At 43.6% G+C, this 288,358-nt stretch overlaps 5 protein-coding genes across 6 annotated transcripts; 4 read left to right on the top strand and 1 right to left on the bottom strand.

Moving 5' to 3' along the window:
- The first annotated feature begins 15,394 nt into the window (after positions 1 to 15,394).
- On the top strand, positions 15,395 to 42,694 carry tlcd3a (TLC domain containing 3A). Its single transcript, XM_061740339.1, has 5 exons — positions 15,395 to 15,716; positions 24,624 to 24,710; positions 30,688 to 30,907; positions 37,326 to 37,421; positions 40,641 to 42,694. Exons 1-5 carry the CDS (start codon positions 15,595 to 15,597, stop codon positions 40,956 to 40,958), a joined length of 843 nt encoding a protein of 280 aa, XP_061596323.1. The 5' UTR covers positions 15,395 to 15,594; the 3' UTR covers positions 40,959 to 42,694.
- An 8,642-nt stretch (positions 42,695 to 51,336) lies between these two features.
- On the top strand, positions 51,337 to 63,440 carry smtnl (smoothelin, like). The gene is made up of 14 exons (XM_061740344.1): positions 51,337 to 51,489; positions 51,627 to 52,380; positions 58,976 to 59,048; positions 59,466 to 59,591; positions 59,724 to 59,873; positions 59,987 to 60,121; positions 60,866 to 61,066; positions 61,139 to 61,282; positions 61,383 to 61,445; positions 61,541 to 61,598; positions 62,331 to 62,456; positions 62,549 to 62,663; positions 62,750 to 62,901; positions 62,983 to 63,440. The coding sequence occupies exons 2-14, from the start codon at positions 51,871 to 51,873 to the stop codon at positions 63,107 to 63,109; spliced, it is 1,980 nt and encodes a 659-aa protein (XP_061596328.1). The 5' UTR covers positions 51,337 to 51,489; positions 51,627 to 51,870; the 3' UTR covers positions 63,110 to 63,440.
- A 4,024-nt stretch (positions 63,441 to 67,464) lies between these two features.
- LOC133459933 (adapter molecule crk-like) lies at positions 67,465 to 78,357 on the top strand. Its single transcript, XM_061740337.1, has 3 exons — positions 67,465 to 68,013; positions 71,480 to 72,084; positions 76,063 to 78,357. Exons 1-3 carry the CDS (start codon positions 67,794 to 67,796, stop codon positions 76,195 to 76,197), a joined length of 960 nt encoding a protein of 319 aa, XP_061596321.1. The 5' UTR covers positions 67,465 to 67,793; the 3' UTR covers positions 76,198 to 78,357.
- Positions 78,358 to 88,896: 10,539 nt separating this feature from the next.
- On the top strand, positions 88,897 to 104,187 carry LOC133459932 (14-3-3 protein epsilon). 2 transcript variants are annotated; one of them, XM_061740336.1, is made up of 7 exons: positions 88,897 to 89,109; positions 94,515 to 94,714; positions 94,929 to 95,035; positions 96,230 to 96,436; positions 97,916 to 98,052; positions 99,410 to 99,463; positions 103,090 to 104,187. In XM_061740336.1, exons 1-6 carry the CDS (start codon positions 89,046 to 89,048, stop codon positions 99,415 to 99,417), a joined length of 723 nt encoding a protein of 240 aa, XP_061596320.1. In that variant the 5' UTR covers positions 88,897 to 89,045; the 3' UTR covers positions 99,418 to 99,463; positions 103,090 to 104,187. The 2 variants fall into 2 exon arrangements, with proteins under 2 accessions (XP_061596320.1, XP_061596319.1); XM_061740335.1 differs by lacking the exon at positions 99,410 to 99,463 and having other exon boundaries at positions 88,899 to 89,109.
- Positions 104,188 to 131,655: 27,468 nt separating this feature from the next.
- On the bottom strand, positions 131,656 to 287,862 carry gria4b (glutamate receptor, ionotropic, AMPA 4b). The gene is made up of 16 exons (XM_061740334.1): positions 287,375 to 287,862; positions 280,273 to 280,431; positions 213,255 to 213,494; positions 197,616 to 197,800; positions 191,858 to 191,911; positions 190,062 to 190,220; positions 182,283 to 182,450; positions 181,775 to 181,879; positions 177,063 to 177,173; positions 164,166 to 164,372; positions 160,599 to 160,972; positions 145,876 to 146,074; positions 143,404 to 143,651; positions 140,399 to 140,513; positions 137,014 to 137,151; positions 131,656 to 133,443 (listed from the first exon to the last, which is right to left on the bottom strand). Exons 1-16 carry the CDS (start codon positions 287,463 to 287,465, stop codon positions 133,279 to 133,281), a joined length of 2,718 nt encoding a protein of 905 aa, XP_061596318.1. The 5' UTR covers positions 287,466 to 287,862; the 3' UTR covers positions 131,656 to 133,278.
- Between the last annotated feature and the right edge of the window lie 496 nt (positions 287,863 to 288,358).

The following is a 288,358-nucleotide window of genomic DNA, read 5'->3' as shown; positions in this document are numbered from 1 at the left end:
GTAACCCTACGCCGTAGGCTCTGCGTCGGTGTAACGCGGAACCATAAATCAGCCTTTATGGTGCACTGGAGAGGAGAGGAGGCAGGGAGCTGGGTGGAGGGGGCGGTGATTTAGCGGGCCGTTACGTAACGGCCCGCCAGCAAACCTGATGAGCCATTTTTGCATAGTTATGCGGAAAATCCCAGAAAGCACACAATACACTGAATGTTAAAAGTTCGTTGTTTTTTGGGTGTAATTGATGTCAAGACACCCAACAAAACACAAAAAATCAAGAAAAATGTGTTTTTCATGTCACAATCCCTTTAAAAACAAGCTTTTGATTGTTTTTTTCTAAATAAATTAGAAATTCAGTCTCTAAGCCATGTCTTTATCTTCCCCGTTTCTAACCTCCATCTCTATGTGGGATTCTGAGTGGGCGGGCGGCTATGATAATGAGGCACTGTGCTGATTGGCTGTCTGACGCGATGACGCGAATGACGCAATACACCGCTTTGAAAAAATGGCGGAAGCTCCGGCCGGCGGATTTAGTTGTGGCCGTGGTTTCACGCATCGCTCCTGTCGTTACGTCACGGCAGGAGCAGAATCTGAACGGCTCGTAGAAGTCACATCAGACTGGACGGCTCATCCGGGCGCCTGTACAGACACTGTACAATTTGGTTGCTTTCCTCCTTCTCTGAGTTGGCAGGCTGAGGGGAGACCACTTTATATATGTTAAAGCAAGAAAAAACTTGTTTTTCATAATAGGTCCCCTTTAAGGAGCTGTGCACATCGATAAAAGTTCCTGTTCTGCAGCTTCTCCCACTTGTGGGGTATCGCAGGGCCTCATTTCGGGCCCTGTTTTGTTTGTTTTTTGTTTGGTGTCTTTGGGACCTGTTTTCAGAGAAAATAAGAAGTCCACTTAAATCTTTATTAAATTAAATTGTAGTGGGGGCCATTGGAGACATTAAATGAGTCCATATTTGCTTTCTGTGAATTGCTGACATAATGGAAACTTTTTAAATTATTATTGTACTGCTCAAAGAGATAGATACATAAATAGATGCAGGAAGTACATTCCTTCAATGCCATAAAATAATGTATTAACTGATTTGACAGTTTGACGTTTTGACAGTGCAGAGCGGTATTAAACCATCATTGGCCCTTCTTCATTGGTGTATTTATTTAGGTTTTTTAATATTTAGGCTTTTTGGTGTCAGGACCAAGAAGGGGAGAAGCTCTAAACACCATTCTGTTTGGTTTTATATCGACGTTTTCAGCTGTTCGCTCTTTCACCAAATGAAGAGTTAGATCCAGTTAAAAGTTGATAAATTACATTTACGTCATGGGATAGATGAACTAATGTGTTTCCATAGTGCGGCAACTTCAGTCTACTTATGTGATACCTACAACTCCATGTTTGTCCTCTTCTGTTCATCATGCTTTACTCTCGGCTTTCCTCACTTCACCCAGGTGTATGAATGTGTACCTAGCTTTGCTAGGGGAAGTATCCAGCCATAGACTAGCGTCCTATCCTGGAGGTGGTTACCACCTGTTCGTTTGCGCTACAGAAACCGGAGATAAACACCGGCTCTATGGGCCACAAGGCTCGAAAAGGACATACTATCTATTCTCACTTTTGTGCAGTCATGTGAAATGTCTGGAAGCCCATTGGACTACTGGAAGCTCTTTAACTGAGGTGGCGGGAAAACTACGCCCGGTGATTTTCTGAGCATAATTTACCTTGCATGCATCGAAAGATGTACATTCATGTGGTGAATTTTGGAATGAACACACTGTACGTGCGATGTGATGAAGTCCAGTGTCTAAAGAGGGTGTGTTCTCAGGCCTTCTGGTTATGCCCATTTGGCGTTAATGGATGAAGATGGAGTGGCATCAATGCCTACAACCAGGAAGGAAGGATCATCAAAGCATAAAAGCAACTACAATAAATGTAAACTACAACAATATCATGAAAGTGTGTCTCTGTCGCAGAATTGAATCCATGCAACTTAAACAGAGTAAGTTGGTGGACTTGAGACAGCACTGGATATCAGCTAAAGTTGCTGCTGCATCTTTGTAACAGGTGTTTGTTGGGACCCAAACACCCTCACAAATACATCTGTGGTTGACACCCATGAGCAGCATCTGATCACACTGTTTGGATGTTGGCATGGTGATTCATAATCAATAACTGCCATAGTGTCATTGCCTGAACCAAGTACGCTTGAGTCTCTTTTGAGAATATTTACCAAACCTCGAACACCCCTCCTCTCCAGAGCGTGGAGCTTAATTCACAGATTTGTAGAGAACTGTACTCACCAAAAGGATGCTTATAAATATGCCATACACTAGATCTGGTCATCGGGCATTCGGCAGCTCAGGGTCAGACTCTCACGACCGAAACGGCTCCGGCTGATAAAACATGGTTACTGCGGTCTGTTTGCTCAGCTTGCCGGGTTGACCAGCGGACTGAAAACAGACGGTCACCAAAGCACGGTAACAGTTTTACGGTTACACAAAAGCTGCCAAGGTTTCACCTCGGAACAGCTCAGAAAGTAACTCCTCTGTTTTCTACCATCTTCATGTATAAATGATCCAATTTGCTTTGCCCAGAAAAAAGTATTTTGTCTATTTGTAATTATTCTAGCTCGTATGTGGTTAATGGTGCAGAATCCAGCCATGTTCTCTGCTGTAAGTGGAAGAAAGTTGACGAGGGACCAGCTCCAGGTTTCCCTGGATCTTCTACACTGTTGTTTGTCAAAATGTTTAATCTGGTCAACTTCTTTACCTCTATAGCGTCATAGCCCATAGAGTTCCCTCACAAATCTCAACCTGGTCAGCAACACTCATTCACTTTATTGTGCAGGTCTGGTAGCCAAATCAGTCGCAGCAGGGCAAGGGTGGGGTTTATAACTCGTAGGGGAGTCATTATGATTACGATTAAATCGGTAATGTTAAAAGCATTGTTGCTTTGAGTTACCTCAGAAAGAACACAGACATCCTCGTTGATCATCTGGATGTTTACTTGGCAGCTTGATCCAGTCTTCTCAGAATACTTCGAATCGCTTTCACAAGTACCCCAGATGCATCGTTTTCATTTTTTTCAACAAACTCAGTAAAGCAGATAAAAGTCCAGAATCCTCCAGTGCTTTACTATGGACTGAAAGCTACAGATGTCCAAGCTATGCTCCCTGTGGAGTTAATACTCAACAAGCCACTGGCTCATCTGCGCTTGATCGGCAGGTCGTTTGAATAGATCAATTGCTAATAATATCTTGGATCAACAGATTTTACTGCAAAACCAACAACAGTCATGCATTGGCGTTCATGATCTACTGCACACCATTTTAGACTTTTTTTGTTGCTGGTTGTCTATGTTACATGCTACAGTTCTCTGATTGGTTGTATGCCTATCAAGTACTTCCAGAAGATGTTTCTTTTAACCTCCTTTGGTGCTATCACCAGGAAATCGATGTGAAATTCAGAGGATCCAAATAAAGTATCTTTATCTTGATTATTATGTCTTGCACATCAGGGTGTGTTTCAGTAACCTCTTGACCAAGCTGTTTCCTCGAACTGTAGACCAATAAAGTGACTATTTTTAACTAAAATCCTGGCGCATACTCAACTTCAGATCTGGTCTTTGATGATCTAATTTTAATTGGTGGCTCAAAGAACTTTGTAGTTTTAGCGCAGCACTTGATATAGTGGATAATAAAAATGCTGACGTCAAACCATAATCAATTTGTTTATATCCAAGGTACAGTAAAAATAGTTTGAGATAAAGGGGACCTATTATGCCATCTAATACCTATTTTTAAACAGGCCTTGAATGTCTTAAAAAAAAAGCTTTTGATTTTTTTTTCTAAATAAATTAGAAATTCAGTCTCTAAGCCATGTCTTTATCTTCCCCGTTTCTAACCTCCATCTCTATGTGGGATTCTGAGTGGGCGGGCGGCTATGATAATGAGGCACTGTGCTGATTGGCTGTCTGACGCGATGACGCCAATGACGCGATACACCGCTACGAAAAAATGTTGGAAGCTCCGGCCGGCGGACTTAGTTCTGGGCGTGGTTTCACGCATCGCTCCTGTCGTTACGTCACGAAAGGGAGCAGAATCTGAACGGCTCGTAGAAGTCACATGACACTGGACGGCTCATCCGGGCGGCTGTACAAACACTGCAGAATTTGGTTGCTTTCCTCCTTCTCTGAGTTGGCAGGCTGAGGGGAGACCACTTTATATATGTTAAAGCAAGAAAAAACTTGTTTTTCATAATAGGTCCCCTTTAAGGAGCTGTACACATTGATGAAAGTTCCTGTTCTGCAGCTTCTCCCACTTGTGGGGTATCGCAGGGCCTCATTTCGGGCCCTGTTTTGTTTATTTTTTGTTTGGTGTCTTTGGGACCTGTTTTCAGGGAAAATAAGAAGTCCACTTAAATCTTTATTAAATTAAATTGTAGTGGGGCCATTGGAGACATTAAATGAGTCCATATTTGCTTTCTGTGAATTGCTGACATAATGGAAACTTTTTAAATTATTATTGTGCTGCTCAAAGAGATAGATACATAAATAGATGCAGGAAGTACATTCCTTCAATGCCATAAAATAATGTATTAACTGCTTTGACAGTTTGACGTTTGAACAGTGTAGAGTGGTATTAAACCATCATTGGCCCTTCTTCATTGGTGTATTTATTTAGGTTTTTTAATATTTAGGCTTTTTGGTGTCAGGACCAAGAAGGGGAGAAGCTCTAAACACCATTCTGTTTGGTTTTATATCGACGTTTTCAGCTGTTCGCTCTTTCATCAAATGAAGAGTTAGATCCAGTTAAAAGTTCATAAATGACATTTACGTCATGGGATAGATGAACTAATGTGTTTCCATAGTGCGGCATCTTCAGTCTACTTATGCGATACCTACAACTCCATGTTTGTCCTCTTCTGTTCATCATGTGTGGCAGGGTGGAGGAGCTGCAGCCACTCAGGCTGATTAGGGCACAGGTGGGCCCAATCAGCCTCTCCACCCTGCCAGCCTTCATAAGGCATAGCTGCACAGCAGCAAGGGCTGGTCTCCCTTGGAAGCTGTTGAAGCTGGAAGCACGTGTGTGTTGGTGAAGCTTAAATAAAAGAGGGTCTGCACTGAACTCCGTGTCTCTCCATCCTGTCGGTCGGGCCCCCGTGGCACTCACACTGCTACGCTGGCGCCCAACATGGGGCCCGATGGGAGGAGAGGCATGGAGCGGGCCCTGGACGCGCTCGCCCAGGCCATTGCGGACCTGGCCGCCCTGCGCCGGGACCAGGGCGGGCATCAGCTTGCTGTGTTGGCGGCGCTGATGCCCGCGGATCGACCCACCCCTGCGCCACGCCGGAGGTTCGCCGCAGCAGCGCGGGAGGAGCTGGCGGCGCCGCAGCTGAGAGGCCGTGAGGCAGAAGCTGCGGGCCGCCAGGCGACGGCTCCCGAGGCGGCGTGGCCAACGGAGCGACCCACCCCTGCACCCCGTCTGAGGTTCGCAGCGGCAGCGCTGGCGGTGCCGCAGCTTAGAGGCCAGGAGGCAGAAGCTGCGGGCCGCCAGGCGACGGCTCCTGGGACGGAGTCGGCGACGGAGACGGAGGGGGAGACGGAGGCGGAGTTGGCTGGGGAGGCGGCTGCGGAGGCGCAGCCGCCAGCGGCGGCGGGTCCTGCAGAGACGGGGCCGGACCAGCGGCCAGAGCAGTGTGTCAAGGAGGAGGAGGCGGTCCTGGACGCACCAGCTCGAGAACGGGGCTGCGCCGTGAAGGAAGCGGTCCCGGAGGCGCACCGGCAGCTGGCGCGGTGCCGCGTCACGGAGGTGGTCCTGGACGCACCGTGTGGCCCGAGGCCACCATGGGCCCGGCCCCGAGAGCGGCTTCCACGGCGGGCGGGCCGACGCCGGGGACGACCCCCCCGACCAGGAAGGCCCGGGGGTTCCGGGCTTCCTCTCCCACTCCGAGAGGGCGGGGGGGGAGTAGGCTCGGCCGGACAGACCCCGGCGCGAGTTTGGCGTTGGTGTGTGGCAGGGTGGAGGAGCTGCAGCCACTCAGGCTGATTAGGGCACAGGTGGGCTCAATCAGCCTCTCCACCCTGCCAGCCTTCATCAGGCATAGCTGCACAGCAGCAAGGGCTGGTCTCCCTTGGAAGCTGTTGAAGCTGGAAGCACGTGTGTGTTGGTGAAGCTTAAATAAAAGAGGGTCTGCACTGAACTCCGTGTCTCTCCATCCTGTCGGTCGGGCCCCCGTGGCACTCACACTGCTACATCATGCTTTACTCTCGGCTTTCCTCACTTCACCCAGGTGTATGAATGTGTACCTAGCTTTGCTAGGGGAAGTATCCAGCCATAGACTAGCGTCCTATCCTGGGGATGGTTACCACCTGTTCGTTTGCGCTACAGAAACCGGAGATAAACACCGGCTCTATGGGCCACAAGGCTTGAAAAGGACATACTATCTATTCTCGCTTTTGTGCAGTCATGTGAAATGTCTGGAAGCCCATTGGACTATTGGAAGCTCTTTAACTGAGGTGGCAGGAAAACTACGCCCAGTGATTTTCTGAGCATAATTTACCTCGCATGCATCGAAAGATGTACATTCATGTGGTGAATTTTGGAAGGAACATACGCGCGATGTGATGAAGTCCAGTGTCTAAAGAGGGTGTGTTCTCAGGCTTTCTGGTTCTGCCCATTTGGCGTTAATGGATCAAGATGGGGTGGCATCAATGCCTACAACCATGGCACCAACATATGCCGATCCAAGAGATTGGGGTGCGGGTGGGGGGTCAACTGGCCTCCTAAGGCATAACACATCTAACCTAGATGTCTTATAGATAGAGGTTTTTAGATATTTGTAGATCAGTTGTACCCATGTCCATGAGTTTCAAAACTGACTAATCTTGAAGCAAATAATAAATGGCCAAAATTTGGGAATATTTTGGGATGAAATGAGTAACTTATGAATAACTTGCACATATCATCTAATGTCATGTTTAACTGAATGATTCTGGTGTCTAATTTGGCTTAGCATATACAGCAAAAGTTATATAACAGTCCTTTGGGAGTGTTTATGATAGGAGCAGGTTTTATATGACACTGGTTGTTCGTAGGTTTATTTATAGTTGCAGACTGCTGTTATACGGTGCCACAATTTGGTTGGCAGTACAGTCGTAGACCCTAGGGTTGACATAAAATAAACCTTTTCAGCGCAATACGTCTCATCTCAATTTGTCATATCTTTTTGTATGAAACCTATTTGTTTATGGGTATTTTAAAGTTATTGTAAGAGGTTGTTGAATCAACACACCAATGAAACCAATAAAACTACCAGTACAGCAGTAAAAGCATAAAACGATCCGGATATAAAACAAAACTAAACTCTGGTTCCTGTTTACCAGGAAACTGGGACACGTACAGCTCTATGTGATTCCATGTTTCTTTACTCTTCTTAAGTGTCTTTTTGCCTTGATAGTGTCCTTATATATTTAGAAATTAATTAAGCTAAAAAAAAAAAAAAGATAAACTTGAGTGAGCAGTACTAAGTACCTCCAGAGTGCTTCCATAAATTTAAGAGGGTAAACTTCAGTAAATGCTGCTGGTCGTCAGCCCTTGATGAATTCTATAAAAGCAGAAATATTAGCTGTCTGCTGGTCTGGAACATTCAGATGTTTCATAACACAATGCAGAGAAGGAAAGAAATAAGCAATGGTCCAAGAAAAGAGATTGTTGTTGCACATCAGTCTGGAAAGGTTTTAAAACCATTTCCAAACTATTTGGAGTTCAACATTCAACACTGACAAAAATTATTAAATAAGTTCCAAAAACCTCACCCTGGGGTCAGGCCATGCTTTGTTGACAAACACTAAAAACCCAAAGGCCTCACTAAGCATGTTAAATGTTAACGTCTATGAAAGCACAGGTAGAGAAAGACTGAGTAAATATGTTATTTTCAGCGGGGATTGCCAGGAAAACAACCCTTTTGTCCCAGAACACTTCATTCCCGCTGTCAAGCGCTGTGGTGGGAGGGTCATGATTTTAGCTTGTTTTCTTGTTTGTCTGAACCTGGTCACCAACCTGGACACCAACCTGGAAACCTGTCTGAACCTGGACACCAACCTGGACACCAACCTGGACACCTGTCTGAACCTGGACACCAACCTGGACACCAACCTGGACCCCTGTCTGAACCTGGACACCTGTCTGAACCTGGACACCAACCTGGACACCAACCTGGAAACCTGTCTGTACCTGGACACCTGCCTGAACCTGGACACCAACCTGGACACCAATAAAGAATGTTTTTAAAGAAGAGTAAATCAGAATTTGAGAGACCTACTCACAGAAAACCACGAGGCTGGACCATGAACCTGTGATGTCGGGGACATTGATGAGGAAACAAAACCAGTCTGACGTTATTTTCACAACAGCAACGATACATCAGATGTAACAATCAAGTAGTAAATTTCTCTGCACTGCTGATAACTTGTCAAGTTCATGGTATCTTATCTACCATAACAGATATGCTACTTCTTGTAGCGACTGTTATCACAGTTTCAAAGAAAATGCCACTGCTTTCATGCAGGTAGACCTCAGCTCTGGTTGGCCAGAGATTACATCTTTCTACAACTTTTTTTCTTGTAAATTTGCGTTCAGACATTTTGAGTTTTGTCCCATTTTTTTTATTTAATTTAATTGTAATTAAACTTACCCCCACCCCCACATCTCCCACCTTAGTTAGCCCCAATAAGGCGTTGTACATGATGAGATAGCCTCAGTAAAATTTATGTTTCCAGTTTATGTTTATTTTAGCCTCAGTTCGGCGTGGTCGGTCCATGGACACAGAGATACAGTCAGAGGTGTTAGTTCAGCTCTGGAGGTTGTTTTTCATTCTTTTCGTTTCCTTCCTTGTTTCCGTTTATTAAACATGTATGGTCTTGCTGTTGAGTTCACGTCCACATTCGCTTGGCCTCCAGTGGGAGAGAGACGTTACTGATCAGCTAATCACCACATAGACGCGTTAAGGTGTTCAACAGGAAGATAGTTGTCTTTAAATAAGTGTTTATTTCACAGCATAAACCTCAACTTGAGTTGACTCAATGTTTGCATTTTTGTTTTGTCTTTTTTTCATCTGCAGAGGCTGTGACCCCCCCTCCCCACACACACACACACACACGCGCACACGAACATAGAGACTTACGATGCAAAAACACAAGACTGAACTCTGTTATGACACTTGCACTGCCCCCAGGTGGCCAAAGGGGGAATTACATTATATTTGGGTAAAAGAGGAAGAAAGAAAATCAACCAAAGTACTTTTAAATCTTCTTATAAACTCTGTACAGAATACGGACTTCGGTTCCTGGTACATGGAATTATATTATCTAAGGTAAGTAATCTGAATTTGCTGAAAGCTACAATTTTTTTTTCAATAATGCATTTTAAACATACAGCATTGACTGATGATCAGATAAAATTATTCTTCACAAAGCAACAAACTACATACATCATCCAGCATGCTTTCCTTTATGTTCATTAGCATTGTAAGTTTTTTATGTTCAAATGTCAGCTTAACCTTTTTTTTTCTCTTTTTTTAAGAAAATGTGATTAATTTTGGATGATTTCATCGTTCCCCACTGTCTGGTCCCGGTCGTGTTGACATGAACAACAATGAAAGTAGCTCACAGAGCCCCAACAGCAAAGGAAAGGTGACTCAAGAAAGTAATGACGGAAGAAAAAAGACCAGAGAACACGCACAAGTGAGACTTAGATGGTGTTTAAAAGGAATTTAACCTCCACGCCCATAGGGGGCGCCACTGAACTCAAATTATAAACGTTTGCTTGTGTTGCTTTAATAATTTGTTTTTATTTTTTATTTTCCCTATGTTTACTGTTTCACCTCTAATTAATGTATTTATTTGGACATTCTGTATTTCTAGACAAACACCACCTTTAAAAGCTTTATAAAAGCCTGTTTTCCATCAATTAAAAAATCAAACTGTGGGGGAATTAGAGGAAAGAGAGGTTTTTATGTTTTTCTATTTTGTATTTTTGACAAACTGTAGAACATATAGAACATTCACAAATGTTCACATCTAATTATGTTTACAAAAGGATCAGTTGTCAGGGTAATCCTTCATAGATGTAATCAAAATATAATTCAGAGACATTGTACCAATAAACTAATCATACATGTTCCACATTTAGTCAGTTCTAATTTGATTTACTCACTTGTGTAATCTGATTACATAATCCCAAATGCTCATCTGTAACTGTCCTATTCAGTCCAGTGTTTAACAATCAGACTTACAATTAAATGCAAGGTTGTCTATTTAAGTGTGCAAAAACATCCACCTTCAAAATAAAAGCATTAAAGCAGTAGTTTTAATAACACCTGCCACACTCTATTCCACACTGACTTCACGCATCCAGATAGCAGAGAATGTTCGGCCCAAACTGGGCCCATACCTGCTGTTTTCTTTGGCCCACATTTGCTATTTAAAGTAAACGTATCTGAATAAATTCAATTTTGGTCATTTTCTTTTAACATTGGGACCACACCTTGCCCCTCATAATACTTGCCTTTATCTCCCTGGTCAAATCTGGGCCCCATCTGGCACATACAACACATGCCAAAACCCAAATTTGGCCAAATTCATTAACTGTAAGCCACCTCTGGCAGAGAGGGAACCTTTTCTATATATTAAACTGTGGTTCCCCGCTGCCATAATTTTTGCACCAAAAGCTACAAGTTACTGTTAAATCTATAGTTGCCGTTTCCTCAGGCCACCTATGTGTTTTAAAACCAGTCGGTGGGCTCAGCAACCGGCCGGAGCCAAATTGGTGAGCAGTCCGTGTGCTGTGTGAGAGAGTCAAAGATGCTCATTGACGTACCGCAAAGTCATTGTCACCAGACTAAGGGAATTTTGCATGCCAATTATCTGGAACCAACTGCTCGTTTGAGCAACAGCCAATCAGAGAGCAAGACACTGTTGAGGTGGAAAAGAGAGGAGAAACTTGCATGCCAAAAAGGAGGCACTGCAATTATTCAACAACAAGCCAAACAAAAATACAAGCAGACATCCACGTTCTGATGATAAAGGTTTTTTTTACTTCCCTTAACTCTGTAGTACAGACAGTCCTTGCTGCCTTTGTGTATATTATCTATTATTTTATCAATGTTCTTTGACGTTTCTGTCTTCAGAACAAGTATGTTATGCAGAACACTCCTTGCATATAAGTGGCGGATTCCCATGCCCCCCTTCCCCCCCATCACCTATGGGTTTTCAAACACCAAAACGTGCTCAAGCTTTCTAGAAACTGGTGTTAAAAATCAGAGTAATCAAATGTTCTTCTACACTGCAAGGACAGTGTATAGACTTTAGACCGTTCCCAAGAAAGTCCAAGTATCAGCTTATGATTGAGCACCTTGAAGGTGCTAGGTAGCACACTGGGTAGTTTACATTAACCACATAGAACGGAAGTGCTTAGAAACTGAGAGACGGGCAGTCGTCAGGATCAGTACCTCAGTGAATCTCTGGGTAAGGTAATGATTATTTAGGTCGGGTCATGAAACGCATGGGGGAAGCAGATCTGTGTGATGCAGTTAATTATTGATCAATAATAACATTGTGTAATTGTTTACCTCGCAGGTTATATACCTCAGCAACCCAATGGCTGCAAAGCAATACTGTGGTATTATTTATAAATTTATATGGTAAAAAATGTCTTGATAACTTTATTTATAACACGGCTGTAATGCGAAACCATGTAATAGCTGGTGCCGGTGACTTTTATTTTGCTGCTGTTTCCAAATGGATGGCAAAAGAGACGCAGCAGATTCATGAGCAAATTGAAAAAGTCTGAGAGTATATTTATTTATACAATACACGCACGACCAAGATATTCAGATGGCCCTCAAGTCAACTCTTCGTTGCTGTAATTTCTTTAATGCTAAAACACCCTTCAATAAAATTAAAATAGATCTAAGTTGCAGGAGATCTGATGGCTCACACGTACGCGCTCAAATGCGCTTCGAATGGATCAAACATTGCCAGACTGAATCGTGGGCCTCATCTGTCACGGCATGTCAAGTTGAACTGTCACACTTCACCACGAGCATCAGCCAATCATGTTGCACCTAGGCAACTAGTAGTAGTCTACAATATGGAACACAAAGATAGCACAATTTCAGTGCATGTGGCTTATTTGTGTCGTGGAGAGGAAGAAATGTGATTATTTATGGTATAAAGGCCCTTCCTGGTCCAGCTCCTCTACTATTGGTCAATAAACAGGAAGAAGCAGGATGACGCCACAATTAAGACCTCCTCATTTGCATAATGAGGCAGAAATGCATCAGGTAAATAAAAAAGAGGAAACGAGGAAATGTAAAAACATCAAATGCATGTACAAGGAAAAGGAAAAGCAATATATACTGTATATATATTAATAGATCTTTTATTTATAGATCAGTGACTTTGTGGAATAACCTGCCTCAAAACCTCTGCTACATACACGACAAATTAACTTTTAAAAAGAATCTTAAAGTCTACTTAGCGTTGTAAAGTTTGTTTGTTCTTTTTGCATTCTTTATTATTTAATAGTTTTCTTTAATGTCAATTTATCTAGTATCTAACTTGTCATCACACATTGGGTTAAATCATGTAATCACTTTGTTTTTGTAATTGTATAATTCTGTATGTTTCTTTTTTTCTTTGTGGACCCCAGGAAGACTAGCTGGTTGCTATGGCACCAGCTAATGGGGATCCTTAATAAAATAAAATAAAATAAAATAAAATATATATATGTTATTAGGGAGCCCCTCTGGTGACATTTCAAAAAAATAAAATAATGCGTGGCCACGCATTAATAACTCGTGCCCACGCATTATTTTACTCGTGGATGGCATTATAACCTACTGTCTGGGCTTCGTGGATGCAACTTCCTTGGTGGGATGGTTATTCATCATTAATAACAGTAATTATAGTCTATTTATATTAAAGAGCAAGAGTATTGTCATGGCGAGTGTAGTAATAACATGTGACATTTGAAAAAAATAAAATAAATTCGTGGCCACGCATTAATAACTCGTGGCCACGCATTAATTATCTCCTGGCCACGCATTAATTATCTCGTGGACACGAGATATTAACTCGTGGCCACGAGTTATTAATGCGTGGCCACGCATTATTTTATTTTTTTCAAATGTCACCAGAGGGGCTCCGTATGTTATATATATATATATTATATGTATTTTTGTCGTGGAGAGGAAGAAATTTGATTATTTATGGTATAAAGGCCCTAATTATGGCAGTTTTTGTCTACCGCCTGGCTTTAGGGTTCATGCATTTTTTTTTCATTATTATTTTATTTAACATTTGCAAACAGAACAATGATAACAAAACTTCAAATTATGCAATTTCACGTTGAACTATAACATATAAAGAGTATAACTCAAATAAAAAACAAAAGAAAAAGCACAACACATTATAACCAGCCAGGGGGGATGAAATTATAACAGAAAGCTAAAACATTTGCATACATTTATGGTTTTGATTGCTTTTGAATTAGTAGAAAACTTAATAGAGTCCAGATACTGTTTTAATTCACAATGAAAAGTAAAAAAAGAGGGTTTTTTGCGTAAGAATTTGGATTTGTGGATGTGGAATTTTGCTAGGATAATCAACAAATTAATAATAAATGTTTCTTTTGGCTTTGTTCTACATGATCAAAAACACCAAACAACACATCTTTCCAAAATAAATTAAAATCAATATCAATTCTTTCAGACACAAAATTACACATATCACTCCAAAAAGTTTGAACAATGGGGCACAGCCAGAAGGGTTCATGCATTTGTGTGTACAACAGATCTGGGTGATGCTCATTTTTTTCCCCTCAACTTTATTGAAGCAAAAGACATAAGTATACACAGAATTGAGAGCAACATCAGACATATGTGTATACAACATAAACTACACAATTATACAGTCACAAATACGCCAGGGGAATTAGTCATTGACAAAGAAAAAAAAAATTAAACAAATATCTTATATAGCTTACAAAGGTCATAAGTTTTAACAGCTTTTTTATTTACAGAATCAGATATGGAGAATATGTATTGTTTGATATATGCGGACAGCTCCGGAAAATTCGGCTTTTTATTTAAAAATTTGGATCTGTGGATATAGAATTTAGTTAAAATAACGAGCAAATTGATCAAATAAAATTTACAGTTGAGATTCCTGTCAAATTCAATATATCCATTTTTCCAGCGCAAATTACATTGGGGGTAGATGTGATCTACAATAAAGCGGGACAATTTACTCCACAGTTTTTTTGTGTACAGGCAAGACCAAAATAAATGAATCAGTGTTTCATTGGGAAAACCACAAAAAGTACAACTCACATCAATGTCTTTCTTAAGTCTCTGTAAATAATGATTGGTAGGATATAGTCAAGGGGCAACTTTATAAAAGAGCCTCCGTTAAGACTTTTGCTCACATGTCTGGGTAAAGTTTGACAACCTATTTTTTTTTGTTAGAACAAATCTACAGAAGGAATTTTAGGGGTGTTGTCATCTTGAATTGTTTTGCTGGTGACCACTAGAGACGCTAGAATATTCAAGTTCTCAATTCAGGCATATGGTCAGTTTTGGTCAACCTGTACAATTTATATGCATAATTGTCAAGATTAAAACATTGTATATCTAAGGAAATAGATAAAACAATACTAAAAAGAGCCTTTATGAATCATATTGTAATATTTTAGCCAATATTGGATACTAAATATCACTTTTTTATAAACGTTTTTGACACAGGATTTCATAGAAAATGTGTTTCACTGTTAAAAAAAATGTGCTTATTATGTGTGTGTTAAAAACACCTATAAAAAGGTCATATTTTTAAGCATAAGCATAAATGTGCTTATTATGTGTGTGTTAAAAACACCTATAAAAAAGTCATATTTTTTAACCAATATTGGACAAAATATAGCAATACAATTAAAAAAAAATTTTTTTCAATTGATGTTTTATCCATTTCCCTAAATATAAAATCTTGAACATTGAAGATTTTGCATATAAACTGTACATTTTGACCATTATTGTGACCATATGCATGAATTGAGTATTTGAATGTTACAGCGCCTCCAGTGGTCACCAGCAAAAAAATCCAAGATGACAACACCCCTATTATTCCTCCTAGGGGTTCCTTCTAACAAAAAAATAAGGTTGTCAAACTTTACCCAGAAGCGTGAGCATAGTTATCAATCTTAGGGTTTGCCCCCTGACTAATAGAATCTGTGTAGCATTTTAAAGGAAATCTGGGTGATGCTCATCCCGACTTCCGGCCAAATGCTCCGTCGTCATCACACACAGAGCTCCATTCCCAAACCTTTATTCTGAAAGTCCCCACCGGAAGCTCCGCGTCCCTTCGCCAGTAAGCGCATCCGTCCCCGCTCCCGCTGCACCGAGCTCCACAGCGCCGATGTCTGCCTGCATATGAGCGGATGGTGGACCGTTCCCCGGTGAACAGCGCAGACTCCCCCGCGCCGTGAACATGCCCCGTTGCCGCCGCCTGTAGCGACCCAGATCCAGGGAAAACAGCCAAGCAGGATGTGGCAGGTTCTAGCCTGCGGCGCCGTAGTGTTCCCCGGGCTCTTCCTCGCCTTCAGGAGGGTCCTGCCGGCCGTGTTCCGCCACTGGAGCGATGCCGACGTGGTGCTGGTCAGCGAGAGGTGAACGAGGCTCATTCATTTCCCTAGTCCGTTAGAAAGCAAGCGGGGCCGCCGCGGGTCGCAGCCCGGCTAGCCGGTACCGCGGTGTTTTAAGCCTGAATTACGGTCCTGCGTTACACCAACGCAGAGCCTACGTACGGCATAGTGCTGCGTTCCATTTACCTCGGAAGTCGGAACTGGGAACTGGGAATGACGTCACAGCCGAGTTATCAGCGTTCCAGTTACAAGATTGTAGTTCGCATATACCACATGAAACATTTTAATTACACTATAGCAGCATATATATGCCGAACAATACTTGTATACGACTGATTTAGTGTGACCAAAACTAGAATGAAGTGCTACGGATTTTTACAGGGCTCTGTTCTACTGTTTACAACCGGGGCAGCCATCTTGGAATCTGAACTCGGGGGTGGTGAAGACTCTCCCACTTTCCCAGTGGGAAATCCCACTTCGAAGGGCGTTCCAGTTGAAAAATACAACTGGGAACTGGGAAATCCCCACTTCCGAGGACAAATGGAACGCGGCATAGGCTCTGCGTTGGTATGACGCGGAACCATAAATCAGCCTTACGGCGTAGGGTACGCGGTGACGCGCACCGTACGCGAACCTTACGCCGTAGGCTCTGCGTTGGTGTGACGCGGAACCATAAATCAGCCTTTTATTCCGTAGCCGGTGTCGGGTCACCGGGACCTTCATTCGTTTGGACGCTGTCAGGCGGGTTTAATCCGCTGCTGGGTTGAACATCCGCTGCAAAACACCGAACCTCACGTCCCAACAGCGATGTTGGGTCCTTAACAAGACGTGGCTACGAGGTGCAAGGTGTTTACCAAAGCGGCCCCCCACTCCACTAGAGCTCCAGCCCCCCAGGACCAGGTCCAGGACCAGGACCTGGACCTGGACCTGGTGTGGGGTTTGCAGCGGTTTTGCAGCGGTGGAGCTCTTAGAGGTTTATGCTGAGGCGGTGGTTTTGGGTTGGGCCTGTTTTGTGTTTTAAGATGAAGTGTGTTTTCATGAGATGAAATCACCACTTACATTTTTTTTTCGGTTTCTTCAGCATCTTTTCACTTTCTGTTTTCAGAGCTATTATTATTATTATTATTATTATTATTATTATTATTATTATTATATTATTATATTATTACAACAGTTATTACAGTTAGGGTTGTCCCGATCACGATTTTTTTAGCTCCCGATCCAATCCCAATCACTTGAGTTTGAGTATCTGCCGATCCCGATTTTTCCCAATCCGATCACTTTTTTTGGCTCCCGAGACAATTCCGATACTTTTTCCCGATCAGATACATTTTGGCAATGAATTGAGAACAAAAAAAAAATAGGACTAAAACTCAAATTATCCCAAGTTTCTTTTATTGTCCATTGGAGAATATTTCAACAATAGTGCAATAACAAAAATGAATAAATTTAACTTCAAAAGAGGTAGTTGAATGATATCCAGTCAAATTAAAAAACACAAGAAAATTTAAATACGTTTTGGCTTAACCTTAGTGCAACATTCTGAATGGCATGAAATGAATAGCAGCAGCTTAATGCAACAGGAACATATATACAATTTCACAATTCAAACATGTAAACCATGTTAGTTTCGCCGGCCGGAAGTGACGTTAAATGCAACGATATATAAAACGATTCAATATATATTAAAAACATTAATAACTAGGTATGTCCCGATACTTTTTTGGCCGATACCGATGTTTTGAAAATGCCGTGATCAGGCCCGATCGATCGGGTGGCCAAAAAATTTTTTTGTGTAGCCTCATGATGCTTCATTTGTTCTTTATGCATATTCTATTATGTTAAAAGGTGGGCAAGATAAGCGTTATGCTTCAAGCCCATACCTTTTCAGTCAAAATAATCACCATGTTGACCAAAGAAAAACCTGTAAATGTTTATTATTTTGCTTAGTGATTTTCATGCTTAAAATTGACCAAAGTAAAGATTAACTAACTAACTAAGATACTACAAGGCAGGTAGCTGTCATGATTTAATTATATATATATATATATATATATATATATATATATATATATATATATATATCGGTGCTAAAAATTTTGGGGGGATGCAATTTACTTTGGCATACAACGGGGTGTAACGGTACACAGAAGTCACGGTTAGGTACAAGCTTGGTACAATGGGGGAAAAAGAATAGTAGAAAATCATATTTTGGTCCTTTTAATTTTGAAAAATGTAACCATCCAACAATGGCTTATTGGTCATAAGTTTTAGTGAAGCAGTTCAGTTATGCTACAGTGGAAAACTGAACATAAAGTAGGGGTTTATTATTTCAACAAGTCCACTGTTATTTTGTATTGTTTTTTTTCTTCCTGGTTTGGGTTCAGTTTATTTTACACATTAGAGAGAAGAAAAACATTAACATTTACATTGTTCTGTCTGGAATTTATATTATTTGAAAAGATAACGTTCCTTTCTTTCACATATTTGATCAACAAATATTATTTCAAAAGCAAGTGTCATTTAACCTATTTAAAACAAACATAAAAATCTGGTTTGTGTAGTTCAGTTTGATTTTCTAAAAAAGACGGGAAATGAATTGTCCAATCACATTATATAAAAAAGACAACAACATACAAATATGTCACAATACTAATCGCGGATTCGTTGCTGATAACTGAGTTTCTGGGACGCACACAACCCTTTACAAATCTGATTCAAACCAATTTAAAGAGATCCTCAGGTCACCTGTTTATCAAATGTTCGAGAGCTTACACTGGATTCTGCTTGACCGGTGCCCCTTACTTCTGGAAGTAAATAAAATAAAAAACTTATTGGAACCAAATAAATATTTAAACAACATTTAATTACTATTAACAGTCACCCATAGACTAAAAAAACATATATACATATATATATATATATATATATATACACACACGTGTATATAAACGTATAGCATGAACATTCACGCCCACATTACTAGCATCTCAGCACTCTGATTTCCAGGTAAAGGTGAAAATGCTGCAGCCTACCATCTGTGATTGTTTGTTTTTTTCATTTTCCTCTGCTTTTGTTATGGTGAATAGGTCCCCGATTCCCTTTTATCACATTGAGCCTTTAAGAAATCATGTTGTGTATGAACCAGCTGAATGTCTTCAACCACTAAGGGTTGCAAGATGAATGAAATGTTAAAATCGGGTAACCTAAACTTTAATTTTAATGCACTAATATTTCCAGCCCACTCTCTCCACGACCGTCGCTCCGAGTCCCTCCTTCACAGGCGTTTTGCAACTGTATCGTACTTTGATTAATTAAGTGGGAACTTTTTGATCTTTGTAACTGCCCCTAACAACGGACCTATTGGTAGGTCCCACTCTGCTTAGTTGCTGTTGCTAACTTGGAAATTGTATCTGTGTTTTACAATGTTGGCTGCATGTGTGACCTTGTCCCAAGATGTTTTGGACATTTTTGTCAAGGAGCATTTAGATGAGACTGAAATATGCCATGGAGGCATATGTACAAAATCTATAAATAGATACAGTTGGTAGGAAGGATATATAGATGGCGAGGGTTTACAGATCACAGTTTAAGAAGCCTCATATTAAAGTTGTCATAATCACAGATGACAACATCCAGGATCTACACTGCTCATGCCCCACTGGCTAAGATTAAATTAATTTATATGTGTAATTGGGAACGACATAACTTCAGATCCACTCCACGACAAAACATCACCACAAGCAGTAGATTTGAGTAATGGTACTAGAAGTGCATTCTGGATTGTCGAGGGAGCACGTGGCAAAAGAAAGAAACCCTGTCTGTCACTTCCGGACGCGCTTCATCAACATGCTGTATAGTTTCCTCGATGGGCACAAAATAGAAAAAACGGACAACTCTGGTTTAAAAAAAAAAGAAAAAAAAGGTGGTAGTAGGTGCGTTGCCGTATTTTGCAGTTCTTTGCTTTAGGCTGGTCGTCATGGAAACATGATGCTCTGCCAAGACCGGTGATGGCAATGGCCGTCTGTGGTGCTGAGTTTGGGCTCAAGAAGGTATAGCTTGTGAGCGTGAACCAAAATGTATACCGACTGTGTACTCTGGTTTGAGCCGAGGCCGCATCCACATATGTGGCGGTCACCACCCCTACTCCTGTGGATTATCAGCTTTGTTGCATTATGGGAAAACAAGAGAAGTCACGGGAGACAAAGAATTTTTAATAGTTGCTGTTGTTCCTTTTAACTTGAGGTATGTTGTTCTTTATTGTGTTTGGCACTTTGGTCCTTTTTGTAATGAAATAAGTTTTGTTGGCCTACCTACCGGCTCCAGCTAACTTTTGATATAATGGCATTTGACCTACACATACCATCACCTCTAAGAGTGCAGGAGACCTTTGGAGGACTGCACACAAGGCTGTCTGTGTTGGTTGATAACCCTCAATCCTCCACCCTCGGTGAGAGGAGTCTGATGCACTTTAGTGCAACCATAAATTAGCTTTAAATCACACTGATGTCTGTGGCTTTGACATTGCAAACGGACAGTTTCATTTCGCGTCCGTCCATTAAGGTATGCTTCTGCGGGTTGAGGTCACGGGGGCAGCAGCCAAGCAGAGAGACCCAGACCTCCCTCTACCTGGCCACCTCCTCCAGCTCCTCTCAGGGAATACGGAGGCGTTGACAACCCAACCAAGAGATATCATCTCCCCAACATGTCTGTGGTCTGCCCGGGGCCTCCACCTGGTTGGTCCCAAGGGGAGTGTCCTAATCAGAGGCCCAAAACACCACGACTGGCTCTTCTTGATGTGGAGGAGCAGCAACTCCCGCCCAAATGGTCTCCCTGTCTCTTAAGGGAAAGTCCAGACACCCTATATTGAAAACTTATTTGGTCTCCTTGTATCTGTGATGTCATTCTTCTCGTCTCTGCCCAAAGGTCATGACCATCGGTGATGGTAAGACCAAAGATTCAATTAGGAGCCTTTGAGAGCCTTGCCTTTTGGCTCAAGTCTCTCTTCACCAATACAGACTGGTAAAAAGTCCACATTACTGACCCCCCCCTACAGTCGTCGGTCGTTGGTGAACAAGAGCCTGCGTTAGTTAAACTCCTCCACTTGAAGCACCTCATCCAAGACCTGGAGATGGCATTCCACCCTTTTCCTGTTTGAGACCACGGTCTTGGATGTGGAGGTGCTGGTTCTCATCCCTGCGAGCTGAAGATGGCGCGTTGAAGCTCACAGGTCCACATCACCATCATTACATTTGTTTGTGTCTGTTGAGTCTGATGGCGGCACCGATTGTCACCTACCAGCCGGAAACCCATACCAGGCTGGCACTTGTTCCCCACTTGATTATCTAATTGATGAACTGGTACCATTCCTGAATAGCACCATTCTCCCAAGCAGTCAGCGATGTGTGCTGCATCCATTTATGCGATTGTGTGGTCCTGATAGGAAGAGAGACCTCCTTCTTGGCATGAAATGCACTTAAGCCTGTTTTCTTTTTTTGCCTCTGCTGTCACTTTCTTTTTGCTCTACTGCAGTGCCCATGGCCTCGCAGATTACGTAGTCCATTTACTGGAGGAGCAAAAAAAAGGGAAAAAAAGCCACCTCTCCTCACTGTCAGGCGCTACGTGACGGGGCAAGTAGTCCGTGAAAAACAAAACGGTCAGTAGGAGGACTTGGTCGAAGTGAAAGAAAAGATGAAGTTGTTCACTGGGCTGACACAGCAGGAAAGAAAAGACAGCATTGCCGAACAAGGCAGCAAGGCAGTTCTTCCTTTCCCCCCCTCTCCTCACTCGCCTCTCACCATCAAGCTCAGCATTTTATCAGTCGGGAGAGTGGGGGTTTATTTGCGGACACAATGAATAAGCTATGTAAGATCTGGGTCTTGTGACATGTGTGTGATCACACCATAAGGCAGTAAGAAGTAGGGGGTAAATTCATTTGTGTTCCAGTGTTACATTTATGTGGGTGAAGAGATTTTACTTAGTCTTTCCCAACTTACAGTGGTGAGCTTGTAATTGCTGGTCACGTTGCCTGCGTTGCCTTGCTGATGCCAGCGTCATGGCAACCTACCCTGAATAGGGATCGTTAATAGGAGACATGAAGTTCAAATGGGGGAAACTTTCTTCCTTTGTCACCTCTGATAGTTACAGAACAGCGTTAAAATATATATATCTTTAAAATCAGTAAAATAGTTTTGCAACAATGTGGTACTCCAATAGATCCATCAATGCAAGGTTTTTATTTATTTATTTTTGAGGCATGAATTGTGAGCCGTTGACTGGAAAAAATCGTATCAATCTTGTAATTTAATTAGTTTCTTATTCTGGTGCATTGCATGTCAAATCAGCCTTCTGGTCCAGTACACAGAGTTTTAAAACGGAACTATATCCATGAACAACAAGCATTCATGTCAAGAGGTGGGCCGGTTTATTATTATTATTATTATTATTATTATTATTATTATAGGCTGACATCTTGGACAGCTTTTGCTTTTAAATCTGCATACAATAATATGCAATATAAACGTTGAGAATATGACTTAAATAAGCATTTTACATTAAAATTCAGTGGATGTAAAATCGAGCTATGGAGACTAAAACCAGAGTATGTTTAGCTCTGCTGTAAACCGGGACCTTCGACGTGGAGGTCAGCGGACACTGACTGACTTTTGCAGCCAGCTCCTGGTGGTCGGTCGAGGAACTGCAGCTCTGCTTAGCTCCTCAAAGGCTTCAACCCCCAAAAGTTGGGGAGTGCATACACACATACATATGTCCATCCGTCAGTCAGCTGGACGTCCTGAGGTTTTGGTTGGTGCTAGTTATCAGAGCAGACTTTTCCATGTTCTTTGAACTTATTGGACTTATTGAAGGAAGGAAATGTCCTGTACTTCTCGTTATCTTCTGTCCCTTTCATCAGCAGAAACCATCTTGGGTAACTTTGGACTGTAGACCTGGTCGTCTTTTGGGACAACTTAGTTGCATATTGATTTCAGATAACTGTACTTGCAGAGTCGGCACATTTCTGGGACGTTCAGATTACACGACTCGCTGTTTTTTTGCCATGGGTGTAAAAGTTTGCAACTCAAATGCTCGTAAACAGGAGACTACCTGTAGTTTTAATCTTAAATATTTCCACCAAATCTCAAGAATTGCACTAATTACAGATGTGATTTCTCTGTAGATCACCAAATCACCTCATTCATTACAAACAGCATGATTATATAAAAGTAACCTCTTTGATTTCACAGTCAGCAGTGATGAGGAGGTGCTGATGTAAAGCAGACTCGCAGGGGAAAATCGCTCCTAAACAAAGTGTTTTGTCAACGGGGTGACTGTCTACTATTCCTACAGCTGGTGCAGCAGGAATAAATTACATGATTTCTGATTTCTAAGCAGCTTACTGTCAGTGCTGCCAAGTTGGAGAGCAGCCAGAGAGAGAGCTCGTTTGAGCCAAAGCAGTCATTCATAGTTTGCACAAATTGGTGATATAACCAAGCATCCTGCTTAAATCGAACGAAATATAACCCTGTGATTGAGAACTGAACATTTGTCCAGTGTTATTTATATATTTTTTAAAGTTACTTAACATCAGAGTCGGTGTGAGTTTTTCATCACTCAGAATGTCATTCTCAGGGGTTCACCGTAGGTAGGTGTGAGGCCTGCAAGCGTTACGCCTCAACAGTGACACCTCAAATAGAGATGCACCAGCTTCTCCTATGTCACGGGTCTGTTTATAGATGAGGAAAGTTGAGGCCGAGCACTGCTAATCCCGTAATGGTACACTGAACTAGTAGGACTCGCCGCTTAAGTAGCTCACCTGAAGGAGCGCCTGTTAGGAGCATGACCCACATTTCTGTGTTTTGCTTGTGGACTCATGAATCAACTACGAGTTATTATATAGGTCCATGTGATGTAGACCAACATCAGCGGCTCTTATCTTTATATTTTTATTCATCCAACACTTTTTTCTTTCCCATCCAGAGTTCACGGTCGAGGTTAAGTATGATCAGTTGCCAAAGATGCATACCTGTCAAGTCTCCTGTTTTGGACGGGAAACTACCGTATTTTACCCCTCTTTCCCGCCATCCTCCCGTATTAGTATTTTCCCGTAAATTTCCCGTTTTTATAATATAATAATTTTGAAACAGTAAACTGAATTGTCACTAGCCTAGCAAAAAAACGTATTATATTGAGAACGTGTTCTATTTGCACTAAAATGTGGAAATTTACAGTATGAAAGAAAAAAACAAATGTTTTGTAGTACGCACTGAGCACTCTACCGTATCCCATAATTCAGTGGGCCACTTCCGCAAAAGCTGGCTGTTTCTCACTTCCAAGAACGTCAATTTCTGATCTACTTGGTAGTTCACACCTGGCAAGTATGCAGGTCTCCACTGGATGCATCCTTGATAACATGGGCGCTGCCAGAACACATCCGGGATCTGAGCGTCCTCGTCGACATGCAGACTCTGAAATGGATCAAAACTTCAGCTGCGACTGACGTTTCACAAGAGTACCGACGGGAAACAGATCCTGGCTCAGCGGTCATGTGACCGGCTGATGTAGCAGTTGAATAAATGGTCCCAGGGTTTGGTTCTAGCTCCAAACTAGAAGTGGTGATTAAACCTAAGAGAAAACTGATGGTTTTCTTGGACGGATACAGTCTTATTTGTTTGTTGATTCCTACAGTAGGTACTAAGTACTTATGGATCAAATACAGCACGTTTAAGAGTTTAGTTTCTGCAGTGTAGTGTGTTGTTCTGTTGCGGTTTGGGTTTACCGCTTCACAGTACCACAATCCTGATTGTAAGATAATCTGTGACTTCATTTTCTTCACCTGTCAGTCGCATTAACTCTGGTCGAGTTTTGTTTCTTTAACCTTTTTTTTTTTTTTTCTTTGTTTTTACTAAATCTTGTTGCGCATCTCTTTTGCAGACTGGTGTCCTCCATCCACGCCATCATGGCAACCACAGCAGGGGTCATTGTCGTGTTGTCATGTCGGGGTAACGTCATCTATGACAGGTAAGACTTGGTGTTATTGATCCTGTTGCGACATGGTCCTGAGGGGCAACACACAAACCTCTGCACCCACTGATTTCATACTAAATACTATTTGTTTACCAGCCGCTGAGTGGGGATTTATTGACTTGGTTGTCCCTTTAAACTTATCAACTAGAACCTTTTTTTTTTTTTTTTTTTTTGCAGTGACGGCCTGATTGACACCACGTCTTGAGGGGTGTTGATTAGTTTTTGTATTTCTGGTTTCAGCCAGCGTAGATATCCTGGAACTAAAAACAGTCGCATGCCACTGCAGTAAAACCGTGCCGCTGCAGAGATTTCAGCATTGAAGTACCTTGTCGACTGTTACATTTGCTAAAATCCAGGATTCTTTAGGAAGGAGATTCATGAGATCATTACTAGAGGATCTTCACGTTTTTCTCTGGACAGAGATCTTCTCAGTATCGCGAGCAAAGCAGCCGCTGTAATCCAGCCCTCGCCTCCCCCTCCAGGTTAAGCAAGTGCGTGCTAGTGTAGCGTTAGCCTCCATGTGCCGTTCAGGAAAGTGTGATGCTAGGCTAACGCTAGCCCTTTAATCCTACTGAGTCAGCAGCCGGACCGGGGCAAGTCCCAGTTCCAGGCCGCTAATCCCAGCCACCCCTCCCCTCCCCTCCACCCGGAGAGCTTAATTCCTCCACAATGATGCTCAGTTCTGCCGTCCTGTGACGTGTTTGCAGCCTGAAGCTTATCAGATACGTGCACCGCAGTCAGACCCTTGAGCTCTGCAGCGCTCTGCCATTATCTGTTTGTTTAAGCCTCATTTGTGTTGTTTTCAACCATTTCCCTTAAAAACATCCTTCTAAAAACATGTTTGACAGGAATACGTGACCCCCTTATACTTTAATAATCCCTTAAAGGAAATTAATTACTTTGAATTGAATTAAACTGAATTATTTGTAACTTTATGATATTGTGCATTAAAAGAAACAAGACCAAGGCATTTATAAACCACAATTACCCTTAAAATGGTGAGAAGTCGGCAAGTCCACTGTACCAGTGTTGGTACGGCCGTATGCAGTAGTTTCAGAATCATCTCATCATATTAGGGCCAATCCCAATACACCCTCTACTTTCTACCACTACCCCTAAAAAAAGAAGCCACAGATTTTAGGGCACTTGTAATCTTCCCAGGGCCCTGTCCCAATACACCCACTTCCCCTACTTTTCAGCACCACCCCTAAATTTTGCTTGCTACATCACTGCGTGGTTTACGTTCGGGTATGTAAGCGACTGCGTAGTTACGTTTGCACATACGTCACACCATATCAGGAAGCTGAGAGCCAAAAGCTGTTTTAATTTCCGCTGTAGCGCTGTTAATATGCCACTTTATTAAGTTTTAATATTTTTTCAGGCGTAAAAGTAACTGTTAAGATCCCCAACCTGGGCTCAGTTTATCCAAATAACGCCTGTTAAGAAATTTGGTACGATGTTTTCGGAGAAGAGCCGCCGGCTCGGAGCAGCAGCTCACGGCCGGGTCAACCTGCGCCGTCGTCCCGGGGAGAAACCTGCAGCTCTGTGGAGAATTACCGCTGGCGGAAATAAATCATTTAGGAAAATAAATGCTGGTTTAATAGATGAAATCTAACAGTTGTAGCTACGCCTGTTAAGAAATTTGCTCAGAAAATTTCGGGATGAGAACTGCCTGCCCGCTCGGGAACTGATTTATGGTTCCGCGTTAAATCGACGCAGAGCCTACGGCGTAGGGTACGTCGCACGTCGCCGCGTAACCTACGCCGTAGGCTCTGCGTTGGTGTTACGCGGAACCATAAATCAGCCTTTATTCTGGCGAGGTTTGAAAAAGACTTCCCAACAACGGGTAAACGAGTGATTATGTACATTCACTGAGTGAATATTATGAAAGTAAAATATATATTTCTTGCTAGAAATGTAATCAAAATGCATTTTTATGCAGAAACTAACTCAAAATATTGATTTTATTCACTAAAAAATAAGAAATGTCCCATGTTTTTTTTTTTTTTTTGATTCAGTCCGCAAATGACGATGAAAAGCATTCTGGGAAATTTTTCTAGCCCTCGGGTATCTAGGGTGCATCGGAAAACCCTCGCTCCGTAGGGCTAGATTCATACACACTACCCTTGTTTTCCGCACTCCCCCTAGATGAAAAGAGGAATTGGGACACCACTACCCTCACGGGAACGCTCAAAATTTAGGGGTAGGGATGGGAAGTGGGGGTATTGGGTATATTGGGACAGGGTCTTCCCTCAGCATAATAGACTAGCAACAACATATTATGTTATATTAGTGTGCCACATTTATTCAATATAATTGAAGCTAAAAAGAAAGAAATTATGTGGTAAATAAATACTAGGTACCATCTTATTGCGTCTATAGAATTTGAGAGGGTGAGTTGCAGTCAGGGACTGATAATCACAGGTTCTGATGAATTGAGCATTCAGCATCTGATGAGCGTTGGTAAAAATACAATGTACGTTAACAATCACAACGGACATGGTCAACCTCAGATGAACAACAACTTATAACCATTTTCACTGTGATGTCGCTTATTTAATAACATGTTAGCCACAAAGCAGAAGCAGTTGATGGGCAATACCAATACTGTTCCAATTTTTTCTGCACATTAATCATTAAAGGGTTATAAAACTATTTCCAAGCAATTTGGAGTTCAATGTTCAACAGAGAGAAAGTTTATTCACAAATGGAAAACATTTCAACAGTTGTCAGGACTGGACGTCAACGGAGGTCGACTGTAAAGCCTTGAAATCTTCCTAAAAATAAAGACATTTCCTCAATGAGCGGCTAAACTGTCTCCCCACTTTCGACTTGAGAAGCAAAATATATTGCTGCTAAAGGTGAACCTGCAAGCGGTTGAATCATGGGGGTACTTAGGATTGCCCAAATCATCAATATTTTTATTTCTTTTTGTCTTCTTTTGAAAATAATAATAATAATAATGGCACTGTGGAGGAAAAAAAAGGTTAAATTGTTGTTTGTCTTGGGTTGTATTTGCTAAATACTACAATAAGATTGTTTTTATTATGTTTTTACACATACAGAAATGTCGGATTAACCTTTCACTCATTATCTCACTTACAAAACCAAAACGTGTTTTTCAAGCAGCAACACTGCAGAGCGATGATGTACGGCTGCCGCTCTCCTTCCTCTCTGAGCGGTTTGCTGTGCCGCTCTGCTCCTAATCTTCGTCTTCTGACTTTAAGAGCTAAAGAACCCAGTGAGGGGTCAGAGGTCTTGGCTGTGCCCTGCAGCTTTACTCCATCCTGTCCACATAATTAACCATCACTGTAATTGGTGCTCGTTACAGCGCTGCAGCCGTCCAAGCTGTTTATTGGACTGTACTTACGTAAACCTGCCCGGAAGCTTTTGGGAGGTTTGCTTGTACGTAAGTTAAATGAGTGTCTTCGTGCATTTCTTCAGTCAGGATCAGGATTTTCAACGCAGAAAGCTGTGATGGCACTAACTCAGCATTTAACGTGAAATAAATCCCTTATTTGCTTTATGTTAAAAAAAAAAAAAAAAAAAAAAAAGGATTTAGACTGAGATTATGGCATTTCATTTACTTTATCCTGTGATGTTTGAAGACGGTATCTCAAGAATTGTCATCTTTGTTGTTTCCCTGCAGTGAACAGTTTCTTACTTGCAAAGGGGTCTATGTTTTCATTAAGTTTACTGTCTTGGTTAACTTTTGCAACTGAGATTAAAGCCACACTAAAGAACGATCTAACATGAAGCTAACATGTAACTCCAACATATTCATTTATAACTTGTGCTGCAAACAAGAAGTCTGTGTTTTACTATAAATTGCAGATGTGAAGGCTTTGAGTTGTGTTAAACAATTACCATTTAAATTCAGGTCCCCAGGAAATACTACTCCCGTGTGAATAGGGCATTAAATTAAAGCTCAGGCTTTAGTCATATTGATGATGATGATGATGGTGATGATGATGGTGAGGAGGGGGAGACAAGCTGCAGCAAAGATGGAGGATCTGGGTGCATGAGAGTTAGAAGAGCTGAAGCTCGTCCAATAAATCCAGCTGAGCTCTTTCAGGTGTCCTATCCAGTGTCTTTGATTCAGCTGTTATGCCCAAGTTGGAATTATTATTTTTTTAGTTTCCTCTTTAAGTGCTTGTCTTTGTATAAACTCATGTTGTAAATACACAGTTTGGGAAAGTGGGTCTTTGGTCCTGCTTAGACCTGGTATTAACATCTGGCCACAAGCGGGCAGCCTAAAATGCATGTGTTAATTCACCCAGAATGCATTTAAGGACACATTGAGATCCATCCACATTAGGAGGCAGGGTGGACAGTATGCAGACATATTTTTGTTTTTAATGGTGTAAACGCATTGCATCTTGGGCTCCATAACATTTGTATTACAATGACATCAATAAAGTGATAACCTTGAGACGGATATTTATCCCAGGTGTCAACGGACGTTGTTTGTGCTGGTCACTTGTGATGGGATCACTCGTGGGAGATGTTAATAACGGGTCCAAACGGAGCCCAGCTCAGCGCCAATATGTTTTCAAACTCGTAGAAATTGGCGAGTGGCATAAAAGGATGTGGTGGGCTGCTGTAGAAGTTGATGGGGTTGAACAAGCTGTGAAGTGGCTGGAGCACCAGGACTTGTGTATTATATAATACATCATCTAGAATGACGTTCTTTTAGCACAATGAGTCCGTCTGACCGAGGTTCAGGAATCCTCGCAGCGCTTCCTGCCAGGCTCACTTGTGTTTTGCTGTCCACAGTGAAAAGGATGTGATGGTGGCGCTCGTATTCTCCACACGCGTCCATCTCGGTTGTAGCGTCTCTGCAGCTGAAGCCCTCTGGTTAGACAGGATGTTAATACAAGTCTACAGTTCAGATGTGAACGTGGAGCTTGAAGATAACTGCTGTCTCCAGTGGTGCTAGTAGAGCACCGCTGGACCAGGAAATGTAGTCATTTCCAGAGCCGTTTCCATCCCTCTCATGGTCCAGAGTCCTTCCTCTCTGGTGTTTGCCCATTTGTCAGTGTTTTACATCTGACTTTTCCTTCACCTTTGTCATCTTTCTAGAGTTTTTCCATGTTTTTATGTTCACCCAAATAAAAGAGAAGATTTTTTACTGTCATTTCACCATCATTTTTTGAAGGCTAGTTGGTTAGTACTCAGTGCATCTATCCCCACATACCCGCCCTCCAATCAAACACATATTTTGTTTGTTTGACTTTTTTGAACAATTTAATTAATAAAAGTAAACTGCAATAAATTACAGGTTGCAATAAAACAAACTAAAACCTCCTTTTAAATAACAAAACAACAAACCAAAGTAATTATTTCCAGCTTTTATTGATTTATTGTGTAACAATATTATTTGCTGTCAGTGTAACAAGTTTTTTTTTTTTTTACTCTGTAACAATATAACAATATTAATAGCTTTATTTATCATTGCTATCAATACATTTTTTTTTTTCAAAAAAGGCCTCTCTGTGCAAAAGGTGTTTAAACTCACCGTCAAAAACCTGTCCATTGTTCTCAGAGGCGGTTCAGTCTCCTGGGGCCCTGGGCAATAATTTACACAAGCCCCCAACTAACTAATCGACCTTGTATAGTAAATAATTTGACACTGACAGAAAATGTGGAGAAAAAAAAAAACAACGAAATAGTGCAAATTTGTGTTGTTTCAAAATAAAGACACCACTGGTACACAAGTATCTCCATCCCTGCACCTTAGTAGCACATTTTCTAAATATCCTGCGTATGAATTCTATAAAGTTCAACTGAGAATGGCTTTGATTTGACAGCTGAAGAATGAGTTTGGTCCGAGATAGTTATTTTATTTTCAGCTGTTAGCTGGCTTCCTTCTGATCCCTTCTGGCTCCAATCATTTGCCTTAGATGGTGCTTTAAAGTATTAATAAATTAAACTGAAATGACTTAAGTCGCTTTTTATTTTTTCCACTCAGGCACTGGCTGACCACCTATTTCGTCATCTGGTATGGCGTCCCCTACATGACGTATGACATCTTCGCCATGTACCTCAGCCACTACCACCGCTACCGCGTCAAAGGGCACGAGGACTACAAGCAGCACTCGCTGAGGACCGTAAACTCCTTCATCCGGAAGGAGTTCCTGCTGGTGCTGCACCACATCGCCCTGCTTACCATCCTGCTGCCCGTCACACTGGTGAGGAGGAGGGGGAGGAGGAGGAGGAAGAGGAGGGGGGGTTGAGGAAGATGAGGGAGGCACTGAGGAGCATAGACGAGGCCAGTAGTCCAAACCAGTGATTTAGAAGACTGGATGAACTGTTGACAGTGTTTCTAGTGATAAACTCAAATGCACAGAGAGTCCGGACGGTTGCATGCAGCTCTACAATGACCTATTTTAGTATTTTAATAGCCAAAACGTTAACATAAATGCGTTGCTAAATATAGCAACACAAATGTGTTTGTGGGAAACACTGGAGCCGACGTGACGAGTAATGAGTCAAGTGATGTTTTGGTGAAACATCCTGCCAGTAATGCATTATTGCTGCGTGCTCTAATGTTGCGCAGTAGTTTCAGATCAATTCTTCCATAAAGATGCATTATCTCGCAGTGGTTGCTTAAGTAGCTGCAGAAAATAGACCGGTGGCGCTCCGTCATGGATTACCTTGTGCATCGCTTCACTAAAGCATTCCCCCTCGGTCATTTTAAAGAAAGGAAGAAAGAAAAAGGTCTCAGGTCTCTAAAAGACTGAAATCCAAGTGATTATTAATGTGATTATTGATCATCTTCATCCTTAGATCTTTTGTAGTGTAAATGTTGTAAAGGGGACGGATTTGTTAAGAGTGGGCAGGACTCGGGGTGGTTTTCCTCTGAAGTTCTGGCCAAAAACAGTGAAATACAGATTAAATGAAAGTATCCACGTTCAGAGACGACTGAAATAAATGTGTGCACCTCAATTAAGTCTTTAGCAGAAGCAAGAAAATAAAGGCTTTTTTGAAGGTATGACTGAACAATATCTGAAGATGTTGACATTTTAAACCGGGGTTCCTGAGCTAATATTTGCCCAGAACCTTTCTGTCCCCTCTGAATGCCCAAATATTTTACCAAACTCGCCTAGGAGCTCCCGCTTCTCCGTCCATGAACCCTAATCACCGGTGGAGTTTACAGAGTGCTCCTTTCCCAGCAGCATCCAGGTTAGCGGGCCAGGTGCGCTGGTAACGCCGGCCTTTGTTTGCAGCGGCGGTCGGCGGCTTTAGGAGATCACGTTACCCTACATTATTTAGCTCCAGCTGCTGTCATCCTGGCTTTTTTTTTTTCTTTCTAAACACAACTCCCCTTCCTTTGTTTCGCCTCTTGTTCCCTTACTCATCAGCTTTACGCCAGTTTAGCTTGGCTGCGTAATACATGAGCTGGCAGGCCAGTCTGCTGTTCTGTTGAAGGACGGAAACACGGAGAAAGAAAGAGAAACTCAAAGACTTGACCATTTTTAAGTGTTCGGTCATGTTGCACATAAAATACAGGTGTGGTTGATGACATTAGGTGATAGCTGTCTGAAGATCCAATAATTTGTACTCTGCGGTCAGGCCGCGCCGCGCCAGAGCGAGGTTAGTTCCACGTGGGATGTTTTTGTTACATAAAAGTCAACATTTATGCTCTGAAAGGCCTGAGTCCACGAAAAACAAGTCAGGTTGATAAGATTGAGGCCAGAAAGTTGAACCTTTGTCCTTCAGATAAACCGACTCAGTCAGACTCTAATCAATACCTGAGTAGCGTAACCGACCAGGTGAGACTCACATACAGGTGTGTTCTTGATATAAACTTTCAGGTTAGTTTCTCTGTGTCACATGAGGTTAATATCAGACAAAAGAAATTGTGTTTTGTTAGTTTGTGGTTAGGACACGGGTAGGTCTCCACCTCAGCTCGGTTACCAAAACCTATTGATCTGTTCAGTGACCCTCATATCAGGCGTCGGTGCCAAAACAAGTGCTGCTGGAGCTAAAACAAGGACCAGCGGCAAAAGCTAGCAGAAGATGAGCTAAAGGGAGTCCATCGGGTCATCCAGGTGGCTGGTTTGATCCAGAACCAGTCCAGTCAAAACCAGAAATGGTCACAGCAGCCTCTGTTTTATTCACATCACGACAACTTTATTATCTTTGACACAAGAAAGATAATGCTCTGTCAGAGACAGCTCCTAGTGGTCATTCGATGAACTGCACTACCTCATTTGCTTTGAGCAGGAAACGCCGATGCTTCCTCGTGGTGAACAGTCTCGTTGAACGTGTCGGCTGCTCAGCGGTCCACCATCGCCGTCTTCTTAGTTTTCTCCATCGTCTCTGTGGGACCATGTCCCTCCAGAGCGCCACACTCGGGCCGGACGCTCCTTCTGACTTTAATTTACATCTTTAGTCTTCAAATCACAAGTCACCATTTTACAGGCGTGTGTAAGTTCCCATTCTCTGTCTTTTGTTAAAAGACTCGACAATCTTTGTCATCCAGTTCATTTGCACGAACGACATTAAGCCCTTTAGGGGGATTACGTAACGTCAGAACAGATGTCCATGTTTCCCAAATCAAACCGAACACATGTCCACTGTCCTGTCCATCTGACATCCGCTCATCCTCACAGACACTGGCGGTTCATTATAATTATCACCTGACTGGTTCCATAGGATTTAACACACAATGCCAAGAGGGAAAGACATAACCAATGACTCAGAGCAGCGATTGCTGCTTCCCATTAAATGGACATAAAAATTCAAGGCATCTCCAAACAATTTGGAGTTTAACGTTATACAAGCCGTCCCAGGAGTAGGGCTGCAACTAACGACTATTTTAATAGTCGACTAGTCACCGACTATTGAAACGATTAGTCGACTAATCGGATAATTAGTAATTTTTTTTAAATTTATTATGAGGTTGCTTTAATTATGTGGCAAATGATAATAAACACAAGAAAGATTGCACTAGAGCCCTGCTATAGCGGGACTGTTTTCTTCATCCTGCTCCCGCTGAATTTCTGACCATTACCGCCTGCAATGTTTGTTACACTCCGGCCCCTCCCGCAAAACTCATGAATTCATGCCCGCACGGCGCACAATAATAGAGATGCATTGTCTTAGTGTCTTCTCCTGTCCCGCAAGAGAAATGTACAGACAAATCTATCTGATCTAATGTTAACATAACCATTGTGGAGTTTGATGGATAATTGATAGTTCATAGGCTGAAAGTTAGATGCAAATCCATCCTTGTCATCAGCGCACAAGCCTTTTTTCGCTTTTCGCGCTGCATCAATTATGATTGAGGTTATATAAACGAGTAGGCTGTGAGTGGCTCAAATAATACTAATAAATGACATAAAATAAACAAAGTTAAGAATTAAACGAATTAATTTAATAAATGAATCGCTTGGCCATTACATTGCTGTGGAGGGAGAGGATGCTGCTGACCGACTGCGTCCCAAATCCCGCGTCTCTCATCTCAAGATGCTCCACAGACACTAAACGCAGTTTCTCCAGATATCTGACTTAATTTAATTTAAAATACTTTTGTCATGCACAGTCAGGCATAACGTTAAAGCTCTCTTTTAAAGCCAAAATACGCTTAATATCTTACCAAGGCGGGTCCGTTTTGTTCAACACTCCGACGTGCATTTTCAAATGCATTACTGGCGTGCTCCGTGATGAGGATGGTCGGCTTTGCAAACCTCGCAAGTCATCTTTTTATTCGGGGTATCCAGGCTAAAATGCTCCCAAACTTTTTAAGTTTTATTACCCGCAGTTGCACTGAGACGCTATCGTGCATGCGCAATTCTCGGCAGAGATTGTATTGAAGTGAGACGCCTCACTCCATTGGAAAAACACGTCTGGCGACAATTGTCGACAATGGAATTCATTGTCGACAATTTTGATTATCGGTTTTTGTCGACAACGTCGACGAATCGTCGACGAATCGGCTGAAATCGCGACAACACATTTGGAAGACGACCGAACGAGTACGTGAACACGGAAGAGGTTCAGCGACGCTGCATCTGAATGTTTGGTGAAGAGCTCAGACAGCATCTCAACAATAAGACCAGGCACGGCGGTGGGGGGGTGATGGTCCGGGGTTGTTTTCCTGCTCTGTGTTGTAGTTGGTTGAGCTGACGCGCAGACAACAGTAATGGAGGGGATTCTAACCTTTGCAAATGACTTTAACGGCGTCTCGGGGATTGAGAGGACCGAGTCGTTCAGTCAAATAGACATGCGGTCCACGTCTGCGCTCTCCGTCGTCGTTTTTCTGGCAGATGGCAGAGCCACGTCATACTTTATTCATCAACAGCGAGCATGGCTCTTTTGTCTTGAGCCTCTTTATCCATCCTGGCCGCCTCCCCGTTCTAGGGTGGCATCAACCAACACTCAGCGCTGTGCTGCTGGTCAATATTTGAAAGCTTCATTCATTAGTGATGTACGTGACATCACTCCACCGCCCCACCGCCTCCACCTGGCTCCCTTTCTAGTTATCTTTATATTGTGCAGGACGGAGACGTCAGCTGTCTGTAGTTTAAAGAAACGTATGCATCTGCCTCTGGGTGTCTCGCTTCAATTTAATCCACCTCAATCTAATTTGATACTGCGTGTGTGCATTTGTGTGTGAAACTACCAAAATAAGACAGAGTACCTGTCTGGTTCCAGTCTGGACCCCGGCCAGCTTCCTGAGTAGGGACGGTCCACACCGTTCCTGAAGATTTGTCGCTGTGTGGCGACATATTACTTCCTGTATTGTCGGCTGTAACAATGCCGCTTTGTTCTGGCCGTGTTTGGAGGACGCAGACCTGAGGCATGTTCGCTCTTTCAAAGCTGAGGAGAAAGGGGGGAAAAAAACGGGCCTCAGCGGTAGTGCTGGGCGGTATACCGGTTCATACCGAATACCGGTGTTTATTTTTCTTATGATATGAATTTTTCATATACCGTAATACCGGTGAGTATGTACAGTAACGTACACAACGTTGGGAACGCCGCGCCGTGGAACGTAGCGCCGCTGGACACTGTTTGTGAGGGGACTGTTTAGCAGTAGTGATGCACCGATTGTTCGATAACCGAAATTGTTCGGCCGAAAATGGCAAAAAAACACTTTCGGTGTTCGGTGGAATAAGTGGGAAAAAAAACGAACAATTAATAACGGCGTTGTAAAATAAGGAAATAGACTGGCCGCTCCCGTAACAGTTGCGCACCACAAACATAAATCGTTGGCCAACCAAGAAGTAACCACAAAGAATTTGACCTAACATTCACCAGGAGGTGGAACCAAAACAACATAATGCTGGGAAATTAAAACATGTTCAGTTTTTTACGTTCAATAAATATTTTCTACCTTGTAATTTTGTAAAAGATCAGTCAGACAACACTTAAAGTCTTTAAGTGTTGTCTGACTGATTCTCTCACTTCATTAGAATCATAAGTGCTGCCACCTCATTGTAAACGGCATCATTTATGAGGCCATGCAAACCTGTATTTATACTAGTGTGGACATTAATGTTTTTCTACAATATTTCCTCCTCATGACAGTAAAATAGGCCATTCTAAGCCAATTTACTGCAGCAATTCCTTTCCAAATCATTAGAAAATGTGGGTAACACCCAGTTGTGCATGAAAAAAAAAAATACCGTGATATACCGTGAAACTGATATAATTTTTAAAAATACTGTGATATAAATTTTTGGTCATACCGCCCAGCACTACTCAGCGGGTCATATCGCTCGGGTATTTACCTGTATGTCTTAGTGACTTGTGACGGGGAACTGCGAGGAGTCAGCGAAAGGATCCTCGAGAAATCCCTGGCTCCTGGGAAGAGGTCTCTAGCGCCACCATTAAACTCACGGGTCACATTTATTCTCTATAACCTGCCTCCCACATTTAGATCTTTGTCTTGCAACAGCAGACGGCGGAGGAAGCTCCCGCCGAGAATCAGGAACCCTCGCCAGTTTCACCAGGGGGCGGGGCTCTGGTGACCCGTCAGAACTTGGTGCTCAGGGCTGCATAATGTCACAAAATTGTGCAACAACGATGTTCAAAGTTGCAGTGAGGATATGACTCGCAGCGTATAAACAAATACTTGAGTTTCAATCAGAAATCCAAAATCTGGGAACCAGAACATCCCACGTTAGGTTTTCCAGATCCGTCAACCGCTTAGACTCTTCCGTGGTTCCGTCTGCCTTTCGCTTTCAGCTCTTAACACATCCACGCGTCAGAGAATAAAACTTGCTCTTTAAACATGTCATATTTGGGCAGTTTTTCATGTTCATGTAGTTTTTCATGTTACTCTCTGTTCTAACCCCAGCTTTTATTTTGATACCAGTTTTGCTCAAACACACCTCGTGGTTGCTAAGATTGCTCATTTTAAATTAGATTTGTCATTTTCTTGCGGGAATCAGAGTTGGCTAGAAAAGTTTAGTGAGAGCGGTGTATTGAAAACACCGTTATTGTTTGTAGAGATGATGAAATCTTCAGATATTTTGGCCCCTGTGTCGTCTTCTCCAGAGAAGCCGCTCCAAACGTTGTTCTTGATTGCCAGCTGTGTTTTATTTTTCAAGCCCGTGTTTGTTTGCTCAGTCTGTGTGTGTTCTGTTTGTCTGTTCTCAGTTCTTCAGAAAGGACCAGGGGGATTTTTTCATCGGCTGCTTGTTCCTGACCGAGCTCAGCACACCCTTCGTCTCCCTGGGGAAGATACTTATTCAGGTGAGGCGGCCCGTACAGGTGGCAGGGACAAACCAGCCGGGACGCCATTTAAACGTCCTCGGGCCTCGGCTACTCTGATAGATTAAAGAGGTTAAGTTGGGAAATCATTGGTTGAACACTTTAGTCCAGGCAGGAGTTGTCTAATCACAGCTTAGCAACTGTAACTAGGAACAACGGGCCTGTTGAGCTTTGTTGCTCGTTCTGGCTTTTGTGCATTTCTCTCTAATTAGAGCAGCACAGAACATATAACAAGGAGACTGTTGTCTTTTTTTTTTTCTTTTTTTTTTGTTACCCTTTGCAAAAGCCAGAGCGCAAGAACGACTGAAAAGATTTAGCCGTGTGTTGTTCTGCCGACTTTAATGTGTTTTCTCCCAAACACACTGAAGTGTGTCATTAAACTGCAGTTTGTGAGGAAGCCGCATTAACAACCAGTTCACGGCCGGCTCGTCCGCTGAGCTTTGTTTAGCTTTACTGCGTCCGTGTAGCGACTAAAGACCTACTCCGACAAATCCCAACATGCTCTCCTCGGAGTAAAAAGTATAAAAATTAACACACAAATCCCCACTTTTGACTTAATGGCGCTTAATCTGTGAGACGAGCAGTTGGCCTGGTGAGGAGGCCGTCTGAACGTGTCGAGTCTGAAACAAACCGAAACAAAGGATTCAGTTCAGGTGGACTGGAGTCTTCGGACCGCTCTACAGTCCTCATGTTCCCAGGATGTTCCCAGGATGTTCCCATCTTCCACTGTCACATCAGGATACCTGGACTACCGCCATCAGGCAGAACGGAGTAACCATCCAATACTAGCCTCGAATAAAACATTCAAGTCAAATTGTCACTAAATAAGATATATCAAAACCATAATTTCTTTTTTTTTTTTTCTCTCTCTCGATATAAATTATATTGTCTCGCACCATATCGCGAAAATATATCCATATATATTAAAATCTTGATATATCGCCCAGCCCTAATGTCCACTGTAACTGAATCATGGCAGATAAATAAGGTCTGTACACGAGTATTTACGTATGGAAGCGCTTCCTTTCATCTAACTTTCACTTTTGTGACAAATGATTCTAGACGTCAAACATCCGAAAGACTGAGTCAGGTTTGGGATGATGCTGTCGTTAAAAAAACCAACGTTGAAATATTTTATTTTGTAAGTACAACAAGGCTGCCTCTTCAGTCTTTAGTTTCTGCAGAAGAAGGTCATTTGTATTTTTTTCTTTGCTACGTCCTGCTCAGGTGATAGTCTGATCCTTTCATCATCAAAAACCCGAGTATCTCCATTTCATTTGGGAGTCAGCTTCTGACTCTTCTATCAATAATTGAGCTGCATGGCTCCCCCCAGAAAAAAGAAAAGACACCAGTCAGCACCATTCAGCAGAGAAACGCCGCCACCGTTCGCCCTCCCGCTCCTGAAGACAACAGCTGTAGTTAATGTTTATTAACTCACCCACATACGGCCCACACCGCGCTGACAAACGCGTCCAGCGCGTGTTCTGCAGCTGTGAGCTTTACACGGCATTAACCCAGAGCGTTAATCGGTGGAAGCAGTGGACCGTGGGCGCTCGGGTCTCTGCTGACATCTGCTGTCAGCAGAATAAGAAAAAGCAGAGCAGAGCTGCAGCGTCGCCCTCTTTTGGACCGGATCAGCACTAACAGAAGATCCGCCTGATGTTTTTACTTCCGTCAACAGCAGCATCCTCAAATCTTTGTTAATAATAATAATTCATTTTATTTTGAGGCGCCTTTCAGGTCACCCAAGGTCACCTTACAAGAGATACAGTTAAAAAAACACACATTTTATAAGTTAAAATACAATTAATACAAAAAGGCAGCTTTAGACAGCATAAAAAAAGTACATGGACCAATAAATAAAACAAATAAAACAAACGGTGTAGTGTAGTGCACAGTGTCCGGTTAGAGTGAGTGAGCGAGTTTGAACAGGTGAGTTTTGAATTGGGTTTTGAATGTTGTGATGGCGTCTGTGTTGTGTGGGGGGGAGGGAGTTCCAGAGTCTGTTCCACCCATGTACCTGGGTCGCAGGTCGTCCCAAACAGGGAGCCCCGGACTTCCCCTTGTCCTGGCCGAGTCCTGGATCTGCCCCCGGGACTCCTCCTGGGGGACTAACCCAAACACCTGGAACAGTCTGCTATAGTCTCACCTGGAAACGGACCAAAACAGAAGTCTGGGGCTGTTGTTGTGGTGTTGCGTTGCACACCGTACACTAGGAATGGGCGATATTTTACCGTTCACGATATACCATCCAAAAAATTCCACACGATAAGAATTTGTCATCTCACGGTAAAAACGATAAATTCCCGTTGATGACGTTTTTGTGTAAAGCTGATTTATGGTTCTGCGTGGAAGGAAGGAAGGAAGGAAGGAAGGAAGGAAGGAAGGAAGGAAGGAAGGAAGGAAGGAAGGAAGGAAGGAAGGAAGGAAGGAAGGAAGGAAGGAAGGAAGGAAGGAAGGAAGGAAGGAAGGAAGGAAGGAAGGAAGGAAGGAAGGAAGGAAGGAAGGAAGGAAGGAAGGAAGGAAGGAAGGAAGGAAGGAAGGAAGGAAGGAAGGAAGGAAGGAAGGAAGGAAGGAAGGAAGGAAGGAAGGAAGGAAGGAAGGAAGGAAGGAAGGAAGGAAGGAAGGAAGGAAGGAAGGAAGGAAGGAAGGAAGGAAGGAAGGAAGGAAGGAAGGAAGGAAGGAAGGAAGGAAGGAAGGAAGGAAGGAAGGAAGGAAGGAAGGAAGGAAGGAAGGAAGGAAGGAAGGAAGGAAGGAAGGAAGGAAGGAAGGAAGGAAGGAAGGAAGGAAGGAAGGAAGGAAGGAGTCATTACAGTTTTGCAGTACAGGTGGACATTTAATTGGTTTTTATCAATTCAATTTAATTGGTGTAGTTTAATAGTATTTAGTATCTTTTAGAGCAGTGATTTGGGGGCTCCAAAGGCTGAATGTGGTGATAGATTTATAGTTAAAAAGGTGGAGTTGAATTGGTATTTTTTTTATCGTTATCGGGATAAATGCCAGAAATTATTGTGATACATTTTTTTAGTCCATACCGCCCATCCCTACCGTACACACTGGGAAAAGATGCATGTGATTTGGTTTTTACTGAAAGACAAAGAGGAACTTGTGACTTGAGCGCACGGCTCATGCAGCCACACTACACACCTGGTAAATGAACAGACATTGATGCAGTTGTTGTCTCTCTGTGTCGTCCTCCAGCTCAGCCTCCAGGACTGCTGGGTGCACAAGGCCAACGGCGGCATGGTGCTGTCCACCTTCTTCATGTGCCGCATCGCCCTCTTCCCCTACATGTACTGGATGTACGGCAGCCACTACGGCATCCCCCTCTACAGCGTGCCGTTCCACCTGCCGCTGTCCGCCAACCTGGGCAACTCCTGCATCCTGGCGCCGCAGGTCTACTGGTTCGTGCTGCTCTGCCGGAAGGGCTTCCGCCTGTACCAGCGCAGCCGCAGGCCGCACCCGCTCCCCGCGGAGGCGGCGGCGGCCGCCGTCGCCGACACCTCCAAGGACGATTGATATCCGGCTCACGACCGCTCGCTCAAGCCGCACACTCAGCTACTAACTGAACCCCGCCGTTGTACTGTAGTACGCCAGGACTGCCTGCTCTCGTTCCACAACTCCTGGGCATTCTCCGCACACTTGAACTCCTCCGTTACAGATCTGCCGCCTAAGTGGACTTCTCCACCACCGATCGTATGCTACTACTGAATTTGGTCATTTGTGTTCTGTTTTTGGGCTCGACTCTGGCCCGGATCTAGTTGGAGCGTGCTCCGTTTAGAGTGCTGAAGAGAGGCCTCGCTGCAGGTGGAGCCGGAGCAAACGCACCTCAAGAGGAGCTTCCGTGGAGAGACTTTCTCTTATCTTTGTCCCACTGTGTTTACAGCTGCTGCTGGTTGGGGAGGTCTGTTACCGTGAGTAGCTGTTACGGCGGGATGTGTTTAAATTTACGGTTTTGTTGCAGGAGCAATGTCTTGTAGTTGCTTTTCCTCTTCCATCCATGCGTTTCTCACACTAACGAAGGATTAGGAACGGTGGTGGGTCGTGTTTGAAGGAAAAAAAATGACACTTCAGAGCTAAAAGCAGCGGCATTGTCTCCTCCCAGTTGATATGGTAGCGTCTGCGCCAGTAATCCTAGTTTTCCTCACAGTTTTTTTTCTTCCCGTTCAACAAGATTAAACATTTTCAGGATTTCGGTTTGGTAGTGAGACGTTCTTTAATACTTTTGGAAAGTTTGAATTGCACAGAGAGCTAATGAAAGATCTGCAAACTTGTTTTTGATTTCTGTGGCGTTTGTGTGCATAGTTAGACGTTTCCCAGCTGAACTCTGGGTCGGTCAGAGCAGTCAGGTGAGTTGTGGCTCAGCTGGACACTTTTAATGAAAACAGAAGGAAAAAAAAAAAGTTAAAGGTGTCCGGTTTGATTTCTGTTCAATACTTCCTGTTCAGTTTCTTTGCAGATCCACAGGTTTATACACACTTCTATATCAGGTGTTGCATCGAGCACTTAAAACAGAAGGCTGTACATACAGTTCTTGCGGTTTTAGAGATTTGAATCATGCTTGAGTTGAAATAGAAACATAGTTTTAAAACATACAGTCTGCATCAGTAAAGGGCCATCCACACCAAGAACTATAACGTCCTCTAAAATTCTGGCTTTACAATTGTGTCGCTGAGCTCACGAAGTCTGAAAAATCTAAATAAATCTCAGTTTCCGACCTGTTTTCAGAAGTTGAGTTTATTATCTTTGAATTCAATTCAAGTTTATTTCTGCAGCACCTTTCAAACTCAGTGGTTTACAGAATAAAACGTCCTTTTGCATTTCCAAGAGAAAAAGTATGTCAGAAAACGGCTGAAATATCACTTTACAAACTAGAGAATTGGCTTTAAAATCATCACAATGTATAGGTTTTTTATTTTTGCATGTTTTGAAAGTTCAGACATTTTGACTTTATACACTTACGTTTGTGAGAGCCGCTCAGAAATTGTGGAAGAATAGTTTCTATTAATAAAATAGAAAAATTAAATTTTTTTAGTTGGTTCTAGTTTTTTTTGTCTCTTATTTCAAGAAATTGTAAATTTATCAACCTTAAAATTTGCTCAAGAAAAGTAATTTCTGAAACCACCAAAAGGAATATTTGCCAGAAAAAAAGTGTTAAACTTGTAACTTTGTCAGAGAAACATTAAGAAACATTGTGACTTTGTACACACACATTTATGTTAGAAACTTTTTGAACCACTGCACTTGTTAAAAAGTACAAAAATAATCAGATTGCATCATTTTCTGAATTCACATCTTTGTGAAAAAATGACTCATGAAACAGACAATATTCAGCTGCTTTTGCGATCGTAAAGGTTTGAGTTGTTGGTGCGGACGGCCTTTTACCCAGAGAGGATGGTTTTTATGCAAACTCTCAGTTGTAGATAGATATTAATCCTAAATTAATTTGTGGAGAAAAAAAAACAACTTTCCTGCTTTACTTCTAGCTAGTTCTCTCTATCAAAGAAATATATAAAAAATATAATTTTATTAGTTTCATACATGATTTAGAGTGAATTGAACTCTGATATAATACTCTTACTTATTCAGGCTTCGTGTGTTTAATGGCCTTTTTTGTGTGCTGCGAATTCAATCTATGCAATTGAGGTTGTGGTGCATGATTTGTATGCAGCACCAACGTAAGTCATAAAAGAGCGATCCACACCTCAGATGCTAGGCTCTTTAAATGTGTTGGGGGGACCTTTCTTTTGATTCCTTTACCTTTATTAGTTTTTTCCACAGATGGTCTCAAGTTGCATTTCAATATCATGCTTTCATAATTTCACAATTTTTAATGTTGTAAGTGAAAACTACTGTTTTTGTTTTGTTTTTTTAGTGTAGATGGAAATGTACGAGTGCAGCTGAGATGGAAGAAACTGACGCTGACTTTAAAGAGTGCTCCTTCTGTTGCAGCTAAAGGCGTGATTAAGCCTTCTGTGTTGTAAAGCTACTCCTGACCACATGGGGGCGACATCTGGCTCCTAAACTGACCCCATGCAGGAAGGGATGGGGCGTGCAGTTCCTCAACTGACCACTAGAGGCTACTTTTAAAAAAGCCACCGATGTATTCTCAATTTGGTCTAAAAGTTCATGTTTTTGCTGAATTTAACTCTTGACAATTAAAATGAAGCGCATGTCGAGGCAGGTTTAATGTAGGTTAATGTCGCTCGGCGACGCTCTGCGCAATGTGAACAGACAGCGGCGGTTCCAGCGCGTTCATGTGAGCGTCTGGTAGATGAGCTGAAGTGGGCGTCATCCAGTCAGCGTTCAGGATTGCTTGTCCCGCCCTGTTACCCCTTTTTTTTAGATTAACCGGGATTAATGGCCATTGTGGTGTCGCCAACTGCCTCCAAAATGTAGGCTTCAACCGGAGTCATCACAAAACTTGATGTCATGGCGGGTTTGTTCAGTCCCCCCCCTTTCCCCACCTGTGGTCAGAAGTGGTGTTACTACAATACGTGGCTTTAAAACCTCTAAAATCAACTAGAATATATCAACTGTTTTGTTCTGTTTCACTTCCGTTGTTACTTTTGCTTAACTGTGAATCAAAGGTAGTTATGAATGCTAACACGTGTAAAAGTAGAACTACTGTAGAAAAAAAAATCAGCCAACTGATGCACAAGAGTGCATCTAAAGTTGGGAACACTAGTCATGAGTAAGTCCTCATAAGCTACCAGACCAAGCGAAGTTGTAGCAGCAGACCTGCTGAGTCTTGAGTTTCCTGCTGTATGAAGTCAGATTCTTGTTCTTACGAAGACGTCCTCAACTGCTGATGGGATCAAATGACAGTCCGTGTTAGGACTCCGTGTCTTACAGGTAAATCCTGGCTTACACCGCGACTTGAACGTGGGTACGAGCGGCTGAGTCGGCTCGTTTGCCGACCGGCCGCGGGAGGACGAGCGGGTACTTCAGCCGCGCAGCTGAATGACGTCTTGTTCGGGAGGATGAAGGCTTCTTTGTCCACGTCTGGTCGGGCCACTGGTACTGAAAACATCCCATGTTCTCTGTTTTATTCCTCTCTTGTTTCGTTCAGACAGTTTCTTTCTCTTCTTTTTTTAACATCTGCACTTTCCAGTGGAAATCACAAACATTTAGTGAGATCTGAATATTTTATGTGAGAATAAAAGCTGCAGGTCATTCCTTTCTCGTGGCCAGTGCTTCTCCCCTAAAAGCCTCCGTATTCCCAGCCCCTCCGCCCTCTTTTATTTTAACTCATCGCAGTATATCGGCTGAGGACATTTGAGGGTGTAGACATGTGCCGAGGGTCGGCGGGGCAGAGCGAGCCCCCGCCAACCTCTCTGCCATCTGTTGTCACTTCACGGCCAATGCCACGGTGGAGGTACCTCACTAATCATGAAACGCACAGAAAAACAGCTTAGAGATTGATTTTGGTGTAAATTTGATCATCTTGATGATTTTTTTTATCTAAACTTTTATTCTGAAAGGTCAGTGCATTAAAACAGGATATTTTATGTTATGATAGTTTGAGTTTTGCAGAAAAAGGCCTTTTTTTGCACTACATTTCCACCAGTCTCAGTATAAAGTACGGACCACGCCCTCTGGTGTTCAACGGCGGGAAGTATAGTTCTTTGAAAATGTGCTCTGCAGATGCTAATGATGCTAAAATTGCTACTACCAACCCATTTCCGCCACAGGAGAGAAAATATTTTTGTACGACGTCCAACACGTGTCGCCTGAACAGGTATATCACATTATTTGCGCTGTGCTAGGTAACGTTGGATGCTACAGTAGCATCTTTTCCTAAATCCTTCGCACAATTTGGTATTTTTCAATGCATGCGAGGCAACTAACACAAACTTTAGGGAACTAAAGAACCGCAGGAGTGTCGCACATACGTCGCAGAAGTGAATGGACTTTCAAATATGTTGCGTGAGTGGACAAAAGGGAAAAAAGGCTTTTTTGTCTTTCCCCAGAGTTTCAGTCTCACTGCTGAATGTTAGATGCCTCACTTAACATTTTAAATTCTAAGCTTTTAAATAATGTAAACATTCCACGTCTTAACTTTACCCAGTTTCATCACTTTTTTTTTTGTTTCAACAATTTTATTTAATCTCTATCTTTATTTTGAATCACATTTTCAAATAATTGTGTGTTTGTGAGGGAGCGCGTCATGCACGGATGCATCTGATCTGACATCGGCCCGTTCCTGGAAATCACAAAACCTTGAGGAAATGAGAAATCCTCAGATCTTCATTTTATTCAGTACGTTCACAGTAGAGAAAATGATTCCTCCGTCCTCGAGGTTTGAGGTTTGCTGAAATTGTCAAGACCCAAAACTCTAAAACCAATCACGTATAGAAAATAAGATGCTATTTCTTGATTTCTCATCACTTTTTTTGTTGCTATAAACACATTCTTACAAGAATTATCACACTTAATCTTCAGAGTTAGGAAACCAAAGATTGTCCAGTCAATAAAATCAGTTAACTTGATCGTTAGTCCATAAATATACTTAATTATTAATAATTACTTGTCTTTCTTTATGCTGATGACTTCTCACTTAAAATTCAACCCTCTGTGTTTCGCTTCGTCTTTAGGTCACAGAGTAACATGTTATAATGGAGCAGTACAAGTACACACTTACATATCCTATGTATATCATTTTAGTGATAAAACTGCATTGCGGTTATTGTGAAGTATTTTCTGGACGCACCTGCGTCCGTCCTGAAGCTCCTTCCTGAAGGCTGCTGGGTGAAGAACACCTGAATCTCATCATCGTCCTCTCATCCTTGTTTCTAGAGGAAGATGCTTCCTGACATTTTAGCCTTTATTCTGCACGTTCTAACTTTTTCTTGCGCTGCGGAACTTGTCGCACGAAGTTCACCGAACCGGGGCTTGCTGACTTTTTAAGTGACCGTTTAACTTTTAGGATGAATCGTCGTCCAGTCCAACCTTGATCGTACGTCGATCAAAAGCCTGTATATCAGCGCCCTCCCCACATCGGTTTAAGTGTAAATTCGTTAACATTTTGGGGTCGGTGATGACCCTGACCCACAGACACTACTGAGGCAGTCTCGAAAGCTTTAACCCTTGTGGAGTTTTGATTTTAAAGTCTCTCTCAAAGCCAACGCTCTCATTGGTTGGTGGTTGGTTCTCTGGTATATCCAGTAAGTTCTTTCTGGTCGGTCAAGGACTTGGACCGAGAGTGACGTAAAACGAGTGGTTGGTAAAGGATGCGTCAAGTTTGCGTGGCGTCTCGCAGGGAGTTCTCGCTTCAACAAGCAATACTTTGCCCTTTCATGTTGAGCGAGTGTGGCATCGACACCATAAAGTATGTTTTATCACAGATTCCGGATGGGCTGTTGCAAAAACTCTAACCCCGACCCCCCAACGCCCGGCCCTGGGCTGATTTTGCGACACAAACTCTGTTTCCAGTGACCTCTGGAAAGCTATCTGCGACATCCACAGAGCAGTTACGACGTTCGTTATCACTCGATGTCAAGAAGAACATTTCTTTCAATGACTGAATCAAACTTTTTTTTATCCCTGAATCAATGATTCGATTACATTTTGAATCGGTAGAAATGAAGCTCTGTAGATGTCAGATTTAATGTCTCGTGCACATTTAATTGGAAACCCTTTAAAGCATCGATGCACCGTAGACTTGAACTGGTTGCTGCGTTGCTCGTAGTTTGGCTGGAGGTGTAAGTTCTGGTGGTTTGGACCTTCGTTTTAACCCATCAGCGCCCCCGACCCATTTAAATGCAGCACCTTCGCCACCTTCAACACTTATTTTTGATAATGCTCTAATTTTTCATACAAATATCAGATTTACATCTCACCTTTTTTCTTTCTTTTTTTTTTTTTTTCCTTGAGGAAAAGTAATGTGTGAAAAATGAAGTGAACTCTTGTGTAATGAGTGATGAGAGGAGTTATGTACTGTAGCTGCGACTTGTAAATTCAGAGAACCCCTTTAAATTAAATAAATTTGATCTGATTGTTTTTTGAAAGTCTGTTTTATTTCACTAAGTCGGGATGCACATGGATGCGACGTGTCTGATGGGCGGAGGCCCGTGCTGCCACTTGAACAGCTGGAAAGAAAGCTGCTCCACCACGGGGAGACCGGTGAATCCTGCAGAAGAATACTGTTCTCCAGCAGTATTGAAGCGTGGCTCTCAGTGACTTGTGGGTCAGATATCTGGTGTGTTCAGGGTTCCTCCTCTCCTTCAACCGGGATCCCTCCTGAGCGCTGAGGAGCCGGTTCTGATATGGGGGTGCTGATGTGCTTGGTCACGGTGACGGTGCTGCTTCAGTCCGTTGTAATGTGGCTTCATGGCCACTCGGAGGCAGTGTTGGGATCAAGATGACGGCTATGGCTGATGCAGTCTAAACAATAACATAGATCACCAAATACACTGGAATGATAAAAATAAAGATGTATTATGAGACCAATATCAAGTACCGTCATGATCTAGTGAGATCTTCTGAAGTAGTTCAGTTTAAGTTCAATTTGGACCATTTATCTTCACAATGTACATTGTGAAGATACACCAAATTATTCATTTTAATCAATAAAGTTATCTATATTATATTATATTGGTATTGACAGACTAAATTACAAGAATAAACGTTTTCAATGTTCAAAAACATTAAAAAATACTTTATTTATGCCTGCAGGGAAATGAAATGTTGCAGTAGTCATGTTAGTCTTGTCATAGGTTTGTTGTAGACGTTTAGAGCTGTGGGCAGGAAGGACCTCCTATAGGAGTCTGACGTAGCTCTGTAGCGGCCGTCTGGAGGATCTCCTCCAGACCTCTACAGGAGGTCCTCCAGCGGTCTGGAGGATCTCCTGTAGAGGTCTGATTGAAAACACTCAGTTGTTGAATCCCTGTGTTGTAAAGAGGATGTTCAGGGTTGCTCTGATCTTCTTAGACTCTCCAGAACAAACTGATAGAAGATCTTCAACATCTTGCTGCAAACGCTGAAGGACCTCAACTTCCTCTAGAAGTAAAGTCTGCTCTGTCCTTCCTTCTAAACACCATCAGTGTTGGATCTCCAGTCCAGGTGAACACAGGTATTTATACTCCTCCTCCACTGCTTCTCCCATGATGGAAAAACTATTAGACACAAGTCAAATAACCACATCTTTTGAAATTAATTGCTTAATTGCTTCTATAAATTCATTACTTATGCATTATGTTAACACAATGCTCCAGTCAAACAAACTACCCAAACAAATGCACTTAAAGAGGTCTGTTTATGACTAGTTCATCGAGACCCTTACCCTATTAAATCTTATTGAGGCAGAAACGGGATACTTGCTATTCCTGACATAGCGGTTACCCCCACCCCCTGCTGGATTAATGCATTTATAGCACCGCCAGCAGTTGCTACTACTACTACTAGTACTACGACTACTACTACTCCAGGGCTTGAACCTGAGTCATCCAGTCCCAAACCCACCTCTGTAGCCACTAGACTATCCCCCCCCCCCCCCCCCCCCCCCCCCCCCCCCCCATTTGACAAAAGAAAAAAACGAGTAAATGCAGTAATGAACTTCTTACGTTTTTTCAGAAATGTTGAATGTTATTGTATACACAATATAGATGGTTTAATACAGTTTCTTAATAACAAATAATTTTCTAAATGTGTTTGATTATGCTGTACATTGTGGTTATCAGACATACAAAGTATCCAACCAAGTTTAAGCTACGCCTGCTCGCTTGAATCGTTGAGATAACGGCAGCACAGTAACAAAGTTAACTCATACAGTTGTGTCTCATCGGAGTGCTCGTTCTCCAGTTTGAGAAGGTTAAAAACATGGTTATGGCCCACTATGACACAGAGACTCACACATCTTTCATTGATGAATGTCCACAAAGACATTGTTTACGCTATAGACATGAAAGAGAGAGAGATTAAAATTAAGTCTCCTTACTTTCATGAGGAATTTGATCAATAGTAAAAAACCACAATATTTCGCAGATCAGATAGTGCTCACTAGAAACGTCAATAAATATCCAACCAGACAATCATGTTATGATCATTTACTGGCACCTAAGCCAAGAACAAACTTTTTAAAACACACTGTTTTATACAGAGCTATCACAGGATGGAACACATTACCTAATAACATCAAAAATATTACATCAAAATACAGTTTTAAAAAGGTAGCAAAATACTTTTTACATAAAATTCAATGAGTAACAAATATATCACGTGCTATAATTTATTACAGGAATTTATTTGTTGGTTATACTTTGTGGTATTATAATGACTGTATGATTCATTTTTTTGTAGCACTAATTTATTTTAAACAGAAAGTTTGCTGTTTTTGTATATTATGACTCGGTGTTACAGTGATCCGTAACAGCAATTGTCGCGACATCAGCTAATGGGGATCCTATAAATAAACAAATAAACAAATAGAGTTCCTGTCTGCCCCCTGAGAGCACTCAGGTTTCTGTTGATGCTTGTTTGGAAGATGCTTTTATGGAAGTTGGCTAATGTTGGCTGACTTTAAGGCTATGTCAACATTTTTACTTGAAATAAGTAGCCTTTTGTTTTAGTGACGTTGTTAAAAATGTTACAGAGAACAGAGAGAAAAAGTTTGATAGATGTCTTTGAAGGTACGATAGTTACTAAACTTATTTGTATGCTAAAAAAGAAGGTTCATATTTTTCAAAGGTTCTAGACCAAGCAAATGCTTTAAAGGAGCTTGAGGCAGGATTGAGGCAGGATTTATGAAAAAAATGTGTATACGTTTTAAGTTTTCTAGTAATAATGTCAGATGAAGCGTTCCAAACCAAAAAGAATGAGCCCTCTAGTGTATCTCTCCGTTGCCTTGAACAGGCTGTGTGCTGCAAAATGTGCTGCAGTGCTGGGGCCGAATTTCCCGCGCGGATGTGACGTCACATGACGCTGCATGCACGTTCTCCCCGTTCTCCCCGTTCTCCCGTGCTGGCTTCGCTGTTGGCTGCAGTACCCCCGACGGCCGTCGTGGTGAAGGGTGGCGCTAGAGACTCTCATTTCTTAAAAGGAGCCTCATGCTCCTTTAATGGTATAAATGTTCTTGTTTGTTGTGGTAAATTACAAAATGAATGTGTATGAAACAGAATTTCCAAGTGCCCACCATTTTGTTAAGGTATAATGCACCTGTCTACAATATCTGGTTTACATTAGCCGAATTAAATTGTGTGGTGTTTAAAGGAGCATGAGGCTCCTTTTAAGAAATGAGACTCTTTAGCGCCACCCTTCACCACGACGGCCGTTGGGGGTACTGCAGAAAATAGTGAAGCCGGCACGGGAGAACGGGGAGAACGTGCATGCAGCGTCATGTGACGGCACATCCGCAGGACAGCGCGGGAAATCCAGCCTCCGAATTGCAGCACATTTTGCAGCACACAGCCTGTTCAAGGCAAAGGAGAGATACACTAGAGGGCTCACTCTTTTTGAAACGCTTCACCTGACATTATTACTAGAAAACTTGAAACGTATATGAATTTTTTTCATAAATCCTGCCTCTATCCTGCCTCATGCTCCTTTAAATATTGTGGGCATATATTGTATGATTTTATTTATTTGGAAACCTCTGTGCAGCACCGCCCAACCCAAATCATCTTCCCCCGGCCTCGCCTCCTGATGTCTGCAGCTTTTCATTTTAACTTTGTTAAATCCATAACTGCATGATATGCTGATGCTCAGCTGCGTAAGACCAGCTACCATCACGTGACTTTTAATATGTTTTCATGCAAAGAAAGTTTGTGTGAGTAGATGAAACTGCCCTCATCTTCTCGTTTCTCCGCCTGCAGCTCAGATGGCAGCTCAGAGGGATTTAAAAGTCCCGGCCCCTCCTCCTCATTTGATCTTCTCCCGCCCCCTTTATGTCTCGAAATACAGAGGCGAACCTTGTGCACCCAGACTCATGACACAAACATAGCTCCGACAACAGTGAGCAGGGCGGCGGGGGTGGGTGTTCCGCAGTAGTGGACGCACTGAAACAGGAAGGTGGAGGAATACGTTTCCCGCTTCAGCTGGATTCCTGTGAAAGGTGAGTGCGATCGCTGCCCATCTCCTGCGTGCAGCGGGGAACCGATCCGTCCATACGCTGCGTAATCTCTTTTCCAAGATCTCATTGTGTCTGATTTTCCAAGAGTTATAAATAACAAGTGCTCTTGCTCCGAGCAGATGAGAGGAAGGAGCAAGGGAATACGTGTGTTGAGAGAAGTCCTGCGTGGAGCCTGATGGCCCTTGAATGAGGTCTTTCTGCAGCCCGTCATCCTTCAGACGCTCCTCAACTTTGCTGAAAGCTGGCATGGAAGACGGCAAACGGCTCTGAAGCACTCACAGAAGGAAGTCGGGAAGTTTACAAAGTATTTTTGGTCTGGAAACCAGGAGCTTGTATCGGGAGCCGAGGGTCACCGGAGACGCCATGGATGAGCCTGCAGAGGGACCCGGGGAGGCCTCGGTCGGCCAGGCTCTCTCTCAGTTCCACACCACCTTACAGGCTGCCGTGAGGGAGGTGCACATGGACGTGAGCGCTTTCAAGCAGCGCATCGAGCGACGGATCGACGAGCTGTACGTCTCCAACGGGCCCCTGGCCGAGGCGGTGAGCCGGCTGCAGGAGGAGAACCTCCAGCTCAGCGCCAGGCTGGAGTCTCTCGGCCGGCTGGTGGAAGGCCTCACCGGGGTAAAGGTCGGCAGGACCCCCGGTGAGAAGGCGGCGACCGAAGAAGGCTTGGAGAACGGTCATGTGCAGACGCAACCCTCGACCCGAGAGTACCAGGCGGTTCTGGTCAGCGCCGCAGGATCAGAAAACGACCAGTCGTCTTCCACGGCCTCTGAACCAGCATCTGATGGTGCCGCTTCTTCTTCTGCTGGCGCCTCCGTCGGCACGTCAGCCCCTCACCCGTGGAGAGCAAAGAGGCATCCAGACATGAATGTGAGTATCCATCGTGTTTTCTCTGGTGAGCAGAACAATCCCAGTACCGCTAATCTACCAGACGTCCCTCACGAGTGTCTCCAGACGTCCGCTTAGTGTCCATCAGGTCCAGGTACCGTATCATGACCCCTCCAACGCTGTGCTTGACAGTGAGGCACTGGTATGCTGTTGGCTGTTGTTGCCAAACAAGAGCCAGGAAGCTTCATTTCATTTGTTTATTTGGAAGGGACAGATACAGAAAACATAGACAGACATAAATGGCTATCTGATGCCTGTATCATAGTGTTTACAGCGAATGCTAATTTGCAACCCTCGTCCCTAACAGGGCTCACATCACAATTAAAAGAGCTCCAGCTCAGGTCCGTGAACAAACCCCCAACTTCAGGGGCAGATTCCTGGGGACGGTCCGAGTCGTTTGGGGCTGGAACAACTTGCAGCCACTGAGTTGATCGTGAATTTGCTGGTTCGTAAGTTTATAAGGAATGAGCCGGCGTACTCCACAAAAACCCACAGCAGAATGCCACGAGGGGAAGAAATAAGTAATAGCGTTTGACCGAGCCTTTCCAAGGATTTGGAACCCCTTTGAAACGTCCTCCCAAACCTCAGTGAGCCGCGGCAGCGTTGTAAAGAGGAACGGACCAAGCTGAGCAGGTCCTACAGGAAGCGAGTGTATGAGCTGTATCGGGGGTATTTAGGCAAGGCAACGCAAGTTTATTTATATAGCACAATTCAACACAAGGTAATTCAAAGTGCTTTACATTGACATTAAAAGCGGCAAGACATAATTAGACAGTAAATAACAAATAAGATTGAATAAAATTATGAATAAGATGATAAGAAAAGAAGTAAAATAATAAAAAGCACAAGTTGTTAAAAATAAGGGCAGTAGAGTACAGCAGGTAAGTATTTAATTTAAGAGTACGCTTCAGTAAACAGTAATGTTTTTAGGCCTGATTTAAAGGAGCTGAGTTGGAGCAGACCTCAGGTCTACAGGAAGTTTGTATTCACTTAGTATTCCCCACATATATTCTTGTTACATAAATTATTTTTATTATCTAAAAAGTTATATATTGTTTGTCTAAGAAGCCCTGTTATACTTAAGATTTTGACAACAACAACAACATAGGACTAAAAGAGGGCGTGCAAACTTTTGCACATGATTGTATCTGAGGCCCCGACTAATAATCTTGGGGGTGAAGTGAAGTAAACCTTTAACCTTCAGCTCTGGTGTCAGATATCATGATTAATCTTGAATATTAGGTTTTAATATGGTAAAACGACACACGTGGAGATGTGAAAACAATCTCATCACAAACACCCCCCCACCCCTTCACTCTCCTGTGACCCGCTTTTATCAGGCAGGTCCTCCAAAGGGCAGGGGTATTTTTGGGTCTGTGACTCCGGGAGTGGCCCCCAGCTCTCATCGGCCTCTTCAGGCCCTCCATCACCCGCGACACCTCCACCACAACAACCCCCGTCCTCACCTGAGACAGGCGGCGGGTCATGCGTGAGTGCAGGTGGGGACACGTGCAGACGTTTGGAGTCCAAAACAGCAGAGAACGACGAGGTTCTAGACGAATACGCGAGGAGCAGAGTCCCAGACCCGTCGGTAAACGGCACTCGCATGCACCGTCTGAAGTCAGGTGTATAAATAAACCCAGGTCCCCTAATCGCTCAGGAATTTCGCGCACCGGCCGATCCCAGTCTCAAGTCTCTGAACGGAAAGTTGAATGGCGTCTGCGTCCCTGTCAGCCCCGGCTCACGCACCCCGAGAGAGACGACCAGCTGTCCTCTTGAAAAGCACACCGGCATTCCCGTCCGCTGAGGTCACCTGGTCTCCGCTCAGCCCTGACATCCAGGAGATTAGCTCCTGGGGACCGAGAGCTCTCCGATTTGTCGGTTATTTTTTTCCAGCCTGCCACCGACCGGGTTAAACGACTCACACTCCACTGTTGTTCTTAAATTTAACCTCAGTTTTTTTTTAATCTTTTTCAACAAATGGGTTCCATTGACACCTTTGAGGAAAGACTGTTTCATTAAATCTCTCCCTCACCTTTTATCTAAATCAGTTAAACAATGAACACATTCAGCTCCTCGGCTGATCACGAGGGTCTGGATCTGAAGAGAGTTCTTCTCCTTGTTAAAAAGTCCAACTTCAGCAGCGAAAATAAACATATTTACACCCTGGTTTACAAAAACAACCCAACAGACTCCATTGACTCTTCTCATCATGCTCAGCAAGTACAAGGCGACAGTGGGGGGAAAAAAAGGTTAACGGAACTAAAAACAAAACTCCGGCAGAAACGGACTCGGAGGGTCGTCTTAGATGACGGGAAGGAAAGGCGGTCCTAAAGACATAAACATACAAGAACATGCTCAGGTCATCAGTTGTCCTTATCCGTGTCTTTTCTGAGCCTGATCTTGAAGGTAGCTTTGCCGTCAGCCCCCTGGACACTGATTGGACACTGACGGTTCCGCCCCAGAGGAGCCTGGTAACTGAAGACGCTGCTTGACGTTGGAAACTCTCGAAACCAGACGTGAACCTGCAGCCTGAGAGGGAAATTCTGTCGGGATGACGTCGACCTGCAACCCGATGAAGACAAGTTCAGACTGGAGAGGTGTGATCTCGCCTGCTAACCCTCATCAGGACCAACCGGACGCTGTTCAGAGTCCCTGTGGGACGTCGCGTCAACAAAAAACTTGTGAACCATAAAATTACTCTGACACAAAAATCTGATTTTTTTTTTTTTTTCCTTTTTTTTCTTTATAATATTAACATGGAAAAATGCGTAGTTCTAGAAACTGGTTTAGTAGGGCTGGGTATCACCAGGTACCTCACATTACCATACTATCACAGTATTTTGCCAACAATAATGATAATATCACGATACAGCGATTCTGCGATAATCAATATGTTGCAAGACATTTCATCCACGATACATAATGATATCTGTGTCACTGAAGAAATTCAGAATTTATTGACTGCACTGAATCCACTTAACACAAATATTTTATGTCTGTGCAAACTAAAAGAAAATTATTTAAAAAAACTGACAAATTTCACTGCATATGAAAAATAAACATTTCAGTCCGTGGGTTATAATATAATATTGTAACTACACAAGCTAAAGTTACAACATATTTGCATATTTTTTCATATTGTTTACATAATGTTAAATTAACACTAACAATATTATCTCAGCTCATGTATACAATAGTCATACTGGATTTACAACCTGTCTGAAATATATATATATATTTTTTTTTTTTTTTTTTTTTTTAAGAAAAAAAATTCACATTTTGAATATTGATATCAAATCAAAATATCCCGATATATTGCCATATGGAAATTTTTGCCCACCCCTATTTAGTATTTAACACGCCAAGAAGTTATAAATGCTAGCGTAGCGGTAGCGTAGCGGTAGCGTAGCGGTAGCGTAAACAACAACATGAATATTGATTTTCATTATCTGACATTTGGACTGTTATTTTTGCGGTATGTAGAGCTGTTGTATTATCACACATTTATCTTTGATCAGTATTTCCCACATTTAGGCTTCAGAATACAATAAAAAGTGTTAAAACCGAAGCAGCCGCAGCTGTAAAATCAGATGAGCTGGCGATTGTTGTTGACTCGTCGTTCTGTCAGCGATGATTCCTGACTATTCCTGAGCTCAGTTCAGCTTCAATCCCCTCTGTCGGTGCGTCCGAAGCGTTTTTCTCCACATCTGCAGGCCGGCGTGCTCAGTGAGGACGCAGCTCCTGACGGGGGTGGTTTATGCTAATCAATGAGCAGCAGTAATCAATCGATATTCAGGAAGATGCACACTTTCTTACCATCAAATCCTTGTTTTAGTTCATGAATCCAGAGAAAGTTTTGAGGAAATGTATCACTCCTGTCCAAATCTGCTCACAGATTTACAAAGACCGCTTGAAAGTTCCTGAAAGTTCGTCAGCTGATCAGTCAGTAAAACGAAACAAGAAAAACAACCAGTTGAGCAGAAAGGAGACGTCTACGAGAGTTTGAATGCATCAAATAACATGACTGCTTTAAAGTAAATAACACATAAAACATTCAAGTCAGTAAAAGATTCTGTGGGGCTTTGTGGGCATCGTGGGGGAAAAGTCTGGACATTTTAAAATGATGAGCATGTCCGTCTGTTTGTTTTATTGTTTGTTTGTTTGCGTTCTGGCATCCAACCATAGTGTGTGTGTTTGCTGGTATCCAACCCCGGCTTGTTTGTTTGTTCCTAAGACAGCTGCGGTGATGAGGTGCTGAGCGTTAGTTGGAGGCGGGGAGGATTAGGAGGCCCGGACAGTTGGGCTGCGTTGGCGTCCAGCAGCTACCGTGGAGCCCACACATCACTGTGGCGATAATCTCCCACCTGACAGGTTGACGGACTGACCGCGACAGCTCTATCGCACAGCTGCCGGCCCGCTGCGTGTCTCTGGTGGGGCGTCGGGGCGTAGACCAAAGCCTCGCGCCGATATACTTAGGCACCGTTAGTCCCTGATTTCCAAAGCATGCCTATGGAGCTATATTGGGATGTAAGAGGAGTGCAGCGGAAACTCCTGCAAAGGCCCCGATAGCAAGATCTAAAATAGCTCTTAGTGGGGACCTGGCTGTCATGTCCACAGCCGTCAGCTGTTAACTGCTAAAGATCCCACATGTCCAGAAGGGAGCATGAACGCTGATAAACAGGTTTAGTCTAATTAATAAAGGCCTGACATGGATTTTAGTGGCCAGTTGGGCGAGATCTGCGGGGCTAGGAGCTGAGGAAGGTTGTCTTTAGTCTTTCTAAAACCCCAAAGTGTTTTAGCGTTGACTTAAGTGCAAATGTTTGAAAAGTGTGATAATGCCGCAGAGCTCTGGTTTCAGACCCGGTCCTGAACTCTCTGGGTCTGGATTATCATGTCAGCCAGTTCCTGACGCCGATCCAATATCATTGATGCATGGAAGAGCCTGAAGGCGTCAAAGACACGGTCAAGACAACATGCTGAGGCTCAAATCCAGCACCAGAATCTGGATTTCAGTGACTTTGAAACTGGCACGGTTGTCCGAATGTTGACGTGAGAAGTCAGAGGAGAGGAGAGGCGGACTGGTTCGAGATGACGGACAAGCAATAGTAGCTCAGACGAGCAGTCGCTACAACCAAAGTCCGCAGAGCATCAGCTCTGAACCTCGAAACAGATGGGCGACAGCTAGGGTTGCCACCTTTCAGAAATAGAAATAAGGGACGCCCTGATTTCAGCAGGACAGGCGCCAAAAAAAAAGCCCCAAAACTTCTAAACTGCATAAAAATGTGTTTATTTTATATGAAAAAACAGAATGCTTTGATTTAAAGTTTAAAGTGCTTTAGTAGCATTGAACTTACATGACTGTATAGATGTAGAATATACAGTAGATACAGGTGAAGAATATGGTGTAAAAGTTAATTTATTTCAATAATTCAACTAGAATATGGTGTAAAAGTTAATTTATTTCAATAATTCAACTAGAATATGGTGTAAAAGTTAACTTATTTCAATAATTCAACTTAAAATGTGAAACTAATATATTACCTAGTCTTATTACATGCAAAGCAAGATATGTTAAACCTTTATTCGTTATAATTTTGATGATGGAATTGTTTATTGGTTTCATAAAATATTCTCTAATTTATTTTTTATTTGGGGTTTTTATAAACTGTGAGTCATAATCACCAAAATCACAACAAATAAAGGCTTGAAAATATCTCACTTTGAATGTAGTGGGAAATAATATATTTGTTTCACCTTTAGTTATATTTACTACGAATGAAGTTTTCACATATTTAGTGTTGATGTGTGTGTGACAGACGTGTGTAATGAAAATACGGGTCAAATCGCATTAGCAAATCGTATTAGTTCAATACGGGACGCAACATTTTTTTCTCAAATAAAGGACAATTCCGTATTTTACGGGACGGGTGGCAACCCTAGCGACAGCAGCAGATCACACCAAGCGCTGCTCCGGTCAGCTCAGTACAGAAACTGAGGCTGCAGTTCGTAGAAACTCATCAAAATTGGTCGATGGAAGACTGGAAAACGTAACTGATGAATCTGTTTCTCTGCTGTGACGGTCAGGTTAGAATTTTTCGTAAACAACATGAAAGGATGGATCCATATTGCCTTGTGTCAATGGCTCTGACTGCTGCTGTTGTGATGGTGTGGGAGATGTTTTCTTGACACACTTCAGACCCCTTAGGACCAAGTTTGCACCCTTTAGACACCACAACCTGCTCAAGTATTGTTGCTTACCATGTCCATCCCTTGGTGATCACGTTTTCTGATAGCTCCTTCCAGGAAGATAACGCACCACGTCTCAAAGCTAAAATAGTCTCAAACGGGTTTCTTGCACACGACGATGAGTCCACTGTGCTCCCAAGGCCTCCACAGCCACCAGGTCTTCATCCACTAGAGCCCCTTTGAGACGTTGGGGCCTTTTGAGGCCAACCAGGAACTAAGTTCCTCAAATTAATACAAAACACTGACTGTAATAAATTCAATGACCCCCCCACCACCACCACCTGGCCTAAACAGTGTAATTAAACATTGTGCTCTTACTCTTCCACAGGGAACCGATGCAAAATCAGATACAAACGTCACCCATGCAGCCGCGGCGGCCCAAGAGCATCACAAACAACCAGGTAGGAAGCTGCTCCCACGGTTTAAAGGAGCATGAGGCTCCTTTTAAGAAATGAGACTCTCTAGCGCCACCCTTCGCCACGACGGCCGTCAGGGGTGCTGCAGCCAACAGCGAAGCCGGCACGGGAGAACGGGGAGAACGCGCATGCAGTGTCATGTGACGTCACATCCGCAGGACAGCGCGGGAAATTCGGCCCCCGAATTGCAGCACATTTTGCAGCACACAGCCTGTTCAAGGCAAGGGAGAGATACACTAGAGGGCTCATTCTTTTGGGTTTGGAACGCTTCATCTGACATTATTACTAGAAAACTTAAAACTTATACACATTTTTTTCATAAATCCTGCCTCAATCCTGCCTCAAGCTCCTTTAACGCCAGGCTTTTGGCGGGAAGATTTACTCTTGTGTTTGTTTTCCTAGAAAATACCTTAGTGAACTCTGATGTTACCAAAACCACTGAAGCTCCTGCCCTTTCTCACTGGCCTGTGGTCGCCATGACCAGACCCAACCCGGATCCTGCTGCCATGGAAACGCCCTACACGACCGGTAAGTTCAAGTCCTCCACATGAGTTTGTGTTTTTGTTGAACCAGCTGCTTTATGTTCCTTTTTTTTTTTTACAGCTGTAACTGTGTGTGATTGTCTGACGTCGAATAAGAACTCAAACCTTTTCGTTGTAGACCAGGAAGAAACGGGTCCTCCAACCAAACCACATGTGCATCACACCGTGTCGGCTAAAGCCGACCCGGAGGAGGCAGCAGCTACTCCGTCTCCCGTCCCAGCGGCCAGGACGACCAAAGACTTCAGACTACCCGAATCTAATGGAAAATGTGAGTAGAAATGTTCTTTACTGCAACCCAAGTGATTGGTTTCAGTCACGCATTTTCCTGGATGGGTGATGGGTTCTGGGTTTTTTTTTAAACTCGGACTTTGACTGCTTCAGATTTTGATGAGCCCCGGCCTCATCTCCCCGTCACTGCCATGACAACTAAACCCACTTCAGAAGGTTTTCCTGCCGCCAAACCTGCTCAGTCTGCAGCATCGGCGCCTACAGCAACTGGGGATTCGTTTATGAGAGGTCAGTCTGAAGGGCTGGACGTCCTTTGGTGTACCGAAGATCCACTTACCGGGGTTTATTTGCTGGAATACCTATTAAATGTGTTTCATTTGGATTTTACTGACACTTATTTGCTCCGTTGAAGGTCAGGACTTCAGCCCAAGGAGCTTCTGTTCTCAGTCACAGATCTCTGGGGATAAAGGATTTACTGCTCTGATAATTCTGACATTTAGCAGCGTTTACCAGTCCAACAGTGATTTGTGGAATAAATAAATAAATAAATAGTTATTTATAGATGGATAGATAGACTTTATTGATCCCAAGCAAAAAATTCAGTGTTGCAGCAGCAAAATTGAGACACGACATACTAAAGAAATATATTAGGAAATACTGTAAATAAACTCAAGCTGTGTTCTTGTTGTTTATGTAAACAGTCGGATTTATCCATGACATTCTTTCACTGATTAAACTGAAAAATGTGTAACATAAGCAGCAAATATTTGGGAACATGGATGGATGGAAGGATAGAAGGATGGAATGATGGGTGATGGGAACTGAAAAGATTGATGGATGGATAAAGGATGAAAAATTAACAGACGGATGGATGACAAAAAAACATGAAAATGAAAAGATGGGCATCATATAGATGGATGTATCTGGTGAAGGAAGGAGAGATGGATGGAAGGAACATTAACTGGATAGTTCATGGTTTAATGTTTTCTTCCGGCCACATCTGGTAAAATCCAGCCATCTCCACATGTGCAGGAACATCTGGGGTGCAGGAGTTGAGCTCCCCGTCAGAAGCTGCTCCTCAGGGTTTCCCTCATATTCCCGTCACAGCTGCCCCCAGGAGCAGCTCCGAGGCTCCGGCTGCACCCAGACCCAACCAGAACCCTGCTCCGGGTCCCAATCCTTCAGCCCCGGAATCCCCAACTATGAAACGAGGAGAGTATCCATTTAAACGAGGTGTGTACAAGCAGTGGAAGTGGAGATGCTTCCCTCTGAAATGGGCAGTAACATGGTCATAATCTTCTTTAGACGTCAGCGAACCCAAACCCTACCTGCCGCCGTCGTCCAAGCCGAACACGGAGTCTGCACCGCTGGCCGGACCGGCCCAGTCCCCAGCAGTCCCAGCGCCACTGGAGCCAGCACTGAAACCGGGGGAATATCCCTTTAAGAGAGGTGAACTTGTCAAGGAATTCACAGACGAACCTGCAAAATTAAAGTGTTTAGTCTTCAAAGGGAAATTTTTATTGATTCATTTTCCATTTGATCAATTCAGCTCCAGTTCTTAAGTCCCCCAGTCCCAGTTTAAAGAGAAGCGTGAGCTTTCCCCAGTCTGCAGGTATCATCCCTCATGCCTCCATTTAAACAATGTCTTCTTGTCTTTTACTAATATGTGATTCTTAAAATGTTTTACCTTTTCTTTTTCATCCTCAGAGAAATTACTTCCCTCCAAATCAATTATAAAGTCTGGATTCTCCCCTAGTTTGGACAAGTATGTTAAAAACGTAAAGCTGAGTGACATTCGTGACATGAAGAAAACTGTTGTTTATGTGTAAAATTAGAATAAAAACATCTGATCATAGTGAGTTTCAGCATTGTACAAATACAACCTTAAATGGCTAATAACATAATTTTTTCATCGTGCCATTTTCTCTTTAACAAAAATGAAACCAGAAAAAAAGTAATGTGGGCAAAACTAAGTACCCCCATGGAGTGTAGATCCATCTTTAGCAGCAGTTGTTTCCTGGAAGACTTTATCTGTCTTTACAACGTTGCTGCAGTTCATTGAGGATTCACTTAAGGTCCTGCCACAGCGTCTGGACCGGCACCAGCAGTGTTTTACTTTCCAGCCATTCTCATGCATGTTCTGCAGGGTTACCGTGGCAACTGTTGTGAATGCTTTAAACCCCAAATTGTTTAGGATACCTTTAAAAACCTTTCCAGACTGATGTGCAACAAGAATGACACCTCTAAGACCTGCTGATGTCTTTCTCTGATGTCACTGTGTTAACGCACACCTGCTGATCACCAGTATTAAGGGGGTACTTAGTATTGCCCACATTCATCATTTGAGGTTAAATAAAGGTTATATAAATGTCATCTTTTCTTGGTTGTTTTTATTATATTTTTAGAGACAAAAACAATTGTGACCTTTGCATGAATTTATAATTACTGTTTTGAAACCTCATAAATGTTACAGGTATTTCTCCCCTCCTCCCCCCAGGAAACCTAACAAGCCGGGGGGACTTGAGTTTAAGCAGGACGTGAAGAAGAATCAGGCGTTTCCTCGCTCCAACAGCGCCCAAGCCAAGCGGGCCTTGTTTGAAAGGATGAACTCGGACCCGATGAAGTCAGTACTTCCAAGACACCTTCAATGAATTCAAGCATGTTTTTTCATTAAAAAGTGTCTTTTTTTTATTTAATTGAATTGTCCTCAAACAGGCCAAAGGAGTCCAAGCCCAAGCTGAAGCGCTCCCAGAGCTTCGGCGTGTCCAGCGCCAGCGGCATCAAACAGATCCTCCTGGAGTGGTGTCGCTCCAAGACCATCGGCTACCAGGTCAGAACGTGAGCTACGCTGTCCCGTCCGGTCTGCAGGTGGTTCTGGGAATGTTACCGCTCCGTTTCTCGTTGTCTTTCTCCCAGAACATCGACCTCCAGAACTTCTCGTCCAGCTGGAGCGATGGGATGGCCTTCTGCGCCCTGGTGCACTCCTTCTTCCCTCTGGACTTCGATTACAACAGTCTGAATCCGACGAACCGCAAGCAGAACCTAGAGCAGGCCTTCACCACCGCAGAGTAAGACCGCACGAACGCAGCGTTTCCACGGGCCCGTGTTCAGTCCTGCTGCATTTCACTGACGGTGTGTTCTCGGTCCAGGGAGCAGGCCGACTGTCTGCGGCTGATCGAGGTGGACGACATGTTGCAGATGGGGGACAAGCCGGACCCCATGTGCGTCTTCACGTACGTCCAGTCCCTCTACAACCACCTGAAGAAGTTCGAGTGACTCTGTATCAGAGTCGGTCACCAAACCTACGCGTGAACGCTTCAGAAGCCTGAGACCGGAGGCCACATGCAGTTTTCTGTGACGTGTTTGTGTGTGTTTGTACAGTGATGAAACGGATGTTGCACTTGTGTGATGAAGGTTCCCGCTGATCCGTCAGTATCCGGGAACATGAGCGATCAATGGCAGGCAGACTTGATAAAGTGTGTGTTTGAAGTTAATTAGGAGCACCTCCTATCAGTGATAGTGATTTGCACATTTTCACTGTAAATGTTTACATTAATAATCCATAAAAATATATATTTAATTCAATATAAATGGATATAAACAGTAACTTTTTGGTCCTGGTTTTCCTTTAAAGTGTGTGACAAAGGTGGAAGAGTAACAGAGAGGCTGTGTACTGCCACCTGCTGGTGGAAGAGCCGACCAGCAGGAAACCTCCAGCCACCTCACTGCATCCCTGGGACTTATCAGGTGCTGCTATTTTGACAGTTTGGAGCATTCAAGTGTGTTATAACACAACACCAAGAGGAAACAATGTAAGGAGTAGTCTAAGAGAACCAATTATTGCAGCACGTCAATCTGGAAAAGGCGTTATAAAACGATTCCCAGGTAGTTCAGTGTTTTCCAGTGAGAAACACTCAAAACAGGAAATTCAGATTTGGATTCAGAAAAACTTTATTTATCCCCCAGGGGCAATCGCAAGAACAACTGAGCAGCAAGACGTTGAAAGTACCAAATAGAATAATAAAATAAAAGCAGATAATGAGGCATGTCTCGTATGTACAAAAAATATATAAATATAAGAATATCAGCAGTTGAGACAGTTACCAGTCTTTCAGGACCGGACTTCCCAGAAAACCTTCCCCAGGATTAGAGCTGGTTTACGTGAAAGGGCTGCAAAAGATTAAAAAAAGATATGCTCTTCTCACTAAATAAAACATGGAGGCACGAATAAAGCTCATAAAAACTGCATATGAACAAACCAGAAGACCTCTGGAGTAACGTCCTGTTAACGGATGAGACTAAAGGAGTCCAGGTGAGAGTACCAACGGATGGAGAATAATCTGCCTCTGGACGCCGTTGCCGGGGGGGGGAACAGCCGAGGGAGTGGTCGTGAATCGGGGGAGTGCCAGATCCATCTCACGAGAGAGAGTTGCAGGGTGAGGATCCGAGGTTGTTCGGGGCACCTTGAAGTTATTCAACTAGTTTGTCTGTTAGACAGCTAAAGTTTAGTCACACATGGGTGATGCAGCAGGAAAATCATCTAAAGCACAACAGTCAATCATAGTAGAATAAGAGGATCAAGATTTTGTGATGATCTATCAGAGAAACAGAGAGAAAGCTGTGAGCAAATGCCCCAGAACATCAATAAACTGAATCAACGCTGTAAAGAAGAACATACCAAAATTCCTCTACAGTCTACATTCAAGATCCTTTTTTGATTTTCTTTTTTTTAATTTTGTGAAATAAATGATGACATGTCTGTCTGAGGTTGTATTTGCCTATTGATATACTTTATTCAGTATAAATATAATTTACTTGCTATACTGAAAAGATGCTTGTCTTGTTCTTCAAGTTACTTTTCAGTTTCTGTACAAACGAGAAGAAAAGCTGGATGAAAAAATGCAGCAATTTTCCCATAATGGGCATTAATAAGTTAAAGTTATGTCCAAGCCCCAACATTTCAACTTCTGAACTGAAGCCAGTGCTGAGTACTGAAAAGCTGCAGTTCCTCTACAGACCGCGAGGGGCGGGTTCTTACGTGTGAAAATATCCAACTGGACAGCAGAAATAAGTATATTTACAGCCTGGCTAAAAAAAACGAAGTTTCGGTCTCTGCAGACAGATGTACAAGGATGATTTTTGTCCCCATGTTTAAAATCAAACTCTGAATAAAAAAAAGTACTTTTTCAGGAAGTTTGTAAACACAAATTTGAACAGCTTGTATTTATGACCATATAAATGTAGGCAAAGCAAGTTTATTTGTATAGCACAATTCAACACAAGGTAATTCAAAGTGCTTTACATCAACATTAAAAGCAGCAAGACACAATTAAACAGTAAATAACAAATAAAATGAAATAAAATGGTAAGAAAAGAGGTAAAATAATAAAAAGCACAAGTTGTTTAAAAATAAGGGCAGTAGAGTACAGCAGGTAAGTATTTAATTTAAGAGTATGCTTCAGTAAACGGTAATGTTTTTTAATGTTATTAATGTTTTTAACCCTGATTTAAAGGAGCAGACAGTTTAAGCAGACCTCAGGTCTACAACGTAGCTAAACATACTTGAAGTGCAACACTTTCTTTTCTACTTTTCACTTTTTTTTCTTTTCATCCTGCTACAATTAGTCCATGGGCCAGAGCCCAAAATTTCACTTGTCAGTACCACTCAAGGTGACCAAACTTGCTTATCATTTTTAAAAATATCCATGTCCGTAGATGATATTCTGGTACGATAACCCTTCCTGAGTGGCAGCTGGATCATAGTTATCAGCTCATGAAGTTCAGAAAATTACATTTTAGATGCTGGTGCATATCCTGGTTTAGACTCATGTACAGGATATCTGTCAATGTTTCACAATATTGTCTTTGGTATCATTTTAAAGGGGACCTTTAAAGCATTAATTCAAGCTAAAATGTGATACATTTCTTGAAATCTTATGCTCCTATGAGTATTCCAGTTTTTGTATTTTGTGTCTCTGTTTTTCCTAGATGACACAGGGCTAAAAGATAGTATATCATTTAGGCGAAAATTGTGTAAAAATGTGTGTTGTTTATAGTTTAAAGAGCTGCAGTGACCTCTATGATGGTCAGAAAGATTCACATCTTAGCTTCAATGAATGCTTAAAATGATACCAAAGACAATATTGTGAAACATTGACAGTTATCCTGTACATGAGTCTAAACCAGGATATGCACCAGCATCTAAAGTGTAATTTTATGAACTTCATGAGCTGATAACTATGATACAGCTGCCACTCAGGAAGGGTTATCATACCAGAATATCATCTATAGACATGGATATTTTCAAAAATTATAAGCAAGTTTGGTCACCTTGAGTGGTACTGATATCTGGCCTGGCCCATGGATTAACTATGTGTTTTTAGTTTATTTTCTTCTTTTTTTTTTAATAATTTTTTTATTGAGATCAATAGCCAAAGTAACAATGGTACACATCTTCATAACTATTTCGAAGATTAAAAAAAACAATAGAAAGATCACTACATTCAGTGACCGTAGTGTACCAAGTATCACTAAAAGAAAATCACAAGTCAAAGATTTTTCCCCTTTTTTTTTTAACCCCTCCAACATAGAAACATAAAAATAAAATAAAAACAAATGGATATAAAATTATAGCAGGATAAGAATTAATTACGCAAAAAAAGGATAGAAAATAAATAAATAAAAAGAAAAAATATATATATATATATATATATATAAAATAAAAATAAAAAATAAAAAAAGAAAACAGCTCACTAAACTATTACTCTAAACACCATAATGCAAATGCACACCCACACATAAATAAAATTGCAAAAAGGAAAGAAAAAGTATATGAAAACACCTGAATGAGTGCCAAGCACTAACAGGCACCTCTAAGTGGGTAACACTTTTAAGTTTGAAACATGGGATATGAAATGTTGCCATCTTTGATAGAACCTTTCAGTACTTCCACGACTAGAGTACCTGATTTTTTCTTTATTTTCTTCTTTTGATACAAACGGAAAGAAGAATGGAAAGACAATCATTTTCCCATGATGCACTTTGAGAACTAAGGAAACGCGTTTATGTCTTCGCCATAGTAATGAACACATATTTTTGGTTTGAGTCGTCTACCTAAGATTGAAACATTTGAACTTTAACACCATATTAAAGGGTTAACCAGACGGCGGAAGTGCAGTTTTAGTGCCGCGTTCCATTTGTCCTCGGAAGTGGGGATTTCCCAGTTCCCAGTCAGATTTTTCAACTGGAACGCCCCTCGAAGTGGGATTTCCCACTGGGAAAGTGGGAGAGTCTTCACCACCCCCGAGTTCACATTCCAAGATGGCTGCCCCGGTTGTAAACTGGTTGTAAACAGTAGAAGAGAGCTCTGTAAAAATTTGTAGCACTTCATTCTAGTTTTGGTCACACTAAATCAGTCGTATCCAAGTATTGTTCGGCATATATGTGCTGCTATAGTGTAATTTACATTTTTCATGTGGTATATGCGAACTACAAACTTGTTTTCCCTGGAACGCTGATAACTCGGCTGTGACGTCATTCCCAGTTCCAAGTTCCGACTTCAGATGTAAATGGAACGCAGCATTGTGGTAGTATTCCGGCCCGGCCGGGGCCGGGGGGCGTGGCCGCGGCGTTCCCAGGGACCGGCATCTCTTCCGGTAGATGAGGTCAACTTTTCCCGAGATCCGCCATTTCATTCCTGGAGTTCCTGTGTTACATTTACTTCTCATCAGTGGGGGTGACTTTTTTGAGCTTCAGCTTAGCGGATAAACAATCCAGTTCGTAAAGCAGCAGGTCAGCCCCCCACTGCCTTCACGTTGATACTGAAAAAGCCGGTGGTGAGGTTTTGGTGGGGGTTTCCCGCCCTCTTCTCCCGCGCTGCTACAGTCCACCAAAGTTTTCTTGTATGAGTTTCGGATAGCGGGGGGCCTCAAGCCTCGGGCAAAACGACTTCAGCACAACCATGGCCGGGAACTTTAACGCCGAGGACCGAGCTAGCTGGTACTGGGGCCGGCTGAGCCGCCAGGAGGCGGTGTCCCTGCTGCAGGGGCAGCGACACGGCGTGTTCCTGGTGCGGGACTCCATCACCAGCCCCGGGGACTACGTGCTGTCCGTGTCCGAGAACTCCAAGGTGTCGCACTACATCATCAACAGGACCGTCAACCACCGGCTGTCCGGCCCAGGTAACTCTCTGTTCGGATGTACGCGGAGTTTGGGGGGGACGTTTTAGCTGCTGCGTTAAATCGACGCCGAGCCTACGGCGTAGGGTACGCGTACCCTACGCCGTAGCCTCTGCGTTGGTGTGACGCGGAACCATAAATCAGCCTGGAGCTAACTTAGCCTCCCCTAGTTTACGTTCATTCAAGCCCGCACCAGCGGCGTGACTCTGATTTGCGCGGCCGTGGGCTGAGACGATTTCCCCCCCGATTTCAGCAGTGCAGGCGCCAAGAAAAGGGACATCCCCAAAAACTTCTAAACTGCATAGAAATGTATTTATTTTATATGAAAAAACAAAATGCTTTGATAAGTTTAAAGTGCCTTAATAGCATTGAACTTGCATGACTGTACAGACAGACAACCATGCTAGCAACTGAAACTGGGTGAATGGGTAGATCTGTGGATATTTATGAACAGAAATGGGCAGCAAAGTGTATGTGTGTGTGTGTGTGTGTGTGTGTATATATATATATATATATATGTATGTATATATATATATATATATATATATATATATATACATACACATACATACAGTACTCGAGTTGTAAAAAAAATCAGGGGGGATGGTGGATTTTATCATATGGGGACAGATAATTTGTGCCGATTACAAATAAAATAATATATTACAAATAATAGCACTGACCAAAACACCTGCAGAAATACTGCAGGTGTGACATAGCAGCAGTTAAATGCAGCCTTCTGTAAGCTTTAAATATCCACTGGGCTTACATCAAATACATCAAAACACAACAATAAAAAACAGTTTTCTGAACTTATCAATATGACTCTGTCCATCACAGGATAAGTAAAATGGATCACTGCAAAAACTCAAAATCTTAACAAGAATATTTGTCTTATTTCTAGTTAAAATGTTTCATTTTAGTAAAAAAAAATCTAATTACACTTAAAAGAAGACTCATCACTGGAAAAAACAACAATTTTCACTTAAAATAAGTAGAAAAATCTGCATGTGGAACAAGATTTTATTGCTTGTAATGAGAATATAAATCTTGTCCCATTGGAAGATTTTTCTACTTATTTCAAGTGAAAATTGACTTGAAACCGGTGAAAATTGTCAAATAAGTTATTTTTCTGGTGATGACTCTAAATGTTGAAATAGCAGTAAAACCAAAACCATTGATGAAATGACATAATGGATGGAAAGGGGAGATGGCAGTTTTACAGGGGGGATGATTTTTACCGTTTTTATTTCAGGGGGGATGCCATCCCCCGTCAACTCGAGTACTATATATATATATATATATATATATATATATATATTTATATAAATATCTATATGGGCATATGTGTACAAATATATAGAAGTATGCATGTATAAGGATGTGTGTGAGTATAATTACAGTATATTATAGTAGTAATAATAATAATGTTACTTAGCAGTGTCAGTACAGTGTATGAATATTTATCAATACAGGTTAAATGATCAGTGAATGGGGATAGAACTAAATAAGTTTACACTTCTTCCTACTCCTTTTTTTGGCACATGTAAATCAAGTTAGCAAGTTTTAAAGGATGAAATTCTTTGTTTTGTTTTATTGTTGTTTTCTTAAACTTCTCAGGAAGTGTTGTTTCTTTTTTTTTTACATGTACAAAAATAAATCAAATCAAATATCCAGCTATTATAATATATTATTATTATGCTATATATGTATGTCCACATCAACCAAATGGATATAATATAGCATACAGGTCTGAAAATTAGAATATGGTGTAAAAGTGAATTTATTTCAATAATTCAACTTAAAAGGCAAAACTCATACATTAAATAGTCTCATTACATGCCAAGCAAGATATGTTAAACCTTTGGTATAATTTTGATGATTGGATTGTTTATGGATTTCATAAAATATTTTAATATTTTGAGATTTTTCATTTGGAGTTTTCTTAAACTGTGAGCCATAATCATCAAAATTATAAGAATAAAGGCTTGAAATATCTCACTTTGAATGTAGTGGGAAATAATATATTTGTTTCACCTTTAGTTGAATTTACTACAAATTAAGTTTTGCAATATATTCAAATTTTCCGACCTTCACCTGTATATTATGCCATCAATAAATAAGAGCATAATATATGTACGGAATCTTTACGTAATTGGGAATAAAAAGTTGCTTTCCGTATTGAACCAATACCGAAAGCAACTTTTAATTCCCAATTACGTAAAGATTCCGTATTTCAAGGGACGGGTGGCAAAACCCTGACGGGACCCGCAGCTCCGTGGGAGAGCGGGGCTGGACGGACCCGGCATGCATGTGGACAATCCTAAGTACCCCCATGATTGGGGAGTGGAAGTCTAGCGGTTACAGAAGTGGACTGGTCCCAGATTGCAACCAAGGTGACCCACCCTGGGCCCCTGAGCAAGGCCCTCAACCTTCCAAACAGCAGCACACTGCTCTCTAGTCTAATTAGAGATGGGTTAAATGCAGAGATCGTGGTCGTAGTCTCGTGGTTACAGAGGTGGGCTTGGGTTCGAGCCCCAAAGATGGAAACCAAAAATATACCACCTTGGGCCCCTGAGCAAGGCCCTTAACCGTAATTGCTCCCCGGGTGCCAGAATAAAGGCACCCCACTGCTCCTAGTCTAACTAGTGATGGGTTAAAAAGCAGAGGACAAATTTCAGTGTGCTTCCATGTATACTGATGAACAAAGTGGTTATTATTATATTATAATAATCTTATAGATCCACCTACAGCAGCAGAGAGAGAAGTGATTTTGTGCATTCTGATATTTTGGACATTTGTGCAGCCACAGCTTTTAATTAGTGGTGAGTCGGGCAGATAACGGAAGAAAAATGAAGCTGCTCACTCACAGCTCTCTGTCTGATTTGGTGGGCTTCAGATGTTCTTGTGGACATCCGAAAGTACTAAAACAAAAAAAAAAAATACATTTTGTGATCAATTCCACGACAGACATGCCTCCGTCATATCAGAAATAACCACTACATTTTTTCCCCCTGCAAATAAGCTGCGTACTTTGAAACTGGCCCGATCCCATTTACAAGGTCATTGGCTAGCACTAGCGGCATAGTCCGATATTTACACCCATAGTCGTCACATGACCCCACATTTACCCATAGAAAATTTTTGGTATACAGAGAAGTTTACGGTGGTATTTCCTGTAGCTGCAGGACAGCTCCTAATCATCACCCTTCCACCACCATGCTGGACAGTGGGTGGTTCTGCCTAAATCCTGTTTGGGTTTCTAAAACAAAACCCCCTTGGTCTAATAGGTCCAGAAGTTTGTCCAGATGCAGTTTTACAAACCTTTACAAGATGGATAAATGTCAAATTAGTGTTGGTGCATTCTCACGAAAGCACAAAGATCAGCAAATCATAGTTTATTGTTGAGTATACAGTTTAAATGGCGCTTTGATTTATGTTAGTAATGGTTTGACCTCTTCTCCACCAGGTTCGGCTCCTCCCCAGTTCCAGATCGGCGATCAGGAGTTTGAGGCGCTACCAGCCTTGCTGGAGTTTTATAAGATCCACTATCTGGACACCACGACGCTCATCGAGCCCGTGAACAAGGCCAAGCAGACGGGCTTTGTCAGCCCGTCCTCGGCCGGGGTCCCCCAGCAGCTCGAGGAGGGTTGCTTTGTGCGGGGACTCTTCGACTTCCCCGGTAACGACGATGAGGACCTCCCCTTCCGTAAGGGGGACGTCCTTCGTGTGCTGGAGAAGCCAGAGGAGCAGTGGTGGAAAGCAGCCAACCAGGAGGGCCGAGTCGGGATGATCCCTGTGCCCTACGTGGAGAAGTACCGGCCCGCCTCCCCCACGGCCGGCGGTCTGGGCTCCCCAGGAGTGGGGGCCGGACAGGGAGGGCTCGCTGGAGGGGTAGGGGGCGGCGCCGATGGAGCAGGCGTTCTTCAGAGCAGCCCTCCTGGTGATCCGGGCCAGTATGCTCAACCAGTGGTCAGCACTCAGCTCCCCAACCTTCAGAACGGACCCGTCTACGCGCGAGCCATTCAGAAGAGGGTCCCCAACGCCTACGACAAGACGGCGCTCGCGCTGGAGGTAGAAGTTCCACTCTGTATTTATTTTTGTCCCACTGTTCACGCTGAAGCTGTTTTTCCTCTGTCCTGATTGCGGTAATAGCTTACTCATGCATGTGAGCGTCCACACAGCGTCTTTACCAACGTAGGCTGAAGCACACGCGAGGACTTTGACAGCGGAGACGACTCCGTCCTCGGGTCCCAACAATGGCCCGTCTTCATGGGCCCGCTGTGTTTACTGTGCATTGTGCATTCATTACCACCGGAGCCGGCCGCAACAAAGCTGGCTGTTTTCTCGGACAGATTAGTCAATAACATTCAACAACTACAAAGGTTAATAGACAGTTTGACATAATCGAGTTTGTCAGATTATTTTACGATGATCTGAACTCAATTGGCGCTGAATGGATTTTTATCCTTCACCGATCTCTTTTAAAGTTTGTTGCGTAGTCTGAAAAATCAGAGCATCTGCTGAAATGCAAGCTGGTTCTGCTACTGACGTATTTATTGATTTATCTTAAAATCTTTTATGTGTATAAACTGCAACTGGAGCCGGGAGGAGCGACAGGAGAGATCACAACACTTCCGTAAGATTTAGTGGAATAAACTGAGAGCAAAGTTACACCAAATCGGTTTATTTCTGATAACTTCAGGTTTGCAGACGTAGTCGCCTTCAACAGTCCAGCCTCTCTGCGGCCCGGTTAGACTGGTGTCATGAGGCTGATTGAGCTTACAAAGCTGATTGCAACAATTTCCTGCGGCTGGACTGTTTTTAAAACCCTGGTTGCATCATTGCTGTCTGCGGTTGTTTTCACACCGCAGAAACAACCGGGAGTCACAAAGTTGTTGTGTGACCGACGGGTGACTGGCAAGCCGCACGGTACGTGATCTGGATGCGACTCAGGTCCTCCAACTAGTCTTTAACCCACGATCTGCCAACATGCGTGGGAAATGAGGGTGGGTTTCAGAAGGACACCCGCAAGGTTCGTACACCCATTTGCGTTCCCGCGGCTTTTAACACATCCACTCCGCTCTTATCAGTAAGGCGACTACCTAAGCGCCAGCACTCTGATGGCAAACTAGGGTTTGTCCAGTTCTTTTTGTATCTGTACAAACAGATCCTCAGCCACCCCCGTCGCTGGCATATCAGTAACCCGTCTTGTCCAGGTCAGCAGCTCGCTTCTGCAGGAATGAAGCATCTACTGGAGGTAGGGCTGGGCGATATGGACCAAAAGTCATATCTCGATATTTTCTAGCTGAATGGCGATACTCGATATATATCGATATTTTTTCTGTGCCATAATTGGGGTTTCCCCCAAAGCATTATAGCATAGCATCCCTGTTAGTTTCATTTTTTTCTGAGGCAAACCCTTAAAAAAACAGTCCGTTTTAATACAAAGCCTCGTGCCAAATGTCACACAGGTACCTTTATTAACAGAGGTCTGCACAATATCAAAATGTATAAAACAAATTAAATAAAAATAAACTGCCTGCATATATAGAATAAAAATGCTTCTTGAATAAAATAAAACAAATATCCCTTTCCTGCATAACAATTAAATTAAAATACATTGAGCAATTAATACAATGTAGACAGTAACAGGCAGACTTTTCCACTGAGGTTGACAGTTGTGCAAATAACAAAACATTTGTGCAAATCTCAAATAAAACATTCAAGTCAATTTGTCACAAAATAAGCTATATCAAAATCATAAAAAAAAAAAAAAAATTAAATCGATATAAACGATATTGTCTCGTACCATATCGCGTTTGAAAATATATCGATATATATTAAAATCTCGATATATCGCCCAGCCCTACCTGGGTGCAAACATGAAGCCCAACTACGTAGAAAAAAACAGTTTACCGTGCTTGCGTGGGTTTCCTCTGAGTACCCTGGCATCCTCCCACAGACCCAAAAACATGCGTAGTAGGTTAATTGATGATTATAAATTGCCCGTAGGTGTGAGTGTGAGTATGTCTGGTTGTTTGTGCGGTGGACTGGCGACCTGTCCAGGGTGAACCCCTGCCTCTCGCCTGAAAGTAGCTGGGATAGACTCCAGCAGACCCCCGTGACCCTGCAAAGGATAAAGCGGGTATAGATAATGGATGGATGGGGACAAGTTTTTTTTTTTTTTTTTTTTTTTTTTTTTTTTACCTTGTCTGCACACATATTATTGATTGATACCATGACGGTAGAAACCAAAAGTGTATATATGTGCATTATTACTATATGTAATATATACATATATATACGCACACATATGCGTACACATACATAAACATACACATACAAACCCAGTGTTTTTTTTTTTTTTTTTTTTTTTTTGGGGGGGAGGGGGTGGGGGGGGTGGTGACGACATCCACTGCCAATCCAGGAAGCAGGAACACACGGAGACACACGTCAAGCACTGGAAATCTGCAACAAAAAAACCACAAACAAAGCACGAAACCGGCACGGAGCCATCCAAAACACGAACAGCAATCGACCTAAATCTTGAGATCTGATCGCAGTCTGAGCTAAGCTATCGCTACCGCTACCTAAACCCAAAAACTAGAGAGCCAGCATGCAGGTGAACAAGCCAGTGTGTATGTCTATGCGTGTGTGTGTGTATGTATATGATCATGCATGTGTGTGTGTGTGTGTGTGTGTGTGTGTGTGTGTGTGTGTGTATGCGTGTGACTAAATTACTATATGTGTGTGTGTGTGTGTGTGTGTGTGTGTGTGTGTGTGTGTGTGTGTGTGTGTGTGTGTATGTGTGTAATAAACCAAACAAAGCTCCACCTGAAGTGTATCTATAGTGGGGGAGGGGGGGGAGCAACCCCGCCACCCGTGAGACCAGAGGCCGACAAGGAAGAGCCCGGAACCCAGGCCACCGGCAACCCCACAGAGGGGAGAAGTAGGAGGGAGGCAACCCACCGCCTGCGAGGCCCCCCCCCCCCACCCGGCAGCGGCCGAGGGGGCCCGCGGGCGGGGCCCCCACGGCGCGGAAAGAAGCAGCCAGGGATCCCGCGGCGGCGGACCGCGACCCAGGCAATCCCCGGCCACCCGGTCCGGGCCGGACACGCGGCCAGGAGGCCCTCACCCTTCAGGCCAGCGACCCCCACCCGGCAGGGGGCCAGCCCGCCCGGAGAGACAGAGCCGCCCCGGCCGCCGACGCGGGCAGGCGCACCCGTCCCCCACGAAAGTGGCCCTCCAAGACCAGAGGGGCGCCCCGCCGTAGAGGCAGCGGGGGGGACCGGAGACGGGCCCGGAGAGAGGGAACCCCCCAACAAGGCGACACACGCGCAGGCCCGACAACGGAGGGCCCCAGACCCAGGCATCCCATTCATTCATCCATTCACCTATCCGATACCTATACTAATAATAATATAATATACTATACATAATAATAATAATACTAATAATAATACTAATAATAATACTAATAATAATACTAATAATAATACTAATAATAATAACCATCTTTGTATAATATAATATTGATAAATTATTAAGTTTTTGATGTCCTGCCAATGGAGGCTCAAATCCTCCATGGCAGGACCCTTCCATACCGCATTCTCACCGACACAGACATACAATCACGCACCGTTTCCCCCTCCCCGGGGGGATCCAGCACCGCCAGAAGGCACCCCAGGCTGCACGGCGGGCCCCGCCAGGCCCGGGTAACCCGACCCACCCGTCCCAGGCCCAGGCCGGTGAGGGAACGCGGGTGATGTGGGACCCCCTCCCGCCCCTTGTGTTGAGTGCATGTGATTAATGCCATAAAAACAGGGAGGAGGGGACAAGTTTAACGGAGATCTCTGTTTCTGTGTGGTCTTGCTGTTGTCCAGCTGTGAAAATGAGGGTGGGTCTGTCTGTTTTATGTCAATATTGCTCTTTCGGCAGGCTTTACAGTTCAGGTCCCACTCAGAGTTTGTATTGATGGTTGCCAGCATGCTCTAGGCTTGACCTGAGAGGTGAAATGTTTCCCTACTGATGTGTATTTGTCATTAACAGGTGGGGGACATGGTAAAAGTGACCAAGATCAACGTGAACGGCCAGTGGGAGGGCGAGTGTAAAGGAAAACGCGGCCACTTTCCCTTCACCCACGTTCGGCTGTTGGAACAGCACAATCCTGACGACGAGAGCTGAGAAACGCTCGCTCCCGTCGCCTCCAGTCTGCCCTGGCTGCTTTTCCAAGCTCGGAAAGATCTCTCCAAGTACATGATGTGTGAACCGATGAGCTGAACTGGTCGGTCTCTGCTGACGCTGTCGGCGCAGGACGAGCTGGCTGATCTCGCCTGGTGTCTGAGTTTACACTAAGGTCAGACTGGGGTCGGTTTGCCTACATTTATATTTTTTCAATTCTAAGTCATCCTTACCAACCGTGTCTGCTGGCTTGTTCAAAGTCATGTCTGAAGCCGCTTTAAAAAGAAAAAAAAACAAAACAGTCGGACACCATAACATGCCTTTTTTGCTTTTGGTGAGGGTTTTTTATATTTATTAATGATGTACAAATAATTTCCAGGCTGTCTTTACTCACTCGATCCAAGAAAGAACAGGATGGCAAATTACTGTGATTATTTTTGATGTACCGTAGGACAGTGTTTGTGGAGCAGATTTAGGGACGACGATGCACATTTTTCTGTGCTTTTTTTTTTTTTTTTTTTTTTTTCCTTCTTTTGATCTTAACATTCAGTCCAGGTCAGATAAATTCTGGTGCATTCACCTGGACAAAACAGGGGGACAGAAACTGCTTAAAAGGGTGGATTGTGGTCGGATTCTGGTTCAGGTCTGGCGCAGTCGTGTGTAGATCACTTTTACATAGATGTTTTCTCAATGACCCGTCAGAATAATCTCTCCAGATCGAGCTTTAGGAGTACAACAGCTGGTGACCAGACCCGTCACAGCCATTTCCACCGGTACAGAGTGTACCGAACCTCAACTTCTCAAAGGGGGGTGGGCTTTATGTAGCAACCCGTACAAGAGCCACCATACAAGACAAACAAGACGGCTGCAGAACCGTCCTCTCTGTAAAGCCGATGTGCCAAGGGATGATGAGAATCAGTTCTACAAGGACCAGAACTTGGACTTCTGTCGGTTTTAGCTCCACAGAAAAACACTGGAAGGTCCTGACCCCTCATCTGATTTATGGAGTTTACCCCCCCCCCCCCCCCAAAGAAACATTTCAAACTTTGTCTAGTGTGTTTGCAATAACAATTCCAGGCATTATGAGTGGATGGACAGTGGAGTTGATTTATTACAATTTAACCATGTTACCAACCATATCTATTTTGTACATATCTCTCCATAGCGTATTTAACTCATCTGAATGCTTTGGACAACACGTAGTCTTTTTGTGTCCAAAGTTGGTCTGAAACATTACTCTGACCATTTCCATAGAACTTTGTACAACAGTAGCTAAGGGGGCGGGGCTTAACCGGCATTCATTCCCTACTGCAGCCATCCATGGATGTCTTGTTGATACCAGTCTGGTTGTCATTCTGGTGACATCACATGCTTAGTTTCTTGTGTTAGTTTCTATTTATCCAGTGGTGTCCACAGAGGATTTCCTCTCCATCTCCAAAGAACCAGACCGGTTCTTTGTTCCTTTGAGGAAAAGTGTTGAAATGGCTGGTCGGGCTGCATGATAACGCCTTCCTTCAGGGGGATCAGAGGGTTTTGATGCGCTTCACTCAGTTCACCCCCCACTGAGGAAGAAACTACACGCAAATGTGTTCAAACCAAATTAGATGGAAAAGTGACTGAAAGACATTTAACATTTGTCACACCTTTTGGTTTTAGACATTTCTAATGGATTGTTCTTGGCATTTATAAGTCAAATGCTAAGTTTAGATGCACCAGGCGTCCGCCTGCTCTTCCATTCTTCTGGTATTTTTGTATTTTCACCTGAAGGAATCATTTGCACCTAGAAAAAAAACAAGCATCTTGTATCGGTGGGGTTTCTTACAGAAAGACTGAAATTCTGAGCAAAATGATCAAACACTTGCAGAGAACAGCTCTCGTCCTGAGCTTCACAACTTCACACGCTTATTGCATCCTACACTACAGACCAAATCCTCTTTTCTTTTGTACGAAAAGGGGAAATAGTGGTTTAGCTATAGACATCTCTCATGCCAAATACTGTTTTTCTTTTTTGTTCACTGATTGTTAGTGATGCACCGAAATGAAAATTTGTGGCCGAAACTGAACATAATAATAAACACTTGGCCGAATACCGAATAATACCGAACAATGATTCTTCGCAGTTTTTCATTTATTTTGCCAATTTTTGGAAAACAAATTTGAGAATTATCTTTCACAATCTCGAATAGGCTCTAATGTTCTGCTCTTACATCTGGTAATACTTGTAAATCCCGTTGATGGGCATGTGTAAGCTGTGATAATGAGACGGGTATTTCTGCAGCCTGACGAGAGGCTCCAGGTTGCAGAGGGCTGATACGCCCCGCGCCCTGGCCATAAGCCCCGCCCCCGGCCCGGCTCTGATGGAGGATCTCGTCATATCAGACAGTGAGGCGCACCGCATCGGCCCTTTTCTCTGCGTTCTCTCCCCCATCTCCTGCGCTGTGCGTCCCGTGACCGTCTCCATCACCAAGTGGCTTTCCCAAATCCAACTCAGCCTGGATCATTTCTCGTGTCCTCCGCTTTTTCCCCACATCCAAGTAATGATCTGACATGCTGACATGTTTGCTGCATTTAACACCGCTCGCCCCTCACTCCACGCTGTCCGCTGTTTGATTGCGTCATCTAAACACACCGTTATTAATTGTTTGTTTTTTTCCCCACTTATTCCACTGAGCACCGAAAGTGTTTTTTTGCTATTTTCGGCCGAACAATTTCGGTTACCGAACATTCGGTGCATCACTACTGATTATGCTCCTGTGTTAAACCACTGCTGTGTGCCATCGCAGTTCACTTCAAATGCAGTTGTGTGAAAAGAACAAATAATAAAAGCCTGTTTTTAGATGAGATAAGCTATTGTGAGCTACTGGACCACTCTGAGACGCATTTAATACATATATATATGTGTATATATATATATATATATATATATATATATATATATATATATATATATATATACACACATATATATATTAAATGCGTCTCAGACACAAATCCATCTTCTGACAATAATTAAAAGGGGTTTTCTTAAAAAAATTTTAACGTGTCCTTAGAAATCCAATCACATGGGCCAGCGTTTAGCATGTGTGTTCATCCATCCATCGGTCCTTTAACTTCTACCTAGGGCTGAACGATTTTTGAAAATAATCTAATTGCGATTTTTTTTTTTTTCCCTCTATTGCGATTTAATATGCGGTTTTTTTCATTCTCATGTATTTTTCAACTACACAAGCAATAAATCAGTCTGTTTCATAATAAACAATGTCAGATTTATTTAAATCACAGATTACAACAATAAAGAAAACAAATCTGTGGCTTTACCTCTTTAACACGTCTACACACGTCTACACACGTCTGTACACACGAGTGTTATGGGTCGTTCTCTCTGAATCCAATCGCACGACACCAAACCGGGTTAAACTTTAGCCAAAATGAGGCGTAGTTTAATAGAAAAATGCATAAAAACTCCCACAGGGAATAAAAAAACCTTCCTCACAGGGAACTCAGAACTTCTTCACAAATAACTCAAAAATTACATGGAGAAAAAAACCACCAGCAAACTTAACAAACAAACCAACAAAGCTCAGAGTTAACAAAACAAACCAGCAATGAACAACTGGCAGCCCCGCTCTTTAACCTCTCCTCCTGATGAGCTGACGAGCTGCAGGTGTGGCTCACAACGTCGCGCGCAGTTCCTCGCAACGCCGACTCCGCGCTCATATATTTAATAAATTCATAAAGCCCATATATTTATAAAGCCGAGCCCTAACACTGAGGCCAAGATCTAGGTTACGCGGCACTGTTGACTTTTCTTCCCGCTCTGCTCACTCGCACATTACGTGACCAGAGCACGTGACTGGTCAAATCGCAGCCTTTGCGGTTAGAAAATCTCGTTTTATCACATCGCGATATTATCGCAAATGCAATTAATCGTTCAGCCCTACTTCTACCTATCCAGGTTGGGTTCTGGGGGCAGAAACGTGAACAGAGAACCCCAGACCTCCATCTCCTCAGCCCCCCTCTAGCTCTTCCAGGAGGAAGGGGTTCCCCGGCCTGGTCCGGAGATTAAAACCCTCCGGAGTTTCTTAAGTCTGCCATGGAGTCTTCTCCCAGTTGGACCAAACCTAAAACCTCTCCCAAGGGAGGAGGGTGATACCAGGGAGGCGTCCCAGCCACCTCAGTGTGTTCACACCTGGTATTAAGATGAATTCCCACATTAGTAACCGGATCTCCTCTTAAGCATAGCCGAGCGAAGGCATTTTGTGCTTAACGTTTGAAGCAGATACGGAGACAGATGGAGTCAACTTGTCCTTTTGCACAACGTCTAGGTGGTTACGAATACAAATGAAATGGAGCAACGCTACTGCAGGTCATGGGAGCAGTGTTGGGTCTTTTTTCTTTTTCCCCATGTGTCATATTGATTCATTATAAAAGCCTTGTTTCAACTAAAGATGTATAGCAAGTACAAGTCATTCACCCAGAAGTTGTTCCATTGGCGGCTGAAGGGTGTTCGTTGAGCTGCACTTCCTCTACTTCTCTTCGTGCATGAGGTAAAGAGTTTTTGAGGAGCTGATGGGCCTGAATGCTAGAGAGCACTGCCTTAAATGTATTTAACCTATTGGAATTACTAGTTTGACTCATCCAGGTTGTGAGAGGGAACGATGGGGGTGACGTGTCCAAAACTGTATGCAAGCAGGCTGAACTGTAACGATGAATAACTCCTGGTGTCTTCACAAGTAGATTTATAAAGGAACACAGATGAACCATCTTCCACATGTATACAATGTCAATGTCTTGAGTTTACATTTTGTAAAACTGTGCAAACTTTTCTTCCCATTTTTTTTTTTTTTTTCTTTTTTTTTTTAATTTTCAAATTTATGGAAAATGTTTTACTTCTCTACATTAATGCCATTTTATTACCATGATATGCTTATTAGAAATTTTGCGGCACATACAGACTGTACAACACATCGTGTATACCTTATTAATAAATATATGCAATATTTTGCTAGTTTAAGTCGCCACAATCCCTTGGTCTTCGTTTAGGAGACATTTATTTGTGTTTTGGGTAAAACAGAATCTCAGTTAACATTAGAAGACTGTCTGGGGGGGTCTGCTATCAAATGTAACCTTGAAATGGCATCATGTCAAAACTTTTGTTTTAAATGTTTTAAAGCTACTTTCCGTAGCCCTCCAGCTCACGGGCGTGAACAGGTAGCCAAGAGCAGCTTGGTGGGATTAATTAACCTTTTGCTAAATGATCTAATTCGTGGGAGTGGAAGGATCCTGAAATACTGGACGACCTGGAGATGGTTCAGGGAACGTCCTTCAGTCGGCCGGGCCGGGCTGTCCTCAACCGCCACGCTGACTCCCTTTTGAAGTAGTCCCTTGTGGTCATTTGGCAAACTGCCGTTTTAATTACTTTATTTTTCGGAAACCAAAAGTAAATCCATGAGTTGACATATGAACTTTCTCGTCATATGCTGCCCCCATGCGGTCAGAGGTGGTTTCCCTACATAAAGTGACTTGAAAGAATAATGTTTGGATTGTTGATGCTTAAATGTACCATTTGTTTAAAAAAAAAACAGACCTATTATTAAATCAAGAATTTGTTGATGACTAAATAACCCCATGATTTTCTCTCTCCTGTTTTTTTGGTTTGTCTGCTCTATTTTCATACCACTTGTATTTGTTGTGGAGCCTTGTGTAATATTTTATTTGGGTTTTCAGATGCACAGTACAAACCTGTTTCTGGTCATTGACTTTGTGAGAAGAACAAAATAATGTCACTTCATGGGGTTATTATGCCAATCACACCAACGCAGTAATTACAACTCCATCACCTTCATATTTTTGTAATTTTTTTAAAAACTAATATGCACCTTATCCTTTTTTACAGCTCAAGAAAAAAAATCATCATGCCAAATACTGTGTTCCTTAATTTTGTGCCATTTCACCCAGACCTGAAGAAGCATTTTTTTTTTTTTTTAGACTACAATGTGTTAAAATGGTATGAAATATTAAATTGAAGGTAAATTTCCTGTTTTTCTGTAGCATGTAATGTGCTAATATACCTAGTCAATAAAAAGAAAAATATACCAACTTATCAGAATGGACTCTACAGTTACTGTCTGGAGTCAAGTTGTCCGGTTTAGCCACTTTAAGCATTAATTAATACTGAATTTACAAAGTGCAGATTTAGCATTTTTGTGTACAAAATCAACATATTTGAGGCTTTTTTCTAAAAATGTCAACGGTGGATTAATTCATTTAAATCAAGCGTTTCCATTATACTATAAATATTAAATGTTGTCAACCAATAATATTGATTGTTTTAAAAATATTAGCCCATATTCTCCTCACATCAATAGTAAACATTAGGCCCTTTCACACAGCCAGTTCGAGGCGGGAACGTTGCGCCTTTAAGCCGCCTCGCTGTTCTGTGTGAAAGTCACGGAGGCGGAATGGGGGGGCCAAGTGGCCCCACCAATAAGCCGGCAGCGGAGGTAGTCACAGAGCCGTCACAGAGACGAAACGGTGTCTGTGTGAATGACACAGCCGGCATGCCGGGGCCATAGTATGCATCAGCATATTGAATAAAACGGACAGCAACTTTGCTTGCGCTTGAATGGTGGTGAAAATGTACACGGTTAGCAAAAGCACCTCCGCACTCACATTACCCGCCATTGTTTTGAAAATAATACTCTTCTTCTTCTTTGTATTTAAGGTCGCTGCCCGACGCGCGTGTTATACGTCACACTAGACGCTGACGCTGTCGTCACGCCTCTGATTGCGGAACGCCGGCATGCTGTGTGAATTTACAGACGGGAGCGGCGTTATGCCGGCGTTGTATGGTTCTGTGTGAACCAACAAAGGCGGCGTATTGGCAGGACTTCTTTACACCAATATTGCGGAATCTCTGTGTGAAAGGGGCTTTTGATATCATCTGTGGAAGCGACAGGGCTCTAAACAGGCCGAGTATCCATCTTACTTCCCCATTGACGCTCATGCGGAAGTAAGATTCCCTGCAGTTCCTCCACTGGCCGCTAGAGGCTCCAAACCCTGAGTCCATTTCCACTGACCTCCGTGTTAAAGCGTTAAAACAACTTTAGAGCAGAAATAAACATTTACAGCCTGGTTTAAAAATATATAGATATAATAGTTTGATTTCACATCCATGATAACTCTGACAGGGGTGAATTATGTACCATGCTAGGAGAGTTTATATAAAACATTAAATTTGTTTCTAATATGATTTATTATTGACAATCGGCTTAGTCAATGGCTAGCCGGCGCTATCACTTCTTCATCTGTAACGACTGGCTATTGTTCTCAGCAGAGAGACCCGCCACTTTCACGAACCCGATGTTGGCTAAACGCGATACTCACTTTTGATTTTGACATTGAGTCAACATATTAAATGGTGTATCCCGCTGTAAACGTCTGCCGGCAGCGCTGCAGATATGTTGGCGGGGTTCAGCTGAAGGAGCCGCGAGCAAAGCTAATTTAGCTTAACTTAGCTTTAACATGCGGTGGGCGTGTCCCAGTGGGCTTGCTGGGCAACCTGGCTGCACCTAGTACGAGGAAAACCCGGCCTCAAGATCTTCAAGGTCTTCAGAAACCAACGGGTCACGTGATTGAATGCTCAGTCCATTGTTATGTACAGTCTAAAGGCGCGTTTCCACGAGCGGGACTTCAGGGTAAACCCGCCGGACAGGAACCTCCAGCAGGGCCGACACAAAACGAAGAATGCAGCAGAAGAATAAAGAAAAGAAACATGCTAACAGTGGATGTTACATTTGCTTTTTTTTTTTACATACACAGCAGTCGTAGCGCTTGAGATTAAAAGAAACCCTCCCAACGTACTCTATATTGGTGTAATATGCCAACAAGACCTAAACCGACTCTTCAGTCCATCTATTGGGCATTTTTTGTAATCTTTGGTCGAAATGCTTAAATAATTGATTTGTGGTGACATGATTCATGTTCACGTGAGAGAGGTTCCTGTTATGGCACTTTTCCACTAGTACCTATTCGGCTCGACTCAGCCTAGATTCTTTTCCATAACAATTCAGCACCCGGAGCAGAAGTAAGAAGTTGGAGCGAAGCTGCTGTGACGTATTTGATTGTGTATCTAAACGAAGAAGACAACAACACTAAAGATGTGCTGCTGGGTCTGTGACTTGTGTTCGATATCAAGTTATAAAATGAGTGTGAGAGAAGCTTCAAGCGGCGATGCTTTTTCATTTTTATTTATTTATTTTTTGTCTCAGCGCTGCTGAAAAGTCAGCTGGAGCCGTGAGCAGATATGAAGTGACAGAGCTCCTGGTAGATCTGGTCGTTCCTTATCGCCCGTCTAGATCCCTTTTTAATTCTCTCCTCAGCCACCAGGTTTATGAACATCTGCATCTCAGAGTTGGATCACCAAACAGACTTTTGCGCTGTCATTGCCTGTTGAATAAAATGAACAAGAAGCCGCCGTCAGAGTCGCTCTTTCGCTGATGCCCGCCTCCTGATTTATACGTCTGACTCCCAACACCCTGACCAATCGGCAGTGTTGTGCAAGTTCATACTTCTCATGAACTAGTTCAAAGTTCAGTTCACATAGTTTAAAAATGAACAGTTCACGTTCATAGTTCACCATTTTCATTTTCAACTAGTTCAAATTCAGTTCATTTCAATATTTTTAGGTGAGAAGTACAAATCAAACGCCACCCTATCCCAAAACTGTTCACTGTATACAATCATGTATTGTCCTAGTGGCTTTTCAACTTTACTCAGAGGCTGTAAATCTCCAACAATGTAGTCCATTATCAGTTTGTCTACCTGTTGCTGGGAAATCAACCCCCTGAAGGAGCAGCAGGGGGACTGGGGTCGTTTTGTTTGGGACTGTTGGGTCTTCTTGGTCTTCCCTGATGACTTTCTTTTGATTGTCAAGGACTTGCAGATATTTTCTCACACTGGACAGATGCTTTAACTCCACATGACGTTTCAAATTTGAAGTTGACGAGGCAGACGCTCGGACTTGTTTTCTCAGCGTAGGCTAACATCATTTGCACAGAAAGGTGAGATTTTTACTGTCTGAGTCGTTAAAATCAAATCAAATCAAATCAAACTTTATTTATAAAGCACCTTTCATACATTAAATGCAACACAAAGTTCTTTACATAAAACAAATAAACATAAAAAGTATTAATAATAATACAGCAATAATTAATAATTAATTAATAATTGGACCTAAACAGTGAAGCTGAAACTCACATAATCTGAACAGTTCAAGTTCCAGTTCGTGATCTGCAGAATTAACAAGTTCAAGTTCTTTATTTGCAAATATGTTGCGTTCAGTTCAACGTTCTCACAGAAATGAACGTATTCAATGAATGCGTTCATTTGAACTCGTTCGTGCACAAAACTGCCAATCGGTGGCGTGTAGTGTGATGATACAGCCCGACTCAGCCCACTTAGAAGTCGAGTTGAGTTGGGCTGAGTAGTTACTAGTGGAAAAGCGCCATTGACTCCTCTCCGTATAAGGCCCCGTAAAGGTTTCTGAATGCCACTTTTACAGGGCCGTTCCTGGTAATGGAGACGCACAAACAGCTTGGTCCAGAAATATCTTCCTGGAACTCCCTCTAGTCTAGTGGAAACCTGCCTTATGGCAGTACCAGACATACAGTATCTTATCTGTATCTGTATCTGTATCTTATCTGTCTTATCAGTAACCATGACGTCCACCGACATCAGGGTCTGTAAAAAATAAAGAGTCATACCTGTTCTCTCGTGTCGTAAAACTGGTTAGAAGTTGAATCTGATGAGAAATAAACAGATTGGAAACAAAAGATTGATAGTGGGATGACAAAGTTATTAGTTTGCCAGCCTTTTAATATAAGATGGTTAAAAGGAAACAAAATAAATGGAATTATTATATAGATCTCTAGTGGTTACACCTTATAATACTTGGGAGGATATTTTTGATTTTCCTTTCTCATGGGAACAAGTACTTAAGTTAATGTTCAAAACAGCTTTAGACACATTTTTAATTCTTTCAGTTAAAGACTATCATTTTTGTCTACTAGGAAAATGCTTAAGATTTGGGGTATTATTGAGTCAGATGAGTGTCGTTTTTGTTTAATGGAATCAACGATACATCTTTTTTGGTGCTGTCATGTTGTCTTTGGGAGGGAGGCTCAAAGGATGTGTGCTGCAATGAAGTTATGTTTTAAATGTGATTTCTTCTCTGTTATAATGGGTGATGTTACAGAGACAAGCAATTATATTAGTAATTTTATAATGTTAATTATAACTATAATTATGTTAATCTGATAATGTGTGATTTGTTTATTATCCTTTATCTATCTCTTATCTTTTTTATCCTGTGGTTTTTAATTTTTAATTTTCCTGATCTCGATGTTTTATCTTTGTGTCTGAGAAGCGTCTTTGAGATCTTTTAAAAACCTCTCTATAAATAAAATTGATTATTATTATTATCTGCTTTGAACAGAATTGTAAAGACACAGGTGAAGTGGGTGCTGTTACTCTGTATCCCAGCGTTATTAAAGGGGACCTATTATGAAAAACACGTTTTTTCTTGCTTTAACATATATAAAGTGGTCTCCCCTCAGCCTGCCAACTCAGAGAAGGAGGAAAGCAACCAAATTCTGCAGTGTCTGTACAGCCGCCCGGATGAGCCGTCCAGACCTAGGTATTTGCCCACTTATAATGTTGCTTATAGACAGTACTCGAGTTGTAAATAAAAATCAGGGGGAATGGTGGATTTTATCATATGGGGACAGATAATTTGTGGTGATTAAAAATAATATAATATATTACAAATAATAGCACTGACCAAAACACCTGCAGAAATGCTGCAGGAATGACATAGCAGCAGTTAAATGCAGCCTTCTGTAAGCTTTAAATATCCACTGGGCTTACATCAAGTACATCAAAACACAAAAATAAAAAAACGTTTTCTGAATTTATCAATATGATTCTGTCCTTCACATACATAAAATGGATCACAGCAAAAACTCAAAATCTTAACAAGATGTCTTATTTCTAGTTAAAATGTCTCATTTTAGTAAAAAAAATCTCATTACACTTAAAACAAGACACATCACTGGAAAAAACAACAATTTTCACCTGTTTCAAGTAGATTTTCCCTTGAAATCAGTAGAAAAATCTGCCAGTGGAACAAGATTTTTTTGCTTGTAATAAGAAGATAAATCTTGTCCCACTGGCAGATCTAATGATTTCAAGTGATAATTTACTTGAAACAGGTGAAAATTGTCAAATAAGTTATTTTTCTGGTGTTATTTTTCTGGTGATGACTCTAAATGTTGAAATAGCAGTAAAACCACATTCATTGATGAAATGACATAAGGGATGGCAAGGGGGGATGGCAGTTTTACAGGGGGGATGATTTGGACCGTTTTTATTTCAGGGGGGATGATTTTGACTGTTTTTATTTCAGGGGGGATGATTTTGACCATTTTTATTTCAGGGGGGAGGATTTTGACCGATTTTATTTCAGGGGGGATGATTTTGACTGTTGTTATTTCAGGGGGGATGATTTTAACTGTTGTTATTTCAGGGGGGATGCTTTTGACTGTTTTTATTTCAGGGGGGATGATTGTGACTGTTTTTATTTCAGGGGGGATGATTTTGAATGTTTTTATTTCAGGGGGGATGATTTTGACTGTTTTTATTTCAAGGGGGATGATTTTGACTGTTTTTATTTCAGGGGGGATGATTTTGACCATTTTTATTTCAAGGGGGATGATTTTGACTGTTTTTATTTCAGGGGCGATGATTTTGACCGATTTTATTTCAGGGGGGATGATTTTGACTGTTTTTATTCCAGGGGGGATGATTTTGACCGATTTTATTTCAGGGGGGATGATTTTGACTGTTTTTATTTCAGGGGGGATGATTTTGACCGTTTTTATTTCAGGGGGGATGATTTTGACCGTTTTTATTTCAGGGGGGATGATTTTGACCGATTTTATTTCAGGGGGGATGATTTTGACCGATTTTGGGGGATGATTTTGACTGTTTTTATTTCAGGGGGGATGAATTTGACTGTTTTTATTTCAGGGGGGATGATTTTGACCGTTTTTATTTCAGGGGGGATGATTTTGACTGTTTTTATTTCAGGGGGGATGATTTTGACTGTTTTTATTTCAGGGGGGATGATTTTGACTGTTGTTATTTCAGGGGGGATGATTTTGACTGTTGTTATTCCAGGGGGGATGATTTTGGCCGTTTTTATTTCAGGGGGGATGATTTTGACCGATTTTATTTCAGGGGGGATGATTTTGACCGATTTTTTTTTCAGGGGGGATGATTTTGACTGTTTTTATTTCAGGGGGGATGATTTTGACCGTTTTTATTTCAGGGGGGATGATTTTGACCGATTTTATTTCAGGGGGGATGATTTTGACTGTTTTTATTTCAGGGGGGATGATTTTGAATGTTTTTATTTCAGGGGGGATGATTTTGACTGTTTTTATTTCAGGGGGGATGATTTGGAATGTTTTTATTTCAGGGGGGACACCAACCCCCCTCATCCCCCCTCAACTCCAGTACTGCTCATGGCGCTGTGAGGGCAGTGGAACTGGTCTGAGTGTTTGCTCCGTGTTCTCTGGGGGGGTCTGTTGGGGGGGGGGGATGCGGAGTTTCTGCGTGGATTTCCCGGATGGAGCGGCGCCGCCATCTTTACGCCAGTGCTGCCGGTGGGTCTTCGGCTCGGCGGAGCGACGGTACTGCTGCTGGTCCACCCCCCCACCTTACCACCCCACCCCACCCCAGGAATCGCCGAGCGGCCGCTAGCCTAGAAGCAGCCTCGCCACCAGAGCACCATGGCGGACAGAGACAACCTCGTATACCAGGCGAAGCTCGCCGAGCAGGCGGAGAGATACGACGGTAAGGCGGTGGACGTGCAGCGGTCACTGCAGACGGGCTCGGGCCCCTTCGCTCCCTCCGCGTCCCCCCGTGTCCCTCCGCCGGAGACGCAGGTGAAGCGGCTCACATGGATGTGTTGCTGGGGGGGGAGAGCAGACAAGATGGCGGAGGGTTCTCCCTCAAACAAAAGCGTTTAAATTAGCTGTTTTCATTCCACATGGGGGGGTCACAGCCCGGCTGTCCGACCAGCGTGCCCCGTCGTGGGCTCTCGTCTCCAGCAAACATTAATGTCCGTGACGCGCTGAGATAAACTAGTCCCCCCCCTGCTCGCGTTAGTTAGCTACTTAGCTGCTTAGCCTTTCTTCGATCCCGACACGCGTGACACCCAATAGCCACTTAAAAATGCAGCAAGCACCCACACCCTTTTGAGAGTGAACTGTAAATGAATGTTCTTTTTTCTACTGACACAACGGGGAGCTCTTTAATGCAACAAGCAGCAGCAGATCTCAGTTACACGCCGCCTCCACCATTTTTCCTTTTCTATATAAGAGTGTGTAAGGGTTTTATCGTGCTTTCTGGTGCAGGATGTTGCCTTAAAATTGAAACTGCTTCCCGAATCTCAATGAAATGTTTCATGCAACACAGCCACCTAAGAGAAACAGTACCCCTTTCAATCTCGTCTTTATAACTACAATCAGAGACAGTACAAGAAGAGCTGGACAACATCCATGTGACGTCACGACTATCCTGAAGAGTGATGTTCCCTTGGTGCAGTGATGGTGGTGGGTGGACCGAGCAGGCAACACGCCCACCTTAGGCCAATAAAATTTGGCTATTTTAGCTTTGTTGTCTTAGGCCACGTTTACACGTAGCTTGGTATTTACAAAAACGGATATTTTCCCCTCTACGTTTTCAAAAATATCCTCGTTTACACGGACCCGCATGAAAACGCTGTTAACGTCATGCCAGCCAATCAGAATCCTGGAAAAAACATCAACAAATGACACGTGTAACTTCCAGTTAAGGCTGATTTATGCTTCCGCGTTACACCAACGCAGAGCCTACGGCGTAGGGTACGCGGCGACACACACCGTACGGCGCGCATCGCCGCGTACCCTACGCCGTAGGCTCTGCGTCGATTTAACGCGGGACCATAATTCAGGCTTTACTTCCAAGACGGAACGAGAGTATTTCGTTTGGAGTGACAGAGAAGAGTGACTTTAGAATATTAAACAGGTAAAATACAAGAAAATATTGACGGTGGCCAAACAAATTGTAAACACAGGTCGCACACATGGCGCTGGTGAGTTTCTGGTGCATAATGTGACGTTCTGAAGCTTAAATCTCCGTTTTCCTCCGTTTTCCTCCGTGTTCCTCTGTTTAGACGCAAACGTGAAAACTGAGTTTTTGAAAATCTCCACTTTGGCCGGAGTTTTCAGAAATGATCGTTTTTGGGGGCTTTGAGCTGCGTTTTTGTGTAAACGAACGGCCAAAACGCATGAAAACGCCTCTGTTTTTGCTACGTGTAAACAGGGCCTTAGCTTACACCAGTGGTTCTCAATCCTGGTCCTCGTGGGCCACTGTCCTGCATGTTTTAGATGTTTCCCTGCACCAACACACCTGATTCTAATTTATGGTCCTCATGAGCTTGTCACCAAGGTCTGCACAACTCTGATGACGACACAGGTACTTGTATCACGGTGCTGAAGCAGGGTAACATCTAAAACATGCAGGACAGGGGCCCACGAGGACCGGAATTGAGAACCACTGGCTTAAGCCTGAATTATGGTACTGCGTCAAACCAACGCAGAGCACACGCTGTCGTCGTGACGCCGTCGTGACGCCGTCGTGAACCCTTCGGACTTCTCCGTCACTCCATTTTGTCGCGGTGCAGTACCCCCCGCGACCGCTAGTTAGCGATCTTTTCCTGAATGGTTTATCCGACTTTTTCCGGTCACAGTGAATCAAAGAGATAAGGACAACTATTGTGCAAAAAACCAAACCACAAAAAAAAATCACATACACGAAGAAAAGAGCGCTGAAAGTTCACTACTGCTTCAAACCGGAAATGCGTTCCAAGCGAACCAATCACAGCCCTCTCAGTCTGCATGTGGTCTGCGTCGCCTCGACGCGTAGTTACAATTTTCGGGAGGTGCACGTCAGTGACGGTGTGTGGTCTGCGTCGACGCGTACCACACGGCGTTGTTTTGACGCAGAACCATAACTCAAGCTTTACACTAAAGCCTGGATTATGGTTCTGCGCTACACCAACGCAGAGCACACGCCGCTGCCGCGACGCCGTCCGGAAATGCGTAAATGCGTTGCTACCAAGCAAAACAATCACAGCCCTCTCGGTCTGCGTTTGGTCTGCGACCTCTTGACGCGTAGTTACAATTTTTGGGAGGTGCACATCAGGCACGGCGTGGGGTGCTCATTGCGGCGCAACCTGCGGCGCACACTCTGCATCTTTTTTGTTTTTTGTTGTTCATTAGATTTCCTTTTAGTTTGGTGCACTACTCAACGTTGATGGATTTTTAGTTCACTTTGTCACCTGGACCATTTATACTGATGTAAAACAGCACTAACACTTGAAAACGGCAGCGTGAACAGTCTCCTCGTGCACTTCTCAGATCCGTTTAAAGCACTTTCCGCACAATAAGAAGTCGACGCCGTTGCATTTTCCACATTTACGGTTAAACCGTGCTGCTCTGTGCAGTGCGCCTCGTACGCGTCGTCTTGGAGATCTTGCTTCATACTGGCGCCCAGTCTCTTTGCAATAGCAATATTGATCTGACAGCAAGATAAATGAGATCTACACTTAAAGATGCACAGGGATGGACTGATGAGCTTATAAATAAACAGCTATTTTTAGCCAGTTGTGTCTTTCAGGTGTCACTATAATAAGCGTTGATCCCAGGGGGGGACGGACGTTGAACAAAGATCCAAAAAAACAAAAAAGATGTTCAGAAGTGGAGTTTTAGTCAGAGTATGGTGTGATGAAATCTTACTGGCACCAGCTTTAAAACAAAATATGAAACACTGCAGTTCCTCAAATGACCACTCGGGGGCTCCAAAAGTGGTTACACCTCCATGCAGAAAGGCCGGACTACATAGCGTCAGGCTCCAGACAGACCTGGATTATGATGGTAAAGGTCAGACTGCAGTCTTCAAAAGTGTACTTCATAAACAGAACAAAAAGAAAACAGGTGATCCGCTTAATCAGTCCACCAAAAGATCAGCTCCAGCAGCGAGAGGCCGAGGATGAAGAAGAGCAGGGGATGTTTGTTGTCCTGTAGTCAAGGAGCCGGAGTCGGTTACATAACTGGAATGTACCTTTTCAGGCTCCACTGGACACGTTAAGCGTAAAAACCTTTTGTTATCCCCGTCCAGGAATCTCTCCGGACAAATGAAATGACTGCTCTCTCCATGTCCAGACGGGGATTGGAGAGGCCTAATCTTTTACAGTGGTGAAGGGAATCTGAACAGTTTGTATTCTGAAGGAAATAAAACACGTTAAAAGCTCGGCCATTGGCTTGATTTGAGTTCATCCCAAGGTGGAGAACATGCGGCGAAAGCCGGGTGTTGGGGCTCCTGGAGCAGGTATCGGGTTTCACCGGCATGCTGCTGGCGGCTTCGGTGGATAACATCCCGTCTGTGCTCGTAACAAACACGTCCTACTCTTAGGGTGGAGTTGGGATGTTGAACAAAACAGTTGGTCCCCTTGCAGCCCTATAGTTGGATCCATTAACACAATGTTTTCTCAACACCGTTTCCTGACAAATGAAACATCATATAAACTAGAGATCTATAACGTGAACGTTCAGCACGCCGACGTAAACGCCTCGATGATTGAGGAAGAACTAAATGAGGCAGTTTGAAGGTTACATTTTAGCGGTTCTGAAGGACGCCATGTTGTCCAGAGCTGACTCCGCCCAGTCCCGGTTAATCCAAAAATGCACAAATGAGTGAAACAAGAAGAAACAACGAAACCCGGCTGGGACGCGCCCACTCTGGTTCTATTTTAGGTTTAGGAATATCTGATTTCACCTGCGGCGACTTTCGACATGAGGACTATCCTCTGGCAGCTCCCCCGGTGGGAACGCGTTGAAGGAGCTGGGAGTCACTTTCGGGTCATTTCAGGACCCGGCCAGCGGAGGTCCAGCGGCCAACCACACAAACTCAACGCGTCTCCCGGACCAAGCAAACTGGTGTCCCGTTAGTCTTTGTTTCAGATGTTCAGTGGCGACACTTGAAACAAGGATGTTTGCACAGATTTGATCAGAGTTAATGTAGAGTAGCATGATTTTTGCACCTGTTACACAGCGAATGAACTGCAAAAATTCTAACTTTATAAAGACTACGTTCAGATAAAACGCCATCCTGCGGGCGGGTACTGATAATAATCCAGCTCCATTCATGATGGCGTAAACAGCCAATCAAATTTGTTCCTTTCTTCTTCGTTTAGCTGCAACTTCATCGGCTGACCAGCCAACAGGAAGCACAGTCATTATTTTATTTCTGCTCTTTCACCCCTGAATCTTCTTGTTTCACACCAAAGGATGTCAAATCATGTAGAAGGTGAGAGTCCTGCAGAAATAACTCACACCGGAGCTCAGTAGAACGGTTCGGAGTCTTGGCCGGGGTCCGAGCATCCGTCCACATGTGGTAAAAGCCGGTATTAGTGGGTTACTGGCGTGACGAAGCTCCACTCCCTCCGGTTGCGGTATTCATGGGACGGCCTTAGTAAAGTGCTCTAAAAGGTTTCAGGGAGATAACAAAAAGCTTTTTCTGCACTGCAGATATCGCAGACCAACGTTCTTCTTACTGCCTTGTCAGCAAGTGGCTGAAGCGTTTAATCTTGTCTGAGCACTAAATGAAAAATACTTTCATTAAAGAAATAGTCAAAAAGGATCCGAGCATCTGTGAACGTAACTACTTTGTGTTAAGCTGAAATGTGAAGTCCGGTCTGGTATTTGATGGTCATGTGCTCTATAAAGGTGGGCTTCTCTAGTTACGTGACATCGTTTTTAAGGTTCTTCCATCTGAAATATACTGGTCTAATTATCAGTACGCCCAAACTGAGAGCAGAGCCGGGGTCTGGAGACATTGAGGTTCTCTGGTTGCGCGTGTCACATTTTTGAGTCGTGTTAGAGGCTTAAAATAGCAGTAAACTCCTGCGGTGGCCGGTGGCCTTCTGCACCAGCTTGAAACGTCTCTGATTCCAAGGTTTTTGTTCCCCGACAAAAGTTTTCATTTAACTCCAGAATGTTTCTTCAAACTTTATAACCCTTGGGTGTTTTGTTTCCTGTCGCCAGCGGCTGCGTTCAGAGACGTACGGGAATGTTACCGCAGCGCTCGCCAGCGGGTAGTACTCAGTTAATCAATCCTGATGTTATTTTACATCAATTCAACCCTCCTTTTTTCAGAAATGGTGGAGTCGATGAAGAAGGTGGCCGGCATGGACGTGGAGTTGACGGTGGAGGAGAGGAACCTGCTGTCGGTAGCGTACAAGAACGTGATCGGGGCCAGGCGAGCCTCGTGGAGGATAATCAGCAGCCTCGAACAGAAAGAAGAAAACAAGGGCGGAGAAGACAAACTGAAGATGATCCGCGAATACAGGAAAACGGTCAGACTTGTTCACACCCTCGTAGATGAGAGTAGCATAGATTTGAAGTTGCTGGTTCCCTCCTATAACCTGCCTCCCGAACCCCCGAACTCGTCTTTTTAAGCCGCAAAGGCCAGACTTCTGACTCGAGCTGAGTTCTCGTAGACGCAATCGGACGATTTCAGTGATTTGTTTATTTTAATCATTGAATTAATTTGTATTTTTTGGTCCTCAGGTTGAGAAAGAACTGAAATCAATCTGCAACGACATCCTGGATGTACTGGACAAGCACCTCATTTTAGCTGCAACCACGGGAGAATCGAAGGTTTTCTACTACAAAATGTACGTATGTATTTGTGTTTCTGAGAGGTAACGCGTTCCCACCATCACCTGCAAGACTTAGCGTCATGAATCCTGCAGTTTGATGTGTAAAAAGATACATTTAAAATACTTTTATTAATCCCTGAAGGGAAATAAATTAAAATTTTATATATATATATATATATATATATATATATATATATATTTATTTTGTCTGCATATATATTAATGGCTAATACCAAGTTGGTAAAAATCTAAGGCATATATATGCATTTTTAATATATATAATATATATTTTAATACATCATATACATTTATTATATATATATATATATATATATATATATATATATATATATATATATATATATATATATATATATATATTAGATTAAAATTGTATTTAAAAAAATCATCTGTTTGTATTTGTAGTGTTGGAAAAACACCAACTCAAGCAAACAACATGAAACTTTTCATAAATGTATAATTATTTAACAGAAATGAGCCAAAAAGGAGAATCTTGTGGGCAATACAAAGTACCCCCACGACTCGGTTGGTTTTAGATCTGGTTTTAGCAGCAGTGACGAATTTTAGCTTTTTCTTCCTCATAAAAGTTTCTGTTCGTCGAGGTTTTGGGGCGTTTTTCTCTGGGTCTTGCGGCGGCTTTGAGGAGGGCCGTCACAGAACCTCACATACCGGCGGTTCTCTGCAGAACATTTCCCCCTTTTCCCGGTCTTTCTGGAGGCTTGTGTTAAAGACCAGGCTTTTCCCATCTTCTTTGGGTCGGTGCAGAAAAGCCGAGTGGGATAAAATGTCAGTTTTGAAGCAGCCCATTCACTTCCTTTTCAGGCGCGTTTTGGTGGATTTGTTTCCGAGCTTTGGACCGTTTGTCCAACCAAACATCAGCTGTCAGACTATGGTTTGGTTTTTTCCCAGCATGCATCTGGGTGTTAAAGCCGATCAACTCTCCTATACTATAGGCTTTTATGAGAAGACGTTTCTACTTAACAAGTTCAGTCTTCTTCTAAGTTATGGACTCTGAGCTGTAGCGCTTTTATATTTGTTTTTTAAAAGACTCACTTTTGTGAGAAAAACCTCCAGTAATCTGAGACATAGATGTGGACATAGTTGAGCTTTGGCTACATTTTACAGGACTTTTGATTTGATGTTTGTGGGAAACCTGATCTGACCGATGTGTGTCTGTCCTCCGCTCAGGAAGGGAGATTACCACAGGTACCTGGCAGAGTTCGCCACGGGCAACGACAGGAAGGAGGCAGCTGAGAACAGTCTGGTAGCTTACAAGGCCGCCAGCGACATCGCCATGATCGAACTCCCTCCAACGCACCCCATCCGCCTGGGACTGGCCCTCAACTTCTCTGTTTTCTATTACGAAATCCTCAACTCGCCAGATCGTGCCTGCAGGTGGGTGTTTGGCAGTCCAGGTGGTCCCCCTTAAATTTAAGCTTCACAGTGATCTGTCTGTACAAACCAGTTAACATTTAACCTCCATAGACCTTGTTGAATATTATGACATAGACGATAAAAGGTGTGACGTCCATGTATGTGTGCGCCGGATCTTTGGAGGTCGAGTCAAAAATCAAACATGAAACTCAGAAATGGGATCTGAGAACTTGATCTTCATAAAATGCTTCTAAAATCTATAATCACAATAATAATTTGGAATTTAATTTAATAAAATCATTTGTATAAACATTGAGGACTGTTCTTAAAGCTGCTTTCCCACTTCTGACCACAAGGGGGCAGACATACCTGTTGAATGCTAATGAGTGGGTGTGACTTTTAACACCACTTCGTCCCCGTCCCAATACCCAGGCTGCACCCTACACTCCTACGAAGTGTGCACTTGTTTGAAGTGCGCTTAAGTGTTCGAGTGCGGAGGTTGCAAGCGTGCAAAAATGGCAGAATTGGGACAATGGGGTTTACGTCATCCACTTGAGTTGAGGCTTTCCTGTGTCCAGTGAAGAGATGGTCATTCTCAGACCTAAACCTAATAAAACAAAGTAATTTCATCAGACCCTGTTAAAATAAATGTATATTGGTTATAAGTAATTTATACGAGCCAGCTGTATGATTTTATTGTAAATGTAGAGTTTTATGTTATACTTTAGTTTTTATAGATTCCAAATTCATTGTACAAGTGAAAAGTTTAAATGGGATGTTATATGAATGATTTTTTATTTTTTTTTTAAGTTATGAAATTGTTAGCATAGAATGTCGGTAAATACCGCTGCACAATTGAAGGTAATGTTTCATCAGATATTTATGCTTCTTCCCAGGGAACATAGCAAACCTTGATTGTATTTACACATATACAGCGTAAGAAAGTTAAAATATTTCAACACTTTCACTTAAATGCACATTTATTTGGCACAGGATCCGCAGATGCAGCCATTTTTCTGCCGTTTGGGTTATACCACAAATAATTCTTGGCAATATGCTTCGCTGAAGTCTGCATGGATGTAGGCTACGGTGAAGTGTGGATCAGACCGCTCTGGAGAAATGGGACACCCTACGCACTCGCACCCGTCATCGTGAACACGCAAATGAGGGGCGGGAGGGTGGAAGTGCGAGTATTGGGACAGGGAGACGCTTGAACCGGTTCTGTGCCACCATGTGGTTAGAGGTGCTACTGCGTCATAAATTCACATTTCAGGATACAAGAGTCCTAAAGAGAGAGTCATGTACACACAAAAAAAACTCACCTGTGGTTGTCATGGAGCCGATGGATTGGATTTAGGTTGCAACTTTAACTTGACTCTCTTTGTTAATGTTGAAACCCACTGGGATGTTTTTGTTGTTTTGCTGTTTTGGGGGGTCATGTTGGTGTATTTTGTGTGGAAAAAGTGTCCGGTGTGAGCGTTGCATCTTCTCTGCCGACAGGCTGGCGAAGGAAGCATTTGACAACGCCATCGCAGAACTGGACACGCTGAGCGAGGAAAGCTATAAAGACTCAACACTTATCATGCAGTTGCTACGTGACAACTTGACACTATGGACCTCAGACGTTCAGGGAGACGGTGAGAAAAGCATTAAAGCTTTCCCAGGGCCTGTTGGGGATGCATGATGCTTGTTCTATTTATTTATTTTTTCAACTATATAAAAGTCCTGCCCGTTCTCTTTCATCCCCTCTTCATGTCAGAGACGCTGATGAGTAAAAACTGACATTTTCTGTCATTTTACACGTAAAAACCAAATTTAAAAATGCCTTGAAAAAGGTCTATGACCGAAACGTTGGCCTAATAAACACAGTGTACGGTGAGAAGAAGGTGTGCGGGAGTTTTCTTTTTAAATTTGGCTGCAGCTTTCCTCCTCCAACGCACCTTTCTGCAAATCCAGTGTGCAAAAAGTTTTCTACTTCGGACCTTCCACACGTAAAAACCAAAAAGAACAGATGCATTTGAAAAACTTGCACATTTTTAAAAAATGTACGGGTATTTCAGTTATAAACGCATAAATCCGTGTTTCTATATTTAAGGAAATGTGTTGCATTAAAGTTAAAGACGGAGGTGGATGCTTGTGTTTTTATCAACGTCGTTTTTTATAAGAAATAAGAATCCAGATGTTTGAAGACGTGGGGTGGACTTCTTAGGACTGCATCACCAGCCCCTGGAAGATGACATTCACATAGATTCTGTTGTTTTATTTACATAGTTTTTTATTTTGTTTCTGAGCGCGTTTCATCATAAAAGTATCATTAAAAACCGTGTCTTAACATTTCTGTTGGAACAGCTGGTTTAGAGGGAGGAGTTAACCACTTCACTTGAACTCCCACTTCCACATGTGGAGAAACCCATAAACACTTTCACTCGAAGACGCGCTAGAAAACCCTGCTTATTCCGAGGGTTGGGATAACCTGAATCAGATCAATGAACGGAACCCGACCCAGGTTTATCTCAAGAACCTATATCCTCACATGACTCAAAATGCATCCTGGGACACTTTCCCGTTGATAAAAGTCCGGATGCATGTCAGATAAAGCTGGACCGTTTCAATGTTTCACAGGTACAGACCAGAAGGCACACTGGAAAAACCAGTGGAGGAGGCGATCTGTCGGGTTTGAGCCAGCCGTGTAAACGGACCCGTAGATACCTGAGAACCGGGCCGGTTTCATTGCAGGCTGTTTTTTTGTTTTTTTTAAACCAGCTGTTGGGAAGAGAAATGTCAAGACGTGGCTGAGAAAGGAGTCGTTGATCAGAACATGCCCTAAATGTTTCATTCATACCTCAGGAAATGTGATGACTATAAAAGACTAATAGCTCATTAAAAACACGACTGTTGTTCTCCAACCTCCTCTAATATCTGAATCTTCACTCCTTTTAGTTTCATAGTCTGTCGTTTCTTCTAACACCTCATCTTCCTCCTAATTCCTCTCAGATTCTTAAGGACAGTCCTCTTCCTCCCCTCTTCTGCATTGTACAAGTGTATTTTGTAAGTCATTCCTCCTGACTTGGGCTTTTCCACCTCCCCCTACTCACACCTTCACTAACTCCTTCACAGCCTCTGAAAGCAGATCTTTAATTCCTCAGACGCCCCTTTCAGACACGAGCTCCCAAGCGTTTGAGACTTGATCGATCGGTGAAGGCGATCCCGTCCTGAAGCTGGTCACCTACGGTTGGAAGCAGCTTTAAGTGCCGCTTTTCTCAGTTTGATCTACATTTGTCGTTTTAGAGTCAGTTTTCTAATCACATGTCGTCCTAGCGTAAAAATGAAGCTTTGTGTTGCCGTTTATTCGTTCTTCCTCAGCTCCAAACACTATTTTTCAGTTTTGTCTTCATTTAACTGAGGAAATTCTGGCACATCCATTCTTCAATTTGAACAATGCATTTGATCAAAGTTTGAATTGGATCATAGTCTAGTCATAGATCATAGTCTCCTCGAGCGAGGGTTCATACAGTCGTGTGTCGACTGCGTAGGTATGGTAACGCATTTAGTTCTTTCATAATTTGAGTGAATGGGAGCATGTGGATGTTAAACGACAAAGTCTCCAAAACTGAACCGTGGGGAACACCACACAGTTGTCAGATAGGACCCCGACCAGGTGCGTTCTGGACCAGAAGGTTCCACCCAATTTAGCGTCAGGATTTAAATGAGGACAAAACACCCAAGTTTCAGCTGCAATCGTGAGTTTTTGAGCTTTTTTCTGGTTCATTTGGCCCAAATGTTGCAGAAAAGTAGCTAAAAGGAGTTTCAACCCCGCTGTGATTAACAGGATCCGTCATCGTCTTACTGATGGGTCTGTTTACGCCGGCGGAACGCTGCAGGAAATACGTGTACATGTCACCAGATCATGAAAAAACACCAGGTTCTCACTCGGATGGGAAGCAATTTGATTGAATTTAAAACATGTTTGAAAGGGGCTTCGCTGTGACGCATCCTCGAACACGAACGTGCATGACTCCTGTGTGCTTTTCAGTTTTCTAAAGTTCACGGTTGGTTATAAAAACAAACTAAATCAGACCAGATTGTGTTTCTCACCACCGCAGAATACTTAAACCAGCTCCAATGACTCGTTGCCAACTTTCAGGTCATCGTCGCTCAAATTTAAAATGTTTCACGCGGCTGACGTCTTCGGCGCGTTGGCTTTAGAAGCTAAATCGAGCTGCCGTGTTACAATTGTCTAACTCGGCACAAGAAAATGGCAAAAAAGCTGACATCCTAAAGTACAATGTTCTCTTTGTGCCGCTGTTGTTGGTTCCTCTGACTCAGAAAAGGTGCAAATTAAGCAACTTGGTTGACGGTTGCTGTGTTTCTCTGCCTCAGTAGTTGACTCTTCACCGCCCCCTGCCGGACATGTTGCTTATGGCGCTTTTACACTAGTACCTACTCAGCGCGACTCCACTCGCCCCCGTTTTGCGCTTTTACACTACGGGCTGAGGCGGGTGGAGGCGAGGCCGAGTAGATACTTTTTCTGTATCTATTCTGCCGAGGTTCTAAGCGGCTGAGTCGGCCCTGGATCTGACATCATCACAATACACGCCACTGGTTGGTCGGGGGGGCGTCAGACTTTTGAATCAGGAAGCAGGAATCAGTGCAAGAGCAGCTTGTGGCTTCTTGTTAATTTTATCCGACAGGCAATGGCAGTGCAAACGTCTGTTTGGTGATCCAACTCTGAGGTGCAGATGTTCATAAACCTGGTGGCTGAGGAGAGAATTAAAAAGGGATCTAGACGGGAGATAAGGAACGACAAGATCTACCAGGAGCTCCGTCACTCGCGGCTCCCAGCTGATTTCTCAGCAGCGCCGACACAAACAAAATTTTTAAAAAAAGGGTCGCCTCTTGAAGCTTCTTTCACTCTCATTTTTTTACTTGATATCGAACACGAGTCACAGACCAAGCAGCACATATATCATCTCCTCCAGGTTCTACATCTTTAGTGTTGTCTTCTCCGTTTAGATACACAATCAAATACGTCGCAGCAGCTTCGCTCCAACCCGCCCACTTCTCACCTGGGTGGCGAGTGGAGGCGTGACGAGTCGAGTCGCACTGAGTAGGTACTAGTAAAAAAGCGCCATTAGTAACCAGACAAATGCAAATTACGGCTTCTTATGACCACGCACTCGAGCCTGATTTGTGTTTCTCGTGGAATAGAGGCCACAACGATGCTGGGGCTCTGCATCAGCATGAATATCCCTCTGCAGAACCTCTAAAACTGGCTTATTGTGCAGCTATGACGAAGACTGTTGGTCCGTGGAGCGTTAGCGCGATGCTGCGGCGAGCCTGCGCTCAGGGTTAGCACTGGAAACGTCGTCTCCTACTCCAGGGAGAGTTTTTGCCCCGTAAAGGCTTCCTAAGGCAACCCCTGCAGGGTCGTTGCTGATTTACCCCACCAGAGAGAAATGCAAATCGACCGTCCGGAGAATAAATGAGTAAAATGTCACCTTGTTTTAAAAAAAAGAGAAAAGCTTCCCTCGCCGGTGCTGGTGGGTCTGACCGAACGCAGCCCTGCGAGGCGGTACAGCGGTTTCCTCGTGGGCGACACGACACACAGAAGCCAGCGAGCGAGTTATTGAAGTGTGTTAATTAGAGATGAAGTGCAGCGGCGGCGCCGGTCGCTGCTCCGTCTCCAGCGGCTCCAGCTTTCTGAGGCGCTAATGAGCGCTGGTACCGTTTCTGTTCTAATCATGAAGTTTACTCTTTTGTTGTTTGTGCCTCTTCATTATATGGAAGGCTGTACCGTCTCCACGGTAACCCTTGTGAGCCCCCCCCCACCCCCCCCGACTAACACCAACTACAGCCTGACTAAACACACTGACCTGCATGTCCACAGTTACTCAACTTTGTAGTTTTTGTCTTAATGTTATTTATTGTATTTATGCATCAAATAGCTTTTTTTAACAGTTTCAGTTGTTCATTCAAAGATTCACATTTTTCTTTTACTTTTTAAAATGGAAAATGAAAAACAGCTTCTTTTATTTCTCTGTGATTTTCAACAAAGATCTGTGTGAACATGTGTATTTACATGACAATTTTGGTCGGTTTTATGAGTTTTCTGAGTCTTTTTTTTTTTTTTTTTTACTTAAAGGAAAAATGACCAAACGTGAGCGGGGTGTAAAGATGCAGAAGTTAAATAAAATAAGACGGCCCCCGCCCACTTGAAACCTTCCAAAACAGCAGTAAAATCCCCTAATTATGGATGAACCTGTGGGTTTTTTTTAAGTTCACCCGCCCGTACGTCACCGCAGACGTGACATCTAGTTCGGAGACCGAAGCCGTGTACCAGGCTGTAAATATCTCCATTTCTGCTGTAAAGTTGAACATTTTAACGTGAAATCAAAGAAGATTACGGTTATTTGCTTGTGGAGCCGCCCCATAGTGACGTCCTCTGCAGCACAATGTCTCATCTACAAAGACATACGGAGGACAGGACTCCAAAGTATTTCATGCTATTTAAACCAATAATGAGATGAGACCATGAGAGATAAAAAAAAACACATTTCCTAAAAGTTTAGATAAAATGAAATATGCCCCCCGGTGCTGGGATCTCTTTGGTGTCGGGGTCTCTCGGTCTGCAGCTTCACTTTGACCCCAGTGACGGTTGTCTTCTTCCTCCTCAGGTGAAGAACAGAACAAAGAAGCACTGCAAGATGCAGAGGACGAAGCCCAGTGAGACTGAACAACACAGAAGAGCCCTCCTCTTCTTCTTCCTCCTCCTCCTCCCAGCACTCCCTCTTTTCCCCAGCTCCACTTTACAGCTGGGTTATTCTTCAGCCCTCTCTTGCTCCATCCCTCCATCGTCGTCCTCTTTCTACCTCCCCGTCTCCCCCTTCCTCCCCATATGCACGTTGCCCCCCCTGTCCACTCCGGTCCTTGTTTCCGCTACCCAGGGTCTTTCCTCCTCCTGCCACTCGTTCCCTTTAAGGTTCATGTCCTCTTTTACTGTTTTTACTTTGCTTTACGTTGCTGTATCATCTGTTGCCAAGTGTGCTTGCCTGTGTTTGTAACACACGTATGCAAGAGTTTATTTAAAGACGACGCTTAACTGGTTTTCCTGTGTGTGCGTGTTCATGACCGGCGTCTTTCTCCGTGCTGTCAGATTCTGAAAGACCGTAGTCATCATATTTAGGGAACATAGCAGCGGTGGAAGACTGAAAAGGGATGCTTTTAGCAAGAACTAAGTGCCCTCTTTGCTTTATGGTTACGAAACCTGCTGCAACCAGAGCTCATCAGTATTTGTTTTCGAGACAAACACCAGAATGTCCCCTTCTGAGCATCGCTGACCTGTCCTACGTCCACCATCGGGCCGAGTATCGTTGCTGGGAGGCTGCAGCGCTTTCGCTAATGGCAGATAGTTAGGTAATGGCTTTTTAACAGTGAGTGTGTGCGTGTGTTGGTGCGTGCATGTGTGTGTGCGTGTGTGGGAGGGGAATGCTCAACACTCTTGATTGTAATGTAATGCAGTTTTTGCATTGGCACTATAAAACTAAAACAAGTTTGGGAAACGGAGGCCTGCTGTATCCTTACTCCGCCAACTCTTTCAGGTTTCCTCGTCTCGTCTCTTCTCTCATTTCTTCTCTTCCTTCTGTTCAGTGTAACGTGAATCTGATTTGTACTACTGGATATTCTCACCGGAGCCACAAGTACCATCTGTATTCTTACTGAAACACAGCATGGAATTAACATTAAACTTCAAATTGAAAAAAAAAAAGGTTCAATTTTGGTGTTGGGGATGCGTTGTCGTTTTTTCATTCATTTTATTTATTTCTTTTCTGTAGTCTTGGTTTGTCATTTTGATTTTTGGCCACCAGAGGGCGCAGATGGCGAGTAGTTTTGGATGGACTGATTTAAAAATTCACTGTTGGTGCAAATGACTTTGTGAAAATACTCTCAAAACTAAGTTGTGCGTTTAAAACGAAATTTAGAAAGCAGGAAAGAGGCATTTCTGTATAAAAGTAGCACAAATAAACAACAAATAATTAAATCTATGCTTTTAAACAGTGGATATAAAAATTCGGCACACCTTTTTTGCAGGTCTTGAAGATATTAAAACCAAAATATCAGCGGCATAAATGTCAGACTTGTTGCATCGTTAATGCATTTTTCAAGCAAAATGATTAATGAACCTAAATAAGTCCACCTCAATTTGACTGCATACATTTGAACACCCCAACTGATGCCTCCTGAAACCCATGCATTTTTTTTTTTTTTTTACCGATTAAAGTCTTTGTGAAGAAGTCTGTTAACATTACATATCGGTTGAAAGGCTCACTGAGAAGTTCAGGGTCCACGGGGCTTTGGCACAACTGGAACACATTGCAGAGTTTGGAGGGAGCGAGTCTTCAGGGACCACGCTGGTCCAGGTCCCGACCGGGTCACCCGCTGATTCAGGTTACCAGGACGATCCTTCTGGGTCTTTGCTGAACTGGTCCCAGCGGCGCTCCAGCAGGTCGGACATCTCGGTCATCCCTGAGCAGCTAATCTGGATGAAACCTAGATCCTACTCAGGGGCGGGGCTTCAGGAGGGGCTGGAGGGGCGGCTGCCCCCGGGCCCGAGTCTCTAGGGGCCCGGGCTGGCTGTTGATGTTTTTTTTTGTTGTTTTTTTTTAATTTATTTTTATTTCATTTAGATGTGACGGTCGGGCCCTATCATATTTACAAGGGCCCAGTAATAAATAAGTAAATTTAAAAATGTATTTAAAAAAAAAAAAGTTCAGTGAGTTTATGACGCTAGAGAGCAGAAATATTACATTAAAGCGCTTATGTCCCACTCGCTGGTCCTCTCGCCACGATGCGCTTGTTGCGTTGAGGCACAGATATGGAGACATTATGAAGGCCCTTATCAAACTATTAGTCTACTTGCCAGCAATGTGAACCCGGAAATTTTGAGTACCCCAAAGTTTTATGTTAGAAATGTACAGTATAGGTCCCCAGCATTTAGAAACTGCCAGATGCTAACTTACATATGTTGGGCAATTAGAATAATTAGCATGAATTAGCATACTCACATATATGGACAATATTTCAGCAATTGCTTGGCCAATTTGGACAATATTGGAGTGGTTCTGGGGGTTTTTGAGGATGCTGAATCCATTTCTGACATTTTCAGAATTCAAAATGGCCGTTTAAACCAGAAGTGGCCATATTTCAACTCCTGGTGGTCCGATTTTGATGAAGTTTCAGTCAGTTTAGAAGTTTTAGAAGATGCTGAATCGATTGGACAGATAACTTATGTATTTGAAATAATTGAAACAACTCGTTTATAAATTGTAGGATATTTATGAACACAATTATCCAAACAGTGCAGAACATGTACAATTTAATTCACTCTGAGGTGACTCACAATTGGGTATTGGAGGTAACAAAGGCAGGTACCATACCAAACTAGAATTAAAGCTGCAAGCAGCGATGAACGGGCCCTCACGCCCTTGTGCGCGTTCAGGCTGCAGTGGAAGCTTGCATGACTTGATGCAGATTCTTCAGACCTGGGGCCTCATTTAAAATGGACTGCGTAGGATTCATAATAAAAGTGCACGTACACCCAAAAGCCGAAAATGGCGGGCGCAAAAAAAAATCTGGATCAATAAAACCGTGTGCACGCACACCTGCACGCAATGTTCGCTTTATAAATCACAGTCCAGCTGGAAGGTTGCGCAGCTGAATCAGCCTCATATCCCACCCTCTATACGCCCACTTTTTACCATTAATGCATATGGATAAGCCTGCTGAGCATGCGCAGTGGCTTCCTGCAGCCTGTTTGGCGTCAGAATGAATGAGAGGGTGTCCAGCCACCGTGACACTGACTTTCACGGAGACTTAGATCTAGATGTTGTGGATGATGTGGAGGACAGGAAAACCACATTATTCGGTGTTCACAGTAAAAGTTAGAATAAGTATATAAATAGTATACAATAAAATAAAGCGAGTGAGTGGCAGCACGCCGTTGCTGCCCGTTAGTGCCACGACGCAATTACCACTGGGGACAGGGGGGAGATGTCCCCCCCACTTTTCAAAATCATGTATTTGTAGCCCCCACTTTACAGTTTAAAAACTAACGGTAGGCTCAGCCTGTGATTGCAAATCCTCAAGACTGCCTGTGCGAAAGCGATCCCCCTCCTCCCTCCCGTCTCCCCTCAGAGCTGCTCAGGGCTGATTTATGGTTCCGCGTCACACCAACGTAGAGCCTACGGCGTAGGGTACGCGGCGACGCGCACCCTACGCCGTACCCTACGGCTTAGGCTCTGCGTTGGTGTGACGCAGAACCATAATTCAGGCTTAAAAGTAAACACAATCTGGCATGACAGGCAGACACACACGGTGAGAAGAGACTATTTCTTTAATTTTTATTTTGTTTAAAACTTTATCCTTATGAACGCAATTGTTATATAGTCCAACCTTATTTTAATCAGAACACTTTCTGATTAGAATCCGAGAGTCGAGAGTCGTCAGCACCTGCAGGTGCACCGGGATGGCACGATTCCGGCGGGTCGGTCTCTCTAAAGCTGGTCCCAATTCAGCACATAGATCCAAGAGCACTGCTCTTGGGAATCTAAATCGGCTTATTAGCCAGTCATCATCATGGGCCAGGAAATCTGCATGATCTCAGAACTGTCTCTCCATCCTGATCCAACCATTTCCGTGGTCCTCGAGTAGTGCCAGTGCACCATTGTGCAGCATTACGCACGGCTGTCACCGTGCATTTTATATTCTTACACAGCAATTAGACTGATTGTCACACACCTTGTCACGATTGATCATTAGATGATTAGACCGCTGCTATTAACCACTCATTTGAGGATGGGAGTATGATATACGTCCTGCAAATGCCTGCGTAATGGCTTACTCGTGGAACACATGGATCTATGATGGTGCCGGCTTGGGTGTAAATGGATCTGTAATCTGATATGTGATGACATTGACTATGTTTACATGCAGTCCACATTCGTGTTATTGCCAATCTTCGCGTTTTAAAGTGGTTGTTGAGTGCATGTGGACGCAGTCACTGGGAGTATGACATGTATCTGGCTGCATTTCACCACCTCACCGCCTGCGTCGCCAGTTCCCCGTGTCTTAAGTAGATTCTTACGGGAGGGTGAGGGTTGCCGTAGGGATCCGCAGATGTTTCGGGTAGTTTTTTCTTTTTAGATCCGAAGCTTTGCGTAGAAGGTGGCTTCCGCAACTTTCAGGCGCTTTTTCTGCGCAAGCAACCTTTATAGATGAGGCCCCTGGACATTTAGCGGATGACACTAGCCATGACTCTCTATATCAAACCATTCAAAAGTTATGGCAGAAAGTAGGAACTATCAGATATCGACCAATCAGAAGAAGGGGCGGGGCTAATTCAGGCCAATGAAGGTCAAGGACTCAATACCGAGTCAGATCACACCACCCACGACTCTTTATGTCAAACTTTATGTGTATCCATCCATACATACTTATTCTCATTTGGGTCACAGGTATGGAAGCACTTTTTTTTTTCAAAAGGCGTGAATTCCAGAAACAGAGTCATAGATTTTGATTGCACATGCATAAACGTTATTTTGTGGTCATAGTTTTACCGGCAGCAAAGACAAGTTCAACAGTTTGAGCCACCACTGGCTGTAAACTGTCACTAATGGAGTTGTGTAGACCTCGATGACAAGTTGTTGATGACCAGAGGTGTCTTCAGTATTCACCTTCATTACTCAGGTAGAAGTATAGATACTAGAGTTTAAAAATACTCTTGTAGAAGTTGAAGTATCAACTCAAGTTTTTTACTCAAGTAAAAGTATAAAAGTACTGGTTTCAAAACTAGTATAAAAGTAAAAGTAATGTAAGGGGGAAAAAGCCATTAAGGACAAAAGCCATTGAAAATGAATGCATCTTAGTATAATGCAAATATATTAAAGAACCATATATGTGTACTATTGAGCATTAACGTGTTTCAGAGAGCAGAAGATATGATGACTAGTTGCCTATAAGTATTGTAATGGTGCAAAAAGTCAAACTTCAGAGGCATGTTATCATTTATCCTAACCTTTTATTGGAATGTACATCCAAGTTTAGTTGCAGGAATCTGAGGTAACGGATGTAAGAACAAAACTGGACAAGAACATCTGAAACAACCACAACCAAATTCACTCTATCCGGATGGCACAATTTAACTGGATAGTTTTTATTTCTTCCCTTCCTCTTTTCTCCCTTCCTTCCTTCCTTCTTTCATCCTGCTCTCTCCTTCCTTCTTCCCTTCCTCTTTTCTCCCTTCCTTCCTTCTTTCTTTCCTTCTTTTCATTCTTCCTTCCTTCCTTCTTTTCTCCCTTCCTTCCTTCTTTCTTTCCTTCTTTTCATTCTTCCTTCCTTCCATCCTTCTTTTCTCCTTTCCTTCTTTTCATTCTTCCTTCCTTCCTTCTTTCATCCTGCTCTCTCCTTCCTTCTTCCCTTCCTCTTTTCTCCCTTCCTTCCTTCTTTCTTTCCTTCTTTTCATTCTTCCTTCCTTCCTTCTTTTCTCCCTTCCTTCCTTCTTTCTTTCCTTCTTTTCATTCTTCCTTCCTTCCTTCCTTCCTTCTTTTCTTCTTTCCTTCCTTCTTTTCTCCCTTCTTTCCTTCTTCCCTTCCTTCTTCCCTTCTTTCTTTCTTTCTTTCTTTCTTTCTTTCTTTCTTTCTTTCTTTCTTTCTTTCTTTCTTTCTTTCTTTCTTTCTTTCTTTCTTTCTTTCTTTCTTTCTTTCTTTCCTTCCTTCCTTCCTTCCTTCCTTTCCTTCCTTCCTTCCTTCCTTCCTTCCTTCCTTCCTTCCTTCCTTCCTTCCTTCCTTCCTTCCTTCCTTCCTTCCTTCCTTCCTTCCTTCCTTCCTTTCTTTCTTTCTTTCTTTCTTTCTTTCTTTCTTTCTTTCTTTCTTTCTTTCTTTCTTTCTTTCTTTCTTTCTTTCTTTCTTTCTTTCTTTCTTTCTTTCTTCCTTCCTTCCTTCCTTCCTTCCTTCCTTCCTTCCTTCCTTCCTTCCTTCCTTCCTTCCTTCCTTCCTTCCTTCCTTCCTTCTTTTATTATTAAAAGGCTGAAATGAAATAGAGTAACGAGGCTGTTTTTAAAATGTAAGGTGTAAAAAGATAATTGCATGAAAATGTAAGGAGTAAAAGTAAAAAGTCGTCCGAAAAATAATTACTCCAGTGAAGTATAGATAACCAAAATTTCTACCTAAGTAAGGTAACGAAGTATTTGTACTTCATTACTTGACACTTCTGGTAACTTCAGGTTTAACTCTGGGTTTTCAGGACTACGACGGTGGTTCACTTCTTATCGGGGTACATCGCCATGGTAACTTATGCTGAACAGCTAACCTGCTCCGGAGCAGGTTATGTTCGAGATACAGATCGCCGGGTATAAAAGCACCGCCCACTGACCAATCAGCTCTCTTGGAAAATGGCATGCCCTTTCGAAGAGAATCCAGTGGAGCTTGGTGCGCGGATCGTGAGAGGATCCCTCCGAAGAGAACGCGTATTCAGGGACCACCAAAACCCCTTTGCTTTCCCTGTATGAACGATCCAAAAAAATCAAAAAAAAAGGAAAAAAGGAAAAAAAGAAAAAAGAGGTGGAGGAGAAAATAAAAAATAAATCAATCAATGAATAAATAAAACAAATCATCACCCAAAATCCGATGTACAGTCAATCCAAAACTAATACCAATTAAATAAATAAATCAAGAAGAAATCAAAAAGAAGATGCATTTGTAAGGGGATAGCAAAAAAGGGATTTTCAATTTCGTCCCTCGAACATTCTGAGAAGTCACTTTAAAATACTAAACACCCCCCTCCTGAAAAAATAAAAAATAAAATAAAATAAATAAAAAAACCCAATTCTTTGGTACAGCATCAGCACAAGTTATCGGTCAACAACAATAGTTATAGAACCAATATATACAGGACTGTCTCAGAAAATTAGAATATTGTGATTTTCTGTAATGCAAACACAAAAACAAAAAAATGTCATACATTCTGGATTCATTACAAATCAACTGAAATATTGCAAGCCTTTTATTATTTGAATATTGCTGATCATGGTTTACAGTTTAAGATTAAGATTCCCAGAATATTCAAATATATGTTTATATCCCTATGAACATACGCAGCGATCTTTTGCCAGCTGTCTTTCCTGCATTTTGCAGCTGCAACTGTGTTGCTTTTTGCCTGTATTATATGCCTATACTCATCATATTTCCGTAAAATTATTGTTTGCTCTTCGCTACTGAAATAAGCGGCTCTGACAGCGGACTTCTCCATGCTTGCGATTGGTCATGCGCTGAAAACACCGTCCCTTTTATGTGCACGCGCTCATATCCAGATTGGAGAAAGCTGGGTCGATCTACCGAGTTGATAACCACCGTCGTGTGACCGCTTAGCGTGATTGCAATTGTCCCGCTTAGTGAATCTGGATAAGGAAAAGATATCCTGGATATGTTGAACTTGCTTCGTAGTACAGGCCCCTGATCCCTCTACCCCTCCTGCCCTCTCATCCTACCTGATCCCTCGAGGACCGGACTTGAAGAGCCCTGTGATAGACTATTTTGAAACCTCATATCAAAGTACTCTTCAGTAGCTCAACTGGATGCAAAGAGGTTTTCCACTGCAGAGCTTGTGTTCAAACCTTATCCTGGGACCACTTTTAAAGCGATTTCCTTCTACTGAGGACTAAAAACTCACTAGGAAGCCTTAGTGGCATGTGACTCTATGGCACAAGATGTTATGGAGGTGCATGGTCTAAAGAAGACTTAGGGCCCGATTTACTAAAGGTTTGCGTGTGTAAAAACGTGTGCAAACTTGACAGCACCCGCAAACCAAAGTGCCAGCTGATTTACTAACAGCATGCAAAGAGGACTGCGTCTCTCAAATGCGCAAAATAGCACACGCAATCCATTTAGTACTTTTGCCCTGATGAATAATCAATATGGGGCGTACCCGCCAGAAATCGCTAAATACTGGGAGGGAAAGATGCAAATTGGTCCATTTACCACGCGCAATGAGATTTACCAAGCCTGAAAGTAAGTGCGGGGATTGTGATTGCGTCTGTATTTAATACGTTCGAAAGGAAGGTGCTAATCTCCACATGCAAAAGGAGAAATATTTTATTTGAATGTTAAATCGAGTATTATTCAGCAAAAGGTTGCCACAGGAGGCACATTAATTTTTTTATTTGTGATAATAAATAAATCACGTGTTTTCATGGAGAAAAAAGTGTTTCTCATTGTGCGCCTATACTTGTTCTGCAGTTGTCATACCCCGGTGTTGTGCCGTATTCAGCACCCCTGCCGTGAAAAGCACCCCCTCGTCTGACAAAAATGATATTCTCATTCCGTGTTCTGTTCATGTTCTGTTGTCCATGTTCTGTTTAGCGTCCAGTTTTGTGTTAATGATTCATGTTTAAATGCGCTCATGGATTCGGGTAAAAAAAAAAAATCGGGTAAATGGTTATTGATGTCATTAATTAATAGCCTGCTTACTGTGTTGTCTTCCATAATATTTGTAAATATATATAATATAAACTCCTAAGTATGTGTTTGTGTGAGTGTGTATATATAAATATATTGAAGTGTCAGTGTGTTGTTTTTTTTCTTGGTCTACTTATCATTTAATATACGAGGGGGTGCTTTTCACGGCAGGGGGGCTGAATACAACAATTTGCCTCTTCCACTAATATCTCTATAACTCCAACTCGTCAAATTTAATTTTGCGCTTGCGACTATATCCTGCTTTCCATCCACTCTCCATGGCGCAAAGTTTGCGCCGCAAACCGTAAGACGCGCAACACCTAATTTAAATACTGAGGTTTGCACCTGTTATCAATTGCGCACGCAATCTTAGTTGATCACCCGCAAAACACACAACAACAGCACGCGCAAACTTTTTCAGTGCACACGCAATTTAGTACTCTTTATTTAGGATCTTAGTAAATCGGGCCCTTAAGGTTCAATTCCTTCTAGAGTTCTTCATCCTGTTGTTTTTAAAAAGCACCAAACCTGTCAATGTTAAAGTTCAACATTCAAAATGAAAAGTTAAATGTGCTATGAGGCATGACAGAAGAGGTTACTTGGTGGTTTGGAGGGATTACAATTGTCAGTGCAGCTGAACTTGTGTCCTGGTGTAGCTCATCTTGGAACAAAGAGGTATTCAAATGCCGAGGCTATTGGAACAAACCCTATACCTGAGCCACTTTTAAAATAATGTCCTACTGAGGATTGAAAACTGGCCAGGAAGCCTGTGAAAGAGCTGAGTACTGTATGTGGCGCATCATGGTAAAGAGCTGCACATTGTTAAAGACACTGAGAGTTCAATTCCCGCCAGAGGTCTTCAGCCTGTTGACTTTAAGTAGCACAAAATCCACTTTTAGAGTTCAACACACAAACTGAAAAGTTAAATGCGCTATATGAGAGATTTCTTCTGTCTGAGACTAGTTGGTGGTGTGGAGTGTTTGCTCACGCCTTTAAGGCGCCGATGAAAAGGTGGTGCATGCTGGTTCAAACCATCCTCAGTATCTGGAGGCATCAGACCTTATAATTGGACCACTTTTTAAATGATGTCCTTCAACTGACGATTGAAAACTGTCCAGGAAGCCTGGGAAAGAGGCAATAATGTGGCGCCTCATGGTAAAGAGCTGTTCATCGTTAAAGAGACTGAGAGTTCAATTCCCGCCAGAGTTCTTCATCCAGTTGTCTTTAAGTAAATCAAAATCCACTTTTAGAGTTCAACACTCAAAATGAAAAGATAAATGCACTATGAGAGATGTCTTCCCCCAAGGATACTGGTGGTGTGGAGGGTTTGCTCAGGGCTTTAAGGTGCCAATGAAATGGTGATGCATGCTGGTTCAAACCCGCAGTATCTGGAGAGGTAGAGGCATCAGACCTTATACCTGGACCTCTTTTAAAATGACGTCCTTCTACTGACGATTGAAAACTGGCCAGGAAGCCTGGGAAAGAGGCAAGATAGTGGGGCCTCATGGTAAAGCGCTGTACATCGTTAAAGAGACTGAGAGTTCAATTCCTGCCAGAGGTCTTCAGCCCTTTGACTTTAAGTAGCACAAAATCCACTTTTAGAGTTCAACGCTAAAAATGAAAAGATAAATGCACTAAGAGAGATGTCTTCCCCCAAGGATACTGATGGTGTGGAGGGTTTGCTCAGGGCTCTAAGGTGCCAATGAAAGGGTGGTGCATGCTGGTTCAAACCCTCCCCATCCTCAGTATCTGGAGGGGTAGAGGGATCAGGGAGGATGGGAAGGCAGGAGTGCTAGGGGGATGAGGTAGGATGAGAAGGTTAGGGGGGGTCAGGTAGGATGAGAAGGTTAGGGGGTGGTCAGGTAGGAGGAGAGGGCATGAGGGCTAGGGGCTATGAGGAGGGCTAGGGAGTAAGAGGACAGCTGAAGGGCCAGGGTATGGGGTATGAGGTAGGAAGAGGAGGGCTTGGTGGCGTTGAGAAGGGCAAGGGGGGGTTAGGAAGGATGAGAAGGTTAGGGGGGTCAGGTAGGAGGAGAGGGCATGAGGGCTAGGGGCTAAGAGGAGGGCTAGGGAGTAAGAGGACAGCTAAAGGGCCAGGGGTATGAGGTATGAGGTAGGAAGAGGGGGCATGAGGCAAGAAGGGAGGCAGGCTAGGTAGGGGTGCTCGGAGGATCAGGTAAGAGGTCTAGGTGGATCAGGTGATAGGACCTTTTACAAATCAAAGTTTTGAAAAGGGTAATTACTTTCTTACCTCCTACCTCAACCTTCCTGACGCCCCCCAAGCTGTCTTTCCTCATGTCCCTAGCCCACCTCTTACACTCTGCTCCCCCTTGCCTTTCTCATCTAGTCCTACCTGACCCCTCCTCAACCTTCCTGACCCCTCCTCGTCCTACCCGACCCCCTCCTCTTCGTCCTACCCGACCCCCTCCTCGTCGTCGTCCTATCCGACGCCTTCCTCGTCCTACCCGACGCCTGCCTCGTCCTACCCTACGCCTTCCTCGTCCTCCTACCTGACCCCTCCTCGTCCTCCTACCTGACCCCTCCTCGTCCTCCTACCTGACCCCTCCTCGTCCTCCTACCTGACCCCTCCTCGTCCCCCTACCTGACCCCCCTAACCTTCTCATCCTACCTCATCCCCCTAACACTCCTGCCTTCTCATCCTCCCTGATCCCTCTACCCAGTGCTTAATTTGTAAATCATAAGGTGCAGGAACATAAAAGTACACATGACAGCGCAGGGATGACGAGATGGGCACAGGTCCCGGAACATATACAGAAAATGGTGCTAAAAACAACACGCAAATGCCCAGCAGCCCACTTGCCATGCTCTGGGACTTACAAGCCTCAATTTCAGATAATATCCATGGTATAAATTGTGATAAGGCAGGTGAAGGTACGACACTCAGGCAGGAAGTCACGTTTAACACGCTGAAGCGTGGTGTTTAATTTTGAAAACAATCAGTGTGGAAAACACAAACTCTCCCTTCAGGAGTTTACTCGGGCTCCTAGGATGCCTAGGGGAGGAAAGGAAAAGTTTGATTAGTGTCTCAAAACTCAAAGAAAGTTCTTCAAAACATAGTGGAGCAACACTTACCGCCCGACTGAGTAGTTCCTCCTGCAGGAGCCAGCAACACAGTGAGGAGGAGACCCTTGGTCTTTTTAAGCAAAGCTGGTGAGTCTAACTTGTAAAACATAAAAAAAAAAAAATCAGAGATTACAATAAATAACACGAAATCTTCCATTATTATTATTTAAAGATTGACACGGCGGCCTATTAATAGACAGTATGCTCACCATATTTAGTTGTCCAAAACACTCCACACCACGAGCATGTCCGGATTCTCCTCCCCCTCTCTGTTTCGGGTTTTACTGCGTGTGTCAGTGGCGGTTCTGTGTCCTTTGGCCAACCACGACCTCACGTACGGGACTGGATTGAATTTAGCCAGGGGGGGTCCAACAAGATTTAGGAAGAGTAAAGAGGATATGGTGGATGTGAGCAGAGATGCACGGTTGGGAGTGCAAATCAAGTTCATTTGAGAAAATCCACGCTCACATTCAGCACTTGCAATAAGAATGCTGTTGACAGCCGCATGTAACCCCATCAGTTCCTCAGGCGTGTCGTTTCCATCACAGTCTCTGCACTTTCTGTAGGCCCGTATGACTGCGCGTGGGTTGGCAATGTTAAAGCGCTGACACAGCGACTCAATCTCAGCCTCTCCATACAGCGCACCTGCACCCTCGGGCCAATACCGCGCGTAAAGCACCTTCAACTCCTCAATAAACTTGTTATATCCAGTTTTATCTGGCAACCGGCCTCCCTGGGATAACATACGGGCCTCCAAGTTCTTGGCCACAGTTAGGAAAAACTGCTTGGGGTCAAGTGTTTTGTCGCTTGATTTTCCTGCATTCAGTGTGACGCCATGGAAAGAGTTTTCCTCAATTCCCCTTTGGCTCAGCTCAGTGAAGCGCCCTGGCCGATCTGACATTGCTTCAAGTACCCTGATTTCCCGACAAATTGTCTTGTGTGCTGAAATGATGGTAATTTCTCGTTTCTGAAGCTCGACTGAGAGCTCGGACAATTCTTGCAATGCATCGCACATTATACCTAAGTTGTTCACAAAAGCATGTGAAGATATGCGCATAGCAAGCCCACTGTATGTTTGCTTCGTGATGCTAACACGGGAGGGATCTTCTGATGCACTTTTGAAATGCTTGTAAAGCGCTGGGTAGTTCTTCCACACTGCTTCAACGGTTCTAAAACTTGATGCCACCCATCTAGTGTCTAAAATCCGACCTATTTTGCATAGCTGGACATCTAGGCTCTCAGCAGACTCTCTCAGCTCAATTCGGTTTTTGTTAGATGTGCTATACAGTGCATATAACTTGTCCATCAATATTTTAAAATGGTTTATAGCGCCCATCTCTTTCACTACGTCTGCGACCGCGAGCTCTAGTCTGTGGGCTGAGCAATGCCACAGAGTAATGTTGGGGAAAATGGCCTGGAGCCGACTGGCCACTCCACTTTTACGCCCTAACATAACAGAAGCGCCATCACAAGTTACTCCAATGAGGGTTTTAGAGAGAAAATCCTGAGTCAAATGCACGCGCTCTAGAGCAGATAATAAATTGTGGACAATACCTTGAGCAGTTAGATCATCTAGCTCGACGAGATCAGTAAAAATGTTTGCAGGCTTGTCCATATCAGGCAACTGAGTCCTAATGTATATTATTAAGCAGCTCTTTTTGCTTAAACTGGTTGACTCATCCAGCATTAGACTGAGTTTGGGTGCGCACTGTACTATTTTTTCAAACAGTTTCCTTTTCATTTCTTCCGAAATGTGTTTCTGTATATTTACACACGCAACATTGGAGTGTAAAATCCTCCCCATATCGAGTCCATTTAACTCTTGGCAATCAATCTCGTGTTCAAAGCCATGTGCGGGACGGTGGCGTTTAGCCTCCTTGTACGCCGTGCGAAATATGCGCGCTGTAGTGGTCATCTGTTCAGACTGACTATTAATTATAGCCTGTCCTAAAGTGTCTACTTTAGCCTTCTCAAGAATACTTGCTGCTGCTAGGTGAGCCTTGGTACGGGCATGTTCAAATACTTTTTTTCTGAGTGCGCGTTGCTGTTTTTTTATATCTGGAGCAGATGAGCTCACTGTATTTGAAACCCATTCTTTTGCGAGTTTCATCCCGCCCGTCTTTTCTGGCCCCAACGTCCCCACCGCCTTACAAATTGTACAGCCCAAGCCCGAATTTCCCATAAGAAGCCAGGGGTAGTAAGTCTGCTTCACCTTGAACTGAGCTGCTGTCCAAACAGTTGCGCATCCCATCCCGCACCTGTCGCTGGACGTCCCGCCTTCTTCTCCGCTCAGTGCGCTCTCCTCTCCTTCTGAATCTTCCCGTGAGCGCGCTGATGTCGAGGTTCCCGCCTCTTGCTCCGGGTGCTCTACCGGGGTAGCTGATGCCAGGGTACTGGCCTGTTGCTCTGGCTGTTGGTGGTCCACCTGGCTGACTGCTGGAGCTGGCCCCCGCTCCGGCTGGCGCTGAACCTGGCTTGCTGCTGCGGCGCTGGTCTCATGACCGCTGCACCTGCCCTCATCGCCGCTTGTTGCTTTTCTGATTCTTTTTAAAGAATCATGTACCTCTTCCTTCTTCTTGAAAAAAGACATCAAATTCAGCTGTCTTTTTGCCATGTTTGCGTTGCTCGCTGCTTGCTGCAGATCCAGCAAATTTCAAAAGTTTTTTTGGTCGGGGGCGTGGTTTGCTGGCCCATCTTTTCATTGCATCACCAAATCTCCGACTCTTTCAAATGACGTTAAATCTTTATAAACAACATGAAATTCTTGGGATTTGTTCTGTAAATGAATTTATGCATATTATTATTTTTTATACATTAAAAAAAAACTTTTTTATATTATTATTGTTTTATATATATACGAGAGGTGCCGGATCTGCCCAAATAAGTCCCGGAACGCAGGGAGGCCAAAATCGAGAGGTGCCAGATCTTGTTCCGGCAGGATCCGGCTCAAATTAACCACTGCCTCTACCCCTCCAGATACTGAGGATGGGGAGGGTTTGAACCAGCATGCACCACCCTTTCATTGGCACCTTATAGCCCTGAGCAAACCCTCCACACCACCAGTATCCTTGGGGGAAGACATCTCTCTTAGTGCATTTATCTTTTCATTTTTACGGTTGAACTCTAAAAGTGGATTTTGTGCTACTTAAAGTCAACGGGCTGAAGACCTCTGGCAGGAATTGAACTCTCAGTCTCTTTAACGATGTACAGCTCTTTACCATGAGGCGCCACATTATTGCCTCTTTCCCAGGCTTCCTGGACAGTTTTCAATCGTCAGTAGAAGGACATCATTTTAAAAGTGGTCCAGGTATAAGGTCTGATGCCTCTACCTCACCAGATAGTGAGGATGGGGAGGGTTTGAACCAGCATGGACCACCCTTTCATTGACACCTTATAGCCATGAGCAAACCCTCCACACCACCAGTATCCTTGGGGGAAGACATCTCTCATAGTGCATTTATCTTTTCATTTTGAGTGTTGAACTCTATAAGTGGATTTAGTTCTACTTAAAGACAACTGGATGAAGAAGTCCGGCGGGAATTGAACTCACAGTCTGTTTAACAACGTGCAGCACTCTTCCATGGTGCACAACATACTATTCCTGGCCAGTTTTCAGTCCTCAGTTGAAGGACATCATTTAAAAAGCGGTCCAATTATAAGGTCTGATGCCTCCAGATACTGAGGATGGTTTGAACCAGCATGCACCACCTTTTCCTTGGTGCCTTAAAGGCGTGAGCAAACACTCCACACCACCAGTATCCTTGAGGCGAAGACATCTCTCTTAGTGCATTTATCTTTTCAGTTTGTGTGTTGAACTCTAAAAGTGGATTTTGTGCTACTCAAAGTCAACGGTCTGAAGACCTCTGGCGGGAATTGAACTCTCAGTCTCTTTAACAATGTTCAGGTCTTTACCATGAGGCCCCACATTATTGCCTCTTTCCCAGGCTTCCTGGCCAGTTTTCAATCGTCAGTAGAAGGACGTCATTTTAAAAGTGGTCCAGGTATAAGGTCTGATGCCTCTACCTCTCCAGATACTGCGGGTTTGAACCAGCATGGACCACCATTTCATTGGCACCTTATAGCCCTGAGCAAACCCTCCACACCACCAGCATCCTTGGGGGAAGACATCTCTCATAGTGCATTAATCTTTTCATTTTTACGGTTGAACTCTAAAAGTGGATTTTGTGCTACTTAAAGTCAACGGGCTGAAGACCTCTTGCGGGAATTGAACTCACAGTCTCTTTAGCAATGTACAGCTCTTTACCATGATTCCCCACCATCTTGCCTCTTTCCCAGGCTTCCTGGCCAGTTTTCAATCGTCATCCAAGATGAGCTACACCAGGACACAAGTTTAACTGCACTGAAAACTTTTTATCTTTTGTCCTTTGTTTCAAGCTTTCAAAATGTTCAACATGTTAAAGAACATGTTGAAGAGGGCACTGAACCTCAACATAAGCAGGTACTCCTATTTAAATAAAAAAAAAACTGACTAGTTCTCACATTTAATATTTGACAGAGCATTCCTTGGCGTAATTTTCTGATAGTTTTGCATAGAATTGAACTCAGACCTGCAACATCTCAAACACATTCTCTACCTCCTGAGCTTTACAGCAACCCATCAAACCAACTATGTGCCACAAGATTAACATGTCCACACTGAGAAAAGTAATGCGTGTAGTGGCAGGTTGGAGACGCACATTTTGATGTATAACACACCTAGGTGCACGTTACGGTTCGGGCTGTATTAACGGCCGAAGGAATGGCATAAATTTTGCCTAAATTACACGATTAGTTCAAAATGGCCGACATCTTGTTTGGTTTCGGCCATGGCACCAAGAGACTTTTCTTTAAGTTGTGACATGATACAGGTGTGTACCGATTTTCGTGCATGTACGTCAAACCGTATCGTGGGGCTTGAGGCACAAAGTTTTCAAGGGGGCGCTGTTGAGCCATTTTGCCACGCCCATTATTGCAAACCATGAAATATCAAATTTGGGCAATGAGGGCAAAAAGGCCCTCATTTCGTCAGAAGAAAGAATAAAGAAAGAATAATTCCTACAGATACAATAGGGCCTTCGCACTGTAAGTGCTCAGGGCCTAATAATATGACTATGGCTGAATAATATCCTCAAAAAATAGAGAAGGGACTATAATACAAGTAAAACATGTTCAACAGGTAGAACACATGAGTTTACACACAGGTTTTAAAACACAAATATACCCAAAATTATCAAAGCAGAAAACTCTATGTGAACTAGTTACACAATGCATTACAACTGGAAAACGTTCATCAAGCAAGAGCGCCTTGCACTTCTACTACTCTGCACTGTTATAAATCATATCCTCATAATCAATCTCAACCTCATCCTCGTCGTCTGTTCTGTCATCATCTTCTTCTCCAGACTCTACATTCTTGTTTTCTTGCTCTTCTTGCTGTGAGTGTGTGTACGTGTTGCAACATCTACCATCATAGCCTTTGCAGAAGCAGTAGCTGGTACAGGCCAGGCCTGCAGCTGCGCAGCTGCACTTTGCTGTTGTACATGGCTCTAACCCAGCTTTGCAGCTACAGCTGATAATGTCCAACAGGGCAGGAGGAGCAATGGGGCTTGCATCCAGGACGGGCATGATGACTTCCTCTCCTTCCTTCTCACCTTCTTTCTTGTCCCATCCAAACTTTGTGATGTCCACAGCTGGTGGATCAGGGCGGTGTGCTGCTTTCCAAAGCAGCACCTGTAGATGGGCACGTCGTCCATGAAGGTGCACGTTTTGCTCTGTAGGAGGCAGTGTCTTCAGTGCTGGGGGGTTTTTACGCTTTCGGTAGATGTCATATCTGGCGACGTTCAGAGATGCCGACTTCCTCTGGTTGTACAGAGCCAGGAAGAAACCCCTCACTGCCTCTGTGATCTGCAAATCAGTAGCTCCCTCCTCTCCAATAAAGTGAAGCAGATCACCAGGTACTACTCTCATGGCCTTGAGCGCAGACACCTTCCCTTTCCCGGTGGGATAGGAGGTGGTGTCACACCCGGAGAGAGCATGCATAGCCAGGATGGAGCGACACTGCTCACCCAGATTCTCTACTGTCGAATTGATATTGAGAACAGTGCCATCCCATCTCTCCATCTGCAGGTGACATGTGATACCCACCTTCCAGCACCAATAGACCATGAGCACAAACACATCAGTGTCATCGCTGAGAATGCGGACAGTTTTAGCTCTACGCCTGGCTGCATCCAACATGTATGAGATGAGGGAGACGTCAGCCTCATCATGTAGCGATTAAGCCTGCGCCCCATGCTGGCTGCAAGGTCAGTCACGGTGCCTGACGATGGCCACACCACGTGGTAGATAAGCTGCGATGCATCAACGAGTACAATGTCTGGTGGGACATTTGGGGACAAGGATTCCAAGATGCTGGATGATCACAGACTTGTTACCCTTTCTGAGGCATCCATACTCATCGGTGATGGATGCAGGGACCGGGCCGGAGTTTTCCCATAACACTCTCAGGATTTTAGCCCGGTCCTCTGCGTCCAACTCCCGCCGTCCTTTACCCTCTTCTTTATGTCTATTGGGCTTCATTGTTTTATCCAGTGCTTCAGCATCATCGTACATGTCATCCAATGACTTGGAGAGATGGGAGCAGATACCGAAAGATTGGATCCACACAGCGACCTGCTCAGGGTTGGTGGAGATGCCCTTCATGCCTCCTACTCCCTTCCCTTGCTTGATGCATGTCTGCTCCCCAAACATATCAGCACTCACTGCAGCTACACCAGGGGTAGGCAATTCCGGTCCTCGAGGGCCGGTGTCCTGCATGTCTTAGATTTTACCCTGCTTCAGCACACCGTGATAAAAGTACCTGTGTCATTAACAGAATTGTGCAGCCCTGGATGACAAGCTGATGACGATGATTAATTAGAATCAGGTGTGTTAAAGCAGGGAAACATCTAAAACATGCAGGACACCGGCCCTCGAGGACCGGAATTGCCTACCCCTGAGCTACACCATCTGAGTGGCGGCACACATAGCTTCCGGCGAGGAGGTCATCCTTGGCAGTAGCAGGAAGGTGCTGCATGTCATGCAGATGCCATGTGATCCATCTTGAGTAGTGATGATGACCGGTGGCAAAGAAATAGGGCAGCATCTCTTCAAGGCACTGTTGTTGCAGCAGCCAGTCACCCTCTCTTTCCGCTCGCCAGAACCTGTGAGCTATTAGGGTTGGGGTGATGAAGCAATCCACCCATAGCCGGCCTGTGGGGTGCTCTCTCGCTTTCTCCAGGAATGCCGTTATCTGCTCGTGAGTCTTCTCCCCCTCCTCCAAGAAGTCATGAAGAAGAGCAGACACAACCATACGGAAGGCTCGCATAGCTTTGGGCCAGGCCTTCCCATTGAAGATGGATGTCAGGCCTCCAAATGATGCACCTACTAGCTCCTCCACACCGGTAGAATTCATCAGTTCTCCAATTGAGCCGGTGAAGGACATGAGAGTGTGCATCATCCCAGGTCTGAGCACCACTAATGACCATCGCTGTGGATCACTCCACTTGATCAGGCATGCGATCATGTACAGCTGCATGTCAAACGTTATATGACTGTGGCTCGTGCCAAGGCGCCTGAGTGATGTGTCTAAGTAGGCGATGGTACTGAGCACTGTATCAGGGTGGGCAGGGGGCGAGTCAAGCAGTGGTCCAAAGACACTGATCGTCTTCAGCTTAGGATCACTGTCATCACCATCGCGATCTTGCACAACATTGTAGGCTGACCAGTCCAGGGGAAGAGGGGAAGAGTGGAGCTGACAGAGCCAAGCAGCGTCCTTCTTCTGTGCTCTTGAAACACTCTGTTTGATGGCATCTTGGATAGCATCAGTTATTGGGACTTCCTTTAGAGCTGGTGGAGTCATCTTCTTGGGGCCTGTATAATGTTCAATGACAAAACTGCTCCCTTCTGCTAGACAAAGTTTCCCAGCTTCGAGCTTCGTCAGACGGGGTAATTTTAGTGACATGACTCCACCACCAAGAGTGGCTCCTCCAGTGAACAGGATACCTGCTGGATTCTGCACAAACTGAGTGGCCATGGCATGAGTCGTGCGGCGACCATTGGGTGTGAAGACGACAAGATCAAAATTATCACCCCAACTGTGGATAGGGCCGATGCGTTTCTGTAGGCCAGGGGTCGGCAACCAAAAATGTTGAAAGAGCCGTATTGGACCAAAAACACAAAAAACAAATATATCTGGAGCCGCAAAAAATGAAAAGTCTTTTATAAGCCTTAGAATGAAGGCAACACATGCTGCATGTTTCTATATTAGTTATAACTGGGGGAAGATTGTTTTTTTTATTATGCACTTCGAGAAAAGAGTAGAAATGTCGAGAAAAAAGTAGAAATGTCGAGAAAAAAAGTAGAAATGTCAAGATTAAAGTTGAAGTACAATCTTGAGAAAAAAGTCGAAATGTCGAGAAAAAAGTCGAAATGTTGAGAACAAAGTCAAAATTTCGAGAAAAAAATCGAAATGTTGAGAAAAAAGTCGAAATGTCGAGGAAATAGTCAAGATTTCGAGAAAAAAAGTCTAAATGTTGAGAAGAAAATCGAAATGTTGAGAAAAAAGTAGAAATGTCAAGATTAATGTTGAAGTACAATCTTGAGAAAAAAGTCAAAATTTCGAGAAAAAAGTCAAAATTTCAACAAAAGTCTAAATGTTGAGAAAAACATCGAAATGTTAAGAAAAAAGTCGAAATGTCAAGATTAAAAAGGAAAGGAAAAAGGAAGTAAAAAAGAGGAAAAAAGGAAAAAAGAAGAAAAAAAAGAAAAAAGAAAAAAAGAGAAAAAAAGAAGAAAAAAAACAAGAAAAAAAGGAAAAAAGAAAAAAAAAGAAGAAAGAAAGGAAAAAAAAAAGGTCGGTTGCCGACCCCTGCTGTAGGCCAACTGCGCGCAGGTACATATCTGGGTCCTCACAAGCATATTTGGCAGCTGACTTCCGGAACCGTAGGACTTCATCATAGGTAGTGACAATGCCATGCTCATTTAGGTTCTGAACCAGTTCGGAGCTACCATGCTTATGGTGGAGTTTCACAGCAAGCCCCAGAGTTGTCTGATTCCAGCTCCTACTGATGTGCTGCTGGATGCATTGAGCAAGTGTAAGTGATGGTTTAGTCACCTTTCCTTCCTTGGACATGAGACTGGAGACAAGCTTGAGGAGGGTTGGACTTGTGTCTTGTATGACCTTGTCATGTCGGAAGCTGCCAAGGTCATATTCACGGGGCAAGGGAATATTCCGGACCTCCGCCCGCACTCTCCTAACAAGCTTGGTGACATCATCATCATCACTAAAGGTTTCAGCTTGTTTTACTAGTTTGAGTGACTTACCAACGCACTGTCTAAAGCCAACAATAGTCAGGCACCCTTCAACCCTCAGTACAACTACAGTGTCACCATAATAATCACACAAGTTGGATAGCATCTGCTTCCTGCAGAGGTCCCCCGAATTAGCTTCATATACATCGTGTAACTCTGACACAGTCCAGGTCACCCACTTGTTAGCATTCATGTGGTCAATGACAGCAGCTAAGCAGCTATCAACTGGTTTAAAACTCACACTTGCACTTGAGTCAATAGGCACCTTCCTAAAATCATTGTAGCACTTGGTGTGATACTGGGCATCAGCTGCAGGCAGGTCCAGGACGCCATTCACCCGTAGCTCCACTACCCTAGCCCAGTCATCCTGTCGCTCATCACATTTAGAGGGTTAAGGTTAGGGTTAGGGTTAGCTCTCTTGATTCTGAAATGTAAGTCCAATGTATTAAGCACATCAATAACCTCAAAATCGACTAAAATTCATCAAGGGAGTTGAAATTGAAAGTGTTGAGTTGAAATATGGCCACTTCTGGTTGAAACGGCCATTTTGAATTCTGAAAATGTCAGAAATGGATTCAGCATTATCAATAACCCCCAAAACCACTAAAATATTGTCCAAATTGGCCAAGCAATTGCTGGAATATTGTCCATATATGTGAGTATGCTAATTGTTGCTAATTATGCTAATTATGCTAATTTCAACATATGGAAGTTAGCATCCGGCAGTTTCTAAATGCTTCCTAAACCCAGACCTTAGCTGTGTTCGAAATCATCCACTCATTCACTCACTCCCTACTCCCTACATAGGGCCTGATTTACTAAAGGTTTGCGTGTGTTAAAACGTGTGCAAACTTGACAGCACCCGCAAACCAATGTGCGAGCTGATCTACTAACAGCGTGCAAAGACGACTGCATCTCTGAAATGCGCAAAATTGCACACGCAATTCAGTTAGTACTTTTGCCCTGATGAATAATCAATATGGGGCGTAACCGGCAGAAATCCTAAATACTGGGAGGGGAAGATGCAAATTGCTCCATTTACCACTCGCAATGAGATTTACCAAGCCTGAAAGTAATTGCGCGTATTGTGATTGCGTCTGTATTTAATACGTTTGAAAGGAAGGTGCTAATCTGCTGCTGCCGTTATTGTGGCAAGGAGGCGACATCCAAAATCAAAGAATACGCAGAGAGAGAGTCTTTATTCTGCTGCATGCTATTTTAAAAATGGTTGCACAAGTTTTATTAAAGGCCCCTTTTTCTTTAGTTCTTCGCCTTATATCTTGCCACCTTCTCTTATTGTGCCCCCCTCCACTCGCCCACAAGCAGGTCAAGCCTTTGTGCCAAAACTTTGTATTTTATTGATTACTTATCTTATTGAACGTGAAATCATCCTTCGTAAATTACATTTAATTAAAACCCGTGCTTATTAATCACAAAACACAGGTTAAACATCATGACCAAATCCGCTCCAACCCGCTGTGTCAGGATCAGCGCAGAGACTGCAGCTTCGCCTGAATTATGGTTCTGCGTTAAATCGACGGCGTAGGGTTGCGGTGCGGTGTGCGTCGCCGCGTACCCTACGCCGTCGGTTCTGCGTTGGTGTGACGCGGAACCATAAATCAGCCTTTAGTGTGCGCTCTGTGCGCTGTTCTGAACACTTCTCTTCTTACGGCCATATGATGGTCCCGTCTGTCACACATTTACTGTCAGTGTTTGCTATATAATATATAATATTTGCAATATACTGTGGACATCTGAATAAAAACTTAACTCATAAATATCCCTTTATGATATCAAAGCGCTCTCCAGCTCTGCGTCTGATATAGCCGATGTCTTTTACTCCTCAGATCATGCCGAGCACCGCCGGGTCACGCAAACCCGACCAATTCAATATTAAAATCAAATTCGGTCCTGGTCCGTGTATCTTTTGGTCATTGGATTTTTCCGTCATGAGTGGGAATCAAAAAACAAAAAACGATTGGTTTATTTGATTTTCCTTTTAAAACAAAAAACAAATATTGAATAAACTGCATTTTTTCTTTTTCTGTGTTAATATGATTTAACAAAGATTCAAAATACGCTTTTATTTTCGTTTTCTATTTCATATAAGAAAAATGAAATCCCTAGTCAACAGGAAGGAAAAAACGAACCAAAAACAACCGTTTATTCATATTCGTGCACCGGAAGCTGGCATTTACAACCGAGTGAACTTAGTTCTGGATATTTAACAGGCATTCCTGTGACAATTCTCTCCAGGGGAAGTTTGATTTTAATATTTTATTGGTCGGGTTTACGTGACTCGGAAATGGCTCTGTATGCTGCAGTTCGGGTAACCATGGCAACCATAGCGGCGCTGAAACAACAAATTAAGGATTATTTTTTAAAGATTGATTAAGGACTTGTTCCACAGCGGTTTGACGCACAATGACATTTCCTGCACGTTGCAGCAGATGTGTCTCCTGCAATGTTCAGAAATGAGCGTCAGAAGATTCTGTGCTCGGCATCATCTGAGGAGAAAAAGGCTACGCAGAGCTGGAGAGCGCTTTGATTCATCATGGCCGAATGACCGGCTATCTGGCTTCACTGGGGGTGCATGCTGGAGAAGGTCGGGTTGGAAGAATTAATTTAGTCCCACGCGTGAGGTATCCACGTGATTATCATTATATGTATAAATTGCACTGCAGCACAAACTTTACCTGACGCCGCGTTCATGGTATGGCTGATGGAGCTCTCTCAGGTTCTTCCAACCCGACCTTCTTCAGCAAGCACCCCCAGTGAAGACAGATAGCCGGTATTGCGGCTTTCCTGTACTTTTAAGAGCCGCTTGAGAGTTTATTGTTAGGTCCTGTATATTTGCATGACGCGCTGCTGACAGAGAAGTAGGCTACGCTGAGTCCGACAGAAGTTTTATGGCGTTTAATGACAAAACTCAGCCACAACGGCCTTCCGACATGCTTAATGGGTTTTAAACGTGTACACTGCAAACGTGATCGGGGTGATCAGTGTTCAGTACAAAGCTGTCAACAAAAATTAGGCTACGGCTCCCTAACAGCCTGTCCTAACTGCATGCGAGCGTCCGACTGTCGCGCCGCAATGCGTGGCATCGGACCCGCTCTGAACGCGTTATCGGCCCCACGTTCTACCACGTTCTTTTGATTGACAGCTGAGACTCGCCTTTTAGAAGGCTGATTTATGGTTCCGCGTTACACCAACGCAGACCTTACAGCGTAGGGTACGCGGCGCGGTCACCGAAAGGTGCGCGTAGCCGCGTACCCTACGCTGTAGGCTACGCCGTCGATTTTACGCGGAACCATAAATCAGCCTTTATTCACCCGCCCGTGCGCTCCTGAAAGAAACTCCTAACATTAGCCGACTCCTAAAAGAGTAAAGGGACAAGTAAAAGATGGGTGATTACTTGTAATCTCCCTACGTTTGTACTTTCTAAACAGAAAACAAGCTTATTATTCGGTGGAATAAGTGGGGAAAAAACCGAACAATTAATAACGGCGTGTGATTACGCAATCAAACAGCGAACAGCTGGAGTGACCGGCGTGCGGTGCAAACATGTCAGCATGTCAGATCATTACTGGGATGTGGGGAAAAAGCAGAGGACACGATCAATCCGGCAGGATCCGGGACAAATTAAGCCCTAATAAGATTAAGATAAGATTCTTATTATATCTTATTATCTTATCAGAACCTTCCAGCCATGGCGATGTCCTTCCAGCAGCTGCCACTTTATTGAAGTTCTTGTATTGAAATGACTGTTTCCTACAGCGCTTTACACTTTTTTTTTCAACTTTCAACCGGCTTTCAACGCGAGCGACGGGAAGAAAATAGAAGCAGGGCGTGCGACAAAAGTCCAGCTCAAAACGACGCCGCGTCGCTCGCAACCAGTATAGACAGTGCAATAAAAAATAAAGCAATGGAACTGTTTTTGACGCTGACTCTCGCTGGCGTCGCATGCAGTGTGTATATTTGCAATATACTGTGGACATCTGAATAAAAACCTCATAAATAGATTGAATCAAAGCGCTCTCCAGCTCTGCGTAGCCTTTTTCTCCTCAGATGATGCCGAGCACAGAATCTTCTGACGCTCATTTCTGAGCATTGCAGGAGACACATCTGCTGCAACGTGCAGGAAATGTCATTGTGCGTCAAACCGCTGTGGAACAAGTCCTTAATCAATCTTTAAAAAAATAATCCTTAATCTGTTGTTTCAGCGCCGCTATGGTTGCCATGGTTACCCGAACTGCAGCATACAGAGCCATTTCCGAGTCACGTAAACCCGACCAATAAAATATTAAAATCAAACTTCCCCTGGAGAGAATTGTCACAGGAATGCCTGTTAAATATCCAGAACTAAGTTCACTCGGTTGTAAATGCCAGCTTCCGGTGCACGAATATGAATAAACGGTTGTTTTTGGTTCGTTTTTTCCTTCCTGTTGACTAGGGATTTCATTTTTCTTATATGAAATAGAAAACGAAAATAAAAGCGTATTTTGAATCTTTGTTAAATCATATTAACACAGAAAAAGAAAAAATGCAGTTTATTCAATATTTGTTTTTTGTTTTAAAAGGAAAATCAAATAAACCAATCGTTTTTTGTTTTTTGATTCCCACTCATGACGGAAAAATCCAATGACCAAAAGATACACGGACCGGTCCTGTGGCCGGTTTTTCTATTTCGTATTTTTGATCTGTGCCTAAAATTGAAATATGAAAAACCAGACGTTTTTCCGTTTTTTGTGTTACCAACTGCATTTATTCTATCGCAGGTTTTCTCCGATATTGCGTTTCTTTTGGTAATGTTTAAATGTATTTGCCGTAGTTCATGAATGTGTTTATTTGCCTCTTCCACTAATATCTCTAACTCCAACTCGTCAAATTTCATTTTGCGCTTGTGACTTGTGACTGTGCATTCCATCCACTCTCCATGGCGCAGAGTTTGCGCTCGCAAACCTTAAGACACGCAACACCTCATTTAAATACTGCAGTTTGCACCTGTTATCAATTGCGCACGCAATCTTAGTTGATCACCCGCAAACCACAGGCAAACAGCACGCGCAAACTTTTTCAGTGCACACGCAATTTAGTACTCTTTATTTAGGATCTTAGTAAATCGGGCCCATAGTGTACACTACATAGTGCACTACATAGGCGACGACCAGAGGAGATTTCGGACACTACAACGCACATTTTTTTAACGTGTTTGTGTCAGTAAATGCGCAACATGCAACTAAACACTCCGAACAGCTCCGGGATCTGATACTCAATAAATTGTTGAAAATGAATGGTGTAGAAGTGTGCTTTTGTCAACTACTGTTGTGTGTTCCAATCCTCAGCTATAACTGCTCACGACATTGCATGAGCTAAAACCTATTTAGCACGTGCGACCTACCGTTAGCAACGGTACCGTTAGCTACTGGCTGCTGGCATTTAACCGACGATTGCTTTGATACATCTAAGAAATATGATTCCTGTGGTTGTTTGGGTGCTTATACTGTAAGTAACGTTAACGGTAAGTAACGTTAACGCTACGTTAACGTTACTTACATTTATAAGTAAGTAAAGCGCTCCTGCGCTCCCCCGCTCCCCCGCCTCCTGTTCAGCTGCCATTCTTTCTTCTTCTTTTTTCTTCTTCTCCTTATTCTCCTCAGACAAAACATGACCGCATTGCATTGTGGTATACGGGAGTAAAAGGTAGGGTACATGGGTTGTACACTAACTTTTGTGGTGCATTGTGGGTATTTTATAGTGAACGAGGTAGTGGACGAAATGTAGTGTAGAGAATTCGAACAGCACTACAAAATGGCGTGCACACTATGTAGTGCACTATATAGGGGATAGGGGGCGATTTCGAACACAGCTCTTGTCTCTATCCAGTCTAAGTTCCTGATTACTCTTATTGCAGATATGTCAAGGGCCAAGGCTCTGTCAAGCTTCCCCACCAAAGGAAACCTCGTACATCTCGTTCCCGAGCTGGACTGAAAAAAGAAGCTCAAGAACAGACACAACTTTTAGTTGGCTTCTTGACGAGAGGTATTTGAGTTTCAGTCATCAGCTATCTTTATTTAAAACCATTATCTCCAAAAATGACAGTACATTGCAATTTGAAATTTGTTTTTACTTAAAAAAAAAAAGGATCAAAATAAAAACGTACATTTGAAACCGAGACAAAAATAAGATGCCATGTTATACTATAGCGCTGAAGACTGATGGCAGGGCATAAATACAAGGCCTGGCCTTCTTCAGCTCGTCCTCCCTCCCATCCAGTGACGGTTCGTGTTTGGGAAATGGACCAGATGAGAACTGGGACTTAAGTAAAAACCAACACCATCATTGGGTCTGTGTCGCTGAAGAACCTGCATCTCGTATTACAGATAGTCCCACAATTTCGGGAAGAGATGAGGACACTTCAGTCATTGAGGATACACTTCTGCTACGGTGTGTTCAAGCTCCTTCAAGGATCCACAGTGATTCAATAAGGACGGGCCTCAATCTTGGTTCGACGTACATGCATACAGCGACTTCACCAGTTTCAAAGTAACTTTTAATAACACGTAATGACAGAAGTGGTGATGTTCAATTCTGCGTTGTTTGGACTCAAGAGAGATCTACCCAGATAGCACGGCTGTCTACATTTAACCGGGAGACAGACGGTTTCTTTTTAATTTCTCGGTACAAAAAATAGATCAAACAATGAAAAAAATAGTTATATTCTGACAGCTGAAACTTGCTTTCATAACTCTCTGGGTTCGTGTCTGCACAGTGAGGGTAGTGGATTAAGGAGTGGGGTGGAGCTCGTCAACATTCATCATTGAATATATTTATTAATTTGTAACAGGTATCTGAATATTTGGGCAGTTGATACCCTTCACATGCAGCCTGGCCAGCTATACTCGTTCACTTCATGGAAAAACTCTTGCTGGTAGCAAATGTACCGAGCCAATCACAAAGGGGTGGGTGAGGTTTTCTGCAATGACTCTTACTGGATCATATGCTTTGTAGATTTGATTGGCTGTATGCATGTATGGGCAGAATGGGGGGGGGGGAGGGGGGGCATGGCTGGAGGAGACAACAGGCTAAAGGGTTTACACCGGTTAGCCTGTTCCCTACCTAAGTTCCATCCTCGGATCCTTTCAGACCGACTCACAGCTTTTTGTGGGCGTCTGTTAAACTGGATTCACACCGCAGCATTACCTGCGTCATCTGCAGCTGTCTCCATAGATTTTGCTTGGGGTGCCATTATACATTGCCGAAATGAATTGTGGGTTGCGTTGATTGCATTTCTATGGTGAATTTCAACTTTACTCGCTTGAAGCATGTGTCAGTCAATAAACTCGTGGCTTCGGAGCTAGAGCCAAGCCAAGGAATTTGTACATGGAGGACAATGGCGGAAAAACTCATCATCATTCATCCATCAAATTCACCCATTTTTTGCTTTTAATAAACAGGATGCACCTTAAAATGAGAGTTGGCAGACCTATGGAAAGCACAGATGAACCGAGGCCACGACAACAATGTTGGACACACCCTCCGTCATGTGTGAAATTAACAGCAGAAATTTGTAAAATTATCATCACCACAAGATATATTATCTTTGAACTGAGGACAACTGTGGGCCCAGTCAAGACAGTGGTAATCGCTAAGTAACTTTAAGTGACGACAGCCAGACGTCAATCGTTGATAGGAACATACAGATTCACTCCCCACACACTGGTTATGGAGGGGAAATCGAGCCCCCCAGTGGTCATTTGAGGAACTACCGCATTGGACTCGACCTTGAGAATGGGACATTGTGCCTTGGTCCAAAATCATCCAGAGGCTTCAAAGGTTTCTTTGGAGCCAGTTGGTGGTCCCTGGAAATCAAAGTCGAATCAGACGAATTCCTCTTATCGAAGAGTAAAAAAGTGAGAATGGCTGGCCAGGCTACTTCACATTAACATTTTGAATGTTCCTATATATGTGTGTATGTATGTATATACATATATATATATATACACACACACACATACACATACATATGTATATATACATATGTATAATAAAGAATTCAATACAAATTAACCCTACTTCCCAGAAGTCTCTTCCTTCAAGAGACGCTACCCTTGTCATTATTGCGATGGATAGACTTTTTAAAGATGATTTACAAAAAAGAAGTTTTTGTTCACTACAATATCTCCTATGTACATCTGTTTAAAAAGCAAGCACAGTCGTCGCTATGTACAGCTAAAGATTTCTTTTTGTTCTTTGTGGAATATACATATTTACTCATTTTCACAGTTTTCTCTATTTGCTCATATAACCAGTATCAGTAGATTAAATTGTCATGAATACAAATATTTTTCATGGTGTTGCTATGGCATCGGGCCACAACCCCTCCCAGTGTCACTTGTTGATATCTGGCACAATTGTTTTCCGATTGCTGCTTGTGTCCGGAGAATACGGTCCAGTCTGAGAACAATCTTGATTGTGGTTCAGTTTTTGCCAATTCACAGCTCTCCAACGGAAAAAAGATTCACAGTTTCCAGTTGACAGTTTTCTGGTCTTCCTCTTTATCGTATCTTGTGATATTATTCAATGTTGCCTCCTCCTGTTCCTCTCCTCTCACAGGTAACGGTAGAATTGCTCCAGCCGATTCTCATGAACATACTCTTTCACATGGCCATACAGTTTATAACAATAAAACCAACTGTTCTGCCTCTAGTTCCCTCAAATTTTGAAGAGACATTTTCAAGCTGTAACAATCCCTCGAACCTCCAACAGTGGGGTGCTTGTTGTTAACTCCTCTGGTGCCCACTGAGGAGACCTGTTGGCTGTGAGAATCCTGTTTCTTGACGGTTTGTTTCTGGTTGTGGGCGGTGTCCTCACTGTCTTTTTCTCATTATTGCAATAAGGCACTTGAGAGGTTTTTGGTTTTCAAGGAAGCTCAGAGGAGACCAGGGCCAGGCCAGAGCTCTGGCGGATGGGAGGCCCAGTGTGGACGGCCTTGGGACAGTCGGGTGTCAGCACTCGTCCGTTCTCCCCAACGCTGCCTGTGATGGACAGACGGGCCTTGTTCCTCATGGCTTCTGTGAATGTTAGCTGGAAAGAGACAAAAATAGAGAGGTTTGTGTGGAGCCCTGGACATGAGAACACCTGGGAACCAACAGGTTTAACTGGGCTTCTTCAGTTGATCTGGCTTAACTAACCCCGACAACGGAGACTGACCGAAGGTCCTAGGATTATAGGACAAACTTGAAGTCTTGCCAAGCGTTTACATATGTTCCTATACACAAACAGTTGTTATAATCAGGGGGGCACATAGTTGGTAGTCAAGGGCCAGTCTACTGCGGTCTACCTATGTGCACCCCTGGTTATAATCTCGCTTCAGTACTACGCAGACAGTCTTAGTGAAGGTCTCCGCAGGGGGCAGAATACAGAAGTCAAACCCACAGTTCGTACATGCAGCTAATGTCTATTTCAGAAAGGAGTTAAACTGAGTTAAAACACAAACTCACAGTTGATGAACCTTGAGATGAGAAACCCAGAGGTTCTGGCTTCAAACCAGGGATTTAGACTAGCTTCAATCAACAGTATGTTCATTCTTGAGTTTAACATGTTACCATGATTCACCATGGCAACGTCTCCTAGTTTTATTTGTTAGAATTAGAGATATACCAATTTACGAGCTGTGAAGCTTTGGTTGTTGTAGATTACATCAACTATCTGAAGAATCGTGTTTGGGGTGGTTGTGATGAGGAAACCCAATTTGACCCCACACTCGCCAAGCGGATGTGGTTCACATATATACTGAATCAATGAATTCCACAACGCGGGAATGTGAATATGACCAAGGGAGGCTGCTTTTACACATCTGATCAGTAGCTACATAACATCTTCCTATCAAAAACGTAGGCTGAACTTTAACATGAAAACCAACAGAATAGGTTAACATTTAAACGTATAAATGCACTGAAAACAATGTTTGTTAGACATTAAGAGCAGCGGCCAGGCCCTCCAAACATCCAAACATCCAAAATCCATAGTTATTGCACAGTGAGTAATAGTTGCAGGCGGCGGGACTGGGACGCTGACTGAACAGTGAAGCTAATGAAGACTTTGTGCTGATGGGGGACACAAAAACCACGCTGGACAGATACGGTTGACATAAACAGAGGACACACCAGGGTTTTCATTATGTTAAAAAAATGGAACCACAATAATTCACTTTATTAATGTGACCTTTAACCGAGAGACAAACAAACAAGTTGGGGGGATACATTTGAACAATAGGCTGGTTTCTTGAGTGTGCACACTCCTAAACTAATACTTTGTTGAAGCCCCTTTTGATGTAATCTTCTTGGGTGAATGCCTTGCATCAATTACAGAGACAGATTAACCCCCAATAAAGTTTAGCTCTCTTTAAAGGACTTTCCTGATATTTACTCAGTTCACTGAGAGCTTATGAATCATCGAAAAGAATCTTACCATTGAAAGGTGCCAGTCAGGAGAAGGCAACAGCCCTGGATATACTGTAATACTGATCACAGTGAAGACAGTGAAAATGTGTGACGATCTTATGAGACCAAGTTACATTCTTGGACCATATTTCCAAAAGGTACATTTGGTGCCAACTATGCATCAAAGAAAGAACACCATTCCCACAGTGAAGCATGGTGGTGGCAGTATCATGCTTCTGGGTTAATCTCCCTTAACTGCAACCGGGTCTCACGACATTTTCACACATAACAGACCAGGTACGATTTGGGACTTGGCTCGACTGGAATATTTCAGCTTTCACAATACTCTTTGTGAAACAAGAACCCTTTAAAAAATGTGTTCTTTTCCTCGTCTGTGGCGGCGCTGCAACAATAATCACCGCAGGAGATGAAGAAGTAAACAACAAAGAAGAAAACGCTCATCCGTCACTTCTCCCGCACTAGTTAGCTTGAAAACAGACTATACTTTCACCAGAGGTTTTAACCTCGTGCTCACTCTACGTCTGAAATGACCAGAGTCTGTTTCTTTGACCCGAATCAGAGTTTGACATTCACACCTCTCCAAATGAACCACATTCACTGAGGAAACAAACCCTGGTCCATTTTAAGTGGACATAACAGGGCTGGTGTGAATGCACTCTTTGCCAAGATGGACTGATGAGCGTTTGTGTCGAAACCTTTTAACTTGGGTCAAAAGGTTTTAGGTCAAAACCTTTCGGGATCTGCTTGATAGCAGAAAAGGAGAAGGGATTTAACCTTTTAAAATGACAATGACCCCAACCAGGCCCCCAAATCAACAAACGAATGGCTCCACCTGAACATTTTTGGACTATCCATAAGTCTGTGGGGTGACATGAACTAGTGCCAAGCAATGGTGTCACAATCTGGCTGTCCAAGTCCAAATGTGCGATGCAGAGAGGCTTATGATTAAATCAAAAGATGCTTCAGCAAGTTATTAGTTTAAGGATGTTCACACTTGTGCAGCCAGGTTATCGCATGTTTTTTATCTTTTAGATATTTTCGACCCCAACAGATTTGATTTTCAATTGAACCATACATGTTGTAGGTCACATTAAATGTGGGAAAAGTCTTGAAATGATTTATTGTGGTTTCATTTTTCAACACTGCAAAAACCTTGCACGTTTAACAGGAGTGTGTACTCTTTTTCTGTCCATTGTATACACTGACTGAGGACATATCGGGCGACTGTGGGAAATATGTGGAGCAAACTGCACACATTAATAAAATCAGTTTCACGGTTCGCCAGTTTCCGCATTACAATGTGTCGTGCCGGATGGTAATGATGAAGGGTTCACTGTGTGCTTACAGCTGGTATTTCATCAAATGTCTGATGTGGCTTTATATTCATAGGCTAGTCCAGGTGATATACACAGGACGTGTCATTGTGGGGTTTAGATGTGTGTTCTCATATGGAAATAAGGAATTTCAGGGTGTCGGAGTAGATGGAGAAATGCATTGCAGTTTGATGAAATGTCTGCACGTGTGCGCATGTGTTTACAGGTAAGACATTGGTCCTCATTTATCAAGTCCTTTCTTCCTTTGTAGTGAAAGAGCAGCATCATCGGTACTTTTATGAGTCTGCTGTTCCTGCCGAGGTCAGAATGTGCACCGGATTTTGGGTTTTGGTAGGAAAAGAGTCTTCCCGTGTGATAAATGAGGGCCAACTCTGCAGCCAAACAAGCTGCCAAGCAGAAGAGGCGACATGTTTGAGGATGACTCGGCGCTTCCTGTCACATTGAGAGAGAAGCTCAAACGCATACTGGGACGCCACATGACCACACAGATAGGACAGTGGTGGGAAAGCATTTTGCCACTGGTCACAACAGTCACTCAGCACGGCAGAGCTAGCACGCCGATGCGAGAGGTTTCACTTACAGTCTCTGTGCAGGAAGCTAGCGAAGGGGGAGCAAAATCTTGGGAGGACCATCTACGAAAACCCCATCTACATGTTATCAGCTTCCCCGCCGCTGGCATAATCATTGAACACCTCACTAAACTTGGCTAAGTTGGGGATGCTGGTGTTGGGCCTGGGACTCTGGTTTTGGCTAGGCTCTGGGCTATGGTGGGGGCTGCCTGAGCGGCAGGGGTAGCAGAGGTGATGTGGGTGGTGGTAATGGGGGTGTTGGGTCTGGGATTGGGACTGGACCTCCACCTTCATTCTCTTGGCCTCGTTGCGTGACTTGTAGCAGAATTCGATGAGGGCCACCAGCATGGCGAGACCCAGGCCGCCGACGAGGATGTAGAAGACCCCCGCCACATTGCTCAGGCTCAGGGCCTGGGATGACTTGTCCTGTAGTCGGCGCGGGAAGGAACAACACCAAAGTCAGAGCTAGTTTTAGCAAAAGCAGCACACAAGCATCAAATACATGTTAACCAGGGTAAACAGGGGAAAAAAATAACTTGAAATCCACACCATGCACACACACAAACACACACCAATCTCATCACACTCGCACTCAACCTTTGACTACACTGCTTCTAACCTACGATACCAATAAACGTTGGCACAGCAGTTTGTGGCCATGCTGTTGATGGTTCACACCCAGTTACCTCGGCCCATTAATTAATCTGTTCAAATGACAATAAGGTGTAGTTTCTCACTTACCCCCGAGTTGGTACTCCAGATGCTATTGATCGTTTCAGAAACACTAAAATGATACCAAAGCGTGGTCTGTTCTTTAAAACATATCGTGCAGGTTTTCTAACCGTTCTAAGTAGCAAAAGTGATGAAAACTCTAGTAGCTGCCAATCAAAACTCCATGCATGGACAACCACAAATGTGGTTGATCTGTTTGGTAGCATTGTTTACATTTCCCTTTTTCAACCTGCACTGCCACCTGTTGTTGGACGGTATAAATATGGTGACCCAGATACCGGATGCCAAATACAACATTTGTCCAGTACGTGGGCTACATGCGTACTGTAGCTGCTAGCAGGTTGCTCACAAATCGTGCTTAAAATGACATTTGATGAGTTACATTAAAAACGAGAACTCGTACGCGCATCTCCCATATCCTGCGTTCATTTGACGCGTTGATGTGTACGTTCTCAAAAAGACACTAAACGCGTACGCGACCTTCAGTTCTGGCTCTGGCCCTGAGTGGCGCTGGTCCCGGTCAGATACCAGCTGGCCACAAGTGACGACGCGGAGGTCTCTGGCGCCGTTCCCTTTGCCGAGATCGCAACAAAAGCAATGTTATAATCTCCTACATCATCGTCATACGTCATGTTAACTTGTTTGTTGTTCTAATCAGCTACTGCTACTACCGCAGCTACTACCGCTACTACTAAATATTTAATCACTTTTCCAACTGTTGCACTGCTTACTGCCCCCAATCGGTCACCGCCAGTACGACGCGCTCTCCTCACGTACTACGCGAGCGACGTTGCAGTTGGTAGTGCACTCGAACAGACGCGAACGGACGCGAACGCAAGCACCAACAGCAAGTATATCTGGGCTCTTACTGATATGAATTAACATTTTTCCAGAGTTTTGACAGAAATCAGAAGCAACCTGAACCCCTGGGTCCAGCTTCAGGTGGATGGTGAACGTTTTGAGATTACACAACAGTCATGCAACACAGACGCGGTAATACTTGTAAACACCACCTCTTGTCATTTCTGCCATTTCTTCATGTAACGGTGGATCCCTTTTACATCGATGCAGTGATGTAGGAGAACAGAGTCTATTACAAATGGATGCCATCATTTGCTTAAACTTGGGTCAAACCCAGGTTATACGCCTTCCCAAGACGCTTTGCATAGGCACTGACCATGCTGCTTTGCTTTCCGTAGAGAATGAATGTGATGCACAGAAATTCTTCTCTGGTCATCCTTGATTGGACTGATTGGCTTGCGCCGTGGCCAGTGGCATCCAGCGTTAACAGACCCTCAGAAACTCAGACTATAGCTGGTTATCAAAACATATTAAGGTGCCTTTAGAGATATGTATTGCCTCATTTGGAGACTTTTGGCTGATTTGAGGCCATCACATCCAAACTGGAGAAAGGCCTTGTGAATTATTTACCCGATGATTGGCATTCATCTGGCCTTGAGGATAAATGCATTGTTATTTTCCATCCAAAACCATCAGTTCACCTGAGGTAAGTGAGAAAAACCTCTTCGTCATTTGGATCGACTGACATTTTGGATTTCCTTCATATTGAAAAATGCTGCTTTCTTTCAGTTCAGCACAGTTGATCTCTCTGAGCTGCGACCGTTAATCCCACTGTCAGTTTATCTCCCTCTCTCTGTGATGAAATAAACCATATCATTAAAGTACAGTCGACTCATAACCTCTTGCCGCAAACGACTGCCTGTCATGCTTATTGTCATTAGCAGGTGATGGCGTGTGTGTCCTGGGCTGCGAGGATCTGACTGAAAAGACATCGCTGACGTGGAATGTGCATGCTGCGTTGTTTTAACATGTGGCAGCTCTCTCCATGCTCCGGTGCATCAACAACGTCCATCAGTATTGAGTGTGCCGCTACAGCCGAGGCATACAGTGCTACTGATCTCCCGTGTGGTGTACAGAGTCCGAACATGCTCTGGGACCATCTTTGGTGACGACCACTGTGTTCGCGTCTGTCTGCACAGCTGCTGTAAAACCAACGCTCGTGTTCATGCCTTGTGCCTGTCATGCTGCATCCCTCAAGCTAAGCCTCTACCTGCATGTCTGTCACTGGCCGTTTCTCATCTTATCTCATCAGCCAGCCAGCTGTAATAACACAATAGTACTGCCAAGAGAGTGCAGAGAGACAAAGACAGGAGGGGAGGCTCCCAGGCTGGTGGAGACTGACCTTACTTCCAGAGTCCTTGGGTCCACACTCCCCTTTATCGTACCACCATTTGTTTTTCAGTTTGTCTAAGACTCCTGCTTCACTCAGTTTCAATACGGCAAGGTTTACGGGCGTTCTTCAAATCGCGGGGAACAGGGAAGGACGGGGGTGGGGAAAATAACATAAATAACATCATAGGACATGTTATTTTATGTTATTCAATCAGAAGAAGCCCAACAAGAGCAGCTCAGTACTCTTCACAAAGTGACAAAGCCAGGAAGGGGCCCCACTTGAGCTACATGTCTCTTTGCTCGTTGAATGAGGTATTCGTTTGCAGGGTTGGCTTGATTGGGCGGTAGTTAGAGCTAACAGACATATATATGTGGGACCCCGGCTGCATCGCTTTTCTGGAACGGGCGCATTCTGCCGGGACCTTTCTGAGAACAACAATGGAGGCTGGTACTGCCAAACCAAAACTATTGGCTTGTTTGTGCTCCTGCTACACTAAAAACACCCAAAACGGTGACCATTTTCTTTTGTGGATTAAGTCATTAAAAACCACATTAAATGTTTCTTACTGGTCACTTTGTGAGCAGAACAGCGAATATTTCTGCTTCAACAGTACTTGCCCTCCTTTCCAGATCAAAGGTTTTGTCTGCATTCCTTTGCGGGTCGACCCGGCAGATGCTCTCGTTGCCAACAAACATTTCCTCTTTACCCACATCAAGGTCACATGGGCATAGCGACATAGCGGCTAACCTTCTCGCCACCGCCTCCGCTGCCACACTCTCCTTTGTCGTACCACCACTTGTTTTTCAATTTGTCCAACAGGCCTTGTTCATTGAGTTTTAACACTGCCAGGTTAACTGCACTTCTTGAAAACGATAAAAAGCATATTTGGTGAGAGGGATGAGTATGCTGTCCAATTTGAGAGGGAAAGAAGAGAGGGGGAAGGGGGAGTAGCAGTAAGAGAGGGACAAGGGTGGAAAAGTGCATTAATCCTATTCAAGAACCTAAACTGGACGCAAAATGCAAATCTCTCTCCTTCAACGTACTTTTCTGTGCTGTGCTGCTATAGTGTCTGGTTTTGATGTTGAAGTTATTTTGTAAACTAGCTCATCTTTTACTTTTTGCATCATGGCTAAAAGCTAACAGATGCTAACGTGTAGGGTTAGGGTTAGTTAAGTGTCTGTGTTCTTGTTAGCTGCTACTTTGCTTTTTTTTTGTTCAGTTTTTGTTGTTTTTAGGAAGTTTATTTTTGATACTCAGGTTAGCTATATCATGCTAAACTCCAGGCTTGGCAGCAAATAATCAAAATCCCCAAATGTGGTGTATACATTTAAACTAAGCTGCTTTTTTCTGTTTAACTAATCCAGTTGTCTGAACAGCGGTGCTGAAACTACAACTCCCAGCATTCCTCAGTTCTTCCCCTTTTTGTTTTTTGATCATACACGTCAGAATACGTTCATGGATTTAAAATATTAAACTGTAATGTTTTACTTTGTGAAGCTGTTGAAAAGTACTGGAACCCAAATAAACTAACCACTTACAGGGAGCTCATCATCTAATTTAATTATAATATTCTGGCAAACAGCAGCAACAAATTGGAGCTGTTTTACATGGCATATGTGCAGCCTGTCAGCCAATTCGAAGCTTGTGGGATTTCTGAGGGCTAAGCTGTTCTGGAAAATCATTACTGACTTGCAAAAAATGTCCTTGAAAAGCGTTTTCAGAATAACAGTGCATCTTAATTTCCCTGGTTTTTCCACGGGCTGCTGAGGTAACGTCTGGCGACAGTGAAGCGAAAGGGAGAGATTTGCCTCGGCGTGCGTTTTGATCCTTTTAATTTATTTAAATCATCACAAAAACAAAGAAAAACATTCAGCAACGTGAGTGCATTAGAAACAGAAGAGCACACAGCCCATATTTCAGTTCAGGCCGTTGAGTCTGTTTGTGGAGCCATGTGAAAGATCTGCCTCGGTCAACGCCGCTGCCGGAGTGTTTCCTTGCTGATATCCAGACGAGTGGCTGACAGAAAACGATAATCCCCAAAACAACAAGAGTGGGGTCCAGAGAAGAGAACTACCGTGATCTGTCAGGTACTCCTCTTGGCCAAAGCAGCACCCGTTTGTTTGGTCCCCCCCCCTGCGTCTGCATTTAACCATTAATACTAGACTCTGTGGTGCGACAAACAAATCTGCCTTCAGGCCACTAAAAAATGCCCAGATATGCTGGATGAGTGATAACGCTTCTTGCACCAGTTCCTTAACTGTTAAAGGTTGCCTCTGCTGCTTTTAGATTGTTTTGATGCTTTTCTTCCAACATCAACTTTGGCCGCTGCTGTTGTCCGATGGTAAAAACAAGATACCGACTCGTCTTCGTCGAGCAGAAACACAACCCAGGACATGCTGGAGGGATTACGTCTTGGAAACGATTACGTCTTGGGAACGCGAGACGAGGTGGTCGGGAACGCAGAGGCGTTTGCCTCTCAGCTCGGGCTGCTGCCCCACGACCCAAAGTCGGATAAGAAAATGGACAGATAGATATCCATTGTACCTCCCATTTGTCTTTAGATGTTCCTTCTTCTGGATGCATTTTTGCAACAAAAACCATCATTAAACCAGCCAACATTTGCATGTAAACAGATCTGAGATATAAAACTAGGTCCCATATGGGATCGTTTGCTGGTTCCATGTTGGTCCCGTATAAATGGCCCACGTGCAATTGAGTTAGGACGCCCATTTTGGGCCAATGCTTATACATCATCCTTGAACCTGAGCACAACCATTTACATGGAGCCAACAGGGAACCCACAGCTGGTTTCACACGGAGCTCCGATTCGGATGTGGAGCTCTCGGACGAGCTCCACATCGAAAGACTGTCCGCGCAATGCAGTTGCAGGAAAAGGCCTCATTTGAGATATCATAGTGAGATGTAGTGGAGGGCCATGTGATTATGGTTCCAAAGCAGTATACAAATACACCAAGTACGCTGATTTGGAATGCTTTGTGGCTGAAATACGACCAGGTGGTGGCTGGGATCTGACCCCTGGGTCTTTAGTTTGACACTGTACAGCAGGGCTCTTTAAGCCCGGTCCTCGAGAACCGTGGCCCTGCATGTTTGTGATGCTTCCCAGCTCTAATGCACTTGATTCCAATGAAGCGATCACCAATCAGCTTGTCACCAGCGTCTACACAAGTCTGTCAATGACCCATTGATTTGAGCAGGTATATTAGAGCTGGGGAGCATCCCTTGAGGACCGGACCTGTAGAGCCCCGCCCTTCAGCAATGTCGCAGTCTTCTGTGTCTGAGTCCGCAGGACACATCTGGGCTGGATCGTTCAAATGGCTCCCAAAACTCAGGTGAATATACACAACCAGTCAACTGCAACAGAGATCAGAAGAAGACTAGCTGAACTACCGCTTATAAATGCAGACAACCTTCTAGGTGAGACATTTTCAGATGAGTCTACTGAAGCCTCGGGCATGCCATCAAACAGCAAGCGCAAGCACAGACACTTACCTGGTGTGGAGGGCTGTAAGGAGGAAAACAATGAGACAAAATCCACCCTGCAGCATTACAACGGAGCTCCACAAGCATGCAGCAAATACTGATGTCTAAAAGCTGCCCTAAAGCAAACACAGAAACTGCCCCACCCACCAACGGCAAGCGGTGAGTGGAGACAGTGATAGAAAGGTGGCACACCAGGGAAGGTGGAATACCATAACAACACGTAGGACATATTGTTACACTATTCCACCCACCTTAACTGTGAACCCTTGGGTGTGGCTACACCGTAGCCTTTGGAGTCCAAGTTGCCTCCGACTTTCATTGTGTCGCAGGGTTTGCGCTGCTCTGTGTACTCGTTCATGGTAGACTCCAGCAGGAAGGCATATTTCCCCTTGGACTTGCGGACCCGCGCCACCCCTTCAGCAGTGGTCTTGGTGAACACTGTGGGCTCGGCGGACTTCATGTATCCCCACATCTTCTCGTAGACGGCGATCTTGGACCGCTGTGAGGGGGGGTTGTGAGGTTGTGAGGGAGGTTTGGAGGTTCGAAAGGTGGATGTGGTGTGAGAGATGCAATGCAGAACAGAAGAAACATGGAACGTTAGTTCAAAAAGATGCATGTCTGCAGGCTTTTCCTCTTTCTGAGTGATACCACAATGTAATATATATATGTATATATATATATATATATATATATATATATATATATATATATATATATATATATATAATATATTTTTTCTATTTTTATTTATAATTTGTTATCTTATTTTATTGCTCAGTGGTGCTGTTTTTACCAGGTTAAAGCAGCACAACGTAACTTTCAGCTTTTGTTGAGTTTAGCGGCTCCTTTGGACAAAAGCGGTAGTGCTTTACCAGTAGTGTGGAAGGGTTCCTACCATGCACCTCAAAGTTACATAGTGCCAGTGAAGGCGATACAGACCCCTCAGACCATGACAGAGGTGTCATTAAACCTGTTGGAAGTTGATGTACCATCACAATGACTCTGGAAATATTATATTAAGGTGGAAAAGTTACATAGTGCTGCTTTAAATTCCTGTGCAAATTGTTCATTTGGGGAAATAAAGTGATTCCTGATTTCTGATGTAGCTATCGAACAGTGTAGTCGACAGTTTTAGTCTTTAAAAATGTTGAAGGCATCTGACACCTTTGTTTATTTTAATACAATAGCTGCAATCATAATAAGAAAACCCCCCCTTCCCACTGAATGACTTAAGGGAACTGGACTAATAAACCCAAAGTTGTCAGTATAGTATTTATGTATGTATGGAAGCAAGTAAGTATGTGTGGGAATGTGTTTGTCAGCAAGTATATCCGACTTTCTCATCTTAAAAATTAGGATTTACTATTTTAAAGAGAGAAAGTGGTCCTGGATCGAACTAAACCATGACTTCAACCTGAGCCTTGATTTGATCGATAACGTAGTAAATTTCACACTTTGATTCCTGTGTTTTAATTAGATCACATATGCCTGCAGAGCACAATTTCCATGTTTATAACTAGTTAACTTCTTTACCGCAATCAGGCTAAAACTCTAATAGCGGCATGTTTTTATCATGAACGGTGCACGTGATTTAGCAGCGCTTTGCTCGAGGGGGAAAATATCTGCTAAAATGAGCTTTAGTGTTTGTTCATCCATGGATGGACGAGTGGCGCAGTCAGAAAGAGAAAGAGGAAGAGGAAGAAGAGGAAGGCTGAGGCGACACGCCGGAAAGAGAAGCTCTGGAAAAGGAAAGAATATGGAGAGGAAGACGGTGTGTCCTCATCTGCTGCACACACCGATGACGTTGGCATTGGGAGATCATCAGCGAGAAGAAAATAGGCTTCAAAAAACTGCTGCTCAAGAAAATTATGCGTAAAAATCAGTTGCTGCATAAGGTCAGTTAACTGCATTAAACATGTCTTCATAAACTACCCTGACTTTCATTTGACATGATATTATATTATCAAACAGTAAAAAACAGAAAAGATTACAGCTTTAAGAGATGACTCGCATGCTGCCATGAGCCTGACATTTGTTACTAAAGAACTAAGATGAACAGCGAAACACTTTAAATGTTCATTCGTGAGGTAAACCCAGTTCTCTTCTTGTAATCCTGCAGAAATTATCTGGTCATCATTTCTGCAGGATTCAACAAGCTACCTGATGTGTTGGTAGATTGTTGGTGTGGAGGTGTGATATCACAATGCCACGAGGGAAAGACATCAGCAATGCACTTAGAGAAGCAATTTCTGCTGAAAAATCCGCCTGGAAAAGGCTTTAAAAACCATTTCCACACAATCTGGAGTTCAGCGTCCCACAGCGAAAAAGATTAAGAGAAAAACGTTCGACGTGGCTGTCAATCTTCACAGGAGTCGACGTCCCAGCCTACATATCCTAGAATGGAGTTGTTTCGCTTTAGTCCTCAGAAACATTGAATCACGGTGGCACTTAGTATTGCCCACTTGACTTTTCTTTTTTTGGCCCCATTTATAAATGATGGCATGTTTAAAAAAAAAGGTTGTATGTAGTTTGTACAGGGATCTTTTTTTAACCCTAATACTCAGATAATTTTTACGATGTTTTAAATGAATATTACAAGAGGGGACACCTGCAGTTAACTTGATGACTAAATATAAACATCTACGATCTCCCGCCTTTTCTCTGGTGAGTTAAACACAATGAAAACCAACGCCCGACAATTAAACCTGGCGTCACCGACTCACCCTGAAGAACTCCTTGGTGGAGCCAGAGTCCAAAGTGCCGTAGGCGATGTCGGTCTGCTTGGCCAGATCCTCGGCGCTCTCGATGGGCGAAACCATCCTCTCCACAGTCAGGAAGGCAGCCAGGTTGGCCGTGTAGGACGAGATGATGATGAGGGTGAAGAACCACCACACTCCTCCAACAATTCGTCCCGATAAGGATCTTGGAGGGAGAGAAAGGAGGAACCGTGCAGGAAAAATTGGAGGGCAAATGAAGTGGATGGATGAGATAAAATCAAGCGGGGGATGTGAAAGGAGGTAGAGCAGGGGAAGGATAATTGGAGTGTTTAAAGTGGAAAAATTGGCACCAAGACGAAAGGATAGTGAGATAGAGAGACAGAAAACAGAACGTTAGTAGAGCGCTGGAAGATGCAGTGACATCATGTAGCTGAAGTACCGCTAAGTCATCACCAGGGGGAGCTGTGGTTCCACTCTCAACCTTCATTTCAACAAGCCACCCAATAAAAATCCAGCTTCGGTAAAGAAAAGGTGAAGCTGCTTCTGTCCTTTTTTTCTCCACCCTCTCTTTTTGTTTACTGGTAGGAAAAAAAGGGCTGCAGGTTCCTGCGGCCGGCAGACCAGCATCACTGTTCTTTTCTTGTGTTTTGTTCTTCTTTTTTTCCCTCACTCAGGGGAGACGGATACGTAGCTCGCTGCTCAGGACCAGCACAAGGTCGTGAGGAGAATCTTAAACCATAAATGCTGCATTGAGGAGAACAAACAAGATCTCCCTTTGGTGCAAATCAAACAGCAGAGGATACAAAACCCCCAGGCCTCCATGTCAGAAGGAGGGAGGTGGAGATATGAGGAGGGGAGTAGCTGGACATCTGCAACAGTATTTGTCTTGGCCGCTGTTTCACCGTCTGATTGCAGTCTCTTCAAATACACACAGTTTTTTTACTATTGTGTCCATTTACAAAACCTCTCATTTCATATTTATCTCCTCTGCTGTCCAGAAAACTGACTGTGTGCAGTTCCTCCACCGACCACCAGGGTCTGGATCCAGACCTGCAGTACCCCCACTGACCACCAGGAGCCGGCTCCAAAACTGAGTCCATCTCCGCTGACCTCCAAGTTAAAATGTTCAACTTTACACATTTACAGCCAAAGATAGATGTAGTGTCATCTTTATGATTAGGAGCAAAGTTTTATTTTGTTGTTCTTTGAGTGACAGGTAGGTAGATTGCAGTCAAGTCACTTAGCACTTGCTAATAAATTTGACTTCTGAGCTGCGAACAAAGACCTAAGAGAGCATCTTTCTTATTTTATAGAGGACACCGTTTGTCGTGCCGTTAACTGTAACTGTATTGACTGATCACCTTAGTCTGGAAAGGTGTGGGAACAAAGGTGGCTCGGCCAGCCGGAGTCAGCGACTGGTGGGCTAGTGGCCGCCTGGCCGGAGATCCTCCGGCTGCTTCGCCACCTTCACCTCTGTACTAATCTAGTAGTCCGTTAGACTGAAAATCTCATGATGCAGTTAGATAACGTTCTTACTCATCAAGATGTCCAACCTCAGCAAAAGGATTCGTTGAAATTCCTTTATGAAGACGCAACAAAAGTCATGCAGTAGGGTATTGTTGGTAGTCCAGTAGTCCAGTAGTCCAGTAGTCCAGTCCGGCAATCATCGCATTTGATGGACTGACGTTGTATGTCATTCAAAGTTAGCTGTGGCTACCAGTTAATACAAACTGGTAGCGTAGTGATTACCAACCAGGAAGTGATAATGGCTAGCGGTTAGTTGAGCTGACTGTCAATAAATCATATTAGAAATACATGTATTGCTTTATATCAAATCTCCTGGCGTTCTACTAAAAAGTTCACCCCCCTTCAGAGTCGTTATGGATGTGAAATCCAACGGCTGAGACTAAAGCAGCTGTTTCAATAAAATAGTTTATTTTTGGTCTAAAGTCATTTGAACCTGGAGGACGATGTAGACTCGCCTTTACAGCCTCCAGTGACCAGGCGAGGAGCTGCATGATACGCATGAGACTAAACCTGGTTGGAGCTTGGTGGTAACGGAGTCAGGTGGGCGTGTCCCAACATGCACCAGCCATTTTCCTATTATTGGACCAACCAGGGTGCGTTACAGTCGGACGGTGACAACAAATATAAATAATGGTAGAAACAGTGATGGCAGGAGACGGCTGTGATGCCCGGCGTTTAAGGCAGCGGACGCTCCCGCCGCGAGCGTGTCTTCTCCACACTCAGAGGGAATTTTGCCCATGAAATAGACTTATTGATGTATTAGCTCTGGATTTGAATACAAATGGGTCCCTCTGCCTCTCTCAATGCCATTCTAGTGCCTTCTACGAGAGTGTATTCACGAGCCTTTTGATGTGAGAGTTTAAGTGTAAAAAAGCAATGAAAGCGAGCCTGAGATTCTCTGCTATGTGCCATCTCCATCCGTCTCCCTCTCGCCTTGTTTATACACAATCAACGGCGGTTTTTAGGTGTGTAATAAAAGAGGGAAGAGGAGGAGAGTCTCCTCAGCAACCCTCCAACTGTCGGCGCTGTGTTCGCTGGCTGATAGCGCCGACTTTGATCCACACTGACACACTGCTGTGTCTTGATGGGTCTGCAGTAAACACAGGCAGTGGGGGGGTGGGGGGGCAGCGGTGGGAATCTGGGTAATTTTCAGGCCACGTCAGTGCTTCCACTGTTTCCTTTTCTCTGTTTCCCAGAACAGTTTGGTGGATTACTCATAATATGCTTCTTCATAATGATAAACAGGGCTTTTGAAACTAATCTTGGTTATTCTGGTGCAGCTGCTCGTTTCAAACCAAATACCCCCAAAGTTCAGATAAAATTTAAAAAGAAAACAACATATCAAATCAAATATAAGACTTGAATGAAAAGAATGAGCTCATCTTGGGTTTGACAGCAGCAATGTGTCTCACACCAGTAAATAGAAATATCTGGTGTTAGCCCCGCCCCCCCGGGTGATACCTCTGCACCACCAAATAGTATGAGATAAATACATAAAAATACCATTATAACACTTTTATCACCATATTATTTTATATGCCAGGCATTAAAGGGTTCATTGTCAACCGGTTAATGACATGATTGGGTTTAAAAATAACATTTTAAATTGACTGATGTGTAAAAAAAAAACTATTTCAGAATAATATTCTAATATATCTCATCTCTGGTATACAATGTCATGAAAAGATTAAAAGAATTTGGAGGAATCCCTGTGCGCTGGGCACTGCTGACTCAGTGGCCGCTTTATTAGGTACACCAGATGTAGGCCAAGCATTGTAAATACAATAAAACCAACTTCAGCGTTGTAGTTTACGCTACATGTTTGGACACATCTACAAAACAGCGACGATGGAGGTGGGTCTGGGGGGGGGGGGGTTTCAGACACAGCTGATGTCTTTTTAAGGGAAGATCTTCCTAAACTCGGCCAGAGACACGAACAGTTAATGACATTTCACGCAGAGGTCCAACTTTTATTGCATCGTGGTTGCAAATTTCCAAATAAGACGACTTCTCAGATGATTCCACGTGAAACCAGATGATGAGCCTCACGGACCCACTGGCGGGATTTTCTTTCCTCTTCACATCTTAAATCACATCTCCTAACATACATGTAACACATGAATGTTGAGCTCACTGGTTATTTATAATCTGCACATTGTTTGTCTTTAGTGCCTTGGAGGTTTTCTGCTTTCAGAAGACTGGTACCACGTTTGGTGGAAACAAGCGCCCCTCCAGGAGTGTTATCTGTGCAAAAAATGATGGAAAAAATGTTCCAGAGATGTTGCGGGGGAACGGTCTGGGGGAACCTGAGTGAGGTGATGTATGAGCTTGGTTGTCCCACGAGTGGAGGAAACAAAAAACCCAGGTGGGAAATTATTACAAGAAATAAAGTGGAAACCAAACAGAAAGTGGCTACAGAGCTGCAGTGGCAGGATTCTTCGCTGCGGGTCAGAGTCTTGGTTTATAACTAAAATAAAAGGACGACCAATCAATCTAATCGGCGCTTTTCCTCCTAATAATACAAATCAAATTAATTTACATCTATTTAAAAGGCTGGTTGGTGGTAATATGGCTGGTACAGTGGAGTTTTAGGTGACTGAAGACGCCTAAAAGCTTGTTGGGGTTTGAATTACGTCCCTTGTAAATGTCACCATGTAGAGAGTGCTGTCAACATCCTGATCTAGGATCATGTTTAGTCGTCACGTCCGATCAAAGCCAAGGAAACTGGCCTTCTAAGAAAACAAGATTAAAAGACTTAGACAAAGATTATAAAATAAGTCTGTAAATTATCCGACACTCTGATGTGAGGAAACTCAAGTGTTTGCTGCTCACAACTTCCTCTTTCTATTTCCCCCGATGTGGGAAATACGAGAGGAGCTGCAGTTGGAAATGATTTGGTGCAGTGTGTGTGTGTCTGTGTGTGTGTGCGTGTGTGTTGGCAGGTTAGTATTTGGCATTAGGAGAACGAGCTACAGAGACAGTGAATGAACTGGAACAGGTGATGGAGGTGAGCGACTCGGACGAATGGGTGCAGCTTCGTCTGTGAATAAACGAGGAGCTGACTTCCGTCTCCCAGAGCGATACCTGCAGTCAGCGACGCGCACTGACTTATTTATGACAAACCAGCTGCACTCCTGATCTCTACCTCTGACCGCAGCTGGCGCTGGAGTTACTTCTCACATGAAAGTCCTGGTGCTCGTAGAGTTATGCCGAATTGAACTGAATAATATTGTAGAGTAACAGCGTTGCATTGAAAATAATGGCCTCAAATAATATATTTGAGGCCTTCATGTTGGAGGCCTTCAGACTTCTACGAGTTCCCCTCTGACTTCCCTTCTAACATAATTGAAAAAGGAAAGTATGGTTAGTTAAAATACTTTGCATTGGAGTGTTATGATGTTGCTTGGCAACAACTGTAATGCAGGAAAGACGAGTGAAATATCTCATAGTTGGACATTTACATCCATCAGTTCAACATCTGGGGTGCAAAGGTGCTCCTTCACAGTCACCTGTCTTTGATTACACCGTGTTATGACAGTTGCTTGGCAACAACTGTAATATCACATGCAGCATTAGCAGGAAACACAGGTGAAATCTCTCATAGTTGGACGTTTACATCCAATCAGTTCAACATCTGGGGTGCAGAGGTGCTCCTTCACAGACACCTGACCTTGATTACACTGTCTGTTGTTAACAAGCGCTACCAGCTCTGCTGCCCCTGGTCAGTCCGTCGGAAGATGTTAGTCCACCTGTATAAACCCACGTAGATAGGTGAGTCCTGAACATGGTCCTAATGAACATGAAGCTCCTGGAGGCTCCCATCAGCAATGCACGCTCATCCTTTCACGCCAACGCTCCTTAACGCCAAGAAAAACATTTTAATGGACCAGAAATGCTGAGTTTGCAGATGAGGGACAACCAAAAAACTTGCATTAGTTCTGCCATCTTTGGTGCCATCTGGCCTCTTTTGGGCCCCTGCAAACTTGAGTGGGAAACCCTGTTGTTGCAGTGATAAGTTATCTCACAAAAAGCTCCACTAAAATGTGAAAATATGGTTCAAATGGTTCAAACCCAACTTTAAGGTGGGAGCTGTTGTTCCTTTGCGTGTTCATGAAGATCTGGCTACGAGGTCTACTTGTCTGTTTGACCCGATCAAGTGGAGCCAGGGAGAGAGAAGTCGTACATGAAGTTGCACCAAAACACACGAGAGGGTAAAAACCTGCCCCATGAAACAATAAAAACCATGTGACCTATGCGTCTTTGTAAATGTATCTCTGGCCCTAATCATAAACCCTCCACTGCCGTACTTGACTGTCTTTAATCAGAAACGCACTCTAATTTGTTCTCATCTGTTTCCATGGAAACAATCTCAGATGGAAGTTTCTAAGTAAAATGTAATCAAAAGAGCAAAAATCCTTTACTGAGAAATCAAAACCAAAAATTGAACTTGTTATAATCCTTCTTGGTACTAATGTCTGTCCCGCTCAGGGATCTGTCATTGCATTCCTTTAGAAAACCTTAAAGGACACGATATACAGTCTAAAACAGACTCTTGCATTCTTTAATAACTGCTGCAAGAGATCAGCTCAGAAGGATTTTCTCTTCACATCAGGAATCTCATCCCTCTGATGCCTGTCAACCTTGACAAAAGCCTATTTTAGTCATATCACGAGTGGATTTATTGCTTTGCTCTCCAGGATCAGAGGAGTCAGATGGAAAACCATTCCCTTTGGCTATTAGGAGCTGAGACACCAAACAAGGTGCATTTTTCTTTATAAATGTCACAATTTGTTGCCTGACAGTAATCCAGCACACAATCACTCCGAGATTTAGCCGCAAGCTGTTGATTTATCAGCCTGAGATCACTGACGTGCTGCCTGCGACTGAAGCCTCGAACCAGTTTACAGACTTTCTGATTTTTACTGAAAGGGTTCTTGACACGCGCGAATCGTAGCAACCGCTACAGACGACGCCTCCAAGGGATGCTGTGTGCATCAGGAGGACCAGGTTTTGTTAAGTTTGGATAATTACATCAGCACATTGGGCTCAAAAGTCCACTTTGGTCCAAACCAACAAATTTAATTGGCACTTTATTCTGGAAAAAAATGGGAAATATTGACATTTGAAGAAGTTTCTGTCTTTGATTTCAAAACTTCACCTAATTTCACATTTCTATTTAGAATTAACGATGTTTGGACACGGCTGTCAGAAGATGTTGGATATAAGTAATTAGCTTTGATGGATGCACAGTTCGAAACATAAAAATAAATCAGTGAAAGCAGTTTTTACAATCTTTGTTTGTAGATAACGTGCACCAAGTATCGTGATACTTGATGCACGTTATCTACCTCGACTAACCATCTAGAATGAATTTTCCCTTTCAATTTTTCTAAAATTATGCAAAAATGTTTCAATTTGAACATGGGTGGGGCTCTGAGCCTTAGGCCTGGGGGATACTTGCTTTTTATAAGGTTCAGACGATCAACCATAGCTGCGTTCGTTTGTCACGTCGGTCGAACGGAATCTCCAAAAAATACACAACACAGTCAGTCGGTGCCGACATCGACTCCTGGGGACCACTAATGAGTGTACCGGTAGTATGAAGACAAAAAAAATTAATAAATAAAATATATAATAATAATAATAAGTCTGAACTACTGCCCTAAAATGTTATTGTGCTAATGTTTAAATGGCAGCTGGAACTGTTTGTTTATCGTAAATGCAACCTCATCTGTACTCGGCTCCACAATACAAATCAGAAAATCCTCATTTGCTGCTCGACTTTGCTTTAGCATATGCAGACGCAACGAGAGCTTCCAGCATCGACATGCAGAGCAACAACTCAACCCACGGCGGAGAGGGGGCCGCCAAAGGCACGACCACACCACAGCAGAGCTAATCGGCCTTGCATTAACAGAATAGCGGGAACGAGGCAGACAGCCTACAGTACTTCAGAGTAATTTCCTTTTCAGATGCAGAATCGTTGGCCTACGTTTGCAGCTCAAACTGAGTTGTTCCTCTTTTGTAGGCGTGAGGAAGTTAACTCTCATCATGTGAACGATCTGAGCTCATCAGCTCTGATCAAGATGATGACAGTCGATGTCAGCATGACTCAGCAGAGGAGACAAAGGTAATCCATGTGTGGCAGAAGTGGCTGAAAACACCTGGAACAGCCCTGAACCTCGACACCTGAGAGGACAGGCAGGTGGCAGCCTTCGTACTCGTACTGACACTCGTCATCTGTGCAGTGACATCCTCCACCAGAACGACGTCAGGTCCGCTCATCTGGGATGTGCAGTCAATTAAAGGGACTATTGTGTCACTGTTTCTTTAAGCTCCCCTTCTTCTCTGGTTTCCACAGAGACATTACCAGTGGAGACCGGATATTAATCATTGAATTAATTATCGTGGGCCGCCTTGAGGCAGCAGAAGGAGGTATCAAGCCTTATTAAGAGATGGAGAGAATGAAAGAGACGAATACATTCTGGGCTATTTCCAGCTCTGCCTTTCCTGTCGGGGACGAGCCAGAAAATTTGTGAAAGCGGTCGACTTGAAGAAAGAAAAAAAAAAAGAATTATATTTGAATGAGAGTACAGAAAGAAATCCCATCACTTAATCCTACACAACCTTTGTCCACAGTTTCATTGTGTGTGACAAAAATAAAGCTTAAAAAAAAAGTCAAACTCGTGGAAAATCCTAGGTATCCTCATGATTTAACAATTTGTTGATCCACCTTTAGCAGCAGGCGGAGCCACAGATTTGCTGAAAAGACTGGCGCCGACCTTGAATGATTTTCCTGTTTTTTCGCTTTCTTTGCTTATGGTGTTCCCTCTTGGCATTGTGTTAACACGCACAGGCAAGATCCGACATCGTCTGCTGACGATCAGCTGATCAAAGGCTGATCAGCAGCAGCTCCAACTCAGCCTCTTAAAACCTCTGGAAGCCTTGAGGGAATACTTAGTATTGCCAAGGTGATTTCTTTCTTCTTGGCTTCACCCGACGTTGTGTTTGACAAATACTTCAAGACCTGCTGTAATAAATTATGTTTACTATGTTTAAAAAATGTTTAAGGAAATTTAGTTTAAAGATATCTGCTCAAAATAAGATATTTACAAGTTTCCTTACACAGCAAAAGTACAGACAACCTGGTGCAAAAAGTATATTCATGATGAAGAAATGAAAATACATGAGACCCACCAGCTGTCTCCCACGCTACTAATCTCGCTTTGACGACAGCACCGGGCTGGTTCTACAGAAAACTGTCACAATCGTGGCTCGTATGGGGTCCACATGTGAGTTACGGCTCCTTCCTGTAACACGTGACCATGCGGTGCCTCTGCCCTCGTCACTTGGCCTGTGCCATTAAAGCTCCCCTGTGCGGGGGATTTGCATGTTGCCCCGTCAGGGTAAACTGGAGTGGAAGTGCTCCTGGGCTTGCATGAAGCGAGGGGTGGTGCTCTGAGATGATGGATTGGGAGAAACCCGTGGGATTAGCTGTGACAGGTGGAAAGCAGCGGGGACCACAGCCAGAGACAGAGAGGCTTGAAATGCAGACTTTCCATTCTGATGCCTACATTGTTGCACAGCTTTAGGGCTCTTATCTGCAGCACGCAGGCAGTGATGTGGCGGGCAGCGGTGGCTATGGCAGGGGAGGGGGGGTGGTGGTGGTATGCACACGTGCAAACAAAGCAGGTGTACTCCTTAAATAAGAGCGCTTAATCACAGTCACAGGGCCGCTACAATCTCTTCTATGGGTTGCTTACGTGAGGCCAGGCTATAATGTACCTCGGGATCCTCCATCTTGTTTGCGCTCTGCTCTCGTCTGGGGACGCGGAGGCTGAAAGATACAGGCTTGTTTGTTTGTCCTTTCATGTCCTAATATCTTAAAAGCTCTATTAGACTATAAGGGCTTAAAATCACTTTAAAAGACAGGACACACAATATGAAAGACCTAAACAACTATCAGAGCCATTCTAGCAGGATAGCTTAAAGTGGCCATATTATGCTCATTTCAGCCATCTAAGTTTGAATCGACACCAATTTCCCCTGAACAGACATCGCTCTTCTCCGGGACACTAGCTTTTCTAAAACTGTGGTATCGCTTTTTCGCTATATTACAAGTGCTTTTGTGCACAAATTCATCGCTTCATCTGTTGTGTCGAGCAGAGACGCGTGCTTAAATGCTTTCATGTTACAGCCACATCCAGGGTTTATTTGAAATCTGACAGTTTGTCCTAACGCATAAACATGAACAACAAATTTAAGCATCCAACAAAAGTACCTCTGCTCTCGACCTCTAAACTTAATTTGCCCGCTCGCCGTACCGACAGGCGTGCAGCGAAGGACCACAAAGATGTGGAATGAGGTTTTTGCACACCTCCGTTTGACACGACAAACCTCAGGAAAAAACTAACTATCCAATATAATGACAGAGAGAGCCACGCCTACTTTCACTGGATTAAAGACTTTACATTGGATGCACAAATTTGCTTAAATTTGAGCCAAGCTCAACTTTTGACGTGCTGCAATCCTAGGATGTTTTGCACTGTGTGTCACGTCTATGCATGGAAAAGTAGTATTGCGTAATGTTGCACATGGTGGACGCCACCCGTGAGACTCTGGCTGACTTTAACGACCATATGTGGTAAAAAATACTGGTAAAAGCCTCAGGAAGGAAAACCTGTTCTGTCTTTGCTGCACAGTCATAAACTTATGTTTTTCAAATGACCGTTGAAGATCTTGTTCTTGTGGATGCCCACTGTAGATGATATGACCATAAAAGTAAACTCTGCCCTCTGTGGTGTCATACAGAGCTAATGTTAGAAAAAAAAACTCTCCAAAATGAAGTGTTTTCATTACCTTGAAATCAGTATTTTGTGGAAAGAATTACCTTAAACTATGAGTAACTTGCTATTTGAGCGTCTGATCATATAAAAGATAATAATTCATCATATTAAGACTGTAGATGAGAAAAAAAAACATAGAAATGCATAATATGGCCACTATAAAATAACCCAAGCAACCCGGCAGCAGCAACTTTATGCTTCATAAATTCATAGAAACTTCTAACAAAGCCTTTACAGAAAATAAGGAACCACAGAGATTTACAGGCTTTACTTATCAACAGGCATTAGCATGTCTCAGCATAAAGGCTATGAGGACAGACAGGAGGCCTAATCTTTGGCTGTAAAACAAAGATTCCCTCCACAATAAACAACAGGCTCAGTTCTCCACCCTTCAAATGTTGCTGTGTTCACTGGGCACCAATCTGCTGGCTGAAGCCTCAGGGATGCAGGGTTGGGGTACCTATTGTAATTTTGGCAGAAGGGAGGGGAAGTCGCAGGGAAATGGCACAACACTCAAGCTTCGTTAACTTAAACCGAAAAACACAAACAGACTCACAACTGAAACCGACAGACATGGACGCAACAAACTCCGGTACAAGCAACACGAGTCAGAAGTGGGAGAGGGTGGGGAGAGAGACGGAATCAGTGTTCGGCAGACGTTCTCTCTCCAAACACACAACATATGCACGTACAGGTGTGATACCACAGTACAGGTGAGATCCACAAGTGCAGCTGGTGAAACAGTTCAGAACATACAGATATTCTTACTTCTACATTATGCCTGCAGACCACCGTCCACAGGCAACTGCCACAGACAGACAACAACTTATATAAAGCAACTTAATTAGAATTAAATAAGCTACAGTTGGTAAAATTAAGTAACTCTCAGTTTCAAGAAACAGTTCCACATATTGGGAAATACGTTTGGCTGTTATCTGACGACATAAATGTAACACCGTTGGGCTCAACTGGAAGTTCCTGTTAAGGCCACTCAAAGTGGTAGTACCACTGCTGACCACACGGGGGCGTAAATCTCTGCTGTGTTGCCAAAGAGCCACTGACAGTGCTGTGGTAACGAGTGGAGACGGTCTGGCGTGTTTTGCAATACTCCTTTCTCCCACTAGAGGTGGACGTTGTTGCGTTTCCCCATGAGCCGACCAAAAACAACTTAGCTTAGCTTAGTTTAGCTCCTTAGCGCTTAGCACTGTTTGGACATAATTATCCAACAGTGCACAATTGATTATGGCTATTTTAAAGATGATGTTTTGTTGTTCTGCTAGATCAGGGGTCGGCAACCCAAAATGTTGAAAGAGCCATATTGGACCAAAAACACAAAAAACAAATGTGTCTGGAGCCGCAAAAAAAGAAATGTCTTGTATAAGCCTTAGAATGAAGGCAAATGGCAAAGGCGAAATGTCGAGAAAAAAGTCGAAATGTTTAGATTAATGTTGAAGTACAATTTCGAGAAAAAAGTCGAAATGTCGAGAAAAAGTCGAAATGTCCAGAAAAAAGTCAAAATTTCGAGAAAAAAGTTGAAATGTCGAGATTAATGTTGAAGTACAATTTCGAGAAAAAAGTTGAAATGTCGAGAAAAAAGTCGAAATGTAGAGAAAAAAGTCAAAATTTAGAGAAAAAAGTCAAAATTTTGTGGAAAAAAGTTGAAATGTCGAGATTAATGTTGAAGTACAATTTCGAGAAAAAAGTCAAAATTTTGAGAAAAAAGTCAAAATATCGAGATTAAAAAGGAAAGGAAAAAGGAAGAAAAAAAGAGAAAAAAGGAAAAAAAGGAAAAAAAGAAGAAAAAAAATAAAAAAAAGAAGGAAAAAAAAGGTCAAACATTTTTGAAAAAGCTCCAGGAGCCACTAGGGCGGCGCTAAAGAGCCGCATACAGCCCTAGAGCCGCGGGTTGCCGACCCCTGTGCTAGATGTACCAACCAGATGTGACCTGTGACCTCTCGGCAGGCCTGGAAGGGTCTGAGGATGAAGCTTAGCTAGGCAGCTAGTTGGCCACTAGCACTAATAGCAGCTGGAGCCTCCAGGTTAGCTAGTCAGATCTCTGCTGGGAATCAACCCTGACAAAGCCCACAAGGCCCGTTAACCAGGCGTCAGCTAGTTGAAGGTTCTGACAGTGTCATCAGCCTCTGTTTCAACGCTGGCAGTGGTTATTTCAAATGTCGTTTTGCTAGTGATATCTGAAATGAGGATGGATGGACAGATTTGATCAGAATAAGTGTAGGAAAACGTCAGTTAGCATTACAGGTGATCTATGTGAAGTTACAATAGATTGCAAAAATTAAGCTGAGACTCACTTAACCGGCGTTGGCTTCTGCTAGTCTGACGTCTTCCAGTGCTCAGAAAAAAAGGCTTCAAAATGACTCTTCAGAGAACCTAAGAGTGACATCACAGGGGGGTTGTCCAGTTCTTTTTATACCGTTTGGGGCTAACAAGTTTCTTGTGATGTGGTCGGAAGTGATATTGCTCTAGCTTCATCCTATATTTCGTCTCTTTATCTTTCTATCATTTGGATCCAGACTGACGTTTGTACAAAAAACTTTTACAGACAATGATGTTCATCATATGATAAAACGCCAGTCATTTCATCTCTTCTCCTTTTGTTTCATTCGAACTAACAGAATTTGCATATTGGCAGAAGTTTCAGTGTAGTTCATCCAATAACCTTCTCAGAAATGTCAATAATCAATAAATCATCCGGGATCTGCTGACTGATTAACTTATATCTTATTTTTTTAATCAGCTCATTTATTGCCTCGTTTAATAACATCTAAAAAATATAGAGGTAATGAAATACTCTAAAGAAGAAAGACTAATTTGATCACAGTAACTAAATCACTAGTAAAATAATACTCAGGGGTCAAAGATGGCTGCTGTGTAATAAATACACTTAAAATTATTGATTTTTACGTTTTTTCCTAGAATATGAGTTATTATTTAATGGTTCAGTTGCCATGAAAGCCTGAAACCTTTGTGATTTTAGCAGTAAAACCCATAGATGTGGGGCACTACCGCTTACATTAAATAATAACTGAATAATAACTAAATCCATCTCGTATCCTGGTTTCTATTCGAGGACCGCCGCCGTTCCAAACCTCTAGTGTTGTTTTTTCCACTTTCAAGTTTTAATCTCAGACGTTGTTCTTTTTCTCCCCTTCTTCCCTCCTCTCTGTGTTGCTCTCGTTACACACATCTCAGAGCTAATTGCATCCCCTCGACTCGCTCGTGGCCTCTCTTCTGAAGTTTAGCTGCAAATGGTCTTTTGTTTGTTAACTGGTGAAGACCCAGAGCTTCATTTTAAAACAAGCAGCCCTGCAGGTGCCGTGTAATGCTGTCCATTTAAACTTTTGATCTGTCAGCCTCTGAGGAAACTACAAACATGAAATAAAAGATCTAGTTTATTGTGACTGTGTGCGTTAGGCTTTACTTTTGCCTGCGACCGCGCAATAGTTAGTTTGGTGACAAACGTTTGCAGTTTCGTTATCATCAATATCTGCGAAACATCAGCCTCAGGACTTCAAAGTCCCGCTGCAGAGCCTCGCTGCGCAGCTGTCAAGCCCTCAGAGGTGTTTAAAGCTTTAAACACCAGAGTCAGGTGCTGAAAACATTACAAGCTGTACGTTTTTGTTGACAGCCAACAAACAGGTGTAAGTACTGCGTGCAATTTTCCTTAAATGAATTCTATATACCAAAGACAAATGATTTTCATCGCTGGAGTTTATAGCCGGAGTCCAACTAACCATTTCTCACTGTCTTTATCTTGAGCCAACAGTGATTTGGCCACAGAAATGCCACTTAAAGAGAAATAAAGGTCTCGTCTCACCCAAATATTTCCCAGAATGTTTGAACTATTCCTTTAAAGGCAAATAACTTAATTTCAGTTTGAAGCATAAATGATTAATGCACAAGTTAGGCCACGAGCCTGTAAACTATTTATTCTTTTGTAAGAAAAGAAGTCACACAACAGTGAACCATCTGATGGAAATCGTGATTTATACACTAGCACAAACTGAAATTGATAATTTAATGTCAACAATGTAATGTGATTAAAACCTTCAGGACTTATCATGGTATTTTTGTTTCTTGTTGCGGCAGTATGTCAACACTCCCTCGGTTTTCATTTGCATCACTGGAACACGTCTGAAATAACGATGAAGGCCTTAATTGGACCGACAGCTGAGGGAGTTGGATACGCGACGCTCACACAGACCGAGCAGAAGGTCATCTGTATGAACGCCCACGCCATCCCGTCTGACACGGTGGCGCATTGGGATGAAAACCGGCCGACAGGTCACGCAGCACCCCGAGGAGGGAGGTGAAACGCTTGATGGACGTGCCTCTTACCTGGGGGAGATGTCGCAGCCCTGCTGCATGAAGGCTCCCAGGGAGAACCAGAGCGAGTTAAAGATGCCAAACTCGTTGGGGGGCTGGTCGCTCGGCGGACCGTCGGTGCCCTCCTCGGGCTCCTCGGTGTGCCATTCGTACGGGCTGAAGCGGCTGACCAGGAAGAGCACCACGCTCACGCCAATGTAGGCGAACACGATGCACATCCAGATCTCGTAGGCCAATGGGTCCAGGAAGGAGAACACTCCGGGCTTCGACTTCTGAGGCTTCTTAATCATGATGGAGATACCCAACGACATGAAGGGTTTGGAAAAGTCGATCACCTCCTCCCGGACCAAAGTGATTGTCAATGGGGCCACAGCGATTTCCGCTTTCTGTGGGGATTCAGATAAATAGGAGTTTAATGATCATCTAAACCCAAATTAAACATGTTTAATCACAGATGCAAACATACATGACAGCATAAACAGGTAGCTGCTTTCCTTCATCCTTTAAACATTGATGATGTCATGAACCTCAAGCAATCATGTCCATGTGAACTCAGATGTGCTTGTCAACACATTTAGGCAAAACACCTCACACCCACGTCCAAGCACGGAGATGGAGTGGTGCAGATTTGGGGTTGTTTTACAACCAAAGGACCTGGACACCTTGGAGTCACCGAGTCAACCACGACAACCTCTGTGTACCAAAGCAACCTGGAGGCAAAGCTGTCCGAATCTGGTTTCAGTCGTATCGTGGGACAGTTGGGTCTTCACAAACTCACCAGTGGTCCAAACAAAGTCCAGACTTCAACCTGACACAAGTGTTGGGAAACTAAGACCGAAAACCCTCAGTGAACCGAGTCAGCGCTGCCAAAACCTCAGACGCTACAATGAAATGAGACTCGTAGCTTTTTCTGAAAAATGATTACCTCAAGTTGCAGTTGGCAAAAAGTGGCTTACACATGATGAATCTCAAGATTTAAGAGTTTATGTCTGAAACTGAATATATTTCAGAGTGAATTATGGCAGGTGGGTCATGAAAAGACAAATACCCTCTCTAAAGATAAAAGGCTTAGATGAAACTGAGGGGATTAAATGATTTGTCAAATCTGTAGAGCACGGGAAGGAAAAAAAAAGGGGTACCTCTTTGGTCTGCAGCCGTGGAAACGTGTACACTAGTACCCTGAAAATCCACAAACCAGATTATAGTCAGTACTTTAGTGACACTTGTGTCCTTGTCTGTCAGGCTTGGAAACAAAGGGTTTACTATCTGTGAGAATTTAAAGTTTCATTACGGCTATCTGACACTTAAGAAATGAAGAAAAGAGGACAGCGGGAGAGAAAATGAAAGAGATTTAGGTTTTTACATCCTCAGCAAAATGCAATAAGATGACAGCCGCAGGCATGTACTGGGTGCTAAAACACTTGGTGGGTTAAAATGAGGCGGGGCTGTTGTGTGAGCACAAGTCCCTTCAGGAGGAGCTGAAACGAGAAATGAACCATCTTCTTTGGGAAAGTCTTAGACGGCAAAGTGCTGAGTGTTTTCATGTCCTCGAAGATTCCCATCAACGCTGCATCAACGCTGCAGAGCTTTGACGTTGTTTGTTCTCTACCTCACCTACATATTTACTCCAAAGCTTTTATTTTTCACTTTTTGTCCTGGGGCAGCAGGGCACAAGCTGTTCACCTTAAAAAAATGGCTTCAGAATTTCTTCTGATGTTTCATTGTTTTAGATGAAGGTGAAGAAATAAAATGAAGACCTTCTGGATGAAAGTGTGAAACGTGCCCCCTGATGTTCAATGCAGGGAAGTACAGTTGTTTATAGATGACTCATTTCTCTGTACATTAATCATGGTAGAAATACGCCCTAAAAAAAAACAAAAAAAAAACCTCAAAGAGGAACAGGTTGGAGGAACTGGTGTTTACTCTTTGGGGAGAGTCGTGAGAAGAAGTCCTTACGGGACGAGTAGAAGCAGGCACACGAAGAGGGGGGGGGGGGCGTAGGGTGCACCCGCCCCTTTTGCTCAGATGCCCAAACTGCCCTTCTGTCAAAGGCCTTTAAAAAAAAAAAAAGATTTCCATTTTCAAGTGTGGACCTATCGTGCCATTCATTCACCAATATTATCTAACAATTAATAATAATTCAGCTAAATAAAATTATTTTTTGTGATCAAGTTTTTTATTGAGCTTTTTTACCAACCCCCCCCCAGCGATAAATCATATATACATAATTACAAAAATTATATTCATACGTAATCGTACACTTCTTTACATTATTGCAGGCATTGTAACTTAGATAACTGGGCTGTTTCCCCACCCCCCCACCTCATGCACATTACTTGTGTGTGTGTTATTGTTGTAAGGCACTTCATGAATTTCACTTAGTCAAGTGCCTTACTACAACAACAGCAATGCTTTGCAACTGCGCAACATGTGCTGTATATTGGTGTCAGTAATTAGCAACCATTAGCCGCTCGCTGACAGAGAGAGGGATAGAAATGCAGCTGCTCGTCTAGGTCTTTTTGCCCACCGTTTTAGAGATCATGTGATTTTATTTGAAAGTAATTTAAATTAAGTTGCAATCCCCCACTTGGCTGCATGTAGGTGTGTGCGTGCGTGTGCATGCACGCGCATGGGCGCATGTTTTATGTGCATCAGATTTTTACTTTACTTATCAGAATATTTAATTGTGCACACATGCCTCGTATGAGAGGAGGTGGAGAGAGAGGGAGGCCGTGGATCCATCACCAGCTGGAGCAAAGAGCACAGCAGGAAGCTCATGTGCCAGTTATTTATGTTGATTCAGACCTGTAATGTTTTTCTGTCATTACTAGTTAGTTTTGTATTTTTCCATTAGTTTCAGTATTAGTTGTAGTTTGTCATTAATAGAGGGTATTTGTTGTGGGCAAGGTTTAAGAAGTTCAGAGCAGGTATTACAATATAGAACACAACAGTGTATTGTAAAGTAACAAGTAACAAATGTAACAAAGTTATTGTCGGAAAGTGTTAGTCGTATTCCATGTGTCCCTTTTTTAAATTTCAGCACCTGGCCCTCATAAGGTCTCTGCATGTCCCTGAGTAGAAGTATTTGCTTCCACTTGCTCTAGGTCGAGCCGTATGAAACGTATAACACGCCCTCTCCTGTTCAATTTGAAGAAGTACAGCTCTTTATGGATTGTTAGCTCAATGCAAATGCGGCCGAGCTAACATTGCTAACACCAGCTGTTTACTGAGATAAACTTTTCTTGTGACCGCCTACACTTTACCCTAAACAAATAATAGCCGTAGCGAAAGTTGCAATAATTTGTCCAAAAGCTAAAGAAATTTCTGTCCATCTTCTCCGGGGCAAAGATCTTCTTCTTCCATGACAGTAATGCTCACAAAAAGTAAAAACACCAATCTGTGGTAACTAATCGGGTTGATGTCGGCACCAGGAGGTTGTTTTTGGTGGTTTCACAAATACTGAATAGCCTGAAGAGTTACAGACGGACTTCCACATGGTCACCAAGCCAAGAAAAAATTAGAAAGTCATTTGGAAACAACAATTTTGGTAAAAAAAACTAAACTAACTAGTGTTCTTACCCCGTACACCAGCTCCCCGACCATGCCATTCCAGATCTTTGTCTCTGGGTCCCTGGCTCCGTACTTTCCATCGGGGACGATGGAGATCTTGTACTTGATTCCGATGTGTTTAGCGATCTCCGAGGCCAGGTCCACGCAGTAACCCTCATACTGGTCGTTCCCCTCGTACATCTCCCAGTTCTTCTTTAGCATCACATAGGGACCCTCCTATGTAGAAGACCATAACCAGTGAACCAAACAGTCAGACAGACACACAGATGTGAGGATAATGGCTCATAGACAAACAGACAAGACAAGCTGTAGCTTATTGGCACCACATTTAGATATTTCATATAAAATTTCCAAACATCAGATGACTTGTTTTAACCATCTGTGCTGCCTGGGCAGCCATTACTATTCACTAAGTGAAAAGATCTGGTACCCTTTCCATTACCAGCAAGGTCCACCAGCCCAGAATGAACCAATCCATTCACAGTGGATTGGGGGCAGAGTTCAAGTGATGACTCATAAAGGATTGCCCAAATTATTCAAAGCAACCAAGATGACTGCTGTTACATCCTTTAGTTCTCAGATTAGTCGTATCCTACCTGAAGGCATCCAGAGGCAGGTTCATCTGCATCTGTTGCTGACTGGAAATCAAAGTCAAATCCAGAAGAAGTCAATGTCTTCCAGAGAAAAAGATGTAGCATAGCTGAAGCTATTGTAATGCGCTAATGGTAGGAAGGTTCCCGGTCACCATTTTGCTTTAATCTAAATGACGTTGCAGAAAACTGTTTCCCTTTGCCTGTTGACTGCTATTTCAGTGGTGCTGCTAACAAATCAAGGAAAGATGGATGCAGCAAATTTGGTGGAACTCTGCTGAATTTAATATACCAATTTGAAAAAAACTGTTTAATGAGGCAGGAAATGCAACACATATGGGCCCCAGTGACAGATGGAGGTGTTGATCATGGGAAGCGAAAGTCTTTTAAGCATCCCAGTTATTGTAAGGCAAATGCATTCAAGATGGTTTAGCGTTTAAAAGCTGCTTATATTACCAAAATAGTGCAGAGTTACCCCAGGTATTTGCATTTGTATGCCTGGATTAAATCTTACAGCAGGATGAAACAAGCAGAACACATGGATCCCAGGAGTTTCATCAGAAGTGAATCACTTCTAAAACTAGTCTTTAATTTTACTTTAAAAAATCTGAGGTGGCTGCAAGATACGCAGACTCTTTTGGGGAGGGGGGGTGTTGTTGCGTAAGGCTGGACCTGAGTACTCAGATGACTGGATACACATTTGTTGAGTGGATATGGTCCAGGTAGCTTTTACTAGTACTAGGAAGGGCCCTGCAAAAGTGGCCTTCTGGAGCCTTTATGGGGTAGCAGAGGTACTCAGGTTGTCCAACAGAAACCTCCTGGCAGGGGGTTCCTGCTGATCGGGATTTCTGAAGTACATTCAGCTCTCTCACTTGAACATAACATGCAAACACAATTTTTGAAGTCTTGGACCAGAAACATTTTGCTAGGAGTATATTTGATGAAGTTGGAGATTACAGGAAAAAGGATAGATGGACCAAAGAGTTGGTTCATGCTGTGTTGGTGTATTACGCCAATGTAGAGGTCCGGCGGGGGTTTTCTTTCAATTTCAATTGCTGCAACTGCATGTTTATGTAAAAAAAATAACAAAAAAACGCAAGTGCATTCCTTTCTTTATGCGTCTCTTCTTCAGATCCCGATGGCTAGAGGTCAAGGTCAGTCAACTTGCAAGTGTCCTGTACTGAGTCAAGATGAAGGCTGCAAAATTTAAGGACCCAGCTGCTACAAGAGGTAGCTAGAAGAAGTCCGGCTAGCATCCTATGATTAGCTCTAGCTTTGCCCTGAAACTCTTCGAGCTCAACCCAAAACAACTCACAGTGTTCTGTTAGCACAGTTAAGAGCACAACAAAACATATTATAATTAAAATACAGTCAACTTTGCACTGTTACACTGGATTCACACCGCAGCGCTGCGTCGTCTGCAACCGTCGTCTGCATCAGTCTCCATAGACTTTGAATGGGGTGACATCATCCGTTACTGATATGAATCCTACACAGGTGGGTCAAAAGACAATAGAGGGAAAACTCATCATTGCCATCTTCAACCATAAAATTCACCTCTCTGCCCTGTCTGATGAACAGAAGGTCCTTAAAACGAGGGTTGGCAGATCGGATATGGAAATCATAGATGATCCCACGCCGGGAGCCAGAGATGCCGGGAACTCCCTTCGTCGTGAGTAGCCACAACGCTGCTGTGTGACTCCAACGTTACATCTTTATTCACATGTCAGAATCAGGTCAAGCCAGCGCTAGGCGCTAAGAAGCTAAAATGATAACAGCTAGCCACTGACTGTGGTGGTCGTCAAAAACAAAAGACCATGCTCCTAGTTATGCATAAATTTGTGGCTTAATTTTAATTTGACCTGATGTGGCACATGGAAATTTACCATTGTACAGTTGTTATGGGTGTAAAATCTAGCTATGGAGACCAGCACTGTTTCTACCAGGCAGCACATATGGTTATTTCTGCTGCAGAGATGGGTATTTCATCATGTAGATCAATGTAGATTGACTCACTTTTGCATCCGATCCCCAGTGGCCATTTGAGGAACTGCAATCATTCTGACTTCCTGGTTGAACACAACCTGTAAAACCGGACGCCACCCTGACGGAATCAAGTCATCAGTCGATCTGAAGCGGGCTACGCAGCTGAGATGTTTGTTTAACAGCTGAAATGATCAAATATATTACTGCAGGTAGCAGTCACGACTGTTAGCGACAGTGGCAAATGTTGCAAGTGGCTGGATGGATACCAAAATTATCTATCCAGATATCTGAGTATTCAGGTCCAACCCCATCTTTGCCCTTTCACACATCATTCGTAGAGCTTGGCGCATGTGTTTCAAAAACAAAGCTTTGAACATTCATTGCAATCTTCTGCCGAAGGCCCTAGAAAGGTATTTGAAGCAGCCTTGTCAGTCAGAAAAGTCTGCAGCATCCCTTTAATTCGAGCTCGTGAGGGAATTTTCTTCAGCACCGAGGATGTTGTTCATTTGTCAGTATAATTGTATAAAACATAAGATTCTGTTGGAATAAAGTCCAGCAGTCATGTTAAAAAATGCACCAAGACCTCAGAGAATATCTGACCAGATGGAGATGATTTGAAAATTAAGTTGCAGCTTAACGGCGGTCAGGTGCACTTGATCAGCGTCCTGTAATGTGAACCGGCTCTATTACCGTTTCATTTAAATCAGAGCCATGTCAAAATTTTCCCCTCGTGGCCCGTTCACAAGCCCACTCAGTTACCATTCAAAGTGCTCGTCTGACAACTGGGAGCAATTTGAGAGTTCAGCGTCCAACTCTAGGACACGTCACCGTGCGGACGCGAGGAACCGAGGATCAAACCGCCAACCGTGTGATCAGTGAGCAACCTGCTCCTCTTCCAGAGGCGTCATACAGGCGTTGGACTGCTGCCGCGTGTCCGGGGTGGTCGAAAAGCTCCCTGGCAGTAAAAGTCACCGCGTATGTCCTTTCAAAACCTGGATGACGTCTCCAACCACCATTTTTATTTGCTCGCAAGTAATTTCTACTGATGATCAGCTGATCTCTTGTCCTCTGGGAAAAGATAAAGATCACTACAAACTCAGATCAACAGATTTAATCTCATATTTTTACTTAGAACTCATAAGATATATATTTTTAATTACTATTTACTAAAATTCAGATTTTAATGTATAAATCTAAGTATGCATGAAGTGTATTGTACTTGTATTTTTCACACACGTTGCTGTGATACCACTCTTTTAGGTGTTTTTAGGTGGAAAGCAATGACGAAGGCGTTCTGCAGAGTATTAATTGATGAGTGACCGGCCGTGTCCCCAGTAAGAGCATCAATGTGGCGTCAACGTCAACGTCATCATCCAACACCCAAGAAGCACAGAAACACGTGCAGTACCTGAATGGACCAGCGGGGGCTCGCTACGACAGTGAGCCAAGCACCACTGACTTCGATGGTAAAACGTCCAACTTTACAGCAGAAATTAACGTATTTACAGTCTGTTTTTCTGCAGAACTGGATTTCACATCTGTGACACCTGTACGTAGGGCAAACTCTTTTGTACCACTTCAGGCAGAATTAAATCAATCCATAAAATGGAATAAGGGGCTTCTTTTTTATTTTAGTCTATCGTATCAAACTGTAGGCCATCATCACTTTAACTACTAAGTACTTTCATCCGTTTTCATTAGGAGAAACTAGATAAAGTCATAAATTGATGTATAATTAGGAACATGACTTTTTAAGTGGTGGCAACATTGTGAATTACGCTGTTTACGGCTCGCTGTCATCACTTTAGCTACTTAGAGCGTGGCATTTTGGGTGAACTTGACTTCTGAGCTGTGAATTAAGATCTAATGGAGCATAATCATTGTTATCGTAAAGATAATATGGCTTGTTGTGCTATCGATTTAGTACCAGACCGCTGGGACCGGCTCTGTGTTCCCTGGAACGATCCGTGGTCTGGTACCTGACCCTCAAGGGCGCGCAAAAACAGTACACATCACGCAATTCTGCGCCACTTTAGAGACACACAATAACTTCATGTCCCAAAATAGACCTTGGTTTTATTACCTGCACCATTACGGCATCTACTAGGTGTCAGACTTAGGCCACTTCCTGTAAACAGTTTCAAAGTCATGTGAAGGGTATTTTATTTATGTAATGAAGAGAACTTTATGCAGAAGGAGGGGAAGAAGTGGCGCTAAACGGAAATAACCTTGCATCCTGTCTTAATTTCTGGCAGCTGCAGCACCTAAAAGATCACAGTTCACACTTCAGCACCAGCTATGGAGCTAATTACACCAACTTTAACCACCAAAGAGATTAAACAAAACAAGAGTAAGAGCAACAGAATTTAAACACAGCTGGGAGTCTCTGCAGAATATGACCGGAAAAGGGACAGAGCTGCGACTGCTGACCTCAATGGCTGAGGCGATGGGGGATGACTTTGTGATGTAGAGCGAAAGAGATGCAGGACTATCATGCTTCGTGAGTGGAACTAGGAACGCATGACTAAGCAGAAAGGGATGCAGATATTAAACAGGAGGTAAGTCAGAGTCGATGACATCACCAAAAGCTCAGCCTGAACACACCTGAGTTAATCGATAGGAGGCTGCACGTCTCAATGCCGGGACCAGCACTGGACTTACTGGTCCTCAGGCCGACATCTAAGCGTCTGTCAGGGTTTTCATGCTCATATTTATGAAGGCGGCATATAGCTTTTTTTGCGAACGGGAGCAGATTCTGCTCTGGAGATGGGTTTGTATGACACCGTCGCCCGGGGCCAGAGCGAGGTAAACCGAGACTCCACACAGGGAGCGGAGCAAAGATGCTCCACGTAGCCTGCGGCGAGACTGAATGTTACTGTGCAACATAATCTTGCCATAACGTACTAAATTAAATAAAAACACAGCAGAAGTAAATGTTTCCTGAATTATGATTCATCATTACACATACAAAGAATACACAAATAAAGATTATTTAGCTTTCAAACAGTGTTGCTTAGCATCTGGTGTATCCTTTATGAGTGTTGTTTATCATAATTACAATCCAAACCTCCATGAATGGGATATGAGCGCCGTATAACTATTTCCTTGTCTGTCAGAGTGTTTTTCAACCTATTTTAGAACAAAAAGTTCCTGCAGAACCCAAAAATACATGTTGTCTTATAGTCTACACTATTATTTTAAATAAAACCATTTGATTACTCTGCAAGTCACTAAATTTGGGCACATGCACTCAGAAATGGTAAATTATTTGTGGTAATGAAATATCATACATATACACACACAGCAGAAATTAACGCATTTACAGTCTGTTTTTTTCAGAACTGGATTTCACATCCAATTCATATATTATATATATATATATATATATATATATATATATATATATATATATATATATATATACACACATGTTCTTTTAAGTGAAACTGGATCATTTTCCATGACACACTGGACGATCTTGACGGAGATTGAAATAACCGGTCGTTGTGAAGTTATGAGAGTATTTTGAAGCGCTGCTTTACGAGAGACACGGTCTTTAATTCGCCAGAAGAAACTCCTAAAAGAAATATAACATTTATTGACCTACAGACGGATTCAGCAACTCCATGGGTTATTTTAGTCATTAAATGTTTTCAGGAGCAGATTATTGTGAAAAATGTTTGAAAAACATTTTCAAATCCAGGAACACCTGCACTGCCTTCCTCTTCGAGGGGAATCAGTGATTAATCGCGACATTGACTTCTGGTATTCTCATAAAGGATCCAGTTCTGACCCACCGGGCACCAGCTGCTAATCAACAGGTATGGCAAGCCAATAGGAACATAAAATATACCCGCCAGCTAGCTATAAATGTGAGTGACTTCACCATAAATGTTGCGGCGACCCAGAGATCCAGTTCTAACCCCTGGATTTTACCCCAGTTGCACTCAGTTGAATAGCGGCCACTCAAATCATTCACTTTACATTCATTCTGATCAAAATGTCTACCTATCCTCATTTCTGATATTGCTGTTGAAACATCTTTAAAAAAGTCATGCTGGAGTTAAAATGAAGACAGCTGAAGTCCTATTGAGCGCCACCCTTCGAGAAGCTAAATACAGCAGTATTGTGGTACCGCTGCAGCGTCATCACAGCTGGCTCCCAACTCCTTTAGCCAAGCAACAGTGGAGGAGCCTGCAGAGGTGGGATTTCTTTTTTTCCAAAACAACTTTATGCTTACCCAAGCATTAATTCTGCATCTGTAAATGCAAATCACCCCAGCCCACAAATCTTTGGCTTGATAGGGTCACTCCCTCCCCCACTTTAGATTCAGTCATGCCTTAACATCCTCAGCTTGTGTCCGTCGGTGTGGCAGTAACGTGTCAGTTCAACGGTTTAGGAAGGTAAGCAAAAATGCGAAGTGAGCGGGGAGCAGGGGAGAAGGAGGGCAAACAGGGTGCTCACCAGAGCACTCAGAAAATAGAAGATTTAAGCTGCACAACCCAACAACCCCAGAGGGTAAAACGAATCAAATGTTTGATCAAAATAATAATATGAAGTCTTTAATCTTCATGGCCTTGATCTGCGTACCATTAACGCGGAGTTGTCCGAGCCTGCAAACTAAAATTGCCTCACAATCAAGGACTTTTTAACGGTGTTTGGGGCAAGTCCTGAATCTGTGATGAACGGGCCACAAACAGGCTGCATTTCTCACAGAGAAGCCAAGCACACTTCCAACATCCTTGCACACAGTCCCATTATTTGACAAGGTGCAAACACATCCCATCAGTCAGGCCTTGTTCAAACATCCATCCATCTAATTCCTAGATCTGCTTACTCCGATGCAGATTTGGCTGAAACCCATCCCAACTTTCTCAGGCTGAACGGGCCGCCGGTCCATCGCAGGCCCACACCTCGTTCATTTCATTTATATTGACTGCGCTGGCACTTAGACTCTTCAACATTTCAGTAACTTATGGAAGTATGAGAAAACAAAAACCTTGTCTCCAGACAAAAAAAGAATAAATGTCTTTACTAGGACAAGACACCATCATACTATTTAGTTGGTCCACGAGGTTCCTTGTATATTCAGGTCAATTCAGCTTCTCATGACAGGAATTGGTTTAATTACTTTCAGGGTTACGTCTGATCTACAACAAAACTGCTTGCAACAGAAAAACAGCGCGGCATTTGTGAGAAATAACAACATCTGAGACAAGAGCAGAGCACAGATGCACAGGCTCAATGTTCCTCGACAGAAAAAGGCCAATTGTTGACCATCTTCATGTGAGTTGTTTGGCTGCTCTGTTAGAAAATGGGTAATTAGCTGCTACCCTGCAGTGAGATGGCCGCAGAGTCTGATTAAACTTATCAGACAACAATACTAATGGCACCGATCTCCACATGAAGGTTCCTGTCTGTCTAAAAGCATCATTACAACTCAAATATTAACATGTTTTCCTCCCAATAACGGTTCTCAGCTGCACTCAACTCCCATCGGTTTAACCCTGTAATCTCAGAGATATTATATTTGGTAAATGTATTTCTGAGACCTTTGAAGTTTCTTCTTAATCAAAAAAGGAGAAAAAAAAAATCATAAAAGCCAAAACATTATAAAAAATAAAAAAGCTAAAGAAATACGTAAATATACCTAATGTCTTCATAACGATGAGGAAAATAATTATTTAGAAATTGTTTTAATACAAAATTTGAAGTGTTTTTGATTCCCATATACAGTATGTGATTAACACAATTTGAGGTTTTGGTGTTATTTCATATGTCAGGCTTTAAAGGGTAAAAGAAAAACGAAGTTCTAATGACTTAATTTAAGTAATTTTGGCCAAACTTTTAAATGAACATCAGAGGGGAGCAGTCCTAATCGACTGGGTTTGTGATATGAAGGGTCTGACGGCACCAGCGGCCCGAGGGAGTCAGTGCCACAGATAAAGAATGCAGCCACTTTTCTGGCGCGACAACATAGCAACGCTGCAGAGGTCTTCAGAGCGACGGCAAGCGCGGTGGACGGGCCGCTCGATACTTGCAGCTTCACCGCTTCACCTAATGAGAGTAATGAAACGTGCCATTAAAAACACAAACGCGCCACTCGACCCATACGTTCTCTCGCGAGCATACCCACACCGGGATTGTTTGCTCGGCATCAAATCTGCATGTTTGGTTTTGTGTACGAGTGTTTGTGCATTATGCAAAACAAACAGTCTGCTCTGTGTCCTGTTTGATTTGGAGCAGTAATGAGCATGAGATGGATGTTTCATCGTACAACAACCTGGACAACAACACAACGCTGTATGGAGCCAGCACACACTCACGACTGACTCATTTCAGGTTCATCGGCGGCCACTTGAGGCAAACATCCCATTTTTAGTTCACTGAACCTATGACGCAGAAAAAGGGAGCACATTCAAAGCATGCACAGAAAACTTTCCTCTCACATTAAGAGCCCTCGAACGGCAGCTGCAGTGCAGCGTCATTCGGGCTTGACGAGGGTCTTAGATCACTGCGGTGCTTCCAGCATGCTCAGTACCGTGATATCTATGACTACTTCTGGCCAGGGAGTTGCAGCAATCAGGCAAAATAATGCATTTAAAGTGTAAAAAAAACATAAAACCAATGAAGTGAAAACAAACAAATCGGGGTGGGCTCTCGTTGCTGGGGGCACCGTGCCCACAGCTGAGCCGTTTCATCAGGAACCACGAGGATGCTGGCGATCTCGGGCCGGTCGTCCGGTGTCCTCCAGCGGGGGTTGCTGCATTTTCATCCAGCAGTGTTGGGGATAAAGGACAGAACGGCTCAGGAGGATGGAAGACAAAGCCGAACCAGCACAATTGCATCGGGCAATGAGACGTGAGGTTGGCAGCTGTTGGGCCCGCTCCTGTGTGGGTCTGGCAGAGGTGCCGAGTCTTCAGGCTGTGGCCTCGTGGGAGATGGAGCCAGAGTGGCCTCTGCAGCACATCAATCACCCTGATGGCAAAGCCACGTCTGTAGCCAGTCTCTGGTGGAGCCAAGGAAGACGAAGGAGGAGCATGGTAGCACAATGACCTGGCTGCCAAGACAACTCTGGACAAAGCTAACACAGTCAGCAACCAGCATTCAAGCGTAACTTAGCCTATGCTAGAATAAGATGCTAACTAATTATCCTACATTCATTCTAACTGAATCCGTCCGTCCATCCTTGTGTTAGAAGTCATTACCATAGCAACATTTGATCAGCGATCTGTATCACATCTGCGTTAGACTCTGTCATCCAGGTTTTCAAGATGTTCATCCCGTGTTCCCTTGGGTAGCCAATGTGAGCTACCCTCACAAAAACATGCAACAGTCCTGGGCTATACGCTGCCCCCTCTGACCAGCCGGGGCGCCAGATGGGGTGGGGAGGATCTGGCCGGAAAAACATGATTCTTTCACGCGCTACGTCCGGCCAGAGAAACCCCACCCTGTCTGGTGAAAAGAAGCGGTCGGTTCACTCCTCAAGTATGAAGGAGACTTGACAGAGAGGGTTAGCAGAGGATGGCAATGGCCAGGACTGTCACTTAGGTAGAGCCCTGGGTGTTAAAAAAAATCGGGGAAATAAATCAATAAAAATATATTTAAAAAAAATCAAAAACAAAAAGAAACTGAAAAGTTAGTCTAAAAAAATGTAACTTGGTAAACGTGACCGACATTTTGTATTTTAATAAGCAGAACAAATATTTACAGGTGATTTTTGCATGAATTTGCAAGTCTTTGTATGGGTGTGAAACTTTCCTCATTGCTCCTTCAACAAAGGCTGCATCTTCCTCTGGAGTTCGGGGAGTGGAGGAGTTAAACGTGTTGTCAATAAAACGTCAATCAGTCTTTGTCCTTGTCGTGTCTGTTGGCACTTTAGTTGCACGTGTAGCCAGAGACCTCACACAGGTCTGTTATCTCCCAACCCTTCAAACTGGAACTTAAGTCAACGACTCAGGGAGGAAAACATTTCTTTTTTTTTTGTGTGTAAAAGTAAAAAAAAAAATCACCATAATTGGGTCTTATGATGACAAATACAACATTAACCTGATGACAAGATATATTCTTTTCCACCAATGTTTAGTCAACAAAAACAAATCCAAACAGAGGAAAAACCATGTGGGCAATACTAAGTAACCCCACGTTGGCAAAGACTATTCAAAGCATTCAATACCGTTCATACCATTACCAATTTTGGCCAAGAGTGGACTAACCAGCAAGTTTACAGCAAAGTCAGACAGTGAAATACAGGCAAAAGAAAAAGAAAAAAACACCCAACAAGTAAAGTTTGTGTAGAAGAGTTGCCAAGACAGGAGAAAGACTCTCCTGTCCAGGGTCACAGGGGTCTGCTGGAGCCTATCCAGACAATTACAGGCGAAAGGCAGGGGTCCACCTGGACAGGTCCCCAGTCCATCACAGGTCCACACCAACAACCATACACACTCACACCTACAGGCAATTTAGAACCATCAATCAATCTAACATACGTGGTTTTGGAGTGTGGGAAGAAGCTGGAGTACCTGTGAGGCAACCATCCTCGCCACTAACCCACCGTGCTGCCCGCTGAGGTCCACTAAAATATCTGAAAATAACCCACAAGACTTTTTCATCAATGTCCCATGGACAGATTATTTGACCTTAACGTCCAACACTGTGTTTGGAGAAACATGCGGCTGCTACTGTCAAGCACGGCAGTGGAGTGATGGTGACGTGGGGTTGGTTTTCAACCACAGGACTTGGACACCTTGCTGTCACGGAGTTGACCGTGAACCCGTCTGTGCACCAGAGGCTTCTAGCATTAAACGCGTGGCTATCTCACAGCTAATGCGTCTTAAACACTGCTTCACGAAACAGAACGATGATCTGAGTTTGAAATGGTCCAAAACTTCTCCACAGCAATGTGAGACTCAGAAAAAGGGGGTACTTAGTATTGCCCAAATTACTTTAGACTAAAAGTGGGAGCGCTAGCATTTGGACATGACTGTATAGGATCCACTGAAACACCAAACCAGCGCCGCTCCCACGAAGCTGCTGGTCAAAGAGTGAATCCATCACAGTAACTGTAAAATCATGCTGCACGGCATCGTGAAGGATATGAGCTCAGATAATTACGAGAGCATTAGTCTTTATAAGCTGTTTTAAAGCTTAGAGGAAGCCCTCCGAGTGTGTAATGTTCTGTACATGAGAGCAGGTAGTCTGAGAAAGTGACAGATTTAGAGCAGAACAGGATTCAGTTGCTTTATAGTTCAGGGTCCATCAATCTTTACAGAAATTACAGTTTCAATCCTGGATGAGAGGCTGAGATTGACTACACAAACACAGCAGCGCTGACAATGAACGGCTGCAACACACACAAACACACACAACCACACACACAGGTGTACAGCTGCAGAGGGAGATGCTTTGCGGGGAGACGGGGACCTCATTTCGCCTCAGTGGCCGTCCATCCAGACACCAGCCTTTAAAAAAAACAAAAAAAAAAGTCTTTTTCCCTCCATTTGCATTTCATTTTGCTCTCGATGGGCTCCATTACGGCTCAGAGTGGCTCCATTTCTTGCTCAGATTTCTGAACAGGGTGTCCATTAACATGGCTGCTGTGTCTCTCCTCTCACCCAGAGTCTTTAGGGCCTCATTTTGGCTCAGGCTGCCGTGTCCATCACTCTGCCATTAAGGGCTTTCATATCCTGCTTGTGTCCAACTGGGGATCAGTTTCTTAAAATGGGGTTCCTCATCAGGGGCTGCAAAGAGGGAGGATTGTGCTGAGCTGTGACTCTCCTTCTCCCACCTCCTCCTTCCTTCCTCCACTTTGCTGCAACATGTACGCTCAACATCGGGCTGTTATAGTCAAGTCAGCCATCACACAGTCACTGCTGCAGCCAGAGATTCACATGCCATGCAAAAGGCCATTCAGTGTGTGAAATGCTGATTTTGCACTTGTATGCAGGATTTTTGTTGTTTTTTTAAAAAAAAGATCAACTCTTATATGTGATATAACACTAGAAGTAACTGCAGCTGGTTGTGGAGTCGCTTGACTTGAGGTCTTTGTTGAAGTTTAGAGGCACAGTTTTAAAAATCTTAGTTATTTTTACTGAAGATGTTATAATAACAAAGTATGTCACACAAGTTCTAGTTTTAAAATTAAAGGAAGGATGAGTGACGCATAGCCACCAAACCTGAGGCTCCTTCATGTGCTTCAGTGCAGTTTGCGAAAGCGTTAGATAATATTTCCGACTGGTGTGTTAAACTGCAAAGAGTGCTGCTGCATGCATGTGTATACATGTGTGTGTGTGTGTGTGTGTCTTAAAGCAAACACGTGCCGGACTCTTACCATGATGGTTGTAACAATAACGGTGCGGTTTTCCATGCCAGAGGTGTCGTTTGGAAGCAGTGGAGAGTCCTGGATCAGTACGAGTTTGTCCGCATCGTTCCAGTAGCCGATCTGGAGGGAAATCCAAACATGAGGTTCTACACTTGAGTGTGTGTGTGTGTGTGTGTGTGTGTGTGTGTGTGTGTGTGTGTGTGTGTGTGTGTGTGTGTGTATTTGTCAAGTCAAGGGAATTTTTAAAGCAACAAATGTAAGTTTAATTAAGTTGAAAGTAAGACCTAATATAACATAATCATTAATATTTTTTTTTTAACTTTATTTTAACATTTTCATCCATTTATTTTCTTAGAAAATTCAAATACTGTATTTTCTAGCTTTGAAAATGGAATTAGTCTTTTTCAGTTCAGTGTAATTGTGACAAATTATTCATTAATTCCGTCCTAAATATTTTGCTGCTGTCCATGGTGCTGAAATCAGGCAGCATCTTTGTTTAGCTGGGTGATTGCTGAGCTTTGGGTTCTACCTCTGATGAAGCTTTTTATATCATCCTTTGAAGGTCAAGGTCAAATTTATGTATATAGCACATGTAAATGAACCAAATAACATCTTATTTAAACAAAAAGGAAAAATATAGAAAAGAAATACAGAAGTGTGTGTGTGTGTGCTCTAATTCTACAAAGCTTGAACAAAAGGCAACCAGATGTCTTTTCTTTGTTCATCAAGATGCTTTTGCCTCTTCTTAATGGATAAGATGTGAAAACGCCTGAAAGAACCAAGACGAGAGGTCCAACAATCGAGCTGAAGGTCTACAGCGGCACTAAAACAAGACACTACGATATAAGCACCGTGTTTCTCAAAGGCTTGAATCAACCCAAATGGACTTCCTTTTCTTGTTTCCTGAAGACGGTAGGTCAGTGCTGCGGTGCAGCGGTGAAGAGAGTCTCTTTCTTCCTCCCCTCATCTATAGTCAGGAATTGTGGGTAGTGACTGAAAAAAGGAGATTACAAAGCCAATGGACCTAAAAAGGTTTCGTTCACAGGGTTCCCCGAGATGGGGCTCGGGGAGAGTGGAGCCAAGAGTTGAGGCAGTCCTGACACCTGGTTTGGATACCTCTCTGGGGAGAGAAGACCTCAACACAGACCCGAGACGGGATTAGAGTTCTCAGCTGGCTAGGGAAAATTTAAGTGTTGTCCTGGAAGCTCCAGAAGATGAGGACGAGGACTGGGATGGGGGGGTCAACGCTGCATAGACCCTGTTCAAACACTCGTCCAGAAAGCAGGTCCAGTCGCACCGATTCAAGCCTTCCAGAATGTATTTCAACGTAAGTACAAGTCTTGCTTTGAAGGAATCTTTTTATCACCAATAAAGCACAATGCATGACTTTTTCTTGATGTAGATGTGAGTTACAGTAGCGATAGCTTTCAATGGACCAAGCTGGGTGGCGCCATCACCGCTGTTGTGCGTCTCATCACCGAACAGTGCACCTCAAAGGACCGCTCTATCTGGCGCCGTGTGGACGTGTGAGATGAAGCCCCAAAGCACCTCGTTTGGAGTAACTTGTCCACGTTTGAATAACTAGTCGCAGAACAACTTGCAGCATACACCAACACCCATGAACCCACTCTTATGATGACCCGTGGATCAGTTACTAGGCAACTGTGATAACGCAAACCCAGTCCTTGGAGCATCAGAGTGGCCTCAGACAGCAAAAAGAGTTCAAACAAGCTCATCAGTTACATGAGAAAGTGCACCTGGTTCTGGCCACGAACCTTCTTCCCTCCGTCTACTATGAGGTGGACCAGCGCACCCTTGTTTTTTTCTCTTATCATCAATGCATCTAAAGCCAGAGTTTTGTTATGTATATATTTGGTGACGAGCACACTGCAGTTTGCAAAACGAGTGAATATCGGAATATTTCGGTTGCCTAGCAACTGCTGTCCTACATGGTCATAATTTTCATCCTTCTCTTTTGCGCCCCAAAACCTCAGCGGTGAGCTCAGTGGGTCATCCTGACTGAAATGCTTAACGTTTTTATTAAAATAGTTTAAAATATAAAAAGACGCAGCGCTCTTCAAATATAAGATTTAATATTTCATATATTTTCTCCTCTTCTGATTTTGAGATTTGGTTTAAATTATTAAACACTATTAAACAACTATTTACATTCATACAAACTTTTTTGGAAGCTGTTTTTGTTCCAGAGAGCGTCATGTTGATACTGGGTCAGAACTTTTAATTGGACTGTCCTCAATAATTGATCCAGTTGGGGTTTTTTTTCTGGTTATTTTTAAACGCTTGATTCCAGTTTTTGTGCATTCAGTCCAATGACATCACAGACCTGCATCCATGTGCTTCTTCAGCATTGCGCAGCACTCCTTAAAGGCAGGGGAAGCAATATCTGTTAATATTTCTCCTCTGCTTCGTGTGCACGCCCACGAACCCTCCCCCTGTCGGGGATTGGTTGGAGCAATGTTTGTTATGCAACGCTGTTTCCAGTTTACTGAGTAGCCCGACTCAGTAAACTCATATATCCCCGCAGTCCGGTGTAAGAAGGCTTGATCTTTATTCTTATCCAACAGTGTTCTCAGGAGACGGGCCGCTACGGACTCATGTCTTGCCCTGGAGTCTCACACAGGATGCCAGTTTCTAGATCAATACTGGGACATCTCCATTCGTCTCTGCAGTCCGCTGACGTCAGCATCATCATCCAAAAGTCCTTCGGGGTCAAACTGACTGACCACAACTGACGGGCCGCTTGAATTGTGGTCACAATATCAGCATCTTGTGACGAGGGGGAATGTCAAAAGGGAGCGAGCAAAGACACGAGTTGGCCAATGTCTTATTTTATACTAAAATAGCTGATATCTGTGGTGCTGTAGTGAATGCATTGATCGTGGATCAGACACAAGTTTTAACAGCAGCCGTTAACGGCTACGAGACGGTGACAGCAGAAGATGAAGAGCCTCCTACGTGCTGGGAGAACCGGGATTACCGGAAAGACATGGACAATACTGGGGGAAGGGGTGAGACCCTGCACCTGCTCACACAAACACAGTTTCCAGAGCCGACTCTTCTATCCCAGAGGAAGGCAGGCCAAAGCAGCGCTTGATTGATGGGAACTTCTCTCCTCCTCCCGCTTCCACCAGTCTACCTTGATTGCTCTCGGTTTCATCTCATCCTCTCCCCATCAGTCTCCCAGATGCTCTCTCGCTCCCTGTTTTCCCCCATTTTCTCGGAATTATATCAACAGACATCCATCCTCTTACACCAGAGGCAGATATGCTGGCAGAGGATGCAGCATTTCTGCAGCTTTGTTTAGATAATAGAAGATGACACATTACATATTACATCATAGAAACCCTTAAAAACTCCACATGACAGCAGCTGGCGTATATATCTCATCATATAAGGATGTGCAACACAGACAAGCAGCGGATGAGAGGATGCTATGACGCTTCCGATTAAGGGTCCCACATTCAACAAGTCAAGGGGAACAGAAACACTGACGACTTGTGGTATAGAGACCGTGTCAGACCAGGTCTGACTCAAAAACCTAATCCTCAGACTGGTGAGATCTGGATTACAAAATCTCTTCAGGACATGGTTTCACATAGCGCCTCTAAGGTCTCACAAATCCCAACTGTCTTAGCCATCTTACGCCCTTTTCATCCAGCGGTTACATCACATTGGTGCCAAAAAGCCGACATTGTGGTTCGGTAGCTGGTAATACAGAGCGAATGGCGGTTGCATCGTTGTGCAGCGTGCCGGGGTCGTGGACCCGCCTTCATTTTAGCAGCATGTACACTTAACTTATATTTAAAATAAGTAAAATAAATATATTAAAGGAGCTTGAGGCCGGATTGAGGCAGGATTTATGAAAAAAATCTGTATACGTTTTAAGTTTTCTAGTAATAATGTCAGATGAAGCGCTCCAAACCCAAAAGAATGAACCCTCTAGTGTATCTCTCTGTTGCCTTGAACAGGCTGTGTGCTGCAAAATGTGCTGCAATTCGGGCCCAAATTTCCCGCGCTGTCCTGCGGATGTGACGTCACATGACGCTGCATGTGCGTTCTCCCCGTTCTCCCGTGCCGGCTTCACTGTTGACTGCAGTACCCCCAACGGCCGCCGTGGTGAAGGGTGGCGCTAGAGAGTCTCATTTCTTAAAAGGAGCCTCATGCTCCTTTAAATGAGCTAGGTCTCAACTTATAATATGTTTTGTTGTGCTGTTAATTACACAACCGGGAAGAGTCTGAGGACGATGCTCAGTGAAGCAGCTGGGAAGGCTGCCACTCTTTATTTATTTATGTAGCACCTTATAAAGCAAAGAGCAAGTCAAGGTGCTTTCAGGGCTTAACTACCCAGGCTAAACAATGAAAGGCCTTGCCCTGACAGCGGCTAGATGAGCCGGCGCTTCCACGTTGACCTGCAACCTCTCAGACTGACTAACTTTGCCCAAAAACCCAAAGACCGCGGAACGGGGTCCCACTTCTGCGACAGCAGAAGTGAAATCGGATGGGCGTATCTGTTCGCAATAATTTAACCAGGTTCTATGGACATTAACAGAGAACCCGTGGACCCAAACGCGCTTGAGTTAGGCCTGGTGGTTCCTTCACAACATCGTCACCAACTCTCGTTTCTTGTAACATTTGGTAACTTGGATATGACAAACAAATAGATTTAACCTAAATGATTGTGGTGTTGTGTGATGTTTTACCCTTCTGGGTCCATTATTCTTCAGCTCAAACACGTCCATAGTGTAGTTGACCCTGCGGCCATAGTGGTCAAACTGGACATTACCTGTTAGTCCTTGCAGCCGGACCTGCACGCAGAGGTGGACATGAAACACACACAGAAGGGCTGAGCGAAAACCTGTGGCATGTATGAGCATCATATTTGTATTAATCAGGATTATAAAGATATAATGCAAGGTTGAAATATTAAACAGTTTTGTTCAGAAAAGTGTGTGGAGGCTACGACAGTGAAGATCAGAGCGAATACATCAAGGACGTGGAAAATGTTTCAAACTGAGACGTCTCTACTTCAAAACATCTGCTCACAGCCCCCACAGCTCTTTATTAGTGAAAAAGAAATGCATGTAAACACAATAATTAAGGCACAGTCATGTTTAATCCCACACAGAACCATAAACCACAACCGAACATTGAGTTAGTCTTCTGGAAATCACAAATCCAGGTCGGCACGAGGCGCTCGGCGATTCCCACCTGTTTGAGAGTGCGCTCCATGTCGATGCCCTGGTTCCACGGCGCGGCAGGGTTGGCGAGGCAGTCACCAGCGTTGCCCCGTCTGGAAATGTCCACCTTCTGCCTGCGCAGGTTCCTGAAAGCCTCGGCCATCACCATCACCCCGTCGTATGTCAGTGCCGAGGTGTACTGGGAAATAGGGGTTGATCACAGAGTTCAAGGTTTTACATATCGGGACGGTAAAAAAATGTAAGTCCCAACCAGGCTTTGATCTTGGATGGATACGACAGCATTTAGAAAATCAGAAATGAGAAATCAGTATTTCAAATATAATATCAAATATTTTGCCAAATGTAAAATGTACACAGGAATTTGACCTGGTAAAAACAGCATCACTGAGCAATAAAATAACAATTAGAAACAAAAATAGAAAAAAATATAATAAGTAAGTAAAAAAAAAAAATTCAATATATATTTAATTAATCAGCAGCAAGTGATGCGTGAACACCTCTAGAAAAGCAGATGTTTAAACAGTTTGCTGGTCTAGACTCTAGAGCATCCAGACATGTTTTAACACAATGTCAAGAGGCAAAGACATCACCAGTTTATGTTATATATATTATATATTATTTAGTCGAAGACAAGACAGTTGCCAACCTTGTCAGGTGTACACATTTCAACAACTGTGACACACACACAACCACAAAACAAGCACAGATTTAAAGGCCTGAGTTAGCATCTACAGTACATATAAGGTTAACAGAGCTGCATCTGACGGCATCACATGACTTCACAGAGTTTACGTAGGACATATGATACTAAAAGTTGTTTTTCAATATAACGCAGTGTCACATTTGCCAAAAGCCAAACAAAATACATCATCACAAACACCAACTCTCAAGCATGGTGGCGGAGATGTGACTTGCAGAAACAGGACATGGGCGCCTCTATGGACACGGCGTACCGTGGAGTATTCTCACACCCTAAAGAAAAGCAGTTGTGGAACCTCATAGTGACACCAAAGAGTTGCAGTCCTCCCAGAGCTGGTTAAAGGAGCTTGAGGCAGGATTGAGGCAGGATTTATGAAAGAAATTCGTAAATGTTTTAAGTTTTCTAGTAATAATGTCAGATGAAGCGTTCCAAACCAAAAAGAATGAGCCGTCTAGTGTATCTCTCCGTTGCCTTGAACAGGCTGTGTGCTGCAAAATGTGCTGCAATTCGGTCCCGAATTTCCCGCGCTGGGCTGCGGATGTGACGTCACATGGCGCTGCATGTGCGTTCTCCCCGTTCTCCCGTGCCGGCTTCATTGTTGGCTGCAGTACCCCCAACGGCCGTCGTGGTGAAGGGTGGCGCTAGAGAGTCTCATTTCTTAAAAGAAGCCTCATGCTCCTTTAAGGTTTGAGTCCTGGCCTGTGACCCTTTACCGTGAGTCTTCCTCCACCCTTTTTCTGCCCCCATTTCCTGTCTGCTTACAATAAAGGCCACGACAGTCATGAAATGATCACACGTCCCCATGGAGATCAACTTGTCAGTCCCTGGTGGTCAGTAGAGGAAGTGTCATTTTTTTTACTTCAACCTGAATGTTGGCGTTTGTTATACTTCGGTTATCTAAAAACACATGCAAAGCAAGCATCTCCTGCAAACATCTGTTTGCTCTTGAAAATCAATGTACTAAAGTCGGTAAAAATGTCGTGGGATCGTCAGTGTTCAACTTTGCATTCAGTACAATACACCATGTTCTGTGTATCACGAGGATGTCTCATTTCAAGACCCCTCGAGGACTAGATCACTTGTCGTTATGTCCTAATACATAAAACCTCTCTTTCTCTTGTATTTGAGCACTTTGTGACTGAACACTCTACTAGAAACTAGTGTTCGACTGTGGTCCATTTGATTTTTTCAAAGAGAGCTAAAAACTCAGTAATGGGCAAGCACGCGCTTTGTAAATTACATACCTTGTAACCCGCTCTGTCTGTTTTGGCCATAAAGCCCCAGGAGAAACACCAGGAAAAGGTATGAGTCCAATTAAATGCTAATTTGGCAGGACAGGTATAATGTTCTGCTGGTCAGTTCCTTTTAGGAACAATCTGCGCTCAGCCGCCTCGAAGATCACACGGTTCTACAGAGCACAGCAAGTAGTACATAAGAGCCTGGCTGTTACAGCGGCTCAGCAGTAGCTCATTGTTTTTCTGCAAATAGAAACGACAAGAAGGAGAGAAGAGAGGAGAATATTTCCCCCTGAGTGCAAGCCTCCCACTTTTGTCCAATCCATCTTTGGCTTGAAGACCGTGTTGCCTCTTATTATTTGGGCATGCAAAAATCATCCTGTCCCTCAAGAGCCATACATTTCCCTGAAACTCACCTCTGGCTTGCAAGAAAACTAATTGAGTGAATGACGAAAAGGCAGCATGATTGAGAGTGAGTTGGGAGGGGGTTAAGAAAGGGAAGAGGCGAGTATTTTGTCCAGCCGGGAAGCAGCCTGGCATTAATTATCCCAGATAGCAGGAGTTCATTAACTTTGCCTCCGGCCGGGGGTGAATCCTATTCATTAACCCACTGCTCGCTGTGACATTATGACTTTCAACAGAATCTGCTGCACTCTATCCCCTGTTGCTCTTTGAAAAATAGCCCAGAGTAACACAGACGTGCACGCGAACAATCAAGGTCTGCAATAGACTCACTAACAGTAAGAATCTTCATTCCCTTCTCTTCCTCACAACCTCATCTGTCATTCAGCAGAGACAGCACTGATGTAGATTGGCTCTGTTTGGCACCACTAAGACCGACCAGACCAGACAGAAATCCATGAAGGGCAACGGTGCAGATCCAATGCCTGATGAATGGTGTATGTGATGTTTCTTAAGTTTTCAAAATAACTTTGAATACAGGGGTGTCACGTGGGGGGTCCTTATGTTTGGGGAACCGGGTCCGTTGCTGCCGGTCATTCAGACCCAAAACAAACATTTTTTTCCAGTCAGAGTACGCCAGCGATGCCCTTCATCACCAGATCTGTATACGACGTTCATGGACAGACTATCTCTGCTTAAACGAGGGGTGGAGGCGGTCGGATTTGGTTGTGTCAAGAGTTTCAATTTTGCTTTTTGCAGATGATGTGGCCCTGTTGGTGTCATCGATTGGAGATCTTCAGCTGAGTCTAAGCAGCGGAGATGAGAATCCTCCAAATCTGAGACCATGGTTCCCAATCGGAAAAGGGTGGAATGACTGCCCTCTCCGGGTTGGGAAGAGTCGTTTCGTCAGGTGAAGAATTTAAGGTTGTTGTCGCACCTAATCATCTGGTAGACTCGGTTTGATGGGGATTTCAAAATTCAACTGTTCCGACTTTGTCAAACAAACCGAACCTTTTGAATAACGTATCCCCCTCCTCACCTGTCGAGGCGTCTGTGGAGGCAAGGAGGGGAGTCACTGAAGTAAATAAGAAAAACAATGAATAATAAACCTTATTTATGTATTGGATAATGCAGAGAAATTGAATTTGCACTCACTTCTACCTGTTAAACAAGGTGAAGGTAGTATCATAATTTTTGGCCACTTTATCTCATTTGGGGACTTTGTTTATGTCTCAATTAATTTTGAATCATAAGAGTGAATCCCAATGGACAAAATTCAGGTACTGTACCTGATGTGGAATTTGCAAGACCACTACCTCAAATATCCACCTCTTTCTACCAAAGAGAAGTGAAAGAAGAAAAATGTAACGCTTCTGAAATAGCTGAACCCTTATTTTGTGGAAGGACTTGAAGCGAGTAAAACCTACCACGACCTGAAGCTGTCCAGTAGAAAGAAATGTATTTGAATTCTTTCAACCTGATTTGCGGTTTCAACTGTTCATTTCTGCATAACTGTAATTACTGCAGCTCAGAGATCTCACCAGATACAGAAAACAAAGGTTCATGAACTTTTGTTGCCCATTTCTGCAATATTTGATCATATTTTTAAATAAATACATAACTCTGTCATATATGTTTATTTGTATGTACTTTTAGCACCTAATCAGACATAATCAGTGTAATTGATGTTTTCGTTGCATAGTGTAGTACATAGGTTTTGGACCAGAAGACTTCATAAATCCCTGGTATTAATATTGCATCAGCGTCTGGATATATAATTATAAATCAGGAAACCACAACTTGAACACAGAAACCACCAACTGAAGGAGGTCCAGCTCGTACTCTGATTGGACCTCAGCAGGTCACTTTGGTGCAACTCCACAACTTTCTGCTAAAAGAGAAAAGCTTTCAAGCACTCCCTCATCAACTCAACCGACTCCCCATGGATCGCTGCGTGGATGACACAAAGTGGCTGAGCTGAAGGTGACGCCACCGAGCGTCACTGATGCCTCCAGGATAAGACACATTAACCTTGCTAGCAAAGTGTCAGAAGAAGTGGCTGCAAAAGCCTTGAACCACACAACCTTCACTTTACACCTTGTAGCAGCCACTCAGGTATGACTCTTGTTAATTCTCCAGATATTTGTTGACACATTCATCTTTCCAACTGGAACAAAATTGTCCTGGAGGTGTCCACATCAATCTGGCCCTTTTTTTTTTTCTTTTCTTGACCTTGAGTTTTACTTTGGGGTGTTGATGTTTTGGTGGAGACTAAACGTCTGACCCTGGCAGAAAAGTCAATATTCTGCCACTGTGGTTATTCTATCAGCCAGAACAAATATGCGTCAAATTAACTGCCAGTGAGATGTCCAGGTGATGTTTGTCAAGATCATTCCTGCAACATTACTGTAATTGAAGCTAAATATTAGACTTGTTTTGGACGGGCAATGTAAATTACTCTCTTCAACGCTGGGATGTCACTATTCTCTATTTGCCAGATATAATGGGCTTCAGCTGATAAACAAATCCACAGTTTTTGTGAGTTCTTCCCTACCTGGTGTTTACAACTACAACCAGACTCCAGGAGGTCTCAGAGTGAAGGCAGAGAAGAGCTCTGTTTAAGCATAAAGAGACCTCCACAAAAAACAGTTTTAGGGCGGTCGGCCATCGACCTCGACCGGCTGGGGGAGAGAAGATGGGACGGAGATTAACAATGCGTAAACATTTGCTACCTCGCTTGGACTTCTCGTTATCTCCCTACCCTTCTGATTCCTGAAACTTTTAAATGCCAAGCACAAATTTGCAGAGCGAGTAAACCCACCAGACGGAGGCCCAACTCACTGTGGTGTTATACATGACCAGAGAGAGAGAGTGGGGGAGAGTGGGGTTGACTGCGACTCAGGCTGTGGACAACTTAGTGGGGAGCAGAGTAATTTAGTCTGAGTGGATTTCCAGGACAGAGCAATTTATCAAGACATGTAGTCTTGTAAAATAAGTCTCTCTCTCTCTCTCTCTCTCTCTCTCTCTCTCTCTCTCTCTCTCTCTCTCACTCACACACACACGATCTGCTGGTCACACCACTTCCGCTCCACCGCATCTGGGTTTGAAAACAGAAATCTTTGTTGGACACAGATTTGCTCGAGGGAGGAGGTTTGCAAACCACCATAGCGTGATGCCTTCTTGCCCCAGTGCTATTTGCAATCTGGGTGGCTGAAAAGAATTTAAAGTGGGTCGGTTTGTCACATCTCTGCATCTGACAGCGGTGGACGGACACGAAGACTGGTAACGGTCCTGAATGTGGTTCATCACAGATTCTCCTGGTCATTATCCTGGTCTCGCTTTTGTGTTTGGATTATTTACGGTTGGTTTTGCACGTTCTTCATCGAAAAACTCCTCGATCCATCAGATTTGGGTACATTTACAACCTTCTAAAAAATATAACTTATAGAGAACTCACAACTAAGGGCCCGATTTACTAAGATCCTAAATAAAGAGTACTAAATTGCGTGTGCACTGAAAAAGTTTGCGCGTGCAGTTGTTGCGTGGTTTGCGGGTGATCAACTAAGATTGCGTGCGCAATTGATAACAGGTGCAAACCTCAGTATTTAAATGAGGTGTTGCGCGTCTTACGTTTGCGCCATGGAGAGTCTGGATGGAAAGCACAGTCACAAGTCACAAGCGCAAAATGAAATTGAACGAGTTGGAGTTAGAGATATTAGTGGAAGAGGCAAATAAATACATTCATGAACTACAGCAAAGAAATTTAAACATTACCAAAAGAAACGCAATATCGGAGAAAAGCTGCGATAGAATAAATGCAGTTGGTAACACAAAAAACAGAAAAACGTCTGGTTTTTCATATTTCAATTTTAGGCACAGATCAAAAATACGAAATAGAAAAACGGGCCACAGGACCGAATTTGATTTTAATATTGAATTGGTCGGGTTTGCGTGAGCCGGCGGTGCTCGGCATGATCTGAGGAGAAAAAGACAATTCAGACACAGAGCTGGAGAGCGCTTTGATTCATCTATTTATGAGTTAAGTTTTTATTCAGATGTCCACAGTATATTGCAAATATTATATATTATATAGCAAACACTGACAGTAAATGTGTGACAGACGGGACCATCATATGGCCGAAAGAAGAGAAGTGTTCAGAACAGCGCACAGCGCACACTACAGGCTGATTTATGGTTCCGCGTCACACCAACGCAGAACCGACGGCGTAGGCTAAACGCGGCGACGCACCCCGCCCGCGATCCTACGCGTCGGCTACGCCGTCGATTTAACGCGGAACCATAATTCAGGCGAAGCTGCAGTCTGTCTGCGCTGATACTGACACAGCGGGACGGAGCAGATTTGGTCATGATGTTTAACCTGTGTTTTGTGATTAATAAGCACGGGTTTTAATTAAATGTAATTTACGAAGGATGATTTCACGTTCAATAAGATAAGTAATCAATAAAATACAAAGTTTTCAGAATCAGAATCAGAATCAGAATCAGAAAAGGGTTTATTGCCAAGTTTTCACACGAGGAAATTGTTATGGGGATTGGTGCAACACAATACAAATATAAAAAACAAATATATAAGAGATAAAATAAAATGACATGTATAAACAATAATAGAGAGTATAAACAGTGAAATAAAATGTAGACCGGAAATGTACAAAATTAGGTTTTAAAGTGCCGGGTGAGTCTGTACAAAAGTGACTTAGGAACTTAGGATAGGTAGAAGGTATAGACAGAAATGTACAATGAGAAATGTACAATGAGGTTTGTAAAGTGCCTTTGGCACAAAGGCTTGGCCTGCTTGTGGGCGAGTGGAGGGGGGCACAATAAAATAAGGTGGCAAAGATATAAGGCGAAGAACTAAAGAAAAAGTGGCCTTTAATAAAACTTGTGCAACCATTTTTAAAATAGCATGCAGCAGAATAAAGACTCTCTCTCTGCGTATTCTTTGATTTTGGATGTCGCCTCCTTGCCACAATAACGGCAGCAGCAGATTAGCACCTTCCTTTCGAACGTATTAAATACAGACGCAATCACAATACGCGCAATTACTTTCAGGCTTGGTAAATCTCATTGCGCGTGGTAAATGGAGCAATTTGCATCTTCCCCTCCCAGTATTTAGCGCGTTCTGGCGGGTACGCCCCATATTGATTATTCATCAGGGCAAAAGTACTAACTGAATTGCGTGTGCAATTTTGCGCATTGCAGAGACGCAATCCTCTTTGCATGCTGTTAGTAGATCAGCTGGCACTTTGGTTTGCGGGTGCTGTCAAGTTTGCACACGTTTTAACACACGCAAACCTTTAGTAAATCGGGCCCTAAGACCAGTAACTTGATTGATTTTCTTTCTTTCCAATAAACCAAAATCCGCCAAAAAGCCTTTTCAGCATGATAGTTCCCATCTAGAACTCAGACTCTCTCAAAACTGAACATCCATTACCTTGGGCGGAGCATCCGAGCCCGGGTATTCCCTCTGGTCCAGCTTATTCCAGCGCTGCATCAGTTTGATGACCATGGGGTTGCTGAAGTCGACCAGCTGGAAGCCCGTCACGTTGGCTCCACCATGCATGAAGCGCTCTAGGTTGATGTCCTTAAAGCCCTTGAGGGGTGACAAGAGAAAAGAGAGGTCATGGGTGGTCATGAATCCATCAACAGTAGACAAGTTGACAGGAAGAATAATGTAGTCAACAACCCACTAGGAAGGGCTGAGTTATAGACATAGAAAAAGGGGTAAAACCAGGTGAAAAATACTGTTGGACCCTCATCAGTCACCACGCCGTCCCAGAAGTCCAAATATTCCAGCAGTCTAACGAGCGATGTGCAGCAACTTTGGGGAAATCAACGACGCCCACAAAAATCATTTAAGTCTGTTGAGGCAGCGAGAGAATAAAACCCTTCATGAGAGGGAGGCATGTGAAAGAGAATTTCAGTTCCTGCTCTTGTAACCCAAGTAATGTAATGGATGATTCCCAGGGAAGGAGGCGCTGATAATTTACGAGGTATCTGCTGCTTTACACTGTGTAACTGGCGCAGATAAAAACATAAATAAAAAGCTGTAAAAATAAAACATCAGTGGTCCTCATTACCTGGACTGTGGTGCCACAACAAATCATAAAAATGAACCTTTCTAATTTCTGACGTTTCTGCTTTAAAACAGATTAAAGCATGTTGAGAAACACTAAAAATGTCCTCCCTGTTAAAGTAAAGCCAGTTACTTTACGAAGTGCAATTAAATCACAAGCTGTGTGTAAAAGATGGGTGTAATTATGATGCTCGGAGAGAGTGGCCAGGTTTGTCAGCTTTGACACAGTCCTTCTTTGATAGTGAATGGCAGTTTTGGCTATGATCACCAAGATCATCAATGTTTTGCAGATATGACCAGCTATTTGACACTTGCGTGCAGTCTATTCGTCTGAAAAGATTTAACAGACTTCTGAGATCGCTCCGGTTGGACAGCTTGCATATGATATTAGGAAAGGCGAGCTCCTAGTGACCTTCGGTACAGAAAAAGTAACCTATGCCCAAAACCACACAAATGCACTTCCTCCCACTTGGGATGTAGTAACAGCGGTGTAATGGAGCAGAATTAATGACGTGAGACTTTGAAATGCAGAAAGATCTAACAGCGTGACTGCAAACGCCATGCAGAGGATGCATCAGCGTTCAGCACTGCTGTTAGAACACCTAGGCAAGTGACAAGCTGCCACACCAATGACTGATGCAGCTCATGACTCGACTGAGGTAAAACCCAGCTTGATAGGCACGCTGCAAAAACTCAAAATCTTAACAAGAATATTTGTCTTATTTCTAGATAAGATGTCTAATTTTTTGTCAAAAACTCTCATTACACTTAAAACAAGAGTCATTACCAGGCAAATAACTTGTTATTTGACAATTTTCACCTGTTTCAAGTACATTTTCACTTAAAATAAGTAGAAAGAATCTACTGACTGAATTTTAAGTTTTTTTTTGAACAGTCTAGAAATGTAGGATGTAACTAATCATCAAATTGATTATTGTATACCATGATTTAATAGATTTTAATAGTCAACATTTATCAGATTATCTACAAAGATGAACTGTCTGAAAATCTGAACATTTCTTTTATTAAATTGTATTCCCCCCAAAAAACTGCTGAGTAAGTGGAGTTACTGGGAAAGTTTGGTAAAGTAATGAGAGATGAGATGAAAAAGATACAAGAACGGACCACAATGAAAAAGGCTAATTTTCTCTCACCAGATTGGCCATGATGTAATGGTAGCCCTTCACGTGTTTCCCAACACTGACAATCTGTGAGAAGACAAAGCAGAGCTGGACGTTAATCTGACTGGATTACAGCGTATCACATGTTAATTACATCAAATGATGCACATGACAACCAAGTGCATGTGTGTTGACACGGGGTCCATCGGGATTAATGCGCAGAAGATTGAACGTCCAAACAAATGAGCAGACGGTCACCTCACCGTGGAAGTAAAAACATCACGCTTCCAGAGACGTGACAGTTTGCTCAACACACAACCACAGAGCTGAATCCTGGAGACCGAAAGTAACTTTGAAAACTGACTCTGTCTGGAAAATCCCCCCGGACATCCAGGTAATATGTGTAAATTAAGCTTAAAAACGCTTTGAATCTCTGGGAAAAAATGCTACGATTGATTCCCATCAGCTTTGCAGCTGTCAAGACCTGAGAATGAGTTTGGGAGAATCTACTATAAGCGTATACTCAAAGTGGAAATCAACTCCGGCAACACTATTGCTCGGTGTTCAGCGTGTGGAGTTTGGGTTTTCTCCATGCATGCAGGTTTCCTTTGACATTTAAAAACATATTTGTCACGTTAATAGGTGATTCCTAATTGGTCATAAGTGAGTGTGTGTGGTTGTTTGACTAGATGTGGCCCTGACCAGGGTGTACCACTGCTTTTCACCCGAAGACAGCCGGGGTAGGCTCCAGCAGCTCCCTGTGACCCTGAAAAGGATAAGTGGCCCTATGGGTAACAGATGGATGGATGTGGTGAGGGTATGTTAGGGGTCCCGGCTCCAACCTCAATGCCCTTCACCAGGTAATACATACATGATAATATTGGGTGTGATGAGCAGAAACAGAACCCGGCACAAACAAGAATTCAGTCTAAATGAAAAATGGAGTAAAAATGGAGTCTCTGCAATATGGGGTGTACAAAGTAAGAGACTGCAACGTGTGACAGTTACACCAGCTATCAATGAGGACATCCTCAGTGACAACAGTGTCACAAAGAGAATATACAATCTAGTGAAGAGTTGTCTAGTGGGGCTGTGGCAGCAGCCATGATAAGGGCCATTACCAGTGACTACAGTGTCACAGAGGGAGTATACCTCCTACTGAAGCACTGACATATACCATACAATGGCATCAGGTGACATGAGGTCATTCCCAATAAGTGCAGCGTGGTGAAGGAAATATATTATCCAGTGGAATCTGTTTTCTAAGGACCACGGCACTAGCTGCCATGAAAGGCATTACCATTGACTGCTGTGCAATGATGGAAATATACTATCCAGAGAGGAATTGTCGTTACAGCCCATGGCAGCAGGCCATCATGAAGTCATTCTTAATCAGTACAGTTTCACAAAGGGAATATACTGCCTAGTGGAAATCTGTTACGTGTGACCATGGCGCCAGACACACTGAGGCCATTCCCAACATTGTCATGAGGGGAATATCCTACCCAGGGAGGTCCTGCCTCGTGTGGGCGTAGCACAATCTATCGTAAGGCATCTTCTGAGAGATACATCCAACCAATGATGGACTGATTAGCAACAATTTAAGCCCCCAAGGACAGGAAATCGGGGTGTAGATGTGGCTGCAAAGAATCTGGATGTGAGAAGAATCTTAATATAACGAATGAAGAGTTTTACTCTGTGAGCCAGTTTAAAGCCTAAAGACATTCAACAAATAAAAGCATATGCTTAAAAAAAGGAAAAAAAATACTTTAACCCTGTGACCCCTGGATATGAAGCAGTGTTATTGTTCATTTACGATATTCATGCAGCCAAAATTTGGTTTTGTGAAAGTCACACTTTTTTTTTAAACTTAGAGCAGTGTTACTTCCAAGTTGGAAAATAATGATGCGAGGGGGGAAAACAGTCTTTTCTGTTTTCTCACACTTTATCTCTGTCTGGTTTCTAAAACTCTCTTCCCACTAAACCAACATTAACGATTGCAACGGATGCTGGCGCACATCTCACTGAGACTCGGACTACATTTTCTCTCCAGTTTCATCATTTATCAGGTTGGATATGCTGCCGACTCGCAGAACACCAACAGTGAGAGATGGAGTTAAAGCCTTTGAACAATGGGGCCCCAACCTCACTGAACCAACACGTGTTGATTATTCACCTGGACATTTATGTTCTGACTGCTTGGATATAGATTGGTTGTAAAAAGGAAGTCATGTAGGACCGCAGTGAGTAAGTCATTAAATGTGTGTTTAGAGTTTTGATCTTCTACTGTTGTCTGGGAAGAAGGATATCGCAGGTCTTGTAGAACCTCCTAGTCACACCAGGTGCAGAAGCTTTGCGGTCCTGCTCCGGCTGACCGTCGGCAGAAAAACAGTCGTGCTAAAAGTCTGGTCTCGTCTCCCCGACTTGGTCAAAAAAATATTCCTGACACACCAACCCGACGCGGACTGGAGCGTACGTTCTGCACGTGCATGAGGCGGAATACGTCCCCATAACTGCAGGCAGTGCTACTCTGTGATGTCACACATAAAAAAAAGGTAAAAAGAACAACCGGAAATGACGGATCGCTCCAGTCTCAAGTTCTGAACTGAGCCAGCTGTTTTCACACGTGAAAGAAGTCCAGAAGGATCGAAAATAAGATGGCTAATACTGAAAATATAATACAATCAAACACAAGCCAAATTCAAACCGACACAATGATAGAGTGTAGTTTAGCGTTTGTATCATCGCTGTTTATCGAGTAGGTTTACCATCGTCATTTCTGGTTAACTCTGATTCACTAGTCAAGGGCTAGCACTCCACCAATCAGATTGATCATAACGGCCAATGGCTAGTAGCCGGCCGAAATTGGTGCCGATGGCAACGGACGACAGCAAGGGACACACGGACCCGGCTCTAGACCCCGACCTCGTCTGATGGTGTCCGACGGCATCTGACGGCCGTTTATGGTGTGTCCGGACCTTTAGTTTATATATGGCCACAAAATTGGACACAACATTGCCATAAGAAGTATGGTCTATATTTAAATCGAGACGTCCAGAATGGGCATACTTCAACATCCAAGGTCATTGGTAAACCAATTAGTTATGAGGAAAGGTTCATTTTAGAGGTAGAAAGGCACTTTTTATTTAACACCATCCACCTGATTTGTAAATATTTCACGCATTTGTGTCCTTAAACAAGCAAATTACCGCATCATTCTTTTGTGATCTCTTTTTTTTAGGTTAACGTATGAATCCAGCAAAGCCTCTGGACGTTGGAAACCCTTCCGGTGGGACCCGAAAACGTTGGACAACCGGGCCACGGAGCTTTAACTCCCAGGCTTGAACATGGCCCCAGCAGAAGCATTAAGTGCAGTGTAGTAGCATCCCAGACGGGCAGTCCGCTTCAAACACACGCCGAGTCTGCTTTGGTGCTCATCTGTGGCCAAACTGCATCAATTTCCACGCAGAAGATCAAGCTGGCAGGAAGTTAAAACCGAGAATGGCAAAGAACAGGCTAAAATCTGACATTTCACGAAGCCGTGGTGGTCACAGGTGACTAGTTGAGATGTTTTTAGAAGGGATTTAAACCACGTACGAGGACAGGTACATTTTATAAGTGAGCACTTTATTTTAAAACTGCCAACCTCATAAAGATGAGAAATGACAGGGCATGGCAAGAAACACGCCCTTAAATGAGCAGATAACTGTGCAACCTCAAAACTTTCAGCTAAACCGCTTATGGGACCAGAAGTTGCGCTGAGGTTGAAGCAAAGCTGCGGTCCATCTGGACCACGCCGCTCCCACTCATTGATATGACATCTATACTCTTATTTATACTTAAGATAATCTTATTTATACTTATTGCATACTGTGTTGCAGCAACATCGATATTAAGCTGAGCTCTCGTCAAATTTAAGTTTTTTATTTCATTGATCTAACCGAGTCATTTCAGAACATTGATTTTAAAATGAAGCAGACTCTCAAACAGACATTTGTGAGTAAATGTGCCCACATAAAACTCCTTTTCTGTACCTTGTGGCACGGTTTTCATATGTCCACCACTTGGACCCACCAGTTCCAGATCTAAGCTAACGGACTCGTTATCCATCTGTTATTTCTGTAGCTACAGCACAGTTTCTACAACTTGCAAATCATCTGAGCTGCAAGCAAATTAAAGCCTCATCTGTACAGGAATCAGGTCTGCATTCACGCCCTGACATTCAGAGTAACATCTGGCTGCTTCAAAGCCTTGATATCTACTGACCCTAATGTTGATAATGAGGGCCAATTATGCATTCAAATCCTCGTCCCTGATCTGGATAGATTGGTAAAATGTACGAACAGGATGAACGCTACAAATGCAGGTTGAAGCAGATGTTTAAGCTTTTGGCAGAAACTCCTGACGAACTCCTGCAAAAAAAAGGACATTAACCCAAAAAGCTCAGAATGTGACAGAATCCATCAAGGTCTTCATGGGAAACGATCTAGGCGTCGGCGTCAAGCTAGGGCGGTGCGGGACGACGGCTGCTCTGAGAGGGGAAGTAAACACGCATGAGGCAAAATGTTCGAACTGCGACAGATGTCATAGAGTGAGGGTTTTTGAATAATTGAAAAATGACAGAGCCACCAGTTGCCCCAGGGAAAGATGGAGGCATGACAGGATGAGGGAGAGCAGGTGGAGGAGGAGGAAGGTGCAACATGTTGTGTGTGTTTATGCCAACTAACACCACTGGAGAGCTGGGAGGATATTTATCTTCCAAATTCATAACTTTCAGATCATCCGGCGTCAAAGCAGAGTAAAACTGACTGTAAATTAACCCATAAAGTAAACTGCTCCTGCGTCGTTTCCATGAAGCCTGATTATCTGACTTATTTATAGCCATATTTGAACACCTCAGTGATGTTTTAAAAGAGTGATTCTACTTTATGTTACAGTGTTGTACAGAATACGCTGCTGTTACACCTTGGGTGGTAGGAACAGAGGTTGTAATTGGGTGAAGCCATCCGCCTGAAGGGGTAACAAGGACTCCAGGGTGGCCACAAATTCAGCGCATAATGGCAACAGTTTGCGCACCCTACAGAGCTGGTAAAGCTAATAAAGTGGTGAGGGTATTTACACTGAAATGTCAGATATCCAACTCCTTGCTATCTATTTTCCATTCGTGTCTGGCCAGTCCCCCAGGACCAATTGGCTTGGTGAGTGTACACTGACTTGTAAACACTTTCACAGGCGTCAGTTCAAATAAACAGCAGGTTTTGATTGCTCTTCTTATGGAAGGGGAGGCTCAACAAGTCAAGGCCCACGCCTCTGGCTTATTCAGGCTGGACCTGGCCGAGACCCATGGCTAAAGTCCCATGCAGATCCTCGCTATCTACTCTCCACGTGTGTCTGGCCCGTCACCCAGGGCCAGTTTTATTGGAAGTCCCTACCAGAGGTAGTTGCCCAGACAACATAGCTCCTGGGATCATTGGAGTGGTGTAAACCCCTTAACCACATTGAGGGGGAGATTGGAGTAGATGATTAATCAATAAGCGACTAGACCTGCTGCTCCTCCACATCAAGAAGAGGCAGTTAAGTTGATTCAAGCATCTGATGTAGATGCCCCCTGCACAATTCCTAGGAAGGTGTTACAGGCATGTCTAATCAGAGGTAGTGCTCAAGAACAACCCAGGACACACTAGAGAAATTGTCTGAATTGAATGGACCAGGAACACTTTGGTATCGCCCTGGAAGAGTTGGAGGAGGGCAGGTAAACATGAAGGAATCTCTGATGTCATGGCCCCATCACCTGTTCTAGCATGTTCTGCAGTCTCTCGGCCTCCAGGTCGATGACAAACTTCTTCTCCTGTCTCCGGTCCAGATCCTCCAGAAGTCTCCGGTAGTTGGCATCGTTGAAGTTTTCCACGCAGATGGCGCTGACCTGCCAGTTGTTTTGTCCTGCTTTCTCCATGATGGCCTGCAGGATGGCATATCCTGAAACAGATGGACACAGGAAAAGAACAAATTCAGGTAAGCAGATAGTACTTTATAGAGGATGTGTGCTAACATTCAAAATAGCGCAGTTTAAGGCAGGGTGACCCTGTTCTGGTCCTTGAGAGCCGCTGTCCTGCGTGTTTCAGATGTTTCCTTGCTCCAATGCAGCTGATTCATGTTCTGGGAGCTGATTCTGAATGAGGGATCTGTGGTACTCTATAACTCCAAGGTAATAGGGAAGTTCAAGCTCTAAGAATATCCAAGGCAATGCACTACTCTGTGACACTTTGACAAGAAAACTGGCTGGATTTTTGTATCTCAACACAAGTTGAGCAATTCCAATAAACTTAGCTAGCGAACATAAAACTCGCTGAGGGAAGCAGCTATAGTTAGTAGTAGTAAATAGTAGAAGTATGACTTGATATATACTCACACATTTAAAAAAGAAGAAGCAAATAGACACAAAATTGCAAAAATGTTATAAAATTGTAAATGTCTAATGAAAAACAGAAATTTAGTTTAATTGTTCTTAAAAGTGAATTTCTGACTAAAACTAGAGAATTTTGTGGTTTTGTAAAGCAGTAAATTTGCAAGACAGAAATACATTTTTTTCTAACATTATACATTTCATTATTAATACTACTACTACTACTACTACTACTAATAATAATAATAATATGATTTCATAATCTTCGCAATTCACAGTAAATTCAGGATTTCCAAATTTATGAACTCTTAACAGTGAAACACTATATTCTTATTGAGGTGGTTAAAAAAGAAAAGAAAGTGTCATTTAATTTCCCTGCAGATACTGTATATTGACACTATTAACACACATCTGCATAATCTTAAATTGCCAGAAATGGCATTGAGTATTCATCACTAAAACAAACTCTGGGCATGGTGGCCTTAAAAATAAGATCAATTTATTCATTTAGTTTTACCCCTCCCAACACATTTGTGAAACTACACTGTAAATTTTTTCTGGTTTAGTTGCCACCACAAACTGTGTATTTCATAGAACCAACAGTATACTTATGGACAACCTGTGAATCAAACACAATAACAAGTGCTTCATGGACGATGCTCGATATCTCCACAGAGGACAGTGCTGCTGTGTTTTCATCACAAATACAAATTCCTGACCTGTCCTGTAACAGCTCCGGCATATGCTTACTGATCAACCAAAGCAGAGAGCTCGTCCTGCCGGCTGAAAAATGCCACACTGGACCGTGTGAAATGATAACACATATTGCTCGTAATTGCTGGTTTGAATCCCAAACTGGCTTTTTGTTGGCCTAAAGCCCCTGGCAAAATGACCACTTCTCCATCTAAAATTAAACTGTGCGGAACCAAACTCCTCTGAAGCTTTTATCATTTTCCAGCCAGATCTTAGCTTTCGGTCCAGTCGGGGAAAACGGGCTCCACGAGTTGGACGCATCACAAGACTCTTGCTGTCAAGTTTGGGTATAAAGAAGATGAGTGTCAGAGAGGAGGCGAGGGAGCTATGAGGGCGGCTGTTCTCCAGCAGGAACAGATGTCCCCCTTAAACGGCCCCTCCTGGTGGCCATTGCAATCTGGCAACCCATCTCCCTTTGCTCCCAATTAGCGGATTAACCTGTGCTCTGGCAACCTGACTCCCTTTCCACCTCCTCTATCCCCTCCCAAGCCTCCTGCTCCCCATTAGAGGCTTCATGGTGCCAAGAGGGACTGCTGGTCAGAGACACACACATTCACGCATGCACCCACCCACACACACACACACACACACACACACACACACACGGACGTGGATCATGTCGGGATGCCACCAGTCATCTTCAGGGAGTAAATGGTTCATGGCATGTTGGCTGTTTGTAAACCAGGTCCCCAGATAGGGGGACATTGTTCTCAGTTAGAAGAGAAAACAAGTGCGGTTGTGTTGTGAAAACAAGAAACTAAAGTTTTTCCTTTTGCTTTTGAGAAACAATATTCAATGATATACAATACAATATAATCCTTGACGACCCGATGAACCAATTTCCTTTATTACGGTCAAGATTATAGTTCAAACTTCCATTTGGTGATCTTTTGTTTTTATAACTTGTTATTTTGTCTGTGTTTAGTCCATCTGAAGCGTGGAAAATAATGGCTTTTCAGACTTGTCAACCAAATAAAGATGATGGTTACTGCATGGTTGTCTTTAAACTGAATTTAAAAAAGAAACAAGAATGACAACATCAACGCTGCTTTCCTCCCATGGAGGCAACTTTCAGCAAATAAATAATTCAAATTTGAAGCAGAACTGTGCTGTTTGTGTCTTCTGCCAGCGTCTGATGCTCATTAACGTGTGACATGCTGCCCCCACTTGGTCTGGAGTGGAATGATAACATAGCCTTTAGTTATTTACCATCAGAGAAGAAAAAGCATTACATTTATCTCCACTGAAATGACTGACTGTTTGTTCACTGAAGTAAATTAAATATTTTAGTGTCAATATTCATGCTGCTGGTATTCAAAGCAAGCTGTTTCCTTTTTCTGCAGAGTATTGCTGTCGATGTACCCGACCTAACTAAAGAGTCAACAACTAGATTTAACTAAGCAGTTACAGTTTTCATTGGAAATATACTGCAGCAATGAACATGTTTGAGCGACTTTAATGAACCCTTACTGATGCAACGAGGAGCTTAAACAACGTCAGAAGACGCATCCTGTAGTCGTAGAAAAAATGTTTCATCGGAGTCAAATCATTGGTCTGTCGAGATCCGGTTCTCGGAGGGTGATCAGATCAAAACCTGTTTAGAAACTCATGTTGGAAACCCATGTCATAAACACACTAAGTTCTGCAACTGCACCAAATGTGGCGTCAGAACAGACTTTTATTACAGTGGTACATTTAGTTCAATTCGATTCAGATTTATCCAAAAAAGGCACCAAATCATGACAAATGTCATCTGGGGCCACTTCAACGACAGAGTATAACACAGTCCAACGGAGTCCGATTAAGACAAAGCCAGTAACAGTAATTACTGCTTCGCTAAGGAAACCAACAGGGGGGGGCGACCGACGGATGTTGTGCAGGTCGGATCCCGGCCGGACGCTAGATGGAGGCAGCTGCAGCTGCAGCATCAGCGGAGGAAAGACTGAGCTTTTGTTTCAGATCTCTCCGGTGTTTCGTCTCTGTCCTCAGTGATGTGCAGTGTCAGCAATCGTCTGCCTCCATCCTTCCCTCCATCCTCAGAGGTTTCACCTCTTCCCTTTCTCCGAGTACAGAAAGCGGATCAAGTGTCGAGAACGGTCCATCCGTCATTGTCCGCGCTGATGAAACCAATCAATCCACCGCAGAGATGAAGCTCAGCTCCCGTTTTACACTTCGTCTCGTCGCCTCCTCTCATCTCAGTTGGTCAATACTTCCTTTCTTTCTCTTTCGACTCCTCTTCACATCATCTCTCTCCTTGGATCCCTTCTTTCGTCCTTGTTTTCTTATCCCTCCTATCCTTTGTTCTCTTGCCTTCTCAACTCTGCTTTCCTCTCCGTGTCTTTTTCATTCTTCCTCTCACTTGCTCTCATAATCCCATGTCCTCAATTTGTCGTTCTTTCCCTCTTTTTTAAGTGCTCCGTGTTTACTTTTCCTTTCTCTGTTTTAAACCACCTCTCTTTGTTCATTCATTTGCTCTCCATCTCTTTCTTCTTCCATTCCTCTTCCCCACCTCTCCCTTTGTCTCCTTTCTTCTGTTGTCGACTCCCTTCATTTATTTTCCTCTCCTCTTTGCTTTTCTTTTTAGCCTTCTAATCTTGATTCTCTCTGTTCTGCTTCTACTTTTCCTCCCTTTTCATCCACTCCTCACATTTTCTCTCCTAATCTCGTTTCTTTCCTTTTCCCTCTCCGATTCCACTCATGCTTCCTCTCCTAATCTTGTTTCCACACTTCTTTCCTCTTCGTCTTTTCCTCATTTCTCCCTCTTGTTCCCTTTCAAGTTTCCTTATGTCCTCTCCCATTATCCCTTCTCCTTTCCTTGGGTCTCATCCTTTCCATTTTTTCCCTCTCATCTTGTTTTGTTCATCTTTGCTGACCTTATTCCTGTTTCTCCTCATCTTCCTTCACCTCTTCTTTTCATCTCAACTCCTCTCCTTCCTTTTTTTCTCTCCTCTTTCCTTTCTTACATTTCCCTTCATGATCTCTTGTTGTCTTCTTTTATCCCCTCTACTTTGCTCTTTTATCTTATATTTTCCCATCCATATTCCCTCTCTTTTTTGGTTTCATCTCAGCAACTCACTTCCTTTCCTCTCGTGCTCTCTCCTTTCCTCCACTTGCCTCATCTGTCCTTGTTTCCCTGATTTCTTCACCTCTCCTTTTCATTCCACATTCTTAATTTTTGTTTGTGTTTTCTGATTTTCTACCTTTTAGCAACCTTATTTCCTCTCTTGTGGGATGTCTCTTTCGTCTTTTTTCCTTTTTCCTCTTTGTTTCCTCTCCCCCATTTTACATCCTTTTATCCTCCTTCATTCTTCTATCCTCTCCACAAACGCCACTCAGATTTAACATGTCTTTTTTCTCTGACTTAAATTATTTCATGGCTTATTTTTCAACCCGTTCATTTTATAGGACCAGTACCGACGTGGGCGGGGAATCTCCAGCTTTGAGTCGAGCTCGGAGCAGCTGCTGGAGAGCTGGACCACCTAAGAAGGACTTGGTATGGAGGCGGGCCCCACAGCAGCAGTCTACAAAAGTGTGTGAGATTAATCAAACTTTTGAACTAGTTTCTGTCCTTATGAACTGTCACATGCTCTGTTAACAGATGACAGGACAGCCACTTCCTGTGTATACTCAGGGGGTCGACTGTCCTGGGACAACTGTCCCATTGTCTTCAAAGGTTAACTAAGGGTTAGTTGGACGCATCTGTTTCAAGACCCCCATGAAGTTCCTGTTTGTCCAGGAAGGTATTTGACCTATGTGACCCATTGCTTTTAAAACTTAAGCTTCTGCATACTACAGATTAGTTCCTCTTTAACTGAAATGTCACATGTGTGACCTTTTAACCTCGATGTCTGTTACCTCCGTATGTGTGTTCTTCTAATTGTCCATTATCTATTCACTGACAGTCCGTATATGGTCATTTCCTGCCGAAGTTTCTCATTAAAAGCGTCATGCAGAGGAGGATCTTTGGGGGAAGCATTTGCTGTCAGGGGCTCTGCCTCTGTCACTGTGCTCTCCCCCTCCTGCAGGAGCGTATCTGAAAATCATTCTAACAGTCTCTGTTGTTTTCCTCGTTATGAATTTATGTAATGTTGATTTGAGGACCTAACAAGTCCTCAATAATGGCTGAAAAAAGTTGCTAGGGGTGTCACAAGTTCCCTTAAATAAGAACGACACACCTCGATAGGCTGTCGTTCTTTTTAATATTGCAGGATGTTAAAGGAGCATGAGGCAAGATTGAGGCAGGATTTATGAAAAAAATTCGTATACATTTTACGTTTTCTAGTAATAATGTCAGATGAAGCCTTCCAAACCAAAACGAATGAGCCCTCTAGCGTATCACTCCGTTGCCTTGAACAGGCTGTGTGCTGCAAAATGTGCTGCAATGCGGGGGGCCAAATTTCCCACGCTGTCCTGCGGATGTGACGTCACATGACGCTGCATGCGCGTTCTCCCCGTTCTCCCGTGCCGGCTTCGCTGTTGGCTGCAGTACCCCCGACGGCCGTCGTGGCGAAGGGTGGCGCTAATGAGTCTCATTTCTTAAAAGGAGCCTCATGCTCCTTTAAATACTCGTAGAATAAGGTCTCGCCACGCCCCTTTTGATTTTGATTTGAATTAAGAACAACACTTTCAACCCTCCTGTGGTAGCAACGCACGGATCTCAGAACAGGAGTAATGGGCTCAGTTTTCCTGGTTCTTTTTAGAACTCTGGCAGCAGCATCCTGGATGAATTGAGGTTGTCTAATCATTAAAAATATTTCCATCAGGAGTTCCTGACAGAATAGCATTACAATAGTCAGGTCTGCTGGAGATAAAGGCATGCATTAACTTCTCTGAATCAGATCTGGACATCAGATCTTTGTTTGAGGTTATAAAAAAGCTGTTTAAGTTGCAAAAAAAAAAACAATTAATTATGCAGGCTCAAATGCAATCATTCAGGCATTAAAGGATAAATGTTCAGCAGCGTACATTTCACCACTCAATCCCACTGTCAAGCACAGTGGTAGAAGCTTGATGATATGGGCTTGTGTCACAGGACCTGGGCACCTTGCAGCAACTGAGTCAACCATTCTGGATCCAAATGTGAGACCATCCTTGTCCAAAACTGGGTCAAAGATCTGAAGGTCACCAACAAATGTACGTCAGACTGGATGAAAAATCTAAATCATGGTTCTGGATTAGGCTCCGGCAGATAGTTGGGTACACGTGATGCATGGATGGACGGTTTTGTAACTAGTCTAGTTTAAGTCCAGACCTCGGCCTGACTGAAATGCTGTGGTGGACACCTCTGAGAGCTCTCCATGAACAAATGTGCAAAAATCTCAATGAACTGAAACAAAGTTGCAAAGATGAACAGACCAAACTTCATCCTCAACCGTGCGGGAGATGAAGTCATAGAGGAAAAATCGACTTAAAGTTAAATCTGCTAAAGGTGGATTGACAAGCTACTTATTCCTCAATCTAGGGTGGACTTAATATTAATCACATTTCTTTCTTTTTGGCTTGAAAGGTGTGTACTGTAGTCCTTCTGAGGATTTACTTGGCTTACACTAACAAGCACTATGATCAGATGATTTCTATTATGCTTTTACAATCGAAAAAAAAAATTACATGTAATGTTAAAAGAGGAGGCACTAACTTTTGCACAGGAAGAGCAACCCTCTTAGCTACTACAGACCAGGCTTCAGTGCTTGTACCTTCTTTGCTTCAATGTGGGAATCATTGATGGAGCTCAGCCATGCGTGGGCTGATTTTACATTACAGTCAAATCTGGATGAATGCCTGGTCCTGTGAGCGTTAAAAGAAAATGAAAAAAATCCTCAGGCCAGAGGGCTGCAGCCTTCACCCACAAGCACTTGCGTGCAGACGCAGAACACTAAAACACATCCAGGCACTGCTGACATGCAAATGAAAACACACTCATACCCTCCAACAATGACATAACAGCTCACAGTTGAGGTTGAGGAACATGCAAAATCTCAGGATCAGGACCATCAGTCACTGCTTGGACCCTGCAAGTGACGTATATATTCCACCCACAAGAAATTAAAAAAACACTTCCTGAGCTCGTGCAATTATGTGTCTTTCCAGTTCAGTGCAGAAAGAAAGTCTTGTGATTTTTAGTGAAAAATGCTTGTGCAGAGATTTGCTTTCATGCTGTGCCTTGCAGCCAAGCAGATTTCTACTAATCAGCTAAAGCTGCTGGGGGAAATGAAGGAGTGAATAAAACTGAGGGAAAGGAGCAAGGAGCAAAAGGAGCGAAAGGAGCAAAACCCCCACAATAAGTGGCTTTTTAAATATCTACATACTACTGCTACTACATACATGCTGTGGACAAAATGTATTTTGCAAAAAAGGGACTGACTTTTTATACTACTATGTGAACAAATACCTTCAAATGGTTTTTAAATTGTCAAATCAAACTGGAAATCTGATATTTAAAAGCTCCTTCAATATCAACTGAATGTCCTGGAGTCTCAGTTCTTGCATCTGCAGCTGGTAGAAACTGCACCCGTACGTCAAAGCCACACTTACACTGCAGAAATCAAGGGACGCAGTTCCGATTTTTTTAGTGGACGTAAGCAGTAAAAAAAAAACTAAAAAAAACAAGCATAGATTTGGATGGTTTCAGATCCATTTTAGCCATTATTGTGGAATGTGGAAATGTGGAAATGAATCAGAAATGTGCACTTGCATCTGTCTTCTAAGCGGACAGGTCGTCTTGTTGTATTAATGCGAGTCAAACGTCCTTGAAAAATGCAACGGGTGTGGACGGTCTGGTCCTTCTTATCCACTTTAAAATACTGCTAGCTGATATCCAAGACTGCTTTGGAAAGCATTGGTTTGGATAATATGTTGTGTCTTTCAAAACTTCATCAAGGTGGACTCGGGTCTTGCGTTGCACTAATTAACTTTAGCTGAACTCACTGACAACGCAGTGTAAATATGAACATACTGAGGAACTCTGAGGAGGCGTGTCGATGCACTGATTTGATGTGATGTGAATAGATCCATGTGCTGCATCTTCTATTTCACCTGTGTTCAGTGAAAAGGGCACCTGTCTTTCTCTGTTTCTGCCAAACTATTTTTTCGTGATCAGTACCCAAATTCATCTACCTTGCAAGCTGGCTTCCTCAACAGTTAGCCTGTGCAAATGCAGACCCCAGATATGGGTTGATGTTAAAGTAAAGCCATTCTTGCCTTGTAACAATTTTGAAAAAAGTCAGAAGTAAAAAAACTGGATTAGTGTAATTGTTTGAATCTTATTTTAGAGTAGTCATGTCTTGGTCTGCTTCAGTTGGTGCAAAATGCTGCCAACTGGCTCTCAACTGGGACCAGGAAATGTGAGCATATCACACTAGCTTTGGCATCACTCCACTGGCTTCCCATCTGATTGTTTATAAGGTTTTAAATGAACTGGTGCCACTCTATTTGTCTGAGCTTATTCATGTTTATACCCCTGTCAGGGTGCTGAAATCTTCCAGCCAGATGGTCCTTGATGTTCCCAGATCCAGACTTAAAAATAGAGGTGAAGGTACTTTTTTACTTGCTGTACATTTTTCTCTTTTACTGTTGTTACATTCAAAGACTCAATTCTGCTTTCTGGGATTAAATATGAGCTAAATACTGATATCTTGTAATACACACACACACAAGCGCACACACACCCACACACACACACACACACACGCACACACGCACACACGCACACACACGCACACACGCACACACACACACGTCTGTATTTATTTTTCTATGTTTTTCCTTTTTGTTAAATGAGAATTGGTAGCATGTTATATGGTTAATCTAAATGTGCTATATAAATACACTTGACCTTGACCTTCAAAGGATGATATAAAAAGCTTCATCAGAGGTAGAACCCAAAGCTCAGCAATCACCCAGCTAAACAAAGACGCTGCCTGATTTCAGCACCATGGACAGAGTCTCAGCAGCAAAATATTTAAAACGAAATTAATGAATAATTTGTCACGATTACACTGAACTGAAAGAGAGAGTAATTCCATTTTCAAAGCTAGAATACAGTATTTGAATTTTTTAAGTAAATAAATAGATGAAAATGTTATATTGTGAAACAAAAGCTAACAGTGGAACAAAACACATACTCTGAATGATTATGAATGATTATGTTCTTTTGGGTCTTAATTTCAACTTAATTAAACTTAAATGTGTTGCATTATAAAAAAATTTATAAATAAATAAAATTGCAGTCCTTTGACTGGACAAATACATTTGTCATGGATGTGAAATGTAGCAATGGAGACAGTACCCATGTTTATTTCTTGACATTTTAACATGGAGGTCATTGGAGATTGAATCTCTTTTGGGGACCAGTAAAGTCAAGGAACTGAACCCTTTTTTGTTCTGTGTTGGCTTCAAGCTGGTGTTTGGGCGTGACAAACATGGGAAATATATTGAGATAAGGCGAAGAATTAACTTAAAGAACAGAGGATTCATAAAATGCCAGAAAAATCAAGACAAACTCAGAAAAAAACAGAAGATTAACCAAACATAAACCCTGGAACCAGCTGGATTATGGACCACAACCTTCTACAGTATCTATTCAATGCTATCTGTCTATTCTCTTCTGTCAACAATATCTTTGATTTAAATTTTGTTGCAGGTAATAATATCACTGACACAGAACAGATGATAAATGTTGTATACTGTAGCTGGAAGTGCCATCCTTTCACAACCACCATCAAAGGCCGTAGAATATAACTGTTAATGCTATTAGTTTGCCGTCTGCATCTACTGAGCTTATCAAAGCAAACCACGGACTGAAGGTCTCTGCCTCGATGAGGATGCAGAGTAAAGCCACGCCATAATAATTGATTTATTACAAAATCCATAAGCTCCACACCGAAGAAGCCATAGTGGATGTTAGAGTGCACTCGAATGTCAACCACTCAATTGAACTCTTAATAGCGTGGTGTACACATAATAGGTCAATACAACTTAATTGGGGGATGGGGGAGTTAGAGCCAAAGATGACATGAAAAGTAAATATAGATATATACTGTATATGAAGTTTCTTGAGGAAAGGAATTTGTTGAAGCAGTTGAATTAAAAATGCACTATACACCAGTTTGTATAAAACTGGTTTAAATATTTAGATATCACACATTCACCATCCAATCATCAGGGTCCAGTTATCTACAGATCTGTGTTAAAAATTATAAAAGACGATGAATCAGTTCTATTACATGTCTCCCCTTGGGACCCGTGTGTGGGTCAAACTGGATCTGGAACTTGGTAGATGACTGGATCGTCTGAAATCCACTGGATGTCATACAGAGTAACCTCCCCCTGCCGGTCTACCATGAATCCCAGCTCTTCTGCCCAAGAGCAGCACCATCGGGCAAAGTTGTCTATTCACCGATGCTCCTCTCTCTTTTACATTTCTGCCTCAACAACCTGGCTTGATTAGACAGTTAGACAAGTCAGGAGAGTATTAAAAGACATTTTCTGTTGTCTTCATTATAGCTGTGAGGGGATGGTCTTTCCAACCACAGTCCTTCAAATCTGTAATCTTCTTCTTCTTCTTTTGCCTTTTTATTTTAGGGGTCACCAGAGCAAGTAATATGTTTCCATCTTACTATCTTCAGCAACTTCTTCTTTCACACCAACCAACAGCATATCCCATTATAACCTTTTTAATTTTGGTCTTCCCATTTTTCCCTGCCTGGCCACTCCATCTCCAGCATCTTTCTACCAATGTATTCACTATCCATGCTCTTCATGTGTCCAAACCATCTAAATACAACGTCTCTCACTTTGTCTTTGGGACTTCTATCTCTGGCTATTCCTCAGATTTTTTAAAATCCTATTCATCTTTGAAACACCCAGAGAAAACTTTCACCTCTGCCTCCTCTAGCTCTGCGTCTTGTCTCTTGGTCAGTGCTGCTGTTTCGGAGCAACATAGAGGAGCTGGTCTCTGTCTTTTGAACCAAAATGCTAGTTTGTTCCCCAGGAAGTATGTTCAACACTCATTTTAAAGGTATTGTGACATCATTTTTAACATGCTTTTAACACTATTAAAAGTCTTGGCCAACATCCCTCAAATGTGTCTAAAAGAGTGTAACAAGAAAAACTTCACTCTAGTACTCCATTCCTGGCTTTTTATTACAGTGTTTTTTTGCCCCGTGAAAAACGCTTCCTTTTTCCCCTTTCCTGTCAATCATTGCCCCGCTCCTCCTCCAAACCTCCTCCAACCAACCGCTACACACTTCTGCACACAGCCCAGACAGGGCGACTACAACCCGGTGATGAAGTCCAACCGGGACCAGAGGACCGGGACCGCAGCTCCCCGTGAGCAATACGCTCACAGCGGCGTCGGAGAGTTAAGCCGGGAGCGACAGGCGAAGCATGCACAGAAAAGCAGCACGGCGAAGCAGACAGTCCACAGCAAACAATCATAAAAATAAAGGCATGCAAGCAGCAGTGTCTCCTTATCTTAAGTCCAGTCAGTGGCCGCGGGTCTTTTTAGCAGTTGTCCTCCGGTGATTAGAACAGAAGAGGCTCTAAACCGCTCCGTGTTAAGCCTGATTTATGGTTCCGCGTTAAATCGACGCAGAGCCTACGCTATAGGGTTCAGCGTACGGTGTGCGTCGCCGCGAAACCCTACGCCGTAGGCTCTGCGTCGGTGTAACGCGGAACCATAAATCAGCCTTTATGGTGCGCTGGAGAGGAGAGGAGGCAGGGAGCTGGGTGGAGGGGGCGGTGATTTAGCGGGCCCTGACGTCACGGCCCGCCACCAAACCAGGTGCGCCGTTTTTGCACAGTTATGCGGAAAATCCCAGAAAGCACACAATACACTGAATGTTAAAAGTTCGTTGTTTTTTGGGTGTAATTGATGTCAAGACACCCAACAAAACACAAAAAATCAAGAAAAATGTGTTTTTCATGTCACAATACCTTTAAACAATACATTTTACAGTCTGGCGCTCTCAATGTGCAAAACATTTTTATTCACACCATTTCTCCACCCTATTAAGGACTGTTGATTTTTGGCAACTCTGGCTTGGTGTGGGGTGCTGGGAAGTGGTTGTTTGATACCACAGACTTTGTTTGATACAAGTTGGAGAAACACTTTGTGACATCAGAGCAGGTTTTCTGAAGTGGCCACGTGACCCCTGCTAGCACTCGTTTCAGCTCAGAGGATGACGATGTTTGGACAGATTTGATCAGAATGAATGCAAAGTAATTTTAATTAGCATCACAGGTTAGCGTGAGCTAACATTTCAACATGGAGGTCAATAAAGAACACCTTGTATCTAAAACCAGCCCCCAGTGGAAGGTAAAGGGACTGCAATTTTCTGCAATTAGAATGATGTTGCTTCTTTAATACACAGAAAAAAAGAATGTGACATTGTGTTCAAGTTGCTTTGTCTCAAAGCAGCGCAGCAGCACAGACTGTGTTTCTAATTGTTTCTGCCCATTTATCAGACATCTATCAGTCTTCTTTTAAAGAATGGACATCTGCGTACTTCTGCAAATGCCGCGTACCAACATTCATACAGCATCTTCAGTTCTTTCACTTTCAATTATCTCATATTTGCTTTGTGAAAAGCGTAACTCAGCTACCTGTTAATGCACACATTTAGTGACCATGTTTTTGCGAACAAGTCTTAATTTAAACTATTTTTATCCCACTGTTCGATTTTTTTTCCATTAAATTCTTAACGCCTGAGTTGTTACAGTTCATTTTAAATCACAAGAGACTAAGATTTCGCACCCTGTAAGATTATCTGTATTAAAGTCACGTTGTGTCCTTGGCCCATCTGTAGGGCAGTGCAGTCTTACAAACAGGAACCATTGTTGGGTTTCTGGAGAACACTTGATCAGATACAAGTCGGTTTTGTTGAGAGGAGAAAAGGCTTTTTACCCAGTCAAGCATGTATGACCCGAGATAAGAGAAAAAGAGGCAGGGAATGAGTTTCTTTTTTTCTTTTTTGAAGAGAGAGAAGCCCTCCTGATACAGCCCTTACTCCGCAGGCTCATACAGCCAATCAGCTCACACATTCACTGCGGTTTCCACAGTCTAGAGAGAGAGAGAGAGCTAAAAACCTCTGTCTACCTTCTGGAAAATGTATGAAAGCGAGATGTGGAGATGTGATCCAGGCAGTAGCCCATATCCTTTCTGTCTTGTAATGGAAATGTGACACGGTGGGGTGAATACGTACAAACCTATCGACTCTGCTGGTGTGTATGTGGTGGCTGAGACGCAGAGGGAAAATGAAAAGGGTAAAAGAGAAAAGAAAAAAAACATCATGCAGAAAGAAACAGAAAAACACAGAAGAAGAAGAGAGTGGGAAACATAAAAGTGAGACAAATACATAGTCCTTATCCACATGTGGGATCAAGAACAAGACAAAAATTAAAGCTGCAAGCACCGATGAACGGGCACTCGCACTCATGGCCACTATATCAGAAATGACACCACCCACGACTTTCTATGTCAAACCATTCAAAAGTTATGGCAGAAAATAAGAACTATGAAATATCGACCAATCAGAAAAAGGGTCGGGGATAATTTGCACCAATTATGGTCAAGGACTCAATACCGAGTCCGATGACACCACCCACGAATCTTTATGTCAAACCATTCAAAAGTTATGGCAGAGAAAAGTTTTCTAGAGGGCGCTGTTGAGCCATCTTGCCACGTCCATTAATGCAAACCATGAAATATCAAATGTATTGATTTAACATCCGCTCATCTCGCTTGGAGCACAGATGCATAATAGAAGACATGACAATTCCTGGTGCCAACAGGTGGGGTACAAGGAGGAGTTCGTTAAAGTACGAGGCCTGGAAATGACCAGAATTCATGAAAAATGACATTTTCTGTTCAAAATGCCAGACTTCCTGTGTAACTTAGAGCATGGGTCCAAGAGACTTTTTTGTAGGGCTTTGTCTGATATAATAGACACATAAAGGTCATTGCTGCAGGCCAAACAATATTATGGGGCTCGTTGAAAAACAAAATAGGTGGCGCTATGGAGCCCATTCTTGTCGACCCATGCCTGTCGCCCATAAAATACGTAATTTTTTTTCAGTGCTCGGGCCCTAACAACTCCAACACTGGACACAACACTTCTAACAGCCCCTCCTGTTAAATTTATCTTGAGAACAGCTCTTACTTTATAAGAGCATCCATTCACTCAACTGCTGGCCATGAAGACAAAGCTCCATAAAAGTGTCAGAAACCTGGATATCTTCTCTTCATGGATTACCTGCTGATAGACTTCTTTGTTTATCATACTTAAGACCATTTGGTTAGAATTGAAGGCGCTCGATTAGTCCAGGATCACTTTTGCAGAGATGGATCATCTTTGAGCAAAAAAACTGATTTCAAAATTTCATTTCAACACAGTAACATTGATGTGTCCTTCTCAAATTGTCTCATACTTTATTGAATGACATTTTCCTGAACCCAGACCATGATAAAACCACCTCTGTACTCAATAGCTAGAAAAGGAGTGTTTTACACAATTTCGCAGCCATTTTGAGCCAGGTCTGGCTGAGGAGGGTTGACCGTAGCCGTAACCAAACCAGGGACCCATGAAGCAGGTGCTACCCAGGCTTCTTGGGAAGAGTGCCACTTGGTCGACCTATCAGAGGCTTCCGCCACATGAAAATCAGATAACTTCCTTTGTAAGTGTACAGAAAGTGCATAAAATGACGTCAATATAACTAAACCAGTGCTGACGTATTTGTGACAAATGGGTGTTAGCGGAGGACACGAACTGTCCTTGACAGCGGAGTTAGTAATCAACTTTTACAGAATTGTGATATATCACTTTCTGTACTCTTACAAAGTAAAATTTTAGCCAGTTTGTCTATAGCAACCCTTTCCACAATATTACTTGAGTGTAACTACATTTTTGAGTCACACTTAGAAGAGCAATTTATTTTGAGGTAGATCAATTTCTCCCAGGGCTAACATTAAATGCTGCAAACACAGATTCTGTTTTCATTCAAAACTGATTTGCTTCATGTTGCTTTGGTCCCTAACTTAACTTAACTTCCTACCATCTAATACAAAACCTTACCATCTAATAAAAAATCTAAAGGATTTTAAAAACCTTTAAAATCTCGAGTTGATTGATCACAGCTGTCATTTTGCCGTTTTAAACTATATCCTTTTGGCAAAAATCATTATAAAAACCAGCATACTTGTCTGGTACTTTTACAAAAGTTTTCTGTTGAATGAGAGACTCATTGGACATCACTGCATTCACCGTCGGTATCACTCACCCCGGTCGGTGTCGTACAGGAAGACAAACTTGTTCCAGTCGTAGTGGTCCAGGAGGGACAGCAGCGCCCCCCGGATGGATGGCCGGAGCTGCAGAGTGAACTGGCTCTCACCCTCGGTGGGGAAGCTGGGCGTGATGAGGGAGATGTGCAGGGCGCTGCAGAAGGACGTCAACGTGTGGACCGAACGCTTGTCGTACAGGCCGAAGATGGCGAACACACCGCGGGAGTACTGGGAGCAAACTGAGGAAGAGAAACAACCATTCACATTCAAATATGTTACCATGTATTGATATCTGCATGACTTTCAGTACAAATCAGCTGCTGATCATCTGTTACTGCCATGTTGAAGTTAAATTATTACATCATTTTTTCAATAAGTTATATTATATATAAACCTTTAGTCTATTATGCAAACTGGGAATACAACCAAACTACCAATTTTGGGTTGAGTACAGTTTACATATTATGACAACAAAAACAATATATATATATATATATATATATATATATATATATATATATATGTATATATATATATAGTTTTTTTTTTAATATATATTAATATATATATTAATATAAAAATTTACTAAACCTTCAGTGGAGTTGAAAGAAACCGCAGTGATTAAAAAAAGCCCTTTTCGTTCCTCAACGCGACACAAGTGACCTCATTCACTCTTAACACGAACCGTTTGCATCAACATAAGGAGCTGCATACAGGAGCCTCACACGTCTCTAAAGTTACTTTCTTCTCCTCTATGTGGTCCAACATTCAATACTGATCATTTCATTGTTTGAGAACAAAAACAGAAATTTTAATTGTAATATCGTCTTAAGAGGGTGCCAGAAAATCACCCGCATGTATGTAGGAAGTGATGCTTTTACTTTGCTTTAGATAAGCAGAGAAATGATAGCGCTGTTATGAATGAATATGCGCTTTCCATGACAGAAAACGGAACAACAAACCATTATCCCACTGATTACCCATTTAAATCCTTTCAAGAGAAGCGCTGAAAGCAGTAAACAGAGATATAAACCCAACATGGCCATTTCCTCTGATGTTTTTTTTCCTTTAAATGCCGTCATCCCCCTTCATTCAAACACCGACTCCAAAACTGAGTCACCGCTTTAACTCAGATATTTTCGAGTGGATAAATTGTCAGAGCACATCATGTTCAAGCAGCAATGTTCTGGACAAAAAACCACAGACGAAACCTGCGTCTGTTGTATTTTAATGGTCACACTTTGGATTAAACAGAAACACTGCATTTGCATAAAGTATACACATCCATCCTAAATACACACAGTAGACAACACAGGCAGACAGTATGTCCTGCTTGAGAAAATCTTCTCATTATAGAAAGGTTTGGCTCTCTGCAAGAGCTGTACTATAATTGCCCACTCTTTTCGCACCCAGAACAACAACAGAGAGGAAAGATAATGAGCATCCTCTGCCAGCTTCCGGATACGAGAGGAATCAGAGTGAGCGGAAAACTGAAGGAAGAACTCAGGATGTTTCTGTCGTCAAAGGGAACAGGAAGGTGGGGAAGTAAACAAGACAACTGCTTTACTGACAAACACATTGTTTCTATGCAAAGTGAAGCACTTTACTACACAGACAGAAAGAGAACCTGCATTCTTTCTAATCTTCCTCGATAAAACAAACAAAACAACACAAACACACAAATAAAAACTACCCAACAGCGGTTGTACACACTATTAAGGGGCTTAAACTAGCAGCAATATAAAATAGAAGTCAGCGTTGTACTAATGACGGTTTGTTTTACATTTGAAACTGTTTCAGGAGTATTTAAAGCAGTGCCAGTAACTACATTTCCATTAAGGTGTTGGTGCAACATTTGATAGCCATTTCCAGCTAGTTTTTATTTTGTTAGGGTACGTCTACAGCTGTGTTACCCTTTAAAACCTAAAAGGCTGGAACTGCAACGAGGCCTTTGAACCGTCACCTCTCTATTGATGTGATGGCACCGGCAGGATCTACTGATTTAGCAAACTAGCGCTCCTGGTGGGGAAAGTAGGGGCTGTTTGCCAACCACTAAAAAAATAAATGAAAAAAAAGATGGTCAGGAAGTAAATAAGAAGAAAAACGAAGTGGGATGATAAGATCATGGTTGCTGTGTTTAAGTTTGCATACACAATGGTGGCAATAAATGAGAAGAGATGACTCATGCTGAAAACTCTGTTCGGGGTGGCTAAAAAAGCAATCTTGGAAATGTTAGATCCTTTTCGAAAACTTGGTTCCAGACGTTGTCCCACTGATAAACCTGGATGGCCCCTTTAAATGGCTATCAAGGCTATCCCCACAGTTTGACGTAGTTAGATCCTTCATCATAAAGACTAAGAGACTACAATGTACCGTGATTATTCTGCATAGAAATAAAACACAACCACATTTTTTTTTAGATTAAAACAAACCCTTAGTTTGACTTTAATCATTAAGACACTTATGTCGCGGAGGTGTAAACAAAGTCTTGTTTAGGGGCCACCAAAATCCTAGGGCCAGCCCTGCTATCATGCACTAGCGGGGTATGCGGTGTTGGGCCGCACCCAGTGATCATGTGGACTTTTATAAATGTATATTTTTGTGATTATGAGGACCTGTAAAACCAGACTTTGCCCCTTCTTCCTGAAGTCCTGCAACCCCCTGCTGCTAACTCCTGGTTATCTCGGCCTGGGTCGAGATAGTCCGTTTACGACCCCCACTGCATGGCCGGAGATCAAAACAAGGACCCAGCAGGGTTTCTGCCAGGGAAAACAGACTTCCTTGGGGTTTTATGACACCTAAGCAGGGGTCGGGACGCAGCGGAGCCCTAAAACCAGGCCTCTTTGGACAGACACAAAACCTACCAGCAACCCCCCAGCATGCCTTGCGGGATGGGGCGGCGCCCACAAGCGGCGCGCATCCAATCACAAACGAGGCACCGATGACGTCACCGCAGGGCGCGTAGGATCAAAACCCCTGCCGCTGCTCCTTCTCTCTCTCTTCTCAACAACATCTCGTCCTGGAACAGCTGGATCTTCTTGGCTCTGGGCCAAAGATCCCACCTCTCTCTCCCCCCGGGCTGGGGGGAGGCAGGAGGCCTGCTCGGACCGGGCCCTGCGGGGTCCGGTCGTTGAAGCGGCGGTCTCCCGGGGAGCCTCCGGCTTCCACTAACTCTGTCCTCTAAGTTCACAGATCCAAGCTTCCGACGCCCACGCGCTCCCGGCAACCAGATCGGGACACAGCTGCGACTCAGACTGAACCCCCCTTCCCGCTCTGAGCCCCTGTCTGCCAACCGGCGCAGGGATCGGGGACGGACGGCCGGCGTCTCGCCCGGCGTGAGCTCTCCCGGGGCCCGGACGGCCGCGCGTCGGCGACCGGCGCAGAGAGGGAAGCACGGCAAGGAGAGACCGGTCCCCCCGCCGCGCCTAGGAATGCGTGTGAGCCTCCGTTTGGTCCGGAACCACGGCCCGGCACGAGGCGGCCCCGCCGCTGTCTAATCCGTTTCAGGGGAAGGGACGGCCCAGTCACAGAACCCGCAGGCATCCGATCCGGATCCCCGAGGAAACGTGAGCCCGGGAACGGTAGATCAGTAGGACTAAGAACGGTTCAGAACTGTGTGAAGTCGGGATCTCTGTTTATCAGTAACTTAAGAACGTGTTACAGAGCTAAATCTGTGTTCAGAGTTGAGATTACATCATCATTGTTATCATTATCATGTTTGATTATTTGGTAGTCGTTGTTTTCTGCCGTAGGCACGTTTTAAATGCCGTGTTCGCCATCCGGTCCGATTGCACGTGGCCCAGAGGGCGCGTCCATCTTTAAAAGACCACAGGAGCCCCGCTTGAACTGTAGATGTTCTGTATCTTCGTTATTATTGCTTGATTTCTTTTTTCTTTTTCATTCCATGCATTTAACTTTCATGTCCTATTTTTCTATTGATGTTTTTCTAGTTAATTAATTGTTTTATGATACTTAAGCCATTTCTGCCATCAGGTTTATGTGGGGTGTTGCGTTTATCATCTTTTGACACCTGTATGTAAATAAATCCTGATTGATTTTTTTTATGAGTGGTTGTTGTTTCATGCAAGATTTGGTCACAAATTGATTTGTTTAAGCAGAGCCTAGTGTTCGGATATCACGCCTTCACTGTTATTCTGTAAGATATAGTAAGATTTGCTGTTCTGCAGGATAATTCAAATCATAATGAGACTGATTTTCTGCTGTGTAGTTATCAAATTTCCCCCGGAGTAAGGCATCGGGGGTGGTGCCCCGAGAATTATTATCATTTTGATAATTCAAATTGATAAATAGTCCACTTTATTAATTATTAATAATTCTTTAATAGAATTATCATTAGCCTTCGATAACTGGACAGCCAAGCTACCCGAGACGCACAACAGCGGTACCCCAGAATCCAGTGCAAATGAATGATGACTGGTCAAGAATGAGTGAATCAACACTCAGTTTGTTCAGCATCCTCACTCCTTAGGTTTTCTTGTCCAAGCTCACAGATCTAACATTTTTGATTTGCCGCCACCTTCTGTCATGGTGATTCTTCTGGCTGCAGTAGGATTCATTGTTTTATCCAGAACCCAACAAATTAAGAGGTATTGTTTGCTACCTGTGCCAAACTAATAGTGTTAAGGAAATTTATTATAGAAACATGTAAACTAACCAACACTAATTCACCAATTAATTCAAAAACATGGCTCTGAATAAATGTTAATGCACTTCTCCATTTAATTCATGTGTAAATAAAAAAATGATTACTGACAAGCTCGAACATATGACAAAGTTGGGCTCACAGCTCAGTTTCACTGCTCCCTGGCGCTGCGTAGTTGTGTAGCATGCCGTAAATGTGGACGTGTGTGTCCACTTTAAAGCATAAGGTCATTTAGGAGTCACGGTAAAAAGTCCAGTCAACCAAGAAAGAAGTCCAGATCTCGTAAAAACCTCAAAGCCCACTGTTGTTCCCCTGAAGGGATGAGATGACACACGATTCCCCACATCCTTGGAAGTATGAGTAAAGCCCCCAAACTCATTAATATGTATGTAAGAAAACAGCAAGCTCACATTTAATCCTACAATCTTGATCAAAATCCACCTCAGTCTTCTTTGTTTGGCTTCAATTACAGTCTGTTGTCACTGCGACGCAACAGCACATGAAGCAGTTATTTCAACAAAAACCGCAGCTTATTATATATCCCGTTCTGCATAAACTAAATACAGACTAGTGTAACATCATCATGCTGTGTGATGATTGTGTTTGTGGACACATATTTTTTTAGTATTTAACTTTAATATTGTGAAACTGCAAAGTACCCAGATATAGGAATACAGTAGAGCTGGAACCAAATATCTTAATGTACACATGTTCATACTTTAGGAGGAGTCTGACTTTCTGACCTAACAAATGCAAAAGTAGAGCTGGATAACCTGATAATTAACTGACATTATAGTCACACTGCAAAATAATAATAGAGCACCATAATAATGTTGCAAATAAATATATGTCAGACGGTAGGCGAGCACCGTCACTCGCCGGTGGCTGTGAAGTTCAGCTCACTGGCTGTTAAAAGGATGACAACATGCCAGAGACCAACATTTGAGACCCATTTTTTATTGCAGGAGGAGGACATCAAACCAGAGTCAAACCTCACAAACAACCAGCTTTTTATTTTACCAAGAAGAAATATAATAATTTGTCAACTAGTTACGAGAAAGGCGTGAGCATCAGACAACCCAAAGCAGCGGAAACACCCGGCGTCAAGCGTTTTCCGATGTGTTTGAGCCCGTTGTTAATTAGTTGACCATATCGAACTGCAAAGGTATTAAAAAGCTGTTAGTTGTTATTAAGCATAGCAAAGTTCCAAAATGAAGCTGTTTTTATTTTCAGTAAAGGCACAGTAATGTTGCACATAACTTGAAAACAGTTGGATAGCTCCGTAGGCGTGTCGTCACAGCCTTGTTGAGGTGCTAAAGTTAACCCTAACCCATCTCTTTGGGGTCAGTCCTTCTCTGAACCACAGGTTCACAGCAACGCATGGGCTTCACCCCACCATCCACCTTACTGCCACTTGCACCTTGGCCCTGGGCAGCCTGCTTTAAGGGTTCAACCAACTTGATGTTGGAGAGGATGCATGTGAATGCCTAGTCCGGCAGTCTTGCCCTGGTCTTTTGCAGTGTGGCTTCAGATACCCTACTAGTTCATAGCTATTTGGTTTAATCTTATACTGAAGCTCCAGAGCACCATTCAGGCCAACCCTGGGATACAAAACAGAGGAATTATAAATACCGTGTTTTCTGTGTTTAAACAAAACAGAGCAGAGTTTCATGTAGCAGAAAAAGTTTACCTTACACCACTACTAGGCGAAAAGTCTTCTTTCCATAAAGAGTTTAAAAACCAGCATCAAACACCTTCAACAGAAGGTCTCGAAATCCTGATGCAGCTGTCCGATTGGCAGCGTTTTCAAACGTGGCCCCTCTGATGGGGAAATACTCCACAGAGTGAATCGCTATACATCCCGTCCAACTGAGAGGATAACAAAGTGCCTCTGAAAGTGACACTTCCAGTCACCTTGGACGTGACAGCGTATCCACGGAGGATCTGGCAGAGCAGACAGAACAGTTCAACTGTGAAGCATGAGGCCAAATGGCCCGTCATCATCAGAAGTGATTGCTTCAGCAATAAAAACCATATTCATCAAAACTACAGCCGGTCCCGAGTCAAAGGCTTAAGCACTTCTACGATTCCTGTGTCCGGCAGAAACACCACATGGGGGCCTGATTGGTCCTGGACTCATCCCACACCCTGACAGAATACCTGATAAAGAACCGTAAAAAAACACCTTTAGCCACGAGAAGAACAAAGACTTCAGTGCTTCTGTTTTTGGCTTTATTTTGAAAGGAACTATTGACTTTTATTCTGTAATATTTTAACATAAATGGCTCCAAAAAAATATTCTCCAAAGGGAAATACTTTCCCTTGTCCAGCACTTTGGTCAGCTGTTTTTAAATGGCTTTATACAGTAAATAAACTTGAACTTGAACCTGAAATACACTTTTTGCAACTCTTGAATACATTTTAGGGTCTCAACAGTTATTCTAAAGCTAATATCTTTTAGGACATTTATCTAATTAACTTTCTGTAAAGAATGGTATTTCTACTTTTGCTTTGGTACAAATATTCCCACTTTTCCCGCTCCTACAGAATACACCAACAGACCAAAGCAACTGGATGGAATTTTTAAACAATATATAATAATTTTAAAACCAAACTAACATTGCTTATACGGTGTCAAGAAGAAAGTATGTGAACCCCTTAGCAATCAACGTTTTCTGCTTTAATTTGCCATAAAATCTGATCTGATCTTTATCTACATCACAGCAAAAGACAATATCTATGTGGTTAAGCTGTTATTTATTGTGTTTATTGAACACAACGGTTAAACATAAACAAAGCTTTGCAGGAAGAGTAAATTAACTTTTCATAGGTGGTTGGACAGGTCTGGTCCAGAGCACTCTTGGTAGCTCTGGACCAGACCCGATCAACATTCAGGAGGAGTGTGGAGTGTGAAGACGGCTCCCTTCATACTCTGTGGGGTTCAGGTCTAATATAAGGTCTGACTGGATCCACTGCGAAAGGGTGACTTTCTTCATCTTAAGCCATCCTCTGGTGGAGATGTGGATGTGTTCTTCGTGGAAAGGACTGTGCATACCACCAAAGCAACTCAAATTTAGCCACATAAACACAAAGCACCCGGTTGTGAGCACAGCCACAGCTAACGTTAGCAGCAACAATGTTAGGAATTTATCAAGCCACAGCAACGTTCTTCCCCAAACTAAACTCGAGGAGAGCACCGTGCGCATGTCTACGACAGAGAGGCTGGCGAATGTTCTTGCCAAGTGGATGTAAATGGCTAGGACTGCATCTGTTGCAGTCTGTTAAAAAAAACAAACTTCATAAAACCACTTTTTTTTGTTGTTGAATACCAATCTTTTGATCTGCCATAATAATGTAATGAATTTAAAGTAAAACTAAAGTTGAGGGCTTTTCTCAGCAATTTTTAGGTGAGATGAAAAAAGAGATTAATTAAATTAATTAATTACAGAGTTTAATTAATTATCGCTCAATTTTTTTAATCGCTTGACAGCACTTGTTCAGATATTGACCACACTGGGACACGGCTGAGGTGAAGTTAAGCTCATGCTCTTGTTTCTGGCCAAACATTGACTAAACTTTTATTATTTGAGCATCAGCATTTACTCTGCTGTCCTGTTCTGTTTCGTCAGAATCTTTTATATTTATGGAGAAAGATTTTTACTTTCAGTTTAATGAATGCAAAAAATACAAAAGTGGATGATTGTTTTAAGTGTTTGTCAAAATAAATGTTTTAGTTCTGTTTTATTGTAACGGAACTTACGATGACGCCGTGACTGCACAAAATGAGACACGAGCAGAGAAGACAGCCATGCCAGCCCCGCGAGGAGTTGTGCAGCCAGATATCACACAAAGATGTGTACCATCAAAAAAAAGACATGAAGCAAATACTTACTGTACATAGACGAGGAGTAAATAAAGACTAAAAGTCAGACTCCAAAAGAGAGTCAATCTCCAAATAGGAGACTTTTTTTTTCTTTTTTGCACTGACAAATTGTAAAAACGTGGGTGGCTCGTACCGGGTCTCAGATGCGAGTCCCACGTGTTTTTCAGACCCTGTGAAAGTGTTTACTGCAGCCCATAGAGACAGCGGCGGTCGATAGCAGCAATCCATCACAGCCAAGTGTACCACAGAGAGATCAGGATGACCTAGTAGTGATGCGCTGACAGGGAGTGGGCGGCCGCTAGTGACAGCCCGGCCTCCTGGACTGGTCCATTTAGTCCCACACCAGCAGTGACCCTGAAGCCGCATCCGCTGGCCTCACACTCCACTGCACAAACGGGTCAGAGCGCGCCGCACACACATCCAGCGCCCGGATCAATGGGCCAGACGCTCAGCGTGTGACACACTAAAGGAGCGACACAACCATTTACATAACATTCGTATCATCCCGTCTGGCTGAGATAAACGACATGAGGACGAGGAGATTTTGCTGAAGTGCATCTTCTGTCTGAATGATGTACAACTTCCACCCAGAGGGGGGGCTGGGGGGATCTCTGCGCTGCTCGGTCACCGCAAGCTCTCCGGCCAGGCCTCGTCACCAGGGCTACTTTGGGACGACCAAATGGCTTCGTCATCAGCATAAATCGGCCAACATTTGGAAGTGCTTTAGTGCCACTGACACAGTTTTCCCCCAGGTGCCAGACCCCGCCCACATCACAGGGAGGCTTGATGACAACTGCTGCAGACTGCTGGCTCGTCAATATATCGATCCCAGCTTCACAGAACAAACCTCCATTATAAACCACTATTTAAGAGCAAAAGCACAAAGTGTTCGGTGGCTCTGTGCACCGAAATCCAACCAACGCTTTACATTTCTGCACATGAGCAACAACGATTTCCTCTTCTTTACGTATTTGGGCGCAATGCCACGTCAAACTTGGTTTGTAGAGGATTTTGTCACTGAACCTGTATTTTACAGCTTTTATAAGGCAATTACGGCGTAAAAGTGGAACGTTTCTGTAGGCAACTAACATTTAACTAACATTTTTCAGCCTCATTTTAAAAAAGGGTGAGAGAAATGGTCCCTGACGACTGTTGACGACTGCTGCTTCAGCCTTTCTCGGTCCCTGTAGATGACTATTGATTCTCCAACAAGTTCGGTTTCTACATAGACCATCGAAGAAATACCAGGTTACGTCACCCATGAGTTTCTGAAGAGTACTGTGTTGCAAAATGGAGTTAACAAGCAGTTCTGGAAGACCACAAGTTAGCTATTTTAGTTTTGCTGGCTCAGCTTATGCTAATTCAATTTCAAGTTCAAGTTATTTATAAAGCACTTTAAAAACAACAATAGCTGACCAAAGTACTGGACAAGTGAAAGAAAAAGAAAAACAAAACAGGACAACGTAAAACATAAAACATATAAATAATATAAATGTATAATAAAACATATAAATGAAAAATCATGGCGAGTTAAAAGCTAATGAGTAAAAATTACCTAAGAGCCCGAGAAGGTCTATGGACATTTAAAAGACCTGAGATATAAGAAGGTGCAAGACCATGTCAAGATTTAAAAACAAATAAAAACATTTTTAAATTGATCCTATAACGGATGGGGAGCCAATGAAGAGCTGCGAACACAGGTGTAATATGGTCCCGCCTTTGCGTTCTGGTTAGAAGGCAAGCTGCAGCATTTTGAACTATCTGCAGATGGGACAGGGAGGAACAGCTAACTCCTGCATACAGTGCATTACACTAGTCTAGACGGGATGACACGAAGTTCAAAGTTTTCCAAAGATAAAAAGGGTTTAACCGTGGACAAAAGCCTCAACTGGAAGAAACTAGATTTTACAACTGCATTACTTTGTTTCTCCATTTTAAAGTTGGAGTCCAAAATTACACCAAGGTTTTTGGCTGCATCTTTGATATGTGGCTCTAGAGGTCCTAGATCTACATATGAGTCACAGGCAGCAGTGGGATGAAAAATGAGTACCTCTGTTTTATTTTCATTAAAGTTTAAAAAGTTTAAAGCCATCCAGGCTTTGATGTCCTGCAGACAGTCTAGTAAACTTTTAAAAGAGTGTGAGTCGTTATGTTTTAATGGCATGTAAATGTGTGTGTCATCAGCATAGCAGTGAAAAGAGTTATATTTTCTAAGAATCGATCCCGGGGAGAGCATGTACAGAAAAAAAAAATAAAGGCCCCAGAATAGACCCTTGAGGAACGCCAAAAGGAAGAGGAGCAGAGGGGGATACCGATCCCTCCAGGCAGACAGAAAAACTTCTGTCTCCTGTCAAACTTCATCATTTTAGAAGTTGATACCAAAATGACACCAAGATAAGAGCTGCCAGAGGTCCAGTGTGACCTAAAGTCACTCAGGCACTCATGGGGCCCAGCCGGCAGGCTGACCCGACTCGGAGGTGACCGCCGTGCCACACAAGCGGCACGGCGAGCAGTGGCAGGTCCCAGCAGCACTTCACTAGTTCTGGGTTTCACCCCTGGCGGCGCTGGTTTCAGATGTTGTTGGTAAGTGGCCCTGAAATCATCCAAGGTGACGATACTACCCCCAGAAGACCCAGCTGCTTCGAGAGGGAGCCCAGCTTTTGTTCTGGGGTTAGCCTGAAACAGCAGCCTTCACACCAGAGCAAATATTTGCCAGTATGCAGAAATTCAACCCTTCTCGGTCGACCCAAAACTAGTCACAGGGGTCACAGTACAGCTGAGAGCACCTGAGCGACATGGCATAAGATTAAGATTCCCAGAATATTCAAATTTTTTTAGATAGGATATTTGAGTTTTCTTAAGCTGTAAGCTTAATATTAAAATAATCACAATATTAAAATTTTCTGAGACAGTCTTGTATATATAGTAATCCCTCATTTTCCGCGGGGGTTACGTTCCAAAAAGAACCCGTGATAGGTGAAATCCGTGAAGTAGTAACCTTTAATTTATTTTTTTATAATTATACAAGGCCTCAAATTGCGGAGATCAGCACCACCCTACTGCCACCCGAGTGATTGGATTTGAACGGGAGAATCGGTGCAGAACATTTTGTTGACATGGGTTGATATGGGTTTTGGAGAAAATTTGCAAACTTAAATTTGGCAAACTGTTTTACGTACATGTATATGTACAGTACATATTAAACTGTAACGTTATTGACACACAGGAAGTGAAGAAGCGGGGAGTCTGTTTAGCTAATCAGAATATCAGAATATATATATACACACACACACACACACACACACACACACACACACACACACACACACACACACACACACACACACACACACACACACACACACACACACACACACACACACACTTTATTTCTCTTTCAGTTATTATCAGTAATTAAATGTGTTTGTCTTCATTGACTCACAAAAAGAGAGAAGGCCTTTTAATCAGGAAGGACAGGAAGGATGAGAATGAAGCTCCTTTGTGTTCGTAATAGTTTCAACAAGGTGAAAATCAATACGGGCCTTGTCGGAGCGGTCCAGATGAAAAGGAAGCATCACGATTTTACCGCCCAGACACGGCGCCCACGTTTGGCAGGAAGCCACTTTGAATAAGATCAGACCTGATACAAATGCTCCTCTTGTGAATTAATACGACGGCTGATGGACACGTAGAGGCTCCACCGAGTTTCATTAGTATAAACGTTTTAATTATCTGACGACAGCAACACAGGAGCGGCTTGTGTTACTGGAGTTAGAGGGAATGAGCTGCAGGAGCCCTGGTGGAGCCCTGGTGGAGCCCCATATATTATATAAGTATAAATAAATTCTGCAGGTTTAATCCCATAAAACAAAATTAACAATCTAAAATCAGCAGGAAACTAAAAACATCTGCTCCACCCACCTGGTAGTGGACATAAAAGTCACATCCTTAGTTCTAGCTGTATGTACTGCTTTCAGACCCCAATCCCATTTATTTACCCGTTTACACACCCAGAGAGAGAAACTACGAGGGAGCGTGAAGCTCATAAGTAATGAATCCAAACATTTCACAATTTGGGTCTTGTCAAACGTAGCACAATTCATCATTGTGGTACTAAGTATCCCCGTAACTTGAAGAAGTCGTGCCCTGTATGTCTCACATGCTCGTGACGGCGTTTTGGGTCATTCTGTAACGTTTCACAACGTTGCTGCAGCTCATTGAGGCTTTCGCATGTCCATCATCCACAGCTTCGTGAAGGTCCCACCCGTCAGATGGAGACCTGGGGCCTCATTTATAAAACTTGCTTGGGCACAAAACAGGGCTTGAAAGATGCGCACGCCACCTTCTACGCAAAGGTTGGGATTAAAAAAGAAAAAACTAAGCGAAAAATGTGTGTATCTTTACGCCAACCCTGACCCTCGCACATGAACATTTTGAAGATATGGGGAACTGGCGACGCAGGCGGTGAGGTTGTGAAATGAAGCCAGATTCATATCATACTTTTAATGTCATCACATATAAGACTCATATTATAATAGCGCTGATCTCGTCCCTCTGTGTTTGAAGCACAGCATCAGTCAGGACACTCTGGTGCTGCTGCTGCCGCGGTGCAGGACACGCCGTGCCAGGAACCTCCTCGTCACCCACCGCGACAACTGGAGAGTGACTGAAGACAGAACAAATGGTACTCTTTTATAAATGAGGCCCCTGGACTTTGAAAGTCAGCCAGAAGCCTGCAGGGATCAGTGTACTGTTGTCAGACAGATGGACTCACATTTTCTTTTAGAAAACTCTGGACTGTACCTGGGGTACTTAGTGTTGCCCAAATTACTTATTTTCTTTCTCTCTTTGTTTTTTTTATAAATAGCAACATAATGAAATATAAATGCTACTGGCAGAAGTTGTAGTTTCATGGTAATCAGATCTTACCATGATTTTACACTAACTTTTGATCAGGACTGTTTAGACTGATAACCACATCACATTTCAGATGCAATCAGACGGACCATTCTGGTGCTCTACTGATCTAGGTAACAGTAAAGCCAGACAGGAACAGGATAAATAAACCGTAGATTTAGCACCACCTATGGTGGTGAAATCTGCAACAAGACGTCGACTGAGATGCTGTTAGGAAGTTGTGCTCCCTTCACGACTGTCTGTCAGACCGGCCCAGGTGGTAACCAGGGCAACAGGTCCTGCACAAAAGGTCAGGGATTCATTCATAAAGGTGAAAGCAGAAAATAATAAACCACTATCCTGCTGCAAAATTAGATCTTGTTTTCTGATTAAACTTCTGCAGCACCTTCCCGTCCCTGTGGATCAGCGCCGTGCTCTGTCCAAGACAACAGCGAGCACGGAGCACGGACCAAAACCACAATCATGCAACTATGTATAAGACACACACACACACACACACACACGCATGCACACACACAAACACCTCTGCATCCCTGCTTTCTGCAGCCATCTGGTTCAACCTGGCACCTTACAGCACACTGCTGCCTCCTTTCATTTCCCCAGTGTGCACGTGCGTGTCAGACTGAATGAGGCATTTGTGCCCTGTACTTGTATGCACTCGAGTGTGTTCTGCATGCACGCATGCACTCGTGCACACGCCTCTTCCCTTGCCAGCACACACGGGCATGGACAGAGTGGGGAGAGGGAGAAGAGGCTTCCAGACTCGCTGTATGAATGCCAGCGACGTCCCATGTGTCATCACACCCATGCACTTCTTATACACACACGCACGTACACGTGAACACACACATGCACTCTGCAGTGGCATATACCGCCTGCTTGACTTGGTCTCCCTCCATGCCCCAGGTTCAAGAAAGATGATGCTAAGTAGAAGGGCTGGAAAAGCTATAGATGTGTAGCGAGCAGAGGGCCGACATCCAGGTTTGAAACCAGAGGAAAGTGCAAAAGTTAAAGCTGCAGTTTATCCTGTGACCACTGGACGCTGGCTACACAAGCCAGTCAGTTCCACATGTAAAAATGTTACAGCAGGAATAAGCACATTTACAGCCTGGTGCAAGACTTCACATCTATAAGTAGGAGCAGGAGATATTTGTTTGTATGTTTAGCCATAAATGTCTGCAAAATTAGGGGTGTGTTTTGTTTTGAGTGACAGCTACATCGCAGCCAGCAGTGTTGACGGCCAGCTGTCATGACATCGGCAGCTGAGTGCTTAGGACTTTCAGTGACTTTGACATCCGAGCAGTGAACTAAAACACAGATACTCGTCGTCCTGCAATGCTGATTTTGGTGACAGGTCACCTGGAAGGTTCCAGGACCGGCTCCAGCACCGGCTGGGACTGACTTCCAGCTGGTGTGGTAATCCAGGCTGCCCGACCGCCGCTGCCACGGCCGAGCCGGAGTGTGGCTAGCCTCAGGCATCTGGACAGCAACAGAGAGCTGGGGCAGCTCCGGTCCTTGTTTGGAGACTTTCATCTGCTAGCGAGGGGCGGTCCTCATTACAGATGTCATTTTAAACGAGGACGGGTCGCTTCAGAGCCCCTCTTTAGCAGCATATGAAGGCTTTGTTCGGTTCTCCTTAAACCATCGATTGACATAATGAATCACACATTAAACACATTTGGATGAAATCTACACAAACAGCTTGAAATAAATGAACGCCGTCAAAAAAAACAGTGCATCGTATCCGAGAGATCAGGAGCTAAAGATAGACCAAGACGTTGGTGTCTGTCAGTGACATGAAATCATGCCCCAGATCTGGGCTGCAGATTAATTAAACTGGATTCCAACCAGCACTAGCGAGCTCCTGTTTCCAACATTGCAGCTGAAGGAAACAGCAGCCAATAAAACTGGCAAAATTAAAGCGCAGGCAGGTCGTAAGTCAGCGGCACGGCGGCAGCTGAATGACTCTCCGCGGCGTATGCCAGCTGCTTTTATGACAATACAGGGATACAACGGACATTAAATCTCAAAATCAAACAAACAAACAAACTAACAACACCGACAACAAAATGTAAGCATTAATAATGTAGAGGAAATCCTCCGCTGGATCGCCGAAAGGCACAAATCACTCCCAAGCGTGAATATTTTAAGTACAAGTACCGAGGGATAAGAGTACTAAACTCCTCGTAAATCTTTTCTCACTTAACATCCATAAAACATGAGCGACCCAGGAGGGGGTGAGAGGACCGGTGCTGGATAACGGCCCACAACGCTGCCCAGACACCCAAATAAGTTCCTCTTTTCTTTTTACTGCTCTTGAAAACTTAAATCTGTCAAGTAACATGTGGGATGAGACAGAGAAAGAAGTCCGGTAAACCATAAAATGCTTCTCTCGTAAGACTCAGGTTGTTGTTTTTGGACCCCAGCGCCTCAGAACTGGTTAGTGCCTCTTCTGCTACCGTGGTGTGTGTGTGTGGGGGGTGGGGGGGGGGGTGGGTCCCCTTCCTTCACTCGTGTCCTGTTAAATCAGACATGATTAAAGGTGGTTTTTCAAGTTCTTGGAACAAGTTCTTGGAACTTCCAAAACATGGAACATATAGTTCCATGTTTTCCCATCAGAAAACTTCACACTCAGACTGTAGGTTTACTTCTGGTTCCCAGAACTTCAGAAGGAGTCTGGGAGCCTCTCTTGTGGAACCACGTTCCTCTCTTGTGGAACCACGTTCCTCTCTTGTGGAACCACGTTCCTCTCTTGTGGAACCAGGTTCCTCTCTTGTGGAACCAGGTTCCTCTCTTGTGGAACCATGTTCCTCTCTTGTGGAACCATGTTCCTCTCTTGTGGAACCATGTTCCTCTCTTGTGGAACCAGGTTCTTCTCTTGTGGAACCAGGTTCCTCTCCGGTGGAACCAGGTTCCTCTCCGGTGGAACCAGGTTCCTCTCCGGTGGAACCTGGTTCCTCTCTTGTGGAACCTGGTTCCTATCAGAACTCCACCAGTCGGCTCACGCGGCGGCCGGTCGTGTCACGTTGCCGCCCTCCTTAGGTCTGGTTCTGCTGGAGGTGTTTTTATTCATTCTCTATTTTTATCCCGATTTTTTCCCCATTATATCACACAGTGCTCCTACCTAATTGACAGTCCTGGGCTGCTGGAGGTGTTTTTAGCTTTGTTAGCTAGCTGTTTTTGGCTTGACTTAAAATGAAGGCATCTGATTGGTTCTTTCCCCCCTGCCAATCCTCTGGTCCGTTGACCAATCCGTGCCATTCAGTGCGCAAAAAACAGATTGGTCAGAGTTTTTACAGGATTAAAGCTTTTCTTTGCTTTTTCTGAACACATTATTCACTGGCTACTCTCAGGATGGAAGGACCATTTCACACAGTATAATAATAAATGATTTTGAAAACGATTACAGACTATACCTTTAACTGGGCTTTTTTTTTTTTTATTATTATATGAACATGCATCGCTAATACTGACAACTGATTTTTGGAAACTTCAGGGATTCAGAATCGAGAATATTCTGTGATTTCTGTAGTTCTGCAGTGAGAAGGTGTTAAACACATACGATTAATGACTATACTCCGGTGAGAATTAACTGTCAGAGTTTTCTGTCTCCTGACTCAGAGTGGAGCGTGAGCGGCTGCTTCAGAACAAAAGCCACTCTTCTTCTTTGGCTGAACGCTTTTGACGAGAATTAACTTCGGCAGGAGCTCCTGAGTTTCAGCTGGAGCAGCCGAAATCCACGTAAGACCAGTTATCCCCACGACAAAAGGAAGGAAATCACAGAAGAGAAAGATGTTGCATCGTTACCAGTTGTGAACACGGTCTGAATGTATATTTCCTGATCAATCCCCTCAGTTTTATATAAACGTCCTGATTCTGACATCACGGTGGGGTTGTCGTCTGTTGATTTGAAAGTAAAAAATTTCGAGAAGCTCATTGCTTGTCTCTATGTGCAAAGATGCACGTGGAACCTCGTGCATGTCTTTATTTTGAGCCTACAACGACTTCTAAAGTAAGAATGTATCATTGCAACACCAACTACAGGTCCAGAAACCCAGAGAAGCGTGCCACGCCCATATTTGAGTACATGCTACTGATTTAATAGTGTTGGGTAATTGTATAAATGATCATATGAGTAGCCACTTCAGCAAGCTCTTCAGTGGGGGGTTGGAGGTTTATTTGTGGCGTAGCAGTCGAGTTGGGTTGGACCAAAAATACACCGACATCCATCTGTCTGTCAGGCGGACGTCCAGTTTTCTTTTTATTTCTCCCACTGTCATGGTTGGTCCTCCAGCCTTCAGTGGTTTTCCACTCCCCTCTCTCCTGCTCACTCCATCTGCCAGCCACGCCCACCTCATTAGCCACGCCCACCTTGTCACTCACTCCTTTCACGTGCTCTCCCAGCTGCAGCCCCTCAGCAATCAGGACAGCATAAAAGCTCCTCACTCCTGCACTCTCACTGCCAGATCGTCACTCTGTTTGTAGATGCAAGACCTTCCAGCATTCCCTGTCTTGACCTCCCGTTGCCGACCCTGCCTGTTCCTGGATCCTTCCTTGTCTCCTGCTCTCCGTTGCCTGATCTTGTCTTCCGAACCTGACACCGATTCCTGCCTGATCCTGGTCCTGCATTCCTGCCTGTTCTTCGCCTCTGTGAAATTGTAAATTACCTTTTAATATGAGTATTTCTATAAATGTGTTTTTATGTTTGTTTTCTCATTAACGTTATTTAAATCCAGGCTTTTATTTTATTTGTTATATATTAAGGAGACCGATGTTTAGCGCTTTTATTTTGAAGGCGTCTCGTCGAGACCTTGTAAACATCCGGCGCTTCGGACTTTAAAGGCCCTGACACACCAAGCCGACTGTCGGCCGTCGATGAGCGTCGGTGCGCGTCTGTCGGCCTAGTTTCCCCGGTGTGTCCCGCACGTCGCCACAGCAGTCGGGAGCTTTTCAGCCGATTCGACATGTCGAATTGGCGTCGGTCAAACAGCTCACTCTGTGATTGGCTATTCAGGTAGCGAATCAGTGCACAAGAAGAGAAACGGAAGTGACGAAAGCAAACAAACAGCTTCCGGTTTTCCCTTGTTTTTGATTAAATACAGACTACCGCTGCCTGCTGGTATGGAGGGGAATTACCTCTCATGCATGCGCAGAACGTACGTGCTAGTTCGCCGTTGGGTGTCGTCTTTGCGTTGTGTCCAAGTGCTTCTTTTTTAGCCCGACCCAGCCCGACACAGGCGACGCGAGGTTACACAGCAGTCGGCCGACAGCGGGCGACATCGGGTTGGTGTGTCCTCGGCTTAAGGGTAAAAGTTTAACGGCAGTAGAAAGTGTGTCAGCTAAGTGTCAGGAATGCTAAAGTGGTGCCTAACTGACACAAAAACCACCTGGCCGATAAGGATTTGTTTTCTTTGCAAATTTGATGCCGTATTTATGTCCAGCTTGAGTTTAGTTGCAATGGTTACTGTCATGTATTGCGGTTAACAGTAGCCGACCGAGCGAGCTGCTGTGTCGGTCTGTATTTAAGTTAAATGAAACTTATATGAATGTAGAAAAACTAACTATTTTATTTTATTCCCTTATAGCTTTTACAGTATGTTTGCAGTGTATTCATATCCAAGGAATAAAAACATTGTGAACCATCAGTTTGAGAGTCAACCAGCAGTCGGAGATGCTACAGAAATTATTTTTTCTTTCTGTGCGGCACGGTACCAAATGACCCACGGCCCGGTACCGGACCCCGGTACCGGGCCGTGGGTCATGTGGCCCGGGGGTTGGGGACCACTGTTTTAGTTCATTCTGCCTGTTATACAACACAAACAGCCCCCACCTCCCTCCCCCCATCCAGTAACACGTAGGTACTCGTTGGAAGCTGCCAAACCTCTAGACCCCATAAAATAGTATTCAGCTGTTTTTATGGACTCTTCCTTTCACTTTAACCCTCCCCAGTCTCATCCTTCTTACCTTCTCCTCTACCTTTCCTACCTTCTTCTCTATCATTCCTAACTTCTCCTTCATCCTGCTTACTTTCTCTTCCATCCATAAATAAAGCCCAAATCTTCCTGTGACTTGAAATGTGCTGCCTTATCAGCCCAACGGGCCCCGACTCTCGGTTAAAGCTGAAGCCACACAGTTCATTGCACACATATGCGCCAGGTGATACGTGCATAAATACTGGCCCATGAGCTTGTCAATAAGGAAACCAATCAGCTGCAGTCGGGCTCCCCCGACGATCGACACCGCCGCGGCTTCATATCTGCACGGACAGATTTACAGCAGCTGCCAGACATTTCTCTGCAGGTAATTTGGCCGATGCTGTCGTGCGGTTTGTCCAATAAAGACATCAGCATTGTCACACAACAGACGCTGCACATGTGGGCCTTACTTTCGCTTGCTTACTTGTTAAATCTGACAAAGACCGCATGCTAAATCTGAACCACTGGAACACTGACATTAAATCTTTGCTCAAATCTCAGCCTCTCTAAGAGTACGGATACTGTGTCAACTTTAGAAAAAAACTGAATGGACTGAGATGTTTATTTAGAAACTGTGTTTGATAAAAACTGGAACTAAGAAAACAATAAAATAAAAGCAAACAGTACATGTGTACTCACTTTGAATTTGACAAAAACAAAACATTACCAAACAGTCTGGACAGAAATAAAAAACAAAAGTGTTTAAATAATCCGAGTTCTCTACATTTGCTACAAAAATTAGTCTTTTAGTTCTGGTATTAGCATTGATTTCTAGGAGGCGGCACTAATGTACAGGAAAGAAACTCCCTCTGGGTGCCAATGGACAGACATACAACCAACCGTGAAATGACACGAAGACTGATGAGTGTTGCGTAGCCTTGGCTCACGTAGGGCACGCACAGCCCCCGGCGCTGGCGTTTATATTCCTGCTGGCGTTTATACTCCTGGTTGTGTCGCTCTGTAATTACATCACCAGCTGCTAAGTGTAAGTTCATTTCTGCAGCACCGTATCTCGCAAGTTTACTTTTGTCTACGTCCTGTATGTAGCTCAGACGCAGCAAATAAAGTATATACTTTGTTGGAGCTCATAAATGTTTCGCATCGGTCATTTTTATAGACATTGCAGCAACCTATCGTTCTACCCGACTTGAAGAGAAAACAGGAAATAGCGGTGGGAAATTCAAAAGAGATGGTGACCAAATCTACCAGTCATGTTTCTGGGGGTTCTCTCCCACTGAAGTCCCACCACCTTTAGTTACCGGCAACTCCAAGATTGTTCACAGAAGTTTTAGCACTACATAACTTCAGATCTATGACTTGCTATCTAACACTAGCGCTGAAGTTTTGGAGAAATTATACTACTGATGTGATGCCAAATAAGAGATTTAAAGTCATTATGCTGCATACGTTGCTCAGTAGCTCATTGATCTGAGGTAAACTCACAATGCTTGCGGCGATAAATGTTAGCTAATTGTAGCATGAGCCAGCTAACTTGAGGCAACGGTTGTGTTGCTACATAATAGTTGCAGTTAAATAACTTTAGGTAGAGTTCCAATCGAATGCTGCTTAGATGAATGTCGACATCCCTGTTGATCTTCTGGATGATAAATTGGCAGCTTCGTCCAAAGCAGACATTTAACTCTGTTTGGTTTGGATTTAGGAACGGTAATAAAATAAACTCCACCATCCATCCTACCTAAAATCGGTACTCCAGACACATCTTTTTTAATTCTTTGTCGGCATAACCTCTTTAGACATATGAGAGTTCAGGAACTGCCAATGTTCTTCTCTGGAGCTGAAAGCGACAGATGTCCAAACTCTAGTCCCTGTGGCACATGCTCATAGCATTTATGGGGCGGGCTAACCGATGGGTCAATTGTTCCAGCTACTGTGAAAATTAAAATGCTCCTGCAGTGTTACGAACCTTTTTTGTTTGTTTGTTTTTTTATTAACCCATGTTTGCTGAATTCACCTCATCACTGTAGCAGCAAATGACCATGATGGCAAGGAAGGATCATGTGTCACTGGTGTCACGCAGCAGTGGTCAGCAACACACGGAGAGAAAACAGGAAGCCCGTGAATGCAGCGACCTTTACGTTGCATGTCCATACATGCAGAAATGTCCACATACATGCTGACAGTGGGAACAACGAGGACTGGACCCGGTTAGACACACCGAACATGTGTTGCATATTTATGATCTGCTTGAGCATCATGAATAGTAATGAGTCGTGCTTCTACTAGCATCTGAAGGCGGGTCTTGGTTTTCACACATGTAGACGTAGATAAGAGTTGGTGAAGATGTGAGAAGCCATTGAGCCTCTTCTATCTGGACGGCTAACGGTGGAGGATGGGTCTCCGTTAGCACCACGAGTTCTCCCTCGACTCGGCTCAGTCAGGCGGCTGCTGGTCTGCTGTCAGCCCTGAGGCCCGCCTCGGAGCTGCGCCACAGGCCCCAACCAGGATCCCAGAGCGGAATATCATCTCGAAGAAGTGATTTTCTCTCATGAAAGTGCAGTTGTGAGCGTCACAGCGAGATGTTGCTGGAGACGCTGCAGAAACACTGATTTCTGACACGGCGTATCCACCCACGCAGACACCCCGACATGCACACACGCCAGCAGAGCCGGGAGATTCCTGGTCTGAGGACAACAGTTCGTTTTAGGCCGACGCTGTCACATTCGCTCATCCTCAGAGGAGCAAAAGGCGGTTACTGGGAACACACACATGCAGACACACTCGCACATATCCAGGGCCTTCCCCAGAGCTCTGTCTTCAGAGGGACGCAAAACAAATCAAAGATAAAAAATAAATACAGGAGCATTCTTGGCATGCAGTCGGTATGTGTATGGGGAATTAAGCAGGATCTGTGGTTCTGGGAAAGGCTCAGGGCTGGGCCGAGCGTGGAGCGATGTCTCCATGGCCACAACACACCACAATCCTTGCTTCCCTCCAGTGCTGCAGTCTCACGCCCCGCCTCCCAACATAATTCAGCCATCCTCTCTCCCTTTCAATTACGTCACACATTATGCCTCCATTCACAGCAGTATTAAGTGGAGTTAAGTCCTTTTAAGATGGCAACTAGACAGAAGAGCATTTTGATCGTAATTAATTAGACATTCTCCCACCTCAGCCCCGTCTTTCCTTCCACCCACCACGTTTATGATGACTGAATAACTGCAACAGACTGTCATCAAATTAGCTCAATATTTCCCCTTCATCATCATTTTACATCACAGAATCGTATCTATGAGGTTATTGTTTAAGATGATCATGACATTTACTGCGCACCAGGAACTTCCGATAATATTTCAGCATGATGTCTCAGTCTCAGTCAGGATGCCAGGAAACTGATGAACAGAGTCTCACGAGCCGATGAGCTCCGCATTCAGAGTTCCTACAACCTTTTCTTCTCCGATAATTTTTCAATCCAAAACGAGGAATATTTAAGATGGCAGCATGCTCTTGGCTTCCTATAAGGCATTATGGGTCACAGACACATTTAAAAATGACATGTTGAATTATTTCATCCTCGTAATGAAGATTTGTGGAACTAACCGAGATCTGAGCCCATGAAAACCAAGCGCCAACCATCTAACTTCAAGGTTGAGGTTCATGTGGAACGAAGAGTCATTGCAGTTCCTCGACTGGCCGCCAGAGGCTGCAAAAGCGGAAGGAAGCCAAGAGCATGCTGCCATCTCAAATATTCCTCGTTTTGGATTGAAAAATGATCGGAGAAGAAAAGGTTGTAGGATCTCTGAATGCGGATGGAAATGTAAATGTAAAACCCTGTAAAGATTCAAGTTAAAACAGGAAGCGTTTTTCAAAATCAGAGCAATGTGGTGTTTCTTCCTGGAGTTGGATGAAAGGTGCACGGCTGCAGCCCATTCAGGGAGGTTCTTTTCAGACGAGCAGAAAAGCAGTCCAGACGTAAAGAAATAAAAGCTTGAATAATCAATCCAGTTTCTCCCTTAGAAACAATACGTCTTAATCCTGAATTAAGGTACTGCATTAAACCAACGCAGAGCATACACCGTTGCCATGACACCGTTGTGAACACTTCGGACTTCTCCGTCACTCCATTTTGCCACGGTGCAATATATCCCCGTGAGCGCTAGTTGATACTTTGTTTAGTCTCTGGCTTTTCCGGTCACAGTGAATCAAATAGATAAGGACAACTATTGTGCAAAAAAAATAAATAAAAAAATCACACACACAAAAAGAAAAGAGCGCTGAAAGTTCACTACTGCTTCACGAACCGGAACCGGAAATGCGTTGCTACCAAGCAAACCAATCACAGCGCTCTCGGTCTGCTTTTGGTCTGCGTCGCCTCGGCGCGTGGTTACAATTTTTGGGAGGTGCACGTCAGGCTAGGAAGAAGGCTAGGAAGATGGAAGAAAGTAGGTAAAGATCTTTCTAGATCGACCTTGAGGCTTTGGAAATGAGATGAAGGAAAGACTTGGACCTGGACCCGGACCTAGTAGACCCTTGGAGACGGGCAGAGATGCCAAAGTCGATGTCACGCAGCCCGCGGACCGGAGCAGAATCCATGAACTGGCTTTTTAATTTACAAATTATTTTGTGTATAATTTAACACAAAACATCAACTCATGAAATGACCTTAGAAATTAACTCCCACATTTCATCATTGCCAACAGCTACAAACTTTAAAGCTCGACAGAGAATCAGATTTAACTCCGTCAAGGCTGATTTTCTTTCACGGATGTTTTCTGATGCCTGACACTTCTGAGCTGCAAAACAACCGGATCCATTAGAGAGGGAGGTGGATGTGGTCGGGTCCCGGCCCCGCTGTCACACAGCTGACTTGTTCCGTCCTGCCGCTACCTTGTACTAAACACTGCAGAGATTTTTCCTATTTTTAGAAAGCGCTGAAAGCAGCTCAGACAAGCAGAAAATATCAAAAAGCACACTATATATTTGCAGTAACCCAGCAGAGGCATGGCAGAGTGAGGAATATGAGGAGGAGAGGGAGGAGGAGGGCAGGCATTATTTACAACATGAAAGTAAGCATCAACTTGGATTGCCAGGGAATGCCGGGAGGAGCTTCCGCTTCTCGGCTGCCTTTTATTGATAAGAGTAAAAGTGGAGGAAATGCTCCTCGGCTATGTAAATTTTGTAAATTTCACTGATGTTTGCAAGATCAAAACGCATCTCTGTGAACTTGTTTTCCAGAATAACAAGCTAAGTAATAAAACTCTCCAGTAAAAAGGTCATTTCGGTGCCGTGAATAATACCTGGGAGTCGTGTTAAGTTCATCGTACATCACCATGTCATCGGCATCATTCAGTCACTCAGACCTGCTGCAGGTACGTTTCAACAAAAAACCCTCAGGCTTCAGCAGTCTCAAGTTCACTCAGGAAATCAGGAAGTCAGGAAATCGTAGCCAACTTCAAGATTCTGATCTTTGATTCGTAGCCTTCAATTCAGGAGTTTCTCTGGTAGCGGCCACGTCTGAAGCTAAGTGTGTGCACATATCTGTTTTCCCGTCCGCCAAACTGTGAGTGAGCTGAATACGAGCTAGTTCTGGCACTGCAACCACGTGCCTTCATCTCATCACGGGTTCCACTAGGAACTTTTACGGGGTTGAAACACCTCGATGCCATGGTGCTCGGCGGTCAAAGATCCCACAAAATCTGCTGGAAGAAGAAATTGGTGGAGGAGGCCGGGCTTCCAATTCCAGCTGTCAAGGTAAAATCTTTGTAGGTTCACACTTGCATCTACGATAGCTTTCAGGAAACAGCTTGACTTCAGATGTTTGCTAGATAGATGAAGCATCGCAGCATCATCCATCGTACATAAAACACACCTGGACCTCAACTGCTCCGTTATGACTGAGAATGAACCAAAACACCACAGTTTGTTTCCTAACCACTGAACCACATCTAGATGCCTCGAACAGAATCCACCTTTCGGTCAACGGTATATTTCACCTCAGAGCCCTACTAGCGTCACTGACACTACAATTTCTATGTACAACTGACAAATATAAGTATGAATACCATGTATTCGCGACTGATTTTGAGCGAAATATCCGCCAGCTTCGGTTATTAGTGTGACCTTTCAAGTCGATAAAGCCGAGAGGGTTAATGGGGAAGTGGAACCAGAGAGGAGAGGAAGTGGAGATTGAGCGGCAACGCTCAGGAAGCATGCCTCCTCTTAAAAGCTGCCTTTACTTGCAACCAGATGGGAGGGTTAACGAGAAGACAGTCACGCCTGAACACAGTGCCTAAATGTTGGGCAGCGCTGACAGGGAACGCTGAAAGACCTGACAGGGATCACGTATGCAGAGACTTTACAGTTTGTGTTGTGTATCTGCAGGATTAGAGACTGGAGTGAAAGAGTGCGTCAGTGGCGAACACCATCTGGGCGCTAAGAGCAGGGCGGACGATCTTCTGTCAGACACGGACACAAGAACTGGGTTTTTACCAGAACCAGCAGGTGAATGTTGGTCTAATCTGAGCTACATTTGGGACTTTTGTCTCAGCTGTGGGCCAAAAGTCTTGAGATGGGCCTGAGCTGGGTGGTATGAGTGATGGGAAGTGTTTAGTTTTAGCCATAGCCAATGAAAAATTTCATATCAGGGTCCGTATACATCACGATTGAATGTTTTCACAAATGTCGGCCAAAGAAAGCTGCGGATGTCGGCCATGTTTGGGCCGCACCTTCCTCGCTATCTAGGAGTGATATCTCAGACTTTCCTGGCGTTTAGACTGCTGGCAGATGAGCACCGTCACAGGCAGTTTCGTCTTCCTTTCATTCCTACTTTCGTATGCAGCGGATGTGAAGTTAAACAACATGCATAATTAAAAACTCAGCTGGGGGGGGGTCTCGAGCCAGAGCGGCCTTTACAACCGTCATCTCACCACAGCAGTTGTTTCCAATCCAGACTCCTGCGCGGCAGGTGAATCACGAGCATTGATTGGAGGAAATGACTGAAAGGTTCTGTCATAGAACCCTTCAGTGACACAGAACCTTCAGTGATGAAAACGTCTCTTTGGGGTCGCAGGTGCAGCTAGGGGTTTCCCGCCCCGGTGGACGTACGACAGCATTGGTATTCAGACACATCGCCCGTCCTCTGAGAGCTGAAGGACTAACGTCCCATCTTCGTAGGACAACACGATTATGCACCGTTCTTTGCATCCAATTTTTGATACTCTTCCCGTTCCAAGATGCTTTACACAAGCGTCAACAATGACTCCTCCCTTTTCTTGAAGAATGAGCGATGTGTTCACACTCGAGCTGCACTACATCAGGTTCACCACCGTAGTTTAAATTGTGATGATCTTATCCAAGTGAAAACTTTAGTATTCAGAGTCAATGCCTGTCTGCTTTGTAGCAAAAATGGACTACTGTCGAGTCGGCCCAAGTTTTCCTTGCGCGTATCATTCCCTTTTTCACCGCGACTCGCTCCATATAGGTTGTCATGTAAATTACCATCGAGGGGGGTGAGCTTTCATCTGAGTGATCACATATATCATTGACATGTAGATGTATAACATTTACAAAATACTGGTGATGATGCATCTTATGCAGCGCTACTGAACGCGGATGAGTGTTTACTGCCGGTAAAACAGCAACCGCTCAGACACAACCCAGCTAACTGCAAAAATAATCCCTAAACCTTTTCCTCTGGACTTTGGATGACAGACAGAGCGCTGAGACTGAAGGAGTTAGGGCAGGGTTCCCTCGTCCATGTCCTCCAGGTCCTCCAGGTCCTCCAGGTCCTCCAGGTCCTCCAGATCCAACACACCTGATTCAGATGACTGGATTGTTAACAGATTGTTGACAACAAGCCGACGCGGGGCAACGGCCATCGAGGACCTGGACTGGAGACCACTGAGCTGAAGAGAGTATAATTACCATCCTGCACGAGGCGTCCTGCATGCCAGATATTGCACTGCTGGCGGCGAGAGTCCTTTCATGTCCTCTACCGAGACATTATAGCTGTGTTTCCTGCCATCAGCTCAGCTACCACCAAGCTGCGAGCTTCAGGCATGCAAATGACCACAACATGACCTGACTTTGGGGATTAATATACGAGTATTATTCAAAGTTCTAGTTACAAGCTCCTTTTACTGCAAGAAGAGTTAAAACAAACCCACTATATGATTCATCTTGTGCGACAGGTACGTAAAAGTCAGAAGCAGACGTGAGTGCATGTTCACAGATGTGCTCATGCTTTCTCAGTGAAAACCTAAAATACGGCCCTGGCCCTTCTCTTCCTTTTTTTCAGCGTTTTCAGCGGCTCCTCTGTGGTGCAGGATAAGGGCCAAAAGTCTGATTACTGAGAAGTGAGCAGACGCTACATCCTTGTCAAAGCCACTAGCCGGTAACTGGACTGTTTTCACACATGAACACTGGTGATTTTCTGCAGACTTTCTCTCCTCTCACTGTTTCACATGGCTTGCACAACGGGGGAGGAGGGGGACTGGAGATCCGATGTCACAGCTGGAGATGTGGGACAGGACTCTCAGGGTGGAGCGCAGAGGCTGATGACACGGTACACAAAAGGATGTGCGAAAACTAGGGATGTCCCGATCAGGTTTTTTTGCCCCCGAGTCCGAGTCCGAGTCCTTTGATTTTGAGGACTTGCCGATACCGAGTCCCGATCCGATACTTTTATAAAACAATAAAAAATGAAGAAGAGAAAAGAAAATTATGCAGGATGACCCTTTTATTATATTTTAACATGTGTACTGTAAACTGAGCACATAGGAGGTAGGCAGCTTGAACATTCTTAAGTCAGTATAAAAAAAATGTCTTTTCTTTTTCTTTTTTTTAGCATAGGGCTGCTTCAGCTTCAAAACAAACAGGCGTGCTCTGCGCGCATGCGCCGTATGGCTGCCGCTCCGAGCCCACTACTCCACGTGTGCGTTGATTTATGGTCCCGCGTCACACCAACGCAGAGCCTTCCGCGAAGCGGGACCATAATGTCGGCGCCGCAGCTCCGCTTCAGTCCTGGGGCCTCATCTATAAAGTTTGCTTGCGCAGAAAAAGCGCCTGAAATTTGCGGAAGCCACCATCTACGCAAAGCCTCGGATCTAAAAAGAAAAAACTAACCGATGGCTGCCGCTCCAAGCCCACTACTCCACGCCGAAGAGGAAAAAAAAAAGTGTTCTGATTAAAATAAGGAAAGTTGGACTACCGTATATAACAATTGCGTTCATAAGGATAAAGTTTTTAAAAAAAATACAAATTAAAGAAATTGTCTCTTCTCCCCGTGTGTGTCTGCCTGTCATGCACGGGTACTTGGGCGCATGTTGTTTACTTTTAAGCCGGAATTATGGTTCTGCGTCACACCAACGCAGAACCTACGCCGTGGGGTCGGGCGTAGGGTGCGCGTCGCCGCGAACCCTACGCTGTAGACTCTGCGTCGGTGCGACGCGGAACCATAAATCAACGCACACGCGGATGTTGGCGCCAGTGAGTATTTTCACCGGACATTTTGACCGGAGAGATTATAAAATACCGGACTTCGGTATATTTTACCGGACAACGGAAACCCTGATATATATATCCGATTCCTGATCGGCTCATAACGTCCGAGTCCGGATCGAGTCTGCAATCACGTGATCGGCCCCGATTTCCGATCACGTGATCGGATCGGGACAACTCTAGCGAAAACCCCTGTGTTTCTGCATAATACGCGTACCGGCGCCTCGTGCATCTGGTCGTAGCCACGGTACCTGGGTCGACCGGGTCAGATGAGAGAACACTGACCAGTGGTGTTTCAGTTACAAGCACAGCTTTGGTGCTACAAAATTTGTATGTTAAACCTCGACAGCAACATCACGTTACACGTGAAAGTCGTGGCCACGTTAATAATGTTGATGGATGTCCAGTAGCTCTTTGATTTGGGGAAGTGTTTGACACTGCTGGTGTCGCTGACGCTGGTTTGATCTGGTCTTTCTCCAGATGTGCTGAAGACGCTCTACTGGGACTGCATGTTTTCCTGTGTAGTTGAGTCGGGAATAACCAGCGTCCTGGTTTCTAGTTTCTTGGACTTTTCGTAAGGGGAGACCGTTTTGAACCAACCCAACGATGGCCTGTCGGATTCAAGCCGCTCAATTTCAGAAAAAATCGCTAGCAGTCATTGTGTTTACTCGGAAAAGAAAAAGGTTCAGGTTTCATCTGTGCTGGTGAAGATTCTTCATCCAGGAGACGGTCATTCTTGAAGAAAGACTTTCCTGGCTCTTAATGCCCGTCTTTATCCGGTTCAAGGTCAACTTCAAAATGGCATAACCTATATAAATACTATATACTATATAAAATGCGGCCAACACGCATGTGACAGCGCGAGTATGCCCACATGGCCCACAAGGCAACAATGAGACTTCTGTTGAAGCTGCAGTTCCTGGACTGGCCACTGGGGGTCTGCGCCAAATGTGACATCCAAGTTAAAAATGTCCAAACTGGCAGCAGACTTTATTTATTTCATTAAAGTGGATAAACTGTATACACCCTTGTGTGGAATTTGGGGTAATCTAAATAAAGATCACCATGTACAGAGAAAATAATTTGAAGAAATGAAACTTTTAAATGCTACAAACATAATCGAGTGTCTGATTTGCTAGATATATTATTCAGTCCTAATAATCCTGAGAAATAATAGTGACCTATTTATTGCTGTTTTAGTTTTTTATGCTGATATTTAGGATGTTGATAATGCAAAAAGAGTATTCGTGTCCAGCTCATATCTCTCTGTTGAACATCATAGGAAGTCCCCTTTTGGTTTAAAGGTGCAGTTTCTTCTAGATAAGAACATGCATCTGTCAGTTGTTGCATCAGTGAGGTGTTGGAAATGATAGCACGGTTACAAAGTTGACCACAGGGAGCTGAAATATCCCAAACTGCCTTTTTTAGAAAACAAAAACTCATCCGGCTGGCGATGGCGGCAGCCAACAGTGCCGACTCAGCCAGTGCAGTCTTGATGAAGTTTGGCCTGAAGTCTTAAAATCACAGAGGTATGAACAGCGCTGACACAGATTTTATCGGGTTCAACGTTTTACACCGACGTTAAGTGTACTTGACGTCTGAGGAGGGAGCTACTCGTAAATTTTGCGAAGTTGCGTATACATCCCAACTCCATCTGTTGTCCCCCGCGTTTTCCGGTCTTCGTCTTTCTCATTTTCACTGTGAACTGTGGGTCAGGTGATACATTTAACGGTCCAAAAGGTGCTCCAAAGGCTCTTCAGACCTGGAATCATATCACAGACATCCTTTTCTTTGGCCGTCACTCTTCATGCTGCAGGCCAGTCAAATACATACGTCTCTACTGGCGTGTGTCTTGGGGGACAACTTGACCTCCTGATCTCTGTATAAATCTCCATCAGAGGCAGACAGCAACAGCTCTGACCTCATGGCTGCCGGTTCAGACGTTATCAGCATGTGGGCTCAGGATCTGTCCTCGTATCTTCCTCCATCAACGGCTGCCTTGCCGGCCGTTTCCAGTTTAGAGTTATTACGATGTTAAAACAAACTCATTCAGGTTTATAGCGACATCCCGCTCAGAACAAGACTTGTACAACCACTTCATCCCTCTGAGGTTTACGTCATTGTGTCTTGTGATATGCTGCCCCCACTAGACTGGAGTGGTTGCATAGTGGTGCTTTACAGGCAGATTAGTGTTTTCTGGATGTTTTTAAAACAAAATATCAACTAGACGGAGCTCCCCCCTCTCCCTCCCTGCGGAATGGAACCCCATTATTGATGTGGCCTGGACCTCCACCAGGAACTGGCTCTGAGAACACCCCTCAAACCCTGGGACTGAGGTCCATTAGCCCGGTGCTGGGTTGTCCTTCAGCCCTTTCAGGGCAGAGACCCCATGTGGACCCAGAGACCATGTTTTGTTAGCTTGCTGAGAGTCATGGTGCTCTAACGGAGCCGTTTCTGTAACTTTAGCTTAGGTCTAACTTTTCTTCATTATGCGGCTGGACTTTTGATCTACTGCGCTTTTCAAGTTTCATTATGTAAAGCACCTTAGTTTGCTTCGTTGCTGTGCTATAAACATAAATGTGACACCCCTGAGAGGGAGTGGTCACATTAATGTGATTTTGGTGTAAAACATGTATGCGGATGGGACACTCTTCATTAACATGTGTTTTATTTTTCATTTATTTTATTTAAAATTTAATACCCATCGTGAAGAGGGACATTTTATGCTGGAAAGCAGTGGGGCGGGACATTGTGGTTGCTCCAGGTGTTCTGGGGTACGGTAAAGGAGCTGCACCTCCCTCTTAGGGTTGCCACCCGTCCCGTAAAATACAGAATTGTCCTTTATTTGAGAAAAAAATGTTGCGTCCCGTATTGAACTAATACGGGACGCGATTTGTATTTTCATTAACGCCTAATACACACGTCTGTCACACACACATCAACACTAAATTTAACAATAATGAACAAAATAAAACACAGGAAACATTAAGGCCAGCAAAATCTTTGTGGCGGGACAACAGGACCTGCTGCGTCTGTGCCCCTATCTTTCTATGTGTGTGCCAAACAGCGGGGAGGACTCGGGCTTCACCTCCAGGTAGGGGTTGGGAATTGGGAATTAAAAGTTGCGTTCCATATTGAACCAATACGGACATATATTATACTCTTATTTATTGATGTCATAATATACAGGTGAAGGTCGGAAAATTTGAATATATTGCAAAATATAAATATATTTAAATATATTTAATAAATATAAATTTAACTAAAGGTGAAACAAATATATTATTTCCCCACTACATTCAAAGTGAGATATTTCAAGCCTTTATTTGTTATGATTTTGGTGATTATGGCTCACAGTTTAGGAAAACCCCAAATAAAAAATAAATTAGAGAATATTTTATGAAATCAATAAACAATTCCATCATCAAAATTATAACAAATAAAGGTTTAACATATCTTGCTCTGCATGTAATAAGACTAGGTAATATATTAGTTTCACCTTTTAAGTTGAATTATTGAAATAAATTAACTTTTACACCATATTCTAGTTGAATTATTGAAATAAGTTAACTTTTATACCATATTATAGTTGAATTATTGAAATAAATTAACTTTTACACCATATTCTAGTTGAATTATTGAAATAAATTAACTTTTACACCATATTCTTCACCTGTAGGCTATACATCTTGGCTGATGTGGACATACATAGCATAGGAGGATATTTCAGTTGCTAGTATGGTTGGCTGTCTATACAGGCATGCAATTTCAATGCTATTAAAGCACTTTAAACTTCAAATCAAAGCGTTTTGTTTTTTCATATAAAATAAACACATTTTTATTTAGAAGTTTTGGGGCTTTTTTTGGCTCCTGCGCTGCTGAAATCGGGGCGTCCCTTATTTCTATTTCTGAAAGGTGGCAACCCTAGTCCCTCTGCTCCTCAGACATGTTCTGGCGGAGAGCAGAGACACATGGTGTCTTAATTACTCCGCACTCCACCTGCTTTTACAGGTCAGTATACGGTTTAAGAACCGGAGAATGACGTTTTCTGTTGTTGCATTTCTGTCCATATTAATGTAAAAAGAAAGTTAAGACTGTTTACTTGTGTCATTTTCCGTTAAAATTGTGCTAAAAAATGGGGAAGTTTCCCGAGCAGCCGCCATTACACGCGGGCAGCCACCATTACACAGAGAGCATATTCAGGTCGAATGCTCGTTAAAGAGTATTTGTGCACTTTAAATACGATAAAACAAACAAAGTTTATGTTTCATATCTGTGTTATTTTAATATATTTTGTCGACATGTGAACATATAAAGCTGAGTTTCGTAGCTGGTGTAAGACAAGCACTTTGGGCAATCCTGTGTATTTCACAGATGGATTTAAAGGGGTATTTCCACCCGCTGAACACTATGGACAGTGAAAGACTGGAAAGGTTAACGAGAATAATGGGACGTAATATTATGAATGAAGACCTATGTGTTGAATGTTGTACAGCTTTTATTTTGTGTAAATAAAAGAGACAGAGAGCAGAGGTGCATGGTGTCTTAATTTACTCCGCACTCCATCTGCTTTTACAGGTAAATATATTTGTCACCACTGTCCTCACCCTTGGGACCCGTAACATAAATGTGCCTTTTTCACAACCCCTGATCCGTAAAACTACTGCTATATTTAAAAAAAACGTCTTTTAAGTAGCCACGTACATGTTACTGACTCAGCATTATTCTCTGTAAACCTGCTGTAGAGACATGATTAGTTAAACCTCAGACTAGAAAGAGAAGCGTTCTGGCATAAAAAAAGCACCGTTTCAAACCCGGCAACATCATCCACCCCCTCAATATTCAACATAGTTTAAACCAATATATTCGTAGCCGTGCTATCAACCTCCTAGTTGTCTCACAACATTATTTTGTTCCTGTGAATTAACCGACTCTGATCTTTAATTTCATCCTTTCCACAGACATTTTTTAAGCTCAAAAAGCCCTAAAATCTTCAGATGTTCTGTTGAGAAAAACCACCAACTGTACGTGGAGGAACAGTCTGCTTGCATCGACATTTCTGCGGTTGAGCAATGTACAAATTCAGAGTTAGTCATCTTGACACCAGCAATTTTATATAAAAAGAAAAACATGTTTTGGTCCCGCTGTGTTTAATACAAATCTTCTCTAATCCCCAATTCAGAAACATTAAAACTGCTCAACTTGATGATTCCACTTGACATCTGACTGAACATTAACAGCTGCTCTTTGAATTTATTAAAGAAACTGAAATCTAGATCAAAGGTCTGTGTCTCAGAAAGAAAACTTCTCAACAGAGCTGCGTGAGGATGGAAACAACAGGCACGAAACATAATGTCATGGGGAAAAAAAGAAAGAAAATTTGAAAAAAGTAGATATCTGAAAAAATAATCCCAGGACACAATGGGACCAAAGATGCAAAACACCCTGCAGGCATCCCTAAAAGGGCCGATGATTTCCCAGCGGGAGTAGAACAAAACATCCGTGTAGCTATATTTTTCCAAAGATTACAAGAAGCTGTCTTCTGGAGGTTGCTCAGCTTTATTTGTATGGTGTCACATAGTCGGGTATAATAGTTGAAGAACAGCTGGTTTCAGCAGTTCAGGCAGTGTTTTAGAAGATAAATGCATGAGACGAAGCGTTTGTTGTGAACATCAGCAGGTGAGCTTGCTGTCAGTGTGGATATCATGAATTAAAACCTCTGACTGCATTTATATATTCATTAACTATATATTCATTAACTGAGGTTTATTCTCTTACACACACACACACACACACACACACACACACACACACACACACACACACACACACACACACACACACACACACACACACACACACACACACACACACACACACACACACACACACAGAAAGTTTTTTTACACGGGGGCATGATTTTTTTTTAATTGACAGCTGCAGTCTATGGTGTCAAATAGTTAGCTGTCACTTCAGCTGTTTTCCTGTTTTTGGGACCTGAGTTGGGACCTGAGCTGGGACGGGAGCTGGGACGGGAGCTGGGACGGGAGCTGGGACCTGAGCTGGGACCTGAGCTGGGACCTGAACTGGGACGGGAGCTAGGACGGGAACTGGGACGGGAGCTGGGACAGGAGCTGGGACGGGAGCTGGGACGGGAGCTGGGACGGGAGCTGGGACCTGAGCTGGGACCTGAGCTGGGACGGGAGCTGGGACGGGAGCTGGGACCTGAACTGGGATGGGAGCTGGGACCTGAGCTGGGACCTGAGCTGGGACCTGAGCTGGGACCTGAGCTGGGACCTGAGCTGGGACTTGAGCTGGGACGGGAGCTGGGACGGGAGCTGGGACGGGAGCTGGGAGGGGAGCTGGGACCTGAACTGGGACGGGAGCTGGGACCTGAGCTGGGACCTGAGCTGGGACCTGAGCTGGGACCTGAACTGGGACGGGAGCTAGGACGGGAGCTGGGACGGGAGCTGGGACAGGAGCTGGGACGGGAGCTGGGACAGGAGCTGGGACGGGAGCTGGGACCTGAGCTGGGACGGGAGCTGGGACCTGAGCTGGGACGGGAGCTGGGACCTGAGCTGGGACCTGAGCTGGGACCTGAGCTGGGACGGGAGCTGGGACCTGAGCTGGGACCTGAGCTGGGACCTGAGCTGGGACCTGAGCTGGGACCTGAGCTGGGACCTGAGCTGGGACCTGAGCTGGGACGGGAGCTGGGACCTGAGCTGGGACCTGAGCTGGGACGGGAGCTGGGACGGGAGCTGGGACCTGAGCTGGGACCTGACCTGGGACGGGAGCTGGGACGGGAGCTGGGACGGGAGCTGGGACCTGAGCTGGGACCTGAGCTGGGACGGGAGCTGGGACCTGAGCTGGGACCTGACCTGGGACGGGAGCTGGGACGGGAGCTGGGACCTGAGCTGGGACCTGAGCTGGGACCTGAACTGGGACAGGAGCTGGGACGGGAGCTGGGACCTGAGCTGGGACGGGAGCTGGGACGGGAGCTGGGACCTGAGCAGGGACCTTAGCTGGGACGGGAGCTGGGACGGGAGCTGGGACCTGAGCTGGGACCTGAGCTGGGACCTGAACTGGGACCTGAACTGGGACCTGAACTGGGAAAGGGGCTGGGACGGGAGCTGGGACCTGAGCTGGGACGGGAGCTGGGACGGGAGCTGGGACGGGAGCTGGGACATGAGCTGGGACCTGAACTGGGACCTGAACTGGGAAAGGGGCTGGGACGGGAGCTGGGACCTGAGCTGGGAGGGGAGCTGGGAGGGGAGCTGGGACGGGAGCTGAGACGGGAGCTGAGACGGGAGCTGGGACCTGAGCTGGGACCTGAGCTGGGACCTGAGCTGGGACGGGAGCTGGGACGGGAGCTGAGACGGGAGCTGGGACGGGAGCTGGGATGGGAGCTGGGACCTGAGCAGGGACCTGAGCTGGGACGGGAGCTGGGACGGGAGCTGGGACGGGAGATGGGACGGGAGCTGGGACGGGAGCTGGGACCTGAACTGGGACTTGAGCTGGGACGGGAGCTGGGACGGGAGCTGGGACGGGAGCTGGGACCTGAACTGGGACCTGAGCTGGGACGGGAGCTGGGACGGGAGCTGGGACGGGAGCTGGGACGGGAGCTGGGACGGGAGCTGGGACGGGAGCTGGGACGGGAGCTGGGACGGGAGCTGGGACTTGAGCTGGGACGGGAGCTGGGACGGGAGCTGGGACGGGAGCTGGGACGGGAGCTGGGACGGGAGCTGGGACGGGAGCTGGGACGGGAGCTGGGACCTGAACTGGGACTTGAGCTGGGACGGGAGCTGGGACGGGAGCTGGGACGGGAGCTGGGACGGGAGCTGGGACCTGAACTGGGACGGGAGCTGGGACGGGAGCTGGGACGGGAGCTGGGACGGGAGCTGGGACCTGAGCTGGGACCTGAGCAGGGACCTGAGCTGGGACGGGAGCTGGGACGGGAGCTGGGACGGGAGCTGGGATGGGAGCTGGGACCTGAGCTGGGACCTGAGCAGGGACCTGAGCTGGGACCTGAGCTGGGACGGGAGCTGAGACGGGAGCTGGGACGGGAGCTGGGACGGGAGCTGGGATGGGAGCTGGGACCTGAGCTGGGACCTGAGCAGGGACCTGAGCTGGGACGGGAGCTGGGACGGGAGCTGGGACGGGAGCTGGGACGGGAGCTGGGACGGGAGCTGGGACCTGAACTGGGACGGGAGCTGGGACGGGAGCTGGGACGGGAGCTGGGACGGGAGCTGGGACCTGAACTGGGACTTGAGCTGGGACGGGAGCTGGGACGGGAGCTGGGACGGGAGCTGGGACCTGAGCTGGGACGGGAGCTGGGACGGGAGCTGGGACGGGAGCTGGGACGGGAGCTGGGACGGGAGCTGGGACGGGAGCTGGGACGGGAGCTGGGACTTGAGCTGGGACGGGAGCTGGGACGGAAGCTGGGACGGGAGCTGGGACGGGAGCTGGGACGGGAGCTGGGACGGGAGCTGGGACGGGAGCTGGGACCTGAACTGGGACCTGAACTGGGACTTGAGCTGGGACGGGAGCTGGGACGGGAGCTGGGACGGGAGCTGGGACGGGAGCTGGGACCTGAACTGGGACGGGAGCTGGGACGGGAGCTGGGACGGGAGCTGGGACGGGAGCTGGGACGGGAGCTGGGACGGGAGCTAGGACCTGAGCTGGGACCTGAGCTGGGACCTGAGCTGGGACTTGAGCTGGGACCTGAGCTGGGACGGGAGCTGGGACCTGAGCTGGGACGGGAGCTGGGACGGGAGCTGGGACCTGAGCTGGGACGGGAGCTGGGACGGGAGCTGGGACGGGAGCTGGGACGGGAGCTGGGACAGGAGCTGGGACCTGAGTTGGGACCTGAGCTGGGACGGGAGCTGGGACCTGAGCTGGGACCTGAGTTGGGATCTGAGCTAGGATGGGAGCTGGGACGGGAGCTGGGACGGGAGCTGGGACGGGAGCTGGGACGGGAGCTGGGACAGGAGCTGGGACAGGAGCTGGGACGGGAGCTGGGACCTAAACTGGGAAAGGGGCTGGCAGCTGCTGGAACATCTGGTTCCTCAAACCCAGGCAGCTTTCAGGTTGACCTGTACCCTTCCAAGTTCACTAACAGGAAGCTAGCTATCTTTGCACAGAGGTATGCTAGGACCAAGATTGGTCCGATTCTGCTTCCTAGTCCAGAAATCTGACAGAACTTGTTTCAGTTCCAGCAGTGACGTGACGATGGATGCACTGATTCAGTCAGAGTCAGAGGTGTATAATCCAGGGGCCATAAAGTAAGAATCCTGTGCAGCAGTTGTTCCAACCAATCACCAAACCAGCTCCACTGCAGGTAGATGGTAGGTCGTAGTAAGTGTGGTAAGTGAGGCTGATCCAGAAACATGGCAGGGTTTTTACTTTATGGCACCTGGATTATACACCTCTGGACTCACAGTGAATGTGAGTGTGAGCTGAGCCAAACTCAGATTACTTGGTTGTGGTAATGTCCAAGGACTCGTTTTGCACATCTTTGGATCAACGTTTGGGCCGAGTCAAGTCAGCGCCCACCAAAATGGCAGTCCGGAAAATGGTCCTCAAAAGCAGTCTTAGAGAGGCTTTTCTCCAGTTCCTTTAGATAAAGGTAATAAACACAAGCTGCTCTGATTGGTCAGTTCCACTGATGAGTCAGGGCCCCGCCCACCAAACAACAGCTCAGCTGAGATTTAAAGTATGAGAGACTGGTCCATTAAAAGTAAAATGAGGGTGCGTCCCTGAGAGCAGAATGAGTCAGCAGATTTTTTAATCACTTTCCAGGAAAGGTTTGACTAAACTAAAAACTAAAAAATGATCTTCACCACCCACATTTCCACCAGCAAAATCTAAAAAATGTCAGTTCTTCTCAACTGCAAAATAATTTGTGATGAGCCCTTCCAAGAACATTGACGATGAATGTCCAGAACCTCTCTGAATTTGGCGGGTCAGATTCTGTTGCTGCAGCAGCTCAGATGAAAGATGAAAAACATAACAACCTGCGTAACAAGATGCTGCCACATCTGAGGCCTTGTTCAGTTTCACAGAAAAGAAGTGGATTCAAAACTTAACGATGACAGTTGCAACTTCTGAATTATGTCAGGTACAAAACCTTGCATAATGACCCAGAGTCATCTCCTACAGAAATACAAATGTGCCTTGTTGTGGTACGTAGCATGGCCTTTAAATGCGTAAAAAGTTCCTCCATGGGAGTTTCAGGAGATATCCCTCTTACAAATCACTAGAAAAGCCACATTACGTGCAAGTCTTTTTCTTTTCAGATATATGACAAAACTGACGTTTTTCCATTGGACATTTTCCTCTTTGAAAATCAAGTTTGCACATTTCAGAGGGTAATGAAAACACAGCTCTCACACACGATTCATGCTGTGCTGCAGGTTATATCAAAAACACTTAAACCAAGATGTGACTTCATGGTGACTTCAGAAAGTCTGCTTTTATTATCTTTAACCGCTTTAACTCCTGTGGGAATGTCTTTTACTTAAATTCATAAAAACATCTCTCTTCTCCTTTGGCGATGTGATAACCAATTTCCCTGCAGAGATCATTAAGTGTTTTTCATTCATCTAAGGGGTTATCGGTAGGACGACCACCTGGAGTTAAGTTTTGTGCTTTCCCGCAGCAACAACAGGACTCTGTTCCCTCGTTACCTGCGTGTGCAGGTGGGTTTAACTTTCATCTCTCTACTTTCCATCTCATTTATCCCCAGAACACGCACTTCTTTTGTAAGAGTTGATTAAGAGCAAAGTTTTTCCATAAGATCGTCACAGTCCGTGTAAGTTATGAATGTTTTAGGTCCAAACACACCAGTTAGTGCTCTTTCTTTACTCCGGTTGGCATGAAGGTCGGGTGACTTTGTCCAAACTTCCGTCCAAAGTTTCTTTGTGTTCTGTCGCTCTCTCTTCCTTGGGTCTTCCATCATTGCTCCATCTATTGTTGCCTATGATGCCTCCTGGATAACTCCCATGTATATTGGCCCGGTCCAACCCGGAGAGGGCCCCCGAGGCACAGCCAGGACACTCTGAAGGGATTTGGAGAGATCACATGTCTCTGCTGGAACGCCTTGGTATTCCAGGCGGAGGTGGCCAGGGGGAACGACGTCTGCACCTCTTTTCTTAAGCTGCTACCAAGTAACCCAGACATAGATAAGTCAACGGGTGAACTGATCAACTGGAGCAAAACATTCTTGTTTAGGTCAAGGAAGGCAAAGTATTGCAGATGAAAGGCCCATTTATGGTCCACATTTGAAACAGATACAAAGATGGACGGAGTCTTCTGTCTGTATCCTGCGCTGATGCTGCCCGTTTTGCAGCTTTGATGAGTAATATTACTGACACAATAATAGCAAAACACCACCCAAAGTCATAGGCTAGTAACAAAAAGAGGACAGCCAACCCATTTCAGCCTCACTCACAGGTGTCCTCCCCACCTGATGAGGTGGGCTACATGGTGAGACTCAAACGTTCTGGTACACACAACGAAAATACTGAAAATGATGTTCGTCATCATCTTTATAAAAGGTAAAATTAATTTACTCAGTGGTCCCCCACCCCACCAAATTTCACACCGCTGTTTTTGTTTCCTGCATCTCTGAAGTAGCGCAAAACATCCAACATGAAGGAGCTCTGCTCTCCAATGGCCTCCACAGTAATCCCATTGCTGCACACATCCATACATAGAGCCTTTTTATATACAGTATACGTGTGAGTGTGTGTTTGTGATCATGACTTTGCAGATGAGAATGAAACTGAAAGATATTCCCTTTAAAGATGAAGCAATGTTGACACCATAGATTATATTTTCATATAAAAGCATTTTCCTAGTTATCAGTTTTTGTCAGTTATTGACTCATCACTGCCCTCTGTTGGCTATAAATAAGGCTTTGTCCGTTAAAGGGTGATTTTAAACACAGAATTCACCTGGCAGCTCATGTAGCATTGTTTTGAGTAATAGATTTGTATTTATTTTACAATTCTAGTGTCGGTTTAAAGAACTTTGGATGTTCTTCAGCAGAAGGGGCATATGGGCCGTCTGCCCCATTAACCCACCCTCAGCTCCCTGTAGAGGCAGGAAATAGCACCAGGAGGAGGGCTGGATGCATGGGGCGGTAGAAAGGGTGTGTGTGCACATGTGTGTTTGTGCACGTTTCATGGAGAAGAAAAAAGAAATAGGGCAAAAAAAAGTGAAAAATTCAAAGTGCACAGTGCATCCTCTACTTCCTCTCTATTGTGGTTGTCATCATTACTGGCGCCACCTGTCTCACACAGGGGTCACATTACATATCCATGAAAGCAAGGGCAAAGAAAATAATGAATTCATGTACTGGATATGATACGTAACACAAATCTGGTGCATGCATACATTATCTATGAACGGAGGAAAACAGCAGATGTCAGAAGATGAGGCACCTGCATTTTGTCTTCTTTATTAACATAATGCGCCAGCATTAATCACAGTTTACATAACTGCATTGTGTGAAGTTGTGTGATGTATTTAGTGTGCACGGCGGTCAGCATGAAGTTTAATGAAACTGTAAGAATATCAAGGTTGTTCACATTTATAATTTAGTAACAAGCAAGAACCTTTAGTAACATGGGAGAGCCATGAGCAACAAGAGGCTTCACCTGATATAAAGATGTTAAATGACCTTAAATGTGTTCAACTTCCCAGTGAAAATTCATAAAGTACAGTAGAGGCTTTTTGGGTGTTATTCTGGTTCACTTTATATAAATGCACACACATTGGCTGCGGTGATACGCCACCTAATGACTGCCGAGAGAAGCGGAAGCAGATTTTTAATAATTAGTGGGGTTCCGGCGTAAAATCTGGTGTCGATCCCAGTAGGATCCACTGACAAAGTAATTATAGTTCCTTTGCATTTAAAAGGTGAAATGGGTATTGGATGAAAAATGAGCAAAAACTAGATGAATTTTGAAGGTAAACAACCAAAATACTGAGGCTTTTTTGTCTGACTTTCATCATAAACCACGCCCCCAGAATAGATGAGCCCTTAAGCGCAGACTCGCGTCGCAAGAGACGAATGCGCTCCTCAACATGAGGCCATGTCAGTATTCTCAACCAACTGCTGAAGAGCTTTCCCACATCTGGTTGCAGGTGACGGAGCCCCTCTAAAGGCTTGTTTAATGGTAGAATGTGCAAATGCTGGGAACTAACAAACAAACAAACGAGAAACTGCTCGGAGTCAAGCCAATTAAATCCATCTCCAGCCAAACAAAACACTTCCAATTTTGTATTTAACTAATTCCTAAATAATTATTTTCCTCATAATTATGAATGTATTAGGTAAGGTTATGTAGTAATATTTTTTTTATTCGTATAACCCCCCCTTTTTTTTAATTATAAGGGTGGAAGTAAAAGAAAAATAAAATAAGCATATTGAAATGACCTTCTACTGCACCTTCCATCGTTACTGACCAGTCATAGTAGGCAGGACCTTCGGGGAGGGCGTTTAAGAGACAAGAGATCAAGTAAAGTTTGTCAAACAAGCTCAGAAGAGTTACTGGAGCTTCGTACAGTATGACTCATTTACCGTTAAACATATTCAAGACTGTCAAAAATATAAAACTCTTAAACTGTAAGTTTTCATAAAATAAGCTCCTTTTGCAGTAAACAGCTTTTGACAACAGACAAAGTCGGATTTTTCCCCAAACAGCCCCTGGCAACATCCTCTCCTCCAGCTCAGCAGGGACCACGTTTCTTGGCTCTTATTAAATTCTCGTACAAACATGTAAACAGGACAAAGAGAATATTTCCCTCTTCCTCTTAATGCAGGACCCTGTTTCTCTCTGCAGTCATTTGCATTTTCCATCTGATGATGTCAAAGTGAAGTCGAACATGAAACGCTGGCTCCTCTCCTTCCATCCTCCCTCTAGAGTCCTCGTCTTTGTTCCCGCCACAGAGTCAAACGTATCATCTGTCCCGGTCATGCAGCTTCGGAGGGGTTTTCTATGGGCCATTAATGTGCATCATCATGCAGTCTGTTCCCACAGGATCGAGCAAGTCAGCGGGTTTAGTCTCACAGAGGAAGAGGAGGAGGAGGGGAAGGAGGAGACAGGGGTTCAAATCTCCAACGAGGATTCAAGGGCAATTCATTGTCATGACCAGGGTGCAGCAGGGCGTGAGGGGGCGTGAGGGGGCTGGATGTGGCAGTGGGCTGTAAGAAAACAGCTCGATAATGCGAGTTCTGATTCTCTGACTGTGCCGAAGTGAGAAGCTGGGAAATGTCAAGGGCATCACAAAAACAATCCACTCTTCATCGCTCTCCAAATCCACTGCAAGCTGTCTCAGAAAATGAGCACTGGAGTCCGCTGGGTGAATGTGGGCTGACGACAAAATCCTGCTAGAAAGCTAATGAGGACTGTGTGATCTCTGCATTTCAGCCGGCTGGAAGCGAAAAGCAGCATCAGCACAGCTCCTACTCACGCTACTGCCGACACGGTGGCACCATTCATGACACATTTCCTTTTCTTGCAGACCAAAGTTGTTTTTGCTACTGATTCATACCCCCCCCCCCAACACACACACCAAGATCCTCCTCAGACCTGTCCTTGCATCTGAAATCTGAAAGACAGGGTGGGGTGTACGGTACAGAAGGTTCACGCTAAATTAGCTAAGCTGAAAAAATAATAAAAACAACAACTCATAATTCAATATTACATTAATCATGGAAAACAGCAAGTCGGAGAAGGGATAAGATGTGGTCATATATTAATTATATACATCAATTCTATTAATGAGCAGAATTTAATTCATCATCTCATAATCTTGGAAGGTTAATTTCACAAATCCAACTGATCAGACCGCAGCAGTCCCAGAAGAACCCGAGGATGGAGCGAACCCACAACGCAACTGGACCGCGGCGGTTTCTCCCCCGGTGGGACACTGTTCAACCTGCTAATCTCTTCTTTCCTATGGCATCCCCACAGGAGCTCTGCACACAGCAACACCCCAGAAACCTGCACTCATCTAAGACCAGCAAAATACAGGAATCATAGGGAGACAGTCTTCCAGGAAACCACTGGATTCGGTTCTCTTGTTTTTTGACCGATCAAAGTCCCGGTTGGGGAAAGATAACGGCTAATGGCACATGATTCCTGCTGCAGGGCAAATGCACGTTTTAATCAAAGCAAGTCATCAGCGCTACGTTTTCAACATTTCGTCTGAAGAGAGAACTTTGACGTTTGTTCTTTAAGGCTGGAGGGCAATAAAAAAAGTCCAATTCAGCTCCCAGGTTTGTAAGTTAAGAGCTTTTACCGTCACAGCTCAGATGGCCTCTTTGCAGTACTGTGAACCTGACATTTTACATACTTCTGCATACTTTGAGATGCTCAGGGGGAGGTCTTTTGTTTGTCGGAGGACCTGACTGAAAGCCCCAGGGAGCAGCGCATTTGCAGTCAGGGACCCGAGGCTCTGGAACGATCTGCCCGAGGAAATCAGGTCGCTGAATCACTGACCTCCTTTCTGCAGCTTCTCAAAACAACTTTTTCTAGGTGTGTTTTCCCTGATTATTAACCAAGATTTAAATCTCCTTGAGTTTTTTCTATTTTTGGAATGGGTGGGTTCAAAAGTAAAACTGATGTAGCAGGACCGGCGTGGATTTGCCCGTGCGCAGAAACAGCTCCATTAGGATCACTGCATCATCTTCTTAGTCGAGTATTTATTGTTGACATTTGTGCAGCTCTTGTTGTTTTAAATGCGCTTTATAAATAAACTGTGTATTGTGAGAGAATTTTGTATAAAGCTGTTTTTGAATTTGGGTTCTCAACCACAAACAGTGTTCAGATCTTTTCTCCAGCGAAGCATCCTTTCAGTGTTTCCCTCCTCCTTTCGCAGCAGCGGTACGGAGACCGGTCCGGACTAAAACCCGTCATTCAGGGACTTTGTGTGGCATCATTTGGCTGCCACACTTCTCCTAATCAGCTCATCCACTCACTCCTTCCGTCCGCCGGCCAATTGTAGGGCGGGTGTATGTGGTGTGATAAAAGAGCAGTAATTGGCCAATCATGCTGCAATCACGGGCTCTTCTCCGGCAGACTCCCGGAGGGAGTTCAACCGCTGCGGCTGCCCAGCGGCAGCTTTGTCCGGCACGCCGAGGCTGAGCGGCTTGCAGGGAGCTGATAGCTAGTGATCATCTGTTCTAATAATCATGAGATGGTAGTCGTAGTGCAGGGTGAAAGGTCAATGCCAGTGTGTTGCGTGAGCGATGTGGCTGCGTGTGGGGGTGCAGATGTTTGCTCTGAAGGGTGCAGGAGTGGACTTGGCGCCAACGGAAAGTTGAGACCATTTAAACATGGATGAGGTTAACATCGACTCATGTTAGACGGGTAATGGGGGTGAAGCTGAAGGTACTTGTGTTGCCCATCCTGCAGCAACACCAGTTCCTCTCACCACTTTCAGACTGACAGTGGAAACAAAGAATAAAAAAAAAATAAAAAAAATAAAATAAAACAGACGACTACCATGTACCATGCAGTATGTGCAGCAGACTGGTGCTGTCAAGGTTTGACATTCCCCCCAGCTTTCAGTTTCTGTTTGGCCCCGCCTGTGTCCCATCTGCCCTGATTGTCTGCACCTGTGTCTCGTCGTGTCTCGTTATCCCTTGTGTATATCTGGTCTTGTCATTCCCTTGTTCCTGGTCGGACCGTACTGTTTTGTTCCTCATGTTTCCTGCCACGTTCTTCCTCCTCCAAGTTTTTTGATCCCTTTAGTTCGTTTTGATCCTGCCAAGCAGCGCTTTGTTTTTCCCTTTTTGTAAAATAAATCCTATTTTTTGCCGACTTCTGCCTCCCGCTTCCTGCTCTCCTGCGTTTGGGTCCACACCTTACCCCCAGACATGACAGGTGCTAAGGTTTTCACTGGCATGACGCTGTAATGATGCCAGAGCATAAACACAAACCATGACACCGCGCTGATCCGCTTTTGTTGTGGCTTGTCGCATTATGGGATACAGTATGCGAAAGAAAGTAAGAAAGTATTCCGAAAATAGCACACAATCCAGTTGTCTTTTATTTTTCCTCCTTTTTTTAAATACTACGTTTTGGCAAAAATCAGGACGTACGACTGCGTTTTCAAAGGTCATCTCAGCTTTCTGCAGCCATACAAACGTCTGAGCTTGTTTTATACGAAAATATTTGATCGCCAAACCCTACATTTAAGTGACAAAAAGCTTCTTTTTTTTTAATTTTCTTTAGAGTTGGAGAATAATAATTGTAGTTGGTCCTTAAACGAGGAAGGGGAGAGTCGCGTCCTTTTGAGGCCGTGAAGTTAGAATTTCTCCATTTTGACCTCAAACTAATGAACCCAGCAACTAATGAAGAAAACCCCTTAATGTGTTCCTCCATCAAAGCTTCATCTTCTCACACCAGCCCAACACGTCCAATAACTATTACCCTGGGCGTGATGATTGCTGGGACGCACTTGCTCATTTAACCAACACGACATCCATTTATCTCCATGGTGATCCTCGCGTCAGGACGACCATGACGGATCATTTATTCTCCGCTGAGTCCGTTTCCATGAAATCTGTCTGATCAGATTAACTTCATAAACAGCAATCAGTATCAAAAAGCAAAAGCTTTTGGTTTAAGACAAAATACTCTTTGACATAAAAACTGCATTTAAATATTACTTCTACCAAAAGAAACAGATTTATTAAATATCATCTCGAAAAATTGTTACTTATCCATTTTCTTACCAGTCCAATTAATCATTAAATATCCATTAAAACAAGCTTGTTTATATCATATTAATTAGGTACTTTATTAAATTCATTAATTAATCCGGTGCTCTACTTTTAACCCATCACTAGTCACTCCAGGAGCAGTAGGCCACCATTTCTGCGGCACCCTGGAGGCAGTTGGCAGTTGTGGCATTTGTAGTATTTGAAAGTGGCTACCAGACAACAAACTTGGGGTAGACACACAGCCAAGAGTCACAGCTCAGGGTTCGAACCTGCATGAGACCAGCCACATTCTGCCCCCTGTGGTGAGTCCTGCTGTAAAATGTCCTGCTATTCCTGCAGCGTCTCACCTGCGGGTGCAGTGACGGTCATCTTTGAAGAGGTCTTGTGTAGTCTTTGTTCATTTCATTGTCTGGATGAACCCAGAAATAAAACAGTTTTTATTTACTGAACTCAATGGAAATTAAAGCAATTGTTGCCGATTACGTGAAACTGTCTCATATTGATCGCTATCTCCTGAATTAAAAATCTCATCATAATTTAATTCAGACTTCGTGATATGGGCAAAGATCGAATCTTCATCCAGTTAATTAGTGTAATATCGTATTGTTGTGAAACCCCGGTTGCTGCCAGTCTGCCGTGTATTTCAGTGACTTTGAGACACATTTTCCTGTTGAACCATCACCCCCCCCAAAAAACGGCAAGTGGAGCCAAAAAGAGACGTGTTCTCCCGCTTTCACGTCGCTGGAGAGTGCACACACCCGCTACATGAAAGCAAGCACTTGATTACACAGAAGACAGGCACAAAAGCATCATTAGTCTTTATTTAGAAGAATGTCTTTGGAAACAAAACAAAAGTAAATCCGCCGTGTACAGTTGCTGAAACACACTGCGGAAGAAGCAAAGATGGTTCACTAATTGGAAGGTTGTTCAGTCGATACCCGGCTGCTCCAGACTGCACGGCAAAGTGTCCTTGGACCAGTTACTGAATACAAACTACCGCTGGTGTATTAGCAGGGTGGGTTAGTGTGGTAAAGGCGCCGCATGAAAGTGCACTGCATGAACGTGCACTGCAGAGAGCACCACGAACCAGGAACATATGAACAGAAAAATGTGACTGCAGTTAAATACAGTCCATTTACCGTTTATGTCATATACAATTACTTTAATACAAGAGTATTGATTAGAGCAGCTAATCAAAGGTTGCCTGAGTGAGTGAGTCATAAAACAGAAATGTCTCGCTGGTATTTGTGATATGAAAGTGCATAAACAAGAGCACGAGGACTGTGGAGGACTACATAAATGCGGTGCTCTGACATCAAGGATTCCAGATCTGGATAATAAATCTTCACGGGCAAGAGCATTTTTATTTTAAAAACCTACAGTCCTGACGGCTCTTTGTCACAGATGCCGTTTATAATGTTTATGGGCGGACTTTGTAGGCGCAGCCAGAGGGGAGGAGGGGTTCCGGGTCGGTGGTCTCAGGATTTCATCTGTGCTCTCTGAAGATAACGTAGACCTATTGACTTCACCGAGCCTATAAATCTAAACATGCGCCATAAAAAAGCTGGAACGGTCTGCCTGGGTCAGGAGTGACATGTTTAAGGTCATTTTCGAGTCCAAAGGCTGCACCGCGGGCCAGATGACAGTGGTGTCATCAGTCAACGCTGATAACACCTCCCCCATTCCAGAGGACCTCAGCTGGGAGGAGCCAGCTGAGGTGATTCATGTATCTGGCTAGGATGCCTCCTTAGGGAGGGGTTGTGGGCATGTGCCAGGACATGCTGGAGAGACTACACCTCCTCGCCGAGATGGGAACGCCCCGGAGGAACTGCAGGAGGTGGGGAAGTGTGGTCTTCTCCACTTGAGCTGGACAGAACTCGTATAGCGCATATTCAATCCACCTGGGACATTTCTGTATACTTTCAGAGTTCCCTGCAGTGACACATTTAAGAGTAGTGTTTAACCCACTTTCTATAGAAAGAAAGAAAGAGTGAAGTTCTTGCTTTTGCTGGTGTCGTTTTAGAAGTATTATCGTGTCTGAGCGTGTGGGTGAGCTGCGACAGCGACCCCCCCCCCCGGCCATAGTGTGTTCCTGCTAAAAACCCTACTGTGAACTCACATAACTTATTCACCGCCATCCGAGCGCAGACCGGCTGCTATTTCCTACCCACTCCCCTCTTTGTCTCCGTCAGCCTCTTCTACTATTCTGGCCGTCTTGCGTCCCAGAAAGCAGTTCGGTTTAATCTGTTGGGCTTTCATTAGCGCTAATGTTGCATGAACAATGTTAATATTAGCACTTAACTGATTCGGTGACTTGAAGGTCGACATGGACTGAAGTGATTTAGCACGAACGCTGTTGAGCCACATCATGCACGCGTGTTTGGTCTGGCCACCCACCCCCCGCCATGTTTGCAAGAAAAACAGTTCAAAGATCAACTTAGCTTGAAAACAGTTTAAAGTGAAGAAACACCTTTTAAAAAAGGGGAGAACAGTGTCATAAATCAATCAGCAACCAAGTTAAAACCTCAAACAATCAGAAAAAGAAGTTTATAAAAGGCTCAGAAGAATAGGTTTTCCCTCTTTTTATATGAATCAACCTTTCTCTCAACCTTTCTCAGCATTCATGAACGTCTCCTCACTATCTTGTGATAACGGGGGGGTCATGGTAGTAATCATGAGTTGGGGGGGGCTAGTTCTCTGGTCTTTATTTTTCTAATATAATGCATGACTTTATCCAGAAATCACTTACCCTACCTTTAAACACGTCACTGCGGTAGGTGCCGGTGACGTTTTGTCTGAAAAGACAGTTTCCCTGGTGATCCTGCTGAAAACTAACGTGAACTCAGCTGCTTTTCAAAGATCAATTCTTTGTCCAGATTGTCATGAAGTTTTATGGGATTGAGCCGACATACTGAATTTAAATCAGTTTATCAGTTGAAGCACCTTCAAATCAAAATTTAAAAACATTATTATTTAGAGAAGTTTGGAGGGTTTTATGTTCTGCCATTGTTCCCAGAACAGTAGAAGATCTTTTCTTTAATTAGATGAAAAAACAGATGTTGGTTTGGTGGAGTTGTTTTGAAATGTTAAACTCATCGTATTCAAAAATCTCGATCCTCAAAAAAACCTGCTTCTTAATTGAGAACGATGGTAGTGAAGCTCGTTTACACCCTGACGGGCTCCAAGTGTTCAGTCACTCTCATCCAATCACAGACCAGCATTTCAGGGCTCACGCTCTGCCGACAGTGAGCAGGGATTAATTCGACTTGCTGTAAATATGGCAGGTCAGTTTAACCTCAACATGTGTTGCTTTCATCTTCTGGAAGCTTGAATCTGTATGTAAATATTAACATCTGGCTCTCGGGTTTCCCTCCAGCAAACAGGCCGCCTTATTAAACTTTCACGAACGCGCTATTCAACTTATGCCAAGCTCAAAGTGGAAGTCGATGTTTGTTTTACCAGATATCCTTTCTGCACGTCAGATCATGAATCACTTCACTTCATGATGCAGCACGCGCAGGAGCTGAGCCTTACTGGAGGTTGTGTTAGTTCATAACAGCTCACCGGGAGACTACTCTCTCAAAGACATGCACTTGTTTTGATGTTTAAACAATAATCTTGATCCTCATCAGAACGAGTTACAAACATCCTCATAACTCACAATTAACAGGGAAATAAATGCAGCAGCTTGTCAGGAGCGACCGCCCAACAAACCCACAGCATCCACAGCTCAGTTAAGTTAGCGTGAATTAAAGAATCTGAACGACAAACATCAGAAAACAAACAAAATCACGTCTCTTCACATTCGGCTCAAAAACACAGTCAGAAGTTGTAAAAACATTTGCAGTTAGATGTTATTTAACCGAATCAGTTCCTGATGACAAACTTCAGGAACCTCTCGTCATGTGACTTGGAGATGGATCAGTCAATTTTTTGAAAAGAGCCGTCACCAAGTCGTCCCTCCACGTTTTGTATAAACACTCGAGCCAGTCTCTGTCAGGCGCTTCCACAGGCAGCGGTAAAAACAAGACTACAGTTCAGTTCAGTTGTGGTCCACCAGAGATGTGGTCAACCAGGGAAAGGAGAGTCACTAATCGTGACAAACCAATCTTCACAACACCTACATGTGATGCAACTAAGGATAGATTTTTACTTTGCTATGTGATCAATACGTCACCACCATCATGCTGATCCCTCAAACACTGAAACATCGTTACAATTCACACTTGATGTACAGAACAAACATCTGACCGCTTAAGCGCCGCTTACTGTATCTACTTGAACCTTTCCCATCTGTGAATGGCTATGACTTATTCATCACAAAGGGAGGGTCTCTCTTCATGTTACATCCTTGGGTTAGAGAGCTCATCTTCTTCTGGACCAACATGTCACCCAGCGGTGCTCTTCACCTCCGAGATGCGGTCAGGCTCAGTCACCGAAGCCGGAGCTAAAAGCTGAAAGCAGCACCACGTTGCTCATTTACACTCGGCCGCTGAAAATTGGGTCACACATTCCGGTCAGAACCACATACTGGACCTTTAAACAGCCAATGTGAAGAAACTTTAAGAAGAAATAACATTCGCTGTGGTTTTTTCCTGTCCTAACTGAGCAGCCATCCTTGTTGCGGCATCACAGTCTTACTCCATAAAACACGTTACCAATATTTTACTGTGCATTCCTGTAATTATCTGCAGTTTTGTACGATATTATTGTAACTTGGACAACAGTAACGGCTGGATAACCAAATGAAACCAAATAAAATCTGCTTTATATACATAGATACAGTATATATTTATAATGATCTTTATGAACCAATTTTATTTTACAGTAACAGCAGAGACTATATTTAAGAATTATATTACTAAAACGTGCGAACAGTTATTGCAACTGTGTGAAGTTGGGAAGCAAAAGTCTGACTTGTGTGCACGTGGCAGGAGGCTGAAAACAAAAAAACTAACAAACAAAGAGGGCTGCACAGCCAGGTCATCTGAGAAAACACCAGTCCAAGCAGAAAAGAAAACGCTGCAGGAAACCAACCGGCAGAACCAGAAAGTGCAGGAGTGTAAACACGGATGGAGGAGATGATGAAGTGTGAGCAGGTGTGTGGTGCAAACACAGCAGAGGAGTGATCAAGAACACTCAAACAGGTCTGTCTTCAACAGCTGAAGCACTATTAAAAAACTATTCATCTGGAAATATTAAATGTGGAAGTCTTTCAGATTAAAAACTTGCTCCTTGGTGTTTTTGTTCATGTTTTTATTGAGGATGATTGAGGATTGCTGGTTGATAAATGATGTTGAAGGAGAGTCGGAAGAACGTTTCATGAGCAGTTTTACACCAGTTTTACGCATGTTTCTTCTGCTATGACATTTCCGTCTTCATCTTTATCTTTTCGTACACAGACCTGGACCAGCATCTCCCGCCTCTGGGTCTGAATCCTGCCTCAGTCACCTCCTACTTCAAGATGCTCTCACAAATATCGTATCTGTTTTTGATGGTCTTGTTGAGGCAAAGATGCTGACAGGTGCACATGCGATGCGAGCCATTTCAGGAGGCTGTCGTATTCACGCGGAAGACTGCTGCATGAACGTGAACCATCACATCGGGTCTTCAAATCAGAATTGGACAATGTGGATTACAGTGTGAACATGATGCAAGTTCTGTAGAATTGGCACTGCATGCAGTGAACCAGTTAAACAGCTCCAAAAGTGTTTTGTCGTTTTACCAAACTTTACCAAAACCCACGTACAAGAATGAGGCAGATGACCGGATCAAATTAAAGCGGATCTTGACAAAATTACCATCTTTTCATTAACAGACGTGGAAAAAATACTGAATATCATCTAAGTGCATCTAAGTTACCAAGAATAAGACTTGAGAGATGATTCGGAGTTCAGTAGATTTAATTAAGCAGTTGCATGCAAGTGGGTCAGAACATCCATCAAGCGTCTCGATGCAGGATGACGAGGAACAAAGGAAGCATAGTGATTTTGAAGCATAAATGATGATTCATTCCTATGATTCTGATGTAGGGATAAAGTATCAGTCTGCAGACTCTGTACTCAGGCCAAGGCTAAACGCTCCTCCCAGTAGTTTTGGTTTAATCAAACTGGCCACGGCTACAGTTTCCTTCAACAGACTTGTTTACTCCAAGGCAAGCTTCTGCTCCTCAAACAGGCCTTTTGTCAGCAGCGGCCAGCGCCAACGTGGAAGCTCAAAAAGTGAGTCGATCTCCAGTTAAAGTGTTTAAATTTACAGCAGAAATTAATACAAGTACAGCGCCGTAAAGGAATAAATTAAAAGAACCAAAACAGCCATGGTCCGGAGCAATACTTCCCACCCACGAAACCATACAGGGATAGTTGAGGACCACATCAGTTAAAATGATATAAAAACACACATTTATGCCTAATAATTGATGGCTGTTTAGTTAGGACACGATTTTGAGTGACAGCTGCATCACAGTCTGTGATGTTAAGAGCTAGCTGGCATCACTTTAGCTACTTAGCATTTTTGTTAAAATTCACATATTAGCTGGGTCACATGTGAGGCTGAGATTTGAACTGTAATTTACAGTTATAACAGAGGTTTGAACACTGATGTGTCGTTTCACCAGGGTCCTCTACTACAAGACAGCTCCTGTTTGTCCTAGTCAGGTCTCAGATGAGAGACGGGACCTCAAAGGTTAGATAAACGTTATCGTTTTGGTTTTCCTTAAATGGATTTCTGTAGTTAAAGCAGGGATGGCGCTGCATAGCGCTTCAGAGGCAAATCTTCTCTGAAAAGGCCAAATTTGAAAATTTAAGACAATTGCCGGAGACATTTACGTTTAGTCCTCTTTGCTCGGCTGCCTGATTGCAGCTCTGCAGTTCCCTCGATCGTGTAGTTAAAAACAGTTCGGGCTGTCTATCGATTTCTTGAAATCAAAGAGCATCCGTAGGATTGCATTAATAGTAAACCGTTGTTCAGAGTCAGTTGTCTCAGCAGAGCTCTTTGTGAACTTGTGCAACCCCCACTAATGCATACAAACGCACACACACACACACACACACACTAGCAAACACACCTCAGGGGGGCACTTATATAACCAGAGCTCGATTGAGGAGGGGGAGGTGCAGGGAGTCGGGGCGGATGGAGGGGAAATCAGCAGAGGAAATAATGCCACGATTGGATGAATACATGTTTAAATATTTAGTTAAAGGCATCCAGGATTTGTGAGGGAGTGACTTAAAAATAAAAGAAACCAAACATAATCAGAGCGGTTCATCTTAATTATCTTTTCTGCAAAAGCAGGGAAGTTGGGAGCTTACATCCAAGATTTAATCTGTCCATATGCACATGCACTTTCTCCACTCAACGTCACTTTGACTATATCCCAACGTCTGACGTTTCTTGATTTTTTTAAAATAACACCCATATATCATTTACAAACATGAACGGCACCGTTTCGCCTTCACATCTTGCATCGTGCCATCCACCTTTTTTATGTTATGTGTTTTTTTATGTTTTCAACCTTTTCAAAATATCTTGACCAAAATGTATTAACATTAAATTAAGTCAAAAAGAAAAACATAAATAAATAATAATAATAATTAAAGCTGCAAGCAGCGATGAACGGGCCCACGCACCCTTGTGCACGTTCAGGCTGCAGTGGAAGCTTGTATGACTTGCATGTAGATGTCTTCAGGCCTGGACATTTAGCGAATGATGACACCAGCCACGACTCTCTATATCAAACCATTCAAAAGTTATGGCAGAAAGTAGGAACTATCAGATATCGACCAATCAGATTAAGGGGCAGGGATAATTTGCAGCAATTATGTTCAAGGACTCAAAACTGAGTCCGATGACACCAGCCACGTCTTTATCACAACCCGTTCAAAAGTTATGGCAGAGAATAGGGACTATAAAATATTGACCAATCAGAAGAAGGGGCGGGGCTAATTAAGGCCAATGAAGGTCAAGTTCTCAATATCGAGTCCGATTACACCACCCACGGGTCTTTATATCAAAACATTCAAAAGTTATGGCAGAAAGTAAGAACTATGAAATGTGGACCAATCAGATGAAGGGGGGGCGCGCGTTTTTTGGCATCTATCGTCGCTACGGTAATGCTTTTGAATGAAAAAAGTAATGCCCATCGTCACAGGATCGAGACGCACATTTTTGATGTATAACACACCTGGGTGCACGTTACGGTTCGGGCCGCATTAACTGCCGAAGGAAAGGCATAATGGCACCAAAATTATACTATTAATTCAAAATGGCTGACTTCCTGTTCGGTTTCGGCCATGGCGCGAAGAGACTTTTCTTTAAGTTGCGACATGATACAGGTGTGTACCGATTTTCGTGCATGTACCTTAAACTGTATTGTGGGGCTTGAGGCACAAAATCTTCTAGGGGGCGCTGTTGAGCCATTAGGCCACGCCCATTAATGCAAACCATTAAATATCAAATTTTTCGCCAGGCCTGCCTTGCATGCAAAATTTGGTGACTTTTGGGGCACGTTTAGGGGGGCTAAAAGGCCCTAATTTCGTTGAAAGAAGGAAAATAACGAGGAAAAAAATTCCCACAGATACAATAGGGCCTTCGCACTGTAAGTTCTCGGGCCCTAATAATAATAATAATGTGGGGGAATACTAAGTATACTAATACTAAGTACCCCCTTACTGCATCCCTAGCATTTAAAAGATTAAATGATGCCAATAACCAGCCCCTCATAAAACTGGTCATCCTCTAATGAAATGTGTGTTAACACAATATCAAGAGGGAGAGACATAAGCACTAGGCTTAGAGGAGGAAGTGTTGCTCATTTGTGAATAATTTGGAGTTCAGTGTTCTACGGTAAGAGAGATTATTGACAAGTGAAGCATTTTCAATACAGTTGCTAATCTATCTGCGTGGCTGTCTGGGCATATCTACCTCAAGATCAGACCTTGCAATTCTAATGGAAATACAAATAAATATATTATATTTTAGAGCCTCCAGGTGTAACCGAGCTCACTAAACATTTATTTGTACGGCAGCACAATTAGAAGAGGATTGAAGAAGTGTGGTTTATTTGGAGAAACCACAAAAACTTAGAACAATGCTCCATGGACAGATGAGACCAACATCTGTCCAGGAGGAGTTGTTTAGCTTTAATGGTCACCGAGAACCACATACAGGATTTCAGCAGCAACAGAGCTAAGGCTTGATTAAAACCGGGTCATGTCACAGGGCACACACCTCAAATCTAAAGGTTTTGGAAAGACCTGATCCGGACCTTGACCCCTAATGAATGCTTTGGTTTAGACTCTCATCCAGGTCCCGGCAACTCTCCGACGCCTCGTCACCTTCCGGATGAAACGTATTCCAAAGCAAAGAAAAAAAAAGTCCAGTCAAGGGGGTACTTAGGCTTATCCACATGTTTTTTTTTTTTATTTAAGGCAAAAATATAACTGCTGATAAATGGTTTTTATGACGCCGTGGCATCAATCATTCTAGTTTACAAAGAAATGAAAGTGATTCTCAACTTTAAGAGACTTCTTAGGCCTGGGATATACTTGCAGTTCAGACCGCGTACGCGTATGCATCATGGCCGCCACGCGTATCCTGCGTTCATTTGACGCGTCGACGTGCACGTTCTCAAAAAGACACTGAACGCGTACGCGACCTGCAGTTCTCGCTCTGGCCGCGAGTGGCGCTGGTCCCGGTCTGATACCAGCATGTCCCGGTCTGATACCAGCTGCTCCCGGTCTGATACCAGCTGGTCCCGGTCTGATACCAGCTGGTCCCGGTCTGATACCAGCTGGTCCCGGTCAGATACCAGCTGGTCCCGGTCCGATACCAGCTGGTCCCGGTCCGATACCAGCTGGTCCCGGTCCGATACCAGCTGGTCCCGGTATGATACCAGCTGGTCCCGGTCTGATACCACCTGGTCCCGGTCTGATACCAGCTGGTCCCGGTCTGATACCAGCTGGTCCCAGTCTGATACCAGCTGGTCTGGTCCCGGTCTGATACCAGCTGGTCCCGGTCTGATACCAGCTGGTCCCGGTGTGATACCAGCTGGTCCCGGTCTGATACCAGCTGGTCCCGGTATGATACCAGCTGGTCCCGGTCAGATACCAGCTGGTCCCGGTCTGATACCAGCTGGTCCCGGTCTGATACCAGCTGGTCCCGGTCTGATACCAGCTGGCCACAAGTGACTATGCGGAGGTCGCTGGCGCCGTTTCCTTTGCCGAGATCGCAACCAAAGCAATGTTAGAATCTCCTACATCATCCAATGGTGTCATGTAAACTTGTTCGTTGTTCTAATCTGCTACTGCTACTACCGCTACTACTAAATATTGAATCACTTTTCCAACTGTTGCTCTGCTTACTGCCCCCTATTGGTGACCGCCGGTATGCAGTTGGTGGTGCACGCAAACGGACGTGAACGGACGCGAACGCAAGCACAAACAGCAAGTATAACCCAGGCTTTACATCGACATTTACAGGACTTTTTTGTTGTGTTTCTGAGCACGTGTGAAACTCCTTTGCTCCACCACCATCTCTCCCCCCACCCCCACCTCTTCTTATCACTCCATACTCCATCTTCCTTCCTAATTCAACCACATTAATCTCTCATTAGCAGCCCCCGTCACTCCATCCCTGCTTTTACCAGCCATTATGCACACAAATACCCATCGCCAGAGGGCCTGTACGGTTCCACCCGCGTAGAGGTATCTGCAGATAAATGAGGGGCACAGGCGGCCATTTAATGGCCAGCAGCACATAGGAGGCTAGCACCGCCGAACGGGGCCAGCGGAGGGAGAAATAATAGATTTAAATACTCCTAACATGCTGCACGGCCCACACGTGAGCTGAAAACACAAAGCGTTTGTGCCCTGGCCGTGAAAGCTTTCACATGTAAGCAGCAGGAAAAGAAATGAAGCAGGTTCCCTCGGTAGCGCGAGTGCATTCGGGAGCATGGGCCGCACGCTGTCTGGATCTGGAGTGAGTCAGAGCGCCATGTTGAATATAAATGACTCAACGCACATTAAGTTGTCACCATTGCAGTAAAGGCCAAGGCCGAGGCAGCACGTAGGAGGGCATATTAACCCCTCCCACCCCCACACTCCCTTTCAAACCTCCGTCTGGCTGCGTGGTTGGGAAATTGCCACGAAACATGAGATCAGCCAGATGAATGAGCTGCGGATGAAACGGCAACGCAGACGGCTGACGGCTCTACGGCTGGCCAGAGGCCCGCTGATTAGTTTCCATTTTATTCCCTGTGCGATAATGGCGAGAGTATGCTCAAATCTTCATTTAATTTGGAGATATAATAAAAGGTGTGGAATTCTAACACTCACTTTTACTCAAACGGTGGGCCTTGATTACACACTGTCGTCCACTGCTCGGAGGCTAATTTATTCAATATCCGTCTTTCATCTAAAACCAATCATCCCGCTGGTTGCCACATTACAATGCTCAATTTTCTCTTCCGTTTCACAGAAACGTTTCCATTCAGTCACCGACACACGGCCCATGCAGTCAATGGAGGAGCACAGGAATTTAGTTTAAAACTAAACCAAAATAAAACCATGCATGCGTTTTCTAGGCAGCTCAGAACAGCCTGAGAGGGGTGTGACTCTCAGGATAACAACTCAGGACTCATGAAATCACATCTATGCAGCCGCTGCAACCACAGTTTTACCAGAAATATTATCTGTAGGATAACAACAATCATGCTCTCGTAGGTCTTCAGTAACTGCTCAGAACACAATATTTCTATTTATGCTTCCAAGTTGGACGTTTTAACTGGAGATCAGTGGAGATTGTCTCTCTTATGGCGGGTCTTTTTCTTTTGATTTTAATCTGGACTGGCAGGCTGGATGAAGCCCCTCGGCTCGGACGAGTGGAATAATAATGAATACAAGTCAGAAAGAACAGAAAAAGACATGGATCTGGGAATCTCAGCTACAAGAGAGACATTCATGTGGTGTGCTGGTGACTTACTGATGTTAGCTCACCTTTGGTTAACGCTGTTTTACCAGAAGATCCAGCAGGACGCAACATGACAAGTTAAGCCAATTTGTTCTCGATACTGTTTTCAGAGCGAGAAAAAGTAGGGTGGTAGCAGCCACGGGTGGAGAAGTGAACACCAGAAACCCCTCAGTCACCAGCCGCGACTGTTTAAAGGCAGAGCGGATGCAGCTGGTCCACCATTGCCACGATTTCATGATGAATTAAAAGTGATATAATATAATAATAATTTTTTAAAAAGTGATATAATAGAGTTTTTTGTTTTTTTTGGCCCGAATGCACAGGAACATCCCTATGGTCAAGCATGGCGGTGGGGGGACCATGATTCAGGGTCATTTTGCAGCTGCAGCTGAAAACGAACTCCAACTTATATCAGAATACTCTCAAGGCAAACATGAAGCCATCTAACAGCCTTTAGCATGTGACGGTGTTGTTTTTAAAGCGACACACGTTACATATTTTCTTATGCGCACATATCATGTTGCATGAAACATAAACGGGATACCTCAAGGTCTTCAGAGTTGGTGCTACTGTACGTCCAAAAGTGTCTTAACTTCTGGAGTCTTTTCAGCATTGACGACTATTAACTCTTGAAAATACTCACCAACGTTTGTTTGTTTTTTCTTCTCATCCAAAATCAGCTGAGAGCGTATTCAGGTTGAAGGACTCAAAGGCCAGCGGAGCCACCCTGCCTGCCCTGCCCATCATTACATCACCAGGACTGGCACTGTGACAGAGACCTAGTAAATGACCCTCATGCTGGCTCAGCGTTCCACAATAAATCAACCAGACTGTTGCGGTGGCATTTTACCTCCAGTCTTTCTATGCATGCAAAAGAAGATGTTTGCTTTTCTTTTTCCAGACAAAAAAAAGACATTTACAGGCGGAAATCTGCAAACATTGTATTTTTACCATACTATAAAACAAGCTGCTATATATCACGGCAAATCTCTTTTTTTTTTTTGGTCTGTGTGAAACAAAAATTAAACCAAGAAGGAAAAGTACTCCAAGTTTACAGTCAGATGTTTTTAAATCCAGCTGCATGAAGGCTGTTTTCAACCTTGCTGCCACGTGGTGTTGCTTTTATCTTAAAAGTAGGGGTGTAATAATATATCGTGCCACGAAATTTCGCGATACAAAAACGTCACGATATGTGTCGTGGAGGTGACAAATTGTAGTGTGATATTGGGTTATTAATAATATATTGTGTTTACTATCCTATTGGTGCAGCGGGATCACGTGACGACCGCACCTCGACCCGCGGAAGAAAATCTTACTACGCTCAGAAGAAACTACTACCGTTTTGCGGTCCCGATCACGGGACTCTTGGGGGGTTTTGAGAACTCTGAACTTTTACTTATAAGGTGAGCATGAATCAATCTTTTTTATGATGTAAAGATTGTGTCGTCCCCAAAGGTAGGAGTGGGATGAAATGATAACGGGGTTCACCTTACGGCCGAAGGCTGGGAGCATGTGGCTGAAGCTCTTAGCTCTGCCATAACAGTCATGTTGCATTTTGAGTTTGGGACTCATAGTTTATTTACTTTTATTCATTTATTTAATTTTAGTTGTTACATTTCTGGAAAAGAAAAAAGTAAAATCATAATGAGAGAAACTATTCAGTTTGTGGCAAAATATTTTTACTTGTATGAAACTGAAGATGCATAATCCAAACCTGACATTTACTTTTAGTTCAGTTTGTGGAAAATGGTTGGCCTGGTTTTCTCTTTAAAACTTAACAGTTATAAAGCATTACAAACTGTAACAATAGGGCAAACGCACAGCATTGTTTTGTATTTTGTGTCTTTCCAGTCATATGTTCCTCATTCAAGGTTGTTAAAAAAATACTGCTATAATATCGTATCGCATCGTTACCGTGACCTCAATATTGTGTATCGTACCGTATCGTGAGATTAGTGTATCGTTACACCCCTACTTAAAAGACCTTCAAGCATCCAAACAAGCAGAAAAGATCGAGGCTGAACATTTCACATTGAAAATGCAGCATACCAAGTCTGGCTGTCTCTAACATGTACGAATGTAAACCAGAAAACCTTGTAAGAGTGTGAGAAATACTGTTTTCTAACGTCTAACTGGGGACAATATGAACCCGGGAAGCTGGGCTTGGATGGAGACGTCTCCTAATGTAGGGTTTCAAGCATCAAAGACTGAACGACCTGCTGTTCTCAGAGGTGACCAGAACTGGGGAGGAGAAGTCCAAGACTTCCACAAGACTTGTGCTTAATTCTGACAAAACTAAATTGATGTGCTTCAAAAAATCCGGGAAGACAAATGATGACTGTCAGATTGTTACACAAAATGAAAAGGTGATTGAACGAGTTTCAGTCTACAAATACCTGGGATTTTATTTGGATGAAAATCTGTCTTTTAAATACCATATTGAGTGTCTTACAAAGAAACTCAGGGTTAAACTTGGTTTCTATTATAGAAACAAAAGTTGTTTTTCCTTTAATGTTAGATAAAGACTGATTCAGGCCCTGAAAATGCTGGATTCAGTGTATCATGCAGCTTTAAGATTTGTAACAGATTTAGGTTTTCGTACTCATCACTGTAGTCTTTACGAGAGTGTTGGCTGGTCTTCTTTGCACAATTGTAGATGGGAACACTGGTATGGTTTTCTTTATAAAGCCATCTTGTGTGACTTGCCCCCTTATTTGTGTTCTCTCTTGGTTCCTAAAGTCAACACCAAAAGCTGTAGTCTCAGGCACGATAGATGGATAATGTATACTATTCCTCGTACGCGGACTGTTTTTGGGGAAAGGGCCTTCAAAGCATTTGCACCCTAGTCCTGGTATAAATTACAGAGTCATCTTAAATTGGATCATCTCCCAAGTTTGCTAGATTTTAAAGCTAGGATCAAGGTCTATCTGACTACTGAATGCACATGTTCTTTTATCAAACATTGAGTGATTATACTGTAGTGATGTGAATGCCAAACTGTTTTAGCTGTTTTTTATGTCTCTTTTGTTGATGTTGTTCAATGTTGTTCAATGTGTAACTGATGTGGACCTATTGTGCTGCCTTCTTGGCCAGGACCCCCTTGCAAAAGAGATTTTAATCTCAATGGGATTATTCCTGGATAAATAAAGGTTAAATAAAAATAAAAAAATAAACAATCTGCCAATAGCAGTGAGGGAGGTGGACCGACTGGGAACCAGTCACTATCAGGGTGTCAACGTGGGCCAACACGTGGAGGGTAAGTTTAGGTCTACATAAGGCGCCCTCCAGAGTCCCAAGAAACGATCTCTGCAATGACCAGAACCCCCAGCCTCCGGCACATTAACAGGTTTTAAAGAAACTCTGACCCGGTGTCAACGGCACCACGACCACGTCCTGAAAAAACCTGGATGAGATTTTGGAGCCACGTAGACTCACCAGGAATAAGACTCCAGATTGACCTCAGCCGAGGAGCTGGGCTACAGGACATCAGCCAGAAGGAGCGGTCCACTGACCCCAGATGTGGGTGGAGCACGAGGACTAGTTTGGGCCGAAGGCTCAAGTTAATTCAGTTCCTTTTGGCCGGATTTTGTTCTGTGGACAACCTCTGCAAGAACCAATCCTAGCCCATTAAAAGTCGGCTACCGAGACTTCATGGGAAAATTATTACAAAAAGGAGGACCAAGGTTCTGGCTAAGAAATAACGACCTGGAGCCGGACAAAAATCTTGGGGCCCAACTGCTGGGAGTGGTACAGTAGGGAGCCGTCCCCATCGCTGCCACACCACCTGGAGATGTTCTGGGACCGAGCATGTATTACAAGTGGCTCCAAGCTGAAGACCTTGCAGCTGGTTCAACAGCACCAGCAGAGCTGTGACAGGCAGCGATGCCCTGCTGCTGAGAAACATCTTTGCTTCAAATTAATAATTGCAAGGAAATTGTGGACTTGAAATAGATGCTATTTTTCCTAGAAGTGGATGGTGACCCAAGATCGACTCCGAAGACCATTGAATATACACAATGAATCTAATATTTTAGTGGATTCTGTTCATGCAACATGATCTTCAAACGTTTCAAGAAACCCCAGAAGACACTTTGTAGCTTTGCATCCCAGTACTTTGCCAGTAGTGAAAAATAAGGAGGCTCAACTGCAAATCAAACAAATGTAGAGGAAGTCGTGTCTGAGTCACCAAAAAGATTATCAATGACAGAGAGACATCCAGCATTTGTCCCCGTCCTCCCACCAATTATCCCCATCAGCCGTCCTGACAGCAGCCACTGAATGGTCTAATCTCTCCTCACAAATTAGCTCTGTCTCTCCTCTCCTCTCCTTGAATGAAGGCGATGCCCTTAAATGTCACATGGCAACTTTCCCTATTCATGACTGCGCTATCAAAGAGTTTGGTAATGAAGCAAAATGGGGCCTGAGAAGGACAATAAAGACCCTTGGAAAATGTAAAACTGGGAGTGAAAACAAGCAGTGTGGTTCGATCTCAGATTCCCCGCCGGCCCTGAGCTATCAGAGAAATTGATTGGCTCATGTAATTCTGCTCTGATTTGACTTGGCCAATCAATGAGTTGTAGACCGACTTCCTGTGAATGTGCAGTCGTTAAGCTAGAGGTGAAAAATACCATGATTACTCCTGATCCTGGAAATACATTTAGGCTCAAATCATTGTTACTGTATGTTTGGAGTATAATAGGGAGTGCTTGGAGGTCTCCGAGTACCATTGCGACTATGGAGTATGAGGGTGGGAGCATCACCTTGTGAGGGACTGGTGCACCACCACGTAGACATCAGAATGAGGAGAGTAGATAACATGGATCTATTGAAGCAAAATCTCAAAACATCAGCCAACATCTTAAAGCTTTGGCACGGACGGGTCCTCATGAAAAACAGGCGTCATTTTAAGTCAACTAACGATGGATTACAAGCTGCTGTCAACAGACACAAAACTACAAGAGTTTGTGACCTTAAAATACAATTTTTCTCCTATGTAGCTCCATGTGCTAACACATATTTCCATTTTGCTATAAACGTATTTTCCATATTCAAACTCAGAGTTGAATTGGTTCATGTCATTTTAATAAATAAATAAATACATTTTCTCTTAGTAATCCCACAATGGGGAAATTCTTTCTCTGCATTAAACCCATTTTCTAGTCGAACCAGTAGCAGCGGTCTGCCATGCAATGGCACGGCGCCCGGGGAGCAGTAAGGGTTAAGGGCCTTGCTCAGGGGCCCAAAGTGGTTGACCTTGGTTGCAATCCAGGGAACCCGGGTCCTCCAGACTCCAGCCCTCCTCTGTAACCACTAGGCTACCACTTCCCTTCCCTCCCCTTTTGGTCTCTAACAAAAGGTTTACACTCATTACTATCCACTAATACACCTCAGGTTGCTATAATGCTTTTTATCTGTTACATCATCGAAAACATTGTTACATCAAAAATCTAGAGCAAAGTCTGACTTGTGTTAAACTTGTAATAAATAATGTTGAATTCCATTAACTGTCACTTTTAGGTTCTTTCAGACATAGTTGTGGCTTTTATGGTCTCCATGGAGGGATACCAACAGTGTTTTTCATCTCTGTAGCTGAACAGTTCACAGAACATCACATGGCAGGTATTTCCAAATATTATATTATATTCTTTTGCTTTGCAATTTTTCCTTTTGTTATTCTGTCCGTTTCTGGCAAACTTAGTTTCCCTACAGAGATCAATCCAGTTTCACCGAGTGTAATTCCATATAGAAATTCATAAACAAACAAAACCTTATAGATGCTCGTTCTTGGATGTAAAAGCGTGGTTTCAATGTTCCCTGTAAAGATGCACAAACAGAAGGTTCCAGAGGCACAGGAAACCTCAGATATCAGGCGGTTGCTGCAACAAACATTCTATTTCTCAGAGTGAATTCTGCAAGAAGAAAGACATTTTTGCCATTGTGTTTTTAAAGTCTATGGTTGTAAAGTTATCTCAAGTCTCCACTGCAGGTGAAAATTAATAAATCAGCTCGCAAAACAAAGGAAAAAAAGCAAATTATGCATAAGAATGTTGGTTATGAAATCTTGTGAAGGCCAGTTGACATTTGACAATAATTCTCTTCAGCAAAGAGAATTATTGGCTTTTATATGAAATGAAAATGTAAGAGCCGGAACATCGAGACTTCTCTAAATGTGAGTCCTGTCTACGGCCGTTAAAAACAGTACATGCCCTTAATTATGAAACATAAAGGCCCTTTGATTTTTTTTTCTTTTTAATACACCAGATCACACCAAAGATAGCACAAGACATCAGGCTGACGTGTTTTATAGTCTTTGTGGGAACCTCAACCCCCCAGCAGACGTGTAAAGAGATGGAAGACAGAAGACGAGTCCCTAGGGATCATCAACAAAAATCACTGACGACTGCTGTTAGGAGATCCAAGCACAGCAGACTGTGGGGCTGTCGTCGTGCGAGTACAGTTCCTGTCCCCGTCGGCATGTGTGGCTGACACAACTGTGCTGCCACATCAGCACCGAGCCGTTGGGGAAACACATAAGCCTAAATCTGTCTAGTCTGTGTTTAAATTGACACCCATCCATTGTCTATGACCACTTCGGTCCTGTTACGGGTCACAGTGTCAGTGAGACCCAGGAGATCAGGAAACAGTTGTAATCAAACAAAGTCCTTCTATTCAAACAGGGACTGCCAAGGCAGAACCCCCTCCCAAATAAAAGCCAGGGAGTGAAGATGACCAGCATAAGGAGGCACGGAGGGCTGCAAAAAAGCAAGGAGTAGAAAACAGCAGGAAAAGCAGAACGACAAGGGTCCAGCAGGGGAACGAGGAAAGTTAGGACATTATATAGATGCAGATGCTGACAAAACCTTAAACCATGTATAAGGAGATTTTGACAAAAACTCTTTGACATCACCACTAGGTTTTTGAAAAGCAATTTTGAAGCACATTTTTCAGATCACATTGGCAGGAGCTGATACTGTCAAACCCAAGTTAATCCAAGAAAGGGCAAGTATGCAAAACACACAAGCAGATGCAACAAGCTATTAGCTATTCTAGCTCAGGCTACCTCATACTATCCTATGATGCTAACTGACATAACCCTCCTAACCACTGCCGTTTCTCAGTACGTGTTCTTGTAGGTACAGTACTAATGTGTACTTGTGTTCCTGCATTCTTGTGAAATGTCTTCATCTGCAGCCGAAGTACTGTTCAAATCTCAAGAACACATCTGAACTGATGAAATGCTCGCTCCATTTTATCGAGGTTGCATCCAGCAGAGGCTTGTGTAGAATTGAGACGACAAAGTCTCCCAGAATGCATTTCGTGCCAACAAGGGAAGATAATAGAAGCGGACATATAAGTATAGAATATATATAAAATTTCCTCTGGCATTTCTTTTCACTTCTTCCAAACGTTATTTATAAAGCGGCTGGCAAAAAAAAGCATGAAAAAAAACTATTAAAAACACATTGTGCACAGATAATGGTAGATGTTATATGTACGGTGCAATACACGTTTGCCTGTTAGGTTGGATCTGACGTCATCAAGAACCCAAGTACACAGCTGTTCCGACTGCAGAAAGATAGAGATGCATTCTCGCATCCTTCAAAGTACATTCTCCCGAATCATACTTACAAGTACAAACTTGATAAGTGGCCCATATCTATTTTCATTTCAAATGTTTCCAAAGCCACATCACCGCGGCCGCGGCCACGCTTCGGCCACGCTTCGGCCACGCTTCGGCCACGCTTCGGCCACGCTTCGGCATCTGTGCTGCAGTTTTCAATCTCGGACACCGCTGATCGACCATAGAGACAGACTGATACCGTGTGTTTTTATTCTCCAGGTTTACTCACATTGCTGACCTTTGTAACCCAAACTATGATCTTTTCCTAAACTCCATAACTTTAGTCAGACATCCTACCAAACAACAGCTGCCGACAAAAACTGGGAGAAAATAAGAGGACTTCAGGACTTGAACCACATTCTCCTGATCTAACACAGGATCAACCCTGGCAACCCTAGATTTTCTATCAACATTTCCAGCCTCCACATATGTACTTTATTCAACTGAGTGATGCAAAACATGGATTTGCTGCACTGTTTTGTTGTGAACCACCTCCTTTACAAACTTTGCTGTAGTATCAAGTTGCTTTTAACATCTAAGTGGATGTGGGTCACCACCTACTCGAACAGACCGCTGCAATTACAAGAAAATGTAATTTCATCTTTCACATATTACTGCTCTGAGACCCTTTCCTCCATCACAGATTAAAAGCTAGGAAACACACAGGTGCACCAGGACGCATTGAGGTAAAGGGGGCCGTGTTTGGATTCATATATAGAATAAAATGTTCCTGTTTTGCAGTAATCCGAAACATAAAAACAACCGGACAACATGAAGCCAAGGCTTTGGTGGACTTACAGGCGTTGGTGACAGCAAAACTGTTGGCCGTCTCGATGTTGTCCACATGGGGAACCAGGTTGAACGGAGCTTCCGACGCGTTCGGACTGGTGTTGTGCAGGAAGATCGCCAATCGAAAGGCGGTGTACTCCTGATCGGTGTTTCTGATGAACAGACCACCTGAGGAGAGAGAGAGATGTATGGATGAGCATCGTTACAGGCCAGTGTCCTGTCTGGTTTACAAGACTTTTTGACATTGTATCTAAAATCCCAAGATGCTTGGCAATTTGCAGGGTGAGTGGGCTCATTTAAAAAAAAAAAATGCCCGTAAACTTACTGGAATAAAGTCATTTTCTGCATAATTTGCCATAAAAAGTGACCCGATCTTCAACAAAGTCATGATAAATGCTGCTAATAAATGTGAAATGTGACACTCAAACAGTTTTTTGTAATTTCAGTAATTTCCCTACATCCATCCTTTCCGCTTATTTAAGGTTAGGGTGTGGGAGCAGAAGCCTAAAGAGCTGTTCAAACCTCACTGGCAGCATTAACTCAGAACTTGCACGGCCTTCAGGAAGACTTTTGGTTGTTCCTGTTCTGTCATAAACACCCTGTTTGTTCAATGACTTCAGCAAAGTAAACCCAGTAACAGAGATGTTTAAAGGTTCCAGAGACGTGTTTGCGTCCTCGTAGATTCTTCTTGACCTCACTGGCGACTCCGTGTTGTGTCTTTGGAGTCGGCTTGGGTCGGCACCCACTTTTCGGATGAATAGCATCAGTTCTAATGTGTCTCTATTTGACAGTCTGTCCACCTGTGGACTGGACACCCAAACACTTTGAATGACTGTACATCCTGTCCTAATGCAGATACTCAGATGAGATGTCTTCAGAGATCTTTTTGCAAAGTACCTCTAAATCCCACGTCAAACTGGTTTTATTAATAGACTCCAGGTGTGCAAACTGCTGATTCCAATTAGCTTTTGTTGAAGTAATTAGTTACACTGAGGTGTTCATTTACTTTGTCCTCCAGCACTGAGAATGTCTTAAATATGTTCAAGGAGGATTGCAGTTGTGTGTTAGTTGTTATGAGTTGGATGAAGATCAGATCATATTTTTGGGTAAATTTATGCAGAAAACCAGTAGATTCCAAGGGCTTCACATCGGCTCTATTGCCAGTATATTATCTAATTTGGCTCCCAGCTGGAGTGTCCTGGTTGGATTCCAGACTGAAGCTTTTCTCTGCAGTTTGCAAGTCTGGATTTCTCTTTTGCCTCCAGGAGCGAGTGTCTCTTTGTGGCTCTGTAATGGACATGCGACCTGTCCGGGGTGTACCCCATCTTTCGCTTGGTGACAGCTGGGATCGGCTCCAGCAATCCCCCAGTGACCCTGAAGGGAATCAAAGTGGGCACTGAAAATGAATACTGGTGGTGATGAAGGAGCAACATTAAGCCTAATCTTCCATAGAACATAAATGTGAGCCAAACATTGTGTCAGTCTATCATTTCTAAACACACAGTTGAATTAAAATGATGATTTTCATCTCCAAGAACGGTCCAGAAAGAAAGCAAGAAACCTTTTCTGAACACTTTTAGGGTTGTTCTGAGGGTTATATGAAGCATTTGGGGTTTTTAATGGTTTCACATCAGCCTTATCAGGTGTTCACACGCTGTTTCTTTTTTTTTTTTTTTTCACACGCTGTTTCATTGTTTAGGTTGTCTAGACTAGAGGATCCACAATTCAATGACGTCCAATTTCTAAAACTTCAGCATTAATAAAACAACACTTGGCTCTGAAGAATAACTATACTTTTATGGACTGCTCAACATGTAAAATCATCTTTATCTCATGTGAATGAAGGAAGAAAAGGTGATAATATTCACCCAGCATCCTGTTAGATCATCACTCTGTTTTTATGCCAGATGAGCTGCAGTGTCATAAATCATTTTGGCGTTAGAGATAACTCTTCGCTCCTCCTCCTCTTCCTTGTTTTTCTCCCTTTTTTGTCATTTTACATTACAGTCTCTTTTATGCACAAATATCTCAACCAAGCCATTCACGCTTTCCCAAATGTCAGAGGTGTTGGGAACAGTTTGTTTCACATTTCTAAATCCGACTTAAGGCTACATTTCCTGGGATGGGTTGGTTTAAATGTCATTTTAAGCAAAATGCCAGTGTGTTCTTTTTATGGCTGACCTCTTTAAAAAGGTATACTTCAGAATATTGCATTCTTCTGGGAAGCGTTGTTGTATAAATCCCATTCTGTTTTCACCTGGTTTTAGCCGTGACAGCTTTATGTGTCATTGACTCTTACGAATGCTCACAGGTGGTGTTTACTGCAGATTTATTCTTCTTTTTTTCAAAGGTGTGAACACTTTGGTGGCTGCTGGTGGTTGCTCCAGTTGAGAGGTCTCAAAGTGGTCTCTTGGTACAATTAGAGCAAATGTTCCCACTTCCTTGTGACCATTTCCACCCACATGTGGCCCCTTGGATACAGTTGAAAGATAACATCTAATCCCAGATCTGTGGGTTCAGATATATGTATAACTCTTAATGAATGACATGGCATGGTGGAAGCAGGAAATGACAAGAATTAAGATGGGCAAGCAGGATTTTGAAAGAAGATGATGGACAGATTCACTGAACCCCCACTGGTTCGCGGACTTCCACTTTTACCTTTGGTATCTCAGTTTTTAACGAGTCCCCCAACCCATATGTCTTCACTGATAGTTTGTTCATATGCCTAACTGAGACCCGAAAGATGGTTCCCGACCGCAGGCGATCCGTGCCCTGAGATAAACCTCATGCATGTGTTATATAAGACAACGACAGACATCCTGGGTGAAATGAATTGGATTGAAATGCCTTGCACGTAAAGCATTCAATGCCGACTGGGCAGTTAAAAATGAATCAAACCCGACACTTAGAACCTGCTACAAATGTAATCGTGTCAGCTGTTTCAAGGACTGCTCTGTTAAATACACGCTACTGGATGTGTAGTCACATGGGATTCTCTCAGTTTTAATAGTTGAGCATGTCCACAGTAAAAGAAGCCCGTCAGTGATCGGTGAGGGCAAAAACTAAAAGAATCGCTCTTTACTGATAATCCAGTTTGAATACTGAGTTTGTCACAACATTGATGTGAGTTTGTGTTGCCCATCCTCCGTTCAGCATTGCTAGGAGGACCCTTCACTCTCCCACCTCTGCTTGGTTTTCACCGTGAACGAGACCAAACCTTTGCTTTGCGGCCCATTTTGCACCTTGAGCGATGCTGGCACTTTGAGATTAGAAGTGTGGCACGTGAATGCCATTTCATGTTCAAAGGTTTGTAGACTTTAGTGCAGTTAATGCAGGATAAAGGTTTTCGAGATATTTCTCTGCAGTTCATACCAACAAAGGGTCGTCCCCGGCGACGCTGCCACGTGGAAATCAGCTGGCAACCGCTTAAAAAACCTGGCTTTACTCAGAAAACTAATTATTTCAGAAGAATGCTTTGCATGCTGTAATTTTCTTCCCTTTTGTTCTTAGTATTGGAAGTAAACCTCTAATATCTTTGAAGGTATTTCCAACCCCAGCATCGGAAACCAGCTCTGGCGTTGGGAAGTGCAAGTATTTCAGTCTCACCATCTGACACCACATACTTTTCACCAATAGAATTCAATTCATTATTCATTTATTTAGCAGCCAACACATGAAGTCACATAATCCTGCCTCTTAACTTGCTGTTTTGAGTCGAGGTCGGAGAAGCAGCGGGATGTGAGTCGACAGACTGAGCTAGCTATCTTTTATACTTAAATGTTCAGTATGCAAGGCTGCAGTTTCCAGAGGAGGCACAAACATTGCTACATGTAAAGCTCGAGTCCCACAGGGCGCAGAACTCTGTGGACCAGTTTTTGTAGCAATGGTGCTCTGTGCTCATGTCTCACGGGGACCGTTTCAGAAGCTGAGCGCTTCCAAGCACTGCCTCCTTCCTGGATTCGGGAACAAGTTTACCTGAAGGCTTCAGGATCACATGACCGGATGGATTTGAACTTTACATGTGCAGCCTTGTTATGAACAGAAGAGGCCATTCGGCGAAAGACCACGTGGAGTTTAAGTAAAAGGAGAGAACCACAGCAGCCAAACATGCAGCTTGTTTTTCAGAAGCAGCAACTATTCCCCAAAGGAAGCTCGAAAAGGAAAATATTCTAGAGCTCGTCGTCCTGGATGAACCGCGCCCATCGATCATCGGTTTTACCGTTAAACTGAAATGCAGTACAGTTGGGACGATCTATACATCTCTTAGACTACCCATCCATCCATCCATCCATCCATCCATCCATCCATCCATCCATCCATCCATCCATCCATCCATCCATCCATCCATCCATCCATCCATCCATCCATCCATCCATCCATCCATCCATCCATCCATCCATCCATCCATCCATCCATCCATTCACTTTCTATACCCGTTTAATGCTTTGCAGGGTCACAGGTCTGACGGAGCCTATCCCAGCTCATTTCTCTGAAACTAAAATATATAAGATTGTGAAAGAACATATGTCATGTACGGTCAAAGACATGGATGCAGAAAGCTTCATGATGTACATTTGGACCTTTTACTGGTACCGGATCAGTATTTGATATGAGCCAATACTCAAAGCCCATCATTCTTGCATCGGAGCATCTCCAACGCCAACAGAGGATCACCCCTTGGTGATGTTGTCACGTGAAGGTCAATGTCCAATCACTTAAAATGTTGGCTGTACCCAGAGAGCCAATTATTTCACCAGAAGTCAAAGGAAAGATGTGCACAAAAACAACGACAACAAAGACAAATAGTTCAGTATTACTGCTATCACTTGGCCCAACACAGTTTGTCCTTCAAGGGACCAATAAGTATCCTGATTCTGATTATTTCTTTGAATAAGTAAATGAGTTACATAAGTTCCCTGTCCCCAACGTTTTGCCCACGATGGCTTCTGCCGTTCCTCCAGCACGAAGACAACCAACAGTAGCCAACATTTCAAGCTGCTTTTCTTAGTTTCTAATGCTACGTCAGGTTGCTTCTGCAAAGCTCTGAGCAACTCACGCAGAACAAACGCAGTTACAGCCTTGGCGTCCTGGAGATGTGCCCCATGACGACTCCCTTTCACTCAAACGTCCTTTCTGTGATGACCTCCGATAGTTTTGGAAACAGTCCCACCTTAACCAGCGACTGCAACTGATTACGCTGCATCTAGCCTGCACCAGGACTCGTCCTTCCATGTTTACAGATGCTCAAATGAGACGTTCCTGCCTCAGGTGTCACAAGACTCCAGAACGGAGATGGTCCGACTTTGACCCTAGTGAGTCCTCCAGAGTCCCAGTTTACCGGGATATGTAAAGCCATGCACTGCTTTGAAAAGGTCTTTGATGCTGTTTGGATCGCAATAATTTTGATGTCTTATGTAAACATTCAGAATCTAGTCATTTGTAGGATTACAAGAAGTGTGGACTGCTAACCTGTGCAGAGTCTACCCAGCCTTTCATGGGAAGATAGCTGTGATGGGCTCCGGCAGATCCCCCAGGCCCCGATCAGATAGCCGTAGGTATAGATAGTGGGTGGATATTACTGTATAGTGCGTCTTTGCTGCGCCAGAAAAGCTCCCCATCAGTGACAATCAGTGTCCTCTATGTAAACATGATGGGATAGTCTGTAGTACCTTATTTATGGAAATAAAATGGCTCAAAAACGGAATAAAATGAGGGATTGTATAACCCGGGGCAGCTGTGCAGTGTATTTTGCTGTGTTGGGTGCACATGTACACAGCAAATTTCTCACTACTAATACGCATTAATTCATCAGTGACAATTATTTGAAACTGACAGGTGTTGATTAGGGCGATGTTGGCCCCCCCACCCCGAGGGCTGATGTAACTACACTACTTGCAACTATGAAAATGTTGAATGAAGTCTGCTGGGTGGAGAAACACAGGCATATACTGTTATTTTCACCCCCCCCAGAGGTCAGATGGACCCCACATGGGAAGTGTGATGTCACAAGGATTGCATAAACAGCCTTTCCCATAAGTAGGAGCAGGTTTGTGGAGCGAATGATAACAAGCAGTGGCTGTGGCTTCAAATAAATAGCTGGAGAGGGAGAAATAACTGAGTGTGAGCAGCTTTCACCCACATCAGCTGGGATAAATCAGCAAAAACCTACTGCTTAACTGCTCAATAAGATGGCAAAATCATGTGGGGATCCCAGGCAGAGGACTCTCAGATCTAGGGGTGATATCCTGACCTCTAACCTCCTCTGAGGGGCCTGGAGATTTGACTATCACAGTGATGTAAAAGGACAAGGAGAATCATTCTAACAGCCTGTCATTTTTCATCAGCTTCACGGGCTCTGATGTGGCTCAACGCCGCTGCTAGCAGGGGTTCAGCGGAGGGTAAACCTACAAAAAGTGAATCTAGGAGAACGTTGCATCCCAACAGTGAGGCTTTCTGGACAAGATATTAGCACAGAAGAAGCATTTTAGCCTGAATGTAGGTGAAATGCAAGCAATTTGTTTCCGCTCATGACATATAGTAAAGTTGTTACATTTTTTTCTCGTGTTTAAAGTAAAACATGAGGAAACTGAGGGAGAGGAGAGGGGAGGAGAGGAACCGGGGGTCCCTGTGGGACTGTGGTTGATGGCAGCACCAGGACCCGGGGTCTGCCCGAGTGTTAACAGCAGTCAATGCACAGGCAGCCTGCATGGGGAATACACACACACACACACACACACACACACACACACACACACACACACACACACACACACACACACACACACACACACACACACACACACACACACACACACACACGTTGCTGCTCTGATCTGCTGCAGTACGCCGGGATACACACTATTGCCCGCAGATACGGAGCACATTAGGTGCGCGTTAACATGCACGGCATCATTAGAGGACACTAGCCTGATTCAGGCTGATGCTGTGAAGAAAAATGTTAGCAAAGACAGTGGAAGTGACGAGACATTCCCACTTTGAGGAGTGCTGGGCTGTGAAATGTTCCGACAGCGGCAGCGTGCAGGACATCCACACATCCATTCACTGGATTTCTCCTGTGGAGGGCTTTGGCATGAAGGCTCACACTCACCGATCTGAACGCTGCTCGGGAAAGCACCCATCGCCAGTCCCCATGAGCCCGAGAACATCAACAGAATCCAAAGGCGAGAAGAAATCCTCATTTTGTTTCGGTTATAAACTGATGAGAGACATCGAGCAGGTTTGATCAACACCCCCGGGGCAAGAGCAACATCACAAGGTTAAAAATAAATAAATAAATAAATAAATAAAGAGCTTTTTAAAAGAGAATCGAATGCCGGTTAAACACCCATTTCTGCTGTTTGGTGGGGTTTTAATTCTGTTTTTTTTTTTCCTGATATCTCCCCGCAGTGCCGCTCGTTTGTGCCGTCAAACTGCGTCCGTCCGTCCGGGGTTGGAGATTTTGCGCACAACAGCACCAAGATGAGGAGGGAGGGGAGGCAGGAGAGGAGGATGGAGGGAGGGATGGAGGGATGGAGGGAGGGGGGCATCAGCCAGCGGCGGCCAGTGCGTCTGGATGCGGCTCAAACTCGCATCACAGCAGAAACACACACATGCGCCTCGCTTTCTTTCTTTCTTTTTCTTTCCTTGGCAGGCGGGAGGAGTGTCGGTCCGCCGGCGCACTGAGCGGCACCGACGCGGCGGACCGAGTCCTTGCTGCTCGTTAAAGAGCAAAAACTTCCCGAACCGCTGGTGCCAAAAGACGTGGACGCACAAGTGCCTGACAGGAGAGCAGTTTTCCTCCCCGCCACAAATAACTAATGCAGATGTGCGCATCTGTCTCCCCAAAGTCCTTCAGAGGATAACCTGCAACGTCCAATTTAAAGCCACGCTCAGTAACTTTCTTGCTGTTACAAAATCCTACTGAGGTTTCATGATATTAAAGGATCATTTCAGAGTTAAATCAACCCTAGATTGAATATTAGACGGTGAAGAGTGTAAACTAGATCCAAACGGGAGAATCTAAGCAGTTTTGAGTGATAACTGGGGGCAACGGAGCTGTCAGAGTAAATTATTATTTTTTCCTCTGACAAGA

This window comes from Cololabis saira, chromosome 14 (assembly GCF_033807715.1).
Source record: "Cololabis saira isolate AMF1-May2022 chromosome 14, fColSai1.1, whole genome shotgun sequence".
In the NCBI taxonomy this organism is placed as follows: domain Eukaryota; kingdom Metazoa; phylum Chordata; class Actinopteri; order Beloniformes; family Belonidae; genus Cololabis; species Cololabis saira.
This window is presented reverse-complemented; position numbering and strand designations above follow the sequence as displayed.

Excerpts from the sequence above, each read along its gene's own strand:
- gria4b (XM_061740334.1), bottom strand. The coding sequence starts at position 287,465 with ATGAGGATTTCTTCTCGCCTTTGGATTCTGTTGATGTTCTCGGGCTCA. Across the intron at positions 143,652-145,875 it reads CCACCAAGGAGTTCTTCAGG|CGGTCCAAGATCGCCGTCTA; the intron begins GTGAGTCGGTGA and ends CCCCCCTCACAG. Across the intron at positions 140,514-143,403 it reads CCCAAGGGTTCACAGTTAAG|AAGTGCAGTTAACCTGGCAG; the intron begins GTGGGTGGAATA and ends ATCGTTTTCAAG.
- tlcd3a (XM_061740339.1), top strand. The coding sequence starts at position 15,595 with ATGTGGCAGGTTCTAGCCTGCGGCGCCGTAGTGTTCCCCGGGCTCTTC. Across the intron at positions 15,717-24,623 it reads GTGGTGCTGGTCAGCGAGAG|ACTGGTGTCCTCCATCCACG; the intron begins GTGAACGAGGCT and ends TCTCTTTTGCAG. Across the intron at positions 24,711-30,687 it reads GGTAACGTCATCTATGACAG|GCACTGGCTGACCACCTATT; the intron begins GTAAGACTTGGT and ends TTTTCCACTCAG.
- LOC133459932 (XM_061740335.1), top strand. The coding sequence starts at position 89,046 with ATGGCGGACAGAGACAACCTCGTATACCAGGCGAAGCTCGCCGAGCAG. Across the intron at positions 94,715-94,928 it reads TCCGCGAATACAGGAAAACG|GTTGAGAAAGAACTGAAATC; the intron begins GTCAGACTTGTT and ends TTTGGTCCTCAG. Across the intron at positions 95,036-96,229 it reads AAGGTTTTCTACTACAAAAT|GAAGGGAGATTACCACAGGT; the intron begins GTACGTATGTAT and ends TCCTCCGCTCAG.
- LOC133459933 (XM_061740337.1), top strand. The coding sequence starts at position 67,794 with ATGGCCGGGAACTTTAACGCCGAGGACCGAGCTAGCTGGTACTGGGGC. Across the intron at positions 68,014-71,479 it reads CCACCGGCTGTCCGGCCCAG|GTTCGGCTCCTCCCCAGTTC; the intron begins GTAACTCTCTGT and ends CTTCTCCACCAG. Across the intron at positions 72,085-76,062 it reads AGACGGCGCTCGCGCTGGAG|GTGGGGGACATGGTAAAAGT; the intron begins GTAGAAGTTCCA and ends TGTCATTAACAG.
- smtnl (XM_061740344.1), top strand. The coding sequence starts at position 51,871 with ATGGATGAGCCTGCAGAGGGACCCGGGGAGGCCTCGGTCGGCCAGGCT. Across the intron at positions 62,664-62,749 it reads CCAAGACCATCGGCTACCAG|AACATCGACCTCCAGAACTT; the intron begins GTCAGAACGTGA and ends TCTTTCTCCCAG. Across the intron at positions 62,902-62,982 it reads CAGGCCTTCACCACCGCAGA|GGAGCAGGCCGACTGTCTGC; the intron begins GTAAGACCGCAC and ends TTCTCGGTCCAG.